This window comes from Morchella sextelata (assembly GCF_020137385.1).
Source record: "Morchella sextelata strain SCLS chromosome Unknown scls_4, whole genome shotgun sequence".
In the NCBI taxonomy this organism is placed as follows: domain Eukaryota; kingdom Fungi; phylum Ascomycota; class Pezizomycetes; order Pezizales; family Morchellaceae; genus Morchella; species Morchella sextelata.
Window position 1 is genome coordinate 1,876,018 of NW_025408619.1, and position 243,321 is coordinate 2,119,338.

The window sequence follows — 243,321 nt, forward strand, 5'->3', positions numbered from 1 at the left end:
ACTCAGTAACTAGAAGGTTTAAGATCGTGGATGATGAGTTGCATTTAGACGAGGAAACCGAAGCGGATTGCGGTATAGTTTCAGAGTTAGCTATAGAAGCGGAGAAGGATCTTGAGGGGGAAAATAACGCTCATGTCGGGGTACATGACGAGACAGGATAAGGGTGCTGCTGGCTGCCTTGTGCATCTTAATCATGTACTCGTAGATTTTTCTTCTCTGTTGATCTTGGTTACGGGGGAGGTTTGGATATTCAATTGAGTTTGTAGAAAAGAGAATGGGGTTCCAATTCTGTTTCTCATGGATCGGTGCTGCGATAATCATCCGTGGTATTTGAGCGTACCCACGGGGGGGTTGATAGGCTGGGACTACTGCCTTGAGAGTGAACTCAACCGGGCCAAAATAAGGTGGCTGATCACAGACCAGAATTCTAGACTGGCCGTGATAAAATATTCAAATATTAGACAGCCAATGCCTTCACAACTCTAATGTCACAATAGTTGGCCGGTAGACTCTAGCAGACCCGCAGTCCAAGCGCATCAAATAACGAAACATCAAGATAAACACAACAATTTCCTGCCAAAACACAATGCCTACTCCTGCGGGACATGGAGTATATGATAATCTCATAATCTCATAATGGTAGACCGTGCACGTGTCTAGCTATCGTGCTTGGTTAGCCAGTCTTGGCGCGAGTGATATCTGGTGCCTAAAGCTCGATCCCCGTGCGTGTCGCGTAGATTAGGAGGGAAGGTACTAGGTAGTTCAGTAGAAGCCAAGAGAGGGGGGGGTAAGTAAGAAGTTTATATGTAAAGGTGGTGTGGGGTGAAGAGGAGAGTGGAAGAGGAGGGAGAAGGTGATGCTCGGTGCAGCAGGTACATGTGGATATTGAAAACACTGTGTGGGCTTGGACATGGGCGCAAAGTGGTTCTGCCTGAATCTTAGCGGTAGGGGCTTATAACCAAGGATATATTACAGTTAGCCATGAACGGCGGCTTGGTGAAATGTCCCATCGGTTTGTAGCTACTTGGGACTAGGTGCAGTGGTTAGACGGAGGAACTGAAGCTTCTGGAGTGATTTGATTGACGCCGTTGTCTTGTCTTTTATATATGCGTAGCTATAGAGCATCAAAGACCAGTGGAGGATAATACTAGAGAGAGAAACTACGAGAAAGGAGGTCGGTTCTGGAGGCTGTAACAGGGAATCAAGTCTAGAGCAAAGGGCAGAACACCCATCACGCGGTGCCTTTGCATTGGTGGGTGGAGAATAGAATCTTAACGCTGCAGTTGATTGTGGCCCTGGCCGTTAGGCCGGGAGGGCGGGGGCTTCTGCACCAGGCTTCTACTCTCGGAATGTCCCCGAGACTTGGCTTCTTCGAAAATATCAATTGATATGCACTACTCCGAGTAGCTATAAGACTGGCAATGGTATCAGACGAAGAGAGTCGTCTCTGGAGACTGTACCGGTCGGTGTATCTGCTTGGTAATTTCGAGCATGCTTTGCGGTGAATTTAGTATGCATCTAGATAGAAAATATAAAAGTAAAGGTCTTGATCAATACAATAAGAATTTAAAATGCGAGACATTGCTTACCTTAGCTAAAGCATATAAATATTTTTCAATTCTTGAAGATTCACCTGGTGGAGGTAAAGGTCAAGGAGAAGAATCCTGCAGGCTCTGGGGGGGATAGGGGTGTACAAACCAAGATTGATTGAGAAAGTCTCTCTACAGAAATTGAAAGACCGCACTCAGGTCACCACTCTAAGAAACGGTCGTGCAAGTGCCAAGCTAGTTTTGGAATTAAGGTTTAGCTAAGAACGCTACTAAGATATCGAGGTTGAATGTTGGTCATTCAACCCCCACTAGCCTCGAACTGGCAATCTGTTGACGGGCCATAACAACCCCTTCGAATTCCTCCGTTATGGTAATGCTCTAAGGACTCCGTGAGATTGTAATAAACGTTGAAGATATTATCACCTGCGCGTAAGACAATGGCATACCACGTCTAGATAAGGGTTTGCGGATAATTCAGAATCTTGGTTCTTGCTCGTGGCCCCCTATTCTTTCCTGGAAAGATTATCAACAATAATAAAGTATTTTATTGCATGTAATACTATAAGTTGAAATCTATCAAATGCGTTGAATATCAATCGAAACGTGAGAGGTTGGAGCTGCAACCGGATTATTAACTTGACTAAGTAGGTAAGGGGATCTGCAGTGTCACGCACCCTGCATGTACCCTTCCCGCCGTTGGTAGAATGTAAGGCCTCGCTGTCAGGTTAGACTCCCTTAAGCTCACACCACACACCACCCACCCACCACCCACCCATAACGACCATCACGAACTCTAATCCATCAAGAGTCTTTCTCCATCAAAATCCCAGAGAGCAATTGTTAGCTCGGGTGCAACGCAAGATGCCCAAAGTAATTGTAGTAGGCGCAGGTACGTATTCATTCCTTGAGCGATCTCACTGAGATGACAGATCTTAACATCATACCGTATAGGATGGTTTGGCTTGATCGCAGCAAAAACATATCTCCACATCCATCCCAATGATTCCCTCCTTATCCTAGAGTCTGCCTCGCAGCTGGGTGGAACATGGTCTCGTGAACGTATCTACGGCGGGATGATAACCCATAACGCTATTGGAGCCCTGGAGATCAGTGACTGTCCGCTTGAGAATGGAACACCAACCGCAGAAAGCTACATCATCGGGCGTGATGTAACTAACTATCTATATCACCTGGCTACAAAGTACTCGCTCCATGATAGGATACAGTGTGATTCACCAGTCAATTCCATCGATAGGGACCCTTTGACAAAGGAGTGGATTTTGAACATTGTCCGCGCAGATGGCAGTGAGGCTGAGCAGCGGTGCGAGAAGCTGATTATGGCGACTGGATTGACTTCAAAGCCATTTACTCCGACTGATATTCCAGTGAATAGCCCCAGAATACCATTGATTCACTGCACTGATCTTGGAAAGTCTCAAGACTTCTTAGAGAGCGCTGTAGTCAACCACGTTACTATTTATGGTGGCTCCAAGTCCGCATTCGATGCAGCATATATGTGTGCAGCTGCTGGAAAGAAGGTGGACTGGATTATACGTACAACAGGTCAAGGTGTAGCTTCAATGTTCACTGCAAAGTCCTTGGGACAACCCTCAGCTTTGCTGGCGCCGAAAAGGTTCTTCAATGCAATGAGCCCATGTGTTTACAATCGCAATACCCGGGTTTCCCGTTTCCTTCATGGGACAAGTTTTGGACGTGCAATCATCAGAACATACTGGCGCACATTCACAAAAATCTTGTATAAAAAACAGGGTCTCAACACCTCGGAGAATGGGCTTAAACTCAAACCTTCTCTTGGGGAACTCGGTCCGTTCTGGTCCGGTAGTACTCCGACAGGTGTGCTCAGCCAGGTCGATTTCTGGGATTATGTGCACCCCCAAAATGCGCCGATTACTGTTCACCGTGCTGAAATTGACTCTATCAATGGAGGGATCGTTAAGTTGAGTGATGGTGTAGAATTGAAACCAGATGCGCATGTCTGGGCGACTGGGTGGATTCGTAACTCATCACCTCTTGCGAGGAACATAACCATGGGTTTATATACTGGTGTACCTCTGCCGCTACCTCAGATTCCAGCTCCCGCCAAGGAGCATTGGGACAAACTTGAGGGATCAGCGGATAGTCTCGTCCTTTCCACCTTCCCGATCCTTGGTTCTCCCCCGCCTTACAACCGACTCCAGCGAACCCACAGTCCTTATAGACTGTATCGCCTTATTGCACCTCCAGAGATGGCATGTCGCAGTGACTATGCTTTGATCCACGTTGGTATGGTACACACCAGTGCCACAGGGATGATGGCAGAGCTACAGGCACTTTGGGGCGTTGCCTATTTGGATGGAAAGTTGGATCTCGTTGAGAAGAAGGAAGAAATGGATATGGAGTGTGCTCAAGCAAATATGTGGGCGAGGAGGAGGTACATGAACTTGGGGGAAAAGTGTGCAAACTTGACATTTGAGTTCTTGCCAGTAAGTTGTACTTTCCTCAAATTATCGAGAGAGTTTTCTAACGCGTTAAAAACAGTATTTTGATACACTCCTCGGAGACTTGGGGCTCAATTTTGAACGCAAAGGCGGCGGATGGCGAGAATGGTTCTCAACTTATACTCCTGCGGATTATAAAGGCGTTTTGGAAGAATACATGGAAAAGCATGAGGGTATGGGTGTCAAGGATAAGAGCATTTAGGAGTGTAATGGCTCGAAACAGTTTCGATGGCTTTGTTTGGTTCACGATGGATACAATTTTAATTGCCATTCTTATCATGTCTACTAGAAGTTTAGAGTAGTATATCTACATTCCTGTTCTGAGTTGAAATACAGCAAAGTTTGAAAGATTACAAAAGGTTGAGTGATTACTCATGATCCACGAGTAAGGACAAGTCATCCCTGCGTAGGTTTAAGCAAACCGTGGTTTCTTATGATACGTGTCCCGCCTTTCTCAAGGTCCTATTCTCGCACCACCACCAACACCACAACCATCAGTCCCATCATCCTTCCTTATCTACTTCAACTCACTCACCAGCCACACGATAAACCAACCCAACTGATCAACTTCTGATTACAGGGACCTTATGCCACAGCTGCCAACCATTGTTCTCCGCTCAGAGAACTTCTAGTTGCGTGGACAACTCCGTCTCTATGGTGCTCGATTATATATGGGTTCACCCACACTCCCCCCACCCCATCATCCTACCCACCCCCCGCTTCTTTCCAGGCTTTTACAACGTGCTGGATAGCTCAACATAAAAGCACCGTATCTCTAGATAGGTAGGCTTACAAATCCCCACGAGCATCTGAGGCTAGCTAAGTTGAAGCATCGAGAAACTAAAAAATAAGCGAGCCAAAGAGAGGATGGGAGGGTGTAGTCCGTCCCCCAATGACCTTGCAACAGTCGGTGCTATAGTCCTGGCCAGGCAATTGGCTTATCAATTATCACCAGGTACGCCCACCTGTTGGGATACGTGTATGCTCACCGAGATCGAGTGACCTCACATGACGCATTATTCACAAGTCATCACTCGTTGTGAGAAGATGGTTGGATTCCGGAGGGGATCACCTGGTCTTCATTGCTCAATTGATCAAACTAGCTTACTGATAATAGAATATAGATCCGCCACCCCCTGCTTACTTTGGCTCAGTCGGCGTCGGAATAGAATATCTCTAGACTGGTATCGGCGTTCAAAAGGCTTCTTCTCTCTCTCAGAGACCACGTCAGCCATACTTGAGCTACAATTGAGCATCACGATGAACCCCGCAAACATCCAAGAGTTAGAACAGGCCTAAACACTGGGAAGCCTGATTGATGATATTTAGTCCGAGGCCTATATTCTTTCTGTTACTCACCACTACTATTGACTCTTTGTGCACGCGATGCTCGACTGACCAAGCAACAACTAGACCCAGGAATGGGCTGTTAAGATGAGATTTTATACACAAATACGAGCTTTCACACACCGCGCACAGACCAGGATCCAGCTTCTCTTTTGCAATATTTGGTATTCTCCACTACAAGCACCTTCAATTAAACTCACATCTTAAAACGTCCCTCTAGCCCCCAGGAGATTTTTATGTATTTCCCCATTTCTCCATTACACCATTAACCCACGACATAAAAAAATCAACGCAAAAATTCAAGCCACTACCTTCATTATGGTCACTCCCCTCCAAGACTCGCCCTTCCTGCCTAATCGTACGATGTCGATCGCATAGCTCGCATGGGAAGCAGGCATGAACAGGCACAGAAGTTGAGACACGGCCCCAGCATGTGGACGGCGGCGGGTAGATATATGCATCAACACGAGTAGCAAAGAAAAAAAAGAAAGGAAAAACTGACAAACTCGCAGAGCCGTCTCGGAATCGGAATCGGAATCGGAACCAGAATCGTGAATATGGTACATTAACCTCATTACCGCATGATCTTCATAATCATCATCATCACTGCCATCACTCGTCATTGTATTATCCCTCCCGCCCAACCCGCATCACATCCTATGATCCGTTCCATCACACCCAATCATCCGTCCCGTCATTTCCTATCATCCGTCCATTATGGTCCATCATCCGTAATCCTACCACCCGTATCCTACCACTGCGCCCAGGCCCACGACCCCCGCAACCACCGCGCCCAGAACGCCCCCGTCCCTCCCGCCTTCGCTGGATGTGAGCGTGCCTACACACTCGGTCCGGAAAGGGCAGCAGGCAGGGCGCTGGCGCTCGTCAAAGACACAGACCTGGTCGAGGGTGCAGCAGGCGTCAGGGCGCCCGATGACGGCGCAATCGTGGTACCGCGCCGGGCACGACGCCGTCGTGTTTGTTGCGTTTCCTGCGGTGGTGGTGCTTGTGGATATTGCCGAGGTCGCGGTTCCAGTTGCGGTCCCAGTTGCGGTTCCGGTTGCGCTTGCGGTTGCGGTTGTGGCAGGAACCGTGGGCACGAAGCTTTGTGCGTTCGTGAGGGCGAGGAGTAGCAGCAGGATGGAGAGGAGAAGTGCGTTTTGAAGCATGGTGGTGATTGGCGCTGGTGAAGTGTCTTGTAGATCGTGATATCACTAGCTGGGTTGCGCGCTGGCTGGATGACAAGTGGGTAGGTGGTATGTACAATATATGTAATGTACGTATACGCAGTGGGTATTATTATGATATGATGTGATGTGCACGAGCTTTAGGGGGAGGGGGGTTGGGGTTGGGGTTATGGTTATGGTTTATGGTTATTATGAAGAAGGCTCTCGCTCATGCGCGTCAACAAACAGGCGAAGCAAGAGGTAAGATTCTGTCTTTAATCGCTGGAACGCGGAACGGTGGGCGTAGTCCTCAGGTTTCGCGCAGTAGATCTGGGAACGTTCCGGACGCAGGGATTCGTCTGGAACGGCACGTGCCAAAATGTTCCGGAACATTGCCAAGCAGGCAGCCATGCACATTAAAGCGGCGTAGCAGCGTAAGGATAAGAAGGGTGGGTTTCCCTCCCTTCTGTGAGTGAGAAGGGACGAAGTCCTTCAACCTCACGACTTGACAGACGGAGACAGCACATATTATTTGGTCGACAAGCGTACTTAAGCAACACCACGACTCTACCGGAGAGTGCTCACAAACATGTTCAGGCTCCTCAGCCGGCAAGCGTTCAAGGCTGTTCCCAGACCCAGAGTCGGTCTTCGTCTTTCCAACAGTACCGCATCACGCCATGTCCATAGCATGCAAGCCCCGTATTCTGGGCCTCCGAGTTACGATACGGTTCTCTCCTTCGCAGGTCGATCCACTGGCCTATTTCACCCGCAAGCGTCAGCAAGAGGCTAAAGAGCGCGGCGAATTTATCGACATCCATGATATCGGTGGCACAGATCCAGGAGATTTTGATGTTTTAATTTCGGACGTTGATGATGAGAAATTGCGAGGTGAAGTTACGGAGATAGTGGGGATACCGTACCATGCGGAGGCGACGAAGGAAGATGCCATTGGCAAGGTGATCAAAATCGGAGACTGCTATATATTCGGGCGGAAGTTTCGGACGATATTTCCAGCGGTTGTTGGTAATGATACTCGGGCCCATTGGGTTTTCTTCATTGTGGGCACTGGATCTCCATTGACGTACCTTTCCGCTCAAGTAAGCGCTCCTACCTGTGAAAAGGAGACCTGCTAAATAGTCTAGACGAGCGACCTCTTTGATATTTCGGAGGAAAGCGGACCGGATCTTATCAATATCGCTGGACACCAAGTCCCAGTTTATAGGTCGCCGACCCACTCACAGTTTACCGAACTTAATCTTCTCGGCATGGACTTCTTTCATTATTATAACGTTTCCCAGGCGAATGACTTCAAGAAGCGCAGAGCTAAATTGTACTTCGGTCAAAAGTGGAAGATGGTGGAAGATGATTGAGTCTGAGCTCTAGTTCTGTGGTTGACGCGAGCAGGCAAAGATTGGAGGAAGCGAGTGGAGGGGTAATTTTTTCTTCGGCGTCCGGAAATATAGTTAATTATGAATTGAATTTGTTCATTTATTTTTATTGATGTATTATTATTTACGTCCACCTTTATACTATGAATAAAGGGGGACCCCCCGAACGGAGTGAGGGAGGGGGTGTAGCCATCAACTGAGCGGTAGCGAAGGCGATAGAGCCCAGAAGCGGAGCGACGAGAATAGCGGCGCGCCGCTATGGTGAACGCAAGCGTTCCCACCTCTGCCCCCTGTGCAGTGTGCTATGCCCTTTATATCGGCACCCCTAACCCACTGCCAATAAATCCAGGGCCTGTTCTGTGCATGTGTGCTTTCTGTGCTTTTGCTCATGCAGCAGCGATTAGTGTGCGTTATCCTAGGATAAGTAGGTACTCTGCCTCTTGGCTGCCCGTCTGCTGTAGGTTGTTGTTGCATGTGTGTGTGTGTGTGTGTGAGACTCGGGGGGAAGAACAAGGCTGCGAGATTTGAGTGGTCGGCTTCTTCCATGTCTAACTCTACCCGCCCGCGCGCTGCATCTGCTGCCTGCACCTCCCCGCCTGGGATCTGTCTCTCTGTCTGTCTGTCTGTCTGTCTGTTCGTCTGTTCGTCTGTTCGTCTGTTCGTCTCTGCTGCTGCTGCTGCTGTCTGTGCCTGTCTGTGCCTGTCTGCATCTTCTCTATCTCTGCCTCTTTCTCTGATCTCTTCTCCCCTGTTCGTTGCTGCATCTCCCAGCCACTGAACACCGCTGTGACGCATCCGGGTTAGGGTTCTCTACATTACAACGCTACGTTCTTTCTTTCACTGCAATACGATCAATTACTCATACGTGGAGTGCATCGATTCTACGCATTATTCTTATTCTACAGACAAGACAAGCACCCGCACGCACGCACGCACATGTCCATACCCACCTGTCCCGGTCCCAGCCTGTGCCTGTGCCTATATATCATGCCCATCCCACCACTACCACCACCACCACCACCACCACCTCCCATACCACCACCACTCCTCCCGCCACCACCACAGTAGTGCCAATGACCACCAATAGAGAAGAAGCAGAAGGAGAAGAAGCACCCTTCTACCCCCGCCGTCTCTTCGATTACTCCCCGACCTTCACGGCACCCCTCCCCCTCACGGCCCACGACATCCACACAACACTCACCGCGCACCCGCTCTTCGCCGGCCAGAACATCCTCCACCACAACAACCACCCCGTCCACGTCGTGCGCATCGTCGGGCTGCTGGTCGCCCTCGACACGTACGATATCCGCCATGCGCTCGTGCTCGACGACGGCTCCGGCGCCACGATCGATGCCATGATCTGGCGGCAGCGGCGCGAGGGTGCTGGGGGGGTGCCGGGGATGGCGGTGGAGCTGCCGGAGGAGGCGGTGGTGGGGTGCGTGCTGGGCGTGGAGGGCGTGGTCGGCGTGTTTAGGGGCGTGAGGCAGGTAGAGGTACAGAGGTTGTGGGTACTGCGGGACACGGCGGAGGAGGTGGCGGCGTGGGCGGAGGTGCTGGAGATGCGGAGGGGGGTGTTGAGTCGGCCGTGGGTGCTGGAGGAGCGGGTGCTGGAAAGGGAGAGGAGGAAGGTGGAGAGGGAGGCGAGGGCGGTGGAGAGGGCTGTTGCGGCGGCGGCGGTGGCAGCGGAGAGGACGTTTGTGGGGAGGAGGAGGGCGCCTGGACAGACGTTTGAGGTTGTGGTGCCGCCGGTGGAGAGGACGTCTTCAGTGGCGGATGGGCAGGAGGAGACGGAGCGGGGGCAGGCGCCGAAGGTGATAAAGTATATTGGCCACCGGCGCACCTCGAAGCCGCCGGAAGCACCGGTAGAGCCCCTGAGCTCACCGGTAGAACCTGCGCTAGAAGCATCGTCAAAGTTTATTGGCCGCAGACGGCCCTCGCGACCCCCGGAGGTGCCCACTGAGCCTACGCCGGACCCAGAACCGGCACAGCCCGCACTGAGATATATTGGCCATAAACGCACCTCGAGACCTCCGGAGGTGCCGCCTATATTTGAATCCCCAGTGCCACCACCCGCTGAGGTCGTACTCGTGCAGGCGGCGCCACCGGGATTTGTCGGCCGTCGAAGGACGTCGAGACCGCCGGAGCTGCCTGTTGAGCCGGTGCCAGAACCAGCGGTGAAGTTCATCGGCCGTCGACGGCCGTCGAAGCCACCGGAGGAGCCCCAGGTTAAAGAAGAGCCTGCACCAGACGCGGCGGTGAAGTTCGTCGGCCGTCGACGGGCGTCGAAGCCACCAGAGGAGCCGGCGGTTGAGGAAGAACCTGTCGTGGTAGCAGCAGCGTCAAAGTACATCGGCCACAGACGTGCGTCGAAACCGCCTGAGGAACCTCCACAGGAACCTCCACAGCCCCCGATTAAAAAAGAACCCTTTGCAGTAGTAGTGCCGAAGTACATCGGCCACAGACGCACTGGCTCGAAGCCACCAGAACCCCCTGCAGCCGCAGCCGCAGTCGTGCAAGAACCCACAACGGTGGTAGTAGCATCAGCATATATCGGGCATAAGCATCCAAAGCCCCTCGAGCCAGCACCGGCAGAGACGAAGACAAAATACGTCGGCCACAAACGGAGCACAACCGTCGTAGTCCCAGAGCCGGCATATCGCGCGCTGAAGCGCATAAGACCACTGCCGGAAGATGACGAGGAGCCCGCGGCGGGCTCGGGGTCTAGAGGCCAGAAGCGCCAAAAGCTGCCCATGCAGCCGTTCTCGTCGTCGTCCGAGTACTGTAGCGGCGGCAGCGGCAGTCATCGACGTCCCAGCACCAAGGCAGCACCGCCGCCGCCAGAGGTATCAAGTTCCGTATTTCGCGGGAAATGTCGGACAGAGCCACAGCCACCAATACTGTCTGCGTCACAAGTGCCGCAGGAGCTACTGGACTCCATATGTCTCTCCTCCCCCGCCTCCACTCCCGCGTCGAAAGCGTCACCACCACCACCGCTTCGCCGCGGCCGCTCGTCGGGAATGCATGAAGCCGCACCGCCATCCGCTCAACCACAGCCGCAAGTAACACCGCAGCCGCAGACGCAGTATCGTGGCCGCCGGCGCCATCCCAGCGCCCGTATCTCGGAGCAGTCGACCTCGCTCACTCCCGTGGGCGCGGCGAAAAGTACGTCTGTGCGCGAACCGGCTAGGCGTGTCCGCCGCGAGAAGGAGAAGGGGAATGACATGATGACCTCGTCGATGGAGTCTATGACTAGCACGAGCACGTACCGTGGCAGCAGGCGATACGGCACCCGTGCAATGACAAGCTCGCAGGAGACGGAGCAGCGGCGGAGCCGGAAACGCAGCAGTAGGGCAGCAAGGAGCTCGCAGGAGGAGGCGGCGTATGTACCCTCCGGAAGGCGTAGGAGTGTGGAGGAGGATCAAGGGGAGAGGAGGAGGACGAGAAGTTCACAGGAGGAGGCGCCTTATGTTCCGTCCGCGAAGCGGCGGGTTGAAGAGGAGGATGTGGAGAGACGCAGGACGCGCAGCTCGCAGGAGGAGGTGGTGGAGTATGCTGGGTTCCGGGGGAAGAGACGGGCGGGGGCGCTGGTCAATATCAAGAAGCCGGCTGTGGTTGGGAGCGTTGGGTTGGTGGGTAAGCGCCGGAGCACGACGGCGGCGGAGAGTGGTGGTGGCGGCGGGAAACGACGGAAGCTTGCGCCGGAGGTGGAGGACGAGAAGGAGAGACAGAAAGAGAAAGAGAGAGTGCGGGAAGAGGAAGAAGAAGAGAGAAGGCTGTTGTTGGCCGCGATAGAGCAATCGCCATATGTTCCGACGCCGCCTCCCGGTGTGAAGCAAAAGCAGGCGAAGAAGGAGGAACCGGCGCCGACGCCGACGCCGACGATGAGGCAGAAGAGCATGTTTCTGGGGCGCCGGAGGAGCACGCTGTTTCAGCTGGAGGAGGAGATATCGGACTTTTCGGATTATGTGCCGAGTCCTGCTAATACTGCTCCTGCTGCGTCTGCGCCCGCGCCTGCTCCTACTACTGCTAATCGTGCTCCCGCGAATCCTGCTCCCGTGGTGTCGAAGTTTGTGGGCAGGCGGAGAAAGTAATTCTTGTTTGGGTACTTTGGTTGTTTGTGTTTTCCTGTGTCCTGTGTCTTGTCTTGTTTTCGTTCCGGCGTCCTGGGGTGCAAATTCTATTAATAAACAGATTTTTATAGACGGTTCTATGGGTATGCGGGGTGTTATGGAGTCTTTTTTTCTCGTTCTGGTTTGGCTTTTTGTTTTTTGTACGTTTCTTATTCTGCAGAAGTAACGTAGCGTAGCATTGCATAGTGTAGTTCCAGTATTAGTAGATAGAATAAGTATTCTTCTCTCTCCTCCTCCTTCTGTTGTTAGTGGTGGGGGTACTATATTATCATCCCATGGTAGTTAGGAGCCTATGGCCCTAGGAATATTGAAGTGGGCGGTCAACCGATGGATATATATAGCCCCCAAGGCAGCTCCTCGACGTTTCCTCATCAAGATAACAGCTATTTAGCTTTCCCTGCTCACTAACCACGGGAACATACGGATCCCGACGTCCCAACCATAGTAGAAGCACAGCAACGACTGCCGCAGGTGGTGGAATTTCAGGGACGAGTGACAGTCCATGATGGCCATCGTCACCCACCTCTTTTTCTACCAGCTTGGCCAATTGGCCAGTTCATTGTTGCATCTAAGAGGGCAGTTAATCTTGCGGCGGTGAGTGCATGTAGACAGCTGTCCCGCGCGCAAATGTAGCTGCTAAGGTGGTGGCTCGCACATCTTCTACGAAGCTTATTGAGTTGTCCCCCCGGAAAACGCACCCTGACCAGAATGTCGGCGGTGTCATGACATGTTTACTTACCTGTGTTGTGTGTGGCAGTCCGATTGTTGGCCCTCCAGTGGCATGACTCTGTCCTCGGAAGGAGTGTTGTCAATATTCTATAGTTGAGGTGGGGACTACATGTAGTTCTGTGTATGCGTGTGTGTGTGTGTGTGTGTGTGTATTGGAGGAGTACTTAGGTGGCTACAACACGTTCCAACAACATCACCCACAACCCGACACGAGCCGGCCCGGAGCTACATACGTACGTGTCTACATGTAATCCGAGACACCACGATTTTTCACCACCCTACGGAAACCGTAACCCGACATGAGATATCACTCGCTCGTGCCAAGACTAAACACTTTATTTTTTAGGTTGGGCAAGATATTGATCAAAAAGCAGAAATAAACACATCATTTTACGCCACAATACCCGCAGAAGCGCCAGTATACGCCGGCTTCTTTGCAAAGTTCTCGTCCCAGAGCAAGGCCGCACCAGATCCACTGAATGTATCCGGCACCCACGAGTACTGCATCACCAGCTTGTTAGCACATGTTCCGAATCTAGAGAAAGAGGGGGGGGAGTATACCTTATCAGACACACCCCACGTCGTGACACCGACACAGTTCGCGGTCCTCTTACACGCATACACCGCCGTCTGATAGTTGCTGCTCTGATCCGCCAACTTCGTAGCGTCGGACGGCAGCGTCATCCTGATGTCGAGTTCCGTGAGGGCGACCTCAAGCCCCGTGGCAGCCAGGCTTGCGAGCGGCTGGTGCATGTATGGGATAGCGCCGTTGTTGACGATCAGATGGGCCTGGGAGCCGATACCGTCGATGGGGACGCCGGCGGCGATGAGGCGCGTGACGAGCGCGACCATGGCGTTGACCTTGCCGCCGGCGTAGTCGAGGTTGTAGTCGTTGATGTAAAGCTTTGCGGTGGGGTCGGCGGCTTTGGCGGCGCGGAAGGCAATGTCGATGAAGGATTCGCCGAGCACGTTGTAGAAGACGGAGGTGCGGAAGGTGCCATCATCGTTGAAGACTTCGTTTACGACGTCCTGGGGGGGGGGTTAGTATTTATCTCTATTCTCTTACTGGTTTTGGTAATGATTGAGCATACCCAGTGGTGGATCTTGCCGGCATAACGCCCGGCAACGCCAGTGATGTGGTCTTGGATGACCGTGGTCAGCGTAGCGGCATCGGTGATTGCAGAAACCCATGAAGGCAGCTGGCTGTGCCAGACCAGAGTGTGACCTCTGATCAGCTTGCCGTGCGAAGTTGCCCAATCAACCAGATAATCCGCATCACTCATGGAGAAAACACCACGACTTTCTAGGAGTCAACCACGAGTCAGCTTATACTTCATTCTCCCGAGATTGTGTTGCGTGTGAAGTGGTGGAGGGGAGATATTACTCTCAGTCGCATCCCACTTCATACTGTTCTCCGGCGTGACTTGGCCATACTCCGCAATGACAATGGCTTCGTAGGAAGCGTCACTGAGGGTGTTTCTGTCTGCGCAAGTACCAAAGTACTCCCTCCCAACGGCCTTCATATTTGCGTCTAGAGTGCCGGTTGAGGTGGCCGCAGGGGTTGAGGATGTTGTTGTTGCTACAACGGTAGTTGATGCCGATGCCGATGCCGATGCTGTGCCGGGTAGACACTGGGAGTAGTAGCTGTTGGATACCACGCAGGTGGATCCCGAGACACAAGTGGTTCCTCCGGTCCAGCCAATACCACCGCCTGCCAGATATTCAAGTCAGTCTCGCATACGGAAGAAGAAATATGTAGGATTATGGCGGGAACTTACACTGAGCCCATAAGGCCTGCTGGGCAGAGACGGATTGAACAGCTACTGCAAGCAGCGCAAGAAATTCCGCACGTAGGACAACCATGGTCAAAATATCTGATTAAATTATACCGGTAGAGATGAAGGAAAAAAAGACTCGTATCTACTATATCCAAATTACTAGAGATTGGAATTCTTCCTCTTCGTTCTGGTTTCGAACCAAGTATTTATACAAAATAAAATCTCACCCCTTCCCTAATTTCAGATATGGCAATTGCGTAGGGAATAAGGGGAAAGAACTCCCGCCATTAAAATCCGGTTATTCAACCGGAAGTGGGTTGGGTCGGTTTGCCATAAATTGTGGGGGGGCCCGATCCGTGTAAGGTTAATATCGGGTTCCTAGTTGCTGCTCGGTTGTCGTTCCCGATACTCCGTTTCAACCAGGAACAGTACCTTTGCACATCCGTTAATCAAAGAGCAATAAACAATTAAAACTCTATATAGTGAAGTTAATATCTTATCATTTACTCATCATCAGTAAACTACCATGCGTACGCGGGAAGCCTAGAGAAAATATGGTGTTTTCCTTGGTATATCGCACTTTAGCCAGGGAGCAAACATAATAGGCATCTTTTCGGTTCCTGAATGTTGGACATCCTTCGGCGTAAGCAAGCGTTCACGGCGATCTCGCGATAATATCCGGGGTATTAGCTAGAGTGTGGGGTAGGTTTGTTACACGACGTTGATGTCTGCGCTACCCTCTGGATCAGATGAGATAGTATCATCCTAGAACGGGAGAGGAACAACCTTAGAACCGGGCTAGCAAAGCGATTTAGCCGGCTGGCCTGATTCTCGAAGAAGCTGTCTATGGTGGGACTGTAGCTAATTAGCCTGAGCCTTGTTTCTTTTGAAGATCAATTGGAAACTAAGACAGAGTTACACCTAGTTTCGATATGTAGTTTTGGTACCTTCGTGGATAGATGTTACTTTGCGGCCGGCAGGTGAGCTTAGTCCAGGAAAGTTAAAAACATGTGTGATATATGTACATAAGTATCCTCACAGCCGGCACTTGATGAGGGCTTCAAATACTCCACTTTAGTGGAGTATTTGAAGCCGCGGTGGGCAAAAGGTAGTGGCCCGGTAAATTAGCGGAAGGCTGTTCGATCATCTTATCTCACTCGACAGACATATCAACCAGCTTCCTCGTTGTATCCTGGCATAGGAAGAGATACCCAAACATCAGCCACAAGAAACACAAATAAAACTTAACCAATAAAGGGAAAAAGTACCTAAACCAACTAGCGGATGCCCGCCCAGCATCTATAGGACACACATACACTTAATCAAGAGATACTTTATTCGATGAGTTGGATAGTCATTTATGAAGGCGGGGGAAAGTAGAGTAACCAAAAGATGACAAACACTTATATCATGCCCGCCTTCGATTAGCAAGGTGGTCGTACATATGATGAGTGGAGATGTTTCTATGTACATACTCACGCGTTCCCCCGTTTTAGCAAACATGGAACGCCAAGGCCTCTCCAGATTGGCTGGCTTCGGTTATAATTATCACGCCGCCAAGCTGATACCTGCCGGTGGAACTTCACATACTGAGCCCGTCACAGCCTGTAAACTGGCGGGCTCAGCAACTGGCTGTCTCCAGATTTTTTGAATGACGGAGTAGAATCTATACGGCTGGCTGAGTATGAGTGCATGAAAACAAAAGTGACAAACTCCGTGGTGCATTCATTATGAACGCGTCCCGTATCTCAGGGGCGTTTTGATAGAAAAGAAAATTATCAACCTTATAAATAGATGGAGTTGGCCCGCAGGATCACACCGTATGTTCTTATTCTTGATATTTCTTAAATTCCCGAGGGTCAGCTGTAGTACCGAAAAGGAGATGCAATTTCACCCGCCTTTTTGGTACAGTAATATCGCCGGCAGCAGCAGATCGAATGTTAGGAGATTTAAGCATGATGTGTTAAGCGAAACAAATGGGAACGGGCTGCCATGCAAAATAGGTAAAATTCTCCAAGAGGAAATGCTCGCGTGTATGCATGTTCTCCACATAAAACATCTGTATTGAGTGTGGAACGTACTACTCCGGAAAATTTATCCTGAACTCCGCAAAGAATGTGGATAGCTGCTTAGGAGACCAGATTAATATCGTAGGCTGAGATTACTGAACAAAAAGGAAAATAATTCAAATTTTGAAAAAAAATTTCCTATATGCTGTGAATCGATCAGTTTATATCAAGCGATCTTCAATCGAGCGATTCTCTACCTAGAAAATCCTTGAATTCATAATTGTAACAAGCAGATAAACACCTGATATATGTGGTCTGAGATATATGAAGTACAGCCCTGCCGGTTTCTGTATTATTTGATAATCACCACTCAGAGAACTCTCTACTCACTGGCGAAGATACTAATAAGTAAAGTATAGGCCCTACCGCAAGCAAAGACACTCTCGTATTTCTCGGTAGAGTATTGGTGCATGTCGACACATACTCTGTCGATTTTGTATCCTGCAGACCGATTTTGAACACAGCCTGCAGTTACATTACCGCAAGTAAGGTCAAGTAAGTACTCTCAACAAAAGTAGAGATACATACCCTTAGTCGGTACTCTAAGGAATGTTGATTGGCACGTAGCTGGACGCCCTAATAAACTTATATCTCCGAAATTCTCGCCCTCCCTTCGGATTGACGGTTGACCTATGTAATTACCAATAGATAAACCTGAACATGCGAGGTGATTGTGTAATAAGAGGGAAATATTACTGAATATTTCTTTTGTTCTTATCGCTGGAGTAATTAAGTATTGAAGTAACGCCGTAGCCTCATATTCATCACCGGCGACTTTTATGTCTAGGAAGGACCTCAAGTTGCATTTTCGATGTAAGGTTATCAGTCTAAACTGAATTTTGTTTTTCTCTGCAACTTCTGTTGATCCCCGGTGGTGTAAGTACGTTGATCACTGATCTCTCCACTTTCAGGGATCGTGTATAAGCAAGGGTTCATCCGAAATGCTTCCACAGCGCAGGACAAGAAGCAAAGCTCAGCTGGCCAACCCGGCCAGGATTCTGTTCTCTGAGAACTTGTAGTAGTGTAATCTTCCGTGTTTTATGACCGATTATCTTTCCTAGATACTCGATATGTGTCAAGCCATTAGCTGCAGACGGTGAATGTGTATAGGCAATATGAGAAACTACAGAGATAGTAAGTTTATACACTTCTAGGTGTATACACACGGATTTAATATTACTCCATATCACAAACCAAATAGATCTTCATAGACAAGAGGACCTGATAAATTTTGCCCAAGAGGGCTTCAAGGCGCGCCTCCATACCTTGATACTATGCCACCTCCACTTCTGCCTGGGCCGAGGTTTTCTCCATCGAGCTTGAGATATTGAATGATAAGTAATATTACGCAGCTGCAGTAAGAGTAGTGATCGTGGGAAAGACTTTTGTGTTCTCGTGGCGTATAGATGTAATGGCTCGACTTCGAATCAAGGATGAGCAGCATCACAGCTTTATTGGTCAATAGTAGGGATTTCTCAGAGCTCCGAAGACACTCAGTATTATGTGCATGTAGGTACACACTCTGGAGTAGAGTAGAGTAGTGCAAGGCCTAACATGCACATATGGATTTGAAGTCCAGGTGTACATGTATTCAGCTTGTATTTAGCGCCTTCTATGTACGCACCATGTACATGTATTTAGTTCATTTATGTTCTACCTACATGTACGTACCCCGGCCCCCATAGCTTACCCGAGTGACAACGTATGAGAATGAAATATGACGACGTTACACACATCTCTAATATAGCCCTAGCCGAACTTCACAGGACATCAACAATACATTGATGCGAAATCATAGACCAAGAGCCTGATCAGGAAATCCTGATAACCTGATCAGGCTTTCCCTAGTACTCACTAGCTACATGTATGTAGGTACATCTAAGTACATCATGTAATATTCAGGCTACGTTGTGGTGTATTACATGTACATTGTAAAGATAAAACACGCTAACAAGCAACACTAGTCTGAAATATTGATGCTGTTGAACTGTACAAGTATGTGCCTGCACTACACGCCTCTGTCGTTAACTCATTGGCCAGCATATCCTGAGGATAACTTTCATACCAACACTGGAAATATCCAACTCATCAGTGCGCTTTTCGAAGCCCAGACTTTGGAGAAATATGCTGGAGGCTATGCAAAAGTTCCCGAGTGGTTAGAACGCGCTGGACTCTTTAAGGGTACAAAAACAAATGTTATCAGCTTTGAAGTAATAATTTTTATGGATCTACGTGTTCCATAAAGGTACGTGGCAGAGCATGCAATTATTCCCTTCAAGCTACAATCTATTAGTACGCAAATACTAATTACTATCACGGCAAGAAAATGAACAATTATCACGCCATTTTGGGGGTAAAAATGAAATCTTTCTTCAAGACCATGCCAAGATATATCTGTGATATAACCTATCAGTCACTATCTTGTTGTTCAGTGGGAACATGTCTCACATCATTTGGGGCAGTATCGCTAAAGACAGAGATCACACCCAGCCCTTTATCAATTAGTGATGCAAGGCACAATGTGAGGATTTCGAAAGGTCGGGATCAAATGCGTGATTATAACTAACACTAGCTTCAAAGTTTGACACAGGAGACTACTGCAAATTCGCGGCAAGGCATCAACTGTCTTACGTCATGTCTAATATTTGGGTGTTCCTGGACATGACGCATAGAATACTGTGCGTGGCTGACAATATGCGGGGGTTTATCAGTACCCACGTGGCTAGCCAGAGGTACAATATGTATGTACTCCGTGCAGAGATGAGGATCCTCTATCTTGCTTGACATCTGAAACAGATCGCTGACAGGTGAAATCTGTCATTTTCAGCCCTTTCAGAATTTTGCGTCCCGGCATCTTGGTAATATGGATGACCCGAACAATCTTTACCTCCGGGCTATGGAATGAATGAATTCAAGTAACTATTAACTTCTTTCTTGACGCTTTGGCAAAACGGAAAGACCGTGCACGCAGTTGCAGTCATCGGACATGTGCATCTGAATTCTGAAACTAACTGGAGAGCTGGGAGGTTGCGTTATGTATTATGCTGGGCACTCAATGCAGATTGCAAGCCTACATTTACGTATATACTCCTAGGGCAATATCTGATGAGCTCTCAGGAGAGGACATTGTCCAAAGAGTACCACGTGCTTGACGATAATACTCTATGCAGATGCAGACCAGGAAATCTACCGATGCATGTACCCCACCCAGTAAAGGGGCCAAACATGCATATATATAATTATCTTACTCTCTTCTATGAATGAGATAGGTACTGTGTTCCAATCCTGAGTCATGGCAACCGGGTAAGAGCGTTGCCCAAGGCTGTAGCCACCCCGCCGGCAGGATCAATAACAGCTGCAGTGGCGGCGGCGGACTAGGCGGCCGTGGTTCAGGCTGGGGCTGAGAGGCTGAGCCAACAATTCAGGCCGTTCCATGATCATGAATGACGAGGTGGTTGAAATTTCATGGCGTCCAAAAATGACCTTCAAGAATCTCTGCACATCTGTCTTGAGACTCACGTCCTTAGTGCTAGCAAGCACTCGAGCTCTTGTTCAAAAAACTTAGAACCAAAATAGGTACGAGGTTATCCTCACCCAGTCTGGCTACCTGCCTTCTTCAGTCACTGCTTATCGATAAGGGAGATCAGTGGTTACACAAAGAAATTGCAAGCTTTCGATAAGCCAATCTACTTTGAAGCACTTTCATTCTTCTGTCTTGCAGATTGGTTATCTGCCTAGCTTGAGTACCGGGAAACTAAACACTCCTGATGTGGTTGGTTGTGAGATGCCTGGTTCTGATTCATAGACATTGCTGACAGTATTTTAGCCGTTATTTTAGGTGTTCCTTACTTTCAAAGACACATCATTGCAAGGTCACAAGCGCCTTCAAGAAAGACAAGGTGTATACCTACATACTTGTTCGATTGTTGCACATTGGTATGTAGGTATCTCAACATCGCTTCTGCGGGGTGAGTCACTGCCGGTAGTACTCTAGTCCCTCTCTCTCTGAGTGCATACACACCAGTCTTTCAAAGATCTCTCGGAGCTATCGTCTAGGTGGTGACTTATACCAAGAATGCGGTTCTGAACGATATTGATGGTGCATGTACGATGACGGTGTGTGCGTCTACATGCAGTGCCCAAAATTCCAGCGCCGCTCCTACAGAAGAAGGTCATCCCAAGGCTGCCCAGATGAATGCAGCTGCAGCGGGGTCAGCATGTGAGAAAAAGGAGTGCCGAAGCAGATGGTCTTCTCGCCTCTAAGTTAATATAAAGACTCTCCTAGCCCTACTCTATTCTTCATTTTTATTCACAACCAACACGCATATCAGCATTAGACCATTGGGTATTCCTTGGCCATTGCTCAATTAAAACATGGAGAGCTTCAATGCCTCTACGTCCATGCCGGCGGCCCATGGAGCGCTTCCACTCGCATTGAACATGGTGCCCGGGTATTATTCTCTCGTCGCGCTTTTCAACTACTTTGGTCTCACGATGCCGTCCATCGTAACCTTCTTTCTGATAACAACCGCCGCCGCTGCCAGCTGGCAGTACTGGTACGACTTCCTGACAATGCTGACATTCCGCTTCTTGATGTCGACAGCGCAGATTCGGTCGCGCGACGACCTATACGAGCACTTGATGGCCTGGATCGCGGGACAAGAATTTGCAAACTCCACAAAGTACTTCGTGGCTGGTATGGCGTTTGGATCTCTACAGCAAGAGAATGAACACACAGACGAGGAAGAGTCAGGAAATGGCCTGAGCCCCTGGGAGATGTTGAGACGTGCACCCCTGCAGTTCACTCCAGCTCCAGGATTGCATCAGTTTCGTTACAAGGGGAGAATAGTGTTGTTAAGGCGCGTGCTCGAAGAAGGAAAGGATTGTTGGTGGCCACAAGAGACTATAGAACTCTCCACGTTCGGTACTTCTCCCAAGTTATTAAAGGAACTTCTTCACGAAGCTCGTCTCCGGTTTTTAGAGAAAGACCGTAGTAAGACCATCGTATACCGCCCAACAGTCGGCACTCAGCTCGGCCAACCTCCTAACTGGACTCGCTGCCTCGCCAGGCCGAGCAGACCCCTATCAACCGTTGTTCTAGACGAACACCAAAAAGAAATGTTCGTTGATGATATCAGAGATTATTTAGAGCCTGATACCAGAAGATGGTATGCCGATCGAGGAATTCCATACAGACGTGGCTATCTTCTTCATGGTCCTCCTGGCACCGGAAAGAGTTCTTTGAGCTTTGCTGTCGCCGGAAAATTTGGATTAAAGATATATGTGCTCAGCTTAGCGAGTAAATCGCTCACAGAGGAGGGTTTGGCTGGGCTTTTCGAGGGGCTTCCTAGAAAGTGTGTAGTGTTGCTGGAGGACGTGGACACTGTGGGGATCGCGCGGGTACAAAAGACAGAAGAAACCACATCTGAAGGGACCGAAACGGCATCGAAGAAGGAAGAATCAGATAACAGCAAGAAGGGGATATCCTTTTCTGGTCTCCTCAACGCCATCGACGGTGTTGCCTCTCATGAAGGTCGAATTCTCATCCTAACTACTAATCATCCAGAGAAGTTGGATCCTGCACTTATTAGACCTGGTAGGGTTGATATGAAAATACACTTCACACTTGCTGGGAAAGATGCTGTCGGCGGGCTCTTCGAGCGCATGTTTGAAGACTATTCATCGCGCTCTTGCTCTGACTCAACTTCGTCAGATTCATCCTCCTCCGATACCAAAACCCCGCCCTCTTCTGCTTCTTCTGAATGCGGCCTAGAAAAGAAAGAGACTCGAGAGGATGAAGTTGCAAAGGCTATTGCTAGGAAACAAAGATTGAAAGAAATGACGACAGAATTCGTAAAGCTGATCCCCGACCTTACATTCTCGCCGGCTGAAATCCAGGGATATTTGCTGCAACACAAAAATCGTCCAGAGCGAGCGCTGGAGAGAACAGAACTATGGGTCAAGGAGAGGCTTGAGGCTCGGGCCGCGGGCAGAATTGATTGAGTGAGGACTTTCTTTTCTTTTAGGGCCTAGGAATCAAAGTGAAGGTTCTGGGATGAGAGGTGGTTTCGGTAATTTTATGATAGATATTCAATGACGGCGTTTGTTGGGTACAGGGTTTTCCTTGTGTTTTATCTGTCAATTGATTCTTATATACCAGCATTGGTACCCACCTACATGCTTGTATCTTGTGTTCTGTTCATATGTCCTGCGTTTTTCTTCTGAGGGGTAAATAGGATGAAATTGAATGGCGAGAGATGTATCCTAACAACGCGGTGACATAGCCGCGTCGGAGGCGAATTAAAAATCATTTCCAGTAAGAACATTGTTCATCCGCCCTACTTTAATTAGGTGCAGAATTCCTTTTCGGGATGCAGTATATCACATCCAGTGCGCCACCCTGCATACTCTGACCATTGTCTGGGGTTCCCGCTCTACTTCCGCCGGAATTGTTATGTGTCGTATTGTACCTACATACCAGCCATGTATCTTAGTAATGTATTCTTGGTACATATGTACATATATAGCATGCAATATGGATTTAAACTATCTGATCACATGTATACATGTATATATACTTTAAGGTCGAAATGGGGAAGAAATAAGCGTTAGTAAAGGCTTAAATAATCGTTATATAATCGTTATTTAACCGTTATTGATGGATAACGCTTATTTCCTGTATAATTGCTTAATAAGCTCTTGGATTGGATAATTAATAGCTACAAAAACGATTATTTGATAATAATAATTATGCCCATGATAGTGGAAAAAAGAAAAGGGGGGAGTTGAACCCAGAGCCTTGCAGGTAGCATATACCTCATACTACCCACAGAGCCATGGGAGAACTGAAATTCCGGTGCTGGAACTCATATAGAGGCTAGATAGCCGATAAAATGCTAGTAAAATTCGAATTTTAAGCGTTATATAAGCCTTATTCACAAAAAAACCATGTTTGATGAATAAGAGAGATCTGGTATAAGGGCTTATACAAGTCTTATTTTAGGCAGACCCTTAGAAAAAATAGAGCTTTAAATCCAAATAATGCTAAATCTACCAAAAAACACTTATTTAAGCCTTATTTGTAGTAAATCGTTACTGGAGGCTTATTTTTTCCCCCATTTCGACGGTAATGTATATAGCGTTGAATTTACTAAGTATGTGTGCTTTTATCAAAACTGGAAATCAACTAAAATTCAAGTACGTAAACATATGTATGTATTTAGTTGTTGAGCTTGATATCTTAAGTCACTATTACAAGTAGGTATGTAGACAATTTATTCGGAATTCAGTAAGCCCATACTTGGTCAGCTTGGCTCATGAACTCGATAATATCCCATCAGCTGCAGTAGTCAGATCTTACTTACCAATAAGTGAATATAGTGTAGGATTAACACATACCTAGCTACATGGTTATATAGGCTTTATCAATTGAGACCTTCCAGCTGGTATATATATGTACCTAAGTACATGTACTTATGTATTTTGCTGCGCTTTTGCGATGCAATAATTTCTATGTGTGTACTCGCGGCAGGTAATAAGTACCCGAAAATGCACGTCCTAATCTGCAATTTCCATTGGAGTAGAAGTCAAAAATACACCAAAAGCTTGCAGCTGCATATTCGGGTACTTCATGCCTGTCGTGAGTACATATGTAGGTACAGCACCGCGGATACAGGGATCTGAAGATCATAATCATTTACACTATGCATATTTATTTCCGATTCCGATAAGTTATATAAACCAACAGCAGCCGGTCTAGTTTATCCTCGTCCATCAAGTGTTCTCGTTCCCAGAATGTGCATACTCCACGATATCCGACGCCCTGAACTTACATCACTATCTCAAAGGTGAACTGCCCCGACATTTCCAATAGACCCATGATTCGTGTGCGGTTATACTTTATACGGTTCTGCCAAATTGGTTATCCACGTCCGGCTCCGAGTTATCACGAGGATCGACGCCTTGCTCTTGTCATACAAATAATCACGCTCTCTCGCTGTCTTAGGTAAAGAGCTTCGCTTGAGATAGTAACACCGCGTCCTCCGGGTCAACGGGTTCACAGTTAACTGGTAGAGCGTCATGCCGCTTCTTCGCAATCAATGTTGATATCATTGGTAAGACCATGCAGGAAAGAGCCGACTTTCAAGGAACAAATAACTACTCGCGCGGCCGGTTTGAAGCCACCCAAAGAACTATGGCGAGTGATCTGGCAGCCAATAAGAGATCGCCTTTTTGCACTCTTTAGATCAATTGCCTTTTATATGAGCGGCTTCAATCCGGCAGCGCGAGTAGAGTTCGAGCATCAGATTATATTATGACCCAGCACCAAGGGAGAGGGTGTAGTAGATATATAATATATAACGATACAGGATTGTGAAAAAGTGCCGAACCAAATCGGCATCCTAGCCGGCCACTACACTATCCCTTGGACGGATGAAACTCTCAAATTCGCAGCCTGGACCGTGCACGCACTTAGTCAGGTAACCTTCTTGCTTTTTGTGTGCGGTCATAATAATACAGCCAATCAAAAATCAGCACGAGTTACTGGATAGGGCTAGTATTAGCTGAAAGAGGGAAGCTGCGAATTTGAGAGTTTCATCCGTCCAAGGGATAGCTAAGCTGCCTATAAGTAATACCGAAGTCTCACAGCAACCCCTCAAATTTAGTACTGGTTATAATTACTTGTATACATATCGACCTTTATATGGCCATGATCATACTAATATTTGAGCTATCATTATCACTAATACTGCTTGTATCCACTGCTTATACTACCAATCATGTATTTATTTGTATTGCCAATAAGTATTATTCGAATCTAAAATAATCTAGATACAATTAAGTACATTAATACGTATGTAGTCGAACTCGAAGCCAATCTCTATATCTAGCTTTACCCCATGGCCAGTCTCCTTGATGTCTAAAATATTGAAGACATTTAACAAGACAACTACAATACTATCTATCTTCTTAAAATCACGTACTGTATGAAGGGCAAGAGGATTGGGTTGCACTTAATTAGCTTTCATATACATAAAAACCAGCATTAATGGCCGGTTTGTAGCTGTTATAGAAGGCTTTCACTATAGACAATTGCAAGCTAATATGAGAGAAAGCTATATATCCCCGCTAGAAAGTAACTATAGAAAAGCATTTTATGTCTCCAGTACTTGACCCGGAAAAAAGTACAAACTAAACCTCTATATCTAATCAGCTACAGAGCCAAGACTTATGTAATCTCTACCCACATGTACTGGTACTGGGCAACGAATCAAATTGCAAAGCGATAGGGTACTTGGTCTATAAAGTATATCATTTAATTAGGCTAGCGCGATGCATGTGAAAAGGCTTAACTTTCTCTATCCTGCTCGACCCGGGCCCTCCGTGTCTTTCCTGCATGCTATGTAGTTCTTTATTCGAGACCCATTACCCTACAGAGCGCATCTAAACTTCCTGGTCGTCTCTTGATCATGACTCTTCCTCTGGTCACCGATCAAGTTACTCACACGACAGCCCCAGATCAACCAACCATCATAAGTTACTCCAAAAAGAACTAGTGTCATTGTAGTTGTTGAATAGCTCCGGGTACCCTAGACCATTCCTACAGGACGATCAAGCAGATCTAGCAGCGATGCTTTTTATTCAAGAGATAAGTTAATTAACTACATATTCGTTAATTAAAGATAACACACGATAACAAATGAGCCGAGGGGACTACAGCATAATACTTGCTTTCTTTATGAGCTAATCTCTTCAAGTGATATTGTAGCATCAGCTCTGGAAATAAAAACATTTAATCCGTGAAAGGACAGCAGGGCAATCACCCAAAACTCTCGACGACAGAATTTCAGCATTGGACAACCATACAAGATGCGCCATGCCATGGCTGAGAATTCGGGAAATTCGAAGGCCATCGTCTCGAGGGATATGTATGGATTCCATCTACATTATATTACGTATACCAGTGTAGCTAAGCTATTTTGGCCCTAGGCTGCCAGGATAAACCTAATCTTATGAGCTGGGTCAAGTGAAGATAAATCACTTGCTCTTACAACTTGAGTCGTCTCGCGCTAGCGATGCATTGCTTCTTGTAGTCATGATCAGTGATACAATATTATTATCGGTAAAAGACTACAATGTAATGGATTTTTCAGCGTGTATCTAGAATACCAGTACAGCCAAATAAATGCCACAGCTGGTGGGACTTTCTGGGTGCCACAGCTTTAAACTGGTGAGCGGTAGGGTTCGAAGAATGCTTTATTAAATGAACTCTAGCTAGGTACTGCGACAGGAAAACCTTCAATCAGCTGCGACCTTAGACCTTTACAATTAACCTTTGCGACCTTCGACCTTCGACCCTCGAACTTTAACCAGCTTCGACTGAGGAAGAGCTGACCTAAGTGGGGCGTATCTTGTAGGCCTTGAAGTGCACCGCCATATGGATTGGCCATGCATTGTTGATAATGTACTTCGTTGTAATCACGGTGAGGCATACAAGAAGCTTCACCCGATGTGACATTTATTTGGGTGTGGCATCGTAGATACATACAAAAAAAATCCGTGGCATTGTAGTCTTTTACCGTAATATATTATTACCGTAATAACTACACCTTCCTTCCAACTTTTCCAGGATTTCTTGACTCCCAAAACCGTATGAACGCTAATTACTCCATTATTGCGATATTTAGGATAGTCGCTAAAACGTTTACTCGAGGTCGACGAGGAGAGGCTAGTATGAGACATGTGTAAGATCTAGAGCTGCGCCCTAGATCTGTCGGTTTCTTGATGAAGGTCCACCGTAAATGAGGGCCTATCCAACATCTCCCGGCCCCTCTATGCCCAAGACACTCGAACTAGGAATTTCAATTTTATTTTTTTCTGCCAACTTAGGCTCCGTCTCTCAAGGCCTTGGACAACTGACGAACAACCTGGGAGTCGCAATACTCGAAAAACCCAGCGCCCAATATACCGAGTGATAGATTATGATCATGAGCCTTTTAATTCATATGATGCATGAGCCAAGACATTCTTATTTAAAAAGACTAACACACAGCCCCTTACCAATTTATCACTGACACTCAGGTTTTTAACCACAAACCTGGGTTCTAAGCTAGGACCGTGCAAACTTACACGAGAGACACGGGCCGGGTGCGCACGGTCGGGATTTGGGGATTTGACGTTTGACATATACAAGGCATACCGTTCGAGTATCCCGCCAACTAGGTACCGCCATAACTCGAAAAAATTGGCTAGCTTCTAGAGATCAAAATTACTTGTATGGGAGACTTCTGATGTAGATCGATGCCATTCAATCAATCACTCGAGCGATAATTCCTGGCCGGAGATAGCCAATTTTTCATAGCGTTTCTGAGCACGACCGCTATTACATACCATATAGAAGCGCTCCAAGTCCACCTTTTTGTATACAGTCGTGTTCGGAAACGTCGTGAAATTAGTAGGACGGGCAGGTACATATGCAGGACTCTTCGCGGATTTCATGCATGTCAGATAGGTACCTAATTCTATCCGAGTTCATGATTCCTCTCCGCCGAGCCGTCTATTAGAAGCTCATAAGGTATTTTAATTCGGCCCCGTGCCGGGGATTCTCAGTCCGAATCTCCTGCCTTTTGACGGACCTCTAAATCTCTTCGTTCATGCCCGAGCTTCACAGTAATTAACCGAGAACTGGCGTGGTGATACTCAATAACGTAACTACAATAGGGAGTGGATAGTCTCCAGGAGAAGAAAGATCTGCTGAAAAAGAGGCCACAAACTGTGACTTAAAGCCTAAAGAGGTTCGCGGAGTCTGGGTTAGGTGTACTAACGATCAGAGTCGCTGGTACTGATAGCGCTTTAGCGTGAAAACGAACGAAGGGATAGTCTGTCCACTCCTTTCTTTTAAGTTCTACGGTGGGTTCGCGGGTTCATGTGGTTATTGGACTAAACCACCCTCTAACTATCGGTCAAAGAATGAGCTATGCGGCGCGTGAATCAAAGTATACGTAGATCAAGGTCTCATAAGTCATCGAACTAGCCGTCTCACCGAGATCATTCCCCCCTCAATTGCAAGAATCAATGAAATATGCCCCCTTTATGCACGCCAAGACTGTAGTTAATGTTAACAGTCCCATGCTTTTTGATCTGAATCAATCTTCGGGCAGTCGATCTCTCCCTGTGCACGTGGCTTCTCCCTCTGCACGTGGCTTCTCCCTCTGCACGTGGATTTCGGAACCTAGCTAGGGATATTTACTTGTTGCATGCCGGCCTATTGATAATTCATTTGTGTCCCGTATGCCATGTGGGGGGATTTTCCAAACTGTCGGTTTGCCCCATCCTAGTGATTAATCTTCAATCTTACGACGAAATTATCTAGACTTCCTGAATTCTAAGAAACCCCAAAGTCTAGTTGATATATCCGAGTGATTTTCTATGAGCGTATCTCTGGCTAAATTCAAGCCCGAGATAGTTACATAGATGCCGAATAACAGAACCAACAGCCGAAACATGCAGGGCATTATAGTAGGAACTTCCTAGTTTGCCTAAAAAGTGATCTTCAAGTCAAAAGGATAGACGTTCAAGGGTATTGTTCCCCCTGTCTCCGGGCGCACTTAATTGCCGTTTAGGTACAATTATGCTTCTGTCTGAGGTCTTGGCTAATCCCTCGACCCTTTTTAACAGATATCTAATTGACATCTTTGTCCTAAACTTCTCAATTCCTAAATACCCGCTGTAATGACGGCCCAACATAGTATTGATGGAGCCCAAAAGAGTTTGAAGTAGGCAGTGATTATAATCTGCATCTATGGTCCTGCATGTAGTTTATAGAAGGTATGTATGTACAAGGCATGCCGTAGGTATCTTTCTAGGATTACTAAATTCAAATCTTTATGGCAGTTGGTAAATTATAAACGAACTCTCTTTTTTAAAAATGCCACATGACTTATCCAATCGAAAACTGATATACATAGATTACAACCCCGATACACACGAAATAAACGAAATGCAAGCCGGGAATCTTACACGCATTTACGATCTACACATAAATCTAACGACCCTTTACCTTCTATCTCATTCTTCCACTCCCGCTTTCTACTCGAAGCGCGCCGAGCCTCATGCTCAGGCTTCAGAGTGGCAGAGATGCATCCGATATGTCCGTACCACATATTGCATGAGGTATGCGTGTCCAATTAATTACTCTCAGGAAATTCTGCACATCTGCGTTAATAGTAGCCGTCGCCACGGGGTGAGGACGAACACTGGGTGAAGACGAATAAGGGTTAACTTCTCAATGTGGCAAGCTGCCAAAGCGATCTGTTCGTCTACACCCAGTGTTCGTCCTCACCCCGTGAACGACTGTACCGGGGCCGTGAGAATCGGATCTTGAAACGGTTCAGGTTTGAGTTTGTGGAGAAGGATTAGGCCCTTTGCGCAGACAGAGCTGGCTCTCAGGTTGATAGGAGGATCGGCGCCAATCAGATTACTGGAATTTGGAGCTGGAGTCCTTTGCGCAAAGGGCCTAATATAATAGACGCTGACATGCAGATTATAGTGGGTCCGGAGCAATTGCCCTAATTATAAGGAAGGAGACTGTATGAATTCATCATTGAGATCGTGTTAAAGCCCCGTCGGGCCTTATATTGCTGAATGGGCGATCTCAACCAAGGCCCTGTGAATGGATAGACCTCCCAAAAGACGGTTATAAGCGGATAAAGATCGATACTGTGACGAATTCAAACATCATCATCATCTCAATCGTTCACACAACAAAGAGGCGCTTTAAACATGGCATGATCGAAGATGATGAACCCTGAGATGATATTAGAATATCGATCCATATGCATATGTACATCAAAAAGGTCGAACAATCTGTAACCCTTAGAAGATAAGGCTTTTACTCAATCGTTCATGATTTCAGACTAAAAGTCGCTTTAAACGTGGCATATAATAGATAAAACGTGGGATCAGTCCAATCTGCTAAGGCTGTAGTCATGATCGACGGGATATATATTGGTTAAAAAACAGGAATGTTGTTTATCCTACTGCAAGAGCGGATGCGACACGTTTTAAAATACCGGTACGCCAACTTCGGACGATCTATAACCCTTAGAAGGCAAGGCTTTTAATGATTAAGGATGAACTGTTTGTCTTTTGGTTTTGCGTACCTCGTCCAACCGAACAGGCCCTGATTGTTTTGTATTTTACTCACTGCGGAAAAACTGAGACACGCAAAGTCAAAATTTTATTTTGAGTGAGTGGTATCTGGGGTTAATAGTAAAACAGTAAGCTGTTGTATTAACTAATACTAGTATTTCGCTGACGTTTTTGAACTGGGCCATTATTGCATACACCCAAAATCATGAGCTTGGCGTATTTTTGTATGGCATGCAATATCAGTCGCGTCCACAAACGTCAGAGAAATACGAGTACATGTAGTTACCCGTAGGAGTACTAGTCGACCCATAACCAGCTGCTAGTGAGCCCTACTAATGCTTGTTTTAGCCGCGCTAAACCGTTTGGGTATTAATTCAAAAGCTTAACCCGTTGCCTAAAATAACGTTTTATTGACAACCTCACAACTCCAAAAATCGACGAATGCTTTGACAACTGCCGTACTTACTCTTAGGGCATCGGCTCGGGTATTTGAAAGGCCTGGGCTCAAGCATCGTCAGGGTGTGCAGCAAGGCGCGTGTAAGAAAAAAGCAAACTTTGTTGTTGCACACCTGAGTACGGTATATGTTATAACGTCCAGCGGCCAGGTATGGTGTCTTACTAACATCTAGAAATTACGTGCCAAGAGTTATCTAGGACTAGGAAAAGTACTTCTTTTGACCATACAAGCGACATTGTCCCTGTCAAAATATTTTTATAATTCAACAACGAAGAATAATTTTAAAAATCCGAGTAGATAGAATGATAGATCAGGTAAAACTGAGTAGATCTATCTCATAAAATTAAAAATATGTCTGGTGGTTGATAGGCTATAAGCGGTCAAAGTTGAGGTGTCGAAACTACTCCCTGACAAGGCTTCCCCACCATATTACTATTCTTTTAGAAAATAACTAGACAGTTGAGAGGTCTCAAGCCCGTGCCTTGCTTCAAGGCTAACTGGTATGTAGAGCACCTACCTACTTTATAATTCTAGGTAGTACTACACGAGAAGGGATCTGACAGCTGCAAGGTGGCGGATATCGCTAGATGAGGCTTGTAGAGCCAGTTGGTATTCTTAATTGTTTTTTCTGTGGAGGCAAGAAAGCCATGGGTAGAAATTACTAGATTAGTGATTGAACCCAATTGGTCCAAAGGACGCATGATAGCTAAGCACCACTGTCAAGGCTTTTTATTACTTTCTTTAGGGGGTGGATGGAAATAAAAAAAAAAGGGCTTTAGGGAGGGGGAGTCATTATACACATCTTTTAGCTAATGTAATTGGTCTCATTACAGGAATCCTAACTTTTGCACGTATCAGGATTCCAATACCAAACTGCCCCTTAGACTGGCAGTACATATAGACCGAATGTCTGAGTAAGGTCAGAATCCTTTCTTTAAAGCCCCAATTATTCCCACCCTCATCCACATTTTTAACCAAGAAGTCAATAAATATACTAAAGAAACAACTCACCATTCTCTGCGATTGATATCGCTAATCCAAAGCCATGCTGCTAGAGAACCTCTCCACCATTCTCGCCATCTTCTGGCAAAACAAACTCCTTCTCTCCCTCGCTCTCATCGTCTACCTTTTGCTCAAGCAAACCTACCAATTTATAAATTCCCCTTTCCGCGCCCAGCGCATCCCCGGACCATTCCTTGCGTCCTTCACCAACCTCTACAGGTCCTATCGTACCATTACCGGAACATGGCACCGGGACATAATGGAACTCCATCTCAAGTACGGTCCTGTAGTGTGGATTGCCCCCGACGAGGTGTCATGCTCGGATCCATACCTCAGGAATGTCATTTATGGTTTCGCCAACGACAAGCGCGAAGAGACTTTCTTCAAGAAGGCACCATTATATGAGACAGGAAGTGTCAATGAGGATTTCAGCTTCCTGTTTGAGCGGGACCCGGAGAAAGCGAGGTTAGGAAAGAGGTTGATGTCGCATGTCTACTCGGAAACTGCATTGAGCGGTTTAGAGAAGAATTTTGACCAAGCCATCGACGAGTTCGTACAAGGCGTTGAGAAGCATGTTATCCAGCCTGGTAAAGTGTGCAACTTGACACAGTGGGTAGAGTACTATATCTGGGATGTAACTGCGCAAATTGCTTGTAATAACTCCAACGGATTCTGTCTGGCCGGAGAGGACCACTTTGGAACCCTTTATGGGATTAAGCTTATCCTCAGCGTTGTGGGTTGGCTTTTGCCGACTCCTCAAGCTCTGATGATAACTACTAGATGGATACGCAGAATGCTATTAGTCTCCTGGTTAGACCAGCTGTTTTATACGGGCATGGGAATTGGAGAGAAGAAGTGGAAGGTGCCATTGGAGGTGTGTATACATCAGCTTTATTGAGTAATGTGGAGATGTGATAACTGACAGTTGACTTTGTGTCTGTATAGGAACGTATTGACGAGGTCAGAACTGAAAATCCGGACCATCTTTTGGCGAAGTTCCACTCCGCTCAAGCATCCATGCGAGACCATTACCCCCTAGGCGACACCGTACAAGGTACCACAGTCCAGTACTTCAACCTCATGGCTGGCGCCGTCGGGGTCACACCTCACCCAAGCATTACAGCCATCCACCATCTCCTGCAAAACCCCACCGCGCTCTCAACTGTTCGTGCCGAGCTCGCAGCTCTCCCTAAGGCGGTCACATTCGCAGACTTCATCCACCTTGGCGGTTCCAACAAGATCCCCTATCTTGAAGCCGTCATAAACGAAGCTACTCGTATCTGTCCAGCTGTTGGTTTTTCTCTTTCCCGTACCTCACCTCCAGCGGGCTGCCAGCTGAACCAATTTTTCGTTCCACCGGGATATACCGTCGGTATGTCGGCATGGGCAGTCAACTTCGATCAGGGTTATTTTGGAGCCGACGCAGCGGAGTTTAAACCTGAGCGATGGTTAGGTGTTGATGAGCATGGAAGGAAGAGAGCCAATAAGATGGAGGCCGGGTGGTTATCATTTGGAGCTGGTGGGAGGGTTTGCATTGGAAGGCATCTGGCAATGTTCTTGATGGTGAAATTGGTGGCAACTATTGTGGCGAGGTGGGAGCTGGAGGAGGTAGAGGCGCCCAAGGAGAGGTTTGCGATGGTGGTAGAGATGCAGAGAATGATGGTCAAGATTAAGGAAAGAGCAGTTGAAGGCTAAATATTTTTGTTAGTCTATAGCCTTCTGTACATAATTTATATATATGCGGCAAAACTTATCAAAATTTCACTTGTCGCGGGACCCGGGAAACGCTAGAATATATAGAATCCAGGAGATTGGAATTGTTTTTTCACTTTTTTCATCCTATAGCTCTGTTTTTGATGGGGTGGAACTATGTCAGGTTTTGCTGTATGTCCTGTACCAGCCACCACCAAATACCATTGGTCCACAAGTTGCCTACTATAACCGATAAGTTATCTATTAGTTTTATTCAGAAAATAGATCCCTCTGTTCACAGAAAAAGATGAGCGGATTTTTACCTCTTTGATTTCCTATTTTCATACACATTCACCCGCGTGATAATCAAATCGATCATGCGGAATGTTACAACTAACAGCAATAAAAGTTGCTCCACACATAGATTGAACTAATTACTCTTGCTGAAAATAAAAGCATGTACAACTCTCGTAAGTATTTCAGGTAATGTCTCCCGAGTTTCTAAAACACCCGATTCCATCATTGTGTTATGATGTCAGCAAAGTACTTCTCTGGCAACACTGGACAGTAATTTGGAAGGTATCGATTTCCGCCATTGTGATGGTTATAACGGGGTTGAATTAGCCATCAATAGTTTAAGGATTCAAGCTTAAGAGATCCACTCATAGAAGGATGGTAGGCTTGATTCCGCATGTAGCAGCTAGCAGAATTCAACGGACAGGGGCCGAGATCGAGATTTCCTCGTCCCGGTATGCGGTAAATATTCGCCTGTCATGCCTAAAAACAATTTCTGGGTCTAGATCTGGCTTAAACAGATTATGAGTTTTTTGGATCGTTCTGCATACTCGAGTGATAGCCTGTGATTAAATTTTGCTTACGTGGTAGAAGTCGGATTGGTGTAGTTCATGATACCGCCTGGGCTTTTCCAGCTTTTTAATGTCCAGTTTCAAGGCTTTGTGGGTCATGCTTGTGTCTCGAGGGAAAATAAAACACACCATCTAGATCAGCCCCATGCACAACGAATCAACAATACGACCATCCGCTATCTGAAAGTACAAGAACTTGAGCATGGGTTTATTGCTTTAAAAACGAACACCTCTCTGCGGCCTAGGAGTATCTCGAAGAGAAGCCAGCTGGTGGATGGCCTCGAAGCACGTATTATATCAACACTTCCAAGTAAAAACGAAACGTAGATTTCATCTAATCAAGTAGTTGGATATCAGGCACCTCGACCCTTTGCCTTATCCAATCAAAAAGCAATGGCTTTTGAAAGATACCACAAAGCTGCTCGTTTTTGTTAGTCACAATAGAAAGGGGGGTGCTTTTTGTTGCTAACCTTATGCGAATATCGCACGGGATTCTATAGATGGCATATAATTCGGCGTGGCTCAAACATTTGTAAACACCCCCCCTTCAGCCTGGGCCCATATGAATAGTATGAATTGGCCCATGATGATACATGGGCCCCCGTTCTCACCCACATGCGTTCCAGGCTACTTATTCCTGAACCACCGCCCGTTGAAACCCATTGACGTGAAAGTGAAGTCGATGAGGTTGATTCGATTAATAACGTAAGAAGAGAGGTGAAGAAGACAGATGTAAGAAACAACGAAAGAGATGAGATATCAAGAGGGGTAAACAGTGCTGTCATTATCCAGACCGGCCACCTCTCTTGAAAATATGCGTGCTACCGATGTATCACTTGATCCGTTTAAGTTCCGTTCCCACTGTTCTTCACCTAGATTCTGTGACATCACGCAACACTCTGCAACCTACCTCCACGCGGCCCGCCCACTCCCGTTTACGTTCCCGTGTATAACAGTGTGGGGTTGGAGTTCATCCTTCATATAGTGCACGGGATTCTTTTTGAATATGCTTGATTTAGGACGTTTCATCGGGATCCTTGGTTGGAGTAAGCTTTCACCGGTTCATGCATACCAACTGAAAAAAAATTCTTGATATTCACTTGATTCGTGTACCTAGCACGGCGGCAACGTGCCCACTGCCCAGCGTAGTCGAACCTGTCTATGGCAGAGTGCCATGTTCTTATGGCGGGGTAGCAATAGGTACCTGTATATGTGCATGTAGGTAGGTGCACAGAAAGAACGACATGTAGCACAGAAGGGACTAGCACCCAATAATTCAAAAAGACGGAGAACCATTACATTGAGAGGACGGTCACCCTCGTAGGCCGGACCATACCTAGGATGCGTACGTGTCGATACGGGATTTATAACCTTGTTTACCTCTTCTCTGACATCGCTTGACTTCGTGCTGTGCGATTTGAGGACTCGTGTCCGGTTCAGGCTTGTCTGATAGCACCGATTCATCTACACATTCTGTAGGTCAACTTGTTCGTCGAGTTGTGGCCCATAGGTTCTCCTGTAGCGTGTACTACATGAGGGTTGGTGGGAATGAGAAGATCCGTCCTGTCTTTTCAGGTGCTGTGTCACTGCGGTGGTAGCCATCCAACATTTTTTTAAAAAAGCATATCTTTGTTCCTGGAAGTCGAAACGTCCTGAATTGGCCTAGTGTGGTTGTCATTTCAGTAACCGAGTTTATCCCGCAGTCTCAGGATTCGGAGCCCTCCCGCAACAGCGGCCAGAGCTCAATTTTTCGGTGTTGGATGGCATTGATCCTCTGGTTTTGCTTTTCAACATTCTATAAGGGGAATTGATTACACACATGAATGCTCGTATTGATTCATCGAGGCTCGTGCTTGTGTACTGTTCGTGTTGGGTCGCTTTAGGGCTAAGCGAATTGACGTCTGTCTGTCCGGAGATTTTCATTGCGTGTTTTGGGTGTGCTTATCGGCAGCCCCTTAGCACAGTTACCTACATATTCTGGTCAGAGGACTGAGCGTGCATGTAGGCAGCAAAGTACATAGAGTGCTCTAGAGTAGGTACATACGTAGAGTAGAGTAGAGTAAAATACGACTACCTACATGATGTAGCAGACAGAGTACCTACTCTAGAGTAGGTACATAGAGTAGGTAGAGTACATAGAGTAAGTACATAGAGTAGGTACATAGATCGAGTAGGTACATAGGTACTCCACCTTATCCTACCTAGAGTAAATCTCTACCCCATGTATGTACTAATCTTCGAATTTGGCTTGGTGCAGCCAATAGAAGACTCTAATAATAATCGTTGACCATTCAAGCAAGTCCTAGCTCATATTGGTGTAGTATGCAGAATGTGTGCCTGACTAGCGAATTTTACCGAGCGCCCGCCTATGAGGAATTTGTGCCCCAATCCGACCGGCGGCATGAAAGAAGGGCCAGAAGGACCAATGATTTTTGCTTCGTCTTTGTTTCTTTTCTTCCGGAGCAACACAATTCAGAGGATCGGCTGAAGGTGGATAGAAGGTAACAAATGGAGATGTCGAAACGGCGGGCCGGTTAGATTTGCCAGGATCATGCACAGACGTTGAAGGCATGTGTATGGTACGGTACGGTACGTACTCACCTGTTGCGAGATTGTGGGTGTGCGGTGTGCGGTGCTGCTGTTGTATGGATTTGTGGTGTTGTGTGGTGTGTGTGTGGCGGGCGTGGTGTGCGGGTGGGTGTGTGTGGGCACGCTTCCCAGCTGAGAGGGAATGTGAGAGAGAGTTCCCCCTACCGCGGCCGCACTCAACTCTACGAGGGAATCTCTAATCTCGAGCATAACCTACCCCACTCTACCTTGCAACCCATTCAATGTGCTCCTCCTCCTCCTCCTCCTTCGCTATCTATCATCCATCAACATCCATCCATCCTTCTTCCTTTCTTTTTCCCACACACGGTCCGACAAGTCCTCTTTGAAACTCTCCACATAATCACACCCCTTGAAACCTTCAAAAAAACCAGTCACATCATACCTATCAAATTCATCATGGTTGCACCTGCAGTAGTGGTTGCCTCCTCCCCTGTCGACATCAGCTCGTCATCCAATCAGCAGGGAAAACCGTTGGTAATTAGACAACCAACACAACATTATCCGCACCGTCCAATCCTTGAAGCTCCGTTGGCTTTTTTGCCGACCCCCTGTCATCTCGAAATTCCGCCGCCGTTTAAAGGTGCCGGTGGCCGCCCCGTTTGCGACAGTGCTGCCTGCTCCGCTACTGATTCCGACGTTACTCCTCCTACCACTCCTGCTCTCACCACTGCTACAACAGCAACCACCACCACTACCACTACAACCAACATTACCACAAACAATAAAGATAACAAAATGAAGTTCTCATCATCTACTTCTAACTCTTCCTCCGCCTCGTCCTCCTATACGCACGGGGACTCTCACTTTCCTAGCGCTCACCCCGAGCCGATCCCGTACCTCCCCAACCACCACCATCACCACCACCACCACCACGAGGAGGAGGAGGAAGAAGAAGAAGAGGAACGCGAGCAAGAGCACCAATGTGAACTCGCGCATCAAGAGGAGGAATACGTCGTTCCCTGGCAAGAGGAAATGCGACGCGTTGAAGCCGCCCGCTACCGTCGCGACCAACTCGAAGCCAAACGCATCCGTCAAGCTGCGCAGCGCAAGTTGCAGCAACAGCAGCAGAAACAACAGCAGCAACCGAGGCAATGGGTCTGGGTTGTTGATGAGGAGATTGAGGCAGTGCGGGAGGCCGATGTCATTGTTTCTCGCAACAAGGGGTTCTCCTGGGGCGGCAGGGTCAAGGATGTTTGGAGGAAGGTCTTCAGCGGAAAGAGGAGGCTGAGTGAGCATGAGCTGCCTTTGAAGAGGCAGGAGGCGCTAAGGAAGTTGACTGTCGACTTTTGTAAGTACTCGTCATTTCGTGTGTGCGTTTACGGGATTATACTAATTTTTTTTTTTTGGACAGAAATCAAAGAATCAACATCATGTCGAAAAGGCGGGTGGATTTCTTTGAGGTGACGATGCACTAGCGCGCGCACCGCGATCGACTTGGGGTTCGGAGTTTGGAGTTCAAAAGTCTTCATGCTATATTCAGAGGTAAGCACGCTCAGCCTCATCTGATAAATATTTTATTTTACCCCTTACTGACTTGACCACCCTTAGTTTTATCTCGCCTACATCTACGATGTGGGAATATCAGCATCCCTTTTAATAGCATTTTACTCGCTGGGAAATTGTAAATACATACTCGCGTTAGGGCTAACTATCATTCTTTTAAATACATTTTTTCTCTGTATTTTTTTCTTCTTTTTTTCTTTAGGGATGGGGCTGGGTTACTGGGCTAGGTTGAGCGGGGGTGTATTTACAAAAACTAGGATGGGGATATCGGGTCTGGTGTTTTTCGTTTTGGATGGGTCTTTCTCTTGTTTTTCTTTTGCTGTTTTCTTCTCTCGGTACATACATCTTATTTCTTTTGGCTGGGTTGGCTGGGTTGGTTGGGACATTGGGGAGTACTGTATTTGGGGACGGCATTTCACTACATAGTTACATACATGTACTCGCCTACCTATTGTGTTTTCATAGCTAGGCTTCTCTCTGTTACTTTCTGGGTCTTCGGTTTTACAAAATAGCACACGACACGGGCTGTCGAATTTACTTCTGGTACTGCATCTTCTGGTATTGCTGTTCTCTGTGCACTCTTTCTTCAATGCAAACATGCTGCCACGTACTGGGGGCGCTCCGCAATAGCCTGCCACAGTCGACTCAGATGCCAGGGAGTGTTCGAGTCTGGAGTGGCGCTCGAACGGTGTAGGCACGGTGAATCTGGAAGAGTGGGGTTAATTTAGTTCCCTGTCTTGGATATACCGACCATTGCTGATGCTGTACAACCCACTTCTCCGCCCCCCTCTTTCTGGTCCGAGGATCAACGGCGAGCGCTATAATTATAATCGCATCGTTGAAGGCCGAACCGGCCGCCGAAGAGGGTCATTGTAGGCGTGTACGTAACACCAGTTTAGCGGTGAGTAATTGATATGGGGCCGAGAGTGTTGGTGGTAATGGTGGGATATACGGATTGAAGAGACATGCAGTCATATGCAAGTGACCCCCCCCCTTCTTTTCTTTTTCTCAATCGTCTGGGTTGAACATCTTTAGAGAGATTCCTTCCCACGGGAGCTTCTTGTCCTTAAATTATGGTGTGTAACGTTTGTTGGGGATGGGTGGGGATTGTGCTTGATTTTGTTTAGTCACCCAATATCACTCGATCGGCCATTACTTCCTGCATTTGATTGGTAGATTCATTAGGTGCATATAGACCTCTTCCGACGGACTCACCCTTTTCATGGGTCGCGGATCGATCACCTGTTGAAGCATTCATATCTTATGGCTATTAAAAAGAAACATCCTGTTATTCCATTATTTCTCCGTACCCAGTGCGACGGCTTAATAAGAAATCTTGCCAAATGATCGATAGCAACAAATAAAAAAGAAGAGATTCATTGAGGTTAGTTGAGTAATTGGGATAATTGTAATAAAAAATACGAAAGGTTTGAAAAACATTGCACCAGAAATATCAATTGATAGTTTTGAGTATGAGTACTAGATGATGCAAACATCTACTATGTACTGGATTAACGATTTTTCGAAGGGGCTTGCAGTCTGATTGGTCGACAGCGACAGGGGTATTTAGTAAGCACGACACATCAAAGTACTGAGCACTCACGAGAGGAGGAGGATGGGGCCGAAGGCCCCTCATGATTGTAGAGGGAGAATTAAATTTTATTTGATACCCATAATTCAACGTACAACTCGCGGTCGCGAGTTGGCACACCTCTAGTGATTTATACTATATTAGACAAATGCGCAAACTCTATAAAAGAAAATAGCAAAGAATGGAAAAACAGGAAATAACCCAGAACGCCAGAAAGATGTTTCTTCCTCCAAAACTGCTAAGGTATAAGGTGGAGAGAGATGCAAGGTTTTGCTGAGATGGAAGGGTCGGGGGAGATGCCACAGTCGCCTCTGTAAGGGATTCGTTCCTGATACATGTAGGTTCTGGTGTCGGAACTTTAGATGATGAGCACTGTTTTTCTTTGGCGGCCTGGATGATTTGCATAATCTCTAGGTCTGGGGATGATGTTTTAGACCATAACGTAGTATCGATATTTAGGTCCACTTTATCTAATTCGACCAGTAGCTCCACAGTCCGCCTTCTTCCCTTTATTGCTGCCCATAGAAGAGGTGTCCGGCCATCATCACTCTTAATGTTCACATCGGCCCGTGCTTCAATCAGGAGCTTGACCACAGCTCCGTGCCACCACGTTGCTGCCCAGGACAATGGCGTCCGGCCATTGTCACTCCTCGTTTCCACATCAACTCCCTCAACAGCAAGTAGGAGCTTGACCACAGCTTCGTTCCCCACACATGCTGCCCAGGACAATGGCGTCCGGCCATCGATGTCCTTCGTTTCCACATCAACCCCCTCAGTAGCAAGTAAGAGCTTTACAACAGCTTCTTCTCCCTTCTCTGTTGCATAGGAGAGTGGCGTCTGTCCATAAATACTCTTTAAGTTTACGTCAATCCCCTCCGTATCAAGTAAGAGTTTGACCACAGCTTCGTGCCCTCTCTCCGCCGCATAGGAAAGTGGTGCTCGGCAGTACATCCAATCGTTTGAATTTAGGTATTTGTTTCCTGGGAGTATTGTCTGGGTAGTGATAATCCCCAAAAAGCCGCCGTATGCAAAGGCCCGAAGTGGCTCTCAGTAACTTCGCTAAGTCGCCCCGGGACCCAAGCATGCACTTGCATCGCTGGTTCCATTGCTCTTTTGTTTGTTTTAAAAAAGGCATCAAGAATTGGGATGAGAGTTAAGTTTTGCTCTTCATCGCAACCTTTCATGTGGGTTCCCCAGTTCTTAGCGGCATATTCGTATAGTATGTTCCTCTCAAGGTGAATATTGAGTGAACTCTCGTCCAGGAAACAATCGACTTTAAATCCGGTGATATATTTCAAAGACGTTTCTGCAATGAGAAAGTTCGCATTCTTCGTCCAATCCGTTTTGGTTATCAGGTACTCTTGAACTGTCTGATGGGCCAAGCGGCAAAAATTATTCTTCCTGTCAACAATGACTAGACCGATGCAAGAATTTTCTACCTCTTCTGCATCATATGCATCTTGAACAGAAATTCCTTCCTTAAAAGCTAATGCTGCGCTTAATTCGTCGATATGCAGGGGCCGTGTTGCGTTTGAAATCCACATCAAAGCGTTCAAAGCCATGGTGGAGTCAGCACTCTCATTTATCCTCTTCAAAGATGTCTCAAAGTACTGATTAACAGTTCTGGGCATGCTGTTGAATATACTTGTTTTATTTTTCCTCAACCTTCTTAGGGAACCCTTGAGGGTGTGATCGGTCTGATATTTTGCTATCAAAAACCTAAAGCAATCAGCCATTGTCAACAAAAGATAGGAACCTCCGCCAACTTACATGCTCCTGGACTCTTCAATAACTTTATCTATAATTTCGGATTTGAGGCTCTCATCTGAGTCCTCGAACGGGAAATGTGACATCTGATTTTGCACAAATATCTCAATATCTTTCGTGCTCGTCGAAACTTCGATAATTGTCTGATCCGCAAATGTGTCCTTGACATCCGAGAGGTAAGGCCTACTAGTGTCAAATATCTGAACCTCTGGTATCTTAAAATGCTTCTCCAGGTTTGACAACACTACGCGCAGGTTGTCCTCTGGACATTCATCTAGAGCGTCAAAGAACAACCACACGCGGGAAAACCCTCGCATAACTGCTACGAGAGCTTTTACCAGCTCCGAAATATTGGGTTTTCCGAAGGTGGGGAAAGCCTTTTGTATAGAGATTCTATTTCCGGAGAAATTGTTTTCTTCTGTCCCCCGAGTTGGCGTAGGATACTGGCAAATATTTTGGCTGGGTCTTGAGTTCCTTTATCTCCAAAGCTGTGGTACATGTAGGCAATGCCAAAATCTTCCCCCATAAATTCTTCTGATGTATGATGGACAACATTCGACCTGGAACTTATCAACAAATGTAGAGAGAAATACACCGCAGCCATAAATTGGCATTGGCAGGTAAATGTCTGGAATTCGTGTGACTTACATTATGAACGCTTTGCCAACACCAGCTAAATTTACAATTCGTTAGCAAAAATACGGTATAAAGAAAGAACGGAGAACTAACGATCGCGCCAGCTTTGAACTGTTCCGTCTCATAAATCCAACACCCTGTGTTCTCCTCCAGTCGTCCTCGGACCTCGTTATGTCGCCTTCCAGGATCTCCAGTGAATAGCCACTCTAAGATTTCGTCACGCTTTTTTCCTATCAATTATCTGTTATTCTAATATCCTACCATTATGCACTTTAAAGGGTAAATACTGTCAATTTCTGCATTCCCCTCATCCTTGATAATATCAAGTTTCTCGATTGCGTCCATCACGCCAGAACTAATACAATTAAAACAGGAACCTCAATTACCAAATTCAATCGTAAGTTCCCCTACCTGGTATCTGCCGCCATTGCCAGCTGGAGTTCATTCAAACAACCTGCGATCCGTTCCCTCAAATTTTGTATGTCGTCCTTCGTGCTCTTCCATCCCAGCCGTTGCTTTTTATCTGGTTTTTTATAGATCTTACTGAGATTTTCAGGGCCTTGGTATGGCTCGAGAAGCTTTTTTATCTCGGCGGCGAGATTTAGTAGATTCACCACTGCTGCAGGCTGTGTTGCATCTTCGAGGCAGATTGTCAGTAATTATGTATTAAGAGGACAAGCTTGAGAGGAGGCTTCAGGTACTTCGGTCATGACTATTTCTAATGCGTAGACGGTCCGCGATTGGTTTTATGTCCTTCAACAGTGTTTCGAGAGCTTGAAGCTCGTCCCGCAACTCTATAAGCTCATTGGGGCAATCCTTCCATGACACGACGAAAGATTTTGCTTCGTTGATGATGCCTTGCAAAGTACTGAGGAGCCCGCTAGCCCCGGTTATTATCGTGAAAGGATCCATAAAGCTCTATAGAGAGAGAAATGAGAAGTGAGGGGTTATGAAGCTAAGGTTGCTCGGCTCAGCGTGCGTTCTTCTATGTATATATATGTACCCGCAGCAGGTAACAAGTACCCGAAAACGCAAGCCCTAATTGCAATTGCCATTGGAGTAGAAGTCGGGTCCTTCAGCCCTGTTGCGAGTACTATAGAGTAGGTGCTCAGAGTAGATACCTTCCGAGTATCTAGAGTACACATATGCATACTGTGAAGGCACATGTATGTACATAGCTGTAGTTAAGCTTCCTCTGATTCGTATTTCAGTCGTCCACGTTAACTTATGTAGGACGTACTTTGCTGTTTATTTACACTTCGTCAATACGTAAGTACAGACACGGTCAAGTAGAGCCAGTAGTCAAGCAACGAGTTCGGTTGTCTCCGTATTTAGATTGATGCGTGGCAAGCTCAAGAACCAAACCTCGCGTTGAGCCCCAAATGTACAGAATTCGGGACTCCAGATCTCTTACTATCCTATACGAGATCCTTAGAGAATTTTCTTACTGTAAAATTAACTTTCTAGAAATTATCGAAACATTGGCAATCCGGCATGGTTGTGGAGCTATGAGGTTTGGCTGGTGCGGGTATCAATGCTACATACCTATCAATGCGGCAGTATCTCGCGCAGCCATGGTCAGTTCCAAACTTGAAGTAAAGTTACATAGACCACAGTAAAGATCCAGGATGGTGGAGGAGATACATATAATACCAACACCTTTCCGTTATGAGATCAAGACCTCCGATTTGGTCCGCGTGCCGGTACTCTATCTTGAGATGAATCTTAACCACCAATAATCACACGATTAAAGTTCCTCAGCCAAATTGTTGACGGGCTAACCATGACATGTACATATAGCACATTTAATAGAGCACATATGACTCCAAGTCTTCTTCGTGGTAACTAGAAATTGTATATGTATTCACTCTCATCATGTCCTCCGGAAATTCCATGCTAAATCATTCTACGCCTGAAGAGAAATTCTGTAAATCCCTATTCATAGTAGCTTGAGCTAGCAGCCAATCAAAACTTAAATGATACCATTTATTGTACCGAGAACGAGGAGCCCTGGAAATTATCACTCACCCAGAGGTAATAACCGCCGGTGAAATTGGGGATAGAGAGTTGAAATGATTGGTGAATCCGGTATTTTAAAACGTCATAGGAAATCTAAACTTCCAACACAGCGTCAAAAAATGGATAAAAAGAGATGCTTAGGGGTTTCAATAGAATCGATTAAAGGGACTGTAACTAAAAGAGGTAAGAAGAAACGTTGACTTTTGATAGATTGTATCAAAGCACAATGAATGCATCAACTTGACAGAATATGCGTCTGCTACCAACGGTGTTTCCCATCACTAGCTGATGATATTTACGAGAATAGTTTCTTGTTTACTTTCGATGCGATCGATGAGAACGCCGACGCATAGATCCCGTCTGGATCAGCGACAACCGTAGGCTTTCCTTTATCAGCATCGTGACAGATGGAAGCATGGAGCGGTACATCGCCCAAAAGCTCGATTCCATGTTTTACGCATTCTCGCGCAACTCCATCTGTTCCAAAGATGTGTGTTGAGTGGCTGCAGTTTGGGCAGGTGAATACACTCATGTTCTGAACCATCCCAAGGAGCTATAAGTCTCAATTCAAATCAGATAACGCTTTATTATTCAAGAGTGCAGATATTTTGGCGATCGATTTCAAGCTTACCGGCACGTCGACTTTCTTGAACATATTAATTCCTTTGACAGCGTCGATCAAAGCAATATCCTGGGGTGTGGACACAATAACGGCACCTAGAGGGCATCAGCTCTAACCCATAATCGGAGTTATAGCTGTGTAAATGCACTCACCATCGAGTATAATCTGTTGGGTTATTGTGAGTTGAGTGTCGCCGGTTCCTGGAGGCAAGTCTAAAACCAACACATCTAGGCCGCCCCACTCGACCTCATGGAGAAGCTGTTGTAAAGCCTTCATGACCATCAAACCACGCCAAACTACCGGTGCCTCTTCGCCTACCAGATATCCCATCGACATGGACTTGATGCCGTAGTTACTCATTGGAATCAACTGGTTGTCTACCTCCTAGATCAACTTCCGCAATTCGTCCTGTAGGCGGTAAAGGAGTGAATTATGTACTTTGAGAGAGATGAGGCTCGCCGGATAAGTTTAAAAGTCTGGGGATCGAAGGTCCAAAAATGTCAGTGTCGAGAATTCCAGTCCTCTTTCCTTGCCGTGCAAGAGCAAGAGCAAGATTAACTAAGGCTAGAATTAGCACTCGTGCATCAAGACTATGGGATTCGGTTCAAACCTGCAACCGTGGACTTTCCAACACCGCCCTTTGCAGAAGATACGGCGATCACTTTGTCAACATCTTTGATATGTCTTTTTGTGGGAAGCCCTCTCTGCATACGCGGAAAGGATCCAGATTTGGGAAGTCCCTGTTCGAATTAGCAAGCGAGAGACACGGCGAGAAAAAAACACTATATTACCAAGGGATTCTCATGGCTTAGAGCTCCAATTGTGGAAAATAAACGACGGGAAGGCATTTTGTGGCCGGTATTTCGACAGATCAAAAATCGAAATGACGACAAGCATTTCACTTCTTATCTCACTTATCTGATCGATCTAATCACAAAGACGTCATCACTCTAGTCAATAAGTCTGTCTAGCTAGAACAAGTAAAGCTTGAGAGTTTAAATTCAGCGTTTGGTAAAAGGACATGTCTAAATGTTCTTGTTGTTAATTGTCACTGATTGTTAAATCTACATAGACCTACATGTACATACATGTACCTACAGACGGATCATGAGCGTAGGTACTTTATATAAGAACTTTCCCTCTGCCCTACATCCATTGAATACATGTACCCTGAGTTGCCGTCACTACTACATGTAGTAAATACTAAGAGGCTCCCATTTCAAACCGTTCTGCCTGAGACCATTTGGCCGGAAAAATCTCTGGGGGCTTAATTTCGAATTTCTGGATGGCATCCAAGTCTCATACATTTACTACTGACAGATGTGTACCTGCTTTTCTTGCAAAGGCTAGGGTTGCGGATAAGGCTAGCTCACGATCCACACTGATCACATGATACCCCGCACTCAAGACCAGACTGAGCGTCCAGGGATCAAAAAAAACCCCACCAAATGCTCTCCACGTTACGATATCGTTTGAGACCTGCTCTCGCCTCTCACCGACATATATTTCTGCGACCCGCTTTAGTGGCCCAATTGCGCCTCCAATTCCCCCCTCGCCCATTCCCAAAGCAGCTACAGCACGAGGGAAATCGGAATTACTCTGTAACTATGCGCGAGGCTCCCTCTTCAGAGGAAGGGAATGATTTGATCTTTGTCCGCTCTTTGAACTTGTAGGTATATGATCATCAGGTTTTATAGGGGGGAGGGGGGGCGGGGGGATACCTTCTTGGAAAAATCTGACAGTTAAAGAAAAGCGACTACCGGGGTTGACTTTTGGAAACGCCCTCGACCACAGCCTATCCTACTCTCCATATGGCTTAAGAGCTCAGTTGCGCTTGCTGGGTCAACGGACCACTTGCCGTACAGCATCAATTACGGGACCGTTGCAAAATCTGTTTCGGCCCTCGTGGAGGACAACAATTTTCACTCCCTCGAACACCTCGTCGAGAAGGTTGCTCGACTAGCATTGAGTCCAGTGCTAAACGGAGAATGGGTCAAGGTTGTAGTGGAGAAACCTAGAGCACTTCTCAGGGCTGATGCGGCCGGAATTTCAATAACACGCAAAAAAGAGGCAGATGGCTCGGTAGTTGTAGAAGGCGAGGATAAGGTCTTCGTAAAGAACCTGAGGCTTGTTACAATCATCGGTGTCAACTCATACGAACGCCTGGAGAAGCAAAATGTGGTCATTAACCTGACCATGCACAAACCAAACGAGTCCAAGAAATCAGCCAATCTCGAGTCAGAACAATTGGCCAGCGGAGAAACCCAGGCTGGAAAGTTTGACCCTAGCTACGACTTCCGCACTGTTGCGCAGCATATTACAGAACACATTGAGGCTTCGGATTACAAGACAGTCGAGGCCTTCGTCACAGCGATTGCCCGCGAGGCCTGCGTCAAATGTGGTGTATCGAAGATTACGGTTCAGGCCGAGAAGCCTAGCGCCTTGACTTTCGCCGACTGTCCCGGCGTCGAGATCACAAGAGAAAGATCCTTCTTTAACCTTGAGGAATTCTCTAGCGTTGGTGAAGGCAAACACGATGTTTTTCTCGCTATAGGAAGCAACGTTGGCGACCGCTTTAAAGCTGTCAAGGGCTCATTGGTCGAACTTGAGAAGAGAGGAATTACTGTCAAAAGAACAAGCAATCTTTATCAGAGCGCGCCTATGTATGTTCTAGATCAGCCAACGTTTCTGAATGGGGTGATCCAGGTAATGGCCCCATGCGATGATTTTCACTTGAACACACAACTAAGAAGACTATAGGTAGAAACTACTCTATCTCCTCATGATCTGCTGAGGACAGTCAAAGAGATTGAAGATACCCTAGGCAGAGTAAAGGTCGTCGAGAAAGGACCACGCTCAATCGATCTAGACATTCTTCTATACGATGATCTGACGCTGAATACCGAGGACCTGATAATTCCACATGCAGCCATGTTGGAACGAGAATTCGTTCTCCGTCCCCTCTGCGAGTAAGCTTATTACACCACCTAAAGCTATTCATATATAAATACTTATATCACCTGTTTAGTATCGCTCCCGAGCGGGCCCACCCCCTAACTTCCACGGCATTTAAGCACCACCTCTCTGCGCTGCCCCCCGCGCCACTCAACACCCCCCCTCTCCGCACCTTTATGTCTCTCTCACCTCACCTGCCTCCCCTCGATCCCTCAAATCCCCACCGCCCCACCCTTCTCATGGCCGTGCTCAACCTCACCCCAGACTCCTTCTCCGATGGCGGCAAGCATCTCCACTCATCCCTCATCACAACCACGAACGCTTTTATCGCCTCTGGTGCCTCCATTATCGACATCGGCGGCCAATCCACCCGCCCAGGTGCACAGGATGTCGGCGCCGACGAGGAGATCCGCCGTGTGATCCCAGCTATCAAGGCAATCCGTGCTGCAGGTATCACTGTCCCGATCAGCATCGACACATACCGTGCCTCTGTCGCCAAGGCGGCTGTAGAAGCAGGCGCAGACATCATCAATGACATCTCTTCGGGCCGTCTTGACCCAGACATGTTTGCGACTGTTGCGCAGCTTGGCGTGCCCATCTGCATCATGCACATGCGCGGCACACCAGTGACAATGAATCAGCACACGTCCTATCCCGACGGGGTGATCGCAACTATTGCGTCAGAGCTTGCTGAGCGCGTTCGGGCCGCCGAGGAGGCTGGTATCAGGAGATGGAACATCATCCTTGATCCGGGCCTAGGGTTCGCAAAGACCATGGCTGGGAACCTCGAGGTGATCCGGAACCTGGGGCAGCTGACAAGGTGGGGTGGGGACCTAAATGGAATGCCGTGGCTGTTGGGGCCGAGCCGGAAGAGGTTTGTGGGAACGATCACGGGCGTCGAGATGGCGGGAGAGCGACAATGGGGGACAGCGGGTGCTGTGGCCGCGTGTGTGTGCGGCGGGGCCGACATTGTTAGGGTCCATGATGTGGACGAGATGAAGAAGGTCGTGGACATGGCGGTGGCCATCTGGAGGAGTTCTTTAACGGATGTTTAGAACTTTTCCTTTACCTTCTCTTCTCGTTTCGTGTATTTAATCGATTTTACTTAAGCCTTTTAGTGCTTCGAGCCTTTTGGTGTTTTTGAGTACATAGTTAGATCCAAATGCGAATAACTAATAACGGCACGATCAAATTTTGTGTTTGTCACTTATTTCGGTGGGAGGGACTGTTCCAAATTACATATATACAGTCTTCGCATCATTGGCCCGGGTCAATGATCAACCCTCTCCGTCCTAGGTTGTATCACAACCACTTCCCGTGGCCGGCGGCACAACAACACGACAGCATCAAAAAAAGAACACAGATCCTAAGTAAGGAGTATTTATACAACCGACCGGGCTCGCACATGCACATAGCTCATCAATCTATCTACACACAATAAACCCGCACTCACACTCACACAAAAAGGAAAGAAAAGGAGAGAGAAAAAGAAAGAAAAAAAACTTTTTTTATCCAGCCCGTAAAACTTAAAAGCCAATCCACCTCAAACAAAACCAAGAATAGAACAGGAAAGAAAGAGAAAAAGTATAGAGACAGAGAGAGATTGCTATTATATGGATAGTACAATAAGGTAAGTTTATGTGGACAGGTGCAGCGAGGCTAGTCTATGTAGTTATAGTTATTTCCCACCCTTCTTGCCTTTCTGTGACTTCTTTGTAGCTGACTTCTTCTTCTCCTTCACCTCTGCTGGGGCTGTCTCTGTTGCGGGAACTGGCTTTTCAGCGTCCTTCTTGGTATTCTTGCCTTTTGGTTCATCTTTCTTCTGGGTATCGGCGACGACTGGCTTTTCGGTTTCCTGGCTGGTCTTCTTTCCCTTTTTTGTATCCTTCTTCTTCGGGGTATCGACCTCTTTTCTGGGCTCCTCGGCTTTTGCTTCCTCCACAATCTTCAATTCCTCAACCTTCTTCTCGACCTCCTCTGCGGCGGGGGCAGCGGCGTTACCATTCACTCCGTTCTTCTTGGCACCGTTTCCGAGACCCTTCTTCTTCCTCATTCTGATCTCCGCCTTCTCCAACAGCTCCTTATCGGCCTCATCGTCAAAGCCGCCAAACGGCACGTCATCTTCATCCTCCACTGCATCAGCCATCTCCTCGTCGTCGTCCTCCTTGTCCTTCTCCTTCTCCGCATCCGCCTTCGGCGTAGGCGCAATCTTCTTGAACTTTGCGACAAAGAAGCCGTCGACGTTGTACATGTGTGGGTAGTAGCGTCTCGTAAACTTCATCTTCTCGTTGAACCGCTTCCCGCGGAACGACGTGAAGCCCTCGCGGCCGAACGTCAGCCCCGTCTCAACAAGGCGCACATTGGGCCGCTTGCGCAGCGCGTACTCGACCACACCCTCGTTCTCCTCGACGGTCACCGAGCAGGTGGAGTAGACGATGTAGCCGCCGGTTGCGGAGCTGTGGTCGACCGAGTCGATTGCGGCGAGCAGTAGCCTCTTCTGCAAGTGCGGGAGCGCGAGGAAGTCACGCTCGGTCTTGTTGGTCTTGACGCTGGGGTCCTTGCTGATGACGCCTGTGCCGGAGCAGGGCGCGTCGAGGAGGATGCGGTCGAAGCCGCCGATGACCTTAGGGAACTCAAGGGCGTCGTAGTTGCAGACGATGGTGTTTTTGACGCCCATGCGGTGGATGTTACCGATCAGACCCTTGGTACGTGCGCGGTTGGCATCGTTGGCGAAGACGCAGCCGGTGTTCTTCATGAGTGCTGAGATGTAGGTTGTCTTACCACCGGGGGCAGCGGCCATGTCGAGAATACGCTCGTTCTCCTGGGGAGCCAGAGCCATGACGGGAAGGAAAGAGGAAGCGGCTTGTAGGATGTAGTGGCCCGCAAGGTACTCTGGAGTTGCACCGAGGGGAACTTGGGATTCGAAGACTTGGAGGCCGACTTTGGACCATTTGCCGACGGGCTCGAGGGTGACACCACGGTTGATGAGTGCCTGGGCGAGCTCACGGCGGGCGGTCTTGAGGGTGTTTGTACGGATGACGAGTGGGCGCGCCTTCTCGTTGGCTTCGAAGAAGGAGAACGCCTCGGACGGGGAGAAGAGGTTGAAAAGTTTTTCTGCGAGGAACGGCGAGTATCCGTAGTACTCGCAGATGTCCTTGATGATCTGTTCGGTGTAGTCGGCGCGCGAGCGACCCTCTTCAGACAGCTTTGAAAAGTCTTCGAGAACGCGGACGGTATCGTTAATGCGGGTGCGGAGAAGGGCAATGTCTGGGGGAGCAGCAGTCATGTCTTCATCCTCGTCCTCTCCGGCGTCCCCGAGAATCTTCGGCTTGTCGTGGGCAATGTTGGTCTGCATGGCCGCCTCCTCGAGCTCAGCTTGGGCCTCGGCGGCCTCCTCGGCGAGCTGCATATCGAGCTTCCGTGAGAGCCCCTCAATGTTGGCTGCCGTCAGCCTCTCCTCTCCCTCCGAGTCGTCTTCGTCGTCGGAAAAGATTGGTTTCGGTCCTTGATCCTCCTCAGAATCGTAGACATCATCCTCGGAGTCCGAGTCCCCACTCGCCAAAAAGTCATCCTTGAGCGAGACGGGGCCAGGTCCCTCCTCACCATCTTCCTCCTCGTCCTCCTCCGCAGCAGCAATTGCATCATTAATCTCATCCACATCGTCAAATAGGTCCTTCTTCTTACTAGGCTCCGCAGACTTCCTTGCAGGTTTTGAACTCACAACCTTACCGGCCACGGACTTCTTCTTCTGCTGCTGCTGGTTCTTGTCCTTTGTCGCCTTTTTCGTCGCTGCAGCTTTGGTCTTTCGGAAGTCCTCTTCCTTGCGCTTCTTGGCCTTCTGCTGCTCCTCCTGACGGACCTTCTTTCCAATTGATGTTGGGCCGTCGCTGCCGCCATCGTCGGCGGCGGTGCTGGCTTTGCGCTTGATGCCGGGCTTGAGCGACGAGATGAGGGACTCGTCGAGGGCGCCGGGCGGGCCTTGCTTTAGCTTTGAACGACCCTTACCCATTGCTTATATGTGAGATGTTTCTGTCTGGGATAGGGAGTGGAGGGAGGGTTGTGATATTTTTTCGGAGAGGGAAGGTTGTGGGTTTTGGGTTATTGAACGAGTGGTAGTTGTTGTTGCTGGTCGTTGGTGCTTGGGGTGGAACTTTTTTTTTTGCTTTGGTAACGAGATTTTCGTGCGCTTGGCGCCAAGATTTCGACAGGGATCAGGCAGGGTAGTGGGGGCGAGTGATGGCTGGTGATTCGAGGGGGCGTGAAGAGGAGTATTCAGATGTATGTCCACGGTGTGTTGTTTTTGGCATGCATTTTTACTATGTTGGGATTCAAGTTTAAATGGACGCGAATGCTTCATGAGCTGTGGCTTTCATTTAAGATAGTCAAGAAAGGTAAAGAGCCTTTTAGTTATTTCTGGTCTTTACCGATCGCAACTACTGTAGTACATTACAGAAGCATTGCCGTCTCATGACTTGATAACCGGTCATCCAAGCTACATGAGCTCTAAATTAAACCAGGAGATAGGAGTAGCTCCTGAGCCAATTATGTGAGGTTGTCACTTGGAAGGGGGGGCTGTTTGGCTAGTAATTACCGCTGCGATGCCGCATTTCGGCAAACGCGCACTCTCATAGGAGCCGGAGCAACACCAGAGCTTTCACAATATTATACTGCTACGGTTGTATCCGATACCCGATTTTGGTGTTGTAGTTTCTTCTTAGTTTATTTCTTGTCGGAATAAGTCTTGGTGTTGTTATGGAGAGCATTGATCACGGCATTTAACTCTTTCAGGGTTCCTCAATTGATCAAGACTCAGAGCGTTTCTAGACTTCTGTTCACCCTTCTGCGCCCAGTTGATTCTACAAGAAACGCATCTCAGCAGCTTTCAGGCCGGTCAGAGGCTAGATGGGCTCGGTTTAATATATTGCCTTACAAATGGGCTTCTGGTTACGTCTCCGGTCCCGTCGAGAGTGGGCTTTATCTTCCAGTAGTACGTTACCCGTACTTGGCAAACCTATCCTTGTCTCCTTCTTTTAGGAAATGACTGGGTCATTTAGCTCACTAATAATCATCGTACAGCGGTAGGTAAAAAGTGATGGAACACGCTGAGACACAGTGATACCTGTTTTGGGTAAAACGCCACCAATATACGGTGTTTGCAGGTATAACTATATCTCAGGGCGTTCCATCACTTATTACCTGTCGCTGTACAGGCAAGCTCGAGGGTTGTCCAATAATCTCCTTAGGCTCAGAAAAATAAAAGTCTCGGGCTAAACCAACGGTAGACATATAAAGTTGGTTTAAGTCTGAGACTTTTATTTTCCTTTTTCTTATAGGCCCTCGGATCTCTACCTGGATTGAAAAGATCGATTTTATAATCGAGCTTAATATTGCCTTTTCCGTGCGGCTGGTGGCACGGCTCAAAAATCCAAGGACGGCCTAATATATTTCAAGCTTATAACTGGCAGGTCCCAATCATGATAGTCCATCCATGGGTAAAGCCAATTGTTAATTGTCAGTTGACGATGTATTTGGCTCCCTACGCCAACGAGCAATGGTCTCACTAAACAAGCACTATCCTCTTAGCCGTTTCGATTTAATGATAGTACCTATATTCGTCCGTAGAAGGCTTAGTACTGTAAGATACAGAGACAAAAGGATTCCCCAGAACTACGGTTGGAGACGGGATGTAGTATCATAAATATTTTAGTATACGAATATTCCGATCTGGGAAGACCCAGCAGGAAGAAACTGTAAGAAAAGTTTAGATCTAGTTGAAGATCGTTAGTGATGAGAGAAGATGAAGAGTTGAATCCAAGGAGGGGGGAGATGATAGATTCAGGGTAGACAAAGGAACGAAAGTGAGGGATGGAAGAAGCCAAAGGTCCCGGGGGAGTTAGCAATCAGGAAGCCGAAGATGGGGGGTGCGGAACGGAGAACGGGGGTTGTGGTCGATAGGAATGGCTTGTACATGTGTCTAGCTGCAACAGAACGAGAGGGGATCGGGATAGAGATCGAGGAATGTATGGCCAGAGGGATAAAGGATAGAATCCATCCTGGGAGCGAGAGTCGAGACCACGCGCGGAGGGAATCCGCTGACGTAGTGGGGGAAGATGACATGTAGTGTCATGATCAGCCAGAGTCACCCCATCTACATTCCTACATGTCAGTATTTACTAGTGCGGGCAACCGGAAATGATTTCCCAAGCATGAAAAAGCACATCCTTACCGCCGCGCCCAGGCTAACAATGCTTGGCGCCTAAAACCCAACTAATCGACACCACCCCCTGGCCGATGGGCGCATATATGGTCTGCATCGCAATTTGTTACTGCAGTGATGGGAAACAAAGATTGTTATTAGGAATTGGTTAACCTGCGCACGCGCACTGTCGTACAGGATACGTGACTGACATCTATTTTACGTACGCTACAACTGTGGCGTGACAGCCTGTCCTCAAGTATATCGTATAAAGCTAGAAACTCTAGTAGTCCTGTTAATATCACCATCGTCTCTTCTCTCATCCAGTAGGTTCGTCCTGCTACAGCCAATGGAACACGCACTGCCTTACAGCACGAGATAATCAGATTCTTGTTGCTTCTATCTGTAAACTAACTATGTACATCAACTACATGCAAGTGCCATTGTGGGTTCGAATGTCTACATACATGCACGCTTTCACGTCTGGTGTTGGTCGATCGGCGGTCTTTATACTCTTTATACTACGGGCTTCCGTACAAAAGGTTCTAGCTTCCCCTTGCAATTGAATTGATGCATCACATGATACCTACACTTCACCCCCCAATCTTCTACTAAGCACTGCGTGTTATATGTTGCAATTGCGCCGTGTTGTATGCCTGAAGATCTTTATCTTTCTGTTAGAGTGTGGAGGGCGTCAAACATTCATCACTAACAATTGTTTCTGCAACTAGTCGGAGCTATTTTACTATTCTGGTTTAGTCCCAGCGGATGATCAGCAGCTAAGACATTCAGTCATTATCATTATCCCCTAAAAAGTTATCTACAATGTTATACGCCCCATCCAGAACCCAACACAAAGGAAAGAAACCCCAAAAGAATGCCAACCGCTTTCCCCCCAAAACCCCCTAGTTCCCCTACTCTTACTGCTAATCCTCCTCCTCCTCCTCCGCCCCTTTCCCCTTTACCCCATACTCCCCCCACTCCGGCCCCGCCCCCAGCCCCAACGCCCATCTCCCCAGCATCCACGCCCTGTCAACCCTCAACGCCCTCCCCACCGCCACCAGCAGCGCCGCCGGCACAACCCACAGCACCACCAGCCCCAACACCAGCCCAAACCCCACCCTCCCGCGACACCGAAACACCCACCCCAGCAGCGTATCAAGCACCAAGCACCGCATCTGTATCCGTGGCGGATACGCCCACTTCTCGCCCATGGCCTTATACAGCTGTGCCGTGCACCCCAGCCTGTAATATGCGTTCCCATACGACACGGGCAGGCGATAATACCGGTCGCGCATGCGCACGTCCGCCCCGTGCTGCAGGAGTAGGCGAACGACGGCGGTTGCGCCCGCGGCCGCGGCGCAGTGTAGTGGTGTACGGCCGAAGGCGTCGGCCGCGTTGGGGTCGGCGCCCGCTGACAGGAGGAGCGCCGCGCACTCGGGGAGGTTGTGGAAGGCGGCGTAGTGTAGGGGTGTTATGGCTACGGGAGCGCGGGCGGAGATGTCGGCGCCGTGGAAGAGGAGGAGGGCAACTATTGTTGTTGTGGACTGGGTGCGGCGGTGGGTGGGTGCCTTTAGGGCGTGGTGGAGGGGGGTCTCGAGGCTGCGGGTGAGGCCGTCGTTGACGGGGATGGTGCGAAGGAGGGTGTGGACGAGGGGGAGGTTGGAGGTGCGGGCTGCGGTTTGGAGGGCACCGGGGTAGGTGGGGGAGCTGAAGGCGTGGGTGCTTAGGATGGGTTGGAGGAGGGGGGGGAAGGCCCGGGTGGTGAGGAGGAGGGAGAGGAGGTCTTTGGGCGTCGTGAGGTGGGTGGAGATCTCGAGGATGAGCTCGTTGGGGAGCGTGAGGAGCGGGGAGGACGGTGCTGGGGGTGGGGTGGTCTTCGTAAGTTCTGTATCCTGTTTTGACTCGACCGCTTTTGGGGAGCGCCACTTCCAGAGCTGCGAAAACATTGACTCCATGCCAGCAAAGATCATGATTCCTGTCACGGCGTAGAAAGAAAAGAAAGACACAGAGAACGAGAAGGAAAAAAAAGTGAAAAAGTAGGTTTCCCCTCCCCAATTTTTATATCTCCAGCTGAGCCATTGGCACCAATCGATTTTGGGGGGTGGACCGTGTTGTACAATTATTTTTTCCTGCTTCCACTGCCCCCTCCCTCCGTTCCCAGCTAGAATGTTGGAGCTTATCACGTAGTTGTGTTACGGGGTACGTCGGGGGGGGGGCAAGTTGTTTATTGGGATGTGTAGGGTGCGAGGATGTGTGTGTGGTGTGTGTGCTGCTGGCCAGCAACAGATCCACACATGCAAGGTATCTTGCCCCCAACCAACAAATCAGCGATAGGCAAGAAGCGAATAGAGGCGTAAGGCTGGACGCCCTCCTCTGTCTAGTGAACTATTGCCGTTAGTAGAATTGAGCAGATAGGGTATGCACTGCGCGTGTACCGCCCCCTGGTTGGAATGCTTTGTCTCGCTCCAGATCTGCTCGTCAACGTGTTGCGATCAAGATGTCCCGAGGAGGGGGTGCAGTCGCCGGATTTGTTGGTTCCATGGCGTACCGCGTGGTGTGGTGGTGAATCGGACGGTCTCAGATCAATGTCGGACCTGTGTGGGATCATGTAAGTCAATGGGAAGTGTCTTACGGGGGATTTGATTATGATTAGTAGAGCATAGAGAGGAGTGCGATACAGCAGGTAGTACTCAGGGTCTCGAGAAAGTTGAGATCGGGCATATATATTAATTATGATGCAGCTACTTGAGATAGAGTACCACAGTAGCTAGCACTCCACCACTCCACTCCAATTAGAAGAAGGCATGGATGGACGCTAGAGTAGAGTATTGTAGCACGAGTGCAGGGGTGCTATCGTCGGGTGTCTGGATACCGGCCAAGCCGGGCGGATTCCTGGGACCGATCATTGGCTGTCACTCGGGTTCCGAGTCCGCTCCGGTGAGCGAGTGAGGGAGGGGAGAGAGGGCGCACGATGCTTGCATTGAATTCATCTACCGCGGATTACTGTGCTATTACTACTATATTACTACTACCTACATTGCTTAGACATGCTACTACATGGACAACTACACACACTGTCCAGAGCCAGGCACAAGCGGCCAAGCGACCAGAGATTGTGAGACAAGAGAAGGACAAGCTTGGTAGTGCTCTAGTCAAGCGAGGACAGTTCACAGCAGACACAGTGCTATCTACTGTAGTATTTATTCTGTCTTTCTTGCATAGATCCTTTCTTTTCGTCATTCCCAGTCACTACACTTGGGCCCGAGCCTTCTACGTAGGAACGAACTCCTGTTTCGCTGCGGGGCAGTCATGCACCTTAACTTTACTGGCGGCCAGGCACTCCGAAAAGATCTCTACATCTCACCCGACTATATTTCTGCACCCCTGCCTGCAGAACACAACAGTAAGACTGCACTCTCCATCCATGTCTGTGTCTGCAGCCTAATACTCTAATATTAACGATCCCTGCGGCTCCCACATGAGTGAGTGCACATCCCGTCATCGCTCGCTTCCTGCGGCTCTTTTCCCACTACCCACCACGCACGTGACAAACTCTTGGCACGCTCTGCATTTTCAACCTCACCCACTGCAGCCCGCACCGAGACCGCAAAACCCACCACCCACCGCCGCCGCCCACAATGCTGCCACTATTCCGCCACGGTGCGCCACGACATGCCGCCGCTGCATGCAGAACGTTCACCAGCACGGCCCAGCGGCCATCAAAGATTGGGATGCTGCCCGTCATCATTCCCGCCGAAGTTGAGCTAACACGCCTGCCCCCCCCGAAATCGACGAATCCACGGGACCGCCCAATTGGGTCTATGTAACTCACCCACCGTCCCCCCTTCCACCGCCCCCCCTCCCCTCCCTTCCCCCTCCCCCGCGGCCACTCTCCCAGCTAACATTTAACCTAGGATCGTCAAAGGACCCCTCGGCACGCTAACACTCCCGCTGCCCCCCTACCTGACCATCAGCACCGAGCCCATCCCCGCCACCACCTCCACGCGCGCCACCATCAGCGTCGCCGACGCCACAATCCGCGAGCAGCGCGAAATGTGGGGGACCACACGCAGCGTGCTGCAGAACCTCGTGCTGGGCGTGACGGAGGGGCACAGCGTGATCCTGCGTCTGGTGGGCGTGGGGTACCGTGCGACGGTCGAGAAGGGCGGCACGATACTGAACCTCAAGGTGGGGTTCTCGCACCCCGTGGAGCTGCCGGTGCCGGAGGGGGTCAAGTGTCAGGTGCCCATGCCCACGAGGATACTGCTGGAGGGGTGTGATAAGATCAAGATTAAGGACTTTGCGGCGGTGGTGAGGGAGTGGAGGAAGCCGGAGCCGTATAAGGGCAAGGTGAGTTTCTTGGTCCCGTTTTTTTGTGGGTTTTGGCGGGGGGCTGACGGGGTGGGGTAGGGTATATTTGTGGGCGATGAGACGATCAAGTTGAAGGTTAAGAAGGTTAAATAGATGATCTGCTTCTGCTTCTTCTGGAGATGGGGGTTGTGTGGTTTGCTGGGAGTGGGATGGGGTGGATGGGAGGGACGGGAGTGGTGGAAGTAAATAGTTTTCTTGTATATATCATACACTGCAAAAACTCCGTCTTTGCTCCTCCCCCCCAAAATCCCAATGCAATGCAATGCCAAATCCTATCTAAGCTATATATACCGAAGAAACAAAGAAGCACAAAAAAGAAATACTCAGGCTCAAAAACCACAACCCTTTTCTCGCAAACAGAGACACCCCAAACAACAAAAAAAAAAGAAAAAGTCTCTATTCATTCCCTATTAATTAGCAATAAACACCCCCCCCCCCCTTACGCCGCCGCATTAACCCTCTCCGCCTCCTCCACCGCCGCCCCATACCTCCCCACCGCCATCTCCACCGCTCTAATCGTCGGCCCCAAAATGCGCTCCACAACCCCCCTCCCACCACCCACCTCCATACTCCTCTTCTTCGGCTTCACCCCCGTCTTGCGATACTCCTCCTGCGCCTCCCGCTTCCTCCGCCCCCGCTCCTCCTCCTTCTCCCTATCCGCCATGGCCGCAATCGCCTCGATCCGCCCCTTTGAATTCCCCAGGCTCGCCACAAGCTTCGTGATGTCGCCCGCCCGCTTCTCGTCCCCGCTCAGGAACGCCAGCCAAAAGTGCCGCAGGAACTCATGCGTCGTCGCGTGCACCAGCGTCACGCTCTCAAACACGGACGCCGGCAGACCCCCCGTGCGGCTACTATTGTAGCCCGTCCGGGCACCAGCGTCCAGCATCGCCGCGCGCCGCGACTTGACGGCGGCGACGACCTGTGCGGCGGCATCACTGGGGCGCGGCCGCTTCCTCGCCTTCTCCTCGTCGCCGCCGTCGCCGTCGTCGTCGTCGCCGTCGCCGTCGCCGTTGCCGTTGGGCAGCAGCGCCTCGAGGTCGATAGGGCGGTCGCCCAGCGAGCTGCGCAGCTGCGCGAGTACGGCGTCGGGGGCGAGGGAGGCGTAGGGCGTGGTTGCGGCGGCGGCGGCGGCCGCGGCGGCAGAGTCGGAGCCGGAGAAGAAGCGGCGCTGGTCGCGGATGTTGAGGATTATGCGTTCCTCGGTGGGGTCGGCGCGGAGGTCGTGTAGTGTTTGGGAGAGTATGGTGAGGGTGTCTTGGTCTTCGGTTGTGGTGGGGTCGGAGTCGGCTCTGTGCCCCTCCGGAGGAGGGGGGGGAGGTTAGTATGTGTGGGGGAAGGGGGGGGTGGGGCAGTGGGGATTGGGGGCAGTGGGGATTGGGGGCAGTGGGGATTGAGGGCAAAGGGGGGCTCACGGTGCGACAAGATCTACGAGTTTCTGGGAGAGACTGTTGAGCGTGCGGATGATCGGGACGTTCTCGACCTTTGTGGGGCGCATCGTGAGGTCGGGCATGTTGCCCTGCTTCTGCGAGAGGTTCTGCTCGTTGCCCTCGAGATCAATGGTACGCGGGAGCGTCTCGATGCGGCGTCTCTTGCGCGAGTTCTCTACCACGCCCACCACACATCAGCACTATCCCTCCCACCTCCACAGCAAGGGTTGCAAACCTTCATCATCCCGATACAAGTACCGATCAAAGATCCCATCCGTCCCATCCGTCGGCAGCGGCTTCTCGCCCTTCAGCTTCTTAAACAGCCGGCTCATGAAAAACCTCATCCAGAACGCCGTGTCCGAGATCTTGGGCACATTCTCGTCATACACGCTCTTGACCAGCGGGTGCTGCTCAAAGATGTCGCGGATGACGTCCTGCGAGATGCTAATCTTGCCCACGCCGTCCTCGGTCTTCGGCTTGATCGTGGCGAGGACGTTGTACGGGCCGCGGCGCTGCTCGCGCTCGATGGCATGCGCGCGGAGCAGGTGCGTGCGCGTGCTCCAGAACTGGGTTGCGGTGACGGCGTTGGAGAGGACGGCCTCGCTGAAGGTCTTGGAGAGGTCGGCGTTGGACTTGAGGAGGGACTGCTGGAGGGCCATGTCGTTCTCGAGGCGCGATTTGGACCAGTCGGCGGGGTCGGGGAGGGTGGTGGTGGAGGCGGAGGCGGAGGGGGTTGCGGGCCCGGAGGTGGTCTTGGAGTCTTGGATGCGTGTTGTGAGGGCTTCCTTGACGGCGTCGGCTTCGGTGCGGGCTGTGGGGGGCGGGGAGGTGAAGGTGAAGACGTATTGCTCGGGGTCTTTGTCCGGGAGGGTTTTGGCGAAGACTTTGATCATTACTTTTGCGGTTGTTGCGGGGGTGGCTTGTAGGTCTTGGGGGGGGGGGGGAGGGTCAGTGGGGTGTAGTGTGGTAGGAGTCGGGGACGGGGGAGAGGGAGGGAAAAGGGGGGGGGGGAGGGATTATAGTGGGAGTGAGAGTGGGAGTGAGAATGGGAATGGGAAGGGCCATACTAGTAATCGTACTCGTCGGGATCGTGAGCGACGGCGGTGCCCCCGGGGGTGCAGCAGGCGTCCATGTCACCGAGTCCTTAAGCACGAGGAGAGCGCCGTCCTTCTTCTTGTAGGAGGCCGAGCCCTTGACGGTCGCCATAGCGTGCGGGGGTTCAGAGCGTATAGCTGCCGGTGGTGCCTGTGGTGTCTCTGGTGATTGTGGTTATGGGGATGTCCGTGATATGCGTGGTGTTGTGAGCTCTCTTCCATTTATATATTCGATCTTCGAGTCTCGGACAAAGCTTAGCTCTGGCGCTAGCCCTGTGCTGGCGGTGGTTTGGTTACCCGGTCGTGCACACGGCAGGCAGAGCCAGAGAGAGAGAGGGCTGCCAGTGATTGCCGTGTGGGTGTGTGGGTGTGCGGGTGTGTGGGTGTTCTGCGCGAGCCGGACAGCTCCAACCGGGCATTCGTTCAGCCAATTAGTTAGATTCCCGGCCTCTTCTGCGAGAAAAACCCCAGGCATTGGGATACTACCGCAGGACAGGCCAAACAATCATTTCCGCCAAGAGCCTCATGCAGGCAGGCATAATACAACCCTAACCCATCCTCGCTCACTTACTCACCGCCGAAACATCGAAACATCGAAACATCTCCACTCACCGCCCACGATGTCCACAATCACAGAGCTGTGCACAACACCACCAGACGCCTCTCCGGAGCTTGAATACTCCCAAGTAAGCCTCCCCCCCTCTCCCCCCCCTCTCCCCCCCCCCTCCCCGCTCTCTCTCCCTCTCTCTAGATCCCAAGCTCACCCGCAGCACAGCCATTCTAACATCCCCCCCCCCACCACACACAGCTCCTCGAGAACCTCACCGCGCTCAACACCCTCACAACCGACACCGCAAATGTCACACCCGCAGAGGCCGAAACACTGCTGCAGTGGCTCCCAGCGGCCATGATGCCAACGGAGGCCCTGCTGCCGCCCGAACACGTCCTCGAAGACGACGACGTCACACCCCCGGCGGTGCTGGCGCCGTACCAAGCGGTCTGCCACCTCGCGCTCCAGATCATCGCGCGCCTGGCACCAGCCGACATCAGCACGGACCTTGCAGTCGCACTGATCGCACAGACGTCCGCGCACGACCCCTGGACCACCGCCCCGTCGCGGGCGCTGTCCACCTCGCTGCTCGACCAGCACACCTTCCCCGCATCAACGCTCACGACCCTCCTCACAGCGCTCAAACCCCACTTCACCGCCCCCCACCCCACGCTGACACCCCTCGCGCACGCCGCCGTACGCCAGTCTACCTTCCGCGCGCCCCTCCTCCCGCCCACACCACCCTCCTACCGCAGCACGCACCCAGCCACACCAACGCTCCTCCACTGGGTCACACTCCACCTCCCGCCCTCCCACCTCGAGCCGTCCTGGCACCTCATCGTCCCGCCGACACTCACCCTCCTCGACGACACCCACGCGCCCACGAAGGCCCGCGGCGCCCACGTCCTCTCCGCGCTCCTGCTCCACCCGCAGACACCCGCAATGCTGGTGCGCACCGGACTCGCGCCCGTCCTCTGGGACGCCGCACTCCCGTGTGTCCTGTCCTTACCGCCGCTCACGCCGACGGCTGTCTCCGTGCCGCTGTTGACAGCGGGGTATGATGCGCTCGTGGCGCTGGCGCGCGTGATGGGTGCTGGGAAGGCGCGGGAGCGGGCGAGGCTGCTGGGGGTGCTGCTGAGACGCGGGGTGCTGGCGGGGATGCGGTATGCGGGGGAGGTGGTGGCGGTGGCGGAGGTACTGGTGGGGGTGGTGGGGGTGCTGGTGGGGGAGATGGGGGTGTGGTGTGTTAGGCACCTTGGGGAGGTGGTGGGGGTGCTTGTGGGGGTGCTGGTGGATCCGTTTGTGGGGGTGAGGTGGGGGTTGGCGGTGGGGGCGGTGCGGGCGCTGGTGGAGGTGGTCAGGGTGGGGTGGAGCAGGGTGGGGGGGTATGTGTGGGAGGTGGTGAGGGCGTGTGTGGTGTGTTGGAGGAGGGTGGTGGAGGATGGGGGATGGGGGGAGGGCGGGGAGACGGTGATGGCGGAGTTGAGGAGGTGTGTGGGTGTTGTGGCGGCGGTGGTGGAGAGGGGGGAGTGGGAGGGGATGGTGAAGGAGGTGGTGGCGGTGGAGAAGAGTGCGGTGGGGCTGTTTGAGGGGACGGTGGAGCAGATGCGTAGCTAGCCAGGTAGCTAGAATAATAAATTTTGCTATTCCTTCATTTTGTGGTACTCGGTTCTCAAACTCATATGGTAGTAGTCTTCTCTAGCTCTGTAATCCCGAACCTAGACCCAACCCAAACAACAAAAAACCTCCCTATCCTATCTAGTTAAACATCTCCATCCCAAGCTACACTCCACCACCGCACCCCCATTCCACCACGATCAGCCAGCCAAAGTCAATAGCTATACCCAATTTCCTACCAAACAATCATTACCCCCACCACCCAATTACACCGTCGAGGGCTTGCCCGATTTCCCACCAAACGATCATTACCCCACTACCCCACTACTCCCCACCGCAGCCCCCTTTGCAAAAACATAAGCTAGGGCTTCTAATGGGCTGTTATCCCTACATGTAACTACATGTATGTATGTTTCTATATGGGCTTGGCGGCCGGTGAACAAGGTGGTCGGAGTGGATGGGTATGGGGCTAGCTAGCTAGCTTGGCGGGTGTTTGCAATTTGGTTCGGTGTCGACGCTAGCTTCCATCTAACGTATCGACCTTTGGCCATACCATCCCTTCTCGCTCCCTCCACCACCCCGACCCCTCTTTTCCCGCGACCTCCTCCTACATACAGCTGCAGCCGCACCCTCTTTGCCTTTTTGCTGCTGCTCTCCGCTGTCCCCCGCCGCCGCCGCCATGGGTCTCCGCATTATCATCCCCGCTCTATTTTTCACGGCACCAACATGCGGTCTCAAAATCCAAGCGCCCCGATAACAGACGTCGGCGCCTCCGAGCGTTATCAATGATGCTATAATACCGTCCGGCTGCTAAGGTGCTGCGGGAGCAGTCACTTGGGTGGTGTGTGTGGTATCTACTACAACCGTCGACAGCTAGATACGGTGGTCAAGATCGAGTCTTGGAGACGCAGCAACAAGCAGAGTGGAGCTCCCCTCTGTGCATGCCGGGAGAGCTCAGCTGGTCTGCGAGCATATGCTGCCCCTCCTCGACGGGCAGTCGGCACAAAAACCCAGCTGTACATACCAGCTGCAGCATGCTCAAGCTCTATCTATTTCTGGGGATGGCCTTCGCCGTTAATGCCTGGATTTAGACCTTGGGAGCTTCGACATACGTCAGAGGTAACCTCACCGCAGCTGTATAGCTGTCATACTTATGAAAGCTATTACATATTCGGTGAGTTCCTTGTAGTGGGGGGTCATCATACGGTTATCTACATACACACACACCCAGAGTTTAGGACGCCGACTTCACTTCAAGCTGATCCTAGCTACAGTACAGAGCTGAGCAGAAAAAAACTTGAACTTCCAAATAGGGCCGCCGCTCCAGATCAGTATTCCACGATATAATGCGTGACGTTAAGGCCCCCGGCCTGGTCACACGAGCTACCTACCTAGTTACATACTACCGCGGAGGCAATCCAACACATCCAATTATGATCGCGACTGGACTTCGTTTTTTCTTTTTTCTTTCGATCCTTGATGGCCAAAGACTACCATTATGGCCATTAGGGAAGATCGGCGCCTGCCTGCCCGCCCGGGAGTCGGATACAACCGCGTGAACCCCGGACCGGGAGCCCATCCGTTCCGGGGGTGTTTTTTTTTTTTTATGAACTCCAGCTTGCTTAATATTCGATTCGAAGACACGCTGTCTGTATCGCTTACAGATATCTGTACAGTGCGTGCTATCCTTGTTCTCGTATAGTGCTTAAACGAAGGCTTAGCTTAATCGATCCGCACATCGATATATATCTGCGGAGAACCTAGGACGCGAATGCTAGTGTGATCGGGCTGAGCGGTCTGCCGGGTGGGGAAATCAACGTGTGATATAATACTCGCTATTTCATATAGCGGGCCATTATAGTCTTCCTGGCTGGTCCCTTTAGGATCATGGCCAGTCGGTAACCCGCCAAAAATAACTTGGAACTGTATACCCTCTGTCCGGCTTCAAGTGTTTTTGGAGCACGCCTGATTACTGAGCCAGAGCAGTCAGCCTTCTTATTAATGGGGTTGGACTCTGAGAGGAGGCAACGCTTATTTGTTCCAATGACAGATATTGGCAACGATGGAGTCTGGGCTGGGTCGAGTGATATTCTGTGATGCAGATTTAACGCCAGCCCCGATGGTTCCTGCCACAGGTTTGGGGGGTTTGTCGATTCTGGCCTGTGTGCCCCGAAAACTAATATAGCCCCTGCTTCGTGTTGTGTGCGGTCACCGTCCGTGATATTCAATACCTCAGGTTCCCGACAGTAATGGACGATTTGTGACCAAAGGATATTCATAAGTAGACTCGCACCACACGTAACCAAACACTTTCATCTCATGATGTAATTATATAGCAAAGCCCACCATGGATATTGCTTTGGAGATTGTGTCTTTCTGTCCGCTGATGACTAGTCTATGAGCATGAGGCTGGGACTGAGTAGCCAAGTAACGACACCATTCCTCTAGAGCGCCACGTATAATGGCCGCCAGTACTATTAGTCAAATTTATATACCCAGATCTACCATCTTTGAAGTGGAGTCGTTCAAAGACTCTCCATAAGCTACTCGCGGTTGAATGGCGCACTGCTTGAGTATTTTGTGCAAAGTCCAGGAACAACAGGCCCCTCCTAGTCAGGAGCCTTTTTTCGGATCCAAAACAAGGGGAGCATCAAATATACTTTGCCAACACTGTCCACCGGTAGGCATACCCAGCCAGAAATGTTTCCAGCCGGGCAGCGGGACAGGGTGAAAGATCACCTTTGAAGATGAATAGATGTGTTTCAACTCTTGTTGTGGCCTATAAAAGACTAGAGAAATCGCGGATGACAGATGATCATCCCAGTGTAGTTGTGTTTTAGAAAGCTTTAATTACCCAGACTAGTGCAGCTGGGCCTGGGGACTGTGGTTCCCAAGTAGTTTGAGGGGGATGGCCCGGCTGAGACAGTTAGAACTTGGGATCCCCAACCCCACCAACTCATCCACCAACACCAATACCAATGCCAACGTCGTCAACACATAAAATTTTCAAAGACAGAAACTGATTACCCATCTCCCATCAACGCAGTTGATAGGGTGTGGTGTTTAAATAAAGAAATGCCGTTTTGGAACACTGCTAACTAGGGGTATATCTCATCAAGGGTTATCAAGAGCTTCATCTCTTTTTAAGCTCCCAGCGGCCCGGGAACACACTGGCACTTGTCTTGAAGGCGTCTATGCAAGGATTAACACCCAGATGCTTACGCCTGGTTCTTGCATCTTCCTTCGGTACTTGGATAAACATACAGCTGTCTCCCACAGTCCCACTTGGATGTCTGGGATATTGAGCTCAATGCTCGAGTCAAAATTTTACATATAAACTAACAAAAAGAAGGCACTAGAAGATCTATCCCGACGATTTCACTGGATCCAGAAAGCACTGGAATGTGATGAAAATCTAACTCTAAAACCTCTAAAACCCATATTTAGGCTATTGTCTTTTCTGGGACAACAAAAGCTAACAAAAGCGCACCAACACATTTGCCTTAGCTGACTATCAGCTCTATGGTTGGCTGAAAGTTTGCCATTCGTCATTAACCCAGTTTCGCCATTGTCCCAGAAAAGACTATAGGCCTAAATCTGCCCATATGAATGATGCACTACGATGTACTACCATGAAAGTTCCTCGTCATCAAAACAGCAAAAAAAAGACCTGGTAAAATGCCTAGGAACATAAGTATGCCTGGAATAGTACCAAGAGCTTCGTAAATCGAAATCATGCCGGCATAGATGGCCGAGGAATCAACTAAGCTCTAGCTCCAGAGGCACCTGTTATAACGATAGACTGGAACGTACAGACATCGCAAGCCTAGTTGTCGGGTATAAAATTGTTAGGACACAACTAGTCTTAGAGTCAAATCCCTATACCCCAAAACAAGGCATACTGGAACACTAGACCTATACCGCTTAGGAAAGAAACAGGAACATTGATCAGTACTAGTTAACACTCAGGTAATACATGTGATGAAGCAGAGAGATAGCTTCAAGGCGTCTCGGCTCATCCACCTCAGTCATGTAATCATTCGGTTGTTTCGGGACTAAACCGTCTCAAATATGTACCTGGAACTGTGAGCCAGACTCCCAATGGTTCAGAATATGTATACCAGTGCCAGGGACTTCATTCGACGGGTCCATTTCAAGATCTTTCCCATCCGGCAGGCTAGATGCTTTAATTAATTAGGGCGCTGGGACAAGAAATTCGGCCAGATCTCTCAGAAGTTATGGATTATCCGGTCAGAAATTAGACGCTGGCCCTTTCCAGCTAAGGTCTCCTTTGAACCCGGGAACAGATAATAAATTACGATCCGGATATACAGTCCACAAAGAGTATTTCAACTATTATATCTACGGCCAGTGATATATATAAAACACCAGGACGCCTAGAAATCCAGTCTACACAGAAACATCCCTGAACGGCCCACTAGCATTCCCCTAACGAGCAATTGGATATAGCAGATCAAGGAAATTGCTCTCCCGGAACTAGCTGGCAGTAAAAAAAAAATTAGTACGTTATATTGGACACGTAGGACCCCCCCTATGTAGATCCCTTGAACAACAAAATCAACCTACCCTACCAATCCAGGAACTATTCCAAGGAACACGCCTACATAGGTTTATAATATTTTCTATAACATCTTATTTCCCCATACCACAACGGTCAGAAAAGTGCGGGTAGTGGGGTCAGGATGTGTGGCCAGGATACATCGGGTTTCCAAAGAGGTTCTACCTCCCTAGCCAGGAAAGTTTCGACTAGGTTTACAGGTCCGCAAATGCCTTGACAGCCGTAATATCGATTCGATTCTCGGTGAGATATCTAGGTATGCGGTTGAAGTGCCCAATCATAAGGAGCAGCTCCCATATCATTAGGGTATAATGGTGGAACTCATCTAGTACTGATTCGTAACTAATTAATTGGACGCCGTTCTTTATATGCGCGGCCTGTCTCCGGGGATGCTTTGGCTTGATTTAAAAATTGTCTCAAAGTACGGTATAGTAAAAAAAAGTTCACAGTAAGAAGGCACAGTCAATATTCCAGATGGGTAGGTTTCTGGGCCGACCAGAGCAATTCGCAATCCTGGGTTTATACTCCGTCTGATTAGCTCTCTCAATATACGAGCTTCCCGAGTGGGCCAGGAACTACATATATATCAAACGAGGAGTTAAAGTCAGTTTGAATGGGCTTAGCATTACCCATTCTTCTGGACTACCTTCAATTCGTAATAGGATGCACCAACTATCACAATATTTATAGCTATTGAATTGAATGCGGAGCTCAAGCAAGCTAACTACTAAAAGCACATTATCCAGAACACCACTTCACTAATAACACCCGCCCTCAAAGTCCATCACCATGACCGCTCCGATCGGCAGCGCCCCCAACATCTTCACATAACCTTGATGCACTGGATCTTTCGCCACATAATAGTCCCTGTCCTCCGCATTCTCAAACTCCATCACAAAGAGATGCGTGAACCCATTCTAGCTCCAATCAGCTCAACCCAAGCTAGCTAGCCGCAAACAAAAAAAAAAAAAGAAAAAACCGGCAAAATAGTATACCTGTATGCCCTCGGGCGAATTATCACGCCCTGCTTTTGCAGAGAGTATATACGGCTTCCCAGTCTTAGGATGGAGGCAGGTCGATTTCAAGGCGATTGCATCATCGAGAGTCTACATACACGCCACAATTGGTTAGCACGATAACACAGCTGCAGTTTCCGTCACATACATACCTGCTTGATGGTAGCCTCGGAGGTACCCTCAGGGTACTTGAGCATAACGATGTGTGTAATTGTCATTTTTTGCGAGTTAGCTTACAGAAAGTGGTGATGTTGCAATTGAGAGTAAGTTGGATGGAGGTGGGTGGGGTAGACTGCAACGTCGGCATTAAATAATCATCCATAACACGCAGCTTAACCTGCGCCGGTCCGGCCGGGCTGTGGTGGAACATTATCATGCGGCCTGATAGTTAACGCCGGTCTTACTATTTATTCGGTTGTGCCAAAGAGGTCGGCATTATAAATCTGGCGACATGGTTTAACAATTAATATGTACCTACTCGCGCGGCCGGTTTGAAGCCGCTCAAAGAACTGTGGCGAGTGATCTGGCAGCCAATAAGAGCTCAATTACCTTTTTTTATCTGAGCGGCTTCAATCCGGCAGCGCGAGTAGAGTACATAACTACATAAACCCTAACCCTAGCAATATCAGTAATATTAGTGCTTTTATTAACTTCAACTAGCCGGATTTCCGCGGAGATGGAGTAGCTTGGTAATTACACGTCTACCTGCAATGGCGGTTTTCGTTATTGATGGGACGCATTGACAATGTGGATTAGTTGTCGGTTCCGACGGTGTATGAGTATTTAGACAGATGGGTGCAGTAGTGATATAATAAATGGGAGTAAAGTTAATATATGTAGGACCGTCGAAAGACCATGAATACTTGAACATCGATGTCTACTTAATAACAGAGTTCAATTGCATGGCTTGGTACTGGGGTAAACCACTGGCGTATCAAACATATTAACGATGGTGAGTATGTACTTATGTATGGTGAGTTGCAGCCTATATTATGACTCCATATCGGCCTATAATTATCTCGTTGGAATCTGAGAATCTATTAAGGCTGAGCTGCCCTATATACCTCGCAAATTACAGTTGACGATTCCATGATTTTTTCTTATGTCACGGCGGAAATTCAAAAGCATCGAGTAATTCCGAGTTAGATATATGTCGCTATAGAGAAAGGTATTCTGAATATAGACCAAATATCCAGGGGTCGTTTTTAATTTGATTCTTAATAATGATGGTACCAGAGAGAACACAGTCAGCCAGGCGTGGTGTCTGGTAAGACACCGGAGACAGAACTGAAACCAGATGAGAGATATCCGTAAGATGACCGGAGCTACAAACCCGATGCCCAAAACTCTGCGCCCAGATTCCAATACCTGTCCTGTTCGATCGTATTCCCACAGGAAAGATCAAAAGCGACCCAAGTCATCATGCATCACCCTACCACCATTTAATCACCACATCTCACTCGAAACCCCTCAAACCACGCATGTTTAAAACCCAATTGGCGCCAATAACCTCCGAGTTGAGCAAACGGCGGATAGTTAACATAGCAGGTCAATGACCGCCCGCACCACAAGCAACCGCACCCCTCCCCCCAACCTAGCGCTATGTGTCATTCAGAACCGGAGCTGAGACCTCTTACCTTTTTCATGTTTCGATTTCGTGCTCCGTGTTGTTTGTTTCTGCACGGCTACCGACATCCTCCAATCGGAGAACACATACCCACCCATTCCAGCCAGCGAAGCAGATGATCTACAAGACACATACCTAGTAAGCTACCAAAGGGCGGATAGATAGATAGCTTTGTCAACAACCCCAAGAGACCGTAACATTCCTACTTCGACTCACTGGCTTATCTTTCACCCACCTACTACTAAACTACCCCTCCCAAACCCCTCCTCCCTGCTATGGATTCCTCACCAGTCTTCCCGCACTCCACATCCTACAACAACAGTAGCTCAATGGCCCCAAACTCTCAGACCCACCACGACCCCGCCCCAAGCACCTTCGCAGCCGACATCGCCGCCGAAGAGAAGAGCTACGATGCCCTAATGGCACAGGCCAAGAGCTCGCTAGCGCGTATCAAGGAGCTCGGCGCCGAAATCGAACAAGTGCGGGAGTCGCAGAACTCCGGTGAAGCTCGAAGAACGGCAGTGTTGTCACAGATCGAGTCTCTGAATAGAGTAAATGGCACGTTTGAGCACCAGGACTCACAGATGGAGGGGAGCGATCATATCGAAGTGAGAAATGGAAGCGAAGGGGATTGGCATGACACGATGGGGGACGCTACTGAGATGGAGGTTGATACAATCGTGGAAGAAGATGGAAGTTTTCCGGAGCTGATGGAAAAGGCGAAAAGGCTGTTGGCAAGGATATCGATGAATGAGAATGAGAATGAGAAAGAAGTCGAGGTTGAAGCACAGGCTAGACATGAGAGAGCTTATGCCGACCTATGGAATCCCGTGTAGGTCAAGCAATGGCAATGTTGAACTTAGTAGCTTATGGAATATATAGAAGTAAATACTTTGCTTTACGTATGTAAAAATTAAATTGAAATAATATTACTCAATCACCTCAGGCTTCTTAAAAAATATAGTTAGTTCCTTGACGTCAATCTTGACTCAAAGCTAGGCCTTTTCTATTGTACAAACTTATGCAAGCTTGTTACTGATATTGAAATTCGTAATCCCATTTTCAATCGCTCTAGAAAAGCCTTTAAATATTTCCCATTTTCCTAGATCTAATCCTCATCCCAATTTGGGTTAGGTGCTGGCGGCTTGGGCCCACCGGCTTGCCTAGCCACAATGATTTGGTCAACCGAGAGCACAGTACGTGCAGCTTCGGTCGCCAATTTGATGGCCCAACTTTTAGCAACGAGAAGGTCCAAGATACCCTTCTCTTTGGCATCAACTAACCCAGTTCCTTTCTCGTCCTATAATCGAAAACATTAATAACTTGTTTATATGCGAGGAAATATAAGTGAATTCATACCTCAATGTCTACACCGGTATTCCAGTTATCTTTCTTATGGTGGGAAGCATACAGCCTACTAAGCACCTCGGTGGCATCGAGCCCAGCGCTTTCCGCAAGCGTACGAGGAATAACCTCAAATGCCTCACCATACTTCTTGATAGCGTGCTGCAATAGACCAGGTGTTTTCTCGCCATAAGCAACGATTCGCTCAATCAGCTGCATCTCAGTTGCTCCAGCACCAGGAACAAGACGAGGGTCTCGGGTGATAGCCTTGACAACATTTACGCCGTCGTCGACAGCTCGCTCAACGTCATCAAGATGATTCTGAGTGGCACCACGGATAACAATAGTAGCTGTCCTGGTAGTTTCATCCTCTTTTGATCATCAGAACTGTTCAAATCTGGTAACGACAGTGAGACCAACCTTGTCTGAATACAGTAACCCGGTCTCCACCAATTTCCTCAGTCTCAACGACATCTACGTTTCCCATCTCATCAGGCATTGGCGCGCCCAACCTTGCCAGGGGGGTAGCACCAACAACTCTACACAATCTTCTTAGTTCATACTTGCTTAGAATCTTGATAACAAGAATGTTGTAGCGGTTGAGGTAATGCAGCGCCAGCTCGCCAAGTGTAGATCCAGATACGACCACTCTTACACCAGAATCATGGATCTCCTTAATAATAGCTTCTAAAGAGTTCTCTTCACCCTTTGTGAAATCAAGCATCTCCTTGGCATTGTGTAGCAAGACGGTACCCTTTGTCTCCGTTTGTGAGATATCAATCGGGCAAGAGTAGACACCGACCTTCGCCTTAAGAGCTTTCTTAATGGTACCTTCCGGTGATCTTGGGAAAACCATTCCTCTGACGACACGGCTTTGTGGGAGAGAAGATCCCATAATCTTAACAACGCGGATGTTATCGACATTAAAGTTCACAGGGTTCTTGGGGAGGACTGCAAGCACAGCTTCAGCAACGAGAGGCGCAAGGAGATCTTCGTTGCCATATTGTTTCGAGGAAATGACGGTCTTGATAGCTTTGCTGAGCTCTTCTAGCGAGCGAATATCGGTGATCTTGTCGACGGAAAGCTCTGGGCAAAGGTAAAAAGTTAGCGCAACAAGAACGTGGCGATTGAAGGGGTAATTTTATTACCTTCAAGAGTCTTCAAAGCAAACTCTCCAGCTTTCTCGTAGCCATTGACAATCTCAGAGGGATGTAAGCCGATCCTAATCAACCCTTCGGCCATTTTCAACATCTCTCCCGCCAACACGATTACCAAGTTGGTAGCATCTCCCATCTACCAAACAACCCATTAGCCAACTGCAGACACCATCCCTCGGAATGAATCCTCACCTCAGCCTCTTGCTGTTGACTCGCCATAACAACCAGCTTTGCAGCCGGATGCACAACCTCCAACTCCCGCAAAATGGTAGCAGCGTCCGACGTGAGGATCATCTTCTGGAGATGGTTGATGATAATTTTATTACGACCGAAAGGTCCTAGGGAGGTCAACACTGTGGAAGCAATAGTGCTGCAAGCATCGATGTTTCGAATGACAGCACCATCTTCGCTCGCGTATCTTTAAATGACACCTCTGTCAGTTCAATCCCACAGTAACAACCAGGGGGAACTCACGATTGATAACCAGGCTTGAATAGCCCGCTACCAGGAGCAGATGGGATTTGCAGCGACATGACTGCGTAAACTGATGGGCTTAGATATTAGAACAGATGTAACTTATCTGCTGCTGATATTGTTGTGGTGGTGTTGATATTACCGTGTTTAGAGGGGCGTCGTGTGGGGTGAGTAGCGGGGAGGTTTTGGAGCAACGGTCCTGAAAAGTTTCGGTGCGCTGAGTAAGCAGAGCCGCAAATCACTATCACAAAATATCACTCGATGATCTAAAATTAAAATATTAAAGGATTTATAACTATTATTTGTTGGACTTGTCGGGGCTTGGATATGAGATAGTGTCTATAAGAGTTTTCAATAGCCAATTCAACAGTTAAATACCCCAGTGAAGAACTAAGCCACCCATCTTACGATTAACGTTTCCGAGAGCTCGGTAAATTAATCAAATAACTGGAGGAATATGACAAAGTACCTCACATCAAGTTCAAAGGCTCACCCACTGATCTCACTAACCGAGCTTAAGCTTTACTACACGGATTGATGAGGCAAAACTTCAGGGCCATGGAATAGATTTTAAAGACCCATTTACTTTTAAGAATTCCTAGCATACAAGCATCCCTCCCAACAGAAATGTAAAAAAATCATAACTTGTATCGTAAAAAGCAACCGTAGAAAAAAAGACAAAAGAAAAGAGAAATCCCCATTTTGTATGTAATTCGACAGACTGACCAATCCGCACCTCCACAATCCAATTATCTCCGATCTGTCTTTCCCATCCCTCTCTTTCCAGCAACCAACCATTTGGGCATACTCGCAGTAGTATGTCTATCAGACTCACCCTGCCTTGCCATTCTGTTCATTTTCTTCTGGTTCAGCTTCATCAACTTCTCGGCCGTACTCCTAGCACCCTCATTTGTAACACCATCCTCTCTCCTGTTTGTGCTTCTAGCCCTAGACTTCGCCCTCTCGATATTTCTGGCCTTGGTTGCTTGCGGGCCATCGTCAATCTCCATATCGTCACCACGGCGACCACGTGATTTTGATCGAGCGCGAGCAGCAATTCCACTTGTGTCGAAACCAAGCTTTCCACCGATGTGCTCCTCCATCTCGGAAAGCTTCTTTCCTTGTCCCTTGGTACGAGGAATAATGGCGCGATTCTTGAGCGACTTCTTGGAGCGAGCGGCGTTACGAATAAGCGTACGCTGTTCACGGATGTAGTCGGCCTTGGTACGAATCTCAGCATCCTCCTCATCTTCGATATCCTCATCCTCATCATAGAACCCAGATTCTTGTAGGCGTTCCTCTTCGGCCTCAAGCTCGGCAAGCTTTGTCTCAATATCGGGATCGATAAAGTCGTAAACGTTGCGTCCATCGTAGATTTCAGGAATTTTGTCAAACTTCCAGTCAGGATTCTCGAGGATGTAATTCTTCTTGAGGTTGACATTATAGACACCAGCACCACCTTCTTCGGCTTCGATATCGCGCTCGAGCTTAGGTCGGTTTGGATCATCTTTATCGTACTTCTTCTTAGAAAGAACTGCATCGGGAATGAACGCCTCCCTCAATACACCTCCAATAGGGCGTGAAACGTGGATACGGTTGAGGATATCAGTAACCTCCTTTCCTGCAGCGCCACTAGCAGCGTTCTTGAGCTTCTGCTCAACACGCACGGCAAGAAGTCGCTCGCAAGCCTGGTTACGGACTTCCATGACGCCCTCTTCGGTGTGGCAAGAGAGCTTGAGCATTTCAACCTCTCCAGATTTGGTTATTGTCTCAAGGAGAGCCTGTCGGCTGGGTTCGAGATCTTCAGGGCGAGTAACATCGATCTTATTGACGACAAGGAAAACGATCTTGTTGGCGAAAAGAGGCTTAATTGAGTGGAAGAGCTGCACTTGAGCTTCGACAGTGTATCCACACTGCTCGGACAGATCTACAAAGTAGAGAACAGCGGACCGCAGATGCGCGATGGCAGTGATGGACTGCATCTCAATGGTGTTCATCTCCTCAAGTGGGTGGTCGAGAATACCGGGGGTGTCAATTGCCTGGAAACGAAGGTACTTGTAGTCAAAGTGACCAACGTAAAGAGATTTAGTGGTGAATGCGTAGGGCTGGACATCAACATCGGCCCTGGTGACTGACTTCAAAAATGAAGATTTTCCAACATTGGGATATCCGCAAATGAGCAAAGTTCGAGTGTTAGGATCAATGGACGGAAGACGACCAAGATGCTGTCGGACCTGCTCGAGGTATTCAAGGGATCCCTTGAGACGGCGGGTAATGGTGGCCATACGACCGAGTGCGGCACGCTTTAGCTGCTTGCACTGAAAGAGTGACTGAGCATACTTGATTAAACGGACGTAATCACGAGCGACCTGCTCAATCAAGTGTTTGGCGGTCGAAAGCTGACCAAGAGCGATGCGGAAGTGGTCTGCATCATAAAGTGTATTCATGAGAGCGCTGTGGAACGGGTGAATATCCTGGAGCCTAGGGAAGGACTCCAGGATGGCACCAAGCTTCTCAGAAAAAGTTTGCTCGGTGAACTTAACCTTACGAAGGTAGAAGGCTATTGTTCCACCACTTAGCAAAGCGATAGTATTGAGAGGCGCGAAGATAAAACTCACCTCTGATACGACTGATGGCAAAGCCAGCGCGAATTTGAGTAGGCAACCTCCTCTGGGTCCTAGACAAGACAATGTCCAGGAACTCCTGTGAGGTAGGCACAGTAGCGATTGACTTCCAAGTCTGAGAAGGAAATATAGTTATTAGTCAAAAGGCATAGCAATTGTGATATCTAAAAAAAAAAGGGATTCTTGATCTTACAAGCTGCATAATTGGTTATTCCTCAGGTTACAGACCGACTGTACTGTGGGTATTAAGGTAGACGTGCAGGGACGTCTTCGTGAGCACTGGAGTTGTCGCGAACGAAAAGGAATTTTTTTTTTCGTCTTGAGTCCCACTGTGGGGAATTGACTTATGTAAGCAACAGTATGACAGGGACGTCGTCTTGGCGTGTGTGCAGTACCTTTAAGGTCCATAAGGATAGCAATCGGAGGCCCGAAACACTTTTTACCCGTACCGCCTTACTTCTTATCGTGATACTCGCCTTATAAGAATATATTCAATATACCCTTATATTGAGAGGCGACTGTATCGGGTCACCCAGAACCAAGACTTTTGCTTCGCAGAAAACCACGTGACTGTCAAGAAGATTGGAGACCGGGAACAGACAAAGGGATCAGCCTGGGGTGTGATGCTTGTAGTCTGCAGAACGAGGAACGAGTTGACAAAAGTCTGGGGACGAGACTAGCTACAAATACAGATCTTACTGTTGTGTTCTGCAGGTTCGGCGGGCATGGGGTGCATTATATAGAGATCTTTCGGAGCACCCGGCCACCATAAAAGTTGAGGTGACAGATCACGGCGGACACAGCGGTCATAATTATCTAGTATTTATTCCGTATTTCTTACATAGATCCTTTCTTTCTCATCAGTCACTATTCTTGAATCCGAGACTTCTACGTAGTATCAAATCTTACTGAGTTCCTGTTTCGCTACAAAGCAGTCCTTAAGTTGTCCTTCGACACTGTGTGTAATACTACGCTCTGCAAAACTGTGATATAAATATTGCCCTTCGTCTGGCAAAAAATGCTGCCCACCCCCAAAAAAGCAAATTTTATATGTGGCTTTACTAACAGATCCCATTATCTCTCTTATCAAATAATAGATCTCACATACAAATATAATTCATGTGTTATAGGGTGGGCAGCATTGCCAGACGAAGGGATAATTGAAATCCAGTGATTTCCAGAATATTGTGTCATGTTCGGCAAACCAAGAGGTCAGGGTGATGGGACACTTTTTGCATCGGGTACAATGGTTGCAATGGAGATATCGTTATCGCAGTTCAAAAATTTGGATCTGATCCAATTTTTTTATAATTTAACAGTTGTGAAATGGCACTGAAAGTGGTTACTAGAACACTACCACAAGATATAATATAGCGAAAATTTTCAGTAGTCCTTTTGCCAACGACGAGGCAGCTAGACAACGAGATGGAATGCAGGTCAGGACCGGTCACGACAAGAAACTATGTCCGGTGTAGCTAACCTTGGTTTCCTCATGTCTCGACTCTTCTCTTGTTCTTGATCATCATCCTATCATCATAGTCTAATTGATCTTTGTTTTCTGTCTTCAGAGCCCGAGCTTTTGTCTTCCGAGAATCACGTAGGACAAGACAAAATCTACTGAACTCCAAACCGTGAGAGGTGTTAACACTAAATTAAAATACCCAAGACCGCCCTGCATGCATTAGGGGACCTTGGCTTGCATGGTATGAGGAATACTCGTTAAGAATAATTCTAAGGATTGGTATTCTAAGTATTTGATGGCGTATTCTTAAGCACGGCATTCAAAAAGTGATATGTATATGATACGCATCCTGCATGCACCGGAGTCTTAGGTATTTTTAATTTAGTGTTAACGACTCTCACGGTCGTTGGCAAAAAGAGTCTAATATCGCGATAAATATAAAGGGTCGAATATCATTTACGATATTCGGCTGAATGTCACGTCATGATATTGGGATGTTGTCTGGATTCGGATTGCGAATCTAAATGACATACCAAGATATTGTATATTTCCTTGAGCTCTCTGCTAGTGACCTCATTCTTCATGACTGCTAAAACCCCGCTGCCACAATGCCACCTCCATCATCTAAATACCACTAAAAGATTGGTTTTACACATTGTACATAATGGTGCGGGCTAGTTCTAGGTGCAGGCTAGTTTTGGGTACACTTAGGGCTGAGATATCTAGGGCCTTTATTTTTCACTTGTGGTTGTATGGGTTGAAGTAGCCTAATCCAAACTACCGTATTTCTCCTGGTTGTTGGTCATAGTTTGTCACTCGACTTGCCTGACCACAATAGAGGACATTTAATGATCCTTTTATACACAAATATTTATACCAAGGAGACTCAAAACATGACTGCTTGTTAACATATATGCCGCGGCCTCTGACAAATATGACCATCCCATGACAAGTAGGACATTGCTCCCAGGCTCACACCCAATAATTTCAACATCCTGGGGGTCATGTTCATCTAGAAGCGAAATCCTGGGTAAAGAACTCTACTTGAAATCCATATTGATTGAAATCACGGGATTTAGGTCTGAGGATCACACTCTAGGGAATGGACACGAAAGTACAGGGGAAAGGAAAATATCGCTGGCCACCGACCGCGCCTACAGTTTATCGAGAGATTATGTGAAAAGTGGGAAATGATGCTAGACAACAGATACAAAGGGAAATCTAAAAGCCTAACTCCTCTAGTGACAAGTTATTGCTCATGGGGTGCAACGACCGGTCCATCGAGGATATAATGAGCAGTCACGAACAGTGTAACGGTCACACATCCAGGCGAGGAATCTCTCAAGGCCAAGCCCGTATCCACCATGAGGAGTCGTTCCGTATCTAGCGTTTTGAGTCAGTTCTACGGCAAGGTAATGACACTACCAATAAAAACTTACTTTCTCTGATCGGTAAACCAGTAGTATGGGTCGGGTGAAATGCCCTCTCTGGCATATCCCGCTAGCAACTCTTCCATTCCATCCATCCTCATACTTCCTCCAACAATCTCACCAACTCCGGGCATGAGACAGTCGACACTCTCGGTAACCCTAGGGTCTTCAGGGTCCTTCTTCATGTAGAAAGCCTTGATTTCAACAGGGAACTTTGTCAAGAAGATTGGTAGATTAATTTCGTCCGTCATCTTCCTCTCCGCAGCCTCAGCAATGTCATCACCAAACTCATGGGGTTTACCCTCTTCGTTGGGGATATCGTGTTTCTTCAACCATTCAATGGCATCTGCGTAGGTCATGCGCAAGAATGGGCGAGCGGGAGCCTTGAAGTTGGGGTTGAGCTCCTTGATAAGTTCAGAAATGAGTGGATCCGCCAAGGCATAGTCGATGGTGCGGCAGATTGTCTCCTCAAGGTTGCTAAGAAGATCGTCAAAGCTAATGAAGCCAAGCTCAGCCTCGATGTGGGTGTATTCGGATAAATGACGACGAGTCAATGACTTTTCAGCCCGGAAGGACTCCTGGATACAGAAGACATCCCCGAGTGAGGGCAGACAAGTCTCAAGGTACAGTTGCGAAGACTGGGTCAGATATGCCTTTTCGCCGTAGTAGTTGAATTCAAAAAGAGTGCTTCCTCCTTCGACCTGTGTTTGTACCATGCAAGGAGGGGTCACCTCAAGCATTCCAAGGTCCTCGTAGGTCTTTCGGAATGCCCTCAAAACACCTGCTCGAACTTTCAATACCGCACTAGCCTGTTCTCCACGAATGACCAAATGTCTGTTGTCATACTTGGTCTGAGGGTCTGCGTCCTTGGCGACAATATTGGTGATGGTCTCGTCACCACCTGGAGCCTTTCCAACGACCTTGAAGTAGTCCGCGTGCAGCTCGTGGCCATCAGGTGCATGCGAGCCTTCAGGGACAGGGGATATAACGCCATAGATAGTGATTGTTGATTCAACAGTCAAGGTCAACGCATCATATGTCTTTGTTAGGTCATCGGCCAAAATGCATTGAAGATACCCAGTTCCATCACGCAAGGTGATGAAAATGAGCTTGCTTTGATGTCTCAATCTGTGGACCCACCCCGAAAGCTTGATTCTTTTGCCCCGGCTTGCAACACTGCCCCTGATTTTGATGTTGACTGCGGCAGGTAGAGATGAATCCTCGGTCAAAACAATCTTCTTTGCTTCTTCTAATGCCGCCTCCTTTGAAGCCCTGGCCTCGGCCTCCTTTGCGTTGATCTCAGCTTGCTTGGCAGCTTTTTTCAAGTTGGCAGCGTGCATGTTGGCGACCTTTTTCATCGCAGCCTTAGCAGCAGGCTTGTACTCTTTGCGTGTTTCGTCATCAGGTCCTGACTCTGACTTGCGGACTTGAAATTTGGCGTCTGGGTGGGACTTATAGGTGTGTGTTAGAGCACCAATAAGGGATTTGAATGGTTTGTCTGGAGTACCGAGGGTGTCGGCAGAATCGACACCGGTATCCTCATCAACATAAACTATAGAAATCTAATATTAGTGACAAGTTTTAAGAATATTAAAGAGAGAAAAGGGCCTTGTTTTTCAAAATTGAAAAATGAGTCATGAGGGATCACTGACTAGAAGCGGTGCTCTCCGAGACCGTGAGTTCCGCCGCAGCGTTAACTAATTTCTTTGCCTCTTCAGTCATTTTTTGTGAATGATTGTAGCACTTTGTAGAAAAATTGCTATCGTAGAGGGGAGGCGAGTGGATGATGTTTATATAGGAGATGAGATGCGGGCGTTGTGAGTAATATTTTGACTGTCATGGAGGGGCTGCCAAGACCACGAGCGTAAACAAAGTAATGCCCCGCCTTAGATAGATAACGGTTACCCGGTCCGTTTTTAATTTTGAATGCAGGCTAAAGCCATAACACAACCGCAATCTTAGAGGCCAGAACAGATAAGATTTTTTACCAATGGCCGGAAAGATAGGTATTTTCACGGGATCAAATGAATATGTAGGTACTACTACTCATGCGTTTATTAAATGGTCGGAATTCTTAGTAGGGATTTGGTTGCAACGATATCCGACCATTTAATGAACGCCCGAGTATAGCTACATGCATGTAGTTTGCTAGTATAAGATATAAGTCTCGACACCCGCATTCAAAAGGTCGAGTGACAAACTATGGCAAACGACTATCAGGTCTTTCTTTGATTCATCAACCTAATAGTGTGTTAGTCTCCGTACTTTCTTCTAAGGAATCTGAGATTGTGGTAATTATTAACCTACTACTATAACCCTAACCCTGGATATTTCCCTAACCCGGGATCTTGGCAATTCCAGAAATACTTTCTGGCGATAAGCCGGGGACTAAAAACCTTAAACTCACCTCCGTAGACCAAATCACAACGCCACAATGTTTCCAACACGAGCTCTCTTCAAGCGCTCAGTCTGGAAGGGTAAGTTCGACACCCTTCTTTCACGTGAAGTGCTTGCTAATGGTTGTGAATAGGTCCATTCGTCGTTCAGTAGCTACACCCCCGCCCGATCACTACTTTGCTCCACCGGCTGCTAATTGCGATTGGGAGGTTGATAGATTACCGGTCCCTATGACGGCGCCAAAACCGAACGAGCGTATGCCGGCGATCCAGACCCAAGCGAGAAGTTGTACGATTGTGCCGCATTTTGTAGGTCATAGGTTTCAAGTGCACAATGGGAAGACGTACAATGAGTTCACGATCACCGAGGATATGGTGGGACATAAGCTGGGAGAGTTTTCGCAGTAAGTTTTCTGCTGGTGGTGGGTGGGACTGTGTGGTTTTGCTAACAGACGTAGGACGCGGAAACCATTCCAGTATAAGATGTCGAAGAACAAATAGAGCGGTGGGAATTCATTTGGTTCGGGCACCTCCAACTCTAGGATTGGGGGGATATTTTACTACTATACTGTACAGATAGGTCCAGGAAATCAACAATGTAGTTTCTTGAATCCTTAAAATCAACTTGTCTTCGTAGTAATCTTCATTGGTTGCGTAATATTGCGGCCAAAGATGTTACGGGTTATGGATTTAGTTTCTATTCCAACGTCGATATGAAATGTGTCGAGTGATAGCACATGATAAACAGCGCTTGAGCTGGTATAATTGGTTGAATTGCATACATATATTCCTAAACACACTGTAGAAGGTTTTAATTCATACCTGCGATCTGGATCTATGATGCAATCACTTGAATGCTATATTACTACATGCTACTAGCAATATATATAGGTGGATTTAAACTCGAGCTCTTTCACAGTCAATGTGTCTTCCTGCTATATTTAAGACTTGGTTTCCTGGGTCCATATATATATCACAAGTATGGTGGGATTAAACTCTCACAATACTAAGTCCTAATTTCATATGTTTGGCTGCATTGCATCGAGAAACTAAGTGACTGCCTGTCAACATTTTAGTTTGCATATATAACCCGAATTTTCGGGTGCTCCTAAAACCTGTATTATGTTCACCCCTCAAAATTCATGGCACAGCACGCTATGCACTCAGAGTTCTGGAAGATAAAAAGATAAATTAAAGATTTCACCAATCAATCATCCCGCGAACCCTTTCTAGCGCTCTTCTTACTACTGTGCATCTTCTTCGCCTGCAACCTCTTTTCCTTATTCTTCTTTTCACTACAGCCCACGAAACCCGTAAGCTTACTTACTTTCCCAGTGCTTAAGAGAAACCACTTACATCCTCTCCACGTTCTTCATCGTTTCCTCAGTAGTCTCCCCCCGCAGCTGCGCAGCATTCGCAATTGCGGCATGGAGCCTTTGGAAACACTCCTCCGTGTTCTTGGTTTGGTTCCGGTGGGTGTCACATTGAATGACAATCTCATCGTGCTTGGTCACGTAGCTTGACTACATAGGCGGCTGTTACTGTGTGCCAAGGTAACGAAAGCAGAGGGGCGAGTGTGGCTGCATACGTTCTCTCGGACTTTCTGGAGGATGTAGGGGTTGATGAAGTAGCCATGTAATTCCAGGTCGAGGCGGAGCGTCGCTTTAGTGTTTACCCTAAGTCACAGTGCTCGTTAACGACTTCTATATTCTAGAGCGTCCCTTCTTGGATTCGCTCATTGGATATCGCAAAGTAAGTAGTAATACTTGTTGACATTCTGCCCCCCTTTCACACACCCGCTTTGAATCAGCACCAATTCAGCACTACCAATATATAGCTAGGTTTCTAATCCTAAATTACATACCGGGCCCCGACGCGCGCGAAAACGTGACTACGCAGTACTTTCTTGGGATATTCTCTGGTGTGAATGAGGTCAGCCATTTCCGTGCCTGCGCAATCTGCTCTTCGTCTTCCGCCGACACCGAGCTGCCAACGAAGCGGCGGCCGAGGAAGGGGAATGCGATTGTGGCAGGTGTTGCGAGGCTACGGCGTACGGGTAGTTGGCGGGCGAGAAACATGGTGGGTACATGTAGGTAATACGCTGGTAGTTTGTGAGGCTTGCTTGGTGGGTTTTGTTATCGCGTATCGCTCGTGTCACGTGGAGTGCCCCACTAGCTCGCCCCCCACGTGGTAATAGACTACGATCTAGGACTGTACTCACGACGAGGTTGTTAATACTAGCGGTATTCGATGCGTTTTGACTTCATGGATAGGACGTGTCACTGTTGTGCCAAAATCTCTGCTGGTTAGTAGTGCATACAGTAAGTTTGTCCATACGAAGGCCATATCTATAATCTGTACTATTACTGAGATCTAGAACCAACTATTAACTATTGAAATCTTAAGTTTGATACATAAACAGCAAGGTTATTTTGATCCGCTATCACGTAGTGATCTTCTCAACTTAAATTGCAAGAGACCATGGTTCATATACTATCACTCGGCACACACCTCCAACATAGGACATTGATTGACTTATTGGTTCATTACCAGCATAGCATAGAACATTAAATTAGAGTTGATCAAAAGCAAATCGGATTTCTGGGCTAATCAATTCCGCCATGTGAGAGTTTGTACCTGGCCCTAGGCACAAAGCTTAACCACTCCACCGGGACCGCCGGTCCGAGAACCGATCTGTGCGGGGTGCATGAAGCAACGGGGGAATCCTCGGACGATAGCGCGTCGGGGGAGTCTGAACCGAATTCCAAGTATCGTAGGTTTCTGGAAGCTGATGTTGTTTGTGGATACTGGGGATGGAGGAACCCGAAATGACAGGGGAATGAAATACAGGATTACTTATGTCCTACCTATTTTACGCAGACAAAGCCGACGTACCGGAACACCCCACATTATTGCAGGAATACTTGACAGGGCTTCTAAATCTAACAATTAGGGACCGATCAGCCTTATATTTCGGTTGTGGCTACCGAGCCCTCAACGGGTGCTTCCGTTCTCAGGGTCTCTGCCTTATAATTATTTGATCGTTGTGTACTACTTTACTGCCTGCCCGGCCTAACAATTAACACATTAATATCAACATCATATTTCTAGAGAAGTCGATATTATGATATAAAATAGTGCTCTAAAGAATAGATCGGATTATTTGGCAGATATATAAGCTTAGAGCTCTGGCACATAAGTTTACTAAATACAGTCTACCGTAACACCTGAACATAAGTAATATTCAGGTACAACGTCCACCCCTTTTGTAAAAAAGCACATACATTGACCTCGGTTGCATGAACTAGGATAGCGGGTTCGCTTCCCCAGAAGCATACCACTATATCAGTTGAACTGCTAGGATTCCGATGAAACCTATAAGACCCCTTCTCCACTTTTACGATTAGTAGTACCATACACTTGAGATGCTTAGATATATAAAAATCTTAATATTTTTATCCAAGTGGTAACCGAACACTACGGCTTAATCTCCGGGGACTTACCGCTCGAAATGCTTTGAGTATATTCGTTTTGGTTGTATTATCATCGTGAGTTTTAGGTACCACTTGATAGATATATAACGAGGCAAAACCTCAAATATCTTTTCTCTCACATTCGATAGCACTCTTACAGATAACCGGGCCTCCACAATGTTTTTCAAAAACCCGTTTCTCAGCATAGCAGTTCTGCTCTTGGGCCTCAGTGTCCTTGCCTCCAGCGCCACAGTCCAGCATCAAAAGCGTCGAACCTTTACCCACCCCGGGTTCGTATCACTTCCCCAACACCCACTAAAATGCATAAATGAACTAACCACCCCTCCTATAGGATCTTCCACTCCTCCGCAGATCTCCTACGCATCCGCACCAAAGTCAATGCCAAAGAAGAGCCCTGGTACACCGCCTACACCGAGTTCGCCGCCAACTCCCGCTCCCAGTCCACATACACCATCAACGGCCCGAAGAGCTTCGTGACCCGTGACAACACCATCGGCTTCGTTGGCCTCTATGAGCTCATCTCGGACTGCCGTGCGGCATACGATCTGGCCCTGCGTTACTCCATCACCCGCGATGCGGCATATGCGACCAAGTCCCGCGACATCCTCAATGCCTGGTCAAACACGTTGACCATCATGAACGGGAGCGACATCCAATTGGGTTCTAGTATCACGGGTACACATCTGGTCAATGCGGCCGAGATCTTGCGTTATGATTGGACTGGCTGGGCGGCGGCAGATATCACGAAGTTCTCGAATATGATTCAGAACATCTTCGCGCCTGCTGCGCATGCAAAGTCTACTTCAGCATATCCATAGCAAGCTCCTCCCCGACAACTCTTTCCAGCTTGGCCCGAGCTTTCGATTACTGACCAGGTACCCGGGATTACAGCTCCGGCGGCTGGGGTACCCTATCCATGAAGGCGTTCATGGCCTTCGGCGTCTTCCTCAACAACGAAGCCCTCTACAACGAAGCCCTCACGCTCTACGACTCCGACGCCTGCGGGAAGCTCTCCTTCATGATTGCCAGCACCGGGCAATACTGCGAGTCTGGGCGCGACCAGGGCCACACCCAGCTCTCGCTCGGGAACATGGCGGAGATGTCGCAGATCTCGGCAAACCAGGGCGAGGACCTCTGGGGGAAGCTGTCGAACCGTCTCCTGCTGGGGTACGAGTACACGGCTAAGTACAACCTGGGCAACGACGGCATGCCGTATGATGCGGCGGTGTCGGCGTGTGGGGCGAGCTGGTCTGCGATTAGCACGATTGATAGAGGCGTGTGGAGGCCGACGTATGAGATTCTGTATGCGCATTTTGCGGTAGATAAGGGTTTGGCGGCGCCGTATACGAAGCAGGTTATACAGAAGGTGGTCAGGGAGAAGTTGAATCCTGTTAATGCGGATGCGGATAGTTGTGAGTGGGGGACGTTGAAGTTTAGGAAGGCTGCGTTGTAGTTTGGTGCAGATGTGTGGGTGAAAGTTTTGTAAACTATGTAAGGTTGGGAATTGATTTTTGATTTAGGCAAGTGGATTCGAGACTGCGATCAATTCATGGTGGTGATCACTGCTAGCTGTGTTACCGCTTCATATCGAAGTAAAAGTTGGGAGGCGCAGCATCATGAAATATCACTCACCCGATTTTAGGTTAGTGAATAGCAAGAATCCCGCACTACTGCGTACACGTAATAATATTACGGAGGGGAGGGATGCAATGGCCTCATTCCTGGGGGTGCGCCTGTCCTGGCGCTACAAAAACTGATAACAGTTAGCATGAGACCGAAGGGATACATGTATAGTTCTTGTTCAAAAGTCCCGGGACAACGCAACCGCGAGTTGCTACGGGGGCTTGTCCCAGGATTTTTGACATGGAGGTATACATACGTATCATAAGTAGGTTATCACATATAATATCTAGCTACTGTACTTGGCATTCCGTACTTTTTTCGGTCGAGGTTAATTTCATCTATCAGTACGCCGAGAATAAAGCATCAGTCTACGTACGCATATATCTCTCTATATTGCTTCATATCCACAAATCAGATTCAGTAACGAACCCAACAGCCATAGGGTCTATTGGAAGAATTCCCGAATTTCTACTTGGTTATTTGGCTGGTTAGTTGGAAGCTCTTTGTTTACATGGGCGCAGTATAAGTTACTGGTTTGGTGTCATACCCAGCCTTCTTCTGATTGGTAGAAAATGAGCTGACAGTTACACACATGTATGTAATTAATGTTGTGCCAAGCTGCGAGCATTAACGGCCATAAATCAGGAAGCAGTTATATACATCATATTACTCGCAGTTTAGGTCTGGCCTAGAATAATGGAATAATGTAATGTGTATGCAGCTGGGTGTCAAGGCAAGGAATTTGTTTTTGGAGGCTGTGACGAGGCTCAATATTGCCACCTCATACAGGGATACCATGAGTAATCCATATCTATCATTTCTCCACTTTTCGCCAACCTCATACGTGCTTCAGAGTTCGATAACGTCATGGCAGAAATCATAGCTGCGGTGGGGCTCGCGTCGAGCATTTTGGGCATCATTCAACTAACCGGGACGGTTATAACCCAAGGCAGCATCTATATGGGGGATGTAAAAAGTGCGCCCAAGGAGTTTCGACAGCTCCTCCAAGAGCTAGTAACCTTAAACGGTATATTGTCAGCTCTAAAAACACAGTTCGACAGCTTCCAAGCAACAAATAACTACCCCCAGTTACTGGCGTTAGAACTTCTCGATAAACCTGAAGGGCCCCTTGAGTCTTGTAAAGACATCGTGAATCTCGTGAGAGAGATAATCGAAAGTCTTAATGGCCGTCTTAGTAGATGTTTCCTAGGCCCTTTAAGGGCTAGGAATATCCAACAATGCCTCGCGCGACTTGAGAGGCTGAAGTCGGTGCTTCAGCTAGCGCTATATGCGGATCAAATGTGGGGTTTTTCTTTTCTTTTCTAATTTTACCGGGTTCCTGTGAAATACTAATAAGGATATATGTTCTAGGACACTTTCAAATGAGGTGGAAACATACATTAGGATTATACATAAGGAATTAAACGAAAAACAACAGATCACTGACAGCCGTCTCAAAGACATTAACCGCGCAGTTGAGAAACTCTTGAGTGGGTTAAAGCAGCTAGAGTTAGACAATGGAATCGTTACAAAAGGTATTAGATGTGTAGTATGTCACAGTTTCTATGGGTATGACTTCTAACTAGAATTGGGGCAAAGGCAAAAAACGAGAAGAAATTCTACGCTTTTTATCAAAAGTCAATCCGGCTTCCAACCATCACACCGCTTGTGAGCTTCACCGACCTGGAACAGGTAAATGGTTTATCGACGGAGAGGATCTTAAAAGATGGCAAGATACACCAGGATCATTCCTATGGTTACATGGAATTCGTAAGTTCATAACCACAGAAGCTCAAGGAATTGGAATCAATACTGATATAATATCATATCCCCCTTTATAGTTGGATCAGGGAAAACAATATTAACGTAAGTTATATATATCTATGGCTACTATAACAAATTAATCTCTCGCTTTATACCATCTCGGCTTCCTAGATTGCTAACGCCACGCAATAGATCTGCTGTAATCGAACATACCATTTCACGTCACGCTTGCTCCCTAGATACGGCAGTCATTTATTTCTACTTTGATTTCAAAGATTCAGAAAAACAAACCACCATCGGAATGCTCGGCTCATTAATCTACCAGCTATTGGAGAAACTCCCCGAAATTCCACAAGAGGTCGAATCATTTTATAAAATACATCAACCGGATAGGCATAGAATAGAAAACGAATCATCTCGCAGTGATATAGACAAGTTATGGTCTCTCTTCACGATTATAGTATCGAGGTATTTCAAGAGGCTTTTTGTCATTTTGGATGCGTTGGACGAATGCCTTGGAAGATCTACCCTATTATCGACTCTAGACGACATGATTAGATACAAAAATCCCCTGTGCCCTTGTAGTCTCTTGTTCACAAGCCGCAAGGAGTACGAAATAGAGGAGATGTTCTTAAGACACTCAGTTCCCACTGTTTGCATCGGAAGTGATGACGTTGCTGGGGATGTCAAGTTTTTTGTTACGAAGAGCATCGAGGAAGATCATAAATTGAGAAATCTTAAACCAGATCTAAGGGATCATATCATTTCTACTCTTTCCCAGCAGGCAAAAGGAATGTAAGTTTGGAATTATTCTTGTTAAAAGAGTTTTAACTAAGATCTGCTCTAATTATGGCATAGGTTTCGTTTAGCTAAACACCAACTTGACATAATTCGGGAACTTAGAAGACCGAAGATTATTCTAGAGGCTTTGAAGTCTCTTCCCCAAGACCTCGATGAGACATACGAGCGCATTTTACTCGGCATTAAAAGCGAAGATGATATACAGTTAATGCGCCGAGTCCTGAAACTAATCATCTTTGCTGTTCGCCCGATGACTATAGAAGAAGTAGCCGAAGCTGCGGTTATCGTAGAAGGAATAGAATCTCTAGACGAGGACGCGAGATTAAACGATCCCAATAGCTTGCTCACGATATGTGGGGGCATATTGAGTCTTACCGGTCGGCACATCGGACTTTCCCACTACTCTGTCCAGCAATATCTTACGTCTGAACGTACACGTCAAGGACGAGCTAGCCATTTTTTTATCGCGGAAGCGGAAGTGAATATTGAGATATCTAAAATTTGTCTCACATATCTTGGTTTTCAAGACTTTGATATTCCGGTTGCGAAAGCCGAGATTAGGAATCGTTTTGAGCACTACCCATTCTACTGCTACGCAGCTGAGAATTGGTTTCGACATGCAAAGGGAGAAGAGTCAATAGACGAGTCTCTGACGAAGTTAGCCACGAAAGCGTTCGTCTCGTATGAAACTCCAAAATTCAAATCATGGCTTAGGGCATACATCCTGCAAGAAATTCGGGTTTTTCCTAGAGGACAGTACATTGTTCAAGAATACGATATTTTGCGGTTCCTCCCAGACTTCGAAATGCCGCCAGGGCCCAAGTGTGCGCCAGGCGCCGACTTCGTTCATTGGCTTAGTTATGGCGCCCAGAAACCGGTGCGGTTCATCGATCGAGATATAGAATTCGAAGAAGTCTATCATGAGATTGAGCCACCAATGTCTGTGCCATTCACGTTCCTATACGGAAGGAGTTCACATGTCGAAACATCAGGATATTTACCTGCAGAGGTGCTCAAGATGGTCTAGCTCAATATTATTTATGATATCCTGCTATAAGGATATATGCAGGTTGAGATATCCTGCCAGAAAGATATATGCAGATCATGATATTGAATTTTATAGTGAGGTTTCTCCTCTCCACCGAATTATCCCCAAATATATCAACCACCAACCAATCCCATCAACAGCATCTTCACATCATCCTCATTTATGGGCTTGTGAAAGTTAGGAAATAAAATTGTTCAAAGAATAGCATGCACATGAGTCTGGCAAAAGCGGGCATGGGCAAGCTGTTGCCACGCTCACGCCGAATTTTCCATAGACCCCTAATATCTCTTAGTTCCAAATTGAACTACTTTTGGAACCTATTTCTAACATTATTAACTTAATCAGACCAGTATGGGAGAGACTGGTAGGATTCCCGCACTAGCTCAACCGCACAAAAGCCAAGCAAATACGTAGGAAGTGTTAGGCGGTAAGATAAGAATCAGAGGTCCATGTGAACCGGCCCCCAAAAGTCTAGGGTTAAGTACCTATCAGATCCCTCGGCCATCTCTTAACCCTAGGTGCCAATGTGTTTCTTGCCTTTTATCGTAGTTGAATAGACTCAACAGGTATTCTTCTAGGCACTTCGAATTTCTCTTCTTAGATTAATTAAATTAACGTGGGTAACGCTCCTATTTGCTCCTTTTATGAGGTAGCCAGGTAATTTGCGAAAGAACATTGCTTTATACATAGACTCTCGATCTCGCTATAAGGATATATATTTGATCATGATATAAGGATATACAGTCGACTCTCCTCTCCCTATAAGGGTACCCTCTATAAGGATACTCGCCCTATCCCATCGACTGTAAGCGCATTCGGGCCAACCAGGCACCAAATCTTTGGCAACGCAACGAGGAGCACGAAATCTTAAAAACAAAGATTGAATCCAAATAATACAGGGCGAGTTTGATATTATATCTCATAATGATATTTTTCTTTTCATGTGTGGTTGCCAGTTGCGGAAACATGATAAATAATTCGGTACACGGTTGAACCACAAAACGGTTTTTACAGTCGATGGGATAAGGCCGGAGCCCGGTCCGCAGGCTACTTTTTTTAGTATGTAGTGTTAAGGGTAAATACTCATTTTCGCTATAAAAATACCCTTAGTACTTTTTCTAATTTTTTGATGTGTTACCCTTATAGAGAGAGTGACTTTTGAGTGGAAGTTGGCCTTCGCCCTCAAAAAGTGAAAAATGTTCTGCTAACAAGATTGAAAGTTGTACTACCAAAAACTAAAAGTTCCGTCACCAAAGAGTGATGGTTTAGCCGCCAAAAGTGAAGTTCCGCGAGCTTCCCACTCTACCAAATTCAGTGTTGCGCGAACCCTTCACCCCCCAAAAGTGAACTTTCTACTGCCATACCTAACCTTGAAATATCTATAAGGGTAACTGCTCTATAAGTCTACAAGCGGAGTGCGGCCTCCGGCCGCCCAAATGTAGTGAGGAAATGAAGGTGCGGGCGGTACTGCGATAGTAATTCCTTAGATTATTGCTGTCATTCTGGATTATTGGGTCATCCAAACGTACAGGCACGCACTAAACCTCATCTCCATCCCTCCTTATAGGTAATCTGTGATTTATTAGCTCTAGTATGCACTCTAAGTCATTCAATGAGTAGCCTTAATATGTACATGTAGTTCATGATAAAATATATATGCTATCAGGGAAATTCGGCCTTGATATATAAAAATATGGCTATAGTTCTGTCAGTGTTTGTTCCTTTATACCCATCAATTACAATAGCTATACGCCTTTTAATGCCAGTTCCCTTCCATGTCGGGAGTAGTTCTTTGTCTAATGATATGCAACCAATATTAGAAGTAGTACGCAACCAATAGAAAACGTTCCTGGTGACGATGAGGAAGACTATATAGTTTAGAGATAAGGGTACGACCTCGCGGTATTTCCGTACCCTTATAGGGAGCGTCGACTGCATTCGCTATAAGGATACCAGTGGCCGGTCCGCAAGCGCCGTTATGCTAGCATCCTCCCACTTTCTATAAGGATAATTCGCTATAAGGATATATATTTTTGGTCCCGACCGTATCCTTATAGCGAGAGTGTACTGTACTTAGGTCACATTGATTGGCAAAATTCGCAGCGTTAACAAGCACGGATGTAACTTTAGATTTGTCTATGTAGAGTACATTATAATTATTCAATATTAATTCCTATTACTCGTGCTTCTATATCAAATGTGCGTTCAGGAGCACGAGTGCTATGATCCCACCAACACTCAATCACGAAGTCGAGACTGAGTATTTGGGTATGCTTGGTCTTTCCTTAATTCTTTAGACTCTAGCTTGAGTAAGAGTCATGTCCCGCTGCCAATTAATTCGAGACAGTCCAGGGAGCCTTTATGTCTTGATTGATCTAGAGTAATCTACTTTTTCAACCCAGCAGTAACAACGTTAGCCAAGTTCCAAAAACTCCTAACGTAGAGCAGACGGGAGAAAAATGGCAAGGAAAAGAGGCAAGGGACGGAAAAAATCCAAAGTCAGATATAGATTCGCGTTCACAGCATGCGTTCCCCCCAGAGTGCCATCAAATCAAACAATGATGGCAATTCTTTCCCGGAGGGTTACGTCTGAGTGAGCTGGGATAACGAGGTGTGGTCATCATTCAGAGGTGGGGGAGGAGAGAGGTGGTGAGGTGTTGAGGAAGGAAAAAGAAGGTATGACTAACCTTCTGTAATTTATTAATTGCTGGAGATGCCTGCGTAGATGGATTTTGGGGGGTTAGTGTGCACTGCGCTCTGTCACTGCTGGTACAGGATGAGACTGGCTCATTGTGATGGCTCTTGGAGGCGAGAGTCGTTATTGACCTGAAGGATTGCAATTGGATGTGGGCGAATAGGACGGGAGTCAAAGACTCGAAAAAAGTTTTGCGCGAAATAAATAGTCCTGCAGAATGCCAAGCCTTGGCGCTTAAAGTACCGTCACATCCTATCACTCGATCTCTAGCGCGAAATAAGGTGGGTGGGAGCTCTAGGTTCATTGAAGTCATAAGGTTTACGATTGTGAGGCTATAACTCAGTAAAAACGGATCAGATAAAATTTTGGATAGTCTGGGTTTGCCTAAAATTGCTCCTTGTGTTTGACGCTTTCAAAAAACTACGATTAGTCTGCGGACGTCTCCCGATTAGTCACTTATGATCATTGCCCTCCGACTAACTAGATGTTCAGTCATAGATCGAGGTGCTGAATAACATAAAGTAAGTTCAGTACATATTACGGTAACCACACAATCCAACTATACAAAGCTTGATCCACAAGATATCGTCATGCCTTTCCATCGCACCTATAAATACAATCACTGAACCAGTCATCTCCCTTTTGAATGCGGTTTTTGTTTCTTTCCGGCAAGTCCCTTATAATTTTTCTCATAGGCAGCCTCAAACATCCCCCTCTTAGGAACCAATGCCTTTTCCGGAATCATCAACTTGCGCACCACTTTGAAAGCTCCAGTACCTATGCTCATACTCTGTCCGAGAATGATACACTCAGACACTCCCTCCACTTCATCAGTCTTCATGTGAAATGCTGCATCGAACAAGTGATCGGTTGTCTTTTCAAATGAGGCGAGCTGTAGAACTGAGTCTCGCATTTTGGCGAGACCAAAACGTGTGATTCCCAAAACTTCGCCTTTATAAGTCATCACGTCTCCAAGGAGTTGCATGTGACGAGGATCGATGTCCATTCCGTGAGCTTTCATTGTCTCGGAGATTTCATAGATAATAGAGGATCTATAGATTGTTAGTTTGTGATAATAGAGTAAAGAGGGCTTGATGGGTGCAAACCTGGCAGCTTCGATCCCAAGAACTTCTCGCATCTCCATAATACTATTACTTTTTGTTGCAGTCGGGACCACACCTTCAGTATTCATACAAAGTTTCAACCCATAGCCTTCAACGAGAATATCATTCTCTCCCGACTTTTCATTCTTCTTGACAACTGCTCTTGCCGCCTGAGGGTAGCCCTTGACGACGACACTTGGCAGCGCACGCTTTAGACTCTGTACGCGAAGGAAGACGTCTGTTTCAGCGGTTGTCTTTCTTTTATCTTTATCTGCCATTTCGCGGACGTAGATGCGAATACGGTTTCCAACAACCCTAATGTCAGATTTGGTGATTTTAAGCTTTGCCTTAACAAGTGCGTTGAGGATGTCATCGACTGTAAGTTCAAGCTGAAGCTTATCAATGGTGTGGAAGTCAACCCGGACGGAGACATAGTTGTCATCCGGTGAACAGACGTCCTCGACGTAATAAATGATCTACAATTTCACAGTCAGAAAATTCTCCCTCGTCCAAACAATTCGAGAAACTAGACTCACATCCTCCAGATACGTCTTTTCAATTCTCCCCTTAACTATCCTTGCGCTTCTCTCATCATCCTTGGTAACCAGCTTGCAAGTGATAATGGGTGTACTGATGTTTTTACTGGCATTGATAATTTCTTTAATACGCGGAACTCCCAAAGTAACGTTCATACTGGCGACACCAGCAAAATGGAAAGTCTTTAATGTCATTTGCGTTCCCGGTTCACCAATAGACTGAGCACCAACCGCACCAACTGCAGAACCTGGTTCCACCTTCGCACGCTCATATTTTGTAAGACATTGCCGTAAAAACTCACGGAGAAGTTTTTCTGAAATCCGCTGGATGCGATTGACGGCATTAACATCTGCTGCGGCAAAATAACTGTCGTCAATATCCATGTAATCGCTATCCGGGGTTTCGTCGAGAGGTGGTAGATTAAACCGGGAACGGAGAGCAGCAAGCTCAGATGCTTTATTGCGCATGAACTTTCGTATTGAGTTGAAAAATTCACGCTTGGATTCGTGTTCATCCATTGTACGGTCGTCGACCTCATCGTCGCCAATAACGTTTCCAAGGAGGTCATACCTGACGAGTTTCTCCTCCAATGGGTTAAGAATCGAATCAGTGAGTGTAATGATTTCCCATGGATATAGCCCGCGATCAGTGTTATTAAAAGTCAAGTTTTCGGAGTGATAGAAAGTTCGTTTGAAGTTAACAGGCTGAGCATTACCCTCCATGTCTACTGGATCCAAGTTGTCACCTCCGTATTGAAACTGTACGATACCACTGCTACTGGTCCGGACAGTCTGATCGTAGCTGGCGCTCAGATCTTCCAGGGACTTCATAAGACGACGTGACATGTATCCAGTCTCTGCGGTTTTGACAGCAGTATCAACCAAACCCTCACGACCAGTCATAGCGTGGAAAATGAACTCCGTTGGCGTAAGTCCAGAGAAGAAAGAATTCCTCACAAATCCCTTCGACGGAGGCTGCTTAGAGTTCTTTGGGAAATGTGGTAATGAACGATCTTGAAAGCCGTCAGGAATACGTTTGCCGCCCATAGCTTGTTGCCCTACACAAGCAACCATCTGGGATACGTTGATCTTTGAACCTGTATTTTGTTATTAAAACCAGGTCGAGTAGATACCAAATTCATCAGTGCTTACCTTTTGATCCGGAACACGCCATGATCAGTGGCGCATTGTTCCTACTCAATTCATTCATACAAATGTCTCCGACCTTTTCTCTGACCGCGTTCAACACTCCGGAAACCTGGTTCTCCAATGTTGTATCTTCATCACATCCTGCCTGCTTCTCAAGTTTCCCCTCCTTGAATTTCAAAATTAACTCGTCACATTCCTCATATGCCTTCTCGACTAGCATATCCTTCTCTTTCCTAAGGGCAGCACCAGGTAAAACATCATTGATACCGATTGAAAATCCTTGATTCGTGAGCCACCTCGCACAAAGCTTCGCAAGACGATTCATAGCCTGGACGGTTTCGTCTGGACCATAATCACGAAGAATAACATAAAAGACGGAATCCTTCTTTCCCGAACCGACTGTGGACTTGTCCATAAGACCACACATGACCTCAGATCCACGAATTACGAGCCAGCCATCGTTAGGGCACATATCGGGAGCTTGTCCAGGAACCATTTTGAAATCACGACACTTCGCATCCAAATTGACCAGAACGTTACTCTTTTTATTCGGCCTCAAAAGAACATTGAAAATCTGCTTTCCAGTCCACAAAGCCTGTGGCTTCAAAATTGCAGGAGGAGGTATGTCGATTTGTAAATTTCCATCAACCATGAACATGCAAATGTTAGCAAACTGAGCTCTGTTATAGAACCTATCTTTCGATGAAAGGAGGTAAGAGGCTGTGATGAAGTCCTGGATGGCGGCAATGATAGGTTCACCATTACGTGGGGTGCACAAGTTATTCTTCACACCCATGAGCTCGATAGCTTCAGTGCGGGCCTCTTCGGTCTGTGGCACGTGGAGATTCATCTCGTCACCGTCGAAATCGGCATTATAAGGATTGCAGACACACTCATTGAGACGGAAAGTCTTCCAAGGGCGAATTTTGGCGTAATGAGACAAGATTGAAAGCTTGTGGAGTGACGGCTGCCGGTTGAAGAGAACTACGTCTCCATCCTCCAAGTGTCGTTCAACTATATCTCCCTCTTGGAGCATATCTGCCGCTCTTTTTCGATCACCGAACTTCAAGAACATCTTAAAATCGCTATTTTTCTTGATGATATAATTTGCTCCGGGGTGAACCTCGGGGCCGTTCTGTACGAGTTGCTGCAGCTTCTGTTTGTTATAGCGGGATACTTTCTCGGGATATGTTAAATTCTTTGCTACCAAGACTGGAACTGCGACCTGGTCGATGGAAAGATTTGGATCCGGTGAAATAACAGTTCGCCCTGAAAAATCGACACGTTTTCCAGATAAATTACCACGGAAACGACCTTGTTTACCCTTTAACCGTTGACAGAAACCGCGGATTGGTTTAAGATCACTATAAGAACGCTGGAGGGATGGAAGGGATGAGTCAATGTACATTGCGATTTGGGCTTGAAGATAGTCCCAACGTTCCTATTTCGAGTCAGAATACCACAAGATTGTATTTATAGGGGAAATTTACCATGAGCGTTAAAATCGGAGTTCCTTCTTGAAGACCTGCTCGGATGAGAGAGTTCATGAAAATTATCTCCGTCAACTTGACAGTCAAATCATCCTCGTTGCTTGCCGAGTCCTGCTGAACCGATGGACGAATACACACCGGCGGAGCCGGAACATACTGCCAGATGAACATTTCTGGACGTCCCTCCAATGGGTTCATTCCCAGTAACTCACAATCCGTCGGAAGCACTTGCTTAAATAAATTCAATACTTTCAGCGGGTTAAGATCGTCCATTGCCTTCTTCACGTGCTTCTCCAAATCGTGATTTGTTCTTTTAGCTTCTGCAAAACTCTTATCAAACGCAATTTTCTCGTCTGGTGGGATTTTCTTTTGTGCAGTACTGCTATTAAATGCCCTGAATTTGTCGTGAGACAGCTTCAACGGGCCTGTCTTCTTAATCACACCGTTGATGGATCCACAGTGAAAGCACGTTCGTGTCTTCTTGCATTGTTCGTTAATCTTCTTGCAAATCTGTGTACGGCGAAGGTTATCGATCCCTGGCGTGCGAAGCTGTTTGAGAAATATACGACGTTGATTGTCGTCTAAGAGTACTCGAGCGCAATCTTTGCAGATATTTTGGAGCATCGTTATTATCGCCTTGAAGTATCCAATATGGAACGCCGGGAGTGCTAGTTTGACGTGTCCAAAATGTCCATTGCAGTTCTGGAGGCCTTCGCCACAAGTCTCACAGATTCCGGTTTTCGAGGATATACCCTATGCAGCACAAACCAACCCAATCAGCCCAGTCCATCCAAGGCGCAGAATACAATCTTGATTGAGACGGCGACAAATACGTAGACTCACTACGTAGCCAGACCCGGTCAGATCAGACACCTTATTCAAAATTGTACACTGTCGCCGCTCTCCTCCATACGTACCATTCTCGGGTCCAGGGCGCCATTGGGTTTTGGACGTCGCCCACCATCAAATTCGAATAGCTCACGTGTAGCGACCTCGATAACACCCTGCTTCACAACGTCGTTCGGGGACCTAATAATCAACCAATGTTAATGGGCATGAGCGGGAGGTCGGGGGTGCCGATTCAACGAGCATACGTACATAATCCCAAACTTCACCTGCTTAATCCGCTTCGGCAGGTTATCCACCACCTGCTCCTTCATCCCCTCTATCGTCGCCGTAGAAAGCATTTTTTTCGGTTTGTTTCTGTCCGAGTTACAGCAATTGTTCGTCTCGAAGGTAGGTAGGGTAGGTCCGAAAGAAATCTTCTTTTTGCGCGCCTAGAGTTAACCACTAGAAACAAAGAAGGACCTATTAAACACACCTCCGCGAAATCAAGTGCTACCGCTGAAATTGCATGAGTGTAAGTATGAAGTAGTGGCGCCTGTGGTGGATGGTGTGTGGTAAGATTTGAAGGTTGAAGTTGTATTCAGATAAATGTGTCACCACCGATGGGATGAGTGGAGGGGCAAAATCGACGTTAGTGTTGACCAATCAGTGCTAGGGTAGGGTTTGAAGAACAGAGCCGCATCCTTGGCTCACATTATACAGGCATTTAAAGTTTTTGTTGATACTCACATGTACACTCTACCTCATATACAGTATCAGAAATGGGGGGAAAACTGATACCGCATCAGTACTACTACGGCATTGTGAGAATATGCCGATTTATCTCACGAACTACATGTAGTTATACGGCATTGCCAAAGACCGCGGTAGTCATTTTATCCGTGTAGGACAAACCTCAACCTTGGCCAATGTAAATTCTAGTGGTCAGAGTACAAGTAAGTACATGTAGATGTGTAAGCACCCAGATTTCTTCACCATCTCTAACCATACATCATGATCATTCGGATAAAAACTGTCCCCGCTCGACTCCCCCCAAAAAGATAGCATCCAATACCCTCATTTTCTTACTTCTAAACTTGGTCTGACAACTGCTCGGCCGCTGGGACGACCGAACACCGAAATGGTCTAGACAGAAAGCGAACAGCCCCTTTTATCAATCTTATCTACTACATATCACTGCCAAGAATACTGCGACGCGTCCTTTCTAGGCGAAACGGATGCGGTGTACTAAGTGAAATGAAAGTATTGCTGACGCGGCAAGAGAATTGAGATAGGACGATATGTGCATACAAGCGGAGTAATTGGATAAGCCCTCACTTTGAGAGTACTACATGTACATACATGTATGGACTCTGTAACGCTCAATTAGGTAGTAGGTATTGTAGCGGTGGTAGACTGAGCTAACGAGATTATCAAGGACTAGGCGCCGAGGTATGTCTAACTTGATATTAACCAATTGTTAAAGTAAGTACAACCACATTCAAGTAAGTACTGCATGTAGTAACTGCGTTCTGATCGCACGAGGGACAACTGCCTTTTTGAAGCCAACATCACTGAGTGATTATCCGTGATGGAAACTGACCCCGTCCTAATCCTGGCAACGTTGTTCCCTGTCAAGAGCGGACTGACGGCACAAATAATCTTGTAGCAATGCCTCGCTGGTTTCATCGTGGTTACAGCTTTCAAGGTGTGGCGCAGCTGCCCAGCTTTGTATTCTGTTTGAAGGGTTTGAAGGATGAAACCTAACGATGGTAACGGGATAGCCAGTGTTACCATGGCCCAAGAAAAAAGAATACCATAATAGCCGCATTTCAATATTTTACCTTCTGGTAATGGAGATACCTTTTGTGCTGAATCCAGCTATTGGGAGGAAAGAAAGAGAAAACAAATGAAGAGTTCTAGAAGTGATTGGCCTGAGTGATTACATGTAAGTAATAACTATTTCATGTATAGATGTCTCCTGCCAAAGATTCTAGGTTTAGAAACGAGAACAAAAGCGTCTATATTGAAACATTAAAGATGGTAAACAGCTAAGCGTGTACTTTGTATATAAGGAAAAGAAAGAACCCTACGTATACTGCAGGATCTTGACCTGAGAATAAGCTCAGGAGGAACAGGTGTTCATGGGGGATCAATAGATCTAGATTCGTTGATCACCCAGGAATGTTGTCATGAGCGAATTGCTCGCGGCCAATGCCCTCTGGCGTTTCGACACAGTCCGCCTTAGCGACAAGAATGGCTCAGGTACGTACCTAGATATTACATAACTGGTAGCAGAAGGGAGAAGGGTTGCCGTTCGGACCGTGATACAGTTTAAAAGACCGGACTTTTTCCCGAAAAAAGGAATGATCAAGCTTTCCCATGCAGAAATGACGACGCAGTTGTGGCGCAACTGCGACAGATCCTGCCTAAGCCACAATTGACTGTACAATAGGATCGGATGGATATTCACGGAGGAACCCTCTAATTAGATGCGCCTCATATTAGTTGGTTAGGTCCACGCGTCCCGAGACTGCCGGGGGAGCTTCTTAGGCCTCTACATGATCTGATTATTACTGCCACAAAAAACAACCTCCCCCCTCCTATCCTTCAGAACTTATTCAACCGCCGCCGCACCCCGCGCACCCCCAGCTTAGCTGTCCTGGACGACAAGCTTCACAATGTTCACTGCAACTTGTAACTCCACGCTTTCAGAAACCCATTGTTAGTGCTTCTTCTATCACCCTCAGCCTTGAATGGTCGCGTGCTGCAGATAGTTAACATTTATCTGTCTTAGGGAATACCGACACAATCGTCGGGAATTTGACTTTACATACTTTAGGATGGTTAATATGCGGTGTAGGTTCTTGCTCTGTGTTTTTGTTTTAATACATTCAAGAGGAAGGATAACATAATTTTTGGATGCTCACGAGTCTAATTTTGAACGAGTATGTTAATAGGGATGCGCTATAATAGCTACAATCATTTCGCTATTCTTGATCCATCAACATGCGGGTCACTACACGAATCCAGGTGAACAGCGACAGTGAGTGTTTCTTTAATATTCTTCCTTCCTAGACTCGCCTACTGCGCTATGCATATACGGCAATCATGGACCGACCTGCGGCAAGATTCCGACAACTAGATCAATTAACGTCAAGTAAGCCTATACGAAGTTCCCACTGGGAATCCACGCTCAGCCGTCCCACGGGAAGAAAGGAACTACTATTTGCCATGAATTCAGAATAATTATGAGCCGCACAGTAGGCGAGCTAGATATCGGAAAATTGGGGACTAATAATATTTAACAAAAACAGTATTATTCGTATTCTTCTTATGGTACCGATCTACGCTATCACTTCTTGGCTATCATACGTCTGGTATTGGCATGCGATTTATTGGGAAGTAGCACGGGTATATCCGCCTTAGCATTCGCATATCTTCATAATCTTTATCTAATTCAGATTTGTCTAGGACTGTTATGAAGCCTTCGCAATAGCTGGGTTTTTCGCACTCATGTGCAGCTATATTCACCCAACGCTTCGAGGTCAAAAGAACTTTTTCGCAATATTAACAGTAAAACCATGGCCATGGCCTTGCGGTAGAATGGCGCAGCCGCGCAGTGGCTTAACTTGGTTTAATGTCAGTACTGATCAACCCCACACATTCCAACCTGATCGATCGAGTTTTTAATATCCTGGGTGTAGATCATTTGGATCGGGATATTCCAGTACGTTTTTATCCGTGTCGCAATGACAATTACCGCAACAGTTACCCAAGCAAAAGGTCTTTACTGCGAGGAATCATTGCACCCAAAATACGCGCATCTCTGGACCATGTTTTTCAATATGGTTGCCGTAACCATTGCAATGTACTGCCTCATTGCTTTTTACCTGGGAGTCAAAGAGAAACTAGCGCCCAACAAGCCCTTCTTCAAACTTCTCTGTATCAAGCTGGTCATCTTCTTCTCCTTCTGGCAGATGGTACACTCCTCTTCTTCCTCTTACATCCCTCAGACCTACTCACATGCATTTGTAGATTCTCCTTGACCTTCTCACCTCCGCCGGCGCAATTAAATCTTCAAAATACATGTCACTCGGCGATATATCTGTGGGCTTCAACTCACTCCTCATCTGTTTCGAAATGATAATATTTGCTATCCTCCACCTGTTTGCATTTACCTGGAAAGACTATGATAAGGGTCCAACAAACATGACTCCTGTGATGACTTCCCTCTTAGACGCTTTCAACCCATGGGATATTGTCCGCGGCATTGCCCGCGGTACTCGTTGGCTTATTTGTGGCATTGGTCGCCGCGAACGCGATCATGAGAAGATCCGGAAGCGCCTGGAGCTAGAAGAAGAGGCATCTGGTCTTGTCGGTGCCGCCGCTTCTTTCGCCGGTGCAGGCAACTACACCCCCCCGCCACCACCACAGCCTACGGGACCAGACGCACTACCTGTTCATCCGGCGCCTCAGAAATCACAGCAACTTAAGGTACAGACAGCAGGCTATGGTGGATACTCTCCTGAGCCGGTGGAAATGCACAACTCGCCGGCAAGATCACCCGCGAGTTACTCGCAGCAGGTGGCGGTATCAGGGTATGGTAATGCGTTGGCCTCGCCACATGAATGGCATGGAAGGTATCGGGACCAGAGCCCATCGCCCGTGGAGTTGAGTTATCCCACAACAAATTATATGCCGAGTGCGACAGCGCATCAGCTCCAAGGGAGCCCAGTGTATCTGCACAGTCCGAATGATAGTGCTGGGGTAGGGCTGCTGCCAATAGTGGGTGGGCAGAGTCCAAGGCCGAGTTATAAGCCATATGAGCAGCAGGGCGGGGGCCAACAAGGCGGTGGGGACTACCACCAACCATTTTAGAGAACTACATATTTTAATCTTTTTGGACTGTTTTTGAACGCTGGGTTGCGGGTGTAACGGTGATTATCTCTCTCTTCTGTTGCGCGGGATTTTGTTTATATCATTTGCATTTGGCGGCATCTTTGGAATAGAATATGGATGGGTGCTGGTATTTCCTTTTTTTTTTTTATCGTTGGCTCATTTCTGGTCTGTCGATCATTTTTTTCTTTTGTAGATACCGTGGTTTTGGTTGGTGGAGCATCGAATGGTGGAATTTGGAACATTCCCTGCATTAATGAGATCGGTTTAATCGGGTACCGGTGTTCTGCATGTGACTGCACAAGTATGTCATACCGTCCATGATGTCTCACTCGGGGATGATGAGTGATCGACAAGAGTGGCTCAGGCACGATTCCCCATCATAAACTATCACTCGAATACATTGATTCGCGGAGTGTTGAGATTGATTGATTGATTGATTATGTACGTAGCAGCGTGTTGCTTCTGAAATTTAATCGGTACTACGGGTTCTCTCCATGTACATACGGTTCGAGTTATACCTGGGATAAGAAATAGGTGTGTAAAGGGCAGACTACGATGTCGTAGTTAATTAGGTCTCTTTCTCACACTCTCACTTCCTGCCACATTCCTTCTTATAGTTGCCCCAATTAATCAATTTCTCCAAAATCTTCGAATCAATATTCAGCATTTCATCCGGATTTTGGGTAGAAAGGCGGCTATGAATGCATGAGAGGTTATTCACCCCACCTTAACCCCACTTCTACAACGCTTCTCTTTCTCTAGCTCTCTCTACGCAGCGGGTGCAACGTTTTTGGTGAATCGAGACCTCATACTTTCTTCTAGAGTGTGGTAAAGTTAGAGTTAAGCTAGGATCAAGAGGTGTTTGATATTGACGGCTGAAAGGGGCTTTTCGGCAGTATGGGGGTGGGGATGGTCAGTCTTAATTCTCTGTTGCATGGTTATGTCAGATATGCCACGTACACAGAAACAATCGTTACTAGACAGTTGGTATGGCATCTGCTAGAGAGCCGAATTCTTCATTTTCGGAGGTTTATATTACAATAAAAGCACTTATTAATCAGCGCCTCCGGGCCAATCTACCCAGGATTAAAGCTAGTAGCTTATATATTGGGGGGTTCACAAGAGACCACCCAGCACCACTCGCAGAACCAGGGAGTTCTGGATGGAAAAAGGGACGGAACTTGAATGTGGGGGAATAATAAACATGGGTCAAAACTCAGACGAGCAGGAATGGGAGTTGGAGAAACATGTAAGCCCGCATCTCAAGGCCTTCGAAGCCATTAGTCCTGACAATCCCTCCTCTGTGAAGCTGAGTAGACATGCATGCATGTCTGTACGCACTCCTAAGAAGATGCCAGTTATGAAGACTTTCATTTCGAGTACTATACTCCGCATAGTACATTATAGTAGCATTGGCGGAATTCTCGCGGGAGAAATAGGAGGCTCTGTCTCTCTTACACAAATACAAGTGGAATGCGGCCTCCGGCCGCAAACTCACATATACATGTAGTGGACAAATAGAAGTTGTCAACGTCGCCATCTTTAGATAGAGTAGTCCGAGTACTTTCCAAGAGCGACTGGGTGAGGAATTCGAAAGTGTGTTTGCTTTATCATCTGGCATAGGTCTTTCGGACATGTAGTACGTCCAGTCCATGGTTGATTGATAATTTGCTGATTTAGATAGTTAAGATCTGTGTATGTGACATGAGTAATCCTGTAGTTATATCAGTTCTTCATTCTCAATAAAGGGCTCACAATCGGGGTCGGGTGCCGCTGCGCGGCACACCGACCCCTCCTTGCTCGCACGAGTTCCTAATATTAATATGTAGTTCACAAAAGGATATTCTGGTAGTTCAAGGCCGATATATAAGACTATATACCTGCAATTAATTCTACCTGCCAGTGTTTGCCCTTTCGATGTCACGTCAGCTCCCTTCCCGGCATTCCCGGGTCCTATACCGGGAGCAGTTCTTTGTCTGTACACATATATGTGCTTCTATCTGTGTTATGCAGACTATATATTTTAACCAATAGAAATACTTCGTGATGACAATGAGAAAGCTTATACCGTTTAGATAGATAGACATGAATCATATAGCCGAGTTACGTATGCTTCCGCCTTATTTGTGACCAGAGCTCAAGCCGGGTTTCTAATCACGCGAGCAGTACCTGTCCCACAGCCATACTAGCGCTAGACTAGTAGAATTAAAGGCCAGCATATACTTCGTTTCAACTTGATTCTTCTTCCATTCCTGTCATTTTATGCGTTTAACGTTTCTCAGTTCGTTTATCTCCCCATTTGATCGATTAGAGTGCGTAAATGAATGCATTGTACATGCTGGAGGATGTCATGCGTGCTTCCACAATTTAAAGTTTCGTGATAGTGTTGGTTATGGTTGAAGTTTTCGGTGCGTTTCCCTTGAACAGTCAGGATTACAGATCCATACTGAATTCTGTACATGGGTCACAGGTTCAATGACGAGATAAGATAGCTAGAGAATTCACAACGTCCACATATACGCAGGCTGAATGGGATATAGGGGTATCCTAGCTAAAGTGCATGCAAGGAAAAAAGAAACCCAAGATTCTCCGATATAAAGCCTTACTTGTTAGCCTCGCTCCTTCAATATCATTATTATGCAATTCAGGTGCTCTCAGACGTCGTCACCTACAGCGCCAAGAAATAGTTAAAATGTCTGTAACAGTGCAACCCGAATCCGTACCTGCTTCTAGATCGACTGCCTACTTCTGCACCTCCAGGTAGGAACCAACCAACGGAAGGAATTCCGAGTTCTATAAAATAAAATAGATGAAGAGGCAGCTTTTACCCAAATAGCGCGTAAGAGGCCACCCCTGTCCCCAAACGCCAAGAACACCGACTTCACCCGTCACGGACCGACAGCTCCGATTTCGTCAATTAACCTTAATTTTTCCTGATGAATCTTTCCCTAGGAACAGCCCAACATAAACATTCGGGTTTATCTCCTATCCCTGCTGGTTGTGAAAACACGGAGTTGTGAAAGTCCGAGCACAGCGAAAAGTTCCCATCTGGAGTATGGTATGACCAGCCTTATATTGATTCCAAGACCGGATGATTGTTAACGCGTGATGACACCCAGGTATATACGGGAGGTATTGAAGGTGAATCTAAGGTTCCTGCGGATACCCACCCGCAACCTCCGTATGCATCCCCGCATTATGGGGGAATCAGGAACAGAAAGGGGGGAATTAGCAACTTGTAATATGGATTACGGGATAAAGAACTAGTTAGTATGCGCGGGTTTGGTGGGGTCGTCAGCTCATCTCCCGCCATAATTATTAAATCCTAAATAAAATGCTGCAATACAGTGTTTTTGCAGCTAAGTATATAAGGGGGTAATAGTAGACCACGACGATGATAGATTGATCGACCAACCTTCCGTCATAACAGAAGAAACTCGCCCACCATGATTTTCTCCGGCCGGAATGCTGGCCTTGTTCTGACTTTAGCTGCTTCACTGCTCCCGTCGATTTTCGCACAAACGGTCACCTATCAAGCTGAGGATGCTACCCTGACCGGTGTGACTGTTGCCACTGCTTCTGCTGGCTACTCTGGTACGTTGGTGGTTTTATGTGTCTTTGAGAAATCATGCTGATTGTATCATTTCCTCATCACAGGTACTGGGTATGTCGAGAGCTTTGATGAGAGCACTGATCAAGTCACTTTCACCATCACAAGTGCGGAGACGAAGCTCTATGACCTGGGTATCATCTACATGGGCCCATATGGTGCAAAGTATACACGTGTCTCCCTCAACGGCGGTGCAGGCAGTGATGTTAGTCTCCCGGAGACAACAGCGTGGACCACTGCCAGTGCCGGCCAGGTGTTGTTGAACGCAGGCACAAACACCATCTCCATTCAAACCAACTGGGGCTGGTAGATCACCCACTCTCACTCGATCTTGATCCCGAGCAAATAATCTAACCAGCGGAAACATGGTAGGTACCTTATCGACGCACTCACAGTCACTCCGTCTACTCCCCGCGGCGCCCACCAGGTCACAACTGCCCTCGTAAACTCTAATGCCACACCTGCTACAAAGGCGCTCATGAGCTTCCTGGTTAAGAACTACGGGACATCATACATCTCCGGCCAGCAAGACACAACCTCATATGCATGGGTTGAGTCCAACATTGGGAAATCCCCTGCCATCCTTGGTCTCGACTTCATCGAGTACAGTCCCAGCCGTGTCGAGCGTGGATCCACCTCCACCGCCGTCGAAGACGCCATCGCCTTCAACGCCCGCGGCGGTATCGTGACTTTCTGCTGGCGTACGTCCCCTACCTCTATTCCATCCCCTAGCCTCGCTAATGAATCTCCGTAGATTGGAACGCACCGTCCGGTCTCATCGATGTTGCAGGTCAAGAGTGGTGGCGCGGCTTCTACACCGACTCCGTCACCTTCGATGTCGAGGCAGCACTCGCCGACACCTCCAGCGCCGACTATGCCCTCCTCATCCGCGATATTGACGCTATTGCTGTGCAGATCCAGCGCTTGGCTGACGCCGACATCCCGATCCTCTGGAGGCCTCTGCACGAGGCCGAAGGTGGCTGGTTCTGGTGGGGAGCAAAGGGTCCAGAGCCCTGCAAGCAGCTTTACCAGATCGTGTATGACCGTCTTACTAACTACCATGGGCTCAACAACTTGATCTGGATATGGAACTCGGTGGCTGCCGACTGGTACCCCGGTGATGCTACGGTCGATGTCCTCTCATATGACTCGTACCCATCTACGCCCGGCGACCACGGTGTTAGTACCTTCTGTCCTCCTCTTTGCAATGTCTGCTAATTATCATATAACAGCCGCTGTCCGCAACATACAACGCCCTTCTTTCTCTCGGGAACGACAAAAAGCTAATCGCGACCACCGAGGTCGGCACCATCCCCGACCCCGAGCTCCTCGATCTGTATGACGCAGACTGGAGCTGGTTCGTGACCTGGAACAGCTTTGTCGAGGACGCCACCGCGAACTCGCTCGACTTTCTCAACAGGATCTACTACTCTGACTACGTCCTCACCCTTGACGAGATCCTCGGCTGGAGGGGCACTTCGGCTTCTTCTTCTACTACTGCCGCCCCGGTTACTACCAGTGCGACATCTACTACTAGGGTTTCAACCACCATCGTGACAAGCACAACATCGTCGAGTGCGGCTGCGTCTAGCACTGGAGCGGTCGCATCAAAGTACCAGCAGTGGTGAGTTTTGGTTCTTGAAAGAGGTTGAGAATGTTTACTGACTGTGTGTGCGTAGTGGTGGTGTTAATTGGACTGGACCTACCACATGTGTTAGTGGCACTACTTGCACTGCCGTTTCGGCGCCGTACTATTATCAGTGCCTGTAAATTAAAGTGGGCAGGGGAGAAGTGGAATGAGGAGAGCGGGTAATGTGTTGTATATAGAAAAGATATTAGTAAAATGTTTGGTTCTGGAAGATATCTGAGAGTTGCAACTGCATGATAATGCGGCCAGTGCTGTCGATTACTCCGTATGGCTCCCCAAACTCTTGATTCTAGTGGGTCGAGTAGTGAAAGTAGATCCAGGTACGCGAGTTTGTCTCGCAGTATACCGGGCGGGCGTGGTTTTGGTATTTACCTAAACCCCGTGCCAAGTTATCCTCTACTGAACCAAGTATAAGAGCACCGGTATGGCTTATCCATCAGCCTAGGTTCGTGCAGATTCATTCAAATGTCCCCGCAGATGTTGTTCTTCGGTCAACGGTATTGCGTCGTATTGTGAGAAATTGCTTGTTCTCGGCGGCCGAGTGAGCGGCTGTGCGCCAAGACACACCGATGATGTGAAAAGGGAACAGCATACGAGAACAAGCTCCGGCTCAATACTCTGCGCTGATATGATCGTGTGTGTATTAACCTCAAAGCGCTAAACTCAGCTACACAGGTCTATTGCCACCTCGTCTGTTAGTAGTTGGGCTTAGTTATTCGGGTGCCATCCGTAGCCAGAATTACTACGATCCGATCCATTCAACACCGCGGAGGGCTTGGGGGCAACTAGTGGCCTTCGTTGTCTCTGTTTGGTTGAGCGTTTGCAGTTGGGTATACTGCTGTAAGCTCCTCATATACACTTTCCATAGATATAGGAAAAGCAGATGAGACATTCCAAGAGTTCCCCAGACGCTAGGTCTTATGTTGTACACCTGTTTTCGCGCCCCCGGACCGGATCAGCGCCCTTTGAATCTAATGGATGGCCTTGTCCATAACTGGATGAGGACTGGTTAGTAGAGAAGCGCTCGAATTAGCGTTCCTGGTAGATCAATGCTAGGTGTGCTTTTCTCGGGTTAGAGCGTGCTGTTTGTGTAGAGACAGACTTTCAGGTCTTCTTTCCAACAGCTCACCACCCGGGTCAGTCTCGGCGTACTTTTATTGATAATTATCATTTTTGTCTTTAAATTAGGTTTGGGCGACTATAGGTTAGTAGCCAGAGGTAGTGCAGAGGGTAGCACTGGTAGCGTTAATTGCAGAAACTGGGTGATATAGGAGAGGTGATAGAATAATCCAGACAAGTGTATCTGCTACTAGCGGGAGCGGGTAACATGCATGCTAAGCGGGCCGCACTAGCCTGCATAGCAGTAGAGTTATGTGTATGCAACTGACCTCTGCGACTTGTATCAAAGAGGCGCGTACTGCAGAAAGAGTACTCCCTAGCTCGTACTGTGAGGTTCACACTTCATGGCGTACACGTTAGTAGTTCTAAAACAACGGCATCTCATTGAGCCGCCATCAAATGCCATTTCCAGTCGAGGTAAAATGTAGACGATCGAGCAGTCACTCAGACTGTTCGTAAGGTAGGGTTAGACACCCTACCGTGTGTTTGAGGCCAAGGTCCTGCCTGGGTTTTAAACCGGGGGTGGGAGTAGTATCTCTCGGTGCAATACTGTTTGCAGAATATTGCAACTAGATATAGAGCCCTGTTTTCCAGGACTGTAGCAGTGGTTAGTCCCGCGTAGTGATGAGCACGAGATGAGCGGGCTCGAAGAGATCGAGCTCTCTCGCTAATGAGACTAGGCCAAACTCTACGCAACCTGCCCTGGATACTTCGAGTCTATTTATACCTTCAAGTGTAAATGACCAGCTCGAGTTTTGAAGGGAACAAATATATTTTGTGGGACCTCCGGCCCGGCGGTTGTCTGGGGGCTCATTTGTAAGTCCATTTCCTCATCTCAGGCCGACAGGTGCAGACGCAGGTACAATTACGGGATCTTCTCCCACACCGGCACAGCCCATTTTTCCAGTAATGAAACCGGCGCTGGAGTTATTGAGAGCGACGCAGGTCCCGTCTTGATGATACTCGGCCCATGCACCCTGATATTAGACCTGTATTCACCGTGTATCACTCGGAGGGCTTGGCGCTCCTCTCGAGTTGCATTCCGCCTTGGATCCCGCTTGGGAGATTGGAGAGGTTTCAATTGACCGTGTATAGAACCTTTAAGGAGCGAAAGGTTCCTTCCTCACAGCTGCAGCACAGTATGATTCGCCGCCTCATATCCACAATAGTCATTGACAAAGTAGTGACTACACCTAGGCTAGGAAGCTACGTCTTGCCAAACAATATTTTGTTCACACCGCCGTGCTTATATCACGAGTCCGTGTTTGGTGGTTTGGTGGATAGAAAGTAAAGCAGTGCCTCCAATTTTAAGAAACTCGAGACTCGCAGTCTACAGAGCAGATGTCTCCTCAAGCCACCAACTATATGGATAGACGCCTTAGCCTTTAGGCCGGCCAGCAGCAGATCCTTGATTGTCACTTAGTTAGCACGGGAACCACTCGGCGGGTTCAACGATAAGTTCAAACAAAGCCAATCCTAAGGTAGGCCGAGACGCCTCTCCGTCTCGCTCCTGACATCGTCATTCATCAAGTAGAGATGAGAAATCACGGTTGCGCCGGTAGTGGCAGTCATAGATTTCCTGCTTTGGGGTTCTTTATTCTTTAACAGTGCAGCCTGACATTATCTAAATCAACCCAACGGTCATCGGGTGAATAGAGTCATGATTTCAGCGCTACTGTAAGATAGATATCAATTTTCGGGTATGAGCTTGCGAGCAGGTGTCGCTCCTCAATCTCGAAGTTTCCTTGTAAATCATAGAGATTATATCCATGCATCTATTGCCATCCAGAACCCAGGACCCGTTGCTCTATGAGCTTGAAGTAAATAGTAAAGCCATCTGTCTATCTAGTCATTCCGGATCCCATGACCGCCATTGATAAATCATAAAGTCATTTACTATGAATTGACATTGCCGTTAAAGCGACGGACGAGATTTCACTGTTTTGAGATACGGTGACCCTGGAATTGAACCCGCTTCAGCTGTTAAAAACATGCCGTTATGGTCCAAACCTCAGAGGAAGATCGACAAGAAGTGTCCTTTTGTGGCCTGAGGAGGAGAATCGGGGGAGTAAATTGTCCTACGAAGATAGATTTCATAATGAATTCCGTGGAAGCTGTAAAATTAATCAGCTGCATCAAAGATAACAATTATCTTAGACATCGCGCTGTAGAGTTAGTGAGCGTCATTAAAATACGACTGACTTGTTTGCCAGTCGAGTTGTGAGCATGCAAACATGAAGTTACAACCGCCGATCCCTCCCCATACCCTTGTTACCCGGTCTCGAAACCAGTCTAGGGCCAAACCCTCGCGCACAACCAGCAGTCCCTCGAGTTCACGGTGGCCCACACAGCAACGCGGAGATTAACATTCAACCACACTCAAAAAATTCACGCCCAACCGAACAATCGACAATCACCAAAGAAACCCTTTTTCGGCCCTAATTTCGCGACAACCCAAATAAGATGGCCCCCAAAGCTCCTACCAAGGGTAACAAAACGCTCCATCCTGCTTGTTTTCCGAGGCCGAAATTGCTGGGGTTTGGGACGGGAGGGAAAGAAAAGAGGAGGATGGCAATTCAAAAAAAAAATAGTCGGGAAAAAGACAGGAGAAGGACGAAAAATGGATGGAATGGCAGAGCGGATTTATGGGAATTTTGAGCTTGGGAAATTGGACGAGAGAGAGACAGACACTAACATATATACCAAAACTTAGGTCCCAAGACCCCCGCCAACAAGAAGGCTGCCGATGCGAAGAAGGCCGCCCTCAAGGGTACTCACTCCAAGATTGCCCGCAAGGTCCGTCTCTCGACCACCTTCCACCGCCCAAAGACCCTCTCTTTGGCCCGCGACCCCAAGTACCCCCGCAAGAGCGTTCCCCACGTTCCCCGGCTCGACCAGTACAAGGTCATTGTCCACCCCTTGAATACCGAGTCCGCCATGAAGAAGATTGAGGAGAACAACACCCTCGTCTTCATTGTCGACATCAAGGCAAACAAGAGGCAGATCAAGGAGGCGATCAAGAAGCTCTACGACGTTGACTGTGTCAAGGTCAACACCTTGATCAGGTTAGTTTTCCCCCATTCCCCCGGATATATAGCTCTGTCGTCCTGTGCTGACAGCTCTCCTCTTTTCTAGGCCCGACGGAACCAAGAAGGCCTTCGCCAGGCTGACTCCCGACGTCGACGCTCTCGATATCGCTGCCACCAAGCTCGCCATCGTATAAACGGCGAATTTGGTTGTTGGGAATCGTTTCTTTCTCCTGGGTGTCTGTTTTTTTTTTTTCTTTCCTAATGTTTGCTCATTCCGGGATGTTGGGTAAAAAAAAAGAAGGAATTTCGAACAGAATCAAAAAAAAGCAATGGGATTTATGTTGATACATTGCGGTGGCTTTGGTGGTTCTTTAAAAAATGGGATGGGGCTTCTTTTTTTTTTTTCCTGTATCGAAATCCTTTTTCAACGAGTGAGTGAATTGGCGTTTTTTTGGTCCTTAATTGGTTTTCGGGAGAGAATGATTCCAGGTTGTGCAATTCTTCCCCCTCGGCCGGTGCGAACTGCCATGCGATGCCAGTGCCGTGCCAGTAGATTTCGATCACGTTTCTAGAGGAGATTGAGTGCGGAAACATGTAGATTTGGAGCACTACAATAATTATTATATCCAAACAAACATCTTGATCTGCAACAGAGGCGGAAACTCTTTTGCGAAAGCTCTGGAGCTCTGAAAGTTTTAGAGCTGTGAAAACTTGGCATTGCGTAGAGCGCTTTCAGGTGGAGGCGATTTTGGGCGTGAGTACAGGAAGAAGTTTGACGCATTGGTAGAAGCTCGTCTGTATAAAAGAGGTGGAAAAGAATAAATTTGTTTATCGTAATAAGACATTTCTTTCTCGGAAGAACACATTGGAATTTGATCGGAGGAACACATCGATTTATCGGACGAACACATTGATCTCATTGAAACTTCTCGTGACCTCCAACAACCACTGCAATGGCCAAGACGTCACAAACCACCACTCAGAGCCCTATCGCACAATTGCTATCAGTGCTATCGCTAATCGATCACCCTCTTGCGAGCCAATGAATACAAAGCCCTGAACTCACCATTAGCTCCCGTCAGACCCTGGCTGGTCTAGACGTTTACAGCTGGACACAATCACGGCCTCTCACTCGGCATGTCTCCGCTACACAGACAGACCTACACACACCCAGCGCAGCGGGGATACAAACACGACAGGGACCTCGGCACCTCGGTTGAGCCTCACATCCCTGGGATCTGCATGTAGCTGTTTATCCATATATCTGTCTCCACACTATATTCATAGCTACATGTAGCTGTCTATCGATAGCTAAGCTCTCCCTCCCTCCACACCCAATCCCCTCCTCCACCTCTCCCACCACCGCCGCAATGACCAAAGACCGCCGCACCCTCGACCTAACTCTCACCGGCCCCGCCCGCTTCCGCGCCTTCCTGACGAGCTACACCGCCCTCAACCCAACCTACCAAGCAAGCCCCCCTCCCTCCCCTCCCCTCCCTCCTCTCCAATGCGCAGAGCTAACACGCCACAGGGCTTCGACCGCGAGATCCTCGAATCCCTCGTCCTCGTCTCCACAACATCCACAACCACCGTCTTCGAGCTCACCATAAAAGCCGCCTACACCAACGGCCTCAACAGCCTGCACGGCGGGTGCGCAGCGCTCATCTACGACATCTGCACCTCGGCGGCGCTGATGGTTATCGCGCGGGAGGGCTTCTGGGAGTCTACGTACGGCCCCCGGGTTCCGGTTCGAGTATTTGGTGCTAATGTGCAGAGACAAGCAGCGGCGTGTCCCGGAACCTAAACATCACCTACATCCGCCCCGTGCCATGCGGCACAAAAGTCCGGATCGAGTCGGAGGTAGTGCATGCCGGGCTGCGGTTGGCGACAATTAGAGGCGTCATGAAGACGGAGGATGGGAAGATTGTGAGCACGGCGGAGCACACGAAGGTGAATCTTACGAATGTGCCGGGGAAGAGCCAGCTGTAGATTTGGCTTTGTGGTTTTGTGTGGGAGGATTGGTGCAGTGGTAATGGGGTGGAGATATGTAGATAGGGCGAGGGCAGGGAGTGTCAATGATACAGTGGAAAGTATTTCAAACGCGACTGGGCTGGTCCGGATTGAAATCTAGACTGGCGGATTGTGAATCGGGCTTAAGAAACATGCGAAACACGGTTCTGCTCAACACCATGAAGGTTTTTCCGAATAAAGCACGTCTGGGAAGTATCGTGGAGCTTCTGCGATTCTGTTGGTGCTTTTATGCCGTGGAAAGACCACGGGGGTGGACGAGCGGCCGGGTAGAATGGTAGCGGCGAGTGATAGTATGTGATGGAAGGTTACAGGGAGTTGCAACCTAGAACCGGGGCGACGGCGAAGCAGAGAAGAACACGCTGCCGAGAACAGGACCAGAGGGCCAATCGATAACCCGGCGGCGGCAGCGGCGGCGGTTAGGCTGCGGTCCGGGGCCAATGATTAAATCAAACCTCCTCCGACCCGGCCCCCAGATAGATCCGGAGCTATAGATATATATATACATAGCTAGGCCACTACTAAACACCATCGAGAGAGAGGATTCTAGAAAGCAGGCAGTGGCGTGTATAGGTATTGTCTCTGCTCTTGATTTGGAGAGAAGAAAAGGGCTTGGATCGGAAGCCGATTAATATTGGATGGGTTCTAGTTACATGTAGTGATCGGCAGTCACAGTTTGGAATTGATATATGCCTAGGGTTGTAACTATAGAAGAAAGAAAGCAAGTTATATAAGGGAGGGAAAGCCTTCTCTTCTCCTCGTGCTCTATCTCTGCCTCATGTCTCATGATCATCTATATAGCTGTAATACACAACCGGCTTCTATCTTGCTGCGCCGCCGCCGCCGCCAATAGGGTCATGGTTTATCACTCTCATTATCACCACCATCTACACGTAGCACATCCAAGCCCAATATCTAGAAAGCACTGCATTTATTCTTAAGCCTTCATTCATCATAATAATAATAATAACAATAACGACGATAATAACAATAATCATATCACACACTCACATACTCCATTCAAATACGCTTCAAAAACCAAATTCAATTCTGCTCGACGCCCCCCTTCTAAAGTATACCAAATTTTTAAGAACACAAGACAAAAATAAAAACGTAACTACCTCGCTCCCCACCTCTATCTACCCCCCGCGAAACCCTACCTGACCTGTCGTAAACGTACGTCCTTTTTCAATGATGATGATGATGCTGAAGATAACAATGCACGCAGAAATAGAAGTAAAAGAGGATATAAAAAAAACACACCAAAAAGCATACTAAAAAGAAGAAAAAACCTCATCATAAAAGAAAACCACTACCTGATACTAAGACGAGTAAAAAAAAAAAAAACCACAAAAGAAGAAACCTACAAAAACCCCGCCCACCCCCTACCCCAAACTCAACCCCCCAAACCCGCCCCTGCCCCCCCTCGCGCCCTCCGCGCTGCCCCCTCGTCTCCTCGCCTCCTTCTCCTCCTCAATCCCCCTCCTCCGCTCCTCCTCATAAAACCTCCTCGCCCGCCCCCTCTGCATCCTCATGAGCACGCCCCAAACCTCCATCACCACCGCCACCACCACGGCCCCCACCGCCCCCTTCTTCACCCGCCCTCCTCCCACCCCCGCCATCGCCATCGCCACCAACACACCCACGACACCCACCTCCACCATCCCCACCCCCGACCTCACCCCCGCACCCAGCCTCCACGCCACCACGCCCAACACACCCAGCAACCCACACCTCACCCCCACCTCCCCACCATACACCACCGCCGCCGCACACACCATCAGCCCCCCCACCCTCGCCGCAACAGCCCCCCACCCCTCCTCCCCCCTCCCCTCCGCCACCACCTCCGGCTCATCCTCCAGCCGAAACCCCCCCGCCATAAGCACCTCCAACCCCGTCGCCTCATCCGCCACAAAGAACCTCTGCGGCGCCATCGGCGGATACTGCGGGCTCCCCAAGCGATACCCCGGCGCCGCCACCCTCCCAAACTCCTCCCCCATCGGCGGCGCCGCCCCGCCCGGATTCACCCGATGCGCAAAGAACTGCTCGCGCGAGACCTGGCTCGGCGGCGTGGCGCGCTGCGGCTGCTGCATGAGCGCCGACACGATACGCTGCGCTGGCGCGCGCGGCGCGGGCGGGAGAGTCCCCGTGAACGGGGATGGCGAGGGCGAGCGGGTGTTGGTGGTGTTGTATTGGCTCTGGCGCTGCAGCTGTGCGGACGATGATGGGAGCGTGAATGACGGTGGCGGGAGGCGGTGGGACGAGATCTCCCATTTTGTTTCCTGTGCTGTTGTCGGGTTCCAGTCCATTGCGTCTGGCGATGCGGGTGTGTTGCGGCGCGGGAGCGGGGTGGGCGAGGCGGCGCGGACGCGCTTGACGGGGGAGTAGAATGTTGATCCGCCGGTTGAGGGCGGGGGGTTTCCTGCGCCGGGGCGCATCGGTGTTGTCGGTGACATTGGGTGGCGCGGGACGGCGGACAGCATCATTTGTGGCGGGGGGGACTCGGGGGGGCTGGGGGTGCCCGGGACCGGCTGCGGTTCGCGCAGGGAGATGGACGGCGGGTCTTCCAGTTTGAGGCAGGTGATTGAGAACAATGTAGACTATCACACACACACACGTTAGTATATATAGCGCCTGGAAATGATCAAAGACGCAACATACCAGGAACGACAGGAAGAACAGGCCCAGATGCACCATCGTGAACGCCTCCTCCGTCAGGGCCACTCCGCCGGGGGTCACAAAGTACCAGCACAGCATGCGGAACACATAGATGCCCATCTCGAGCATGAAATACTCTTTGGAGCCGACCAACTTCTTATGCGGCTGCCCCTGCAGCCCGCGCTCCCGGTAGATCCAAAAGAAGCCCAACAAGCTCCACGGAATCCACCTCGCCTGCTGCGCCGCCACACCATAACAGTGCACATCAGGCTCCCCGGCCACCAAGCTCCTCAGCGCGCAGCTCCCCCACGACGCCACCTCCGTCTCCATCTCCATCGCCACCGCCGGCTGCACCAGCGCGGCCCCATGCCACACAATCATCAGTGCATGGAAGTAGCACCACACGGCACCCCTCGCCACCCAGACTGCCGTCTCCAGCCTCTTCTTCCCGCCGCCCTTCACCTCGCCGCCCTTCTTCGCCGCCTCATACCCGCTCGTCCTCGCCAGCATCTGCCCCAGCGACGCCACCTTGACCTGATAATTACTCGTTCTGATCCTCTCGTTGACCCGCGGCGCACAGCGAGCACACACCTGCGGCCAGCGCTCCTCGAGCGTCGCGCGGTACTTGGGAAACTGGACGCTGACGACCTCGTCGTAGTCCGGGTGGTCCTCGGGGGGCAGCGGGTATGCGGCGATTGCGTCTGTGACGACGCGCTGGTTGTTGACGCAGGTGCGGCAGAAGGGCCTCTCCTCCGTTGTCGGGGAGGTGGCGGCGGGGGAGTCGGGGGTGGAGGAGCGCGTGGCGGAGGAGAAGGAGTGGATGTTTGCGCGCGGGGAGGTGCGGCGGCGGGCGTAGATGGGGGCGGGCTTGGGGGGCGAGTCGGGGACGTAGTCTAGGATCTCGCCGTTCTGCTTGTGGGGTTAGCTAGCTGACGGGGAAGAAGAAATAGAAAGATGAGGGCCCAAGAAGAGGTTGGTAGAATGGAATGGGAGGGGAGGGAGGGAGGGATGTAGTACCTCGTCGAGATGGTTGTCCGCGCAGCACTCCGGGCAAGTGAACTGGCGGGTGCGGCCACTCGGATAGCTGTGGACCGAGCCCTCGGGCAGCGAGTCGACAAAGAGCAGCTGCTGGCAGTAGAAGCACACGATCTTCTTCCGGCCGATTCGTCCTAGGAATGACATTGTATTGTTTTAATTGTTCGCCGCCGGGGGGTCATTCAGCGCGTTGCAAGATAGATCTGTCAACTAACGACCGGGATATTCTTTCTTTATGGATTTATGAAGTGATAATAGAATGGTATAGCAGTTGTAGAATGTGCAATAGCTGTGAACCGTTGTTGGTCGCACTTGTCCTTGTCAGTCACACCTCCGCCACTTAGCCAGGTAGCCAGATAGCCAGATAGCCCGATCGATCTTGTTCCCAGTCCGGTCGGTCCGTGTCAGGGTGATTCGATCCTAACAAGCCGCTAGCTGACTTTTTCCCGTTGCGTCACGTCGTTTGTGTTGCTGACAGCTGTGTCTCCCGAGCGGGAAAGAGAGAAGAGCGAAGAGCGAAGAGCGAAGAGCGAAGAGCGAAGAGCGAAGAAAGAGCCGGGCGGGAGCGACACAACAGCGAACCACGCAACAGAGAAAAAAAATACTCTACACGCGATGAGGCTGACACGCATCCGGACGGATTGGGGACGCGTGTGCACGTGCCACGAGCCCCATCACGAACATCCAGCAAGTCTGATACTTTACAGAATCCCAAATCGAAAACACCAAACACCCCCCCAACCCCCCCCCCCCACCCCCTCACCCACAGGCAGGTACCAGCCATACCTTATGTACCCTACTTACCAAACGCACTAGATGGACCAGATCCAGCAGTCATCCATCCATCGCTTATCCTTATCACCACGCTCACCACTCTACATAGAGAGCTGTAAGGCCCACCACTCGCCTACAGAGCAGCTGTAAGATTCGCCTAGGTACATACAACACTGTAAGCCCCGCCCTGCACCAGCCCTCCCTACCGCCTGCTGTTTGACCTCGAAACGACAAACCGCCAACCCTTACCACGTGGTCCCTACATCGTTGGGCGAATCACAAACACTCACTCGCGGGGGTGTGATCACAACCCTACACCGACAAGGCGCCCCCCCCCCTGCCGGTGCTGGTACACCCACGAGTATGGGTAAGGTGAGGTTGGTTTAGGATTTGCCTGGGCCCTTTGAGTGTGCGTGCCTTTCTTTCTAGGTAGTGAAGTTGTGGCCGCAAACTGTGGCTCTGGGATACCATGCCAAGACGGTATTTCGCTTCAGCCTGACCTGACCTGACCTGACCTTTGCCTTGGGCTGCAGGTAAGGTACTGGCGTTGAAAGCTTTCTAGCTGGGGGGTTTATCGATTGGTCGAAACCGGAGTTGTTGGGGCTATTAAAAAAGGTAGCTATTATATAGCTCATAATGCTTCATGGCAGGACTTGGGACAGAGATCCTTGTGGGGCGGAATCGCCGTGATAAGATTACAACTGGTCAAAATAGAAGGAAGAATATATAGAGGGTACCGCGTGTGCACAATGACACAATGAAATCTTCATGGCCGGGCACTTCTGTATGCAGCTGGCGATTTGTCCTCGCGACACTGATTAGTAGCATTATATTTATGCCATTCCTCCACAACAAAATTGATACCTTTCGCAAAAGATGATATCGTAATACAAGATTATAGGAACAAGATCTCGTAAAGGCTATATACATAACGCAGAAATTTAGCGAATGAAACAATCATGACAGGTATAATCAACGTACTGGCTCGTCACAGCCTCTCACTCACCACCCAGTTACCCTGTCCACATAGGGCACAACCCCGCCCCAGACCGTCACACCCACACCCCAAGAACCAACCACACATCCTCAAGCGGCCCTACGATACCGACAATTTCCATCACCACACCGACGACGACGACCCTACCGACCGACCGACTAAAAATCGCCCTTACGACTTCACGTATGAATCCCTCCCCCCTGGAAATCACGATACCCGCCCAGACTAATTGACTGACCGAGATTTGTTTTGGGCAAAAATTAGTTACGACACTTCGTAAAACTCTCCACAAGTAATCATGGCCCACGAAACTGTCTGGTACTCGCGCCCGCGCAACTACGGAAAGGGAAGCAGGTCCTGGTATGTTTGAGCTCGAAAACTTCCCAGTCAGAAGCTAGCGGATGGAGAGATGGAGAGAGAGCAAGGGGGAGGGGAATGAAATCAGGTGTGGAGGCTGGACGTGATGCTGATTGTGTGGTCGATAGCCGCGTCTGCGCCCACAAGGCTGGTCTCATCCGCAAGTACGGCCTTAACATCTGCCGTCAGTGCTTCAGGGAGAAGTCTACCGATATTGGTTTCGTCAAGGTACAGATAGCTCCATTTCCCCTTCAATCCAGCTCCATTCATACTGACACGGCTGGGGGGACAACTAGAACCGATAAGCGTATCGCAACGGGGACCTTTCCGGGGGGATGCTATGGTAATGGGGCACTGGGAGGGAATAAGAAGACAGGAGGGAGTTTCCTTCTTTCCTGTAAAAATATTCTCGACCACGACATAAAAAAAACCAAAAAATTCATGGGATTTCCTTTTTTTTTGCTCAACATTTTTTTTCTTTCATTCGGGATACGGATCGTAGCGTGGAGAACCGGGGGAAAAGGAAGAATAGAAGCTTGCTTTGTTCTGGCGTTATCTTTGGGAGCTTGGTTGTTTGACTTTTCTCAGTGGAGATTTTGGTGATTCCTATGACTGCAGCTGGGGCTCATCGTCCGGTGATGTGGCCGCATTCGATTACAACAAACGGTGGATGATATACCGTATCGTGCTACCTTTTCCGGACTCAATCACCCACCTCCGGTCAACTGGGGATATTCGGAGATTCCTCCCTCATTCAACAGGGAGAGACAGGCTCGTCAGATTTGCGAATTCACGACGTCATAGCCATAGGCACCCAGGTGCTTGGGAATGAAGGCTGTTCTAGCGACGAAATGCTTTTATAACAACTTGATCATTTAGCAGATAGCTGTACTCTCGTCTATCCCCCAAGGTGTCCTATTTTATATCGCCTAACAACGTAGCTGAATTACATGTATGTGTATGTACACACCTTTGTTTATGAGAGCTATGCGTTATATGAATACATGTATTTCAAGAAACCCCTAAATGGCCTTTCAATGTAAAAATGCGGTCTAAATCTACAGAGTCAAATCCCAGAGCTCCATCCTACGATTCGTAGGATTTCTCGCCAATTCCCTCTTTCCCACAAACCTGTAGGCCCATTCAGGAGAGAAATAAAGTCCCACTATGGCTCCAACAAGACAAGCGGGAGCTTGTGTGGTCTCGAAGTCCTTAAATCCACGCATTCCCGGCCGGCCATTGGTTCTGGTTTTTTGGGCTCTGTTGGTCTAGGGTGGATTGGACGATCTCGGGCTGAAGATGTTGTGGGTCTTTCTCAATATCTCCCTATCACAAGAAGAGCTCGTTGCTCCGAGATATGAAGCTTCTGGTCCCTGATATATCACCCAGCAGAGCGCCAAGATCGAGTGATTGTATATGAGTGAGCGGACGCCCGAGTTGCTCTTCCTAGAGCTATTTGTCTGAACTTGACTCTGTCCTTATCGAGAGCACTCATAAAACATCCGCCAACTGCGGTTTTAAAGCCCAAAGCCGGCACGGTATCAACAACCGGGCAAGCTGGTATGTACATAAACTCGGGAGAGCTATACTGCCGGATCGAGTCCACGTTGCTGTTTGGTTATTCCAGCTTCGTGGGGTTTGAACACCTTCGTGCGGCCACGTGCGCGCGTTTATAAGGCCACGTTGGACAGACCGAACTAATTTTGCAGGAAAGGATCCCAATTCCAATATTGCTCGTCTGTTCCTGTTCTTATTGATCGAATCCAGTGATGCCAGTACCCAGTGCAAAGACGAGCATGTGCCGGCCCCTAACGTTTTCTCTCTCACCTGGCGTGGCCTAGATCTTATGAATAGAGGTCTAGTCAAGTATGAAAGGCCTGGAAAATGAATAGAAATACGAGTAAGGGCTTTCTGTGATCCCCGTCCTCAAGAAAGTCCACAAATTAGACCTATATTCAGGGAATCTAGAGCTTTATTAATCCGGAGCTTGAGCAGCTTGGGCCACCACATTACCTTTCGAGAACCCACGTCTTAAGACGATAGGCTGAGCGACAGGCTCTGTTGGTGTCGAGTCAGACATATGCAGGAAAGTCAGAAACAAGAGGGGGCTGTTGCTTAGGTTGGGGATTCCATTTCAAATCCACCTACACGCTGAAATCCCGGCTTATGCTAAGAGCAAGGTAAGCTATATGTAGCCAAGTAAAAGAAAAGCCCACAGCCAACGAGCTCTGTAGACATAAAAATCACAATTCTATAGCCATGGGTAGAGATCGAGGGCTAACGAGAACTGGGACAAGTCTATAGCTAGCTAGTAGCCAGAAAGCCGCACAGAAGATGAGAATAATCTTAGGTTCATTTATTTGGTTTCAAACCCTCGCCCCAGAAATTCTGGCGGCCGGGTGTTCGAAACGGAAACAATGAACCAAGATAGAACTCATAAGACCCTAGACGCGCGAGTTAGAAAAGTGGAACAATAATAGACCAGATTGAAGAAAAATTTGCGGGGAGGGCTATTTACTTATCTCCCTGGGCACTGTGGATGGGGGTCGAGGGAAGATTTTTGTGGTCATTATATTTTGAGCAAGAATTGGATTCCGGAGAGGATGAAGAGTTTGGTCCTTAGATACATGTAATTGGGAGGTTGCTGCCAAGTGAAATTTGGCCGCTGCTACCAACGAGGAGATTCCGTACCTGGATCTCTACAGTACATAGCGATTTTAAAGCTGGTGGCTGTACTATGTACTACCAGGAGTGGTTGCTACATGTGCATGTACACCTTCAACGTTGCTTCCTACTTCAATGTAGAAACGCTACATTTATGTATATCAGTCATGTATGTATGCATGCATTCGTCATATAATCAGCCAGTGTGTTGCCAATGGGCAAAGAACTGCGGATAAATGTTAAATTTACTCGACTTATATAATTGTACTCTGTAACATGGTAGTGCTTGAAAAGGGACCTTCAATCCTTCTCACTCTCGCCTTCATCTCTCCCTTCATCCTTGTATTCCACAAATCTTTCCCGATAAATATCTATACCTACAATACCACTTGAACTACATAGTTCAAGGGTTGAGATAATGGCCGTGAGTGGACTCTTGAGCCCCAGCCTGCTTTAATCCAATTCTTGTAGGGCATGAGTACTGTGGCCATTTAATGTCAAAATTCTAAGAAAATTGCATTGGCTTCTTTCGGTCTACGTGTTCTTATAGGGCATGAGTACTGCCAGATCAACATAGCGCTCGGGGGACAAATTAGTCGATTCAATCGATTTGTTCGTTGGGTATGTGTAATCTTTCGTGTGTATTCCTCTCGTGGTTGGTGGATTATTCTAATAGAATGACTCTTTTAGCTGGCTCCATACAGTACCGGTTTTCAAAACTTGTGTTGACTAGGAGCTCCACAAAGCCGGCTACAATTAGCCAAAAAGGTATTTCCCTTTAAGTACACATAATCCTCCATAAATAACCTTGCTGGCTAATCATTATTTGTCTGCAAAATTAAGGGTTATTGTGCCTCTCAGGGGGCCAATATAGATATTACTATCTCTGGGGCCTTCTCTTGGAGGGGCTACTGTGAAGGAGAGGTATGAGCGATTCATTTTATGCCCTCGTTCTAATAAGATATCTAACTCCTTTCTCCACAGTCTTCAAAACCATAGCTCCTGCAGGATCGAGATCTTGCCTGCCTGGATATCGCTTTCAAATTTGCACAACTGAAGCCATACATGGGCTCTGTAGCACCTGTACCAGGAGAATTTATTTCGCTCTACGACAGGATGACAATGACTTGCCAATTGGTATTGATTGCCCGTTCTGTCGCAGGCTAGTGAAATGGGTTAAAGCCGATAACGACGCCGGAAGATCTAGGAGATTACCACTGTGGGCTATAAGGTGGATGGAGATGTCCACGACGCAGTGGAAAAAGATGAGGCAGGTGATAAAGAGATATTGGAGGGCAGGATCTATCTGATATTTGTTACCGTATATTACCCCTTACTTATTTATTGATTTTGCCCGCATGGGGGTTGGAATATTATAAAATTCATTTTCAATTTCCTTGATCATCGACTAGTAACTAATACGAATCATATAATTCTCATAGGCTCACCATCCCGCTTCTTCGACACGAGAATTTCATTCCCAGCTACCAGACTGGCTCGTAGAATAGACCAGATTACGAGCCGTTCTGCAAGGGGTGATACTAGCCTGGATTAGGAAGTGGCATTTTCGGAAACTGAAGATGCACACCCATGACACTCCTGGTCGTGAGGGCTGCAGTATTTCGGAGGAGGGCGAACTGTTTCTAGGCGGTATTACAGAACATTCCCCTATCATTAGTGTTATTTGTGGCTACTCATTACATTAAAATACCAAGTAAAAGAAGTTGGGGTACAACTATATTCCAACATTGATATCGCTGCGGACAGTTTGGACGTTGTTCTAAATAGTCGTACGTTGGTTTAAAGAACGCGCGCTCGCGATTAAAAGGCTGACATTATCCGCTTCTCTTTGTTAGCTGTCTACCATATATATATTGTAAAGAATAATAAAAGTGTGCTAATAATTTTCTCTTTTGGACTAATGGGATCTAGTTCAATAGTGTAATAGCTAGCCCGCTTATGGTAACCGTCGTGTCGACGAAGGCTTTAGTGTGGCCAGTGGTTGGAATGCTCGAGGTTCTATCCCTTAGGCGGTTAGGCCGAATCGCAATGTATTACCGAACCTGATATGGTTAATGTGCTCTTTTGAACTCTGTTACTGTTCGTTCTATCATTGTGGCGATAGAGCTCTCTAGTCTCTAGCTAGCGTATTGTAATAAACTCGAGGAGAGAGTGAACACTGAGAGCGTTTATCAGAGAACATTAACCATATCAAGTTCGGTAACACCTCATTCTCAATATCGGATAGATATCATGTGACTCGTACGCTACTTATATATAGAAATGACATTATGGTGACCACAGCATCCTGTACCAGAGGCTCGGAGTTCGTAACACTGCAGATAATTATATGTATTCCAAGCCCTAACTACTACGTACTGTATCCAATCCAGGCCCGTTCCTACAGTTTCATGGTAGATAATCAAATTACAAAAGAAGTGAATCTAGTCCACGACAAACAATTGGCTAGTTATCGGTGGCGAAATCCTTTGGTGACAATATCTTGCCAGGGAACCAACCAACCAATACCCAAGTAATATGCCGAATTTTACCGCCCCTGCCTTAATACGCCAAATGAACAAACCCTGTTGAAAGAAGGATCCTCGCCGCCACGTTTCAGGTTGTAGCGATTTACCCCGATCTCGGCTTCCTGCTGTGTTGAGTAGTGACCTAAGTGTGTCAGAAAACGAGCTCGGAGTCAGAGATGTAAGGGGTGAACGTACAACTTGGTCTTCCTCAATTGTGGGTTGGTATTGCTTGTTCGCGTAATCATCGGCATGTACGAAGCTCAGAGCGTCCATGCCAGATGGAGAATCCACGCTATAGCCCTTGATGATGTCTGTAGGAAATGTTTGCCTTAGTAAGATACATGGTGAGCATGTTTATAGAGTGAGGGGTAGCTACGGTATCTGTGAGTGATGATCGCACCCTATCACTCGACGTTAGCTATATCAAGAGAAGGTATATGTGGGGATAAGTACATACATTCTCTTTGGCTTCCGCGATATCTTGATCTACAACGCTGTCTGGAGTGTCGGGGTTGTACGTGACGACATAGCTAGTGTACTCGCGTTCGACGGGAGCAGAAGCTATAGCAGCACCGCTGGCAGCAAGGAGAAGGAGGGCAGTCAAAGAGAACTTCATTTTCAGTTTTGTTTTTTTATTTGATGTATGCCGTAGGCTGAATAAGTTGTTGAGTTTGAGAGTTGGGGTTGGGGGTTGAAGGTTGAAGGTGGAGGTTGGGGGTTGAAGGTTGAAGGTGGAGGTTGGAGGTTGAGGTCGAGGTCGAGGTCGTTGAGGGTGTGAAGGGAGGATGATGAAACAAATGGTGGGTAATTAAAGAAATAGACTGGTTTGTCCACTAGGAGGTACCCGAGAAAGGCGCAGCTCCGGTGATCAGACGGTAGCTTGTTGCCTCTTTGGGTATGGCGCGTAACATTTGTGTAATACCCTAGGTACTCGCAGCAGGTAACAAGTACCCGAAAATGCACATCCTAATCTGCAATTTCCATTGGAGTAGAAGTCAAAAATACACCAAAAACTTGCAGCTGCATATTCGGGTACTTCATGCCCGTCGCGAGTAGTGGCACCTTAGTTAGGCTTGGAAGTTCATGGTCGCTCTGAACTTTTTAGAGCTTGTCCTCTGGGCCCGTGTAGTGCCGATAGTAAAAAATCCGAGGGAAGAAACGTCTAGAACGGAGATCGTGATTTTCTTCAAGGTTTAGACGGGTTGCCGCATGTGGCGCAGGTTTGCGAGTGATTTATAGTGATTACACCTGTTACAGGATTTCTTTAATGCAGGAGTATCTATTGATTGATTGATAATTCATTAATTGTATGCAGCCATGCAGGAGTATCTAGATCTCTAGCTGTGGGAATAAATTCATAAAAACCAGTTAATGAGGAAAGCTTAGGCAGTACGTATAATGACTATCCCTTATACTCGCTCTTGTGCTGCACTGTGAAATTGAAGTGATCTTCAATGGTAAATGGTACTTATCCGTGACAGATAAAACGTCCTAACTTAAATAAATGAAACCAACCATACCGCTTTATGCATCATTCAATTCATAAACTGTTATGAGTTGTGTGAAATGGCATGATTCGTTTTCAGTAACAAATCTACTGCGTGATTTCCCATTCACATCGTACCGCGTGCAGTTGGATCCATGGAGTGAATAAAGGTGTTGTAAAAAGAGACTTTACGAGATAGATTTGCCGATGCATATATAACATGTACCGATACATGACAAAACAGGTGCACATACTCATACAACATACAGCACGAGACAGTTTTGCCAGCTATATGCGAGTATATACGGATACACTTACATAATATTGATCATACAACCCTATAGCTACGTAATCAATAGAGATTGATTAACTGACCTTTCTAGAAGCACTGTTTCAATAGCTTTATAGCCAAACAAGCCAAACAAGCTAAACATTAAGAGAGTAAATTCAGAATGAAACTATGATTATAATTATTCCATCACTAGATGATCTGGACGACGAGTATACTATAGCTACTGCAGATTGCAAAGGGTGGCCAATGAAGCCGACGATCGAAGAATCTTTTTATGTAGGCAAAACTCACCTGACAGATTGATTGACTCTTTAAGTTTACCGCCTGTTCGAACCACAGCCAGAGGCGATATGAGCAAACCTGCTGTATAATAATCTAAGCATGTCTGAGATCAAATGTACCCTGAGTGGTCTGCACAGGCGTTACTCTCATCACAGTTTCCATATCGCGTGAATTAAATGCCTCCAATTAAAATTACAATTTAGACCGGCGATTTGGAGGGTACTTTTGTCAGCCATAGAAAGGGGGTTTGGCCGGTACCTAAATAGGGGTTTTCGCTATTTTCTTCTGCATCGTGGAATCGAGGCAACCGGAAGGTAAAGCAGTAAACCCTCGACGATACAGATCTAGAGCTCGGTATTTCTTTTTATCGGCTAGCTGTGACATGAAGCACCTACCTATAGATTTACATATAGCTACATGTAGCTCGTATTTGAATTCATCAATTCGACGTGATACATATGTGCATGTTTGCTGTAAGACAGCAACGCCTAAGTGGGCAGTTTACCATTAATTGTGAGTACTTCGTATGTAACGTATGTATATACCGCAAAAACACGACAGGCTGGCTCTCTCGACCAGGGATGGTCTCAACTGATTGAAGCGTATCGATTAGCCCTAGAAGTGTCCATTAGGATGTTATGCAATGGCAGTTTCTTTTTGAAATGTCAGGAAAATAGGAGTATAATGTCTCCGAGATTTACCTTTTTACAGGGTATTTGAGTATTAGGGATAGCTACCTCGCCGCAAGACCGCGAGTTCCTACCTCTAGCTCAGTACGGACCTCAAAGTCTTCCAATTGATGGGGGCCTTGCGGTACCCGCCCCCCCCCCCAAAAAAAAAAAAAAAAAAAAAAAAAAAAACCCCCCCAGTCCCTAGACCCCGATCCCGTCTTCCAGTTTATGGGATTCTAGACCAATTGATTTTAGATTTCCAGTTAATGGAACTTCCTCCCACACATGAATGACACATTGAAAATTTTACCTTTACCCCCCCAGTTGAAAGTACATTATCTCTTCTAGTTGTGCCTCAGATCAGTTAGGGCGCCCCTTTTATTAATAATAAAAGTACTTATCAGATGTACGCATGCCGGATCAGTACATGTATGTATTTCTGTCAGTAGTCAATATATAGTGATGCATGCGCCCCACGAGGTTTTCAACCCCGGCCACAATCTGGGGCACGGGCAAATCAGACAGATCGAAGAGCTTTAAACCCCTTGCTGCGATTCAGGATGAATTACCTCATGAGTACGCATCGCAACTCAAGTGAAACGCTGATTACTTAGATCAGTGATTAGTCTTCCTGCTAGAAACGTTATGAGGTCTCACAGAATTTTGATTAGGGTTATATTCTAATGCAGGGCCTGGCCTATGTAGGGACCAACACGTATCTCATATTATCACTCCCTAGTATAAGTTCTTACCAATATGCGTCATGAAGCTGCAATTCTCGAATATTCTTCGGTATTCTTAGGCTACATTAGATTTAATGTTATTTGCCTTGCTGTTTCATATGTGAACGTTGATGGGATGATAAGTGGCGCGGAAGAGGGCTCAGGAGATCTTACTCAAAAGGAATGGTGTTTTTGGCGCTTTAACAGACATAACTGGCTACAGACATAACTGGCTACACATACATACTAAGTATGTCTCATGTCGACAGACTGCAAATAGTTCTTAGGGTTGGTCGTGGATGAGGGCTAGGGGGCTATACCCTGATTAAGCAGGAACCCTTTTCATGAGGAATATATCCGCTCAACGTCAAAGACGTATACGTATTGTCGGGTTACAAAATTAACCGATCACTCACGACAACGTCGAATTAACCTAACTTCAGGTGAGAAATATAACTCAACAACTAGGAGAGCAATTGAGTAATTTTGGCACTCATAAATGGAGTTAGATGCTTGCCAGGAATAGGTTTATCTTTTCGACCTTGAAGGTCTCGATGTGAGATTTCTTCGCAGGACGGTTTTGGTTGCTATGAGTCTCACGAGGGTGCCAGTGATCGATCAGTTAATTTTGTAACCCTACAATACTACGTACATATTGCTAGCTATTGTATATACATTTAGTTTACAAAAACAGCCGGTCTAGATATTTAGGCGGCAGCAGATATGTGCACATACCACGTACAACATTCACTGCACGATGAATGGCTCTACACAAGAAGGCAGCCGCGAGCTTTATGGGGTCTTCATGTTTATTTTTCTTGCATTAGAGCTTTGCTCCATGATTAGAATAACTCAATGCAATTGGTTTCTCTAAGAATACAAATTGGTATATCGTATCTGAACAATGTGCTAGATAAGGACAACATCAGAGTCCATAGGCACCTCAGAAATATTAAAAGTCACCAAGTTGGTAGTGAACTGTGGAACGGGGGTATCATCGTCTCCCGTATCCCTCACAAGACCGTAACGCTTGATAGTCAAATTATCAGGCTTTTGGTTAATATCGTCCACAACCTGCTGCCAAGTTCTGTTTGCTATTGTTTTGAAGTCCAATCAGTACTTCATCTATACTTCGACATTGATGGAATCTTAACATAACCAAGATTATAATCCGCCCCACTCTCATGGTTTGTCAACGATACCTTGCCGTCCAGATAATAAAACTCGTTCTGCCACATCTGTTGGTATCCCTCTGGCAGCGTCGTTCTATTCGTTAAGGGCCCCATCCAAGTTGAGTTAGGATTAGTCGTAGGATCATGTGCATCATCCATTCTCCTTCCACCTCCAGAGGCGACATAGAATAATTTTCCTGTGAGGCCAGTCCATGTTGGAAGAATCAGTGCGCCGTATGTATTGAACCACGCAACCTCCCAGCGGACTTGAAAGTAACCTTTGCCGGTTATATTGAGGTAGTTACCTCTATAAAACTAGACCGAAGATAAGTATCGGCCCCAGAAATGTAGTGGGCAGACCTACTAGTAGCTTGGTACCCCCCAGGGAACCAGTGAAGGGCTCGACATACTCCCCGTCGACGGCTAGGGTTCCAGAATCGCGTAAGGGGAGAGCGCTGGGTGCAACATACATTGCTAGTGCAACGTCGAATGCGTCTATAACAGAGCCATAAACTGCCGTTGTCACTGTAGGAATTGCGGATAGTACAGTGTCATTGGTTTGGGATTCTAGAGCCAATTGAGTTGATGATGCGGGCGATACGAGTGTTTCAGTGGTTGTGAAACTCGAAATATTTCCGAGCGACAACGTCGAAGTTGGAGCTCCGGCTATTTGACTCTGACTCGTAGCGTTGGGCATGGATGAGACTTCCGAGGTCGCCGTTACCCTCTGCGTCTTAGAGACTTGAGGCCGGTCTGTATGACTGCTTTATATCAATGATGATTCTGGGGTTTTCTTGGGTCATGGAACGAATCATTTCTTACTACATGTTTCCCCCATGTCCGTGACCGTAGGGCCGATATCCATCGTGACCATGTCCAGGCACGGCTGCAGTCACAGACTGCAAAAGGAAAAGAGAGAGTATCGAGAATTGAATCTTCCTGTTAATAAAGTCAACTCGATGTATATTTTCAGTGGTTCGTACTTGTGCATGTAGTATTAATATCGATTACTTATCCTTACATCTTTAATTGAGGATTGGTGGTTCGGAATTTTAAAGTGGAGAGTGAAAGAATTAAAAGGATTGACTGGGGCTTCAGGTAGCCAGAAAAGAACGAATATTGAGGCAATAAACCCCTATGATAATCTGGTACGTACCTCCTATGGATTCAACGAAGACTTGGTTTGGCAAGTACCTACAGACCTCAAGGCCATGTATTTAAAATATTCGTACTTCGCTTAAGCCGTCCTCACATTCAACATTTTTAGGAGCTGGGTTTCAAATAAACAATTTTTTGCTCTATGCCCTGTAGCAGTAATAGGTTTTAACACTAAAACGGACACTTACTAAATTGTAGTCCAACCGCTAGTCTCGAATTGCCTCTCCTTTCACTTGGAGAAGTAGCGCTAGTTAGTTGCTCCGTGCAGTACTCGTATCTTCCTGACGTTTGTAAAAGGAACCACTATTGCATACCATACAAATACGTGCCAAGTCCACAATTTAGTATGGTATGCAATAGCGGTTCCTTTTACAAACGTCAGGAAAATACGAGTACTCTAGTGCCCTGAAATGCGGGTAACTAGTACATGTACATACAGTTTTTCGGGAAAAGAGTACAGTATCAGAAATGGGGGTAAAACTGATACCGCATCAGTACGGCATTGTGAGAATATGCCGCTTTATCTCCGTATTTTGACGAAGTAAACGGTAGTGTTACCGCAGTGGTACGGCATTGCCAAAGACTGCGGTAGTCATTTTATCCATGTTTCTGTCACTGTATGTAGACAGCTAGTTCGACTGCAACGAAGTAAAAAACGAGGTTCTGCTCATCCTTAAACTGTCCTTTTGGGCCTGACGATCGTCCCAAATAGGAAATAAGAACTCCCGGAGAGTGGTTTGTTAAAGATCGCAGCGCTTCACGGCTAGACATAGAGAGCTGGTGATGGTGATATTCAGAGTGGTGTTAGCAACTGATTGAAGTTTGATGACTAAACAGTCGTATCTTGAAAATAGAGGAAGGGATCGTTCGCATTATCAATCAGCGGATTTGTTTATACTTTGGTATGGATCAACTCTCACTTTTCGGAAGTGGTCTTTACGTAAGGCCCTCAATGGTTTATTGCCACTCAAGTTGACACACCCACCCCCCATAGTGAATCGGGCTATTATTATCTTTTATCGTCGAATTCCGACCGTTGCTGTAGAAACACCTTTAGTAATACATACTCGCTGTAGAACCTCTAAACAGTGTCTGGCGACGGATACACATATGGAACCATCCGGACCCCCTCGTACCTATGAAATGGATCAGGTTTATTAAAAGAATAATACTTGCCCGGATATAGCCAATTTATTGAGTTTTGTTATTAGGATTTTTGGTTCATGTAATATCACTCGACATCACTCAATATTTTCAAAATCAGAGCAGGAAGGCCTGTAGTTCTGGCGAGCAAAAATCAGGGTGAAGAGGGAAATAAAGAAGAAAAAACCACACACTAAAAGAGGAGAGAATTTATAGGATCTTATTGAATTTTAGAGCCGGTAAGGCCGTACGTACATAGAACTTAAAGTGGTGATATATATGTTGCTTTTGCGTAGTGCATACATCTAATTTCTCGAAATTCTCATATCTCCGGTTGGACAGATCATCTAAAAAGAAAGTCTACGGCCCAGCAAAAACAGCACCCTCCCAGGTGACCCCATCAACCCTCCACTTGACGTTATCCGCTTCGAAATCCCCCCTGCTCCAACCCATACTACCTATCAAATCATCGCAGACAAACTCGCAGCAATGTGCCACGCCCACAAATTCGCTCCCTTTCCAGACAACAAACCACGCAAAATCCTTCGTGGTCTTGCTCCACATACCTTGCTCACGTTTCTTCTGAATAATTGGACTACCGCTCACGGCATACACGTTCCACGTTAACTTTGCGCTTATATTATCACCATCAGTGTAAGTTGGAATTACGCTGCTAATAGAGGAGCCCTGGTTCTCATGCTCCGTGTCCAGCGTGGTAAGTAATAATTCACCGAGGGTTGCTATATGTATTGGAATCCCTGGCCTAGGAAATGAGTCTGAAATTACTCTGGCTGTATGCGAATTTGCGACTGGTGCGCGATAGAATAGTCCGACTTCTACAACGCGACAGCCAATCGTATCTTTGAAACCAGGGAAGACTGAAGAGTATGCAGTAATCCATCCCCCGGACTCCTCGATTGGTATTGCGTCGACTAGATCATATCTCTGTCTTCTTTGCTCTCCTTGATCTGTAATAATGTCGCAGTAAAGGCCGGTAGTCTCTCCAATGCTTACAGGTAGTTGGTAGGAGAACTGTATGACCAGTTCTTGGGTTACTTTGACACCAAGCTTGAAGAGAGGACAGGAGAACTCGGGATAACCGCCCTCAAGTAGAGGTTCTGGAAGAGTTGCAGTGATGGAAAGAGACCAATTTCCTGTGTAAGCGAGTTTACTGGTGTACGCCCACTTTAAGACATCGTTCCTCTTGTGATGATAAGAAGGCAGGATCGATTGGGTTCCTAGGTGAACCCATGGCAAATCCAAGATTTTCTGGATTTGGTCAGTATTTGATAAGAAGTAGGTAAAACACCAAGATAGTCATGCCTCTCCCTTCAACCACAAGGCATTCCCAAAGCCTCGGTTGAAGTTGGTATAGAAATAATACTCAGAGCCGCTTTCTTTCACTTCTATATAATCTGCCAAGGGTCCAGGAACAGTAGGATCAGAAATCTCATCACCAAGCCAGAACCGTTTATCAATGGCCTGGAAATCCTTCCCGTCAAAATTCTCAAAGGTCCATCCAGGTGCAAACAACGCCGCTGATAGGCAATGATCCCGGATCGCTGCAAGCGCCTTTTAAAAAGAAAGATATCAGATATCACGTGCACGAGTGGTATCAACTACACAATATAAAGCGAACGAACCGTACCAACCCCAAACCCGCCGTCTCCCAGAGAGCCACGGCCGTAGCAGTCTATACCGGCATATATATCGGAAATCCGAAACATTGCACGAGCCATCGCTGCTGTATGATAAAGATCTTGTTCACGCCAGCCGTAGTTTGTGAATAATGAATCCGAGGCGGCGAAGAAGGGAGCATTGAGGAGGGTGAGGCCGTTCTGCCAGTGGACTTCATTGAGGATTGTGAGTGCATCGTACCTAAATTTTTAAATAAGACAAGTTAAAATCCGATGTGATACGGTCTCCAGCTTGCAAAGATATTGGCTAGAAAGATATCTCTATATAAAGACATGTGTATCCATGATGCGCACAGACTATACTCAGATAGCCAGCTTTAGAGTACCATTCATGCTAACGAGCGTAGAACGCTGGTAATATAAAACTGGTTACAGGAGTATGTACGGATCTCCACCCGGTAAGAGTATCGGGTTTAGTTCCGACCACATCTTATATCAGGAGAATCTACTCTGTAGTAAAAGGAAATCATAATCGACTGAAGAGATATATTTACCAAATGATCTCACTTTGGGGAATAAGTGCATGAGTAGCGCTCTTTAATTCTCTCAGAAAATTCTGCACTTGTAACGGGCTGAACTTTGTAGTGGGGAAGCTAGACTCAAAGTTTATCAACCAACCGTCAAAGCCATATGTTTCCGCTACCCTCGCGAGTTGAGTTGCAAATAGAAATTCACCCTCCGACCCCTTCTCTAATACTCTTGCAATCTCTTCCTTGCCGTCATCATTCTCCAACAGGAACGTTCCTAGGATTTTAATCCCATTGCGATGCATCAAGTTTATCCAAGACGCTGGTGGAATTGTGACCCGCTTGTGCGAGAAATACACGAATGTTGAGACATATTGGAGGTATTCTGTCGTGTAAACTGTATCGCTAAAGGGACAGCGACCTTGAGAAGATTCTGATGGGTGATAACCCCCCTTGAAGTCGTGGCATACCAAAACCCTCGGGACAGTGACTGCGGAGGCTTGTACTGACGGTAAACCCGATGCTAAGGTGGGGCGACGTTGAAGCGGGGTATTGGAGATATTGGTGAGATGCTTGAATGAAAGTTCGGGGTTCCAATCAGCGAGTTCCTGCATGGAGTCGAGATGGATAAAATAATGAGAAGCCATTAGGATTTCTCGCTACCAGGAATTCAATGGGGGATTTTTTTTGTACGTAGCTGCCTAGACCCCATATTATCGATGTGTTGTACTACCGCAAAAACATGACAAGGCCGGGCTGCAGGTGGGATAGGCGCTGAGCCTCAATCGCCAAAAGATGGTCTGAGCCGGCCCCTTAGTTATTGTCAGCCTACATGTAGAACCAATACATAACAGACTGCAGTCTGCAAGTGCCGAGCCTCGCTCACCTCCGGATCCTGTTGCATACGTACTCGCACCTACAATGGCCTTACCTACTTACATAATTTACAAACTGAATTCTGTCACTAGTTACGTATACTGTACGTAGTTGAGTACCGCAAAAACTCGAATAATTCATTAGCTCCGTGAGATCAAAGTTTTTTGCGGTAGTACGGTATTATATAATACTAGAGCCAGGGATTGATCGTTAGTATCTACATGCATACATGTATCTATCCTACGTTACTACATGTAGTTGATATGTAGCTGGCGGTATAATGTTGTCTTAGCCCCTTAATGGTAGAGGAGATCTCTGAGCATGAGCCACATCTTGGCACTAAAGTTTTTTTTAAAAGCTGTTCAATTCATGTCTTATGTACTCTTACTTTCGACTCGAGCCCTTCTGGCGTTTATTCTGTCTCAGAATAGGCAGCAATATCCGAGTATCGAATTATGGAGCCCACTCCTAGCTAGGAGATTTCGATAATCCCTTAGTCTGTCAATGCTCTTTAAAAGCCACAGCAAATCCGAGCATGTAAGATCACCGGCTGGAGATTAATTTGCCTGAAATACTAAAGGATAATCCATTGGGATTTCCATAATTTAGCTGATTAGGATAGGTCGAAAAGATGGTAGCCAGTTGTAAAGAAAATATTTAAACAGGTATTCTCCTTTACATTTTCGAAACCTGAATAATTATACTTCATGTGTATACGTACAGACTTACTGACTTAAGAGATAAACAAGATTTGCGTTTGGTAAAACCTAGGCCTGCCTATTACACAGTATTTAAATTTTGTTCGTACGTTCGACTCACACTAGACTCGCGTTTGGGGGTATGCCGAAGTTGGGGCAATGCCAAATTGCACTAGAACTCGACGTTGCAATCAACTACAGTACCTGTTTTCTCTCCCAAATAATCCTGTTCGGCATTCCCCCAACTTCGGCATACCCCCAAACGCGAGTCTACCTATTCATTTACCGATTATCAAAGATATCTGTGATTTGCTGCGCAGTGAGTCCTCCCGCACTGAGTATATCAATCCTAAATCGACTAGCTACTCAGCTCAGGGCTAGAGCAGCGCTTAATTCTTTAGTATACGGAGCTTTGCATTGGGCTTATGTACGTATTATATGCGATAATATAATGCTAATAGACCTAAACGAGACACACACGACTCAGGTTTCCGGGTTCAATCATGTTCACTCGAGATCTCGTGGTGCTTAAGTGTGCATCCTGTAGTAAGGATTTCTCATTGATTAGAATACGGAAGATCATGTCGAGATCGCACATTCGCCTTGTTGGGTCTTCTGTGTATCCCTTGGGCCGTCAGGCCGCCAATATAAATCGTGTAAGCTAGCTAGGAACTTGTAATAAAAGAAACACCTATGGCTCAACTCACTCTGATGGGTAGGTATGTCAACTTGTTCTCATTGGCAGAAATGGGCTTTTAGCTCAAAGGAAGCGGTAGTTTAAGATTTATCTTAATATTAGAGCGTATTTACTAACTGTTAATTCTGATAATTGATAATTCGCTACTCTCTAAAGCGATATCCGCAAGTGTCAATTTTGGACGGGGTTGCTTGCCAGGCTGTGAAATGCGTTAAAGGTACAAAATAAAGCATATCCCGTCAGCGTATATCACAGATAGCGTGAGGAATTATTAATTTAGATCTTTAGATTACCGGCCCAATCGCACCTTCCTTGTGCCGCTAGCCTCTGTGGAGGGGAAAAAGTGTCAATTATCAGAAATGACACCTGGTAAATACGCTCTATTGCCACCCAACTTGCAATTGACACACAAGCGCGCGCGCGCCGAGGTGAATCGATTAGTATAGGAAGAGGGGATAATATATCTTACGTTATTTTCTTATATATCGGATCTAGATCTTTCGAACTAGCAGCAAGCCATAAGTTAACTTCTATGTTTGGTTGGTTACATGTACTACATGGTACTTCACCTTTCACATCCAGCTGGATACATATGTAGCCCAGCCAAAACACTTTCAATTCTTTCCCACAACGAAAACTTTGGGATAAAAAAGCTAAGAGTATATATTCATCGAGTCGTAAATCTGGGATTTAGGCTTTTGCCAAGACCCCATACAAATTCGAGGTCTTGGCATATTTTTAAGAACAATCGAACGAAACGCTATGATCAATGCTACAGTGATTAACTTTGAAATTTAAGACTTCCAGGTGATTATACTGACTATTAGATTGTACTGTACTACATGTAACTTAAGTTGCTGGTTGTGTCCTTGTTGGTGCCAAGATTGTGGCTTATGCTAAGAGATATCTATAATATATATATATATGTACCATTCCTATCAATTAATTGCAGTATATCTACAATGCCACAGGTACAACCAGCATGTGCACACAAAATCTTACAGCTTTCCAACCAAAAAAAAAAACCAAAAACGCGTGCATATTATTGCTTATACCCTCCGAGAACTTCCACAAATTTTTCAAATTCAATAACCCCCAAAATTTAACCAAAATGCCACAAGAAAATTCAAAAAAATAATAATAAGGACAACCAGAAGCTGAAATATTTTTATAATTTTATTTCAAAGTCACAAATGGAAATTTGAAGTCATGGTAGCAGTTATGGTATTGCAAGAGGTGTTGCCCGCTGGTTGTGGTGGCATTAATGTAGATATTTACAGGGGTTTTCGAATTCCGTGGCATTGATTCTTTTACCGTTAATTGATCTCACAATTTCTGTCCCTCCATTATGGTGGCCAGACGAAATATCACGCCGAAAATATTATTCGACTAATTATTCTGAAGGCTACGCACTAGATATACGGGCTCACATGACTAATAATATTGTTGGCTTGACTGGTTATTGATTTGGGTTATTGAAATAAATCGTGTGACCTATTTATAGTTTAGTGGGTATATGTATGTATAACATGTACATACATGTACTTACTTATGTTTTCTCGGTAATCGTCCTCTTGGCTTTAATTTCATTAGTACATGTACTTATAAGTAACGGCTCTATTTGGCTAGATCACAAGAGTGTTGGGTCTACTCGGGAAAATCACTCTGTTTTGGTTCAGCTCGATTTACTGGAGCGGATTAGCTATCATATTAATTGGATATTTGCTTTATTTCCAAAAGTGCAGAGAACTTTACTTGTGCCAGCACTGGTATACATGGGGCTAGGCGTCGGTCGATAGGGGTGTGCAAATTTAAAAGCATTTCGAATGAAATGCATGTGCGTGGATAAAATTCGCCTCAGCTGAGGCGAGAGTCTCGCTACGCGTCTCCCCTAGATACGCAAGACCTAGGTCTCGAATTTTGGGTTTCAATTGTAAGGAAAAAAGGAGTTCATACACACGCATATAATGTGCATGATATTAATTGATGCGGTTCGATTATCCTAGCTACTTCAACGTACATACGTCGAAGCCTAAGAATATACCCTGATAATATGAGTTTATGCACCCATTCCGCCACGATTAGGGTCCAGTGCTTTGACATAGTCTATCACAAATCTTTATCTATTGAACTTCCTCGATTCCTCGCCGGTCTTCCTGCATAGCGGAAAGAACGAATCACGGTTGAACGGTTAGCACTGGCGCTCGATGGTGGTATACTGTCGTGGATTACACATCGAATGAATCCTCCTACCTACAATTTATTGCTCGGATGGTGGCTGCGTACTAACTAGATCTTCAGTCAATACAAAAATTGTGATACAGTCTAGCATGCAGTTTTGTGTCTGGCTTTTGCCCTCAGTTGGAGAAAAATAAATAATAATCATATACTGCATGATACAGGGGATGGCCGTGGATTTAAATACTATCTTCATCCGTCTCAAGTTTTATCAGGGTCCTATCGGTACGAATCCATAACGCCTCTACCGTGAGATGAGCGTACTACAGTCTTCAGAGGGCAACAGCATCAGCATCAAGTCTGAGCGCCCCAAGGTTCCCATTCCGCGCTGGGGAAAGTCAAAAACCGGTCAAGATATTTCTTATCATGGGAAGATTGAGAGAAGAAGGGTTACACATGCGTGTGAGCCCTGTCGAGAGAAGAAAACAAAGGTCTGTCCTAACATTCAACATTATGCTACTTGACATTTGTATAGTTTGGGAAACAGCTCCTATATGTATTCATCGAAATTTCTCGGGAGTTAGCTGACACTTGATATTTCATGTTTAATTTTACAGTGTGATGGAGGCAGGTTCGATTACCTGATCGGTGCGAGTGCTTTCAAGCTCCAATAATGGACAGCTTGGTAAATACGAAAACCAGGGCATTCATCACTAATAATCGCTCGGGGAATAACCAGCAGACCAATGTGTTACCATTGTCGAATATCCGGGATAGCATGTTACTATGGCGATGGAAAGAGGGAACGGGCAAGAAAGTGAGCATACAACCCTCCAGATCTCTGTAACCATCGTCTATTGTTGTAACAGGATGTTACGGACAGGATGTTACTGGGGATGGGCGGATTTGTCTCCTGGCCACAAAAACATCAGATGTCAAGGTTACAGCTGGACATTTTATTTGGACTAATACCAAATGATTCAGGAACCTGAGAACGCTCGAGAACAGGATTGTGGATCTTGAAGGTTTAATACAAGATATCCAGCCATATCTAAACAACGCTGGGAAGTTGGTAGTTAAGGAGATACTTGCACAGGTTACTAAACTACTAGAATATATACCCCCTCTAGACTAGACCTAACAGATAACAGAACCCAGTTCCATCGCCACCAAACAATGATTCTCCGGGGCAAGTATCTACTAGTAGTGATACAACAAGCAATTATCACTTCTCCCGGCGAGACTCCACAAACAGTCTAAGCCAATCATTTATGTCAACTGATATAGGTTCTGTAAGCCCAGTGGGCCGCCAAGTTAAGGACGTCCATACCGAATTTGTTATTAGCCGGGGTGAGCGTGTTGAAAGTGACAGCGATCCTGTTTGGGTATGTCATGGGGATGAAGGGCTCGAAAATGATGACAACAATGCGCCCGCCAGCAATCTTGGTTTAGTGCCTTCATATCGAACCACTGGGGCAAGTGCAGGTTGTATGGGGATGAGGACTTCAATTCAAAGAAATGCTCAAGGAATGTTTCACCACATGATCTCAAATAAGGCTACCTGAGCTAATAGTGCCTTCAATTCTAGACCTCTCAATTGGACATCGAGAAACACAAAGCCGTAGTCGTCAGGTAGACACATTTAGTCTTCCTCCCAGACTAGTGGCAGAAAGACTTATCGATTTATATTTCACCACCGTACACCCACTTTTCCCCATAATCTGCAAGTCGCATTTTATGATGCAGTTTAACAAGTATTACTGCTCATTGGAAAACTCATTAGAACCAATAGCCTATCAAAATTCGAGAAAATGGCTTACAATTTTGAATCTCGTATTTGCAATTGCTGAAAAATATCTCCAGCCAGAATTGAGCATGAACACCAGTGGTCAGGGAAGAGATGCAGATTACTTCGCCAGGTCGAGAATCTTAGGAGCTTTGGACGGAGGCTCTGTGTTTCAGATACCTGATTTAGGGAAGATTCAAGCTTTGGGGTTGACAGGCATGTACCTGCTTGCCAGCATTCAAACAAATCGGTTTGTTTCCTTAGTTCTATAGATTGTATCACGAATGATGCTTACTGCATACGCATACAGCGCATGGAACGTTGCTGGCCTAGCTATACGATTAGCCCATGGAATTGGCCTACACCTACGTGGAGATAGTGTTTCAGGCGATTTAGAAGCAAAAATGCGCGTTCGCATCTGGTATTGTCTTTATTGCCTCGAAACCACCCTGTGCCTTATTACCGGACGTCCTTGTGCCATTCAAGATAGGATTTGCAGTGCGCCGTACCCATCAGCCCTAAACGATGAGATATTGCCAGCTCAATACAGTGACGTCGCAGTGCTTGATGCGTATTTCTCCAAACACCAAACGCTTATGGCCATTTCTGCGGATATGCTGTTCATTCTATATTCTGAGAAGAGTTTTCGCGATAAAAGTTGGTCTCAAGTACAAGACCTGATAGTAAGACTGTCAACAAGCTTACAAAATTGGAGGATTCAATTGCCACTTGCCCTCGATTTCTTCAAAGAAGAGACTGATACGGTTTTCAGGCGTCAGGTTAGTACTAGTACTCCATTGAATATATCACTACTCTTGAATATATATAGCTGTCCAGTGAAAGCTTATCTTCCGACAGAGATTAAACCTAGCTTTTCAGTACTATACAATTCTTATGCTCACCAACAGGCCATGTCTCTCAAAGACTTCCGCTCGTAAAGATAGTACGCCTAACGAGTCCCTGGAGTTTAGAGAATTCAGCAAAACGTCAGCAGAAACATGTATCAACTCCGCCCGTGCTATCATTCATCTGATTGTCAAGGAGTACAGAAGTCAGGATCTAATTCCCAACTCGCCGTGGTGGTGCCTTATACATCACCTCATACCCGCAAATAAGATTATTATGCTAGAGATGGCCGACGAAAATCTACATACCCCCGAATATAGAGCTGCTTTACTTGAAGACTGTAAAATGGTGCTTGTTTGGCTGAGGAGTATGTCAAAAGTGAACGCGGCCCTCCGGAGACACAGCTTGGAGCTTTCAGACCAGCTCAAACAAGTCGTGCCTGGAATCGATGCACAACTTGAGGAAGAAATAGTTGAATCTGGGACTCAAGACGTTACAACTCAATCTATTTCATCTTCTGCGGAGTATACAGCTTCTACTTTACCTCAAGCTACGGGATTCGGAGATATGCGGTTTGACATATATGGAAAGACCTGCTACACTACCGAGTATCAATACTTCAATTCTGCGAGCGCATTATTATGTTCTTCGTCGTACCAACCAGATCGAGACTCGATAATGATCGAATCACCTAGTTCAGGACATTCCCGTCCACGAAATAGCCCCCGGGTTGATAATATGAGTTTGTGGCTAGATACATAAGGCACGTCACGTATTATTTCTTAGTGGATGGATAATCGTTTGGGCACGATTTTTCTTAATTTCTTTTCTGTGACAAACATACACTTGTTATGGTTATTTCTTCTCGGAGCGTTTCTTTCGTCCTATTACCGTTGAGATCTTGTGCGATTTTAGTTTGTAGTAACTATCATGTATGATCATTCATATCACTCAATCTATGGATTTAAGATAACGAATTCGATTTGGTTTGAAAGCTATCCCAGTAAGAACTAAAATATTTTAAAAAAACCTAAACGCCATAACCTCCTTTTTGCATAGACCTCATCTCAGGCCCTTTTCTTTAGAAGCTCGGACAGCTTCCCATAGTTGTGTGTTATCTCCTTTTTCTTCGTCGGGTAAATCAATATCCGCTTTTTCGTTATCCTCTTTACCCTCTTCGGCCTCATCATCATCATCGTCTTCGTCCGCTTCGTCCTCCCTACTCTCTTCTTGACTATCCTCATTATCATCGTTAAGGGGCGTAACTTCTTTCATATATTTCTCTAACTCCTTCCATTGCTTTTTTGAGAAACCACTGGCCTGTACCTCAATATCCAACTTTCCAACCCTCTTCACGTCGCTCCAATGCGGACCATCATCATCAGAAGTGTATCTAAACCTTCGCTCGAAAAAGGTCTTGATGCACTGTACATCACGATCGAAGTAGTCTTTCGCGTTGGGATGGTCTGTGCTGATCATCTGAGGGAAATCAATGACGATAGGCTTTAAGCTATCCTCATAGACAAGAATGTTAAACTCGTTGAAGTCACCATGAATCAGTCCCATCGATGCAAATCTTAGGATTAGCTCCATGAGCGATGAATAGAGCGTTGAGGGCTCGGAAACAGTGGAAAGTTGACGGAGGGGAAAGGCGTCTATTAATTCCATAACAATGCAGTGGCGAGCTTGATCAAGCGGGGTAGGAACCGGAAACCCGTTTTCGTGAAGAATCTAGAAGAAAGCTATGGGTTATCGTCGCTTTGGGAACAAAACAGGGAGTAGAAAATACCTTCATGAAGGCATATTCTTTCAATGCTGCCAATCTAGACATGTACATCCAACTTCCTGAGTTTCGGTTCCGAAGATAATCCCGGTTTTCTTTTACTTTCCTGAAAGATATTCTTCCAAGACGATGTATCTTCAAGACGTGTTGCTTCCCCGTGTCATTCGCAACCACGAAGATATCAGACTCCTTTCCGATGCCAATCTGGTTACCGACCGAGTAAACCGTCCTCCGCTTGGAAAACGAGTGTAAGGCTAAATAATCTAATCCGCCATAGGTCAATCTGTATCCATCATCTAACCAAGTTAGTTTGAGACCATTCTACACAAAGTCCGATTTAGCGTGGAACAAACATTTTGCGTTTTTGACCTTCGCGATCAGTCCAACCTTAGCAATGGCAGAGATAGATTTATTTACACCACTAGCACCGCGCAAACCCGAGATTTGGGCTATCAAAGGTGTTGGGACGACCTCATGATTCTTGCTGCCCATTTCAACCTACAATCACCCACCGTCAGTCACTCGGGATGGATTGTTATAAGAGGCCCAGGAAACCGACAGCTGTAAGGACACGCCAGTCCTCGGAACTAAGGTACCGCATTGCATGAGTATCGAGTTTCATATTTTCGTGACTTATTTGAGATCAAATCTTCGTGTCGTTTGTCGTGATGTCTAGTGGGTGTCGGCGGGGTCAAGGTTTTTTTTATTCTTGCCAGGATCTAGCAGAGCCTCATTAAGCCATAGAAACCTAACCCTGATAATCTTGGTTTGAGTCCTAGCGCGAAACAGATAGAGCTCAAATATCATATGATCATGCGTCTGGGGCATATACATACATGTATGCGTGGGACCGGAGGCCCTGGAAGAAACCAAGGTAGGAGATTACCTGTATAGAGCGAATCTCTTTATAAGTCCTCCATTACTTGATCGTAGCTGTAGATGCCAAATATAAACTGATAAGGTGCATTATCTGTTTGCATCAGTTTTTAAAGTACCTACATACTTTATACTGTGCATGGGATGCAAACGGGCGGGAAGCGAGATGGTAACTTTATTTCAACGCCATGCATATGCACAATGTCAATCACCAAAGCGTGGAAACCCTTGCTCACTAACATAGAAATAGTCTCAGAAAGGGTCAGAGTCGGCTAGTGTAACCAATGAGCCAGTTCAAGTTAAGCCACATCATAATTTATAGTCGACTCGGTCCTTTGAGAAATAAAACTTGTACACCTAGAGCCTTTGATATTGGCTAATGAAAGGGCTCGAGGTAGCGTTCAATTGTAAAAAAAAAAAAAAAAAAAAAAAAAAAAAAAAAGATTTTTTTCTGTAAAGTGTTGAGTATGAAGCGTTACAAGTGGGGAACAGCTATACTCAGTTGTACTGGGCGTTTCAAAAGGAAAAGAATTTCCAATCGCCTGAATTGTTCCTGCAGCCACCATAACTCGTTATATCTCCTAAAAAATGGATATCTTCAGGTTGAGCCTGCTTAAGTCAGGCCTGATCATTACCCCGAGCCGGCTTGGGCTTGCTAGATATAAGGTTTACTCTGAATGAACCCAATGCTCGAGGCGGCTCGTCTCTGCCCACAGTATCTGAGGCTAACTGAGGCTGAGGCTGAGACCAATAATACATTGGCAAACTACATGTAACTACATGTACATGTAGCTGTAATAATAAACCGTGATCGATAGATGTAGCTTAAAAAAAACACGAATTGTAAAAACCCGCTAATTACCTCAGTAGGATACACGATGGCACCAGTTACAATGTGGGCCAGACTTTGGTTTCCTATTCTTCATATTCTAGTGTGCTCTTTGAGTTACACGGGAAATGTTTGTTATTAAAACACCAAAAATACTTTGTCTTGCTAAATTTACATTACGATCAGGATCTAGCTGAAAGTTTTCCTCAACTCCTAAATAGCCGCAAACCATCCATCTCAATATCTTTTTCTTCCGCGTCTTCTTCATCTTCATCGACCTTGACCTTTTGGCCCAACAAGCTAGAAAACAGCTCACTAAAACAGAAATAAACATTAGTATCTGGGTTAATAGTGGTCGAGGAAATAAAAATAATGAATCATACTCAATCTGTTGTTCATGCCAGGTATTGTTTTCCAAGGGAGCCATGAAGTTTTGAATCTTCTCTTGCACCTGATATCGCAATTTTCTTCCTTTACTCGCTTTTGTATCCACGACCTTTTTCTTCTTCGAATCACGCATGGCGGTTGTCCATGTTATCGCGCCTGCTCCTGCTCCCGCCCCGCCATCTACCATTCGTCGATCTACCAGGGCCTTAAGGAGAAGTTGATAGAAATCCGCATCGTCAAAGATCTCTGGATGCTCGGCTTCAGTACATCCAGGCGCCATCGATCGTGGGGTACGAGTACGGATAATCAACCGGTCTTGATCATAGCTAAGTGTCTCATTGATTGAGGCAACAAGGGAACGATGGGTGGAAGCAGCGTTATTTAATTTCTTTCCAAGGTTAGCCGTGGAAACGCCTTGAGTTTTTCCAGACCATTTATCAAGTGTCGTTTCCCGCCAGGGCGCAGCATCGCGATCGAGTTGATGTATTTTGGTCGCAAGAGCTTCAGTAGTGGTGTCGACGGTATCCTCGTCATCACGTTTTCGTTTGTTGCCAGTTCGAGAATCAGAGAGGTCACAACGGAGATCATGAAGTATGTTCCATAACTTTAATGCGGCACCTTCAGCAGCTTTCCATGATTCTGGCTCGGCCGGAGTCTCTGGTAGGGAATTTGTAGATATTAAAGCCTTTTGGAGCTTGATACGAATACTGAGGAATGAGTCGAAAGTTTTCTACTACTTATTAGCATAGAGTTATCGCCTTTGGAGAAGGATATAATATTATTACTTGTTGTTGCCGAACGGCAGAACCTTTGTCTGCGTCTGCTTTTGCTGCTTTAGAGATGCTCTTAACCACATTCCTAGAAGTTTTTAGAAATTAAGTCGAATCATAATATTAGGGATTTCATACTTTTGCTCTTCGGCCATCATTTTTCGCAGTTGCGCTCTCCGGGCGATCTCTTCCTCTTGATTATCTTCATCCTCACTTTCATCTTCATCATCTTCCTCTTCATCATCTTCCTCTTCATCATCTTCCATTTCAATGTCTTCCTCATCAGAGTTTTCATTCCCATCCTCTTCATTACTTTCCTCCTCGTCATTATCTCCATCAACTTCATCGTTTCCCTCGTCTCCAGAACTTTCCCCGCTGGAACCTGCGGCACCGTTCATTTTTTGTATTGTAGTACTTCCCCTGAATTTGAAGCTAGCGAACTTCTCTTCCTCACTCCCTAATGCATCGTCGCTATCAATTTCGTCATCTTCGCCGCTGAGTGGTGTACCGTCCCGGATATCGTCCTCGCTGTTGAGTTCGACACCCCCAGTTGATTCAGCGTCTGATTTTTCGTCCTCTTCGTCTTCGGAATCCGCGGAATCTCGCGATTCTTCGTCTTCATTACTGTCGTATAGCTTATCGCGACTCACTTTGGCCCCGTTGTATTTTGGGTCCAGTAATACAGGATGCCCTTTTCGCAATTTGCTCTTTCTATTTCATTGTTAGGCCTCTAGGCAAAAATGTAAATAGATAATATCGATGATATGAATTTATTTGTACCCTACGGCAACATAATGTTCCCTTCCAGTATGTTCTCCCTCGTTTTCACTACCTTCGGAATCATCGCTACCTTCACCATCCCATTGCTCTTCCTCTAGAGCCTCTGGATCGAAGTCTAGGTCAAAGCTTGTAAGTAACTATAAATATGCGCAGGAATTGGTTTGATAGATTTATTTACCAGTCGGAGCAGGATTTTCCAGTAATGCAAGCTGCTCGGTTAATGAGAGCGCTGATCGGGGCTTTGTTGAAGGCATTGTGATGAACGTGGGTTGGGAATAGATTGTCGAACTGGAAAAAAAAAGGTGAATCCTGATACCCTTGGCGACAAAAAGTTGAGCCGCACTATGCATGTAGCCCATGACAGGGACTCCGTCTTGGCATGGCCTCCATGCTCGTAACGACCGGGGGTGCTAACGATTCATCTAGCTTGGGTCGAGTTATAACGATTTTGATGGGACTAGGTCTTCGACCAGTCATAATGTAGGTCGTATCAATGGCAGGAGAGGCGATTCTAGTAGAAAAAGATACAGACTTTTCTCAGGTTTCTCATAACTTGATGATACGACCCCGGGAGAGGATACGACCTAGGTCATTATCTTTTACGACCCATGGGTTCCCGACCCGGTCCTAACACTGACCGGTCGTTACCTGATACATGACTACATCATGTAGAGCAGCTACGTACCCATTCAATCTCACACCTATATACGTATACCGGGTGAGTACATGTAGACACTCGCGCACCTGGGTCAGTGGCGCATTACAACCAATTCAATCATTGCAACCAATCAATGTTGGGCCTTTATTTTTTCCTACCTACGTATATATTCAGTCGCGCACCATAGAAATTGGTCAGGTATTTGAGTGTAGTTTGTCATTTCAGATATTCTTCCGGATTCCACCGGTGCCGTAGCTCATACGGGATCATGAGATGACCACATACATACATACATACATACATACATAAGTACATGTACGTAGGCAACGTACCGCTAAATCTCGAGTTATTCGGGGGGTTGCCAAGGCCACCTGCTAAACTAGATTTAGTTTAGATCCTGTAAAAGAGGGCTGTTTTCTTGAAGATCGCTTCCTCTAAAGGTGAAGGTCCTCAGCTTTTTGCCTTGGCAACCCCCCGAATAACTCGAGATTTAGCGGTAGGTTCTTCGGATTCAGTACTACATGATGTATGTACTATACATGTACTCGTATTTCTCTGACGTTTGTGGATGCGACTGATATTGCATGCCATACAAAAATACGCCAAGCTCATGATTTTGGGTGTATGCAATAATGGCCCAGTTCAAAAACGTCAGCGAAATACTAGTATTGTAGTGTCAGATTGGATGTGCACTCCCTGTGAATAGCCAATCAGCAGAAGGCTGGGCACGAGCTAGGTGCCATATAGAGCACTTACTTACTCTACCTCCATAATCATTAGAGTGTTCTACCGGGTTGACTTCAGCTTCGTTGCTGGGATGTACAGCAAGCTGACTGCAGGAACTGTATGTAGATTTCTCTAGAGCACTACATACTCTAAATGTTCAGCATCCGCATTTAGTTAAATGTTGAAATCTGATTGGCTGTTTAGGGGTACGCAACTCCATGTAGTTAGAGACACCTACTCGTAGTTTTTTTGGCGTTTCCGGACGCAACTGCTATTGCATGCCATACAAAAGATAGCCTTGGCGAGTTTTTTTCTGTGTATGCAATAGCAGTTGCGTCCGGAAACGCCAAAAAACTACGAGTAGTTGCTAGAGTACCCGATGACATAGGTGCACAGCCCCTGCATCGCTGTAAATACCGTGGTTCCAGGCAAGGACAACGAGGATTGTAGATATAGAGCTAGATAGAGTACATGTATTGCACTTTTTGAACTTGAAGCAAAGACTACATGTATCTCAAGCGTATGTATGTAGTTAAGTTTGGTTCCTTGGGGTTGACCTAGTTAGGTGTTGAGCTCAGGGCACAAAAGCCCAGAATTAAACGTCTACCGTTCCGGATCCGACACAAAGTCTTTCAAGAATAATGGAAATACCTATGAGGGACACCAGTGACTATCGTGAGTCCATATCACGCCGCGCCAATGCGTCCATAGCCGTTCTTATCTCTCGCTAGTTAACTAACCTGCACAGTATGTACAGTTGGCACGGCACGCCATCCCCAACCAAGGCTGAAGAAGGGATGATCAGACATTCCAACTCTGAGTCAAGAGTCAACAGGTTATGTGTCTTCTGAGTCGATAGATACCATTATGGGTATTTATATCAGCTCTCTATCAGCAAAAGCTCACTTTCTTTCAAATTATAAACCAATACAATGACCTCCGAAAAACGAGTATGTGTCTTCTGTGCCTCACGGCCAGGAACAAATCCAAAATTCGCTGCAGCCGCTGAGAGCCTGGCAGAAGAGTTATATCAACAGTCATGGAGCCTAGTTTATGGCGGTGGAAACCGAGGCCTGATGGGCTCTGTTGCTAAAACATTGTTTGACAAAGGTGGGAAGGTTCATGGGATAATCCCAAGAGCCCTTATTCAACGTGAAGTGGTAAGAAGGCTCCTAAATCCCCTACTATATATATAAATGATCAATTCACTCACCAAGGTCTTTTTTTTGCTACAGGAAGGGGAAATGGATATTGGGACTGTCACAGTGGTGGAAAGCATGCATGAGCGGAAGAACGAGATGGCGAAAGTCAGTGACGCATTTGTTGCATTGCCAGGCGGATTTGGCACTCTGGATGAGCTGGTCGAGATTATAACCTGGGTACACAACTGCCAAAGTCCGTAGATATTATGAATTTAGCTAATATTGAGAAAATTAGAGCCAGATTGGGATACACGCGAAACCAATTGTTCTATTCAATGTCGACGGATTTTTTGACAATTTCTTAAAGATGATGGAAGACTTCTACAGCAATGGTTTTGTGGAAGAAGAAACAAGGGGAATACTAAGAGTAGCTACAACTTCCGGTGGGGTTATCTCTGCCATTGAATCCTATGTCCCTCCAGATGGACGTATGAAGCTTGCTTGGGATGAGAAACTAAATCCATAGCTGGATACGAGCGCGAACAATATTTAACCAGTTGTCATTGTAAATCTCTTTTATCAATATCAAATCATTGATGTAATTTAAGCCCAAATAGACCGCATGTATGGACCCAATAGTGTTTTAACGGATAAATGAGATCATTTAACATTCACACTTTTTTTCGGCCAGACAAAGTGAGAAAATATATCCTAACAATGTGTTGAGAAAAAAATGCTGGGAAATTATCGCAATAGCACAGAAGTCAAAACTTTCAAACCTCCCTTCTCATGTGTGGATTACTTATCTTGTTATATAGAAACTAGAATAGCCACAGGATCTACAAAGCTCTAGGGGATCTAAAACATTATTCGGTTGGCATCGTACATACAAGATAAAAGAAGATAGTCATTGGTATTTTTTAAACACTAACTAATGGCAAAAAAATCTAAATGAGATGACCCCCATGATCGTTATGCTTGCATTTACCCACCCAATTCCCTTTTACGCAGTAATCCTCTTTACACTTAGGTTCCCAGCGGCCTCTTTCTTCTTCTTTTGCTTTATCGACTCTCTTCTCCGTTGCTTCCACGCACGATTCCATTCTCCCCTGTTCTCATAAAACTTCTCGCTCCAGACGTCCGCCATCGTTTTATCCCCTGGCGCCACCTCTTCAATCTCCTCTACTGCCTTGGCCTTCTTCTTCCTATCTTTCTTTTTGGGCTGTCCTTCGTCCTCTTCCTCGACCGGCTCATCCTCGGCCTCGGTAAGTATCTTTGGAGTTGGTATCTTTGACCACACACTCAACGCGCCTAAAAACCTACTCTCGGTATGCGGGAAAAGTAACGGAGACTCAGTAGAGGGGGTATAAGGTGTGGCATCCTTCTTCACCGAGAGCAGATCTTGTCCACCAGGGAAACCTCCGACAATCCTCGGGGTAGACGGGACGAACCCAAGCTTTCCCCCATGACCCATACCATCATCTTCATCTGGGAAGAATTTGCGATGTCCAATTGCCGTGTCTGGCGTGGGCGCGGCGGAGCGGTAGCGATCACGAAAGGGGGCCTGGACAACTGGTTCCTCCTCTTCGTCCGAATCGTAATCGGCGCCAAAGCCGAACTTAAAAGCCGAACTTTCAGTAGTTGCGGAAGCGGGGGAGGGGGCAACTCCGACTTGGAGTAAGGTTGTATTTTTAGTGGTGGGTTTGTAGAGAGCTTCAAGTGGATGGACTGCCTGGATGGGTGGGTTTGTGACAGTAGGAATGGTGATTTGCAGGGCAGGAGCGGTAGTTTTGGGTGAGGTGGTAGAAGAAGACTGGAGTGGTTTGGTTGGCGAGACGGGGGTGACTGGGGTGATAGGTGATGTCTTTTCAGTAGCTTCCTCTTCATCAGATTCGGAACTTGAAGACTCAGATGACGAAGAGTCGGACTCCGTGGTGGCGGCGGTTTGAGATTTCTTTGAGGGGGCCTTTGAAACAGGAATTTGAGGTTCTGATTCAGATTCCGAGCTGGAATCATCCTCGCTACCCGCCTTGGCTTCAGTAGGAACCATGGTGGCTGCATCAACCATGACCTCGTCATCACTTTCCGATGCATCTGTGACATCCACGCCCTTTGGCGTATCTGCAGATTCCGGTACCTGGACTTCTGTTTGCATGATTCCATCTGCTCTCTTCTTAGCCTTCTCTTCCTCTACCACATCGCCCTTCGCATTTACCCAGCCGACCCCTTCGACATACTCGCTCGCCATTTTCTCGGCGGCCTGGTCTTTATCGAGCTGGCTAACCCTCAAAAATTGGGGAAATTTGGTGTTGTTCTTAAACTCTTTGATGACCACCTCTCTCTTACGTTTTTTCTTATCTTTCTTCTCTTTTTTATCTTTCTTCTCTTTCTTCTCCTCCTTATCCTTCTTTTTCTCGTCTTTGGGCGTGGCTTTGTTGGGAGGGAGGGGTGTCTTGAAGAGACATTCGCGCTTAGACTCGTCCTCTATCTTCTTTGCAGACGAAGATGCTTTGCCGGCATACTTTGCAGAGACGCCTGTAGGCACAGCGGGTTTTGTCCAACCACGTTGTACCTTCCTTCCTTCGGGGAGTCCTATTCCTTGGAGGATGCCGTCTTCGCCCTTCTTTCTTTTCTTTACCTTTGGTTCGTCTTCAGCCTTACTTCTCTTCCTCTTCTCTTTCTTCTCCTCCTTTCTTGCCCTCTTTGCGCTTTCGGCGTCCTCCATGTTTCCTTCTGGCTCGGGATGCTTCACCCAAGTTTCGGGTCTAGCCTCTTCTACGCGGACCTTTACACCGCGGAAAACAGATCCGTTGAGTCTTTTCTTCAATTTATCTGCCTGGTCCTTGGGCAGATTAATGAATGCGTATGAGTTCTCTGGGAACGTCTGTATAGTATGGTAGCTCAGACTCTGTCTAGTGGCTTTGTCAAGCACCGATTCGGGTATTAACGACGCTGTCGTCTCCGGTGTCAACGGTACGATGTGAAGTCTTACAATCGCGGGTTCGGTGTCGGCTTTCGCAGGGACTTGTTTTTTCGTGGTGGAGGATTTTTGTTGTGACGAACTAGCCATTCCTGATCGCTAAAAAGATATTCACCGAGATCGTTAGAGAATTGCCGGAGCAGAGGAGGAAAGAGATGATGGGTATATCGGAGAGGGTAGACCACGGAGGGGGTATTTAGAGAACTTACCGTAGTTTGACCGGGCGGCAAGGTGGAGCGGCGAGACTTTTGCAGACTTGCAGTGCCCCACTAGAGAATAATTCGATCGATCCGGTGTGGGTAAGGAACAGGTACCTGGGGAGGTATTGTATGTGCGATGGATAATTTTTTTGACGGTGGGGGATGTAAAAATATGGCATTGCGACATCGGTTATGTATGGTAATTACTCATGTATAAGGGATGACTCATAGTTGGAATAAGGAGGCTTAGCGCTAGGATTATGTAATCAGGGGATCACGTGGTACTAAGAACTATCTGTATATAAGGAGCAACAAACTCCCATAGTTGTCGCTGGAACTCAGCGGCGCAATAGTATCTTCTTTGCACTATAAACATATTCCTCACAAAGGTCACGTGTTCAAACCCTCCTCAAGTCGTCTATTCTCTCACACTCCAATTCACAGGTTATGAGCCCGGGTTCTGCCAAATAGAATCCGCACTACACCATCGCCACCTCGCTTAACTCAACAACACTTCATACAACATCATGCCTTCAGAAGGAGAATCGTCATCCAAGGCTGCTGAGATTAAACCCTCAGAGACAACAGCTACCAGTAACATTCGTCTCAAGTTTGATGGACTCCCTAAACTTCAAGGGCAATCCAACTACCAAACTTGGGCGAGTGCCTGGAGGATAACGTTCGACGCTGTAGACTGGTGGGAAGCGTTGAGCATCGAGAACCCTGACGAGAATGACACCGAACTCAGCAAGACCGAGATAAAGAAGGCTCGTAAACAAATGCACAGCCTTCTCATCTCTGCTGTATGCGAAGAAATACAACCAACAGTCGTCTCCGCCGAAAATGCATTCTACGCATGGAAGGCGCTCAAAGACCTCTACGATCGTGTCTCACCCAACACCACGATCACCCTCCTCAGCCGCGTCCTAGACACGAAGATGCAAGAAGGCGGATCACTGACCGAGCATCTCGCGACCTTCGATGCGAACTGGAATACTCTCAAGTCCAGATGCCAAAGCGCAGACCACAAACTCGCTCAGGCTCTCCTACCCCTCACCAAATCCAACGAAGCCATGGCGGCATTCCTCCTAAGTTCGCTACCCAAATCGATGAGCAACGTCGTCGACAACATCCAGACCAAACAGGATGTTACCTATGAAGACGTACGCCAACGACTACAGAACCTGGATGAGGTAGCCCCTCAAACAGGGAACAAGGTACTCCATACCAGGAGTACCACAAGCGACAAGGAATGCACCTGGTGCAAGAAAAGGGGACAGCCTTACAAAGGCCACGAGTACACGGAATGCAGAAAGCTCAAAGAACAGAACAAGAACAGAAAGGGAAGGAGAAAGGACAACTCGGCATCGGTTGTAGTAAATGACTCTACAACCACTATCTGTATGGTACGCCACAACAACTCCCAACCCCTTACTTGGATCCTTGATTCTGGAGCGACCTCTCACGTCACACCCTTCCAAGACCAACTCATCAACATCCGACCTCACACCGGCAACGTCCGAACAGCTGATGGAACCAACCACGCTGTCACCGGAATGGGAAGCGCTAGTTTCAGCTGCCACCTTCCCGATGGAAGTAGATCTTCCATACTCCTCACCGATGTGTTGTTGGTCCCAACCTTGGGAAATGTGGGATTGGTCTCCGAAACCGTGCTCGACAAAAAGGGATTTAGAACGGAGTCAGGAGGAGGAAGCAAGTTGGTTACAAAAGAGAAGAAAGGAATAATTTGGGCAAAATTGGAAAAGGGACTTTGGAATGTACAAGTAGTTAGCAATACAGTTCGTTTGACCTCTTACGATGAATGGCATCAAGCGTTAGGCCACCCTGCGACACTAGAAAACTTGTATCACGACATTCAAAGGCTGCCTCCCAAACCAGAAAGTTTCCACTGCAGTCAATGTGCACTATCAAAAAGCGTACACAAGAAACCTGCACCAATTAGTACTAGATCCAAACGACCATTCGAACTAATCCACTCAGATCTATCTGGAAAGTTCAGTATACAGTCACAAGGAAAAGCTCAGTACTATATGTCCTTCATCGATGATTACACCCGCTTCGCATGGATATATCTCCTGAAACAGAAAGAAGACGCAAAGAAGGCCATCAAGGACTACGTTACAAGGATCGAAAAACAGTATAGCACAACAATACTGAGATTCAGAACGGATGGTGGTGGTGAATACATCAACAAGGACATAACGAACTACTTCGATTCACAAGGAATAGTTCATGAACAGACCCCCCCATACACTCCTGAATCTAATGGAGTTGCAGAACGATTCAACAGGACGGTAACCACAATGGTCAGGTGCATGATCATGGACCATCCTAAGTCGTTATGGGGAGAAGCATACGCAACAGCTGTCTACCTCAAAAACAGGCTACCTCACAGTACGCTTAAGGGAAAGACCCCCTTTGAAGCCCTAAAAGGAACCAAGCCAAGTATACAACACCTTCAACCATTCGGCAAAAAATGCTACGTCCACATCCCAGAAAACTCTAGGCCAGCAGGAAGCAAACTAGCACCCCGAGCGTATGAAGGAATCATAGTTGGATACTCAGACAGTGATAAAATATACCGTATCTGGATAGGAACACAACATAGGGTAATTGAAAGTCGGGACGTCACATTCCCCCCTCCTGAATCAGGGGAAGTCTCAGTGGAACTCGACTTCATCCCCAGCCTGAAACCAGAAACGGCAAATGCACCATCAGACGACGGATACGAATCAGAAGACAGGTCTGATCCAGAACCCGAGACAAATGCAATCGAAGAGAACCGTACAGAAATGCCAGGATTGTTCCCAGAATCACCGGAACTGGTTAGAAAACCACCACCGGCTACACCAGACAAGGGAAAACAACCTGCCGTACCTATGGGACAACCGCGAGACCCAAGAGACAACTGGGAGAAAATTCCAGCACCAGTCGTACCATTCAAAGGCTTCAAAGGAAAACCACTTGTGTCAACAACACCCAAAGGTACACCACCACAACCTCCAAAACGATCAGATCGAATACGCCAGCGAAAAAATAGAGAAATTGAAATAGAAGTACGAAGGAAGGAGTATGACGAGAAGGTAGTAGAACAACAGAAGTTACTTACAAGTTATATCGAAGATGTGAAAGAAAATGGCCCAGGAGACAAAGCCACTGAACAAGAATTAATCGATCAATACAAAGAAGACTTCAGACGTTATAGGGCTGAGTTAGACACGGAATATCAAGACGTATCCAAACTCCCCCCGAACTACCATATACACCTCGTAACAGAACCTTCCAACTTCAATCAAGCTATGCAGAGCGACGATCAACACCTATGGAAAAAGGCGATACAGACTGAGAAAGACGCCCTTGACAAAGCCCATACCTGGGATATTGTCAACAGACCATCCAACCGAGCAGTAGTCAAAGGAAAATGGGTATTCAAAGTGAAACACAACGCGGACGGAACAATCGAGCGGTACAAAGCAAGGTACGTTGCTAAAGGCTTCACCCAAGTACAGTACCAAGACTACGATGAGACCTTCGCCCCCGTTGCACGATATGATTCTCTACGACTCCTATTGGCACTAGCTGCACACAACGGTTGGATACCACAACAAATGGACGTCAAGTCAGCCTTCCTGTATGGTGTACTCAAGGAGGAAATCTACATGGAACTGCCTGAAGGCTACAGACAGGACAACAAGGTTTGTAAACTTCGAAAATGCATATACGGACTAAAGCAATCACCCCGTGAATGGTATGCTTGCCTAGCAGACTCTCTTCAACGGAAAGGATTCGTCCCAGCCAAATTCGACCCATGTGTCTTCATACACAAGAACCACCATCTATACATATCGGTGTATGTAGATGACATCATGATATTCGGACCCGACTCCCCATTCAGAAAAGAAATCAGACAACTACTCAAGGCAGATTTCGAATGTACGGATCTCGGTAACTCGAAGTTCATATTGGGAATAGAAATAACGGTAACCAACAACGGTATCACACTATCACAACGCGCATACATCAACAAGATCCTGGATAAATTTGGAATGAGTAACTGCAAACCAGTTGGCACACCACTCGAACCGAACCTCAACCTTCACAAAGGCGAACCGGAAGACCAAATCGAGAAACCAACTGAGTACCAATCCATAATAGGATCACTGATGTACGCGAGTATAGCTACCAGACCTGATATCACTCATGCCGTTACCGCTCTCTCTCAGTACTCCTCATGCCCAACTGAGGACCACCTACGAGCAGCCAAGCGAACTCTCCGATACCTCAACGGAACCAAAGACTGGAACCTGTTCTACCCGAAGGGGAATACTAGAACACTCGACGGATTCTCAGACAGTTCCTACGCTTCAGACCTAGATGACAGAAAATCGTTCTCAGGATACGTGTTCAGACTAGGGAAGTCAGCCATCAGCTGGAGAAGCCGGAAGCAGAAATCAGTCGCAGTCTCAACAACAGAAGCCGAATACATGGCCCTGTCCCTCGCAGCTCGACAACTGGTATGGATTCGTAATGCCTTACACGAACTCCAACAACAATACCAGTACTTCATACACGCCGACAACACAGGTTCTATTGAACTCTGTCGGAACCCACGCATCCACGACCGGTCCAAGCACATCGACGTTCACTACCACTACACACGTGAACAACTCGAAGCCGGAACCTTCGAAATCCTCTACGTTCCTACCGAAGACAATGTCGCGGACATAATGACCAAAGGACTACCAAAACCAACTCACCAAAAATTGTCAGAATTGATACGATGTGGCAAGTGAGGGGAAGTGTAAAAATATGGCATTGCGACATCGGTTATGTATGGTAATTACTCATGTATAAGGGATGACTCATAGTTGGAATAAGGAGGCTTAGCGCTAGGATTATGTAATCAGGGGATCACGTGGTACTAAGAACTATCTGTATATAAGGAGCAACAAACTCCCATAGTTGTCGCTGGAACTCAGCGGCGCAATAGTATCTTCTTTGCACTATAAACATATTCCTCACAAAGGTCACGTGTTCAAACCCTCCTCAAGTCGTCTATTCTCTCACACTCCAATTCACAGGGGAGGGGGGTGTGAAGGGGAAAGGAGGAGGGATGTGCGAGGATGAAAGCAAGAGGCAAAACAGTCTACGGGCGTCGCAAGTGCCACTGACAAGCTGTTGCTATTCTCGCATAAAATAAACTCTGCAACTCTGCGGGATGTTATTCGCCAAGACAACGATCCACGGATGGGACACCACGCGAGTTCCAATCAGAGCGAGAAATGAAAGATAACAAGGGTGAACCTGAGACATACTTCACAACACCCTCCTCAGGGTCCATGATAAAGCACATCAGGTACCACTAGTTAGTACATGTGCAGTTACATTTGCCTAGGTGCCTGCCTGCAAATGCTCTCATGACATTAACCCGGTGACCGGGCCACACACGAACGTCTTTCGCACTTCTAAGATCAAGCCCTGGGGCGTCTTTTGGATACATCGTGGATACAATACAAGACAACCTCACCGGTCTCGTCATGTCTGTACAAACCTGTGCCTGATTACTGCAAATCCGGGCGTAGCTGATTTAACGCCTGCCCTATCTACTTGCCTACGTAGCTACACACTCACTATCATAACACGATAACTGGCATCCCTTCAATATATATATATCTGCATCCGCGGATCCGGGGATCATTTCTTGAGCAGCACTTCAAAGATAGGCGTATCTAAAACGTGGAGGTCAAACCTAACAACCGCTACTAGGTACCACTCTAAAAAAGACTGAGCTAGTGTGCATCCTTGGAATTCCGGGTGTCTTTCAGTGTGCTCTCTACTCGCGGCAGGTAACAAGTACCCGAAAATGCACGTCCTAATCTGCAATTTCCATTGGAGTAGAAGTCAAAAATACACCAAAAACTTGCAGCTGCATATTCGGGTACTTCACGTCTGTCGCGAGTACTCTAGTGGCCAGATTAGCGAAGTAATCTGACAGACATGCAGTGCCGATTACGGGGAATGAAAGCTAGCGGCTAGTTAACTAACTGTTATTCCCTACAAAACACTGTACAATACCTAAGACATGTCTCTCGCTTCTTAGCCAATACCTCTGCCTCGAGGTTCTTGGAACGTAAAGCTTAGATTCCTCGGCCAGCAATCGTCTGAAATAAAAACCCAACCCTACTGGTGCCCTTGCACCACAATAAGTCTTACTTTTTGCAACTCGATGCGCCCGCGCGATGAAGGAAGGAAGGCTACGGTGTACCATGCATGAGATATAACAAAATCACATGGAAATCGGGGGACCCCGAGGAAATACATTATTGACATAGATATAGAATGAATTATGGTTGACCAGCCAGAAAGGTTTCAGTACCAACATTCGGTACCTCACCTACTCTCTTTCTGCCCGTAAATAGATATCTACAAATCCAATTGCAAACTACATAGCGTCCTCCCTCTCGGGATATGCGGTATGCATGGAATGTTCCTTCTCTCCATGTACGCCGTGCGGCACAGAATGGTAAAGGAGGCGGTGTTTCCATTCGGCGACCGGATGAAGGACTAAATATAAGGGCGCTTTAACCATTACCCATACAGTTATTAATAATTTGTATGGCCGGCAGGTGTTTGTAGGGACATTGGGAAGGTGTAATAAGTGCGCCGAGGCGGGGAGAGGGGTTTTGCCTACTGTTGATGTCGACGTCTGAGATGACATATAATAAATGAGTTACATACGAAGATTAACAAGATGTGCTGGCTTTTGTGGGACAGGTTTGTTTCTTCTGATACTTTTCTCTGCATCGATCATATATTGGGTACATGTAGCCAGCTAGGGAACAAATTCTCACGTGTCACCAAAGATTTAAGCCTTCATTTGCATGAACATGAATGCTCAAGAATATACTTGCTTGCATATTTCAATCTGATTGGGATCACAACGAGAAATCAGTATGAGAAATCAGTATAAGAAATCATTCTACATAAATATGTATGTAGTGGGTACGTAGAATTTGGCGGGTATTCAGAACTGAGTGATATCGCATGACTAGGGCATCATCCCAGTCTTCAAATATCACCCGGCTTAGGTCTTTCGTCGGTTTTTTTTTTTTTTTTTGCTTAATTCATTATCTTTCGTCGGTTTTAACGCTATCAGCAAATTTTTGGTCACTATTTCTTACGGAGATTTCATACCTGATTTCTTTTGATACTTGACTTTGAGAATGTTTTGGTACTTTTGGGAGCTGCACTGAAGTCGGAAACCTTTTGATATTTCCCGCCATCACCATCCATTTCAATTTTCTTGCCCCTCCTTATCCCTACCCTTTTCTTTATTCCCACTTTAAATCTAGCCTCCGCGCTTCTCCGATACTCGCGCGCATTCGTGATTTGCTGCCTGATTAAGTTTCACGGTTCATTCAATATTGATGACCATGGTTTAGTGTTTTGTGGACTTAATGGTCTGGGTTAGCTAGATCAGCTTCCGATGTAGACCCGAGAACATTTGATGTTGAAAGAGGGCGGATAATATCGGCCATGTTATGGACGTGTCAGTGACTTTGTGTCCGGAGAGTTCTCTCTCCAATTGGGGGGAACTCGGGTTCTTTCGTCATACCGTATCACTCGACTCTCTTGGCCAAGCTAAACCAAATACGGGATTAAGCCCCCCGAGATCTATCTTGGGAAACCTCAAGTGTTGATACTTCTTCATGGTTCTTAAATACATCTTTGTACCATATACCATCGCTCATAACATAGACCCTGCTATAATAACCTCCAAAGATAGATATTAGTAAACGCCCCCTAGATATAGGACGGAACAGTTCATTCATCTTCTTCAGTCATCATGCTCATTAGCTCCTTGAAGCAGTCTGATAATTCTTCTACCACATCATTCAAATCTTCGACGGCATCCTCCATTTTCCTTATTTTTGCCTCTATCTCCGGCTCCAGATCGCCACTCCACCCGTCTCCTTTTTCTTTTATAATTCTGTCTATCTCTGCTAAATCCGCCCATCGCTCCATGACCCTCTGCTCACTTTGCTTACCCGGCTGCAAAGTCAACTCCGACGTGGTCAATCGAGAAATGGGCTTATTATCAGGGCTGGAGACACATGATGGCCTTTTCTTTTGTATTGGGCGTATGCCACTCCCCTCTGTATCGTCATCTTGATTATCATCGGTCTCCGTCGGTCTTTTTCGTTTGGTAGATGTTAAATGGTCATCGAGACTCGCACTTTGGGGTCCTCCATACCCCTGTTCATGCTCATTGACGTTTTCCATTCCCCTCTCGTTCGAACGAGTGATAGACTCAGTTGGTGCCTTCTCCTTGTCAGTATTCGGTGTAGATACAGACACAAGTCTCCGTTGCTCTCTGGGCCAGATTTTCAACAAATTTTCCAGCAGCTTACCGAAGCCGGCCTTCTTGGAAAATTCAGTCTGTGTTTTATTCAAGTGGCTCATCTTGGAACCCTCGATAAAATCATCGACTTGGTCGATACATGCTCTGACGAGTAGGATCCGGCGCTCTAGATCTTCAAGAAAAAGGGGACCGATCTGCGGCGTTAAAGCGGGTTCTTTGTAGCTGGGGCTGGGCGGTGCCACTAATTTTAATTCGTCCGGTAGTTTAATTGAGTGGGCAGTCTCACTGGGCAGCCCTTCTTTGCCAAGGCTGTCATCGAAGAATCTAGCTTGTCCCTCGGGAAATACTGGTTTCATAAGGTTGGTAATAGTCTCCGGTTCCTAGCAGATAGACTTGTTAGCTGAATAACCTTGCATATAGGTGAGAGACCACACCTTTTCAATATAGCTAGTCCCTTCGAGTTTCAAACCCTGAAGTTGTTTGAACAATTTGTCAATATTTTGTAGGTTTACGTCCGTCTCCGTAGGGATACAGTCGGTACATGTATCATTGGGGACTATCGGTAAGTCTTCGACTGCCTCTATGTGGATGTCTTTAGGGACATCGATTGCACCGCAGCTGATAATCGGTAAATCGTTCCCGTCCATTTCCATATTTTCCAGGCGAGGAAGATTAATCTTTACTGCTAATGGTTGATCAAGTTTGCACCGCAAAGATCTCTCGGGAGAGTTGAAAGTTGAATAGGAACGTTGACCTGGTGCCGAATGACGAACTCTTATAGTCTTTTGAAACAACATTACCCAGCAGCCGAGTAACATTTTTGCCCATAAAGCCAAAGTTTCGCGGCGGATACGTACGTGGGTGAAATCAATATCACGTAATAAATTGAAAAGTTTATATGTTGGAGCTCCGGAAGGTGTCGGTTGCGGGGTGCATACGTACAGTAACAAAAAAGGGTATGGATTCGCTATGAATACGGTATTCCCGTCAATACGCTAGTACGGTATTGTATTGTTCGTGCAATGACGGTTTAATTCCATATTCTTCGTTAAATTCCACGGTCCTATATGGTAGTGTTTTCACACCGTTTTTTCTCTGACCGTTTTTTCTCTGGTGAGCAGCTTGATGCTGGTAGGGGATTGGCGTGGGGCTGCGTTTTTCCTACTGATGTAGGCATATATAAGTATATGTATCTATAATGTACTATCGCTAATTTTTCGAATATTGGAACGGTCTGATTGGCTGCTGAGTGCAGGGATGTTGATTAGTCAGCACAACACATCAAAGTACTGAGCACTCACGAGAGGAGGAGGATGGAGCCGAAGGCCCCTCATGATTGTAGAGGGAGAATTAAATTTTATTTGATACCCATAATTCAACGTACAACTCGCGGTCGCGAGTTGGCACACCCCTAGTCTAATATGTACTACGATACAGTCTTTTCGCGATCGGTTGAACCCTGACCCTGACTCTGACCTCTGCATAGCAACCAGCGCATCCCACAAAAAATCAATGATACTGGATTAAAAAGGCCATATAATTAGATAATAAATCTAATTAAATAACCACGCCGCAAAATCAATGATACTCAATGATACTGACGGAACTCTGTATCTGCGGCGCACATAATAAAATTTAAAAAGGCCTATATAATTAAATAATATATCTAATTAAATAATCTAACACGAAGCAGTGGAGTAGGGTGAGAGTGGTTTTGGGGGGGGGGGGGGGGGGGGGGGTAGAGGGCAGCGGAAGGGCGGTGGAGATGGTGGGAACTAGAGGGGCGGGAAAGGGGAGGGAAGGTGGAAGGAGTCTCCTCCATCAATATCAATATTTAATACTCATAGATACTCATAATGCAACAACTCGCGGTCGCGAGGTGGCACACCCCTAGTATATATGTACGTATGTATTCACATGAACGGGGCGGGGCGGAGAGATTTCTTTAATGTTCCTCACACCGGCTGCTTGGGCGCGTGGTTGATAGTTTGGGTAGGTTTTTGTGGGCGAATCCGGTGCCGGTAGCCATGAGAGACCAGTTTGCGACTTGTGGTTGACTTGTGGTTGGCCGCTAGAGCCTAGAGGTACTAAGTTGTCCCTGAGAGGTCTGTTACATGTAGTTTATGTAATTTGCTCTGCTTACACTACTAACTACTAGTGTTTATTCTCTCATTGAGGACCTACCACATACTAGAGGGCTACAGCTTTAGCAACCTAACAAGGGGATAAACAGCAACGGCGTTTAGCATAATGCATTAAGGTAGTCCGATACCTCATGGCGATGTTTCGTTAGGCTTGTAGTAATGAGATAGGGTCCCACTATACCTAGGAAAGTTTGCCAACCACGGCCACCCAGCAAAAGGGTTGGGTCTGAGTCTAGTGATATACTCAACCCGCCCAAACCGCCTAACTGCGCATCTAACTAGGTGTGAGGAACATTCTTTAATATCAGAGAACCTGATGGTTTGCTCTATTTGGGGGCCTTGGTACCACAGACTACAGGTATGTATGTATAATTTTCATTGGCTGTAGCCGAAGCTGATGTAAATCTGCTTACTAGAGTACATGTGGTTCTTGGTGTTGCTAATAGAGTAGAGGCGCGCTGAGGTCTTGGCATGCGGCTCCAAGAGAAATAAGCATTTATGGGGGAGATGTCGTCATCTAGCCGAGGGAAGCCGCCTGGCTGACCTTGCACCATCTGAAAAAAACGATTTCCAAGCAGCAGACAGGCATGTTTGTAATTATTTGAAGTGCATGTCTAGCTGTAAATAATCAAAGAATCAGCATTATCAACCCTCCCGCTGTACCTGTTAGAGTAGGACCACCGCGTAAATAAATACCCAATGCCCCAATGCACTAGTACAAGGAGTACTGATACGTAGGAACAGACGTACGTACTTGTACCTGATAACCTGATAAGCTAGCCATATATATGTTCATTCTCCCCCGCACTCTCAAACACCAAAGATTGTACGCCCTTTCAACTTTGAAACCCGCCTCTACCCTCCGTATCAGCTCTCTTTACCAGAAACCCAAGCCTTCACAACTTCAATTTCTTAGGAACTTCCAAAAGACAGCAGCAGAAATGGGTTCCCACGGCGACTTCAAAAGTATCGAGGACTCCCGTCCTGATTTCGAAGCAAACGAAAGTTTCCATCACACCAAGACCGTCAAGCCCGACTGGAAAGTCGGCGGCGGGGCCAACGACACTAGTTGGAAAGACCACAAGACCGTAGAGATCGACCCCTACGGTAATGGTCGAACCAGCTTTGACAATTATAAGCTTCTTATCTCTGGAATCATTCCGCGTCCCGTCAGTCCTCCCCTCCCCTCGTGACAAAGAGTAGCTATTCTGACAACAAATCAACAGATCGGCTTCGTCTCAACCGTCTCTACCGACGGCAAGTATAATCTGGCACCCTACTCCTACACCCAAATCGTCAACCATGACCCACCAATCTTCTGCATCGGTATGAGCGCCGGCCGAGGCGCCAACAAAGACTCCTGCGAGAACCTCCTCACAACCAAGGAATGTACCATCAATATTATTTCCGAGTGGTTCATTGAGGCCGCAAACTACACCTCCATCAACGCCCCCCACGGCGTATCAGAATGGGGTCCCACGGGACTGACACAGGCTGCGTCCACCAAGGTTGCACCACCGCGCGTCGCAGAGTCGGCATTCTCCATTGAGGCGAAGTTGATTCACACGCATGATTGGTTTTCACCTAGTACGGGGGCAAAGACGGGAACATTGGTTATTGTCCAAGGCGTTAACTTTCATGTACGCGAGGATGCGCTGAACGAGCAAAAGAATATGATTGATCCCAGCGTCTTGAGGCCTGTCAGCAGATTGGGCGGCGTCACCTATGGTAGGACGACAAGTGGGTACGAGTTGACGAGGCCAGAGTTTGCGGACGAAAAGGCGAAAGAGGAGGTAAAGGGATTCTTGTGAGGTTGGGGTAAATGTATAGTGAGCGTGTTTAGATATGATATTTGTTGATTAGAGCTTGGTTTGGCATTAGAATTGATTCGCGTATACTTTGGTATGATTAAGGTTCTCAATATTGGCCGGAGTGATAGGGGCCTCTCAGCCTTTCATAGTAATGGGATCAAGTTTAATTACATAGCGACCATTGATGCCATTATTTAAATAACTGTCATGAGACGCCCCAACACCTAAAGTGATAATCCATGATTTGAGTATTGTAATCCAATGTTATGTTGAACCATCCATTTAATATTAGTGGTGTATGAGGAGGCTCGAGTTGAGCCACATAATAAACTTGAGCCCACTCGACAGTTTTAGAACTAATACTCTTATCTCTTAGACCGTTAATATAGGCTCATAATATAGTTTCAGCTAGCAACCAATGATTCTAAAAACAAAATATTTTGCTGTTAAGTATTGGGAATGAGGGGTGACGGGTTGCAAAAAGTCATATCAGCATGAAAAGCTGTTGAACCGGGCATTTTGAAGATAAAAAATTCCAGGGGCCCAAATATTCCCTCCAACTGTCAAATAATCATTATCTCACTAAAAAGTAAATCGATTCAGCTCAAGCCCGCTTGAGTCAACCCATGGTTGTAAGCTTGAGCTGTCTTGGGCCAACGGATAATAAAAATAACCTTCTATCAGCCCAAAGCTTGAGCCAGCTCGGCTGATAGGTAGATCGATCAGGCTACAAGTTATCCGGAAGAGCTTGGTTCATGAATGTGTGGTGCTTTAAGATGGGTTGTGCTGTGATGGGTACGATGAAGTCAAGCAGTTGGCCTGAAAAAGATCGATGTAGTGAGATCATGTTTTTTTCGGGATGGAGAGAGGCTGTCTAGTATGAACCACACTTGTGCAACAGTTTAAACTATATGCAACTAGTACTACCATCACGAAAGAAAGTTCATATTTCTCTACAACACCCATATTTTGACGTAGATATGTCCCATTTTATTCGCAATAAATACCACGATAGCCTAAACCTTACCACCTTCTACAAATTTCAGATAATAGCGGAAAGAAAAAAAAATTGTCTTCAGCCCGGCTCAAACTGTGCTTAAACTAGCTAAGTCTCCTGCAACCTCTGGTACACTAAGTAAAACAACTCTAACCATCGTTTTTGGTTCTCAGACAGCGGTTTCCCAGGCGTCTGGAAAGAGCAGTTTGTAATCCCCTTTAGCCTGCTGCGGAAAGTTTTTAAAGCAACCATACTTTTCCAATCCTGGAAGGCGAAGCGAACGCGATTTCCATCAAGAACAAGGACACCGGAGTACATCTATCCATTCCGATTAGGTCTGTTTAAAATAGGGTTGCTGTCTGACATTCTTACCTTGAAGTCAACATCGCCGCAGAGCAAAGCAACAGTGATGTCGTCAACATGTCCGGTCTCATGGGCGTCGTAGAACCTTGGATATATAAGCTTAATAATAATCCCAAGGAAGGTGGTTTGGCTTACTTATTGGATTGCATAATTCCGTAGAATGCTAACCACTCGCTCATGGTGTGCTTATTCACAGAGCTAGGATGTATTGCAATGTTCTGGCCATTAACAACGTTCTTCCACCCCTTCCCGTCCTTCTGCAGCAGTTTTGGGTAAAACCCAGCGGCGACAACCGCGTTTACTACCGAGTCGTTTTCGCTGCTGTGGTTCACGGCATTAGGTGCTATGAAGAAGTTGCGACGGCGGTAGGTGTTGAAACGGCAGCGGTTGAGGTAATTTCTCTCCTCGTTCGTAAGGCTGAAGAACCCTGCGTCAATGACGGCAACGATAAGTTGCTGCTTCAAATCCTCAATTCCAGAAAGAGTGCGGCTGCTAAGATAGTTCTTTCGACAGAAGTCTGATTCGGTTATGTTGGTGCCTTGGCAAACTCGTCTCCAGGAGGAGTAAGCATTCCATCCTGTAAGCAGGTCGGAATCACCTGGGGGAATTAGCCACGAAGTAACCACTACTCTTAAACACTCATACCTCTTTTAAACGAAAACCTTACAGCGTCCGCCTCTTTGCGGTACCCCATTGGCGTGACAAAGGGGGATTTGGATGATAATATAGCTGCGATCGTGGTCACAGCGTCTAGGCAGCCATATACACTACCCAGCAGTACCATTTTGCCTAGGTAAACGTCAAGCGGTAGCTTTGCTAGCTGACGACCTAGTGGTGTGAGTTCTTCGGCTAACGTCAAAGCTTTTGCCTGTTTTTCTGTTAGATTCTCGATTTTGAAGTTTTCATTTACGAAAATTACCTCGATCAGGGAGTCAATGGCTCTTCTGATGTTCTTAGGCAGAGGTGCATCAAGTGCTTGAGCAAGAATCTCTTCGATACCCCCAAGCTTACAGATTTTAACCCTGAGTGCTAGATCTTGTAAGGATAACCTCATCATCTCAGGGGATTGTTGCTCGGCCATCTATCAAGAGTTTAGTTATTAGATACTCGGAATTAGCTGATTGGATTGAATTCACCCATTTATCATGTCTATCCTTTGTAAACATATGAAAGCACAGCCCTTCCTGGACTCTTCCTGCTCGACCCCTCCGCTGTTTTGCATTTGCTCTACTTACGAACGTTTCTACTAGCCTGCTTAGCTGCCTCCTCTCGTCGAATCTCATTTCTTTGTGTTTCCCTGAATCGATGACGCATGTGACATCAGGTATAGTGATACCAGTCTCTGCGATGTTCGTGGCTATAACAATTTTCCTCATGCCTAGGGGTGGCACCAAGAATGCAGCTTCTTGGTCTTCGCTAGCAATTGTTGAATGAAGTGGATAAACCAGCCATCCTCCATCTCTTTTATTCGAACCAAAGACTGGATGCGCTGATAAAAGATCATTAAGCCTTCGAATTTCACCCATACCAGGTAGAAATATAAGGATAGCTTTTGAGTAGTTGATATATTCAGGTGAAAGTGCTACTTTCTCAAGGAGCTGCATGATGAGTTCGTATTGTATCTGGTGTGGATTTATTCGTGAAAGTGCAGATTTAGTCTCCTTGGAATAACCAGTAAGAGCTGTACTAAGAACTACTTCCTTATCAGTATCAACTTCAGCATCGTTGTCATCCGCCCAATCATTGCGATTTCGAGGGTTCCGAGAGTCCTCTTCGGCTTTGAAACCAGTGACCTCAATTGCATCTTCAAGATAGTGAGTTCTGACAGGGAATGTTCGTCCAGGGACATTCATCACAGGAGCGCCGTTGAGGTATTTCGAAAACTTCTCCGCGTCGACAGTGGCTGACATGAGAACGACTCTATAAGCTGTTAGAAAGTTCTGGTAACCAAGAAAGAATTTCTAAATTTACTTCAAGTCCTTTCTCCTTGATAGCAGCTTTTTTAAGACAATCATCAAGAAATCGCTATCGATACTACGTTCATGTACCTCGTCTAGAACTAGATGGGTGACCTCCTCCAGATCTGGCGATCTTTCAAGCATGCGAACGACAATACCCTAAGATAATTAGTTAATACCACTACAACATTCTCACAAAATAAAGTGTTTTCTCACCGTGGTTGCATAAACAAGCCTAGTCCCAGTGTGCATATTGCTTTCTAGCCTGATGGCATATCCAACAAGAGAGTTTTTGCCCCCAAGATCAGACTTGCGTTCTCCAAGTTCTTCAGATACGCGGCGTGCTAGAGATATAGCTGATATTCGTCTGGGCTGTTTTCTGTTAATGTAAAGTCGAAGATAATACGAAAGGGGATCGTACTTCAGTACAGTAGATTTTGCATGGTTTCCCCTGAGAAAGCTGATGTTCTAGAATAAAAGCCGGAGTCTGCGTGCTCTTTCCACTATGATGACGTATATGAGTAAAGGTTATGAGGAAGAGATAGAGATTTAATTACCATCCTGTCTCTCCACAAATAATTACTACTTGCTCTCGGTCAATCGCAGCCAAGACCTCATCTTTGAAAGCCCACATCGGCAGTTGCTTCCTTCCATTCAACATGTGCAAATATTCAGGTGTATTTTTCTTATATTCCCAACTCTCTCTGATCATATCTGTCTGATAAGATCTTTCCAGTTTGGAGGGGTTAACATCCTGAACCTCTTCAGAAGATTTATCCAAATCATCTTTTGTAACCCGCTTTTTCTTCTTCTCGGCAGTATTCAACTCTTCTACCACGTACTCATTACTTCCAATATCTAATAGAGCCTGTAGTCTCCTAAGAATTTCCCGTTCCTTGCGTTCTGTTTCTAACCGTGCCTCTTCCACCAATTCGGCCCAAAGTGCACGCCACAAGGTAGGAAGACGAAGATATATCTTCTCCTCCTTCTTACCGCACAACTGAAACAAGGCATATGTGGCGATATATCCCTCTGCCTGTTCCTTTGTCGGCGTTCCAAACGAGTTCATAGAAAAAGCGGTGCTGAGCAATGATGGTGAATTTACAATAACAGGTGGCCGTTCATTGGAGTTCAATATCGTTTTAAATGACGAGACAGCAGTAATAGAGGACCAGTTGATAATTAATCGACTACGCGTAGATATCGATGTTCCGGGTATCATTTCGTATCGAACCTTTGAGCCCACATCCCTGATATAATTTAGCGTGATATTTTAATCAAATTTCTTGAAGGCATTATCGTACAAGAACATACCGACTCTTACAGACTTCGTCAAGTACGCTTTTAACCAATATTGAGCCCACTCCCGTTTTTCCTTTTGGTTTATTTTTGCCAAAACTACTAACTGTAAAACCAGCTTCTTCTTCGAAATTCCTGATGCTGATCATCTCTTCTCCGTTTTGTCCGACAGTTGTTTCTTCTGTAGGTGGTGGCTCAAAAAGCCCCCCTATTAAACCCATACCAAGATCATCATCCTCAATAGAGCCATGCTCGGACGAAGCAAATTGCACTCCTTCTTTACTATCCTCTCCGTCAGATTCGACGGTTCCCCGAGACAGTAATGGCGTTTGTGGTTTGGAAGTATGGGAATTCTTATCATCCCATTTGCCTTTCGGTTGCTTTTTTGCCCAGCTTTCTTTTTCAAGCCTTAATCTCTCTTCCGCCCAAATAAGCTCTGCGCTCCTAAGGTCAAGAAGTGGATCCTGAATAAGCGCTCTAAGTTTATCTTGTAGCTTTTTCAAATTTTTCATCTGTTCGGAAGAGAGTTCTTTGGGGGCTTGCGTTGTTTTGCGCCCTTTCCCTCCTTTTCTACTACCAGAAATGGCAGTTGAAATTGGATCAAGGTCATAAATCTGCGCTTGTAGTTTGACATACTCCGGTATAAGCTGCTCAGGATTAAGCTCTTCTTCATCTTCCTCACTCTCACCAGCTTTCACAGTTATTGCGTCCACACTGTGAGTATTATTGCTTTCCAACTTTAGATTTGGAGCAGCTCTAACTGATAGATGACGGGTATCAGATATTTGCTGACGAGGAGTGGATACCCCCGAAGAAGGTTGCGTTTCTGCTGGTGTTACATCTAGAAGAGATCAGAAATTTAACATTACGTCGAGGTCTAGGGAGACAGCAAGCTTACCAGATCCTCTTTTAGAAACATTACCAGATCCGGGACTCGCATCCAAGAATCCCGGAAGCTCGTCTTCATCGCAATATAATGCTAACCAGTCTAGGATATCTTCCATCGCCGAGTCGAGGCCTTTCTCTTTATCCAGTGAATTATTATTCCTTCCGGCTAATGTCTGTAATCCCTCCTCTACTCTTCCGTTAGGAAATCCCATGGCAGTTAATGTCTTGTGCAATATCCATCCATTCGCCAATAAAGTTTCTCCCCGCCTCATAGAGGCTTTAGGTTCGTCTGGGTAGAGTTGTGATTGTTCCTCTCTTGCTAACCTCAAGATCTGCTCTCCTAGACCAACCTCCTGGTTAATATCCTCTTCTACCTTCTGCTTAGAGGCGTATCTCGTAAGATTAAACCTGAAGATTTTCTCAAGTTTTAGAGGGAAACATATGCTCCTGATTGTGCGTTTTTCTGTTTCTGTCTTGTTTACAATCCTTTGTGACTCTTTATAAACCTTAGGACCGTTTTTTTCTACAAAACGCTGCAATTCAAAATCCGCTTGCTCTTCCTCAGTTGGAATAGTGTACTCTTTCTCATCTGCATTTGAACTCCCACTTCCTGGCTTGGGGATACCCGAAACTTCAACATCCTCGACTTTGCTAGGGACGGAATCATCCATAGGAGGCTCGGATGGCTTGACTTTCGATGGTGTTGAGGTTGTAGCGAAGCCACGCGCTGTGTTTGTGGCGGACTTCTTCTTCTTTGTCTTTGCCATTTTAATGAAACAGAATCTGGGGGTGTAAAGGAGGAGGTGTTGAGGGGAAGCTGAAGATCTTCATAGGTGACAGAAGATGTAATGCTTTGACCTATTACGTCAGCGGATGATCATTGAGGCTCGAAATAAAGTTTGTGTTACTAACCCGGATGCGTGAGCTGTGATAGAAAAAACTCTAGGGATGCGTAGTTGTTCCTCACGATTTTAAACTCTCTTATCTTATCATCTAATAATATCCGTGATAGATAATTGAGTCTTTGCGAAAAAGCACCGGCTCAAAATCTAGCCGTGGACAATTTTCTGCGAGGTTTGTATCACAACGTCTTTCTTACCGCGTTTGAGTAATAACAAATCACAGTAAGATGGCCGGGCCAGCCCGAATGTCCCTGTTAATATACCTAATATTGGGCTCTAGAAAGTACCAAGTCAGATTCTGTGAAGTATGTACCTAACGCATGGCCAGCGTATTTGAAATACTGCCGGCGTATCCTATAGTCCGACCGCATTCGCAAAGCGACTCCACGTACATACGTACCTGACTAGTGGAATCCCCTCATCCGCACCGAGACAGGGTTATCCCTTCAGCGGTCAGGCTGGACTAAAATACATGTAGTCAGGTTAACCTGTTTTACACCCAGATAACATCCAGCTTTGTGACCCTGGAAGCGGAGGAAGGGGTAAGCTAGCTGAGTGATACTCTGTGATTCAACCTCCCATACCATGGCCAGGCCACTCCTAATCTTGTTCGATCTACGGTTAATTTACTTCCAATTCCCCGTTGAAAGTCCAGTCCTTGATCAAGTTTATCTAACCCTAGGTCGCTCGCTTGGTATATACAGTCAGGGTAAAAAGGGCTTCAAAGATTGCACCTATATACATGTAGCTACCCATGCTTACATGTAGTTACCCGAACCAATTAACCACACATGTACCACAGCCTGAAAATTTCACCTTGCGTAGAAACAACGTGATTTATCTCGAGAGTAGGTTTTTACTGTTGAGGTGTGTGTGATTTTTTTTGCAAAGTTATAATATTTCGACTTATTTGTAGATCTATACGGCGTCCCGAATATACAAATCTTTACGTCGCAATAGAGCGTATTTGCCAACCGTCAATTTCAAGAATTTACAAATTGTGGGGCTCCGAAATGGCAACCGGGGCTGTTAATTTTGAATTTTGGTGGGGCGGCGTGCTGTGAGATATACCAGGAGGATCACAAGTACCCAGTTTTGTTACTACCGAAGCTAGTATCATGGGTATGAATTTTCAGTTCCAACAGCGTACTTCACAGGTAGCGTGATGGGTTGTCTGGTTTTCGGGGTTTATTCTGTCATACCGTTAACCAGATCGATTTTGGCCACTGCGGGGAACTGTCAATTTTGCCTCCCGAAACTGTCAAGTTTGAAGTGTCAATAGTTGAAATTGACGGTTGGCAAATACGCTCTAATAAGGTAGGTTGGTGATGCTTATTTTCTCCTCATACATATCTCAGAATACGCGACTGCCGATTATTTTAAGCGGTTCATATAAGTACATGCCTATAAGAGTACGTATTCCGGCAAGTGAATACCCCTATTATTTGGTTCTTTTATCGCCCCATGATAATAAGAATACATGTGATACATAAAGTCGGGGTACAGAAGTTTTGGTAAAATTTGGTTGCCGTTGCAACACAGAGTTTGTATGGGAACACCATACAAAACCAGAAACACTCAAATAATGACTTAAAAATTAGACCACACATGCCTGAAGAATAGACTCAAAATTCTAGAATTCTCTGAACTCCGTCGTGAGATAATTTCCAACTGCCCTTGAAGAGTTGGAATTTTTTTGATGAGGTTGGGTGGTTGTTTCGGGTAGCGAAACATGGCTACTTTGGCTGTAAAAAGGGTATATTACCACAACTTCTGTCCTAGTACTATACATATATGTGATTTATCAGTTAGATTATACGTACACGTATATATAGGAATTGCATATTGATACGCAGTTCGAAATTCGTGCCCTATAAAGTCAATGCACCCCGTATCTTGCACGCTGAAACTAAGTAAATTAACATCCTACAATTGTACAACTCTTCCTTCACTAGATTCAATCAAATATGTCGGCTCCACTCCACCAAAGGAAATACGATCAACAAAGCATACCGATTGAGGTTGACCCTCTTCTAGTAAGAAATCTAGTTCTGGCTTTGAATTATAATACCATCAGTGCTAAGCCAAATCATAGGAAGGGGATAGTGACGCCACGAGTAGTACTTCTGACTATGAAAGCGGATCGTGAGTGAATTATCATGCAAACGTGTCTTCTGGAGCCATGCTAACTCGCATGGTGGGTGGATTGATTATTCTACGGATTCCCTCACATCATCAATTTACGAGTATGGATTCACACCCGGTTGTTATACTTAATCGATCAACAACGTTAACCCCGTTCAAGGTATCGATACGAAAATGGACGTCGGTACCATGCATATAAAGACGGGTAAACCAATCGATCGTGAACGTGTTTATATAATTGTATATATGCTTATATTCTCAATAGGACATATGCCTTCCCCAATGATGAGGTACGTATGACTAGATGCCTGATTCGGGATATCTTCTCCAGAGAGGCTCATGTTCAATTTATGGATTTATCAGACTGAACAAGAAAGGTCAGTGGCACATTTCCAAGCCTGTACGTTTGTAAAAGATGCTGACTCGGTATTAGACTAGATATCATCCATCATACCTACAGCATGCTCATAGACGACAAATTGCACCTAGCTCCTATCGGTCTAAATCCACAAAGAATTCTTGATATCGGGACAGGAACCGGGATCTGGGCTATCGATGTAGCGGAGTGAGTAGAAATCTCCTTGTTAAAAAAACGGTCACTTAACTGATAAACCTCATTAGGCGCTATCCATCCGCTGAAGTCATCGGAACTGATCTCAGCCCAATTCGACCAAGTTGGCATGTATACCAATTCTTTTTGGCTAGAGAACAACGCCCTAACTTTAGCAGGGTTCCGCCCAATGTAAGCTTTCAAATCGACGATGCAGAAAGCGAATGGACGTTCGGGGAAAGCTCTTTTGATTTTGTTCATATGCGGCATTTGAATGGGTCAATCAAAGATTGGCAAGCTCTGTTGAACCAAGCGTTCAAGTAAATTTCCCTCTTTTCCTTTTCAAATCTTTATATATATATATATGTTTTCTGAGTATACATTCTTTAGGGCTACAAAGCCTGGGGGCTGGGTCGAACTAGGGCAGTACGAGAGGTGCCTATTCTCTGATGATGGAACTGTGAAAGAAAATAGTTTCACATCGCGATTCTATATACCTTGCTGAATAAGGCTGCGGATCAGACAAGTATTTCTCGCCCGCAATACATACAGTACATGCCGCGTGTGCACAATTTTATAATTTTAGCTAATATATCGTCAACTAAATTCGTATAGACCGAGGATTTCAAATCGCAGCGTCACTAAAGGAGTTTATAGAAGTGGCTGGTTTCACCGATATACACTACTTAGAAACAAAAGCACCGCTGGGACTCTGGCCAAAAGATAAAAGACAGAAAGAAATGGGGGCATTTCTACTAATGACTACAGAAACTGCTTTCACAGCAGTCGGAATGGCAATGTTGACCAGGGTTTTGGGGATGGATCCCAAGGAGGTCAATGTATTGGTTGAAGGAACAAAGAAAGAAGCCAAAAATCCAAAAATCCATGCCTATTCGCGACAGTAAGAACTGCGTTTTTCTCATCCATTTATATGTCAATTGCTAGTATTATAACAGGCACATTTACTACACCCAGAAACCATTATAGTAGTGCCTTAATTCTAGTTCGAAATTCGGTAATCTTTGTTATGACGATACATGGGCAATGAAGTCGATCTAAAATCAAATGTGTCCCGGATCCGCCGCGGAGCCAATTATGCCCGCATGTGGATATATTGTAACATGTAGTGAAAATAGATTCAATTCAAAACTGATTTCTACTGCGGTATATCTTTAGCAACGTTAGCAATCTTAATGATGAATCGAATAAATTTTCTGTTGGATATATATATTTGAGTACGTAATATACGGTAAAGGGCAAAGGATTATGATCATGGATATTGACATGCTCTATTATAATTAGCAGGCTTAGAGGAAACATCTCTGAATAGTTTATAGCTAGATCATCTACTAACCTTTACTTCAAATCTCGCTAGAACTACATGTATGCCCCCACGGTGGTGCATGCCTCAAACACGTATTTTACACTCGTTTGTAACTGCTAACGGCTATCTGCACGTACACGAGGCTGGATGTGTGTTTAATTTTGCGTGGGTCTTCCCAGGAACCCATGTCCATGGCGCATTATGTAATTAAACCTTTCGTTAGCTTATACATGTAGTGTTGGAGCCCTTAATAATCTTCGTATATAATACAGAAACCCTGTATTTTCATCAAAGAGATAAATAGTTTCACGTCGTAACAGTTTTTGTGTGGCTTTCATAACTGACTACACTCATTTTATTCTCCCAGAAACTGACTCGACCCCCTAACTTCTTGATTACTATATAAGCAACCACAGTTCTCAAATGCACTTATTTAGCCCTCCGTTGTCGTTTTAGTCATAATCCATCACTCGAGATGTTAAGCTAGTTCGAAATATACTTATTATTAACTCATTGACTGCATACAGCCCCGGTTCAAAATAAACTCATAATAAGACGCAAATTTACACTAAAGTATCAGCGTGCTACATGTAGGTACATGTTATGATAGTGTAGTGCCCTATAGGCCCAGCCCATAACCTGCGTGCATGGCTGGATGAATCCATCTTCTTCCAAACGATGGCAAAATCCGATAACCAAGAATCCGCCCGGCACAGGATCTAGGAAGGTTCACATCGTCAAAGTGGTGCCTCATTCTATAAACATTTCTAGATTCGTGAGTCACGGTCTCTACATCTGTAGTCACCAAATATCACCGGATAATCCGCGCGCGCGAGCGCATAGCTCCCCATTTCAGCAGATTTGACGCTACCGCGCAGCAGCAGGCCTAGATCTCTCGGAGATCACGCAATTATCCCTTGAACCGTCAGGCCGAACTGTAATTAGCGGAACCTAACGCAAAATGGAAATCGTGATATGGTAAACGCAAGATTTATATGTATGTCTGTCTTGCAACGTATAATTCATCACACACGAGCTCTGTGATGGTTTCTGTCATTGCTGCTCCTACAGGCGTGCCTTATATCACGATTTCTACTTTGCGTTAGGTTCCGCTAATTACAATTCGGCCTGACTGTTCAAGGGATAATGCCCCGCAACTTCTCCGCTCGAGACATGGGGAGCTAGGCCACTCGAGCGAGCTAGCGTGGGACCGTGGGACCGTGACGCCGATCTCCCCTGGCTTCCCTGTGCTCCTGGGTACTCCTGTGCCTACGTCTATGTGTAAACACTCGTAATTTTTTGGCGTTTCCGGACTGGACTGGGTCTGCATACCACCAAAATATGGTTGTTATGCACGATTTTCGCCCATATGCAGACCCAGTTCAGTCCGGAAACGTCAAAAAATTACGAGTACATACATGCTAGCAATAAACCTCAAATCACCCCCCCCCCAGAAAAAAACACGCATCAGACGTTCCATGTGGCTACAAAAGTAAGTTAGAATTGCAGCAGCATGTGTGTTTGTAATCGGACCTTCAACACCCCTTAGGTCCTCACCCCCCACAGTGCAATGCGACTACTAATCTCTACATCGAAAGATTTAGGACAGTACTATGGAGTCGCCTCTCGTTCTGTTTACACGCTGTAGCCAGCAGCTAGCTAGCGGTGCTAGGATACAGGTCATAAAAGTGGAGCAACAACCTCCATGCCTAACTGCGGCACAGGAGAGAGCAAATTGCCTCCCGCAAGCAACGAAGGAGGGAAAGTGTCGATCAACGTAGTTTTTTTTTTCCATCTCATTCTATTTTGAGCCTTGAGATACTGCATCGAGTAGACACCTACATATACCTACCAAGTGCATACGTGTATCTACTGAACAACTAGGTTGACCTAGGCTACGGGTAGTATTCGGGTCGCAAAGTACTTATTTACCTATACTCATGTGTGTCTGGCTTTTTCTTCAACATAAAACAACGCCACGCGCATACATTGAATTTGGTTGGGAGAGTAAGGCCCTAGGAACCGTTTTGATCAACCTGTATTTAATGCCATACAAGGCACTATTTGGTACCGGTACCTGTATATAGTGCCTAACCTCAATGGCGGAACACGGACTTTTATTGATATTGGCAGAAACCCATTCTGAACATTGAAAGAAAATGCTGGTTATTTTGAATTCTGAAGGGAGAAACGTGGATAGTGGCATCTTCGGTGGCACAATGATTCATGCGAGTTGTGGGATTAAAACGTTTGCAATTCGCTGTTCACATGATTGGCCTGGTTGGAAAGAATCCGGTAGAGCAAGTACTCGTAGTTTTTTGACGTTTCCGGACGCGACCACTATTGCATGCCATACAAAAGATAGCCTTGGCGGGTTTTTTCTGTGTATGCAATAGCAGTTGCGTCCGGAAACGCTGTGAATTTGCGAGTAGACAAACGCCAAGTAGGGAAAGAAACATGGTTCAACATTAGTTACATCCCATTCATCGAACTCCTCAACATAATCAAAAACAGTTTTCTGTTCCCATTCTCCGAATATCCAACCCATCATAAAACTTTCATAAAGGAGCGTGAGCATGACAGTTCAGTAATAACTCATTAAGGTATACATAACCATAACCAAAAGAAAAACAAAAGAAAAATCAAAAACTCCTCCATCACATATTAAGAAAAATCAAAGTCACAAACAGCGAGAACGCTAGTCCACCCATATTATACAACGGACCACTAGAATTATTGGTGCTGGCAAGTTCTACGCCAGTTTGGGTCGTATTTGCGCCGGTTGTAGTCTGAGACCGTTAGTATATTGTATATTTCCGTTCATGGATATGGCTAGGTGACTTACGAAGGTAGGGGCATCTGAGAATGAACTCGAATTGGAACTTGCAGTAGTGGTCGTTGAAGAGCTGGTTGTAGTTGATGAACTTATAACTACCGTTGATGACGCAGGGGCAGACGAAGAGGAAGACGAAGAAGGGCCTAAATTAATACAAAGTCAGCTTGTTGTCTAAGTTGGAAAATATCCTCTCCACCTATAGAGCGTGGAGACAAAATTTCCCAAGACTATTCAGATGAGAGAAAACAGACTGGATGATACAGCCTCTATAGTAGAGGAGACCTGAGAAGCACTCGAGGTCGACGCTACTGTAGAAGATGGCAGTCTTGTACTGCTACTGCTGCTACTACTCGTAGTAGAAGAAGTGGCGGACGAAGAAGCAGGAGTGCTTGTACTACCAGTCGAAGAGGAAGAAGCAGAAGTAGTGGAGCTACTACTCGTGGTTCTTGATGAGGAGGACGAAGAAATAGTCGAAGAAACAGGAGTACTAGTCGAGGAGCTACTACTCGTGGTTCTCGAGGAAGAGGAAGAGGATGCCGTACTGGTTGAGCTACTAGTTGTAGAAGTGATACTACTGCTTCTCGTGGTTGTCTACATCCCAAGATATCAGTGTCAAATATATGTAGACTCTTGTGATACGAAAGAACTTACCGTTGAGCTACTAGATTCACTACCAGTCACCTGTGGAAGCGGAGTAAAGACTGCTCCCGTAGTACTTGATGTTGTCGAAGGAGCAGCGCTAGTACTACTAGACACTGGGTAGTTCTCGTTACAGAAGGTAAGGTACTGGTCAATATCCGTCATTGACACCGCGTATGCTTTCGCCGCAGTCTCGGGGGTCTCAGAGTGAAAATTGATACACTGGATGCATCTTTCAAGGGATTGCATAAAAGCTCCATTTGCAGCGCAGAGTCTCGCTGTTTTACCAGCGCTCTGAGCATCGGTGTATGCGTTACCTATAGAATATTGATTAGTATGTGTTGATTCAAAAGCATCGGATTACATACCGCAGTCATCGTAACAAACAGAAATTTGCGACACCGACTCATCGGTTTGCCTCTCTTCCAGGTCAAATTCCATACTCATCAGCCCACCAACAGATCTCTTCATATATCCCGTATCCTCAATCACGAAAATCGCATCCGTCAATCCAAACAAGGTCGGGTCAAGAGGATAGTACGGCAGTTGAATTGGCCACACTCCAATCTCGTTGGAATAAACCGGAACACCCCAATCAGTCACTGGGCAAACCGGTGGTGCCTCCACACACTCCGACGGCTGACAGATATATCCAAGCTCTGGGGCTGGTTCGCTTTCACAGCGGTCAACGGGCGAGCAGATGTAGCCTGGTGCACAACCATAGGTATAGTCGTTCGGGAGAACAATGGTCGAGCTAGTTGGCGCTGCACGGCGGGTACATGTTTCTGTTACAGTGCGTGTAAGGCCGGGAAGCTCGATCGTAGTTGTGATTGGTGGTGAGGTAAATGTTGTGACGACGGGTGGAAGTGTTGTGGTTGTTACTACTCCTGGTAGGGTGCTTGTCACAGTGGTACCCGGGCCCGTGATTGTAGTCACGATACCTGGAAGTGTACTTATCACTGTCTCTGCAGGAAGAGTTTGGGTAATTGTCGTGCCTGGTAGTGTAGTAGTAAAGAATAGCGAGGTGGTAGCCGTAGTCACTGCTGTCGTGGTATCAGTGGCCGTAGTGGTGTCAGTGGCCGTAGTGGTATCAGTGGCCGTAGTGGTGTCAGTGGCCGTAGTGGTATCAGTGGCCGTAGTAGTGTCTGTGGCCGTAGTGGTATCAGTGGCAGTGGTGGTAGCTGTAGCAGTTGTCGTCAGTAATGAAGTAGTTGTAAGCGTGCTTAAGTAGGTCGTAGTATAACTTTCAACACTTGTCGTTGTCACCACCAAAGTGTCAGTAGTTGTGAAACTCCTAGTAACAGTTGTTCCTGGCATAGTCTCAACTGTCGTTACAACACTAGTGACCAAACTTGTTGTCGTAGTTGGCACTTCGATAGTCACTGGCCTAGTGATAATAATCTCCACTTCTACAAGGTTTGTAATCGTTACTGGGCGATCGATAGTGACAGGGCGATCGATAGTGACAGGACGGTCAATTGTCACTAGAACATCCCGGGTCAGAGTCTCGGTTGCCGTGAGTGTGTTGGTTCGAGTGAGAGTGTCGGTTCTTGTGGTTGTGTCGGTACGTGTCACAAGGACGCTAGTAGTGACGGGATAACTTGAGATGATTGTTGTTCCTGGGAGTGTGGTGGTGGCCGTGGAGAAAAGGGTTGTAGAGGACCAGTACGTTATCTCAGAAGTGACTACTGTAAAAATATGGCATTGCGACATCGGTTATGTATGGTAATTACTCATGTATAAGGGATGACTCATAGTTGGAACAAGGAGGCTTAGCGCTAGGATTATGTAATCAGGGGATCACGTGGTACTAAGAACTATCTGTATATAAGGAGCAACAAACTCCCATAGTTGTCGCTGGAACTCAGCGGCGCAATAGTATCTTCTTTGCACTATAAACATATTCCTCACAAAGGTCACGTGTTCAAACCCTCCTCAAGTCGTCTATTCTCCCACACTCCAATTCACAGGTTATGAGCCCGGGTTCTGCCAAATAGAATCCGCACTACACCATCGCCACCTCGCTTAACTCAACAACACTTCATACAACATCATGCCTTCAGAAGGAGAATCGTCATCCAAGGCTGCTGAGATTAAACCCTCAGAGACAACAGCTACCAGTAACATTCGTCTCAAGTTTGATGGACTCCCCAAACTACAAGGGCAATCCAACTATCAAACTTGGGCGAGTGCCTGGAGGATAACGTTCGACGCTGTAGACTGGTGGGAAGCGTTGAGCATCGAGAACCCTGACGAGAATGACACCGAACTCAGCAAAACCGAGATAAAGAAGGCTCGTAAACAAATGCACAGCCTTCTCATCTCTGCTGTATGCGAAGAAATACAACCAACAGTCGTCTCCGCCGAAAATGCATTCTACGCATGGAAGGCGCTCAAAGACCTCTACGATCGTGTCTCACCCAACACCACGATCACCCTCCTCAGCCGCGTCCTAGACACGAAGATGCAAGAAGGCGGATCACTGACCGAGCATCTTGCGACCTTCGATGCGAACTGGAATACTCTCAAGTCCAGATGCCAAAGCGCAGACCACAAACTCGCTCAGGCTCTCCTACCCCTCACCAAATCCAACGAAGCCATGGCGGCATTCCTCCTAAGTTCGCTACCCAAATCGATGAGCAACGTCGTCGACAACATCCAAACCAAACAGGATGTTACCTACGAAGACGTACGCCAACGACTACAAAACCTGGATGAGGTAGCCCCTCAAACAGGAAACAAAGTGCTCCATACCAGGAGTACTACAAGCGACAAGGAATGCACCTGGTGCAAGAAAAGGGGACAGCCTTACAAAGGCCACGAGTACACGGAGTGCAGAAAGCTCAAAGAACAGAACAAGAACAGAAAGGGAAGGAGAAAGGACAACTCGGCATCGGTTGTAGTAAATGACTCTACAACCACTATCTGTATGGTACGCCACGACATCTCCCAACCCCTTACTTGGATCCTTGATTCTGGAGCGACCTCTCACGTCACACCCTTCCAAGACCAACTCATCAACATCCGACCTCACACCGGCAATGTCCGAACAGCTGATGGAACCAACCACGCTGTCACCGGAATGGGAAGCGCTAGTTTCAGCTGCCACCTTCCCGATGGAAGTAGATCTTCCATTATCCTCACCGATGTGCTGTTGGTCCCAACCTTGGGAAATGTGGGATTGGTCTCCGAAACCGTGCTCGATAAAAAGGGATTTAGAACGGAGTCAGGAGGAGGAAGCAAGTTGGTTACAAAAGAAAAGAAAGGAATAATTTGGGCAAAATTGGAAAAGGGACTTTGGAATGTACAAGTAGTTAGCAATACAGTTCGTTTGACCTCTTACGATGAATGGCATCAAGCGTTAGGCCACCCTGCGACACTAGAAAACTTGTATCACGACATCCAAAGGCTGCCTCCCAAACCAGAAAGTTTCCACTGCAGTCAATGTGCACTATCAAAAAGTGTACACAAGAAACCTGCACCAATTAGTACTAGATCCAAACGACCGTTCGAACTAATCCACTCAGATCTATCTGGAAAGTTCAGTATACAGTCACAAGGAAAAGCTCAGTACTATATGTCCTTCATCGATGATTACACCCGCTTCGCATGGATATATCTCCTGAAACAGAAAGAAGACGCAAAGAAGGCCATCAAGGACTACGTTACAAGGATCGAAAAACAGTATAGCACAACAATACTGAGATTCAGAACGGATGGTGGTGGTGAATACATCAACAAGGACATAACGAACTACTTCGATTCACAAGGAATAGTTCATGAACAGACTCCCCCATACACTCCTGAATCTAATGGAGTTGCAGAACGATTCAACAGGACGGTAACCACAATGGTCAGGTGCATGATCATGGACCATCCTAAGTCGTTATGGGGAGAAGCATACGCAACAGCTGTCTACCTCAAAAACAGGCTACCTCACAGTACGCTTAAGGGAAAGACCCCCTTTGAAGCCCTGAAAGGAACCAAGCCAAGTATACAACATCTTCAACCATTCGGCAAAAAATGCTACGTCCACATCCCAGAAAACTCTAGGCCAGCAGGAAGCAAACTAGCACCCCGAGCGTATGAAGGAATCATAGTTGGATACTCAGACAGTGATAAAATATACCGTATCTGGATAGGAACACAACATAGGGTAATTGAAAGTCGGGACGTCACATTCCCCCCTCCTGAATCAGGGGAAGTCTCAGTGGAACTCGACTTCATCCCCAGCCTGAAACCAGAAACGGCAAATGCACCATCAGACGACGGATACGAATCAGAAGACAGGTCTGATCCAGAACCCGAGTCAAATGCAATCGAAGAGAACCGTACAGAAATGCCAGGATTGTTTCCGGAATCACCGGAACTGGTTAGAAAACCACCACCGGCTACACCAGACAAGGGAAAACAACCTGCCGTACCTATGGGACAACCGCAAGACCCAAGAGACAACTGGGAGAAAATTCCAGCACCAGTCGTACCATTCAAAGGCTTCAAAGGAAAACCACTTGTGTCAACGACACCCAAAGGTACACCACCACAACCTCCAAAACGATCAGATCGAATACGCCAGCGAAAAAATAGAGAAATTGAAATAGAAGTACGGAGGAAGGAGTATGACGAGAAGGTAGTAGAACAACAGAAGTTACTTACAAGTTATATCGAAGATGTGAAAGAAAATGGCCCAGGAGACGAAGCCACTGAACAAGAATTAATCGATCAATACAAAGAAGACTTCAGACGTTATAGGGCTGAGTTAGACACGGAATATCAAGACGTATCCAAACTCCCCCCGAACTACCATATACACCTCGTAACAGAACCTTCCACCTTCAATCAAGCTATGCAGAGCGACGATCAACACCTATGGAAAAAGGCGATACAGACTGAGAAAGACGCCCTTGACAAAGCCCACACCTGGGATATTGTCAACAGACCATCCAACCGAGCAGTAGTCAAAGGAAAATGGGTATTCAAAGTGAAACACAACGCGGACGGAACAATTGAGCGGTACAAAGCAAGGTACGTTGCTAAAGGCTTCACCCAAGTACAGTACCAAGACTACGATGAGACCTTCGCCCCCGTTGCACGATATGATTCTCTACGACTCCTACTGGCACTAGCTGCACACAACGGTTGGATACCACAACAAATGGACGTCAAGTCAGCCTTCTTGTACGGTGTACTCAAGGAGGAAATCTACATGGAACTGCCTGAAGGCTACAGGCAGGACAACAAGGTTTGTAAACTTCGAAAATGCATATACGGACTAAAGCAATCACCCCGTGAATGGTATGCTTGCCTAGCAGACTCCCTTCAACGGAAAGGATTCGTCCCAGCCAAATTCGACCCATGTGTCTTCATACATAAGAACCACCATCTATACATATCGGTGTATGTAGATGACATCATGATATTCGGACCCGACTCCCCATTCAGAAAAGAAATCAGACAACTACTCAAGGCAGATTTCGAATGTACGGATCTCGGTAACTCGAAGTTCATATTGGGAATAGAAATAACGGTAACCAACAACGGTATCACACTATCACAACGCGCATACATCAATAAGATCCTGGATAAATTTGGAATGAGTAACTGCAAACCAGTTGGCACACCACTCGAACCGAACCTCAACCTTCACAAAGGCGAACCGGAAGACCAAATCGAGAAACCAACTGAGTACCAATCCATAATAGGATCATTGATGTACGCGAGTATAGCTACCAGACCTGACATCACCCATGCCGTTACCGCTCTCTCCCAGTACTCCTCATGTCCAACCGAGGACCACCTACGAGCAGCCAAGCGAACACTCCGATACCTCAATGGAACCAAAGACTGGAACCTGTTCTACCCGAAAGGGAATACTAGAACACTCGACGGATTCTCAGACAGTTCCTACGCTTCAGACCTAGATGACAGAAAATCGTTCTCAGGATACGTGTTCAGACTAGGGAAGTCAGCCATCAGCTGGAGAAGCCGAAAGCAGAAATCAGTCGCAGTCTCAACAACAGAAGCCGAATACATGGCCCTGTCCCTCGCAGCTCGACAACTGGTATGGATTCGTAACGCCTTGCTCGAACTCCAACAACAATACCAGTACTTCATTCACGCCGACAACACAGGTTCTATTGAACTCTGTCGGAACCCACGCATCCACGATCGGTCCAAGCACATCGATGTTCACTACCACTATACACGTGAACAACTCGAAGTCGGAACCTTCGAAATCCTCTACGTCCCTACCGAAGACAATGTCGCGGACATAATGACCAAAGGACTACCAAAACCAGCTCACCAAAAATTGTCAGAATTGATACGATGTGGCAAGTGAGGGGAAGTGTAAAAATATGGCATTGCGACATCGGTTATGTATGGTAATTACTCATGTATAAGGGATGACTCATAGTTGGAACAAGGAGGCTTAGCGCTAGGATTATGTAATCAGGGGATCACGTGGTACTAAGAACTATCTGTATATAAGGAGCAACAAACTCCCATAGTTGTCGCTGGAACTCAGCGGCGCAATAGTATCTTCTTTGCACTATAAACATATTCCTCACAAAGGTCACGTGTTCAAACCCTCCTCAAGTCGTCTATTCTCCCACACTCCAATTCACAACTACTGAGGTCGCCACAGTTGTTACAGTTGCAAAACTGGTATAACTTTCAGTAACTGTCACTGGAGTTGTAGTTGTGATTCTCTCAGTCTCAGTCAATGTGACAGGTGTCGTGGTTGTAATCCTCTCAGTTGTAGTGACGGGTCGGTCAATTGTGATGAGCACATCTTGAAAGACGGTCTGAACTGTTGTATATGTCTCGAAATCGGTTACAAGAACGCTTGTAGTTACCGGATAGCTTGTGGTGAGAACGACTGTTGTCCCTGGGAGTTGCGTAGTCGTTGTGAACGTGGAGTATAGGGTTGTCGGGACGAAATAAGTGGTCTCTGAAGTAACAACTGAAGTCACCATACTTGTGGCAGTCGTTGTGCTAGTATACCTTTCAGTGGTAGTAACAGGTCTATCAATCGTAACGTAAACATCTTGGAAAACTGTGCGAATGGTCGTGAATGTCTCCGTATCAGTTACCAGAACACTTGTTGTCACAGGATAACTTGTCGTAATTGTTGTCCCTGGCAGAGTTTCTACTGTAGTCTGATAAACCGTCGTAGGAGAATAATAAGTTGTTTCAGATGTGGTAACTGAGGTTACAACGCTTGTTGCAGTTGTGGTGCTAGTCTCTGTTGCGGTGGTCGTGTCGGTGAACTTCTCGGTGATCCTCTCAGTGGTTTTCTCAGTGATAGTGCTAAGATAAGTCTCCTTGGTGGTGAGCGTCGTTTGAGATGTGAGGGTTGTCAATACTGTTACTAAGACGCTTGTCGTGATATACTCGCTTGATACTATTGTCTTTGACTTTGTAGTAGTTAAAAGCTTAGTTGTAGGAATATATTTGATTGTGGTCTTTGTGATGTATATTGGCGTGACAATTGTCTTCCAATCGGTAACAGTGGAGGTCCGAGTCACATCTCTAGTGGCTGTGGAGACAGAAGTAGTGGTGGATACTGAGGTGGTGGTAGCCGTTGTTGTCGCCGTCGCAGTTTCGGTGTCTGTGACTTTTTCAGTAGTCGTAAAGACTGTTGTAAAGGTGTTGACAACCGTCACCGGAGGCATTGTGATCGTTGTTCCATTCGCAGTTACGGTGGTACCAGGCAATGAGGTTGTTTCCGTGATGTATGAAGTATATGTTTGTGTCTGCCAATCCGTTGTCACTGTAGTCTCAGTACTTGTATCTGTCTTGACCGTTGTCTCCAGATCCGTAGTCGTTTTCAAATCGGTTGTCGTCGCCGTTTCAGTTTCAACAACGGTGATTGGTAAGGTCTCTGTATGGGTTGAATTGATGACTAGCGTTTGCGTGACAGTAACCGGATGAGGATGCTCAGTAATTGTAACGTAGCAGGTCTCAGTAGTCGTGTAAGTGTGTTCTATCCCCGGCTGATAGACAGTGGATAACTGCATATAGGTCCATTTTGACGTGATAAACTCGGTGACAGTGTTATTGCAGTAGGTAGCAGACACCTGGTGTTGGCCACCATAGAATAAAGCAAAGGCCGCTGCTGCCACGAGCCTAGATCCAGATCCCCCCCAAACCATCGCTTTGGTTCAAGAAAAAGATACGCAAGAACTAACGAGTGTATTTTGATCCTTCAGCCCTAATTGAACGAATGTTGTCTTCCGTATTTCTTAGCGGGCAGGGACGGAGCGAACGAGGTCCTTGCAACACTGTAGAGAGAGAAGAAAAACGAGAGGAATACTGAAAAGACCTCGTACTAGTACTCAGGTAGGCTGATAAACAGTTCAGTCTTCAGGGCAGACTCGGCTTTATTACTTCATTATTTCACATGTACATATGTGTGACCATGCTAGGCACCGTACCGCCGCAGAATACGATATCTTCCCTGCTCTAGCTTCTTGGGGAACAGCTTGTGCATATGGCACATAATAGTACGATCGAGTATATTCACAGAGTGGCACACACAAAAGTCATCACATAAGTAAGTAGGTACATGTAGGTACCACTTATGGATAGTGATAAATGTAGTTGGGAGTGCGGGAATCGGTACTGTTCATCAAGAGAAAAAGATCAGATTACATCCCGGGAAATCCCTGCTGGCTGTGACCGCAGCAAGCACGCACCACAGTCTGACTACGTAGGTACTTTATTTTCTTTGCCCCACCTGCCTAGGCACTCTACCAGTGACCCACTCCAAATCGGTGGTATATTTCGCTATGGACAGATACCCTACACACATAGCTTCATGGAGCAGAAACCAACCGCTAAGCCTTCCCATACAATTCAAGGATACTGACCCCGCGAGCCCGGTGAATGAGCGAGTTTAGAGCTTTTTTATAATTCCATGTAGTCAATTGCAAGTCTACCGACAAACCCCTACTTCAGAGCCTCCATAGCTCCTTCCCCGTGGGCAATTGATAGCTCTTCGTTAAGTTTTCTTCGCGAAATAGATGCTCTAGGTACACTACCTATCAATCCAATCAGCGCACATATAACTGATTTGTGGCATTGGTTAATGCTCCTCGGATTTTGACTGGTGTTTCTATAGGTGGAAGAAAATAGATAAACTATTCGAAGGGCATGCCCATGGTAGGTAGGTACGGTGCCTATTTGAGCAAGACAACAGCTACCTTTACAGCGTGAGGTAAAATTATTGTAGAAGCATGGGGAGAGTCCTATTGGCCGAGTCAGCTACCTAAACCCTGTTTTTAGACCCTTGTTTCTACAATAATTCTCCCTCGCGCTGTACAATCTATCATATATATCGAGATAAACCCTTAGACACGGTTCTACTTGACCTGCACATACACCTACATATTACACACATGGCATAGCAGACGGTCGCTAATTCTGTGTTTCAAAAGAGCCTCCTCACAAAGTCTTGATCTCACTCATCGCTTCAAAATTGATCGAACCCGGACTGCGTTGCGTGTAGTTATTTGGAAAAAACAAATACAGGGACAACTAAATAGTTATGCACGACACAAGCTAGTCTGAGACTCTTCCAATCCAAATTGCTTGATTGCGCCACGGCGGCGCCACTCCAAAGCTATCATCTCGGGGAAGTGTTTTTCTTTCTTTCACTGCCCTCGACCTCTTTACTCATCAAGTCCAAATATACACAATCTACGTGCATGATAGACCCCACTTGTTGGTGAGCAGGCCTGCAGCCAGTCGCTTACACAAGGGGATATCGCACTTGCATGGGGTGGAGGTTGAAGATGATATCCGGCCACCGATATCTATCAGAGGGGTACATACACTTGATGCTACACAAACCAGGAACCCCGCCAAAATGGATGGATGGATCGTGATCGAATCCTACATCTCTAAAGTTCACGGGGGGTATCGGTATGTCCGTAAGTAAATTCCGAATGAGTTACAGAGAGGCTGCGGCTTCCCGAATGAACCTAGAAATTGGAAATCAGTCGTCTTTGGGGCATTACTATACCTCCTTTACCTCCATCAGCAGCAAAATATCTCTCAAAATCATGCTATTCTCTTAAGGTTAAGATCACAATGTTGAGGTGAGAAAATATTCAGTTAAAAAAAGGATCAAGAAAAGTTAGACACCAATATAGGACCTTAATCGATTGTAAATTTTTAGGAGAGAAACAGGATACGTACCTTAAACTGTTTTAGCCAGAGAGCATCCGACGCGCAGATGAAAGCGAGGCTTATTTAGTTGGGTTCTAACTACTTTATTCATTGCTTTCAACCGCTGCCCCCGCACCAGTAAATACAGTGCACATCGATCCATCCATCAGGAACTGCTGCACACACATGGCAAAAACGCACTCGCACAGGAACGCACTCGCACAGGTCCGAGAATCAAGTTAGTGGACTAGAGTAGAGTATCACAGCCAGACACCCATACCACTTGCCTAATACCTAACGTTGCATATAGTAGTAGTAAGACAGCTCTATAGAGTGCATAATATACCTATTAGAGTAGTAGAGAAAGGAATAGTTTGCGATCTCATGTACTGAAAGTCTGGGCCACCTTACTTCTCACCCGCTCATACAATCGGCGCCTTTCCTCCTTGTCCACCACCCCACCATCTTTTCTCAGAAACGACCCTTAGTCCGTTCTGTTCCTAAAAGACACTCAACAGCCGCACAGCGCCTGCCTTTCAAGAGAAAAAACGCTCAAGAGTGGTTTTGATTCAAGATGCGGCTCCTCTCACCTTCGTGGATGTCGCGGACAATACTTCTGATTGGGGGGGTTTTTCTCTTCCTAGGATTGTCAAATAGCTCTCCTACTGGTAGTACCTTAGCGCTGCGCGCGGAGTCGGAAACAACACAGAATATCTGTTTCTGGGACAGGCCGCAGAGTAAGCTCTTCTTTTGTTTTCTTTTCCTATCGTTTGAATCATTATGTGATGTGTTAGAGTATAGACTATGGGATGGGATGGAATACCGCTGATTTGATCATTTCTACCAGGTGCACTTTTTAGAGATACTATTTACATTGATGGGGGTTATATGTCCGTAACGACAACAATAGATGGAGAAACTGGCCCCGCAGAGTTAGGTATTTCCTTCTGCGTCTTCGTCCTCACTTTACATAGACTGACTCAAACATTTTTCACCAGAGGGCTTCCGCCGCCTCTACTCTATAAATCTAACACACACATTTTCCATGGATGACTATCAATTTGATATCCTCAACAATCTCACCAAGGCTCCAGGTAATATGGGTACTGATTTCCATGACGGATTCATGCTCGCCAACGACTATGAATTTATAATATATGGTGGCTATCTCCGACTCAGAGATGAATCTGCTAGTATCAACGAGATGTGGAGCTTAGCCCGGTATATGATCCAGAATGGAGCAACGCCGTTGAGCGATCCAGGAGAATTCCAGCTGTTAGCCTTGGATAATATAACGAGATATATCGCGAGCGCGGGAAGTGTGAATGTGCCGAGTGAAAATAAGGCCTATGTGTTTAGTGGCGCCACTGTAAGTTCTATGAGCTCGAAAGCTATATGTGTCGGTGTCCGTTTTCTGAGAAAGTGTTTGGTGGAATATAGGGAAAGGATTGGGGTCCATTCTTTGACCCACTCACAGCGAACAGCGCCGACTTACGCCCATATGGAAATAGCTCCCAGCTCATATCCGTTGATATGAGCATAATGGGCAGCGAGGTGTGGAGCAATGTCACCCTCCCCTCGAGCATCCACGCACGAATAGGCTCCGAGTTAGTATGGATACCAGTTGGGGCTCAGGGAACCTTAGTTGCTATCGGCGGCTCTATCAATCGGGCGCTGTACCCATATGAGAAGACTATATCAGTGGAGTCGCAGACATTTGGAGATGAATTTATTAATAAGGTTCATTTATATGATATAGCTAATGATAAATGGTATGATCCCTTTCATATGAAGGTTTGAGTGCACGTGGCCGCCGAGCTACACTATGTGAAAGATATGTCACTAACACTTAAATGTCTCTCCAGGTACACACAACAGACATTTGGTGAAACCCTCTCACCAAAGGCACAATTCTGTACCGTTGTTGCTTCATCAAAAGATAACACCACTCACCAGGTAAGCGACATGCATCCCGGATGTCAAATTTTGTCCCTTCCCGCCCGAATAAATGCCTCTAGATCTCTTAACTTTATCCTAGATCTACGCATATGGTGGACACGATGACCTTTCCGGAAATCCCCTCAACATGAAACCTGTTTCTGCCGACGTTTACGTACTATCACTACCTTCGTTCACATGGACCAAAGTATATGATGGTACCGACCAAATACACCGTCGTAAGGGCCACAAATGCCACAAAGTGGCCGATAATCAGATGATGGTTGTTGGTGGACGACCACAGGCCAATGCTGGAGACTGTTTGAGAGGAGGATTGATTAGGCTGTTTAATCTGAATACATTGCAGTGGGAAGACAAGTATGATCCAAGGGTTTATGATAGTTATAAGGTTCCAACTGCGGTTTCAGATGTAATCGGCGGGAAGTAAGTTTGAAGTATTTTCTTATTGAATTCGAAATATTCAATTCACTAATGGTTCTTATAGTGAGGACGGAGGTGGCACACTCCAAGCTAAAACCTGGGACAACGACGATATCAAAGACTTATTCAATGTCCCCTATACGAAAACAATTCCAATCTACTGGCCCTATTCCCCCGCTCCCGATACTACAACCACCAGCGGTATCTTTACCACCACCCCTGCATCCAGTGATGGAGGCAATGGTCTCCCCTCCTACGTACCACCGCTCCTCGGCGCCATACTCGGGCTTCTCGGACTGATTACAATTCTCTGCGGAGTATTGTTCTGGTTGCGACGGAAGAAGCGGGGGGGTAGAGGCGCGCCGACAGATTCGGCGGCGAGCACAACCAGGAAGAACAGGCAGACGTGGAGTTGGTTGTTGGGCGTTTATGGGGATGAGAAGCGCGAATTCCCGGATGATCAGACGCCAGGTACCGAAATGACGAACCCGTACGATTTACATTCGGGGGTTAGTCCCATGACCGAAGCCTCGAATCCAACGAACGCGGTGATAGCAGAGGCACAAGGGAGACAAGTGTTTGAGATGGCTGGTAAGTGTACCGAAAAGAACAAGCCAATTCCTCTATCATATCAAGTAAGCACGGTGAGCTGACGGCCACAACAGATAGCAGCAAACCACAAGAGCTCCACTCCTCTCCCATGACCCTGGCGGCGGCAGCGGCAAAAAGAGTTACGATCGTCGAGCCAGCATCGCCGAGCATGCCCGAAATGGGACCAACGAAGTCTCGGGAGGAGCCTCGACCGGAGTAAGGAAGCCATGGTTTTTCCCCCATTTTTTTACAATGCTGTCAATATCACACAACTACATGCATTATATGCGCCGAATCGAAACTACCCCTATGATACTATTGATCGCTAACTTTATAAATTTACTTTGTGCTCAAGGGATTTACGAGATGTTGATATGAGTGCTGAAGCTACTTCAAGGGTTAGGAGGGAGGAAACACGATTGGAACGAGATATGGACCCGCGTGTGCTGCAGAGGCTGCTGGATGATCCGGGGGCTAATCTACACGACGATTGACATGATTATTATTTTTAGTTTATTTTCTTTCTTTTCTCTATTTTACCTTCATCTTAAATGCGCTTATTTACTGTTTGAACTTGTATTGAGGTGATTACGTTTTCCTGTATAATAATCCTAGGGTATAACATGGATCGAATATGGATATGTACGGTTCACGAATTTCGTTCCATGAGCAGAAGCACAATTGCTTGCAAACCCATGTGCATCGATTATGCTTCCTAACCTTCTCATTCCTATCACATTGAGGCTGTGTGAAGCAAGAATCATCATGTGTTTACGAGAGAGCAAGCAGCGCCGCTAGCTGAAACCTGTACATGTATTAATTATAATCTTAGGGCAGGGCCGGTAGGACGTAAGTAGGTTCCTCGGGCGCGGCGGCGGGTAACTAAAATTTAAAAAAAAACCCTTCCCTCCGGTACAACCCCACAGGCGCCTATTGTCAAGGATCAATTACAGCGCCTTCTCCGATCCAGGAACAGTAGAGTAGGTAGTCAAGGAAAGGCCAGGGCGAAAAACTAAGGGCAAATGCGAAAAAAATAGCAAAAAAGAAAAGAAAAAAGGGAAAAAAGAAAGATTTATCCGAGGTGCTCTTTTGGCGCCTGAAATGAGATGTTACAAGAGCTGGGTATGTTGTGGGGGGTGGTACAGGTTACAGTCATCTTCCCGGTGGATACTAGGTTTTGTTTGTGTGACCAGTGGCATGAAGTGACTGGCCGCTAACATTTACCTCGATTAGATCGTTAGTAAGAGAACTTACAACGCTAAGCACGAACACGTCTAGTGCTCTAGAGCACTATAGTTTATATCGTGTCGTGTCTGTTCAGTTCATGGGTAAATTTCGATTGTGCCTCTTGGATTTGGGCGGAATGTTGTGTGGACGAGGCGTGTATGGAGGTAGAGTACCTAAAGCAGGGAGTAGGTAACGTAGTAGGATAGTGATGATGGTAGTGAAGTCTACAAGGATGCTATTCCCACCTGCTGATTGTGGAATAGGCCACCATGGGGCTCTTCATCTTAATTAAGACGGCATATGCTCTGCATACAGTACGCATTCTGACATGCTTGCCGAAAGTATCAGGACCTTTGAGTGAACAGTTTGTTGACAGCTAGCAACGAGTGATAATGAATGAAGAGGCTAAACTTGTTTCGGAAGAGCTCTTGGCACTCGAGATTCAGGCCAAGAAATCATTGACAGTCAAACAAGGCGTACCAATCATCAACATAAAACCCTAGAAAATGTACGTACACAGAGCGGAGCCAACTATTTCTTCCCTTGCCGTTTGTTTAGACCTTCTTCCCGGAGCTTTGTACTTTTCGCCAGTCCACCTTCTAACAAAGTCTCCCACTCGCTCAGGGCAATAGCAGTCCATTTTATTTCTCTGTGTAATTTTGCGCCTCCACTCAAACCTTGAACACTTGAAGCCGTATCTTCTTTTTTCAATCGAGCCTTTAAGGGCCTCAGTACCAGCGCCAATTCCGTATCCTTCACTGGTAAAACCTCCGCGATCCGGGTCCACATCTTCTTATCAAATTCCTCCTTATCCCACTTGTCAATAAGTGCATTGTATACACCCCGCTTATCAAATTTTATAAGTGCATCCTCTAGTAGTTCCTCTCGTGTGATAACCACCTTCATCTCATTCCTAGACTTATAGGAGGGAAGGTACTCCGTAGACCACCTCCGACATAATAGCCTCTTCTCCTTCAACCTCCCCTCGTCCCTTCGGCCAATAAGCTTCCAGTTCGTCTCTGGGTGGTATAGAAGCCTTGACTCCGCGCAGAAGCTGAAAAGCTCATCTGCCGTCTTAAAACCCTTCTCGTATTTCGCCCAATCGCATCCGAAAAACTCGATTGCATGCTTAGGACGTGCTGTAAGAAATATCATCTCATCCTTATGATTACGCGCCTCGATGCCTTGTGCAAATATGTGGAGACCAGCGTTGTTGACTGAGACGCCGAAAGGTTTGCCCATGACGCCAAGGATGTTCCAGAGGTCTCCATATGCGTGGTGGAAGCACTCCCACTCGAGACCACCGCGCCTGCAGATGTGCACGTCGAGTTGAACGTAGGCTTTCAGCTCGTCATCCCAAATAGCAAAGTTGGAAGTTGGAGATGCCTCGATGAACTCAGTTGCATTCAGGGCATGCTTGAGCTCGGCGGCGGATACTGGAGTTTGTGAAAGTGGCTCCTCAACCAGAATGTCAATGTCCCCATAATCAGTCTTTCCGGGTGCAGGTAGCGGAGAGGAAACATTTTTATAGAATTGTGAGAGGGTTTGTTGAAACTGGATGAGAAGTCTTGGATAGATATGCATTGGTATGCGTGGGGTTGGGAGATTCCCCCCATATTTGGACGCGCTGAATGCGCTACCGCCCATCTTGATCTGATATGATCTTAAGTGCTTGTTTTAAATGATATCTTGAAAATAACGGCCAAAAAGGGTTGTGCTGTTTGACGAGGCTTGGCGGTAATGAGGCTGAGAGATCTCGATGTGCTACGTAAGTGAACAGTACATGTAGTTTGTATGTAGCTCTCCTCTTCTAGTTTAGAATAGATTATCACCATCAATAGAAGCGATCAAAATACAAGATGCTTCAGGTTGCAGTATTTTATCAGGGAAGGTTTGTATACCTAAGTCGAGTCATCGTTATAAAGTTTGAACCATGATGACTCACTCACTCACTCTACTGCCGCGGCCGCTTTTGGTTCTTTTGAGCTACATGGAAGGCATTTGCACTTAAATCTAGAAAGAGGACACCAAGGGCACTTACACCCGTGTATTGTGTTCCAAGAAATCAAATCGTTTTGCAGACTATATGTAGTTAACCGCGGGGATGAGAACTGAATTAAAGTGCAATTGATCGTCGACCAATGAGCCGATACGGAGAAAAGTTGAAACAGTGAAATAATAATAGAGAATACATGTTTATACGTACGTATATACCCCTATATATAAAGTAGTTATCGTGTTCTGTATACATGTATCTCTATTCGAATTTCCATCAATTTGAACTGATCACAATGATATATGGCTGAACAATGCGAGGCGAACTCGTAAATTTAAAGTTTGTTTTACCTAGAGTACTCTAAAACTGGTAGTTTTGACTGTCTATTTTAATTCTTTAAGGTCCAATACCACAGCTGTGGGAACAGGCACGCTGCAGCGACAAAAAACAATTGTAAGTGATATTTCATGATGTGGTTTTCATATACATCTACTTTCCAGAACCACGTCTTAGCAGAGATATGGGTTTGTAAACAGCGGTATATAAGAATAATACGTCACGTATACATGTAGCTGTAGTAGAAGACCTAATCCTGGCCGTTATCAAAAGGATACCCCAGATTACCCCCAGGATGATCTGTTATCGAGATAGCATATCCCACGTTACAAACCTAGCCCCTGCTTGAGCATTATTTGGAAATATGACGAGATAAATGAACGGTAGACTGAGGCTCTTCAGCGTATCTGTATCTATTCTCGGTACGAGGCCATATTTACGCTCGTTATCCATGCATGAGATTGAAACGGTCCCTGGCAGTAACTGAAAATAGTGGTACTGGACTCCTTGCGCCCCAGAAGAATATGTCATAATGTACTACCTACATAGAGTACATATGAGCTAGGGAGCTTTCGATCACAGATCCTGAACACGTGCATGTGAGTCATGTTCGTTGGCACGAGTTTGTAGATGAGTATGTACCTGGACAACTGAACCTTTCCCGTCGGGAAAATGACCAGAATTTGACTTGAGATCAGGTCGATCTTCCGCCACTGTAAGTACAGTTAGTACATACAGTCACTCACGGGGTGAAGGCGGATCCTGTCTGATGGCGGTCAGGGATTTGAGGCCAATAACTGAGTTAACTTTGGGACGCCAAGGGGAAATTACTGCAAACACAACCACCAGACAGGATCCGCCGTCACTAGGTGAGCGACTGTAGCTCTTTACACACGATTGATAAGAGGCCCAAAATCGGGATTCTAGACCGCAATTGTAAGCGCGGCCGGGAAGCAAAATCCTCTCTCGATCTTAGGTCCCTCGGGTCCTGGGCACTGCGGGTAGAATTTTGTATGATTTTTCACACAACCGACACGCACTACTATCGATCTTCGTCTGTGCCACATATAAGCTTCAATACTTGCTGGGGGTTGTTTGTTGCTCCACTTTTATGGCCTGTATCCTGGTCCTGGCAGCAGCAGCTCAGGGTTGGGTACCTGTAAAGGGTTGGGGTGGATGTTGATTAGATGGTACCCGCCCGTAGCCTCATGACCTTTCGACATTCCCTTTGTAGGAGTCAATTTGTACATTTGGGAATCGTGATGTTAGGCATATGAGGTGCTTAAAGTGCGATAGTATTGCGTTTGTTCGTGCTCTTTCTTAATCGTTGGATTTTCAAAGGGGCCTAGTTATGCTAGTTTCTCGGTGGCTGTCTCATAGGGTAGGAGAGTAGATTCCTACCCTGTCTGTAGGGTATCGGTATTCCAGGTGGGGATCGGTGGCGCCATCTCACAGTGGAGTCTGGGAGAGCTTCCCTATTTCTTGGAGCGAGAAAGGGTCTCGTCTACGTGACTTCTGGCTACTGCACGGTAACGTCAAATCTACCGAGATGACATATATTGAGCAAAAACACAACCCTCTCAGGATCAGCTACCTAGTTTAAGCGAGTCACACCCAACCTCTCTCATTCTACTTTTAGATAGGAGGCTGACGAAAACGGAAATGTGAAATAGAGATGAGCGGACTTCTTTCCACACTTTGCCACCCAATGGAGAAGTTGAGTTCTGCGAGTAGAGCCTCGCCTTCGGCAAAGCGGGACGTGCTGCTAAACACATTCAAAAGGCTATATTCGGTCCGCTATGGGGCAGATAGGATTGATTATCCGGCGCGCGCTCGTATCAGTACTTAGCGAGTGATGGACTGTGAGCGGTAATGGCGACTCGCGAATCTAGGGCGCACCAGTGGGACAAACGTCGATCCAGGGGTACAGCGATAGGAATGATCTATGGAAAAAACAGTTATATGGTGCACAGATATTTCGCCATACAATTTCACCCCCCCCGTTTTTCCATAGATCATTCCGGTCGCTGTACGTGAAGAATTGGAGGGTCGATGCATCCGCGGGAGGAAGCCTATGACGTTCCGGTGCTGTGCCCTGTATCAGGTGTCAATTGAAGGTTGGTGGGGAACGTATAGTTAAGGATATTGGCCTAGAATCCTGAAAGTCGTATAGTAGAACCAAACCTAGTCGCTCGGACAAAAACAATTGATCTAGGAACTACAAAAAGTACTCAAACACAATCTCTTATTTGTTCCCACGTCACTTTCTATTTCCCATGCATACAGCAGCCCAAACCGACTTACATAGTTATTCGTGGTACGTATAAGATCGGTCATCATAATGAATGTCGTAATTACAATGTATACATTTGGGGTTAAATTGGCCAAGCTCACCCACTGGCATGTGAGAAACATCAATGACAAAAAGGAAGTATCTATATTTAACAATATTCCGAGTGACAGTTTGTGACTACAATCCACAATTAGGATAATTTCTTTCTTCTCTGTAACCAAAAGATTATACATGTAGTATCAATGAGTGGAACCCTCTTGAAGTTTGTCAAGACGGGGCCAAGGTATTATCATTAGATCTATAGAAACGGCGTATGCACTACCCCATTGACAGCGTACTCAGAGTTACAAGTTACAACTAAAACCGGGAACTAATAAAAGATCTATAATATTCATGCCAAGGATCTACAAGGCTGCATTACTGGTTTCGTCACTAGATTTCCGCTCGATTTCGAAGTAACGCCTTGGAGCAAGGGGGGCCACGAGGTATGTCTCTTTTCAGCCTTATATACATATAGCCATATTTTTATTAGTATATGTATTATATTATCATAATGAAACTTTCAATTCCATATATCTTGGACCGGTACCTCACAGAGTATGTTCCGCTTATCAGTTTAGTAAGGAGAATTCTGATAATGGGCGGAATCCGGTTTGGGATTGCAGTAAAAATCAGGGAAGGCGCTCTTAGTTGGGCTTCATAAGTAAGTCTCAAGCTGTAGCCCAAGTAGCTAGTGTCTTTCTTTTTTTCTAGATTAAAGTAAAGTACATCCCTTTGCAATCCGGAGACCCTCCAAGGTATCCACCTTCGATCGCCTTGAGCAGGCTCATATATTAACCTTGTATCAAAATTTGACATTGCCATTCCTTCCTCGTACGTAGTAAGGTCTTTGCGTAGAATGGTCCAATTGCAGCTTCGGCCCCCGCACGCCTTATGGTGTGAATGACCTTATCGATAGGGTTCAAGTGCTGCAAGAAGATTCTATTAGTAACGGGTATTAATTTGATTCATCAGATATCCTTAGTTACCGTCGATGATGCTGCCGTGTGGTCTTCTATAATCACACCCCTTCGTTCACTGTATAGTTACTAGCATTTTAAAGCGTAATGTGATACGCTAGTGATATAGCGATATGTATGAGGAGTCGGGTTGAACTTCTTGATTAGATATGTCATACTTCAATTGATCAAAGAATCGCCAAGGCCATTCCATTGTTCCTGAGAGCTGGCCGATATCGTAGAGTTTCCTGTCCTGATCTTCACAAGATGCATGCTAACTTTGAAAGATACTTGATCCAATACCCCGATAACTGTGAATGGTATATCACCGGTTAGCAGTCTGCTTTTGGTTATAGGCTGGACACCCACTTGCCACCGTTACTAGGAGTCCGTCCCAGATTTTTCGAATTACAAGTGGAGATTACAAATCTTTACTATATACGCAGGCCTAGTATAACAGACCATTACCCTATTAGCAAAAGTTTAATCTGCGAGTTCGGTATCATAGCCAGAGCTCTTTTCAGTGTGGTCCACGAGGACGCTCGAGGAGAGGTTTGGGGTGTCCTCGAGATGCCTCGTCCTCGTTGACCTCTGTCCTCGTCTGTCCTCGAAGTCCGGCACTGTTGTCCTCGAGGTGTCTCGAGGACGATAAAAAACGACCCTGTAGAGCAGAAAGTGATATTTCTTAAAATGAAAGGTATATCTTATTTATGATCTTATCCGATTAGGGTACATCAAGTGTGTATTATAGCCACGAATTGTCCTTGGAAGTCCTCGAGGCAAGGACAGGTACTGTCCTCGAGATTCCTTGTTCTTTTGGGCCACTGTCCTTGTGTGTTATCGAGCACATGTCCTCGAGGCAAGGACACAAGGACGCTCGTCCTCGTGGGCAACACTAGCCCTTCTGTATATATGCGGGGGACAATATGTCAGCAAGATAATTTATCCCGTGCTCTTGACAAATGTTTAGGAGAACTTCGAGATAGACTAGAATACTCTGGTACAGAAGGTTAAATACTATGATTGAGTCGGCGGTTCGCAAAGTGATGTAGAAATACATGTACTTATATTTCCGGAGTGTTCTGTGATTTTACCCCCTTTTAATAGAAATATTCATAAGAACTGATTTTAACGGTATATACTGGTTTTGAAATCATGAATTAAACAAAGGAAAAAAAAAAGGTTTTTGAAATCATAGGATATCACTCGACATACTGATAGGGTGCCTGAATGTGTTAATGCTTATTGGTAATATAAGAATATAGAGACAGTTGTAGTCCCCTTTCGGCCTGAAATTTAAACTATTTATGTCAGCGTTATATTAAAATTTTCGATTTTTATAGTAGAATGAGGTTCCCCATCACGGAAAGGGAATGGCCATAATTGAAGGAATTGGGTTTTGCGTTTTGCTACTCTTTGTTCCTCTGCTGATGCTTTACCATCGCAGATAGCCTTCCTGGTACTTCCCGAGCTTTGTTTTTATCACGGAGCGGGCTCCGAAAACCGCCTAGACATAGGCGTTTACACCGAAACTTTTAGCCTTGGACAGAGCTGAAATTTCTTTTGGTCTTGATCTCAGCCCGAGTGACAGCCAATGAAGAAAAGGTGGCGAAGCGCTAAGTGCCCGCCGATAGTGGCGGAGCATTTTGTGGCGTTCTATGACGTATCACTCATTCTAAGCTAAACATCACCAAGCAAACCAAGTAAACCAAGCGTTTGGAGCAGATAGATAAAGAGGCGATCCCTTTCACGATCCCTCTCAACAACCTGCCCTTCCGAGTATAACAAAATGCTCGAATATTTCACCTGGAAAAAGATTAAAGCTCATAAGGAAGCCGCAGCCGCCTCTGCCGCGGCCCCAACCAGCACAGCAGCCGAAACAGTCCCTGCTGGCCCACAAGAAGTTCTTTCTAACAGCGATGAGGCTTTCCTCAGACAGCAGCTTGAAAGTGCTGATGAACCTGTGGTGATATTGTCTGGCGGGGAAGACTCAGGCGCTACCACCCCTGGGGTAAGCCCTCTACCGCCCGCGCCCACTCCTGCGCCTACACCTGTAGAGGGTAGATCAGCGACGATGACAGGGGAATGGTCTGCAGCAGGTCTTAAAAATCGATTCGGAGAGTTGAGGAGGACTGTATCGAGCGCGGCCGAGAGGAGGAAGAAAGGAAAAACTCCAGTAGATGTGAAAGGAAAGGGGAAAGAGCCAGAGACATTAAAAGTGGAAAAACCCGTAGCGGAGGGAGGTAAGATATTGAAAAATTCTGTTTTTCAACTAGGAGCATGATTAACGAGGATTTAGTTCGAGAGGAAGACGAGCTTACAGCTGCACTTGAAGGTCTCAATCTTGCTGCTGAAAACGTTTGTATTCCGATATACCTCAAAACCTGTCGAAATTCACTGACTCAATTGCAGGGCCGTGTATTCTCCATGTCCACAGAGACCAAAATCCTTCTTGACAAATTCATCCTAATCCTCAAAGACATTTCCAATGGGGTCCCAACTGCCTATCAAGACCTCATCGATCTCTTTGACAACTCCTCTAAAACGTTTGAAGATACCTTCAGCACTCTTCCATCCTTCCTCCAAAAGATCATAAAAACACTCCCGAAGAAAATGCAAGCTAAGATGGCACCCGAATTGCTACGTACGGCGGCTGCAGTTTCCCCTGCAGCCGCAGCAGAAGCGGAGGCTTTGGGAGGGATGTTTACGTTGAAGGAGCTAGTCACGAAACCAGGGTTGCTGATGGGTATGTTGAAGAGTGTGATGAATTTCTTGAAATTGAGATTTCCAGCAGCATTGGGAGGAACGAGTTTGGCAATGAGTATGGGCTTGTTTGGTAAGTCTCCTCAATTGGTTCTTTCGTTGGTGGGATGATGGCTGATTGTGGGTGCCAGTCGTACTATTCGTATTGTGGTATTGCTATAAACGCGGACGTGAAGTGAGGCTAGAAGCTGAAGCTTCCGCTGCTGCTGCCGAACTTTTGGACGGCGTTGAGGGCGGTGGTATTGAGGGTTCCTCAAGTGCCCCCCAGGTTATCGTTGGGGATAGCACAAGGAAGAAGACAGCTTAGTCTTTATATCCTAGTGATTGGTTTTTTTGTTTTTGCTATCGCAGTTTAGCGGGTGTCAAATGTCGGGGGATGTCTCGTTGGCAAATGTGGGTTTCATCATTATTATAATAGGATTTAAATTTAAGCTTTTTCGCTCTCACCAAGAGCTCAGTTCCATGTCAGCCTAACTGTGAACCGTATAATTCGTATCGACTTGGTATCTCTATTATACCTAGATGTCCTCTGATTTATAACCGCTCACTATTCGAACCGTATGCCTTAAAGAGCACATCAATAAGAACAATTTCATCTGAGTCATAAAGTCGATTAGTTTACATTTGCAATTTTCAACCCAAGCATTATCGTAAGTTATCATTTAAGGTAACGGCGGATTTACTAGTTTGGAGCTAGAAAATGAACTTCAACTTCCAGGGAAGAAATATGTGAAGATGAGTCATATATTTTGTTTTGACTGAAGCATACTATCGCACAAAGATCGCGGAGGAACTTAAACCCGGGCGGGGTTTGTGACTCCCCCCCGTCCGTGGATAAGATTGCAATTGAGAAACTTACAAAAGACAGACAGAAATCCTCTCCTGATCAAAAAGCGAAAAAGAAATTGAAAGCGAATAATGAATTAAAGAAAAAAAAATCAGAAAACGCCCAATAGGATAAAAGAGATACCGGAAATCCTCCTAGACCTCTCGCCTTACACCAACCAAATCGACAACTCAATCCATAACTTCCTATTCCGAATATCGACCGAATAATCTCTGCACAACTTCTCACAATATCTAGTATAAACATCGTATCAGTATCGATATATATATATATCTCAGACATTTAACACCAATCACACAGAAGCTCTTACAATGATTTACCAACACAAAGTTTCTTCAACCATCACCCCATCTCTACTATCCTACCTCCCATACTCCCTCCCCTTGCTTGGGCGCCTCGAAAATTCACAACGTTCTTCAGCGTCTCTGATCCTGGCTACGTTTCCAGAGTCATCTTCTGGTCCTTATGGGTTGTTCACAGCAGCGTACATTGATCAATCCCGTCGTAGGGAATCGCAGGCGTGGTTCTTTTGCTCTGCCGGTGAGCTGGAACTTAAGGTTGCCAAGACGCAGATGCGCGATATGCTATCTTATATCAAGTCCCGTCAGCCTGAGCCTACTCAGGGTAGAGATGAGGATAAGGAGGAAACATTACTTATTATAGCGAGCTTAAACTCGTTACTCGTGAATGTGGTCCAAGATATATGTACTGCTGGAGGTGTCAGACTCTCTCAAGAGTTTATGAAATACCTTTTTCATCATTCTCCACCACCACCACCACCTTCACAAATTGTTGACGGACTCGAGTTTGGCGAATTGAGACCGGAGGATATGGGCCGTGTTATAGCTACATCTTCGATTAGGCGTCACAAAGATACTTTATTATTGCTGAAGAATGTTGCATTATTTAAGGTCACTGGAGATGAGAGAATTCCTATTGCGTGGGCATTTATTGGTTTCGACGGGTCACTAGCCACCTGGTGGGTTGAGAGAGAGTGGAGGGCGCGAGGATGCGGAACGGCCGTTGCGAGAAAGGTTATGCAGCATTGGAGAAACGGAAGCAATGAAGGAAATTTGGCTCTCTGGGGGCATGCGGATGTGGCTGTGGACAATTGGACCAGTAGAAGAGGTATGGTAGGACTTGGCGGGGTAGAGGGTTGGATTGTCAGATGGCTCTATGTTGACCTAAATGGGCTTGGAAATAAGTAGCGAATGGGGGGGGCGACGAAGGTGTAGAGGTACGGTTTGACCGGGGTGTTCAGATGGGGGTCTCAAACAGTTGAAGGGGAAGAATTCGAATTGTAGAGAGCGATTGAGAGCTTGTGGTCATGTACTGAGCCGGCTTATCATGGGTAATTGGATTTCAACAAGGTCTTTGGTTATTTCGAATCGGGTGCGGTCATGAGATTACAGTGAAACATCGGGGAATTCCGAGTGGGTTATTATCTAAGTGAATGTTACGGATGATGGATGATGTGCCTAAATCAAGGTCAGTTTTAACAAAAGCGGGCACAAAAAGTTAGTAAACTAATTTTGTCAACAGAAATTCGAAGTGTGCTGGAAGATCAGTTGTCCGACAAGGTATTGGGGGCTGTTCGAAGTATGTAGGTAAGGATTGAAATGACCGAGATGAACTATCCGTGGAACTCGATGATGTTTAGATGAGAAAAGGAAAAACACGCATAAGGAAACAGCAAGTAAAACGAGAAATTAAATGAGCGCAGGCAATCAAATTTCGCTGAAAACCTACGATTCAAAGGAAACAAAGCACAAATATATATCCCAACAAAGGGGAGGTCTGTAACAGTTCCAAAACCTGATCATACTACTCAAACAAAATCACACCACTCCATGATGATGGTGTGGACTCTCTCGAAGGTTGTGTGATCGTCTCAAGACATAAGTTGCGTAATGGCATTCTGGCACATGCACACCCTCCTCAAATGTGTACTTTAGCTACTGGAGCTTGAGTTCGTGGAGATATCCTCCTTTAGCGAGTTGCCGTTACAGGCAGTTTCAAAGGCATAATTTGCCAAGTTTATATTGACTAGCATTGGCACTTGAGGTCTTGAACACATTAAAGCTTCCGTAACTGAAAGTTATTAAGACCCAAATGCGAGTCCAAGTAAATACAAACCTGGGCACGGTCCTTTCTTTATGAAGCCTGCTGCTGATAGATTTCGGTCAAAACTCCGATTGAGGACATCTCGGAGGCTTTCCTGTGATTGTCAATGGCTGCAGCAGCGTCATGAGCATCAAATACAGTTGCAATCTGCAACAGTTTGGCAAAATGGCTTGCTGGGCATGGGGTTCACAACTTCAAAGAGTGTGAAGGTCCACAGAGAGAGCAACATGCCGCGGTGAGAAATACGGACGGGCCGTATGGATGGCTGATTAACTGACGATCGCGACATCATCATTCACAGATAGACAGAGCTAGAGCTGCTACTGCATAAGCGATTTTACCTGCCTTACCTAAGTACCAGCTCACGAGGGCATCTACCGTTATTTTGATTTTGGCTCCATAGATTAACTACCTTAATAGGAGTAGAATTCCTTTGTAATCGTAGTTATGACCCTCTAACAGAGCTGTTAAGAGAACTATTCTCTTTGAAACTTAACAGCCTGAGTTGGGGGTGGTCGTAGACTCGTAGGTGGTGTGGTTACGACAACACGCGTTCCTGGGGTGAGCTCCCTCAAGGTGATGGAGGTGGTGGGTGGTCGCTTTCAATTGCCGCTAAATTTACCAATTCCAGTCCCATGACGTTACACAGATGGCTCCCTCCTCTCCGTCTTCTTCTTCCCCACACAAACCGTTTCTTTTCCCAGCCTGTACTCAGCGGCTCCAGGTTTCACTTGCTAGCGATCGATAGACTTTGTGGGTGCTCCAAGTTGTCTGGGCAGTCAGTTCGCCAGTGCAGCCGTGCTCTACTGTACACAGGCTAGCGTACCGGTCACTCATGACATTCCGTTCCAGAAAGGCGGGTTGCGGCGCCCAGAGTCGAGCTTGGGGGTTTTAGCGCCTTTTACCCCGCATTTTGTCACACGACCAGGGTTGTGAAGGTGGTGTGCTCTGTGCGCTCCTCTGGGCGGTGGTGTGTGGGTGGGTGGTGTGAAAGCGAAGCTGGAAACTGGATGTGGAGCGATGCCCCGCGCTAGGCCGGATGCGATATATTATCATAACATGTTATTCACTGCAGATGGAGTAGCAGCTTCATCATGAATGGCGTGGGAGAGTGAGAGGATGGAGGTCTCCCCACTCGGAAGACGGGTATCAATCGCTACCTCTATTTACTTACTTACCCCCTTCTCCTCCCACCCTCTTTTTCTAATTCCTCATTCTCTTTCACATCCACCGATCTCATTGCATTCGAACATCTACATCTCGTAGCAACACTTTTTTTGATCAAAGAAATAGTTATGGCTTCCACCGAATCAGCTATCCCGCCAGCTCAAACCGAGGCCGAAATGCCCACTTCGCCAAAAGCAAAGGGTCATCGTCGAGGCAGTTCATCTGTAACGGATGTATATAAGCCTGCTGATTTGAGTATGTCTACTTCCAAACACCTTATTGTATGAGCAGTTTGCCACGAGACTAATACAGCCAACCAATCCACAGAGGAACTTATCGGCACAGAAGGAGAATTGAAACTAGCAAAAGAAATCTCTAAACTAAACTGGTATTTTTCCCTTCATCCAATATTCTACCCATCGATGTCAGACTAATAAATACAAAGGAAAATAAATACCCACCCCTCTCACCTAGACGACTGGAAACAACTCAAGCAAATCCCAATTTCTAGCCCCAAAGTCAAGCTATTAGATGTCTACTTCCCCATGGGCTTGCACGTAACTGCCCGTGCGAGTGCTGCCTCCGCCCTTGGCGTTAGTGTTTATGATGTGCTGGCCGCAATCCATAAGCAGTTCAAGAAGAAGGTAAATTATATCCCCCCTCGCTTCCCCACTTCCTTACCTTTGAATCCTATATTAATGTACTGTGAATAGGCGGATGACGAGCTAGAAATGCCAGTTCTTGGCAACCTCGAATGGGGCCGATCGGACGATTTGACATCGAAGGAGCACTGGCCCGCTGTTGTACTGGTTGCGCAGAAGAAGGAGGCACCGGCATCTTCAGGAAAGAAGAAGAACAACTAAACTAAACACTAATGGCATGGATGAGTTAGTGGATTTTGATTGCTCTTGTTTAGACTAAGGCTTTCTTATCTCTCTCCATTGTTTACTAGTTGGGGCATTTTTTTTGATATCGGATATGAAGGCGCTCTGTTGTGATATTGTATTTAGTTTTGGGAGTTGATTTTTGTCACCAAGAAAATCCCGAATACATTCATTGAGGAACATGTTTTGTTTGCAGTGCCTCCATGTGCGTGTGAAACAGACAGGGGCCACAGAATAACAACCCCACTACCAGATATCCCTTGCATAACAACTAATGTTCACTATATGAGAATGGATGTTTGGTGTTGGAGATTAATTTTGTAAACGGAAAGGACTGTAAGAGCAGTCAATTAGCTTAAACTCGCTACCCACTTATAATTATGAAGAGAATATGGCGGATCCTATGATTTCTTCCAGCGGATCCCCCCCCCAACCAACCTCGAAGTCGAACCCCTGAAAGAGCACGCACTCCTAGTGGGACTAGATAAGTTTAGCCACAAACACGAGTTGAAAAGCACTTCTTCATATGCATCTATGATCCAATCCAAGTCTTTTCCTGAAACCGCTAGGCTTTCTATTCAGCTCGCTCGACTTTCTGTCTCTATTCTTGTTTCAATCCTGGTAAAGCTTGATACACTTCATTTTGAGAGACCTCCCAATAGGCGGGGGAAATTCACTTTTGTGTGGACACCCTAATTACCGAATTTATTGCCAAGGTTTCCACCGAAGCCTGGTTGGTCGAGTGATATTACATGATTCAATCTTGCTACAGCGCCCCTCGTAAAGTGAGACAATAAAGATCCAATCACACCGTTAGTCTGTCCTCAGCAATCTCAGAGAAGCTCCTATCAGAGAATACTTATGTAAAATCCCTGCTCGAGCCTCGTTGACTGGTATGGTTTTCACAACCTCCAGATCGATTGTAAGGATGGTGACGGCTTGGCACCATGACTACTAGTTCGTAGCTAAGTTAAATCTTCTAAGCCTGTGCCAAGCCGTCTCTAATTCTCCCCTCCATAGTCAGCAAGGTATAGCTATCGCTACCGGGACCAGTTCTCCTCAATATTTAGGTACTTATACCGCTGTACTTGTACGTTGTAGCATTACTGATCTGCCAATATTATAGCTACCCCTTTTAAATTTCTTCCATACTTAAGTCATGCATTCTCCCTTATTCATTTTATTTTTTCTGACTAAAGTTTGCAGCTTCACACCACGTATATATTGGATGCAGTGCACCGCCTGATTAAACCGAGTGATCTTACATGATTACCGACCTTCAACGCCAACCACTCAAAATGGCGGCGTTCCATCTACCATTGTACAGGATTAATTAAATAAACGATTCCCGTGACCACCAAAACAAAACAAAAAATGACTCCATGACGCCATTCAAAACAACATAACCAGAAAGAAACCAGGTCACGATGGAGTACAAACCTACTAGCCGTTTAATTTCCTAAACTCCTGACATTACTCGCCGCTTTTTTCTTCAATTCATCAACTTCCATCCTTTCCTTCCGCCTTATCTGCAACTCTCTCTTAAAATTATCCGTAAACACCTTCATTCCTACCCACTGTTAGAACTATTCGCCATGATAGGGAACCATGGATATTAAATACCAGTGGATGATTCGAACTCAATTTCAAGCCACTTCAAATCATCAAATCCGTCTTCGTCCTCAATCAACATCCCCCCTCTATCAAGTCTGATACCACCGGGAAGATCTCGGTTACCAGCTATGCGTGCTTTAATGTATTTTCGCCCTCTAAATGTTCCGTATGACATTGGTTTTATCTTTACCGTAAGACCGTTGGCACTACTCTCATCAATCATTATATTATCCGTTACTAGCCTCTGTCAGTCAATACTCATATATCCGTATACGGTAAGGTACGCACTAAAAACACTCAGTAGCTCGCGGCCCAAAAATACCACGATCCTTGACGACTTTGGTCTCAGCATCCATCCTTTCAGTCTTCCTTTGTAATTCCCCACTGTGGATCCATCAGGCGATGAAGTACTGGAACGTATTAGGTTGCTGCATTCTACTTCTCTCCAGATTTGAACGCGACAAAATTTTGTGCTTGTCGTACCCTCAAAAATACCATATTTGTTGTAGCGGACAGCACTAACGGTTCGAATATCAGCGAGAACGGTCTCGCCAAGGAAGACGCACTGGAAATAGAACATGTCTGGAGATGTTAGTATGTCAACGATCCTTCTTGGGTGCAGAACTCTGGACCGCTAGATATCTTACGCACCCTCGATGTTCGTAAACTTAAAATACGTATTCTCTCTGTTCGGCGCCACCCTGTTTCTTATAGATTTTGTTTGTTTTCCCAGCTGGAGGGAAGATCCCCATTCCGTCGTCTTTCGCATAAAAATTACCGGAATATTTGTCTGCATGTGATAGCCGTATTCTGGCACTAATTCAGCCTCTTCTGGATTAACTGTTCACACAATAGTCAAAATTTCGCTCTTAACGCATGTATAAGAGTATATATACTAAATAGAGCCCCCGCCTGCTTGTCGTCCCACAGAGTCAATACCCTCAGCTCTCCAGTACCTCTCGCCCTAAAGACTCTCACCACACATTCCTCCCACCTTGCGTCTTGCAATGTGTAAGATTTTGATGCCAACAAACGCCTGTTCATGATCTCTTCCTCTTCCATCCTCGCCCCATAATGTGGTATTGCTGTCATCACTGCTTCTGGAAGAAATTCCGAGTTTGAAGCAGATCTTGGGTTGGGCATTTGGTAGTTAACCTGTTTACGAAGAACAGGTGTATTGCCTCGCCTTTGATCAGGCAAAAGTGGTTTAGCTTCCCGTACATGTTCCGACGCTATGGAATGCCTATTGAACCCATGAAGCGACGGTGAAGAGTTTCCATTCAAAGTCCCGGGTCGACTCTGGCTTTGACTGCGTCGCAAGCTTGATATTGACTCCGGTGATTTAGGTGATGCCTCTTGTCTCCACTGCCCGGATATATTGTTGTTATTATCTCTGCAGTCGATCACGATACCAGACTCGGCATAATTGTTACTACTTCCACTTGACTGAGACAAGTTATCACGCGCTTCATAGGTGTTATATGTATTTGGATGCGCTGCAGTGTCACTCATCGATACCCCATTCTCAACAGGGGGCGATGCTTCTTGAACCAGCGTTTCTGGTGGTTGAGGAGGGTTGACTATCTCGACCTCGGCGTCAACTACATATTCTTCTTCGCTCAGCCATATTTGAAAGTCGCCGGTTTCGGGGAGTAACTCGAAAGGTGGGAAGCCAATTCTGACTCAAGAAGTGTCTTCGCGGCGAATGCAAGCTCCTATAACCCAGACCGGCGATGATCAGAACTAAATATTTAAAGGAGTAAAAGGATTTGTTTGCCTCATACATACATTCGCAATAATTGCCATAACCGCCTCAAACTCTTTAATGTCCGCGCCTACATAGTCTCTACACATTTCAAAAACCCAAAACGCCTTGGAAAGGGCAATAGCATCTTCACCCGAGAGAGTTTTCGAGCTGCGGGTGTGGTCTCTTATGCTTGATGCAGCCCTGAATGTCCAGTACATTAGGATCTTAAGTACCTTTTCTATAGGTACCTCCGTTGGGAAGACTTGGCCAGAGAGGGAGGCCGACGCGCTAGTCATGAATTTGGCGATTAGTTTGTAAGGAAATCTGTTGGCGCCTGTGGATGAGAGCAGCTCAGTGAAGAGCTTGTAGAGATATTCTCGGGTTAGAGGGACGGTCTCATGGAGTGCCTCTATTTCGTTTCTATATATCTATCTCATTAACACTTGTGTTCTTACCGGTATCTACCACTGCAACAAGTACTAGTTATTCATAGACAGAGAAAAACTAACCTTTTAAGAGCTCTCTTAATAACTACTGAAATTACCCAATTATGATATTTCACCGCCTCCAGCGCCCTCCGCAAACCTGCCTCTCCCCCATTATCCCTCACCTCCTTACCCCATAACCTCCATGCCTCTTCGGATGCGCATCTGTCCGCCTTTAATCCTCGTAAGGTTCCTTCAAGTCCCTCTAGGCTATAATCCATCCCGTTGAATACCAGCTGAACAGCCCTCTGTGCAGCACGCTTGTTGTCATCGCGGAAGATGGTGGACATAGAAAATCGCCCTTCAACAGACTCGGCAACGACATCCTGGATTAAGTTGCTAAGAGAAGAAAGCGCATTACTGAGTACGAAATAGAATTTTGGGGCATATATTACGGAATAGAAGTAGGTTTTTTGGAGTTTGGTAAGAAGAGTCAGGGCAAGAAGGTGCTCAGTGAGGCCTAGGCCAAGGTCTTCATGAAAGCTAGAGGACATAGGAGCGCAGAAGGAACAACTTCGGTAAGAAATTCTAGGTATCGATTCAGGTGGTATGTACAAGTTACGCCTGGCCGAAGCTTGCAGTGTTAATGAAGCCTGGCGATATGTTGGTGATCAGTCTTGGTTGATCACCTTCAAACGAACCAATAGAAGACGTATGATTATTTCACTATGTGAGATGAACGTTTGGCGTTGGGGTTAAGGGCTAGAGATACAGAGTAATTAAATGTGTGTTTGTGATCTTCTAGGTCTTTAGCCTTGAAATGCCATGCATATGCTGGTACTCTATCTATCGGACAAAAAGTCATATCGCACATACGTAAGCTTGGGCTCGTTATCATCCCCTACTACCTTTGGAACTTGCTCCGCACCGAACCGCGGGGGACTGAGAATGAGCCTTGATTCTACAATAGCTCCTTCAGGCTTACATACTACATACGTATGTGCCTAGGTCAGTAGCTGTCCCGATCCTATATACAGCTTGGGTTTCCCTTCGAACGCTGATGATATGTATAGTACTAGGACAGAAGTTTTGGTAATATACCTTTTTACAGCCAAAGTAGCCATGTTTAGCTACCCGAAACAACCACCCAACCTCATCAAAAAAATTCCAACTCTTCAAGGGCAGTTGGAAATTATCTCACGACGGAGTTCAGAGAATTCTAGAATTTTGAGTCCATTCTTCAGGCGTGTGCAATCCAACCCCCAAAGCCATGATTTGAGTGTTTCTGATTTTGTATGGTGTTCCCATACAAATTTTGTATTGCAACGGCAACCAAAAGTTACCAAAACTTCTGTACCCCGACTGTACCTAATACTACTCGGGGCTGGCAAGAAGAACCTGAAAATTCAAGCTGCAAGCAGGGGCTCAATTTGGTGTAGCTTTTCGCCAGCCGCGAATCAGAGGTCGTTACCATCAAAAGTCATTTTCAGGTTCCATTACCTGCCCCGAGTAGCATACAAAAAGGCTCAGCCACAACAAACTTGGCCCTCATATATCAGTATGGTCCCAACGATATACCGGACCTCAATCTGTTGGAGCAATTGCTATCCAGGATCGATTTCAAAGTACTTACATGACTTTGCCATGCTAGATTTTGGCCTGTGGAAAACTGATCTAGCTCCCTATATGTAGGTACAGCTTGTAAACAGATTTTCCAGATGGTTGGCTCCTGGCCTTCTAGCGTTATTTTCCGCGTGCACGCCTCTCTCGGATATATATATGGTGCTACCTGCTCATACTGCAGGACTCTATTGATCGATTCCACTCGATGAGATCACGATAACAGTTCTTTACGGAAATTAACTTACGGAGGGGTGCCGACAATTTAAGAATGCATTGCGTTTACCGGTTAGGATGTGGCTGTCTATGGGCGTCTTTTCCTAGTCCTAATAGGTACTTGAATAAGGACTCGGTGTACTCGGGTACAGGAGAAAGAACCAGAAAATGCAATAGGGTTATTTGTTGTAATTACTGGTTTCATGTGTCTAGCAGGAGGAGGGCGAGATAATTCGGAAGATGGAACACCGTATGGTCACGAAAGCCTTGCGGACGCGTTCAAAGACTCGAGTCGGAACCCTTATTCTTATGCGAGTGCGATGTTGAGCGTGCTGTTTGCTTACGAAGGCTGGGAAAATGCGAATTACGTCCTGGCGGAAGTGAAGCGGCCTGGGGGAAATGTGGCTAAGACATTCAAAAGGGCGGCGCTGTTTTCTTTCAGCTTGGTCACTGTGCTTTACGTGCTGGCGAATGCTGCTTATGTATGAGCCCAATTCCTTGAGCGTTGAAGATCAGTCCCGAGTAATCACTGATGTCATCAAAAATCAGTTCTCGGCACTGGGCTCTGATAAGTTAGAAACAGTAGGGATCTCAGTTGCTGCGAAATTCTTCAAAAGGGTACCCGAGACCCGAACTACCCTACCCATCCCCCCCTCACTCATTAACAATATTTGATGCTAGGTTTTCGGGGATAGTTCGTTCGTGACTCGAGGACTTCCAGTTCTTATAGCGTTCTCGGCTTTAGGAAACGTCGTTGCAAATATATATACCACCGCAAGAGTAAAACGGGAGATCGCAAAGCGGCGGATCCTTCCTTTCTCAGCGTATTGGGAAAGAGAGCATCCTTATTACGGTACACCCGTTGGTGCGCTGACTCTGCATTGGATCTTCAGCGTTCTCGTGATCATTGTTGGTGAGTTCTCGATGTCCCGGCCTTGTTAGTCCCACATATATATACCTGGAAGCTAACCGCACTTCTAAAGCTCCCAACTATAGTGGCGATGATGAAGCGTACAATCTCATCAGTGTCCTCTGGACTTACGCCCATACCTGGATTGGAATATTCGTCTCAATCGGTCTTGCAGTACTCGCTGTTGGCCAGCTCGAATGGAGTCTCATCATAGTGGGACGTGAAACACTCTACTCCCTCATTAGTTTCTATATTCTTCTCAACCTTTTCGTCATTATCTTAATGTGGTGGCCGTCTACGGAGCCAGTGCGTATCCCATCTACGACTGCTCCCGCAATTGGGACTGGTGTACTTGGATTCGGAGTGCTGTACTGGATGGTGATTTCGAAGGTGATGCCGACGATGGGACTGGCGCGACAGGAGATTCCAGTTAATGAAAGCACACCGAGGGGGATGGCTGTTTATAGCAGTAGCAGTAGTATAGTTGTCTATGAGGTATGATAGTTCTTCGAGTTATATGTATTGGTTGCTTTTGTGCAGATTGCTGACAGAATGGTATTTTTAGTGGGCGAAGAGTGGAATAGCTGAGAGGTTGTCAAATTGGTGGACTCTGAAGTTGAAGAGAACCGCTAGTTGATCCGATCATAAGACATGTCTTTTTTATTTGTATTACCTGCCCGACAGCCTGTGCCGTGTTACATTAAGCTGTCACAGGAGTTTCTTTTTCCTATATATATATATGTAATCAATCTAGATTTATGAATCAATGTAATTAGAAATATTTATTTGAGTATTCAAAATTAAATTTATATATTACAATCTAGACCTTTTGGAATGCACTTCCCAGGACATAAATTGTGCCCGCGCCCGTTTTGAATTTAAATCATAAGCCATCACTCGTATTCGCGCGGATCACGAAAATCCACTTTGTTGACCTTTGGCTTCCGAGCCTAGGAGTTGAGTCCTCTTCTTTGGTCTACGCATCCCTTCTTTCAATTTATCAATTTTCTTTATAACAGCGATATGCAAAATCTAGCTGTACTGATGAAATAGAAGGTGACTTTGGGTGAAATTGGCTCTCAGTGTGAGGGTTCGGCTCGCTAGGGGTTCGGCTCGCTAGGGGTTAAAAGGTTTCTGAACGGGTAATATCAACTATCATCAATAAATACATATCCCAATGGTTTTTTGCTTGTGATTTTGCCCCGGGATTGATATCTACCTATGATTTTCCGGGGTTATTTGGTGGAAGATAGTTATTGGTACGTAATTTTCGGTATTAGCTAAGGGCTATAGTCTCATTATTTTCAGAATACTTAAGAAATCAAAAGAAAAGAAAACAAAAACAAAAACCGATGATACCGAGGTCGAGAGAGAACCTACGATCGTCTAAGCTGAAATTATGGGGATTCTGGACTCGCAAACTGTCTGCTGTAGATACGCGTCTAAAATTAGAATCCCTTTGTCTGCCCAGTTTTCGTAGTCCATAATGATGTGCAAAAATTTAGCTGCGAAGATAAGTTAGTGATATTTCCAAAAGGGGATAAGAGAGGCCACAAACGCTGATTTGCGGGTGAAATAGTTCTCGGAGTGCGGATTAGGTTCGCCAGGGGTAAAACGCTTCTGGACAGATAAAGTCTGCTACCGTCGATCAATATCTAAGACGAATGAATAGCTAATTTCAACTCCATGTCTCATTATAAGAGGCCGAGCACGCGGGGTTCCTCCACAAAATGGGTCTTAATATCTATCAGGCTAGTACAGTCGGCCGGTGGTCACGATCGATCCAAGAGGGCCGTAATAATTCGTCTCGAAAATGGTACCTGAGAGAAAGTCTGCCTACATGTATTTAATATCCGGGAACTCAAAAAGTCTCCATAAGACATCGGGATTTCGTCATTCAAATTTGTCTAGTAAGCCACTACTTAACTAGTGTGTTTCTGGAAATATTTAATATGGTCGGTCCATATGGTCTGAGAGTACTTAGTAAGCCGGCCATTGCATGGAGTGATATCCTGTGATCTCTGTCTCAGCTGGGACAACGAGGTACTCGGAGCAGGTAACAAGAACCTGAACATAAAAATGCGCTAGCAGGGGTCAAAGTGGTTGCTACCAGAAAAACGATGTTCAGGTTCTTCATGCCTGCCCCGAGTAGAGGATGGTGTTAGCGTTAGTCCAGCTACTCGGGGCAGGTAAGAAGAACCTGAAATGACTTTTGATGGTAACGACCTCTGATTGGCGGCTGGCGAAAAGCTACACCAAATTGAGCCCCTGCTTGCAGCTTGCATTTTCAGGTTCTTGTTCCTGCCTCGAGTATGTGGAGACTGAAGTACAATGCCCAGAATTAAAGTTCTAAAGGTGGTTTTATCAACAGCGCTGTTGTCGCACGGGATATGTAACTAAAGAGTACATATGCATACATGAATCTAGCTGCGTATGTCAAGCTGGTCTTGACACAGGGCCAAACAATCTGTGGTGAAGCCAGACCAAGCTAGAGCAGATATAAAGTATACCAGTGTCCGCACCAATGTGTTCTAGAATTCTTCTACTCGAGACATTGCCGCTTTGTCCTCATGTGTGATAACCATCAAATCACAACATCGTGCACTACATGTAGTCATTAGCTATTTGCTTGTACCGCTTGATATTAAGTAAGTGTTTCTCTTCTGTCTCAACGCCATGTGTTTTTTTCTCTCCGGGATCTCTTGCATACATATGTATATCATGTAGAGTAATTGCTGTAGTTAACGTGGTCTCAGAATCCCGGGTATACATACATACATGTAGTACAAGCTCTACTTAGTCCGCGTGTTTTCACGACCGATCCGAGCACTCGGGCGACGGCAGGATTCCGAATATGCAGGTTCTAATTACCGTCTCCCCAAAGTTCCGTAGCGCTTACATGTATGATGTAGTATGGATGTACTAGTCGGTGCTCTCGGCATCCTACTACTGCTATAAAGGGTATCAACTTTCAAGAGACAAGAGCAGCTTGTTGTTGGAGCTTCGGTGCGTACATACATACCGGTTTCTCATGTTTGGCTCCTCGGACGTGTATCTAACCCTACTCGGACGGGCAGACTTGATCCTTATTTGGTGAGGTAAATTCTGAGCCTACACAAGTACATGCACGTATGTAAGTACATGTAAATTCAAACCTGCTCTCAACGTCGTCTTTGTTTTTGCCGAGCAAGGCTAATTACAATGAAAACTCATGATGTAACTAGTGACCTACTCTATTCCTTCTGTGGAGGGTCGATAGAGGAAGTTCACACCGCCGCTGCAGCTTTGCGTAAGCCACGGGTCGCATGCCTGACGCAGCCTGAGTTAGAGTGAGGGCATCTGAATAATAATTTGAAGTACCCACAGGTACCTTTGTACATGTTGTTAACCCATCTATCACTACGTTTGTCAGCAGCAACCATCCCTGCACGAAAGAAGCAATTTGATGTCAGATGGATTTTCAATGCAGCCGCGCAGTTGATCCATCCCGACGATGGGGCTGGTGTTGTCTCTGTTGACACCACCCCTTCTAATTCCCCTGCCGCCTACCAGGCTACAGTCGCAACTCTATATGCCGGATTGCCAAGATTCTAAGGGTTTCGTACGGGATAGTAGAAAATCCGGGATAGCAAATTGATTTTGCAGTAGGAAAAATAATATTCTCAGAGGATCTCGTACGGGACAGCAATGGATCCGGTGCATTGAGTTCCGGCGTATCGAGTTGCGACTGTACTCTACTCTAGGTACATGTAGGTACCTACACCCCCACCCTCCAGTTCAAGTCCAAGAGACAGGGGGGCTTATGCGAGATCCAAGATCCTGGGACAATTCAGCGCTCTACTTTACCGAATAGTTCCAACTACATAGAAGAGAGATGACATGGAGTGTGCACATAACTTTTCCAGGCCTCGGATTTGTCCGGGAACTGGAGATAAGCATAAAAACGAATAAAAAAGACAGGACGTCAGAGCAGAATGAGTTACTGTTACTTGTTAGGTGTACAAGGGAGTTGAAAAAATAACGAAAAGGAGAACGATGAAGATGGGGCATCATCCAGCAACCTCTCCCCGTATTTGTCGTACCGGTATTAGAGAATGGGCTTGCGCAGCTAGCTTGGACCTCCCCCCAATGGCAGGGTAGGGAGGTGGCGGATCTGTTCTCCGGCTCGCGCTAGAAGCTGAAGCTCTAGTCTTCTAGCGGGGGTATTAAGAACATGTGTTCACCATCTGAATAACCTCCCCTACGGTACTACTCGCAGTGAGGTTGTGGTGTCTACTACGTACTGTACTTACCGCGACAGTCACATCGTACCATCTACATACCAAGCGTTGTTCCTTTGGAAAAGTTCTATACCAATCTATATTCTACCACACTGGAAAATAGCGATATATTCAAGACTCACTTCCTACCCCTCGAGCGCCGTGCCGCTCATCCAACACCACCATTGCCATCATGCCCTCCGAATACCTTGCCACCCAGCTGGGCACCTATGCTCTTGATTTCCTAAAGATTGATACCCGTCCCACCTTCATAGTTTCCATTCCTGCCGAGTACTCGACCCCCGCGCAGCCCGGCACCGTCCTCTTCGCCAATGATGCACTACGGGATATCGAGCGCCGGGGCGAACTAGCCATGTCCCCAGTCCTGACTGAAGGCTTCCTGAACAGCGGCGGGGGATCATTTCCCTCGGGCAAGTGGAGGTTCACGGCTGTGCCTGTGGGCAGTGGCACCATAAAGAGAGGGTCCATTATGGTTGTGACGGTGGAGAGTATACTGGTGCTGGAATGGGGTCTCGACCGCTGGGCGAAGGAGGTGAACGGGTGTGAAATGGTACAGCAGGAGAAGGGTAGGGGTGAAGAAGCAAAGATCGCGAACATGTCGCCCGTGCCGGCGGCCAGTATGACGAATGGACATAAGAGTACTAGTTCTGCAGCTTCAAACTCATCTAGTTACGAAGGTCAGGAAAACGAAAAGCACTTGCCCATAACGAAGGTAATAGTCTCGCCAGAGGATTCAGATTGCGAGGATGAGAAGAGAATGCTGGGAAAGGAGCAAAATATTAAGGATTTCCAATTGATCGCTGGTGAGCCAATGTCTGGGGCGTTATCGATTTCTCCAGAGCCGAAGTTCAAGATGTCGCAGCAGTCGAGCGCTTTTATGGATTGGACACGAGGTATATCGCCTCAGCAGACTTCTCAGCATTATTACAACTTGCGGCAAGTAGACTGGTATATATGACCTAATTCCCGTCCTCTCGTGTTGGCTACAGGTGATGTTGATAGTGTGCAAATGTAGGAGTAAAACAAGCTACGGCCCTTATAGCGAATGGTCGCCGGTGCTCCGGTTGGTTGCGATTTCGATAATGACTATGCCGTATCCAACTGCGTTCTACTGGGGCTCTGACTACACCATATTATATAACGAGCAATGGCGCACAATAGCGCAAAATAAAGATCCAGAGCTGCTCGGTAAGACATTCAGAAGCGGATGGCCAGAACTCGCAAACTACTTTCTACCACTATTAGACGCTGCCTACCACAGAGGCCAAGGGATAGTCAAAGAGGCAAAACAGTTTTGCCTTCATAGAGGGGACCTCATTGAAGAATGCTACTTTGACTTTTCAATCTGCGCGGTAATCGGTGAAGAAGGGACTCCCGTGGGCGTCCTGGAGCAGGCCTTTGAGCACACCCGCCAGATTGTGTCAGCCAGACGCATGGCTACCCTGCAGCGGATGGGGGAGCTTCTGGGCGCTGTGAAGGACTTAGATGAAGATGATTTCTGGACCCTCGTTCTCGAAGCGTTTGACGCCAATCATATGGACTCACCCTTTGTGTTGCTCTATAGGACGCTTGAAGGCCAGTCGCCTGCCGGCTTCTGCCCGTCCTCGAAGGTGAACTGTGTGCTTGTGGGCAACACCGGTCTCCCGGAGGGTGGTTATATCGCACCTAGGGAGTGTAGCCTGGGAGACAACCGCGGGTATTTTTCAGAGCAGATGAGGGAGGCAAAGGAGATGTCTGGCGTTGTGCTGAAGGATCTGGACTTTAGTGACATAGAGGAGATGGATAATGCCGTGTACAGAGGTTTTGGGGATACGCCGAGGTCAGCGGTAATCATTCCGATACAGGCGACAAAGACGACGACACAGGGGTTTTTGATATTAGGCCTAAATCCACGGAGACCGTACGACGGGGACTATAAATTGTGGATCAACATGTTAAAGAAGGAGCTCGCGACCACGACTGGGAGGGTGTTGCTACTAAAAGGGGAGATAGCAAAGGCTATAAGTGAAGAGACTGAGCGTGTTGCAAAGGTACAAGCCATAGAGTTGCAGGAACAGTTGGAGAAAAGGACAGCGGAACTGAGAGACAGTGAGCTTCTTTTCACCCGGGTGGGTGCACACCCATCTATAGCATTTTGCAATAGTTTTGATTTTACTATATGTATTTCTAGATACTGACGCTCAGGACTTAGATAGCAGAGACAATCCCTGTTGGCCTTGCGCTACTAAGTACGGATGGGTCAATCTTTTTCCGGAACGATAGCTATTTCCAGCTCACGTCACTACCAAAGGGCAGTGACGCTGATGCATGGCGTGAAGCCATCTACGAAGAGGACCGCGCCCGTGTGTATCAGTACTTCCGGGATGTCGTCAAATCCCGCGTGTCCATGCAATGGGAGACTCGAGTCGGCTACGACCCTTCGAACCCACAAGGCTGGAAGTACTGGTGCACCTGTTCTGTCGTTCCCCAGACAAACAGAGGCCCAGACGGGGAGGAAACATTGATGGGGTACATACTAACACTCGCGGATATCACAAGCATTAAGCTGAACGAAGAGTACCAGCGGCAGCTGTCCACACAAGCGGTCGAACGCAGACGACAGCAAGAGAACTTTATAGACGTGTTCTCGCATGAGCTGCGGAATCCGTTTTCGGCGACACTCCAATGCGCTGACGGGATCCTGAGCGCGCTGATGGAATTCCAGAACAACGGAGAAAAGGAGCACGGGTTGGACGTGGAGGAGATGATTGATTCCGCTTCGACGATTTTGGTTTGCGTTCAGCACCAGGTTTGCAAAGCCACCATGATGACATAATGAGAATGATATCGATGTTTGTTTTTGTAGTTTGTATATTTTAAAATGACTCTCGTTGGGGAGAGTGGTTTTTATATAGCGGGGTTGGAGTATTCGCTGACTGGAGAGGGAGAGAGTAGATGCGGATTATAGACGATGTGCTTACGCTGAGCAAGCTGGATTCGATGCTACTAAGTGTGGTTCCGGTAGACGTGCAAATGCACGAAACTGTGAGCCAGATCATGAAAATCTTTCAGTCGGAGCTGCATGTCAAGAGGATTACATGTGAATTCATAGTAAGTCTTCACGCTTCCTTATAGCAATGTTGTATTGTAGAAGTCATAGAACTAATATAGTGGGAGTGGGTCAGATTGAGGACTCGTACAAGGAACTTGCAGTAGACTGGGTTAAAGCTGATCCATCAAGATTTTCGCAGATTCTGGTAAGATTTATCACCCCTTGGAAGAATGGAAGAATGGCATTATTAATAGTTTTGAGTACTAGATGAACCTCATTACCAACGCCATCAAATTCACGTCTCTCCAGACCGGCAAGCGCCAGATCACCACCCGCCTTGGAGCATCATTGGAGAGACCTACCGGCCATGGCACCGTAGTCTACCGTAACGGCGATCAGGTTCGTCTACAGGATATTCCCGCAGCTGACTGGGGGTCTGGGGAAGTGGTCTATATCCTTATCACCGTTGAAGTACTTCCAACTCCACATTACAAATTTTCCTCAACCCAGACATCCTAACTTCTATCACTAGGACAGCGGCATAGGCATCAGCGAAGAGTGGCAAAAAAAGCTGTTCAAGCGCTTCGAGCAAGTCCCGCGAACGCACGTTACCTACGGCGGTTCGGGCCTTGGTCTTTTCATCTGCCGTCAGCTCTGCCGCATTCAAGGTGGCGAGATTGGTGTCCACTCCCAGGAAGGCCGCGGTAGCTCTTTCTCATTCTACATCCGCGCCCGCCGCTCTATGGGCCCTCCAGATGCCCCGCGAATATCCCCGAGACCACAACCATCGCCGCGCGCAAGTTCCGCCGCCAATCGCAAGATATCAAAGTTTGAAGAGATTGCCACAGCGCCCGCCGGTGAGGTCGGCGTTGTAGCCATGAAAGCTTACCCGCGGCCGTTCCAGCCGGGAGCGACAGTGCGCGAGCAGGTTTCTTATAACGTGCTGATTGTCGAAGACAACCTCATCAACCAGGAGGTTCTACGGCGGCAGTTACGAAAAGAGGGGTGCATAACGCATGTTGCGGGGAACGGGGAGGAGGCGCTGAAGCTCATCGCTGAATCCGTGTTTACAAAGCAGGAAGGCGGTATCAGGATTGATATCGTTCTGATGGACATGGAGATGCCTGTGATGGACGGGAACACGGCGACGCTCAAAATACGTGAGATGGAGAGAGAGGGCATTATTAAGAGGCATGTGCCAATCATGGGCATCAGCGCGAATGCGAGGCCAGAGCAGGTCGCGAAGATGACGGAGGCAGGGATGGTAAGTCTGGCTATTGACCTTCAGCTCTTCAGAGGTTTTGGTAGTGGTGACTAAAGTATGTGGATGCATGTAGGACGATGCGATATCGAAGCCATTCCGCATCGCTGATTTACTGACTCGGTTCGACACGCTGCTGAAGAAGCTGCAGGAGCGTACGGCTGCCGACGAGAACAGGTCTTTGGATACGTAGCTGAGGTGCGGTATTGTTTATTTCTTGGGAAAGTTTGGACTGTAGTTGTTTTTGAATTATTGACTTCCTTGATTGCTAGGGGCAGGTTTTGTTTTTTGACATAAATAGGAGTTACATGTAGTTATATAGGAGTAATTGGTAGTTTATGTAGTTTGTTTGGTTATTATAATTATGCAAATATATATATATATATATGCAGGATTACTTTGTGGGATTCCTTGTGCTGAGGAGGGCATGGTCATGTGCGCAAGGGGTTCCATTGGAGTGGGCCCATGGAGTGGAGGGAGGTTGTTGGTTCGTGGAATGTCCCCCTCTAAGGGTATGAGTTCCTGGGCTAAACTGGGCTTCGTAGGTATAAATTCATCTTGACTATAAAGGTACGACTTCGCGCCACCTTTATGCCCTTGGAAGGCGAGTTAAATGTAGATACGTTCGAGTACAAAATCACATACATACGTTCATGCAGGTCCACAGGAGAGAAAAAAAGGCTGTCATAAAATCATTAGCCGTCTAGGCCACACTCAAACACATCTAAGCACCTCTAAATCCCAATCCCAATCCCATACCCATACCCATACCCATATAAACAAAAACAAACAAAAATAACCCCCAAGCCACAAACTCCACCCAGCACCCTAAAAAAGACAAAAGACCCCCCCATGCTCCGGTTTATACATGCATGACGTGACTATTGCTGCTTAAACACCTTCAAGTAGTTGATGGTCCAATACGCCTTCTCAAACTCCTGCGGATTGTTCGCCACAAACTCTACGCACGTCTTTGCTCTCGACCCACTAGTACACCCACCATATCGTTAGCCAACTGCAACATCACCCCCTTTCCAAACACACAAAGGGCAGTTAATACATACCACCCGCCATCCACCGCCGCAGTCCCCCACACACCGCCCGCCCAGTCGCCGCAGAATGTGGTATTGAAGATGATCTTGTGGTCCTTGAACTTCTTGTCGAACTCGCAGCCGCCCTCGAAGTTCGCGTTCGGCGTGCCCCAGCTGGCCGGGTTGGGCGTGTTGATGTCCTTCGGGATGGACCCGCGCGGGAAGAACCACACTTTGATGTGCGTGGAGGTCCACTCCATGGCGAAGACGCCACCCTTTGCAGCGTTGAAGGCGTCGCCGTAGGAGGCGGCGCCTTTGTCCTACTTGCTGTCAGTTCACGTATTTATAGAGCGGGGGTGTGGGGAGGCGGGGAGGCGGGGAGGCGGGGGCGGGGGCGGGGATAGAGGGGGGAGAAGTACTTTCATGCTGCACCCCTGATTCGACGCCTGTCCGGGGGCCTTGACGTCGCAGTTGGGCGCCTCGACCAGTGCCTTCTGTTTTAGCCCTTTCACAGAGCACTGCGGGCCGGTGTGCAGCGCCATCATGTTTACCGAGTTTCTGTGCACGCCTGGGGGTAATGATCAGTTTGTTGGTTTTTTTTTTGAGAGAGGGGAGGGTTAGGGTTATATACCTTCGATGATGTCGATTTCGCCGTTGTTTGGCCAGCCGCCGCCGACGGTCCAGCTACATTGGTTTTTATTAATAAGTTGTTAATATCTTTAGGGAAATGATTAAACTTACAAAGCAGGCCACGTCCCGCACGGCCCACCGGGCATGTGCTCGATGTCGAGGATGAAGAGGCCCTTTGTGTAGAGTGTTTTACTCTCGAGGCGGACGCTCTCGCGGCCGCCGGTGCCTGTGCCGGTCTTATCGGCGGGGTTAAAGGGGACTTTGCTTTTATAATCGACGCCGACGTGGATCTGGGCGCCGTTGGGGCGCACGTATTGTTTGCTCTTGGCAGTTTGCTCGTCGACGTATTTGACGAAGCCGTGGGTTGGGTCGGAGCCCTGTATAATTATTATAAGGGTTAGTTGGATCTTCATCTGTTGTTAGGAACTCGTGCGTTAATTAAATCCTGAGAATTCTTGGCCGCAACGGCCTCACAAATTTCTCAAGACTTAGTTAACACGCGAGTATTATATTAGAGTTTGAAGGGGCTTACGGTAAAGTAGGTGAATTTGCTGAGGAAGTTTTGGGCGTTGTAGTCCTCTTGGAGGACGTATGCTGCCTGCGCGAGATGGGGGAGGAGGAGTAATGACAGTGGGGATAACGTGAGGATCTTCATGATCTGCAAATATATGGGTATCTAAAAAGAGTGAATAAAAAAAAATACAATAAAATGAGTTTGAATAAAGAAATAAGACTAAATGAATGTGGTAAAGAAAAACAATGTAAAGACAGAAAAGAACGAACGCCGCCGGGGCAAAAACTGACAAAAGGGAACAAGAAAAGACTGTACTGGTTCGATCTACGATGCTGCTCGAAAAGGGAACAGAATTTTAAAAACAAAACTCCAGAGTCTTATAGCACGCCGTCTGAGCTTCTCGGTGGGGTTGAGACATGCAGTGCATGCCGTCCATCCGATATCTTGATCTTCAACATGGGGAGTGCACGGTCACTGTAGGGCTAGTAGCTAGCTAGTCATTAAGTGTTTGGTCTCACCGAAATATTTTGGGGCTCATCACATCATTGGCCAATGGCAGGGATAAACAGACTTTGAGAATTTAATTTAATGCTGATGAGATGACGTGACATATAACTAGATAGCCGACTTCTTATGAGAAGTACTCTCGAGATGACAATCAGGCTGGGAGGGCTGCGATGAACTTCACGTTAGCCTCGTTAGCCAGCTAGATCTCTCTTTAAATATCAATACCATCAATACTAGAAGATACACTTACCGACTAAACACCCCAGCACTAAAGCCCAACTAATAATACATCCCCAAACTGCGGGGCTGCATAGATCAATAGATTAAATCCAAATGTAGCCCTAGTAATCCGATAAGATGGATACCGGTGCCGCCTTGCCGCGGTGCCCTGCGTGTATTTCTCGGGGGCCCCCTGCGTACTTATCAGGATGCAGGGTACAGCCACAGCCGTGCAGCTGAAGACAACGTTATCCACACGCATTTTTCTTCTGGAGAGATGTTCGTTCTATAAGTTTACCCCTTCCGCCGGGCTCTTATCATATTATGAGCATACCTTTTTTCCAGCAGGAAAAGGAGCCGTCAACCCATGCACACCTGTTACCGGCGCAACGCCTCCCCCTAGATCGGATGGAAACGGAGTTGGAAGTTTGAAAGATAGGCCTTGCGGAGGTTTATCCGATATTCCCTGCTCGCTATAAATATGCCAAGAAAGCGAGGGTTAGGGCTCGATTATATAGCAACGCCGCGTCGAGTGATAGAGTGTGATTATAACCCGGGCGAGCTACTAATACTTAAACCTACTACCTACGCGCGAGAACCCGATCCTGAGGGTACACATGCTAGATTAGGAGGTCATTTATACTGCCAAAACTCGAAAAAAAAATGGCTAGTTCCCGTGAGCTCAAAGTTTTATCGGTGAGAACCCTTTGACGCAGATATACCGATGCTATTCGATCAAGTTCTATGTGGTCCACGTACGAGGATTGCTGCGCAGATGTACGCAGCACTAATTATTCAATATGTACAGTACATACGAAGCCCAAGATACTTTCTATTCGGTTCTAGGGCATCGTACAGACACGTATTTGTAATGCGTCGTCGGGCATAGGTGGCTGGTACGCGCCTTGCTACCTACTGGCGCCCCGCGGAGTACACCTATGCCCGGCGGGCATGCTAATCACGATTCACAGAGAGGTCACCACACCGTATAACTCACCTAATTACTCGAGAGATAACCCCTGGACGGAAATAGCCAACCTTTCGAGTTTTGGCGGCATCTGTACAAAACACATCGCAGGGGGCAGGGATGCGGATCGGATAACGACATGAGATTTTGCAACCTCCTCGTCCCGTGTGTTTGCTTAAAATCTCTGCTGCTGCTGCTCCTGCTGCCTGACTCGTGATAGAGAGGTACGATAGAGGGGTAGTAGGCCGGTCCCCAGCTCCTATCGTTGCGAGCATAGAGGGTAGGAAATAAGGTAGTAGGCTCGTTCCCAGTTCCCCCGGCAATCAAGCAGCCAGGGTAGGAAAGACATAGGGTCGAGGAAGTTGGTTAGTATAAAGACCTCGCCCCCACCCCGTATATCGACCATATCTACAAACCAAACCACAGCTATACTATCCCTATCAACATTAACTACCACTTCTTATTATAATAGTACTATCATTACCACTTCCTATTTCCACTCCCTATCTATTGCCACATCCTATTACCATCATTACCACCTACTATCACTATCACTATCATTACCACACTATATACACTAGACCACCATGTCTTCTTCACCTTCTAAACCCGGCTGCGAAACATTTCGAGGCTCCACCAAGTCAGCTTCTGCTATCAGACTGTCGTTCCACCGCCCTGGAAAACCCCACTGAAACAGGGTGATACTGTGTTCCTCTCTATCGATGAGAAGGGTTGGATTCCGCACTTCTAGAAGCGATCTGGAAGGCCAAGGAAAAGGGGCTGCTTGGTGTGTCCAAGCACCTTTGAGATTCCCCCGATCCCACCCCGCACACCCTGCACCCGCAGCGACACCCGCACTAGTCCGCAAAATCATGCGCGCAATCGTAATAAGGCCCGCAGCCGCAGCCGTAGCCGCACCCTAGCTCCTCCACGTCGGTAGTAGAAGTAGTAGTAGAACTAGGCTAATCTGGCCAACTAGACCAGTCTCCGCCCGCTCCCCAAATCGCTGTCAGACTCTCGTTCCACCGCCCTGTATGCTGGATCGAAGGCGCCACTGGGAGCGGTTGCTATACCGCCATATAAGAAAAAAATGCTTGACGCCGATCACGCCGGTGGAAACGGACCCAAATCGTAGGGGTGTGGGTTTTCTCTTTTCGCTATCCACTACTTAGCAGCAATTAAGCTGCTGGGATGATAGAAGCAGCGCGGAGGGGCTAGCTGGGGACTACCAAACCAGTAGGAATTATATCTAAAAATGAAGATGATCTGGGCCGGTTGGTTGTTCGCATCGCGCATGCGGAGTTTTGTCATGTTCGAATTAATATTATATGTCCGCACCCCTATATATCGACACTTCCTTATATTATTTTGATCTGTTCTTCATATTGTCCATGCCGACTCCGCGACTGGGTCGTATATGCTGGAACAGGGTTCCCGACGGTAAAAAGCCGGCTCCTCAATCTTTCCTTTAACGGATTTTCCCTTTTACTTTTCTTTATTCATTTCGGGAATTCGTCTTCCCATTTAGGAAATTCTTTGTTCTTTTCATTTTTCTTTGTTCCTTTTTCCTTGCCGCTTCCATTCTCTTTGATGCGGGTTTTATTTCTTTGGTTTTTCGGGTAATTTCATTAAAGGCTGCAAATATTTCACTTTCTGGAAAACTCTCTACTCTTCTGAGAGAAGAGTTTCTTAACTATAAATAGAGAGCCAGAAAGGGAATAAGACAAAAATCATCCGAAAATAAAAAGAAAGTCGTCTTGACATCTCCTTTTCTGCACCCTATTTGACAGTTTTGTCATTTCTGAATTAATATTATATGTCCGCACCCCTATAGCTATATATCAACACTTCCTTATATTATTTTGATCTGTTTTTTATATTGTCCATGCCGACTCCGCGGCTGGGGCGTATACACATTAAGTGACGGCCCGGCGTTTAGGCAATAACTATTACTATATGTAGCATGTAGTATTAATAGTTAGGTCATATACACGCATATAGTTATATCTCTAAGAGAGTAATTACGGTTCCTCCCTAAATGGAAATCACAGCTTTATATGTATGTAATTCAGCCAAGACAGAATGCTGTAATATCACGGGACTTTTCTAAGAAGATGAATATATATATCCAGTGTGACACGTTTATACCTCCTACATACCCCAATTGACATATATTACCGCATTAACTCATGGCGAGTCGAGTGGACAAGTTGAACTTGACCAAAATTAGCGAAACTCGGTCCGAATTTGGCCTTAGGCTCTCGATTTCTCAGAGATTTGCAGAAGGTTAGGTCTAGCGTCTGCTACTAGTGGTTTATCCGCTCTCGCCAGTTAATGCGGTAGTGATATATGTATCCAGTCCTCCCTCTATGTGACACCTCTTCCTACCAATCCGAATTTTGAAAGGCATGTGGGAGCGAGTACTTTTGATACCGAACCAGAAAAACGTCCGATCCAGTAGACTTCCACTTCCGGAGACCGAACTGGTAAGATATTGGTAGAATATCTTGCTTGTTCGGTTCCAAACAATTAATCAATTATTATTATCATCATCATCGCTCGTTCGGTAATCAGAATATGAGGACCAGCCCGAGTGACATTCCGTGTGCCAAGCCATAATTACTCTTAGTATGGCGCCCAGCATCTAATCCCCACACCTGAAGTGAAATGGTCTTGGCGACAACAAATCGATAAACCTACATGTACTCAACAGCAACAAATATTTTTAGAGAAACAAACTAGGCATAGGTCATCTTCATGAGAATATAGTTTAGCTTTAGGGATTTGAAACGAGGTGTAGGTTTTAAAACTCCGGGCGCCATAGGCTGCAAAAACCAAGCTGCAAGACTCGGTTAGGGGTTCTTTTCAGTGCACCCCTGGCCCGATTGATTTGATAATTCATTCTTTCACCACCCCCGAATCAACTTTCTTGCACGATAAACATGTTTTTTTTTCTCTCTCAGGTATATTTAGAATAAAATGATGATGATGATGATAGTGCAGTGCACGGACCAATATGGGCAATTTATAAACTCTAAATTTCAATTCGCCCGCGATATGTCTGCCCTGCCCTACAGGGCCGATTCAAAGTAAGAAATACGGGACGAGAACCGCAAATCACCGTCCACAGGGCCAGAGCTAGAGATGTAGAGTAAGTCCTCTAGTTATTCTTAGTCTTAGACCGAGAGATCAGAGGCGAAAGCACCCAAAATAGACCCCCTGACGGGTACCCGAGCGGGCACAACTCAGGCGGGCCCCTCATAGGGCGAGACTCAGAGAACTTAGAGCATGTAACTTGCTTAGTATGGGACCCGTGGCCATGGCCGGGTGGGACGTCACTAGAGTGATCGATTGACACTTACTTACTCTCTCTACTCTAGCTCTCCGTTCCTGAGTTACGCACACGCTCACACACGCACGCACGCATGTCACTGTGCAGGCCGTGCCTGGATGCACCGGCCTTGATATATATCGCCGGCACCTTCCCCAGAAAAGGCGCATATCCATGTGGCTTTTCTACTCTCTCACAGCGAGAAAAGGGCACTCTGCCTGCTCTGCTCTAGAGCGAGCGAGAAACCATGCCAATGCAGGGTTGTCTTGTCCGCCCGGATTCTGGGGTATTCTACTCTACCTACGTTGTGGGGTGTCATACTCTACGTGTCAGCTAGGCGTTCTGCTCTGCCCTGCCTGGCTGGCTGGCTAGCTAGGTAGGTAGTTAGTTTGCAACAACAACAGCCAAACCCCACGACGTGGAGGATGTTTGAGGTAAGAATGGGGAGGATTAATATGGGTGCTGTAGTTGGTTACATGTAGTTGGTGAGGGAACATCGATGTGGTAGACACTGCTGCATGTCAAAAGCCATCCATCCAAAGTTAGAGCTAAGTAGAGAGAGACCTCGCGAACCCGTCTCCCACGTAGTAAGTATTTCCATACTCTGCCTACCCATACGTCGGGCAAGGCACCTCCTCTGTCTCTACTGCAACCTGCAACTGCAGCTCCGAACAAGATAGTCTGTACTCTGCCCTGCTGAGCTAGTGTAGCTCCATACTGTACTTACTCTACCTACGCTACATACGCTCCCGGTCACAGTCAGGTACCGATAATTGCATTTCGTCGGCACGCATGATTGGCGGGCCCGCCGGGGGGCGGCGTCCCATGTTTTACCCACGAAATATATTGATGGAAAAGGATGTTTGTTATTGTCCGGGGGCCGAGCTATTAGCTGCATTTTTGTTGAGTTCTGGTCTGGCTAGCTACTAGCACTCTCGAGTACAGACAGACTTGCATGTGAAGGTTGATTAGCTCTCGCGATGCCCAACACAACCGCCCTAAACCAGACTGCACGGTGTCTGCAGGCAGGCAAATGAACCATATTATAGCATCATCCATCACCCCCACAACAATAACCCACAGCGATGGGATCGTGATGAGCTGCCAACAATATCCTTGCGGTTCGTGAGTACTAGAGTCGTAGGGAAAAAGAGAGTAGGTATTGACAGGAGCAGGAAAGCCAAGCCGCCGCGCCGTACACCCGGAGATAAATAAGTAGTGAGCAGCGGGCGACACCGTACGAATGGGGAGCGGGAAAGGCCTAGATATGTGTGCGGTCAGCAGAAGACGCGTAGGTACAGAAAAAAGAGGTTCCATGACACCGAAAGGAAAAAAAAACAAAAAAAACAAGACCAGTAGAAACAGGAAGAAACGAAATATCTTGAAACAAAAATATCAAATCAAAATGTAAAACTGCTCTGCAACACATAGTATCTCATTACTATCTAGAAACTTCCCCATTCCCCCCCCCCCCCCCCGATTCCCCACCCCAGAACACCCAATCCCAACGTCTCCCCGCATCCCCGCCTTCCCTTCACAACTCCGGTACACCGTATTATTAACACCCCCTAATATTTTCTAATAATATATAATGAAAGCCAAACAAAGGCCGTATCGTTATTGTCGTAAAAAGATGATAAGGAAATCGTCATGACAGGTCGTAATCATAAGGAGGAGAGAAACATGAAATAGAAGAGAAAAGTTGAAAGAAAAAACGGGCCAAACCGAAAATAAAAACAATTTAGACAGCCCATCCATATAAACAGATATCGACTGAAAGCCCGTGGATACAAAAGGAGATGTAATAAAAAAACAAATGGTATAAAAAAATAAAAGATAAAAAACTCCGGATGCCGACCGTCTCCCAAAAGGCACATTGACAATGAAACCGAATCCGACCGCTAAAATACAACCCCCAAAAGCAATTTTTATAAAAATATGTTCCCAAAGTCTTTCTCTCCTCCATATGACTGAAAGGTTGTTTTGTAAACCTTCCAAACGATGTCATGCCGATTTCATAATCATCATAAAAAACAAAAAAAATGTCTGCTTCACTGGCTTCTCCCCCTTCTCCAGGCCAATGCGCCCACACCCATAGGCGGTGCAAACACAGCCAGCCCCATCTTCAGTACTTCTCCCCAACTGATCTCCCTCTCATCCCCAAAGTAACCCCCATCCGCGCTCGGAGAGTACCCTTGGCTCCCCTTCATGCTACTGGCCTCCTTGGCTCCCATATCCTCAGCAGATTGGAAGTACATGAAATCCATATCTGCCCAGGGATCCTGCGCCGCTGCATCCACCTCGGTCTCTGTCCCAGTCACGACCTCTGTGGTGGGGGTACGCAGGGTGTTGAAATAATCCATTCCTGCTGCAACTCCCTTGTTCATTCCCGTTACTAAAGGAGGCACAACGATCTGTCCACCAAGGTATAAACCGCGCATCCCAGCGGAAATGAGAACAAATAATATAACTATCTTCATCCTTCTATGGTTGAGTCTTCTCTTGAATGTTGTTGCCCGTTGGGATCCAATGATTTCGGCGAGGAGGCCTTGTTTCCTGAGTTTCTCGGCATCTGGATTGAATGCCCGGTTGGAGAAGACGGTGATCCATATGAAAAGTCCTAACCACATCGAAAACGCAATATAGGGACTGAGATCTTCCAAAAGCTTCCCTGGACCAAAAAGAGCAGCCGCAAGACCACGATCTCCAAAGAAGTATGTAAAACCTGTAGCCACCCCAATGCAGCATCCAAGCCCAAAAAAGAAGATCAAGAGGGAGAAAACAAAGTTGTAGAAGTTTTGGCCTCGAAGGTAATACTTGTTGATAACTGTAAGAATATTTGTATCCAATTCGCTCGTCTTTGGATCTACAGTTTTCTGCTCAGTGATCTCTATTTTGGGGATATCTGGCACGACTGTCCCCACTCTTGATTCTGAAGTTAGTTCCTCTATTGGTGATTCGGGTTCTTCGATTGGTTCGCCCGCCCTCTTCGCGAGAGAGTCGAAAAAACGCCCTATGTTGTGCAGATCGTTCTCGGAAATGTTCCGGGATACAGGTCGCTGAGGAATCTCTCTTCTGAAATTTATTGCTGGTGCTAGAGGGTTTAGCAGCATAGAGGAATTGGCGGAAGTCCCAACAGAAGATGCTATACTCGGTGGGGGTGGGTGGGGCATCCATGAACCCGACTCGGAGCCTTCCAAAGGGACTCTGTTACCCCCATAGCCAACGTCTGGAGTTGTAGGTCGACTCTGCAAATAACTGTAGTTCAGCCTGGATCCATCTGAAGAACCAGGGCGTCGAAAATCATCGGATGAACCGAGACGTCTGAAGCCATCGGACGAGGCAGGACGCCTAAACCCATCTGAAGAACCCGGGCGTCTATAACCATCAGAAGAACCGGGGCGCTGGATGTAGCTCTGTGATAGACGTGAAAGCTCCGGTGATGTGGAACGGCTATAGCCATATGGCATCCCCAGATACGAAGGGTCGGGGTTTCGGGGGAGACTAGACGAACGCCGTTGACTATGGATGTCTGATGCGCTGTAGGAGTGTGACAAACGCCGTGATGATTCCGGTACATTAGGTTTGTTTGAATATGATTTGGTTTGGTGCATATCTCTGAAGATGCGGGCTCTGCTAACAAATGGACAGTTATCGTCATCTCCATCCCCATGGCTGTGACTATGACTGTGACTGTGGCTATGGCTTTCACTATGGCTTCGGCTATGACCACGTCCCTTTCTAATCTCACTCGCTGTTTGGACTTGGGTCTGGGCTTGGGGTTGGGTTTGGGTCTGGGCTTGGGGTTGGGTTTGGGTCTGGGGTTGGGTTTGGGTTTGGGTCTGGGTTTGGGTTTGGGTCTGGGTTGGGGTTTGGGTCTGGGTCTGGTCTTGTGCTTGGGCTTGGGCGGGTTCTATGGCTGAGGATGGCTCCTCTTCCACTGGAGTTGGAAGGCTAAGATACGATTTTGAAAACTCGTGGGGCAAACTTTTTCTCCTTGCTGGTGTAGTTGGAGGAGTCGGTGGGATGGCTGGCACCCGTTGTCTGGCCGGGGTACCTGGATTAAACAGTTTTTTCGTTGGTGATGACCGGTCGTGGGAAGGAGTTGCCTGTGATTCCTTCGGTGGTGTTGGTATCGCTAGTTTCAAGCTCGCTTGATCCCGTGGAGGTGTAATGTCCGAAAAACTCCCCTGTGAATGCAAATCCCGTGAAGGCGTAAGCTCTCTAACGGGGAGACTTCCTTTCCTCCTCAACGCCGGAGTAGTATTCGGAGTTGCAGCTGGAGTCGGGGGAGCCTGGCCGTCAAATGGCTGTTTCTGGGGTGTCGAGAAACTCGGATGACCCAGCGATTTATTTGGTGTTCCTGAGATGTCATTTTCTGGCTTGGGATCTATCGAGGGTGCGGAATCACTCGATCCTATCGACTCGCTTGAAGTCCTCTTCAGGGAGGCTCCTAAAGAAGGCTGAGGAAAGGTAGCCCTTGCTGGTGGTGGGGACTGAACAGGAGCCCTTCCATGATGATGATCCTTTCCATTCACGATGCAATCCATACAGACTGGCGAAGTTGACCTCACAAAGGGTTCATCCTGTTTCTGCTCCTGCCTTTCGGGCAAGGGGGTCTTTACCCTCTGCGTAGTCAGTGGTCTTCCTAAGGGTTCGGTGATGTCGGCAGCAGAGTCCGCTGTTTCCTCGATAGGGGTTGCTACTGCTCCTGCTTGTTTCTTCGACGTTGTGTAATCGAAATAGCCATATGTCAACTTCTCCGCCGGGGCGTTCTCGACCAGATTGACTCGTTCTGTACGTTTGGGTTTCGGTGATCTCTCGTCGCTAGAATCCTCCTCTTTGATAGCTGCCAAAACCCCCAAGGTTGATCCTACGGGATTGCTATTCTTCTGCCAAGAAACAGCTCCTTCTTCTTCCTCATCTTCTGTTTCTTCCTCGTCCTCCTCTTCCCCTTCCTCATCATCATCTTCATCTTCATCTCCACTCAAATCACCATCATCTCGGAAATCATCAGATCGAACCATGTCGTTCTGGGAAGTAGGTGTTGTTGCTCCAAAGATGGTCACGAACTGCTTTGTCTTCGTGGGTGACATAGGTAGAGACTCATCGCGGGAATTCATCTTGAATAGAAAAGTATGGCACACACCCACCCTTTCTCTTCCTCAGATCGAATCCAAGCAGGAAAAAAGGGGAGAAAGAGGGGAGCCATAGCAATATGTATCTCGGACCCGGCGCCACAGACATCTGCAGCTGAAAGCTGTTGGCTGCAGCCCTTACGCTGCCCGTCAGCGACACCAAACCATACCAGACGTGGCTTCAGGGTTAGGGCGACCGTGCATCAACGTGGGCCAATGTCTTTGGCTATTTCCGTTTGATTTGTTTCCGTGATCGCCAAGGTGCACGGGAAACAAGTCATCTGTGTCCCCGCGCAAGGCCATTTAAGCCGACTATCTCGATGGGGGAAGAGCCACATATCATCGCAACCAGTTATGATTAAGTGCAGCTTCAGGAACGTAAAACTCTCACAATTACAGGCGACAACGCGGATATCTAGGTATGCAACGAAAAAACTTGGTCCCTTGATGGGTAACTGCTGGAGGGTGGGCTATGGATAACGGCAGTTCTGAAGAATGTGAGGAAGAAGAAAAAAAAATCCTGCTTCATGAGCATGAGAGCGCCTATGATGATACGCGGTACTTTGTATCACATTCGTTCCCAGCATCGCCCCCAAATGCACACCAACATCCCCGCCATAGAGATTCCTTCGGCGATGTCTTAGCTCGCTTCTACCGCCTTGGGATCCGATCATCTCCACAAAAATAACCTGATACTAATTTAACACAGATCAATGTTATGAGGGGTTATTACAAAGCTTGGGCCTCCAATCACAGAGGGGCTCGTGTCATCGAGTATCACTCGGAGGAGGTGTGGGCGTTTAGGAGTATATAAGTCACGAATATCTCTTCCCTGATCCTTCTCGAAACATTTTGTAACCTCCAACGTCGATGAATGTAGGAGGAACGTGAAGATGAAAAGAAATCTCTGAAACAACTTTGCCAAGAAGAAAAGGGGGATAAACAAAATAGGTACGGCATGCACCTTAGAGGTTACGGACCGACGACAGCTGCAGCCCATAATAACCGAGAGGGTACCATTCCACTTGTAGTTATTCACAAAAGCTTATCAGCAAATGGAGCCCTGGCACCAAAGATTTATTACCTAAATTATTAGTCAATAAATACCATGCTCGGGCTGGAGGATACTAGCTAGCAGAAGAACAGGGAACGTTCAGGGGGATCGCTGCCGAGGGAAGAATTCGGGAAAACAAAAAAAAAATTGACCGCCGGGTGCTATATCTTCCGACTCCGTTCCAATAGCTTCCGAATATATTCCTCTTAGCGACTAGTCTGGAAGATCGACTGCAAGGTACTGGCTGGGTTATGACAGCAGCTCCTGAAGAAAACTCCACGAGCACTGCGCAGTAGCTTAAATTCCAGAGGCGGCATCTGTAACCCATGCCAATGGCGACATGCATACATACATCTTGTTTAACTACCGGTACCGGTATTAAACGCAGCTGAGCGGCGAGTTACTCTGTGTTTACCTGGTCAACTTTCAAAAAATAATTTGCGCCCAACGAGGAGTTGGAACGCACAGGGTTGAACAGAGTGTGTGTTTGGTTTGATATGTTTCACGTGTATAAAATTAACAATCTTTTCGTTTTAGGGTTGTTTGGGTATCCAGTATATGCGTATCAGAACGGTCAAATGTTACGGTCTGTCACTAAAATTTCCCTATATCCATACATGTAGGTACAAGTACATATACTTGTTCAAAGATGGTTTTGGGGATCCATGTAGTTGTTCAGTCGAATTAAATCAAATCTGTTCTATTTGGTACGTAGCCGCTCGCCTATACATGTGGTCAATTTAGAGTTCTCACTAGCCTATGCCTAGGGTACTGCAATATACACGAGCTCAGCGGATATGACGACTTCTTCCTTCCTTCCAACCTCCCCGTCCGCCTCAGGCTCATCTCACAACTACCGTACTATACACTGACTGCAATGTCAGCCCCACCTCTCAACGACGGTGGAACTAGCGGCTTTTATCGTCCTCAGTCACGCCGTCAAGCGTGATAAGTTAAATCATTTCAGCGAGATTGAAGAACTACCGCTAAATCAATCACACATTACACGCTTGTTCAACAACCTACCCATTCCCTATAGTTAATGTATCAACGCATGTCCCTTACTTCTCTAGCAGAGGCAGTACAAAATAGCTAATTACCTTTTAGAACATTACTCCATGTCTTAAGATTCGTCGTTATTTACGCCCCTTGTTCCAATCAAGAGAATCGAATCTTTATATTAATTTATTGATAATTATATTTAAGGGTTCTGTTTATACTGCTTTTATATTGACTTCGTGGGCACATGCATGCATGAATCCCCAAACAGATACCTAACCTTAATGGCAAACTTTAAAGTGTGTTGTCGATTCCAAACACATGCAGACTGGTTACACAATTCTAGATTATTGAGCGTGGAGATCGATTTTGATGACCAAGAAACGTCTTCATCGCTGATTCTCGATAAATCTTACGACTCTAAAGATCCACTGACCAATCAGTGGAAAGTGAAGGTTCAAGATCTGCACGGCGCATCGACCCTGTAACCTGGACTGCGGATTGCCTACTTACACGGAAATACCCAGTAGAGTGTGTAATCAAAATAACAGTTGACATTAACAGTGATTTTCTGAAGCGAGAAGCCGTCCTTAGTCGCGGCTATCCGATAGTTCGGCTAGAAGCAAAGAAAAAAAGCCAGACCAGCTGATCCGCATGAACGGACTCAGGGTGAGGCTCCTGAGCATGGGTAGCTTACGGTGCGGATTACACATGCCACTTGAGTATTCTCTCCGCCTTTTGAGGCTCTCCGATTTTGTACGACATGCCAGCGACAAACGCACATTGAATGCGATGCAACCGCATGACCTTCATCCGAGCTGCAGCTGTGCGGCGGGAGAGCCAGCACAACGAACGAATCCAGTCGTGTTGATCATTACCTTTCTCAGGCGAGGGGAAGCACGTGCGTGAGGAAAATGGCCATTTGCGGGGATAGACAAACCGATGAGAGTCTTTGTGAGTGCTGTTGTCAGGCTGTTTTTATGCAGGAAACACCAAACGAATATTAGGCTGTTGACGATATTTGTCAGTAGATATTGCGGTACTGTGACATATTCTGCGCTTGATGTCGTAGCTTAATGTGCTGGGGCTGAGTTTGAGCATCACGCAGATAAGTAGATATACATACATACAGATTGTGTGGATGTCTTTTTGACGAGGCAGTTTAAGCAGGACCGGAGCTGTGTGCAGCCAGGATAAAGCTGCACGCCCTCAGCGCTTTTAACACAGGCCGAGAACAAATTAATCAACAAAGTCTTATCTATCTCGGTAGGAGGGAAAACCTCCTCTACTAGATAAAGCACATGGCAAACTGATATGTCGGCATGAGCAGGATTCATCAGAGCACTTCTATCTGCCAGTGCCATACCTCCGAATAACCTTGTGATGAGTTCTACATGCATGTAAAGCTCTGCCTGACAAAGATTACTATCTTGGCTTGTCAACAGATCTTCGGTCGGGCATACGCACTCCCAGGATTTTTCCGCAGCTATCTTCCGTGGACGCCGGCGCGCCGTGTTCTTGGATGGATAAAGAGGTGCATGAGCAAAAAAACTAATGAAAAAAAACTCGGCATCCTATCATCTATCAAAGTGGCTGGGCAGTGCCGCTGTATGCAACAATAATCATAATGAAAACTGATTGGTGGCTGATAATTGTTGATGTCTTGCTTCAATAAAAAATACGAGTACCTACTTAATACCTGAAATTTCTAATAAAACCCACTAATTATAATTGCAGCACGCAAAGAAACTTCTAAAATCAACTTGAATTCCTGAGTCGAAGTTTTGTGATCCCACGCTCTTTTCTAAAGTAAATCTCGGTTTATCCAGGAATGTTTTATTCTAGTGGCCGTTGATCCCAGAAAGACCCAAGAGATTTTGAGGGCACATACTGTGACATACATACGCATGTTGATCCAACCCCTCAGATGTTAATACCTTCACAGTCATAAGCCCAACGGTTATGAATGAGTGAACTGTGAGCCATTTCGAGATCTACCATGATCGTACAAGCACAGCTGCGTACATCATGTACCAGTCTGATATATTCGCAATAATATATATTTCTGGTCACAGAATCATGCTGATTTTTCTTTTACTCCATATGACCTTAATTGGTTTATTGGCTGGTATTAGCACATACCCAACTATCTGCTGTGCATGGCTTTGTATGGCTAATTCAGTTCCACGATTCTCTCTTAGGGTGCTGCGAAGCTGACCCACCCTTTATATAAAATTCAACCACTCGGCACCACAAGGGAATTAAAAGGCGATGTGGCTGACTCTAATTACAAGGCCTAGAATATGTATTCTTATATGTGCTACTGAGTACTTATCCTAGTAGGACACTCAGAGTCAGGCTTTCTGTTTAGAAAGTTGCGTTGGATCTTACCATCAACGATATCCTCAAAAAGCAGAAACCAAGTATGTAGGTATGTTTCAGATACACTATTTGTACAAATAGGATACAGGAGGCTTTAAAGAACTTGTATATTGTGTCCTGGAAGGTTGGAGTGAGTTTTTTCGGCTGGGCTATGAGATCACAATGTCGCCATTGCACAATCTAAAACTTGGTTCCCTACTAATATATCGACATTTATGATAGAAAGTCTATCATTAAAATCAATACTAATTCTCGGAGACTTCTGTCTAGTATCCTCTATTTTCCTCCAGTGTCCGGCTGATAAGAAAAGGCGAATCGATTCTTGCTAAAGTTTAACTGGACCGAAACCTATATATAACCTGCATTTTACCTATTAGACTGGCTGAAAGGAGCTACCGTTGTAGTTTAAGTACAGTCGTATCTCGTAATTCAATATCTCGGATCTCTTGCTGTCTCGTACGGATTTGCGGGACAGGCACTGCCCTTCTCCACCAAAAACTATTTGCTGTCTCGTATATTTGCTATCTCGTAGGGGTTTGGCTTCCAGAATACGCTAACGACATAACGAGGTACGACTGTAGACGGCAGGTCACACAAGACGTCGAAGTTGTGTATGATCATGAGTGAAGATTAGGGAGTGCATTCAAGACAAATATCCAAATATGGGGATTTCAAGGTCTCGTGCGACCGGCCGAATATTCGAATTACGAGGTACAAGTACATAGTTTTTAGGAATAGTAAATACTACTAACACTCACCAAGCCCGCTTTCTACAACCTACTACTCCTGATATCTAAGGCCTAACAAAGTGCGATTGGCAGGCAAAAACTTGTCCCCAAAATACATGCTCAAACAAATTGATGGGCCTTTCAAGATGTTTTATCGGTTTTGGCGTTTCAGTTTAACTTCACAAGACATATTTATTCTATTCTCTAGCCCGTTTGGTTAAGTGGATTGGATTGTGGATAAATCATTTTATCCTGTGTACATTCTAAAACGAATATAACGTACAATATTTGCGTGACGTAAGTACAGGATTTATTCTGTGAGATTTCCGAACTCACCTCAAAGTGCCTGCCTCTCTGATTTCGTCTATTTCCTTTCCTTTGTATTTTATTAAATTTTCTGCGCCCAGTCATCACCACATGATCCATCAGTGTAACTACTCTTCTCTAATCGTTTTCTGTTCCAGTTTTGTTTCGGGTCTGGTTCCGGATGCTTTGCTACTCCAAATTATGCTGATGTACCCCCGGCTCAAAACTCATGTACACCATCCTTTCCTCCTTTCCCTTTCTTTACCTTTTCCGAGTTCATGGGAGCATCGGCCACCGGTGCATTCTTTTCAACTTCTTCCAGGAATCCCCACTCACTTGTCTGTTGGAGTCTGGTGCTGGATCTGGTGTTGTATTGTCTGACCCACATCGCATTGCTGGCGCTGCTATCAACACATGTTTCATTGTCAGATTGAGTGTTGTTTGGCTGCTTGGAATGATCCTTTGTGCCCTTTCGGATGAGATTCTTCTTAGCCCGAATAGCAATCTTTGAGAATGAATTTGCAAGTTCGGCATCACCTCCGCTGCTGTTATCTTGTTTCGGGTTCTTTCTGCGGATACTAGATGAGGTCCTAAAAGAAGCTATAGTCTTTCCATCAAGCTTAGGGAGCGAATCTGCACGGAACACTTTGTTTTTTCCAGTGGTATTCTGTTTGGAACCTCCTGCACGGGGATTTGAAGAAGTTCTGAATGCTGTTGCGATCTTGGGAAAATATTTTTCAGGTACCGCATCGTCGCTATTCCTGATATCCTGTTTGAACTTCTTGAAAGTGGGATCCATGGCCGGGTTTCGAGCTGTCAGGGTATCGATAAAATTGACATTCTGATAACCCCTTTTTCCCAATTGTTGATTAAGGCTGGAGGGATTCAGAGATCCTAAAATAGGATCATCCTGGGGAATTAACCCCATTTTCTGGAGCGGCTCTGTAGTCGCTATATTAGTCATTGATCACTGAAGAAATATGGTCTTAAGATCATCTATAGGGCTTACTCTTTCCACGGTACATAAAAATCATGGTAGCCCACGGATTTTCGATGGTATCAATGTAATCCACCTCCCAGTATATATCTTCTGAGGGCTTTGCCTCTCCGATTCTACACTTATTATTAGTTTTTGAAAGTTCAATAAAACTCAATTATCTTTCGTCTAGCTTACCCAACAACGTGTGAGACATCATGGCCTATCCATCCAGGGTCTTCCGTGTTCGACATATAGCTGTCAGTCTGTTGGGCTGTTACTCTGCGTTGGCAAATACGATGTAGGATGATTTTGATTTGGCCCATTTCGGTTTGGTGATTAGGACCTTCGACAGATTCTCCCCCATAGGCTTTTTCCAGCTTCTCGCCGGTTGAGAGGCCAGCCATTAGGTATTCCACCGGTATTTCACTAAACATCCATGGCTGCTCCATTGGGGTGCCATCTTCACCTATAGCTGGGCGACCTTTTGCTATGGTAATCACAGAGGGGACTCCTTTTTGTGGAAGTTCTACAATAACCTTTCTTTCCGTATTTCCGCTTTTGTCGATATAAATATGTGCTACCAAGTTCCAGTGGGGGTCGTGATATCCAACTGTTCTGTAGTCGTCCAAGTGGGAGAAGAGAGATTGGATTGGCCTAAAGCAAATTTGGAACGAAGCTCCGGTTGGAGAGAGGACGAAGGAGGTGGAAAGTGAGCCCTTGTTCGAGCGAGTGATGCCATATTCATTGAGAATTTGCCCGTCTGAGGTCTGTATGCTGAGGTCGAGAACACCCTTAATGGTGGGCATTTTTGTTGCAATTTATCTAGGAATTTAAAAAAATGCCGAGGGAGAGATGATCGGGATTTTGGGAGGTGTTCAATGTGAGGAGTGCTCAGTCTTATCGGGATGGAAAAGCGACAGAGATGATCAGGAGAAGTTGAAGGGATGGAGACGAGGTGCAGGAATGACGATCCAAACCACAACAACCTTAGCAGACTGCCCCAAATTACATATACTCTGATTAAAAGGCACATACGCTTAGGTATATGTATATAATCTACTATAATGGTTATCGCGATCGGGTCCGGTATTACCACCAGGAGACAGATACATGAAGTAGTCATATATAATACTGTCAATGTTTTGGGCAGGCATTTCATGAGGTGATAGAACGCAGTCCATATATCGTATAAGACAGACACAATTAACAATTCAGTTTTTTCTCCATCTTTTATAGCTGTTCCTACCAAGAATTACATATAAATACCTCTTCATAATCCCGTACGTACAGAATGCGTTGAAAGTTCGTACGTTTGTTGAATTTCTTTATCCCATGGAACTTAATCCCAGAGATCTTCCTTAACGAGATAAGCTTTTCCTTGTAAATGAGCATGATTTCCCTACAAATTAATCTCACCATTGCTATTGCAAAGTTTCTTGTTTGGCCGTTGCCCGTTCTGTAGTAGGCCGGAGACTAGAGACCGAGACTGCGCATGTAAGTTCTAGGCCTTGTTTCCATGTTTCTACCAATAGGCAGCCGTCATTTACGAAACCTTTCTTGTCTTTACATTCTTCATCATAGTTGATGCATGTATATTATTACCGAGAATCAAAAATCATTCATTCACCTTCACAGGATATCACTCACCTTGTGTCAAAGGCTTGGCGTCTGTCGAATCGGCACCCATGACATACATCACATTCAATGTGTCTTTGTCGTCAAGAGTCTACGAAATGGTAACGCCCCTTTACTCTTACTACATGTAGTATACGTTAGGATCGATTGGCCACTTACAATAGGATACAATGTCAATTATCTCAATGTATTGAGCATGAAACTATTACATACGTCATGTAATGCGCGCGCGCATCCCGCCTATCATACATGTACGTACATGATGCATTGAACCATTTTGTTCGTGAATAAACCTTGTGCTCTGTATCGATGCGACCCTGGGATAGGAGGTGTATTATATATGCATGCGTTTATTAATTCCCATCTTTTGTGTTTCTCATTGCATTGATCATACTTAGTATCGAAGAATCCTATCTTCGTTATCAATGAATGTTAGAGATTGTTGGCAGACAGAGTCATAGCCCATGCCCATCAAAGTTCAGGTAAGGGTTGAGCTTTAGAAAGACGGTTCTTTCGTTTTTTTCTTCTTTTTCTTCTTTTTTTCTTGTAACCTATCTCGAGGAGTGGAAGTCAGGCAAACGAATATTAAGTCTGGAAGTAGAAATGTCTGGAAGAAATAAAGACAGAGAGAGACAAGATAAAAATATCCCTGCACCTTTGATAGAGAATTTTGATCATGTTTTCCGATTAAAATATCATGGAAACGTA

The 243,321-nt window shown here is 46.6% G+C and overlaps 63 protein-coding genes across 63 annotated transcripts in view; 31 read left to right on the forward strand and 32 right to left on the reverse strand.

Annotated features, from left to right (window-relative positions):
- The window catches only part of H6S33_010394 (uncharacterized protein), a gene marked incomplete at both ends in the record, with an annotated part of 945 nt that extends 784 nt beyond the window's left edge, over window positions 1-161 (forward strand). The window contains one exon of the mRNA XM_044841774.1: window positions 1-161. This exon is cut by the window's left edge and continues 784 nt beyond it. Coding sequence (XP_044697537.1) covers window positions 1-161 — 161 coding nt within the window.
- A 2,250-nt stretch (window positions 162-2,411) lies between these two features.
- Window positions 2,412-4,250, forward strand: H6S33_010395 (uncharacterized protein; the record flags this gene model as incomplete). The annotated part of the gene is made up of 3 exons (XM_044841775.1): window positions 2,412-2,439; window positions 2,502-4,033; window positions 4,089-4,250. The coding sequence occupies 3 exons, from the start codon at window positions 2,412-2,414 to the stop codon at window positions 4,248-4,250; spliced, it is 1,722 nt and encodes a 573-aa protein (XP_044697538.1).
- Window positions 4,251-6,132: 1,882 nt separating this feature from the next.
- Window positions 6,133-6,564, reverse strand: H6S33_010396 (uncharacterized protein; the record flags this gene model as incomplete). The annotated part of the gene is made up of 1 exon (XM_044841776.1): window positions 6,133-6,564. One exon carries the CDS (start codon window positions 6,562-6,564, stop codon window positions 6,133-6,135), a length of 432 nt encoding a protein of 143 aa, XP_044697539.1.
- Window positions 6,565-7,238: 674 nt separating this feature from the next.
- H6S33_010397 (uncharacterized protein) lies at window positions 7,239-7,931 on the forward strand (the record flags this gene model as incomplete). Its single annotated transcript, XM_044841777.1, has 2 exons — window positions 7,239-7,517; window positions 7,704-7,931. The coding sequence occupies 2 exons, from the start codon at window positions 7,239-7,241 to the stop codon at window positions 7,929-7,931; spliced, it is 507 nt and encodes a 168-aa protein (XP_044697540.1).
- A 1,091-nt stretch (window positions 7,932-9,022) lies between these two features.
- H6S33_010398 (uncharacterized protein) lies at window positions 9,023-12,040 on the forward strand (the record flags this gene model as incomplete). Its single annotated transcript, XM_044841778.1, has 1 exon — window positions 9,023-12,040. One exon carries the CDS (start codon window positions 9,023-9,025, stop codon window positions 12,038-12,040), a length of 3,018 nt encoding a protein of 1,005 aa, XP_044697541.1.
- Window positions 12,041-13,198: 1,158 nt separating this feature from the next.
- H6S33_010399 (uncharacterized protein) lies at window positions 13,199-14,671 on the reverse strand (the record flags this gene model as incomplete). The annotated part of the gene is made up of 5 exons (XM_044841780.1): window positions 13,199-13,309; window positions 13,370-13,837; window positions 13,900-14,111; window positions 14,193-14,519; window positions 14,587-14,671. 5 exons carry the CDS (start codon window positions 14,669-14,671, stop codon window positions 13,199-13,201), a joined length of 1,203 nt encoding a protein of 400 aa, XP_044697542.1.
- Window positions 14,672-16,771: 2,100 nt separating this feature from the next.
- On the reverse strand, window positions 16,772-17,317 carry H6S33_010400 (uncharacterized protein; the record flags this gene model as incomplete). Its single annotated transcript, XM_044841781.1, has 5 exons — window positions 16,772-16,800; window positions 16,853-16,942; window positions 17,022-17,120; window positions 17,184-17,239; window positions 17,298-17,317. The coding sequence occupies 5 exons, from the start codon at window positions 17,315-17,317 to the stop codon at window positions 16,772-16,774; spliced, it is 294 nt and encodes a 97-aa protein (XP_044697543.1).
- Window positions 17,318-21,029: 3,712 nt separating this feature from the next.
- On the forward strand, window positions 21,030-22,658 carry H6S33_010401 (uncharacterized protein; the record flags this gene model as incomplete). Its single annotated transcript, XM_044841782.1, has 2 exons — window positions 21,030-22,363; window positions 22,475-22,658. The coding sequence occupies 2 exons, from the start codon at window positions 21,030-21,032 to the stop codon at window positions 22,656-22,658; spliced, it is 1,518 nt and encodes a 505-aa protein (XP_044697544.1).
- Window positions 22,659-32,308: 9,650 nt separating this feature from the next.
- Window positions 32,309-33,960, forward strand: H6S33_010402 (uncharacterized protein; the record flags this gene model as incomplete). Its single annotated transcript, XM_044841783.1, has 2 exons — window positions 32,309-33,139; window positions 33,211-33,960. 2 exons carry the CDS (start codon window positions 32,309-32,311, stop codon window positions 33,958-33,960), a joined length of 1,581 nt encoding a protein of 526 aa, XP_044697545.1.
- A 707-nt stretch (window positions 33,961-34,667) lies between these two features.
- H6S33_010403 (uncharacterized protein) lies at window positions 34,668-35,486 on the reverse strand (the record flags this gene model as incomplete). Its single annotated transcript, XM_044841784.1, has 6 exons — window positions 34,668-34,763; window positions 34,836-34,955; window positions 35,052-35,102; window positions 35,235-35,241; window positions 35,294-35,317; window positions 35,455-35,486. The coding sequence occupies 6 exons, from the start codon at window positions 35,484-35,486 to the stop codon at window positions 34,668-34,670; spliced, it is 330 nt and encodes a 109-aa protein (XP_044697546.1).
- A 2,343-nt stretch (window positions 35,487-37,829) lies between these two features.
- Window positions 37,830-39,030, forward strand: H6S33_010404 (uncharacterized protein; the record flags this gene model as incomplete). Its single annotated transcript, XM_044841785.1, has 5 exons — window positions 37,830-38,624; window positions 38,687-38,721; window positions 38,785-38,833; window positions 38,896-38,915; window positions 38,982-39,030. 5 exons carry the CDS (start codon window positions 37,830-37,832, stop codon window positions 39,028-39,030), a joined length of 948 nt encoding a protein of 315 aa, XP_044697547.1.
- Window positions 39,031-40,686: 1,656 nt separating this feature from the next.
- On the reverse strand, window positions 40,687-43,842 carry H6S33_010405 (uncharacterized protein; the record flags this gene model as incomplete). Its single annotated transcript, XM_044841786.1, has 11 exons — window positions 40,687-41,507; window positions 41,705-41,897; window positions 41,967-42,246; window positions 42,298-42,687; window positions 42,792-42,854; window positions 42,943-42,967; window positions 43,024-43,034; window positions 43,136-43,160; window positions 43,218-43,285; window positions 43,342-43,567; window positions 43,632-43,842. 11 exons carry the CDS (start codon window positions 43,840-43,842, stop codon window positions 40,687-40,689), a joined length of 2,313 nt encoding a protein of 770 aa, XP_044697548.1.
- Window positions 43,843-45,244: 1,402 nt separating this feature from the next.
- Window positions 45,245-46,419, reverse strand: H6S33_010406 (uncharacterized protein; the record flags this gene model as incomplete). Its single annotated transcript, XM_044841787.1, has 7 exons — window positions 45,245-45,331; window positions 45,377-45,502; window positions 45,581-45,666; window positions 45,724-45,948; window positions 46,010-46,129; window positions 46,182-46,311; window positions 46,363-46,419. 7 exons carry the CDS (start codon window positions 46,417-46,419, stop codon window positions 45,245-45,247), a joined length of 831 nt encoding a protein of 276 aa, XP_044697549.1.
- A 759-nt stretch (window positions 46,420-47,178) lies between these two features.
- Window positions 47,179-49,581, forward strand: H6S33_010407 (uncharacterized protein; the record flags this gene model as incomplete). The annotated part of the gene is made up of 4 exons (XM_044841788.1): window positions 47,179-47,240; window positions 47,320-48,277; window positions 48,332-48,540; window positions 48,600-49,581. 4 exons carry the CDS (start codon window positions 47,179-47,181, stop codon window positions 49,579-49,581), a joined length of 2,211 nt encoding a protein of 736 aa, XP_044697550.1.
- A 623-nt stretch (window positions 49,582-50,204) lies between these two features.
- Window positions 50,205-52,535, reverse strand: H6S33_010408 (uncharacterized protein; the record flags this gene model as incomplete). The annotated part of the gene is made up of 1 exon (XM_044841789.1): window positions 50,205-52,535. One exon carries the CDS (start codon window positions 52,533-52,535, stop codon window positions 50,205-50,207), a length of 2,331 nt encoding a protein of 776 aa, XP_044697551.1.
- Window positions 52,536-55,648: 3,113 nt separating this feature from the next.
- H6S33_010409 (uncharacterized protein) lies at window positions 55,649-56,695 on the reverse strand (the record flags this gene model as incomplete). The annotated part of the gene is made up of 1 exon (XM_044841791.1): window positions 55,649-56,695. The coding sequence occupies one exon, from the start codon at window positions 56,693-56,695 to the stop codon at window positions 55,649-55,651; it is 1,047 nt and encodes a 348-aa protein (XP_044697552.1).
- Window positions 56,696-58,363: 1,668 nt separating this feature from the next.
- H6S33_010410 (uncharacterized protein) lies at window positions 58,364-59,189 on the forward strand (the record flags this gene model as incomplete). Its single annotated transcript, XM_044841792.1, has 3 exons — window positions 58,364-58,548; window positions 58,640-59,075; window positions 59,136-59,189. The coding sequence occupies 3 exons, from the start codon at window positions 58,364-58,366 to the stop codon at window positions 59,187-59,189; spliced, it is 675 nt and encodes a 224-aa protein (XP_044697553.1).
- Window positions 59,190-59,535: 346 nt separating this feature from the next.
- Window positions 59,536-61,729, reverse strand: H6S33_010411 (uncharacterized protein; the record flags this gene model as incomplete). Its single annotated transcript, XM_044841793.1, has 4 exons — window positions 59,536-60,385; window positions 60,509-60,698; window positions 60,759-61,451; window positions 61,591-61,729. 4 exons carry the CDS (start codon window positions 61,727-61,729, stop codon window positions 59,536-59,538), a joined length of 1,872 nt encoding a protein of 623 aa, XP_044697554.1.
- A 508-nt stretch (window positions 61,730-62,237) lies between these two features.
- On the forward strand, window positions 62,238-63,784 carry H6S33_010412 (uncharacterized protein; the record flags this gene model as incomplete). Its single annotated transcript, XM_044841794.1, has 2 exons — window positions 62,238-62,303; window positions 62,426-63,784. 2 exons carry the CDS (start codon window positions 62,238-62,240, stop codon window positions 63,782-63,784), a joined length of 1,425 nt encoding a protein of 474 aa, XP_044697555.1.
- A 5,337-nt stretch (window positions 63,785-69,121) lies between these two features.
- Window positions 69,122-69,597, reverse strand: H6S33_010413 (uncharacterized protein; the record flags this gene model as incomplete). Its single annotated transcript, XM_044841795.1, has 3 exons — window positions 69,122-69,280; window positions 69,359-69,469; window positions 69,532-69,597. The coding sequence occupies 3 exons, from the start codon at window positions 69,595-69,597 to the stop codon at window positions 69,122-69,124; spliced, it is 336 nt and encodes a 111-aa protein (XP_044697556.1).
- Window positions 69,598-71,335: 1,738 nt separating this feature from the next.
- Window positions 71,336-71,842, forward strand: H6S33_010414 (uncharacterized protein; the record flags this gene model as incomplete). The annotated part of the gene is made up of 1 exon (XM_044841796.1): window positions 71,336-71,842. The coding sequence occupies one exon, from the start codon at window positions 71,336-71,338 to the stop codon at window positions 71,840-71,842; it is 507 nt and encodes a 168-aa protein (XP_044697557.1).
- Window positions 71,843-72,114: 272 nt separating this feature from the next.
- On the reverse strand, window positions 72,115-74,040 carry H6S33_010415 (uncharacterized protein; the record flags this gene model as incomplete). The annotated part of the gene is made up of 6 exons (XM_044841797.1): window positions 72,115-72,306; window positions 72,366-72,721; window positions 72,771-73,436; window positions 73,499-73,643; window positions 73,700-73,925; window positions 73,982-74,040. 6 exons carry the CDS (start codon window positions 74,038-74,040, stop codon window positions 72,115-72,117), a joined length of 1,644 nt encoding a protein of 547 aa, XP_044697558.1.
- Window positions 74,041-74,730: 690 nt separating this feature from the next.
- H6S33_010416 (uncharacterized protein) lies at window positions 74,731-77,013 on the reverse strand (the record flags this gene model as incomplete). Its single annotated transcript, XM_044841798.1, has 5 exons — window positions 74,731-76,541; window positions 76,600-76,658; window positions 76,700-76,720; window positions 76,799-76,934; window positions 77,001-77,013. The coding sequence occupies 5 exons, from the start codon at window positions 77,011-77,013 to the stop codon at window positions 74,731-74,733; spliced, it is 2,040 nt and encodes a 679-aa protein (XP_044697559.1).
- A 2,310-nt stretch (window positions 77,014-79,323) lies between these two features.
- Window positions 79,324-81,219, reverse strand: H6S33_010417 (uncharacterized protein; the record flags this gene model as incomplete). Its single annotated transcript, XM_044841799.1, has 3 exons — window positions 79,324-79,450; window positions 79,507-81,049; window positions 81,150-81,219. 3 exons carry the CDS (start codon window positions 81,217-81,219, stop codon window positions 79,324-79,326), a joined length of 1,740 nt encoding a protein of 579 aa, XP_044697560.1.
- A 712-nt stretch (window positions 81,220-81,931) lies between these two features.
- Window positions 81,932-82,394, forward strand: H6S33_010418 (uncharacterized protein; the record flags this gene model as incomplete). Its single annotated transcript, XM_044841800.1, has 3 exons — window positions 81,932-81,974; window positions 82,048-82,297; window positions 82,352-82,394. 3 exons carry the CDS (start codon window positions 81,932-81,934, stop codon window positions 82,392-82,394), a joined length of 336 nt encoding a protein of 111 aa, XP_044697561.1.
- Window positions 82,395-83,100: 706 nt separating this feature from the next.
- Window positions 83,101-83,971, reverse strand: H6S33_010419 (uncharacterized protein; the record flags this gene model as incomplete). Its single annotated transcript, XM_044841802.1, has 5 exons — window positions 83,101-83,188; window positions 83,250-83,416; window positions 83,482-83,569; window positions 83,660-83,678; window positions 83,758-83,971. 5 exons carry the CDS (start codon window positions 83,969-83,971, stop codon window positions 83,101-83,103), a joined length of 576 nt encoding a protein of 191 aa, XP_044697562.1.
- A 1,572-nt stretch (window positions 83,972-85,543) lies between these two features.
- Window positions 85,544-86,840, forward strand: H6S33_010420 (uncharacterized protein; the record flags this gene model as incomplete). The annotated part of the gene is made up of 3 exons (XM_044841803.1): window positions 85,544-85,656; window positions 85,719-86,183; window positions 86,279-86,840. The coding sequence occupies 3 exons, from the start codon at window positions 85,544-85,546 to the stop codon at window positions 86,838-86,840; spliced, it is 1,140 nt and encodes a 379-aa protein (XP_044697563.1).
- A 1,037-nt stretch (window positions 86,841-87,877) lies between these two features.
- Window positions 87,878-90,602, forward strand: H6S33_010421 (uncharacterized protein; the record flags this gene model as incomplete). Its single annotated transcript, XM_044841804.1, has 6 exons — window positions 87,878-88,311; window positions 88,382-88,545; window positions 88,610-88,780; window positions 88,852-88,876; window positions 88,967-89,569; window positions 89,633-90,602. 6 exons carry the CDS (start codon window positions 87,878-87,880, stop codon window positions 90,600-90,602), a joined length of 2,367 nt encoding a protein of 788 aa, XP_044697564.1.
- Window positions 90,603-93,949: 3,347 nt separating this feature from the next.
- On the reverse strand, window positions 93,950-98,783 carry H6S33_010422 (uncharacterized protein; the record flags this gene model as incomplete). The annotated part of the gene is made up of 7 exons (XM_044841805.1): window positions 93,950-94,370; window positions 94,425-94,897; window positions 94,958-96,054; window positions 96,110-97,547; window positions 97,597-98,349; window positions 98,514-98,625; window positions 98,695-98,783. 7 exons carry the CDS (start codon window positions 98,781-98,783, stop codon window positions 93,950-93,952), a joined length of 4,383 nt encoding a protein of 1,460 aa, XP_044697565.1.
- Window positions 98,784-102,173: 3,390 nt separating this feature from the next.
- Window positions 102,174-103,302, forward strand: H6S33_010423 (uncharacterized protein; the record flags this gene model as incomplete). Its single annotated transcript, XM_044841806.1, has 2 exons — window positions 102,174-102,404; window positions 102,460-103,302. The coding sequence occupies 2 exons, from the start codon at window positions 102,174-102,176 to the stop codon at window positions 103,300-103,302; spliced, it is 1,074 nt and encodes a 357-aa protein (XP_044697566.1).
- Window positions 103,303-106,769: 3,467 nt separating this feature from the next.
- Window positions 106,770-108,561, forward strand: H6S33_010424 (uncharacterized protein; the record flags this gene model as incomplete). The annotated part of the gene is made up of 5 exons (XM_044841807.1): window positions 106,770-106,917; window positions 106,981-107,239; window positions 107,306-107,634; window positions 107,688-108,112; window positions 108,166-108,561. The coding sequence occupies 5 exons, from the start codon at window positions 106,770-106,772 to the stop codon at window positions 108,559-108,561; spliced, it is 1,557 nt and encodes a 518-aa protein (XP_044697567.1).
- A 3,602-nt stretch (window positions 108,562-112,163) lies between these two features.
- H6S33_010425 (uncharacterized protein) lies at window positions 112,164-112,923 on the forward strand (the record flags this gene model as incomplete). Its single annotated transcript, XM_044841808.1, has 3 exons — window positions 112,164-112,188; window positions 112,414-112,765; window positions 112,836-112,923. The coding sequence occupies 3 exons, from the start codon at window positions 112,164-112,166 to the stop codon at window positions 112,921-112,923; spliced, it is 465 nt and encodes a 154-aa protein (XP_044697568.1).
- Window positions 112,924-114,099: 1,176 nt separating this feature from the next.
- On the forward strand, window positions 114,100-114,718 carry H6S33_010426 (uncharacterized protein; the record flags this gene model as incomplete). The annotated part of the gene is made up of 3 exons (XM_044841809.1): window positions 114,100-114,198; window positions 114,261-114,457; window positions 114,514-114,718. The coding sequence occupies 3 exons, from the start codon at window positions 114,100-114,102 to the stop codon at window positions 114,716-114,718; spliced, it is 501 nt and encodes a 166-aa protein (XP_044697569.1).
- Window positions 114,719-116,142: 1,424 nt separating this feature from the next.
- H6S33_010427 (uncharacterized protein) lies at window positions 116,143-118,597 on the reverse strand (the record flags this gene model as incomplete). The annotated part of the gene is made up of 3 exons (XM_044841810.1): window positions 116,143-117,357; window positions 117,419-118,324; window positions 118,433-118,597. 3 exons carry the CDS (start codon window positions 118,595-118,597, stop codon window positions 116,143-116,145), a joined length of 2,286 nt encoding a protein of 761 aa, XP_044697570.1.
- Window positions 118,598-120,519: 1,922 nt separating this feature from the next.
- Window positions 120,520-120,883, forward strand: H6S33_010428 (uncharacterized protein; the record flags this gene model as incomplete). The annotated part of the gene is made up of 3 exons (XM_044841811.1): window positions 120,520-120,581; window positions 120,707-120,806; window positions 120,875-120,883. The coding sequence occupies 3 exons, from the start codon at window positions 120,520-120,522 to the stop codon at window positions 120,881-120,883; spliced, it is 171 nt and encodes a 56-aa protein (XP_044697571.1).
- A 4,990-nt stretch (window positions 120,884-125,873) lies between these two features.
- H6S33_010429 (uncharacterized protein) lies at window positions 125,874-126,386 on the reverse strand (the record flags this gene model as incomplete). The annotated part of the gene is made up of 4 exons (XM_044841814.1): window positions 125,874-125,912; window positions 125,966-126,081; window positions 126,147-126,171; window positions 126,228-126,386. The coding sequence occupies 4 exons, from the start codon at window positions 126,384-126,386 to the stop codon at window positions 125,874-125,876; spliced, it is 339 nt and encodes a 112-aa protein (XP_044697572.1).
- Window positions 126,387-130,132: 3,746 nt separating this feature from the next.
- Window positions 130,133-131,092, reverse strand: H6S33_010430 (uncharacterized protein; the record flags this gene model as incomplete). Its single annotated transcript, XM_044841815.1, has 3 exons — window positions 130,133-130,317; window positions 130,383-130,710; window positions 130,760-131,092. 3 exons carry the CDS (start codon window positions 131,090-131,092, stop codon window positions 130,133-130,135), a joined length of 846 nt encoding a protein of 281 aa, XP_044697573.1.
- Window positions 131,093-133,056: 1,964 nt separating this feature from the next.
- On the reverse strand, window positions 133,057-135,507 carry H6S33_010431 (uncharacterized protein; the record flags this gene model as incomplete). The annotated part of the gene is made up of 6 exons (XM_044841816.1): window positions 133,057-133,135; window positions 133,272-133,291; window positions 133,366-133,965; window positions 134,020-134,268; window positions 134,340-134,574; window positions 134,888-135,507. 6 exons carry the CDS (start codon window positions 135,505-135,507, stop codon window positions 133,057-133,059), a joined length of 1,803 nt encoding a protein of 600 aa, XP_044697574.1.
- A 5,992-nt stretch (window positions 135,508-141,499) lies between these two features.
- Window positions 141,500-142,703, forward strand: H6S33_010432 (uncharacterized protein; the record flags this gene model as incomplete). Its single annotated transcript, XM_044841817.1, has 3 exons — window positions 141,500-141,874; window positions 141,954-142,081; window positions 142,145-142,703. 3 exons carry the CDS (start codon window positions 141,500-141,502, stop codon window positions 142,701-142,703), a joined length of 1,062 nt encoding a protein of 353 aa, XP_044697575.1.
- A 300-nt stretch (window positions 142,704-143,003) lies between these two features.
- On the reverse strand, window positions 143,004-144,346 carry H6S33_010433 (uncharacterized protein; the record flags this gene model as incomplete). The annotated part of the gene is made up of 4 exons (XM_044841818.1): window positions 143,004-143,672; window positions 143,731-144,020; window positions 144,078-144,222; window positions 144,284-144,346. The coding sequence occupies 4 exons, from the start codon at window positions 144,344-144,346 to the stop codon at window positions 143,004-143,006; spliced, it is 1,167 nt and encodes a 388-aa protein (XP_044697576.1).
- A 1,289-nt stretch (window positions 144,347-145,635) lies between these two features.
- On the reverse strand, window positions 145,636-147,620 carry H6S33_010434 (uncharacterized protein; the record flags this gene model as incomplete). Its single annotated transcript, XM_044841819.1, has 6 exons — window positions 145,636-145,744; window positions 145,813-146,546; window positions 146,602-146,674; window positions 146,725-147,297; window positions 147,367-147,481; window positions 147,545-147,620. 6 exons carry the CDS (start codon window positions 147,618-147,620, stop codon window positions 145,636-145,638), a joined length of 1,680 nt encoding a protein of 559 aa, XP_044697577.1.
- A 2,062-nt stretch (window positions 147,621-149,682) lies between these two features.
- H6S33_010435 (uncharacterized protein) lies at window positions 149,683-150,418 on the forward strand (the record flags this gene model as incomplete). The annotated part of the gene is made up of 3 exons (XM_044841820.1): window positions 149,683-149,910; window positions 149,986-150,129; window positions 150,188-150,418. The coding sequence occupies 3 exons, from the start codon at window positions 149,683-149,685 to the stop codon at window positions 150,416-150,418; spliced, it is 603 nt and encodes a 200-aa protein (XP_044697578.1).
- Window positions 150,419-150,895: 477 nt separating this feature from the next.
- On the reverse strand, window positions 150,896-152,962 carry H6S33_010436 (uncharacterized protein; the record flags this gene model as incomplete). Its single annotated transcript, XM_044841821.1, has 1 exon — window positions 150,896-152,962. One exon carries the CDS (start codon window positions 152,960-152,962, stop codon window positions 150,896-150,898), a length of 2,067 nt encoding a protein of 688 aa, XP_044697579.1.
- A 637-nt stretch (window positions 152,963-153,599) lies between these two features.
- On the forward strand, window positions 153,600-157,886 carry H6S33_010437 (uncharacterized protein; the record flags this gene model as incomplete). Its single annotated transcript, XM_044841822.1, has 1 exon — window positions 153,600-157,886. One exon carries the CDS (start codon window positions 153,600-153,602, stop codon window positions 157,884-157,886), a length of 4,287 nt encoding a protein of 1,428 aa, XP_044697580.1.
- A 3,031-nt stretch (window positions 157,887-160,917) lies between these two features.
- H6S33_010438 (uncharacterized protein) lies at window positions 160,918-162,273 on the reverse strand (the record flags this gene model as incomplete). The annotated part of the gene is made up of 2 exons (XM_044841823.1): window positions 160,918-161,835; window positions 161,890-162,273. The coding sequence occupies 2 exons, from the start codon at window positions 162,271-162,273 to the stop codon at window positions 160,918-160,920; spliced, it is 1,302 nt and encodes a 433-aa protein (XP_044697581.1).
- Window positions 162,274-164,540: 2,267 nt separating this feature from the next.
- H6S33_010439 (uncharacterized protein) lies at window positions 164,541-165,410 on the forward strand (the record flags this gene model as incomplete). The annotated part of the gene is made up of 2 exons (XM_044841825.1): window positions 164,541-164,768; window positions 164,826-165,410. 2 exons carry the CDS (start codon window positions 164,541-164,543, stop codon window positions 165,408-165,410), a joined length of 813 nt encoding a protein of 270 aa, XP_044697582.1.
- A 1,105-nt stretch (window positions 165,411-166,515) lies between these two features.
- On the reverse strand, window positions 166,516-171,682 carry H6S33_010440 (uncharacterized protein; the record flags this gene model as incomplete). Its single annotated transcript, XM_044841826.1, has 12 exons — window positions 166,516-166,725; window positions 166,780-166,855; window positions 166,906-167,368; window positions 167,416-167,638; window positions 167,690-167,851; window positions 167,907-168,690; window positions 168,742-168,887; window positions 168,945-169,100; window positions 169,150-169,231; window positions 169,286-169,978; window positions 170,043-170,868; window positions 170,926-171,682. The coding sequence occupies 12 exons, from the start codon at window positions 171,680-171,682 to the stop codon at window positions 166,516-166,518; spliced, it is 4,578 nt and encodes a 1,525-aa protein (XP_044697583.1).
- A 2,102-nt stretch (window positions 171,683-173,784) lies between these two features.
- H6S33_010441 (uncharacterized protein) lies at window positions 173,785-174,836 on the forward strand (the record flags this gene model as incomplete). Its single annotated transcript, XM_044841827.1, has 6 exons — window positions 173,785-173,853; window positions 173,913-173,962; window positions 174,228-174,252; window positions 174,326-174,339; window positions 174,396-174,527; window positions 174,584-174,836. The coding sequence occupies 6 exons, from the start codon at window positions 173,785-173,787 to the stop codon at window positions 174,834-174,836; spliced, it is 543 nt and encodes a 180-aa protein (XP_044697584.1).
- Window positions 174,837-178,493: 3,657 nt separating this feature from the next.
- On the reverse strand, window positions 178,494-180,628 carry H6S33_010442 (uncharacterized protein; the record flags this gene model as incomplete). The annotated part of the gene is made up of 6 exons (XM_044841828.1): window positions 178,494-178,625; window positions 178,682-178,815; window positions 178,924-179,263; window positions 179,324-179,628; window positions 179,680-180,492; window positions 180,556-180,628. The coding sequence occupies 6 exons, from the start codon at window positions 180,626-180,628 to the stop codon at window positions 178,494-178,496; spliced, it is 1,797 nt and encodes a 598-aa protein (XP_044697585.1).
- Window positions 180,629-181,364: 736 nt separating this feature from the next.
- H6S33_010443 (uncharacterized protein) lies at window positions 181,365-185,651 on the forward strand (the record flags this gene model as incomplete). The annotated part of the gene is made up of 1 exon (XM_044841829.1): window positions 181,365-185,651. The coding sequence occupies one exon, from the start codon at window positions 181,365-181,367 to the stop codon at window positions 185,649-185,651; it is 4,287 nt and encodes a 1,428-aa protein (XP_044697586.1).
- A 262-nt stretch (window positions 185,652-185,913) lies between these two features.
- Window positions 185,914-187,467, reverse strand: H6S33_010444 (uncharacterized protein; the record flags this gene model as incomplete). Its single annotated transcript, XM_044841830.1, has 1 exon — window positions 185,914-187,467. One exon carries the CDS (start codon window positions 187,465-187,467, stop codon window positions 185,914-185,916), a length of 1,554 nt encoding a protein of 517 aa, XP_044697587.1.
- Window positions 187,468-190,529: 3,062 nt separating this feature from the next.
- Window positions 190,530-192,948, forward strand: H6S33_010445 (uncharacterized protein; the record flags this gene model as incomplete). Its single annotated transcript, XM_044841831.1, has 7 exons — window positions 190,530-190,853; window positions 190,925-191,256; window positions 191,350-191,440; window positions 191,523-191,866; window positions 191,928-192,454; window positions 192,529-192,670; window positions 192,810-192,948. 7 exons carry the CDS (start codon window positions 190,530-190,532, stop codon window positions 192,946-192,948), a joined length of 1,899 nt encoding a protein of 632 aa, XP_044697588.1.
- Window positions 192,949-194,212: 1,264 nt separating this feature from the next.
- On the reverse strand, window positions 194,213-195,328 carry H6S33_010446 (uncharacterized protein; the record flags this gene model as incomplete). Its single annotated transcript, XM_044841832.1, has 1 exon — window positions 194,213-195,328. The coding sequence occupies one exon, from the start codon at window positions 195,326-195,328 to the stop codon at window positions 194,213-194,215; it is 1,116 nt and encodes a 371-aa protein (XP_044697589.1).
- Window positions 195,329-196,589: 1,261 nt separating this feature from the next.
- Window positions 196,590-197,263, reverse strand: H6S33_010447 (uncharacterized protein; the record flags this gene model as incomplete). The annotated part of the gene is made up of 6 exons (XM_044841833.1): window positions 196,590-196,598; window positions 196,656-196,717; window positions 196,760-196,779; window positions 196,845-196,878; window positions 197,054-197,069; window positions 197,171-197,263. The coding sequence occupies 6 exons, from the start codon at window positions 197,261-197,263 to the stop codon at window positions 196,590-196,592; spliced, it is 234 nt and encodes a 77-aa protein (XP_044697590.1).
- A 3,830-nt stretch (window positions 197,264-201,093) lies between these two features.
- H6S33_010448 (uncharacterized protein) lies at window positions 201,094-202,374 on the forward strand (the record flags this gene model as incomplete). Its single annotated transcript, XM_044841834.1, has 4 exons — window positions 201,094-201,547; window positions 201,604-201,662; window positions 201,717-202,140; window positions 202,199-202,374. 4 exons carry the CDS (start codon window positions 201,094-201,096, stop codon window positions 202,372-202,374), a joined length of 1,113 nt encoding a protein of 370 aa, XP_044697591.1.
- An 851-nt stretch (window positions 202,375-203,225) lies between these two features.
- Window positions 203,226-204,122, forward strand: H6S33_010449 (uncharacterized protein; the record flags this gene model as incomplete). The annotated part of the gene is made up of 1 exon (XM_044841836.1): window positions 203,226-204,122. The coding sequence occupies one exon, from the start codon at window positions 203,226-203,228 to the stop codon at window positions 204,120-204,122; it is 897 nt and encodes a 298-aa protein (XP_044697592.1).
- A 2,211-nt stretch (window positions 204,123-206,333) lies between these two features.
- On the forward strand, window positions 206,334-207,068 carry H6S33_010450 (uncharacterized protein; the record flags this gene model as incomplete). Its single annotated transcript, XM_044841837.1, has 4 exons — window positions 206,334-206,460; window positions 206,533-206,593; window positions 206,651-206,849; window positions 206,919-207,068. The coding sequence occupies 4 exons, from the start codon at window positions 206,334-206,336 to the stop codon at window positions 207,066-207,068; spliced, it is 537 nt and encodes a 178-aa protein (XP_044697593.1).
- Window positions 207,069-208,540: 1,472 nt separating this feature from the next.
- H6S33_010451 (uncharacterized protein) lies at window positions 208,541-211,429 on the reverse strand (the record flags this gene model as incomplete). The annotated part of the gene is made up of 9 exons (XM_044841838.1): window positions 208,541-208,659; window positions 208,713-208,940; window positions 208,992-209,087; window positions 209,187-209,285; window positions 209,355-209,543; window positions 209,600-210,304; window positions 210,361-210,418; window positions 210,492-210,870; window positions 210,960-211,429. The coding sequence occupies 9 exons, from the start codon at window positions 211,427-211,429 to the stop codon at window positions 208,541-208,543; spliced, it is 2,343 nt and encodes a 780-aa protein (XP_044697594.1).
- A 1,485-nt stretch (window positions 211,430-212,914) lies between these two features.
- On the forward strand, window positions 212,915-214,258 carry H6S33_010452 (uncharacterized protein; the record flags this gene model as incomplete). The annotated part of the gene is made up of 5 exons (XM_044841839.1): window positions 212,915-213,193; window positions 213,261-213,329; window positions 213,393-213,624; window positions 213,695-214,116; window positions 214,187-214,258. The coding sequence occupies 5 exons, from the start codon at window positions 212,915-212,917 to the stop codon at window positions 214,256-214,258; spliced, it is 1,074 nt and encodes a 357-aa protein (XP_044697595.1).
- Window positions 214,259-218,073: 3,815 nt separating this feature from the next.
- On the forward strand, window positions 218,074-222,386 carry H6S33_010453 (uncharacterized protein; the record flags this gene model as incomplete). The annotated part of the gene is made up of 8 exons (XM_044841840.1): window positions 218,074-218,849; window positions 218,917-220,009; window positions 220,093-220,689; window positions 220,836-220,991; window positions 221,066-221,137; window positions 221,200-221,403; window positions 221,465-222,196; window positions 222,270-222,386. The coding sequence occupies 8 exons, from the start codon at window positions 218,074-218,076 to the stop codon at window positions 222,384-222,386; spliced, it is 3,747 nt and encodes a 1,248-aa protein (XP_044697596.1).
- Window positions 222,387-223,074: 688 nt separating this feature from the next.
- H6S33_010454 (uncharacterized protein) lies at window positions 223,075-224,509 on the reverse strand (the record flags this gene model as incomplete). The annotated part of the gene is made up of 6 exons (XM_044841841.1): window positions 223,075-223,180; window positions 223,258-223,544; window positions 223,644-223,792; window positions 223,856-223,908; window positions 223,966-224,231; window positions 224,387-224,509. 6 exons carry the CDS (start codon window positions 224,507-224,509, stop codon window positions 223,075-223,077), a joined length of 984 nt encoding a protein of 327 aa, XP_044697597.1.
- Window positions 224,510-231,443: 6,934 nt separating this feature from the next.
- Window positions 231,444-234,515, reverse strand: H6S33_010455 (uncharacterized protein; the record flags this gene model as incomplete). The annotated part of the gene is made up of 1 exon (XM_044841842.1): window positions 231,444-234,515. One exon carries the CDS (start codon window positions 234,513-234,515, stop codon window positions 231,444-231,446), a length of 3,072 nt encoding a protein of 1,023 aa, XP_044697598.1.
- A 5,704-nt stretch (window positions 234,516-240,219) lies between these two features.
- H6S33_010456 (uncharacterized protein) lies at window positions 240,220-241,784 on the reverse strand (the record flags this gene model as incomplete). The annotated part of the gene is made up of 3 exons (XM_044841843.1): window positions 240,220-240,941; window positions 241,009-241,112; window positions 241,174-241,784. 3 exons carry the CDS (start codon window positions 241,782-241,784, stop codon window positions 240,220-240,222), a joined length of 1,437 nt encoding a protein of 478 aa, XP_044697599.1.
- Window positions 241,785-243,321: the final 1,537 nt, after the last annotated feature.